The sequence below is a fragment of the Oryx dammah genome, unplaced genomic scaffold (assembly GCF_014754425.2).
Source record: "Oryx dammah isolate SB20612 unplaced genomic scaffold, SCBI_Odam_1.1 HiC_scaffold_10, whole genome shotgun sequence".
Lineage (NCBI taxonomy): Eukaryota > Metazoa > Chordata > Mammalia > Artiodactyla > Bovidae > Oryx > Oryx dammah.
This window is the reverse complement of record NW_024070194.1, coordinates 18,123,055-18,411,412: the sequence shown is the minus strand read 5'-3', so window position 1 is coordinate 18,411,412 and position 288,358 is coordinate 18,123,055. Positions and strand designations below refer to the sequence as shown.

Below are 288,358 nucleotides of genomic sequence, written 5' to 3'. Positions count from 1 at the left end.
TAAAGTATATGAAATATTTAATAAGAATTTATGAACACATAACCAAAATAAATTGTGAAAAATAAAAAGACTTTCATCTTCAAACAACCCATTTTTCTAAAATGAAAATAGCTTTCCATTTGGGAAAATAATCTGCAGTTGAAATAAGATTCCCAAGCAGTGCTGAAGTTTTTTGCACTCTGTCTTTGGAATGAGAATGATTACTTAACAGAAAACTTAAATTGAACAGCATATACAAACATATTGCTTTTTTTAGTTGAGGAGGCAATTATCTAGTGATCTGTCAAAACAAATTTGTATTCGTGAATTACCAAAAGACCCACAACACAGCCATTTCGTCTTTGAAAGTCTAAATAATCCTTTCCCTAAACAAAAAATCCTGTACTGTCAGTCCTCTAAGATTGTAGTGATGAAAAGGCTTTCCAAATCTTATCACACAAATGAAACTGTTGCCACTCTTAACTCTAAATTACACGAGACGCTGTATTTAAGCGTTCTGCTGAATTGCAACACCAAAAAGGCACTATTTTTCTTAAATAGAAAATACTTCTTTTAAAAGGCTGACCCTTTTTAAGTACATTGATTTGTAGGAAATGTTGGGGATGTTTCAAACCAAGACAGAGGCCCATGTAAAAGACAAATTTGTTTTTCATGATATCTCACCAATCTCCCATTCCGTTTATGTGACACGTCTTTAGAGCATTTTAAGAAAAGTAACCATAAGTAGAGCCTTTTGCGGCAGTGAGTAGGACGTTGTAAGGCAAATGTTTTTATGACAAGGACACTCACCAACCAGAACCCATGTGGTCCTCCTGCCTTAGTGTCCTGAATGCCAAAGTATGAACGGGCAAGGAGTCTCAATTCTCTCCCCTCTAGCAGCGGCACTTGTACTCTTTAGAATTTCTGTAAACAGGCTCCTGATCAAACAACTAGACCAAAAAGCCTCCAAGTAACAGGATTAAGTACGTATCAATCTATGGGCTAGTTTATGGATCTTTTCCTATCACACTATTAATCATTAACAAAACTAACAATTTCAACTTCAACTTTAAAAACCTATATATAATGATGCTTTCTTATGAATGGACCCTTTTTTATTTAGTTTTACAAGTCATTTCACATAAATTTGGAACAGGAGGAAATTGCCAGAACATTAGAGTCCATCTTGGGCAGGATTTCAACTTAGGCATCTTAAACAATGATTACTGAAAGTGGTTTCTGGTTTTTTATGCCGTCCAACCAACAGGCACGATTTTTAAACTGACTAAACTACAACTCGGCAGTCAAACCAAAAAGGCTCTGGTAGGTAGAAGACTCTGTGTTTTACTTTTGTGGCAAATGTCTTATTCCACACAGTTTTAAGTGTGACAATAGAAATTAAAAGTTCAACGTTATAGCAGAAACCAAGTGTGGAGTTTTATAATAGAAAAACAACAACAAAGCAATTCTGCTCATTTACAAATGAGTCAATTAGGCAAACAAAGCAGCAACTTCAGGAGCAGGACTGTCTATACAGCAAGAACCCTCAAGAAGCAATAAAGGTACATACAGTGAATCTGTATACAGAGATTTTATTCAATTTTAAAAGAAAACGAGAACTTTAGACAATGCTTTGACCCTATAACAAAGCAAATCTGTCCAGCTTTGAACCAAATTCCAAGAGTAGCCAGCTTCTATTTTTCAGCAGCTGGCAAGAGCACCCTTAATGAGCTCTATTGACATTTCTATCTTCTTCATCCATATGGTATAAAACAAAAACCAATCTAGACTCCTTGATAAGCTTTATGTGATCATTTGAGTTTTACAAATGGTTTCTCTAATGGTATGCCAAAATCATTTTTGTGTTCTCTCGAGACAGCTTTACTATAACATACAGCAATGTTTATCTCGGTAGTGAGTCTTCTGTAAACAGTCAACCAACACTCTATGTTATGGAAACCAATCTATATGCAATTGAAACAATCCACAGGTTCTAACCTGGAAACACTAGGAAAACAATCTGAATGCATTAATCACAGCACTATGAAGACTATTTCTACCCTATGAAGAATGAAGTGAACAGCTACCCTAATACAAGTTTTACTTTCCTAGAGCCAATAGGTCTGTCATTTAAGTCAATGACAGCAGCTGTGGCTTCATCCCGAGATTCAAAAGCCACCATAGCTTCACCGGTGGGCATACCTTTTTCATTGTATTTTAAACACACTGAACCTGGGATCACTTGATAACCGTAAAAGAAATCTAAAATCTCATCAATAGACACAGTGAAGGGCATGTTCTGTACTTTAATTATTGTTGGTCCTGGTTTTCCAGAACTAGATCCAAAGCCAGGAGGACCACCAATGTGGATTGGGCCAGGGCCAGGACCAGGACCAGGACCAAAGGCTGGAGGCCCACTCAAATGCCCAGGGGCATTTCCAAGGCCAGGGGGCCCACTTCCAAAGCCAGGGGGGCCACCTAAGCTACCAGGGCCATTTCCAAAATTTTGAGGGCCCCCTCCAAATCCTGGTCCACTTAAATTATTTGGTCCACCTCCAAAACCTGGAACATCCAGTCCTAGACCAGGCAAACCACTATTTCCAACTGAAGGCATTCCAGGCCTAGCATCACCAAAGGCTCCTCCTAATCCTGGAGGAGGGAGTGGTGGTCCAAAGGCATTTGACCCACCAAAATTACCAGGAAAGTTAAATGGAGGCCCACTGTTGGCCTCCTTAGATCCTACAGCCAAGAAGGCATGCTCTTCACCTCCTGTACTAGGCATTCCTGCACCGGGCATTCCCACACCAGGCATTCCCGCAGCAGGCATTCCTGCACTGGGAATTCCTGCATTGGGCATTCCTGCAGCAGGCATTCCCGCAGCAGGCATTCCTGCATTGGGCATTCCCGCATTAGGCAGTCCCGCACTGGGCATTCCTGAACTGGGCAATCCTGCATTGGGCATTCCCACATTGGGAATTCCTGGAACTGCAGGATTACCTGGCGCAGACATCTTTAACCCCTTTTTTCCTTGGGCAGGAGGATTTTTCTCAATCTCTCTCATATCTTCTAAAGTAACTACATGAACAAAAGCTTCTCTCCCATTAAGTTTTTTACGGTGTAAGCGTTCAGACTTACGTGCATCATCTTCATTTTTAAACTGAACCAATGCCTGTCCTAGACCTTGCCCATTGTTATCAACAAGAACATGTACAGCATTTTCATCCACTGGAATTCCTTCTAGGAACTGAAGAACATCCATCTTGGTAATGCTGAAGGGAATATTTGTTATATGGGCACAGACTTTGGCAGAGGTGACATCCCCCTCCGGATTTAAGATCATTTCCCTCTGGTCATAGCTGAAGTTCTGCAGTCTTTTTCGAATCATATCTATCTTTTCTAGCATACCTTTCTTGGTAATTGGATGAACTTGAATAAAGCGATTACCCATGTATTGTTTATGACGACACAGAGCAGCCTTATAGTCAGCCTCATTCCTGAACTCTACGAAGCCTTCACCCGTTGCTTTCCCATTGGGTCCATAAGCAATATAAATACTATCTTCCACAATATCCAACTTTTTAAAAAAATCAATGACATGTTTGTTTTCTGCTTCAAATGGCAGCCCTTTCAAGTAAACACAAAAACCAGCCTCATGCGGTGATCTTGACCTTGACCTTTTCTGCCCACTGGGCGATTTTGACCTGGGAAGTGGCTGAGGGGGATGGGTTTGTCCAGAAGGTCCTATACTTTGCTTAAAAGTGATATGGCCTCCAGCAGCTACCCACTGTCTCTCTGTGGCAGGACTAACTTCCACATAGCGTTGAATCATCAGCATTCTGTTTCGTTTCAAAGCTTCAAATGTATCTTGAGGGGAGAGAAACTTAACCAATCCATTCCCATTATTTCGACCTACATGATCTTTCAACAAATGCACCGCATCAACACGGAGCCCATGGAAAAAATCTCGGACATCATTTTCCATTGCAGAAAAGGGCATTCCATGCACACTGACATACAGATCATCAGGATTGATGGGAAGTGGTTTCACACTGCTTTGCGAGTTCATCTGGACAGGGTTAACAGGATTCAATGGACCCAGAAACACAGGGTTCAGGTTATTGTTCAGATTCACAGGTGCTCCAGAGCCATTCATTCCAGCAGGTAGAGGTGCCACAGGTGGTGGGTTCAAAGGTGGCATGCCTGACATGGGTGGCAGTGGGGTCATGGGTGGCACAGAAGGGACTGGGGGAATTGGGGGCACAGGAGGCACAGGAGGCATTGTAGGTACCGGAGGAGGAACTGGTATTGGGGGAATAGACGGCATTGGCGGCAAAGATGGCATCGCTGGGATTGGAGGAATTGGTGGAGGTGGGACTGTGTTCATCGGAGAGGCTGTGCTGGGAACAGTTGAGCTAAACGTTGGGCTCCCAAAGGAAGCCCCCATATTTGGAGGAGCCGTTCCTATGCTGGCTGTGGAAAATGTCTGTATGTTTTTGCTGCTTTCATGAACAGAAGTGGTGGCAGTAACTACACTGGGTGAAGGATTATTAAAGTTGGGTACTGTTGTAGGCAAGTTCACCCTGCCACTCATTCCTGAGCTAGGTGGCGGTCCTGATCTACTAGCATTTGCCGGTGGTATATCTAGGTTGGCGGTTTCAAAACGCCTACGACTCAGTTCAATCATATTCTGCATTTCCGTTTTACTACTCAACAACAGTGTTACTTTTGACCCTTTAATTGTACCACCTGTGCGCATCATACCAAGCCTTGCATCTTCATCAGTGGCAAAAACGATGAAAGCCTCACCCAGTTCACCCCCTACAATATGCACGCCCCCATCAGGAATGGTCAATCCAGAGAAGAAGTGGCGAATGTCCATGGTCCCCGCCACAATTGGGAGACCTTGCAAACGGATGACCACAGCCATGCTGCGCTGAAACCACACACACCTGCAGATGAGAAAAGGCAACGGCCAGGTCAGACTCCTGTTTATCACACCAAGTTTTCAGCTATAAGAATGACCATCTACCGTATTAGGCCCTCAAGTAGTCCCTCAAACTATCACAAGCAATGTCATTTTTTAAAATGTGGATATTCTAAAAACTGGGTACTACATGCCATTTACAATGTAAAACCCAGTTTCAACATCCAAAAGACATTAATTCTGAGAACAATTAAAAGTTCAGGACTCAACAGTTTCAGGGCAACAATTAGAAGTTCAAGACTCAAAAGTTTCAGGGGAAAAAAACCACCATAGGACAATAAAATCACCAATTATATCATCATTCTGGCCACTAATTATTCAATAAGATTTAAAAGAAATGTGTATGTCAAATCAGGAAACAAAGTTTATCTACAGGGGAAAAAATACAAAGAATGTGTCAAAGGTAATAGTTAAAACTGGCTCAGAATCTTCCTTATAAACTTAATAACTTTGTAGAACTATTGTAAAATTATTCTACATGGCTTGATCTCATAACAATGAATTTCAAATAATAACACTAAAGCAGATTCAAGTCTCAAATAAGTGATTCCATATTTCACCCCTAGGATGAAACAATTTACTAAAGAAATATTTTTATTAAAAAAAGATACATGGGATTATGCATTACATATAAGGTTAACACATACTAAGTATCCCAAAGAAATACTGAATAAAATAGCCAAAATGTTAGATATCTGAAGTCATCACTCCAAAAAGTAGGACCTGGTTACAGTGCCATTCAACATGGCTGTTCCAATTAAAACTCAGGTCCAAGGACTCATTCTCAAACCCTCATTTAATAAGGTCTTGTTTATCCCATAGGGAGGGCTGATAATGAAAAAGAGCTATTTTTTTGTTTCTGAACTAGTGAATGAACTTTATTCAGTTATTGTGACCCAACATAACTCCTAAGGTATTTCTGGGTGCTCACTAATCTCCGTAGATAATGTCCATTTTGATATAATCAAAAAGAAAAGTTTCTCCCAGACTTAAATAAAATTTCAGTATTTCAGTTCATATAGTTTCTAAGAATAAATGCAAAAGCAGCCATTTGTAAAGTGATCCAAAACAAATTCTTGAGGCTGAAAAAATATATTAATTTGAAATTTATGTGGTCAACAACATAGGATGTTTTCCAAGCCATTTTAAAAATCGACTTTGAAACATAAATCTATGAAACTGGCTCTGTGATCTTAGGAAAATTATAAATTATGTGAGCTTTGGCTTCATCACTTCTCAAATAAGAACAAAGAAGAGCAAAGTTTCCTGCTGCAAGCTCTAAGGATACTAACTCCATGAAAGCAGCTTTCCAATGTCAAATATTACATGAATGCTAATTTCAGGCAACAAAATCTGCAATTATATCTCAATATTACGACTGATGTACACAAGAGAAATACATTGTTTGGCTTTCAGACACTTTTCTCACACACACCTACACAAAAATAAAAGCCACCTTCAAATTTAACCCAGAAAGATGGACTGGCAAACACAAAATAAGACCACGTAAAACACTAGAAATCTGAAAAGAGGCAGGGGGAAGCTTTTCATTTTTGGTCGAAATTATCAGTAAGAAAAATTAATACTAAACACATCACACTGATAAGACTCCTTTGCCCTTATTTACTATTTAGCAGTCTCTTAAGAAGTTCATCAAGAAGGTTCTGGTTCATTAAATCAAATTCTCATTCCTTACTAATTCTAAAAGATACAGCAAGTTAAGACAATAATCCATTCAACTTCAAAAATCACTTAATCACTAATTGGGGGAAACATCTTGGGTAATCTAGATCCCCAAAACTTGAGAGAGAAACAAAGATAATGTTAGTTTGCATTAGGACAATAAGATGAGAATTTTAATATGTCCCAAGAATTAAACACAGGGCTAAAGTGACATACACAGTTAAGTCTTCAAACCATCTGCTGCTGAGAGATGGGATTTAGTCAAAGTCTGTACAAGGTACACATGAAAACATGATATTGAAGGTCTGCCCAGATTACCATCTAGAAAAGGGCTGAGTAAACTAAAGTAGTGCACAAGATTTATTCATACAGCCATCCAAAGGGGAGAAGGTTTTAGGTTCTGAAAAAACATGAAATAAAATCTGCTATTCTGCTACAAAGTACCTGTCTGACAGATGAGCCATTTCAATCTATCTTGCTTGAGAGTATCCTAGTTATTTAACAAGAGGGTCAGATTCCAATCAATAAGGTTCCATCTAAAGTCAATCTGTACTCGAAAACATATGACATATATACTTCTACCATTTTCTCAACCTATTCCACAAAGGAATATTAAAAAAAACATACCAATAACAAGCACCTCTATTTGTAGGTGGTCTAAAATGATACCGAGGAAAGAAAACAGCTACTTACTGCCTAATAATGAGGAATTCAGCAGGAGAAATGCATCCATAGGAAACTGACTCCCAAAGGAATGAACAACTGTTCAAGACACCCATCCACCCCAATCCCATCCCTCAAATAAGCTTGTTAAAAACAAACAAAAAACACAGTTATTATACGTATTTTCATGTTATTTAATAAGCTATCTCATTTTATTTTGTATAAAAACAAACCCTCTATTCAAATTCTCTTACCTGATAAAATAAGAGATGTATTTTCTTAACAAGAAGTAGAGGTCAAGTCAATCCTGTGGGCAACCAATTAAAACCAACTTTTAGACTGCAATAGAGAATAAATGGAGGCAAAAATCAATGCAGGAAACACAAAAATACGCACAGGCCACACTGAACTGTATATTACGAAGGCGAGTATGAAACCACTGGAGTACATCATTATGAAGTATTAGAAAAAAATATAGGTACCAAAATCCCACATATTTATTATTTATTATTTGGTATTGCTTTCAAATGCTTTCTCTCAAAATATTATATATTTACACACATCAAGAATGTGTCATAAATTAGCCCAAGAAGAATGAATCAACTGAAAACTAAAACAGTCATAAAGCTCAACTTCACACCTGGTAATTGCGTTAATCACTTGATGATTAAACCAGTCCAGAAAATTCCATAACACAAGTCCAACTGCAATCTATCTCCTCAGATTCCCACCAAATTTTTATGAAAAAGCACACAGTAACAGTTACTGGACAAATTAAGTCATCAACTCAAGGGTATTCAAGGAAATGTTACTCTCTCAAGATATTTTCCTTTGCACCAAAATAGCAATCGAACAACAAAAAAACACAAATGAAGTAAAAGTTCTGGTTGTAGGAGTAATTCCTAGTTAAAACCACCAGAGTTCAAAACATTAAGGGCAAGTTTTTTTCTTCTAGCACACCAAACTTGTTCCAAGAAACTTGTTAAAATAAAAAGTCCAGCATATTAAGAGTACTTCCAAAGTAAAAACACATCACTCATCTTTCACTGGAATTTCTCCCAAACTGGTTATGAACAATTCACAAGCAATTCATATGACCAAATGATTAGACAACTATATTCAAGAGTAGAAGAAAATCATCACTGTTAGGTATTAAGATTACCCACAGAAGCCTACTTAGAATGATGATGCCTATTTTTAGCTATCTGTCAAGATCAAGATACCACCACTGAGCTTAATATGCATCACTGGAAAGACATTCAAAAGTTTCAGTGTTACTCCAAACTTTTCTGTAGAACAAGCTAAAATAAACATCAACAGCCACTCAAATTACTACTAAAGAACACTGAGATTGTTTTGCCACAAAAAGTTATGCTATATGTCAGAAACAACACTTTCAAAAGTCCAGAGCATTGTGTTAAATCTTTTAATAGTTGTACAATCAATACTAATTTGTCTAGAATTCTAAAACTCTTTACTTAAAAAGCCACATCTAGTAGTTTAACAGGTCACAAAAGGCAACGTAAAACAGAAAAAAGCTTGCTTTACATAAAGTTTATGTTCAAACAAAGAGCATGAATTATTGCAGGTTTTTTTCCCCTAAATGTACAAGTTTGACTAGGGTAATTTTCTAGTTAAGCACTTGTGATGATTCCTACCAGAGATTCCAATTCAAAAGGTCTGGTATGGGGGGTCAGGACATGTGCCCTGAAGGCAAGGGAAACAAGTTCCTCAGCCTCCTCCCTTTCAGACGGGAGAAGGTAAGTAAGATATGTCCACCCACAGAGGAACAAGGCTGGTATCAGCCAGTTAAGCCCAAAGGGAACATGCTATATCTACTACCAAAAATGTCTACAGGGTTGCCAGAAATTACTGAACAAGGAGAAAAGTTAAAAGAACCAGCTGAATTTGACAAATCTCTAGCTGAAGTATATGTAACACGTTGAATGTACATGTTACAAAATCAATCAAGACATAAATTGTTAATCTTCACTATTTCAGCAAAAGAGAAGCTCCACCTCATCCCATACCAAAGAAAAGTACACAGGAAGCTCAGGCTAGAAGCCAGAACTTCACAACTCTTCATATTACATCCCTTCCTTCAAATAGAAATTCCAAGAACTAAAGTACTTTTGTTTTCAACATCTCACTTGGAAAGGGACGCAATGATTTAATAGAAGCATTACTGTTTAATAGAAGCATTAGGAAGCTACTCATTCCTGCATTCTAAATGTCAGCAAGCAACTAAAAGTAGGATACCAAAATGAAAAATCCATTCCAATCACCTTAAGCTTTAATGAATTTTAGAAAGACTGAAACAATTCTAAGCACCAAAACATCTAAAATGCATGTTTTACCTTCTCATAGAGCTAAGGGAAAGAGAAAATGGCCTTGATTTGCCATTAAATCCACTGATATATTTTAGAACTAAAACAAGAAGCTTGCTTTAGTATACTTTTGCACTTTATCTTGAGGATTAACTCACATAGTGGCTTTGTTTCCACTTTACAAATACCAGATACATGGACAAATATTTGCTACAAAATTTTAGCATATTATTATGAGAAGACAGATTTTCTTATTTACCAGCCATTCCAAAAACTTGGAATTTCAGGATAAAATGTCTGACAACAATCTTCTTTACCAGGAAGCCAAGGCACAAATAGGAACTTGACCATTTCCACTATTCATTTGGTAATAAACATCCGAAAGTGAATTTTAACTTTGTTAAATCAGTTTTTGATCACAAGAACCAGGGTACAGGTACAATCTAAGATCTTCAGATTCAAAAGAAAACAAACACCAGCACCCTTTGAATGTTCACCACAAAGATGAGTAATAGAGAACCAATCATAACGGGCACCATGTTACATGCAACACAACTACATCATGGTATGCATTATGAAAAAGAACATAGCTTCATCGACTTAATTTTGTCTCCATCCCCAAATGGATCATATTTCAGGTTCTGGGACCGTCCTTAAGACAAATCTTCTGACACTGTCCACTTTCTCACTTATCTCCAGTCAGTATTCAAAGGCAGTGAATCAAAAAGACATTTCTAAATATGATATTTATGCTCTTGCAAAAAAGACTATATTATTTTTTATATCCCCCCAAACGCCAACAAAGTTCATTGTCTTACTGGCTTTAGACTTCAAAGAAACAATATTTCTTCTAACCTAGCCAAAAACATTCACCCTCACTACTGGTTTTAAGGCTTTAAATTTAATGAACTAAACTCTATGCAAACCAAAAGGTGTATGTGTGGTGGTAGTAAAATCTGACAAAACTATAGATTGTGATTTTTCTTAGTTGACCTAAAACACAACAACATTCACTTTTTCCACAAACATTTATCAAGCACTTACTGGCCAGGCAGAAGATCAGAGAAATGGAAGATAGTCACTGCGTTTTAGGCAGGGATATCTAAAAACATCTTTTGCGCAACCGTTACTGACAGAAGTTCTTCCTATTTCATCTAGAGAAGAAAATATTCAATAGAAGGATGGAGTGACTATCTACAAAATGGAATAAAAACAGCATGAATACTGGCGCTGAATTTCAACACCTGGCACACACTGGCCCACAAAATCAAGTTTCACGTCTAAAAATTGTACCAACAACCCCCAAACTCATCATGCAAAAATCAGTCATTTGGTATGTCGAAGAAAGTGAAAGAAGCCTGAAGTTTTCTGGAATCAGCGTATAACAATATATTCCAAGTAACTACCATGATGGTTTCTAAAGCTTCACATTTTTCACCTAACAGATACGAACATTAAAAAAATGAAATTATGCATCACAATCCATAAACAAAATAACCAATAATAGAGCATATAAAAGTGATATAAAAATGCATTCCCTGCTTCATTAAAATTTTCCAGAAATAATACCGAGCACATCCTCAACTTTTACAAAACAAGCCAAACATATCATTTTCTTCAGAGATTATTTACCATAAACATTTTTTAACCTCCTGTAACAGTTCCTCCCAGCTTTTTAAAATTCTTAGAAAACGGCTCAACACAATTTCCTTTCACTAAGTCCAGAAATCCTCCACGCTATCAAAACTACGACAAGTCTGGTGTATCTCTATAATTAAAAAACAAAACGCAATGAGAACGGCCTATATGTCCAGACTTCTAAGATTATTTTTTTCAATTGCAAATACTCTGAAACGCATTACAATGTAAATTAGATAATAAAACCCAAGGAAATTCATGTTAGTACTGCATTTTACAAAAATTACACCATTTAAAACCATACAAGAAGCTTTACAACAAATACTCGTCCGAAGTCTCTCCTTCAACAAAACCTTCAATTGCAATCAGTTTTTTAGTAGGTTATATCGACTGGCATCACCTTAATCTTGTATATTTTGGTTCCTGCCAACTATACCAATTTACATTGTCATCTCTGGGAATCCGGAGCAAGAAGGGTTTTAAGATCCAGAAACCTCGCGTATGTTGTCTATTTCCACTACACAGCTCTCGGTACGTTCAGAGATGAATAACCCAGAGTAACCCTCACCGGAGCTCAAATTTTCCACTATACGGCAAACACAGTCCATGGACTTACAATCTAGCAACTAAGCCCCCTGCACTAGTGATCTTCCTGTCACTAACCTGTGGATTATCAAAGCCGCTCCCACTCATTTCACGTGGCCGCAAACTACCATCTCCAGCCTTCAATCAAAAACTCAGTTCACTCTCCATCAAAATCACCCAGTCTCCGCATCCCATTGAACCTCCTCCACCTTAAATGCTGGAGGATCTCTCCCAAGGGACACGTAAAGTCATGCTCTTTAGCAGACCCTTCCCTACGCGGGAACCAAGGGCCTAACATCTTAACAATTCTCATAAAGCTCGCGAGGGGGACTCACCCCACGCTACCCTTGCGGCCTTCTCAAATTAACTACACCCCGGAGAACAAGCCCCACCCCAACGCTGGGCCTCAAAGCAACCCCCTCTACCTTCAGGCCTCTATGGCGGCCGGCCAATTCTGACTTCCTTCCTACACTCAAGGGAGAGAACCGACTACAGCTCCCTCCCCACAGGTGTGTCCATTCCCTTTTTTCAGAGGCCTCCATCCCACTTCCGGTGGAGGGAGTGTCCTCACTACGATTATCTCATTTCGGGACACAGTTATAATCTCTGCCCCACGTGAGAGCATAGAGAATCTTGTTCATTTGGAATGTAGCGTGTTTTCACTGCAGTCCCCGTTCCTTTGCGGGCCGCTGGGGCAACCAGCTCTGGCTTCCTCCCCTCTCAGACGACCGGGGCGTCCTCGCTATGGCCTCGGGCCCTCTTCGGTAGGCAGACCATCCTCTCTTGTGTCTTTCTTGCATCCTCTCAGAACTGAGAGGCGCAAGTGGCGCCCCAAGACCCCCTCAGTTAAGCCCCGACCCTTTTGTGTAGGGCGCTCGCTGCGGCGGGCTCCGAGGCCTCCGAAGGCCCCGCCCCGGGCCACCAAGGGGCGGCTCGAGACCCGCACAGCCCCGCCCGTTCCGGGGCTGCAGGAGTCTTACCGGCGAGAACTGCGCGGCACCCGAACCCAGACCCGAGTTACCCCCCGCGCGAGTGCCTCCGCCCCGCGGCCGGCAGCCCCAGCCCGAACGGCTTCCCGGAGCCCAGAACAGCCACCTCCTTCTTCTCCGCTTCACAAGATGGCCGCCGGCCCGCTCCGCAGCTCAGCGTTCCAGAAAGGGCGGGGCAGAGTGACTGACGTCATGGGGCGTAGCGGCGCAAGCGGGCTGAGCATCTCGGGAAGCTCCCGGAAGTTGCCTGGGTTTCTTGTCAGAAGTCTGCGACGTTTGCGCACTAGCTCCGCCTTTAGGGGAGGGACGCTGCTTGAGGGCATCCGTTCAAGTGATTGGCGCTTGGGTTCAAGCAATTTCTTCTTTTCGAGCCTCTGCGAAAGGAAGAAAATACTGCCTACCTCTCAGAACTGTTTTGAGATTAAAAGGACCACAAAATGGTGGTGAAATTTAAAATTTTCAGCCCGGGGAGCCTTACCAGTCCTCGTTAGCCTCTCCACGACTGCACTTTCAGTTCAGTTCAGTCGCTCAGTCGTGTCCAACTCTTTGCGACCCCATGAATCGCAGCACGCCAGGCCTCCCTGTCCATCACCATCTCCCGGAGTTCACTCAGACTCACGTCCATCGAGTCCGTGATGCCATCCAGCCATCTCATCCTGGCTCGTCCCCTTCTCCTCCTGCCCCCAATCTCTCCCAGCATCAGAGTCTTTTCCAATGAGTCAATTCTTCGCATGAGGTGTCCACAGTACTGGAGCTTCAGCTTTAGCATCATTCCTTCCAAAGAAATCCCAGGGTTGATCTCCTTCAGAATGGACTGGTTGGATCTCCTTGCAGTCCAAGGGACTCCCAAGAGTCTTCTCCAACCCCCCAGTTCAAACGCATCAATTCTTCGGCGCTCAGCCTTCTTCACAGTCCAACTCTCACATCCATACATGACCACAGGAAAAACCATAGCCTTGACTAGACGGACTTTAGTCGGCAAAGTAATGTCTCTGCTTTTGAATATACTATCTAGTTTGGTCATAACTTTTCTTCCAAGGAGTAAGCGTCTTTTAATTTCATGGCTGCACTCACCATCTGCAGTGATTTCGGAGCCCCAAAAAATAAAGTCTGCCACTGTTTCTACTGTTTCCCCATTTCTTTCCCATGAAGTGATGGGACCAGATGCCATGATCTTTGTTTTCTGAATGTTGAGCTTTAAGCCAACTTTTTCACTCTCCTCTTTCACTTTCATCAAGAGGCTTTTTAGCTCCTCTTCACTTTCTGCCATAAGGGTGGTGTCATCTGCATATCTGAGGTTATTGATATTTCTCCCAGCAATCTTGATTCCAGCTTGTGTTTCTTCCAGTCCAGCGTTTCTCATGATGTACTCTGCATAGAAGTTAAATAAGCAGGGTGACAATATACAGCCTTGACGTACTCCTTTTCCTATTTGGAACCAGTCTGTTGTTCCATGTCCAGTTCTAACTCTTGCTTCCTGACCTGCATACAGATTCCTCAAGAGGCAGGTTAGGTGGTCTGGTAGTCCCATCTCTTTCAGAATTTTCCACAGTTTATTGTGATCCACACAGTCAAAGGCTTTGGCATAGTCAATAAAGCAGAAATAGATGTTTTTCTGGAACTCTCTTGCTTTTTCCATGATCCAGCAGATGTTGGCAATTTGATCTCTGGTTCTTCTGCCTTTTCTAAAACCAGCTTGAACATCAGGAAGTTCATGGTTTACGTATTGCTGAAGCCTGGCTTGCAGAATTTTGAGTATTACTTTACTAGCATGTGAGATGAGTGCAATTGTGCGGTAGTTTGAGCATTCTTTTGCATTGCCTTTCTTTGGAATTGGAATGAAAACTGACCTTTTCCAGTCCTGTGGCCACTGCTGAGTTTTCCAAATTTGCTGGCATATTGAGTGCAGCACTTTCACAGCATCATCTTTCAGGATTTGAAACAGCTCCACTGGAATTCCATCACCTCCACTAGCTGTGTTTTTGACTTCACATTCCAAGATGTCTGGCTCTAGATTAGTGATCACATCATCATGATTATCTGGGTTGTGAAGATCTTTTTTGTACAGTTCTTCCGTGTATTCTTGCCACCTCTTCTTAACATCTTCTGCTTCTGTTAGGTCCAGACCATTTCTGTCCTTTATCGAGCCCATCTTTGCATGAAATGTTCCCTTGGTATCTCTAATTTTCTTGAAGAGATCTCTAGTCTTTCCCATTCTGTTCTTTTCCTCTATTTCTTTGCACTGATCACTGAAGAAGGCTTTCTTATCTCTTCTTGCTATTCTTTGGAACTCTGCATTCAGATGCTTATATCTTTCCTTTTCTCCTTTGCTTTTCGCCTCTCTTCTTTTCACAGCCATTTGTAAGGCCTCCCCAGACAGCCATTTTGCTTTTTTGCATTTCTTTTCCATGGGGATGGTCTTGATCCCTGTCTTCTGTACAATGTCACAAACCTCACTCCATAGTTCATCAGGCACTCTATCTATCAGATCTAGACCATTAAATTTATTTCTCACTTCCACTGTATAATCATAAGGGATTTGATTTAGGTCATACCTGAATGGTCTAGCGGTTTTCCCTACTTTCTTCAATTTGAGTTTGAATTTGGCAATAAGGAGTTCATGATCTGAGCCACAGTCAGCTCCCGGTCTTGTTTTTGTTGACTGTATAGAGCTTCTCCATCTTTGGCTGCAAAGAATATAAATCAATCTGATTTCAGTGTTGACCATCTGGTGATGTCCATGTGTAGTCTTCTCTTGTGTTGTTGGAAGAGGGTGTTTGCTATGACCAGTGTGTTTTCTTGGCAAAACTCTGTTAGTCTTTGCCCTGCTTCATTCTGCATTCCAAGGCCAAATTTGCCTATTACTCCAGGTGTTTCTTGACTTCCTACTTTTGCATTCCAGTCCCCTATAATGAAAAGGACATCTTTTTTGGGTGTTAGTTCTAAAAGATCTTGTAGGTCTTCATAAAACCGTTCAACTTGTTTTTTTGGCGTTACTGGTTGGGGCATAGACTTGGGTAACTGTGATATTGAATGGTTTGCCTTGGAGACAAACAGAGATCATTCTGTCGCTTTTGAAAGTGCATCCAAGTACTGCATTTCAGACTCTTTTGTTGACCATGATGGCTACTCCATTTCTTCTGAGGGATTCCTGCCCACAGTAGTGCACTTTGGTATGGTTTTATTATAGAAAAAATTATTCTTGTGCTGCTTTGGTCCTAAGCCTCGCAGATTCCGCTTGCTCGTATATATCCTATCTCTTGATTAATGTTACCATAATTGAACTAATCTTCCAAGGCAGAAAAAGAGGCAATTGACTAACAGAATCAGGGACTAAATTCCCCACAACTCCCAAGTTTGGGGAAGATTTGTGTTGCAGACTTGCCTGGTGCTAGCTGCTGCTGCTGCTGCTGCTGCTGCTCCTAAGTCGCATCAGTCTGTCCAACTCTGTGCGATTCCATAGATGGCAGCCCACCAGGCCCTGACGTCCCTGGGATTCTCCAGGCAAAAACGCTGGAGTGGGTTCCCATTTCCTTCTCCAATGCATGAAAGTGAAAAGTGAAAGTGAAGTCGCTCAGTCATGTCCGACTCTTCGAGACCCCATGGACTAGCCCACCAGGCTCCTCCGTCCATGGGATTTTCCAGGCAAGAGTACTGGAGTGGGGTGCCAGATCACGCTTTTAAACAAATGTATGATGCTGGGAAAGATTGAGGGCAGGAGGAGAAGGGGACGACAGTGGATGAGATGGTTGGATGGCATCACCAACACAATGGACATGGGTTTGGGTGGACTCCGGGAGTTGGTGATGGACGGGGAGACCTGGCGTGCTGCGGTTCATGGGGTCGCAAAGTCAGATACAACTGAGCGACTGAACTGATACTTCATTATATATACTTTTTGCAGGTAAAATGCAGTGCGTTAAGAACAAAATCTACTAAATACAACGTGGTACCCAGATTGAATCCTGGAGTAGAAAAAGGACATTAGTGGGGAAACTGGTGAAATCTGAATGAAATCTGAAGTTTAGTTAATACTGATATACAGATGTCAGTCTCTTAGTTTTGACATCGTAGTTTTATGTAAGATTTTAAAAATTAGAGGAAATTGGGTGATAGACATGCAACTCTATACTATCTTTGCAACATTTCTCTAAATCTAAGATTATTCAAAATAAAACAATTTATTCAAAAAACTATTAATTCCATCTCCTCCTTCTCGTTTGTCTGCATTTACCATACTTTAGCCTAGTGGCCTTCAAACTTTGAGTATCACTCACATGAGAAATATATTTGTAACCTGTAAACTCATTAAAATGTGTGATAAAAATAAGATACTTAACATACATGCTATACTGTTGGTGGGAGTGTAAATTGGTGCAGCCGTTACGGAAAACAGTATGGAACTTCCTCAGAAAACTAAAACTAGAGTTGTCAAATGATCCAGTGTCCCAGTATTGGGCATATAACCAAGTAAAATTATAATTCAGAAAGATACTTGTACCCATATGTTGAATTTTTTTTTTTTTTTTTGGCCATGCATGCAGGGGTTTGATCCCTGGTCAGAAACTAAGATTCCCCTCAAGAACACCCTCAACTCCCTGAAAATCTTTTGCTTCTCCTTGAGATGGCCGATGGAGAAATGGACATTGTTTCAGTTCATTTCTCCTTTCCTATGTCTGACTTGTCATAAGTCGAAACTAAATTCAGATCTTTTAGTCAGGAACCCACCAATTTTATTTGAGAATTCAGAGGACTCACAGTGGCTTTCAATCTGAACTGGCAGGACATATATGTCATCTTGACCACCTATTGTAGACTAGAGGAAGATACAGAGAACAGAATTGCAGGTGCCAAGGGGAGGCAAGTAGGGAAGGAAAAGATCAGGTATTTGGGATTAGCAGATACAAACTACTATATACACAGGATGGATAAACAACAAGGTCCTACTGAATTTCACAGGGAACTATACTCAATGTCCTGTGATAAACCATAATGGAAAATATGAAAATACATATAACTGAGTAACTTTGCTCTTCAGCAACAATTAATGTAACATTTTAAATCAACTATACTTCAGTAAAATTTTTAAATATTTACATGTGATGTACTCTAATAAAATTTCTTTCTCACCCCTTTTAATGCTGGTAACCTCCCACTTATGGTTTCAGACCCATAAATCGCAAAACTCTACTCTGGCTGTTTTGACCTCTGTTTCTCAAACACCATGCTTTTACATGCCTCAGGCCCTTTGCTCTTACTGTTCCTTCTTATTCCTCACCAATCCCGACTTCTTTTGATGGCTAGAAATCATGTTTGTGCTTAATTAACACCTCCTCAAAAAAAGCCTTCCTGGTATACCCAGCATGGTAGGTTCTTTCCCTGTTACTTTCTCTACCACTCAATTTCTGCCACAGCACTCATCACAGTCTATAATAATAGCCTTATTTAATCCTTATTTTCTTTCTGTCTACTAGAATGAAAGTTCACCGAGAGTACTTTTTGGTATTGTTAACTAGTGTATCCCAAATACCCAGAATAATGTCAGGCACCCAAATAATTGCTGACTAAAGAAATAAGCAAGCAGATTCATCTGTCAACATCAAGAAGTAGTCCACCCCATGATTCCCAGGCTTGGAATTCTCCTTGCTGCTGCTGCTCAGTCGCTTCAGTCGTGTCCGACTCTGTGCGACCCCAGAGACGGCAGCCCACAAGACTCCCCCGACCCTGGGATTTTCCAGGCAAGAACCCTGGAGTGGGTTGCCATTTCCTTCTCCAGGAATTCTCCTTGAGCCTCTGATAAAGTCATAGAATAAATACAGGAAGATGATTTTATTCCTCTAATCTGCAAATTAACTTTTTTTTTTTAAAAAAAGAAACATAAATTACTACAAGACTAGGTAGAGTCAGTCATATAGATATTTCTAGCTCCATTAGGTCAAAAGAAAAGAAGGACAAGAACACAGAGACAAGCCTTCTAAGAAACTTGCAGTTCAGTCTATAGACGATATGAAGAGGTAGCCTTTGGAGCCACAAAAAGATGAAGTCATAGATGTTTATGCTTCTATCTGAAGAAGTCAGTCTCTTTCAGCAGCGGTAAGCAACAACTCAAATGTCCACCTAGGGTATCAGGGTCCCTGAACAAAGAGCGTTTTTGCAGTTCCTCTGGCTCTCTCCACGAAGGATACTGATGTGTCCAGCAGCAACTCATAGCAAATGTCCCTCCTGGTTCAGGATGAGAACATCCACTCACTATAAGACCAGAGAAGGATTCCTGGAAAGAAATGGGGAATGTTCCCCACCAAAGGAGCTGAGGCCGGAGAAAGACCATTTTCTCATGTTTCTGTCTTAGAGGCAGGCCAATGCTGAAGTCAGGTGGCTACACCAGTTCTGGTTTGAACATGGAGCAGCCACTGGGGGTAACGAAATGCCTGGCTGCGCATGAGTTGATGAGGCAGGAGGAGCCAGGCCAGCACAAATTTAGAGGCCCACTCTTCTAGTGTTGGGTCCACTTGATGCTCTTGAGGTCAATGCCATCCTGCACCATCTCCCAGAGAGGGCTGCCAAAGAGAAGAGGTATTTGGATGAGTGAAGGCTTAGGAAGCAGATAGCACTGAGCCCTAACTTGCCTCCATCTGTTCTTGTCTCTCTTCTACCTCCTACCCTGATAACCCCAAAACAAGAGGTTATCAAGTCTTTCTCAGCTGTCTGAGAAAGTCCTTGTCAGCTCTAGCCTCTCCCCAGCTGCCAACATTAATAACTAGGTACCCCAGGCTCAGCTCCAATGAGGCTACTCCAAGAGGGTCAAGTGTGGTTATATTCATGAAGCTCTCAAGCCACATGTGAGAGGCTATGGACACAGTTTCCCTGGGAGAACCAAGACCCCTGGAACAAGTGCAAGCAGCAAGTTTCAGCCTCTCTACTAACCCCCAACACAAATGGACTTTTCAGCACCTGCTTCTTGGTTTTGCTCTGCTTCTCAGAAACAGAACTTGGCCCTAAATCACCTGGATATGTATCACCATTATCCAATTCCCACAAGATTCATCTCCTCAGAGGTGACTCTATTTCCAACATCCCCAGCTCCAATTCAAAAGGATCTTCTGAGTCTTGGACTTGGGCATCCCATTTCATACAAGAACAGCTGCTGAGAGATCTCTGCTAAACTCTGATCACCTTGAATGCCTTAGATAACGTTCCCAGACCAGATATTACTTCAGTGTGTTACAACCATAGGGTTTTGATTTGGAGTTCTCCAGTTAACTTTATGCTACCCAATTTCATTCTATTTTTGGTTTATCTCTCTCCATTACACTATGCATTCCAAGCACACGTTTTTTTTTTTTTTTTTTTTGGCTGTACCACATGGTATTCTGGGATCATAATTTCCCAACCAGATATCAAATCTGTGTCCCCTGCAGTGGAAGCACAGAGTGTTAACCACTGGACCATCAGGGAAGTCCCCCAGCACCTTTCTATTTGACATTTTTGGGCACCCCACTCCAGTACTCTTGCCTGGAAAATCCCATGGACAGAGGAGCCTGGTAGGCTGCAGTCCATGGGGTCGCTAAGAGTCAGACAGGACTGAGCAACTTCACTTTCACTTTTCACTTTTATGCACTGGAGAAGGAAATGGCAACCCACTCCAGTGTTCTTTCGTAGAGAATCCCAGGGATGGGGGAGCCTGGTGGGCTGCTGTCTATGGGGTCGCACAGAGTTGGACACGACTGAAGTGACTTAGCAGCAGCAGTAAAACTCTTTGATGTTAGCCTTCTCTTTAGGGAAGGTGACTTAATATCACAGGCTCACAAAATAAAACTCTGGCTGAGGGCTAATGGGATGAAGTTGAAATTGTTTGCAAGGCATCAGAAGGAATAGGGTGAAGATGCTGAAAACACACAGTTATGAGGAATGTCTCACTTGGCAGCATAGTCAGTAGAAATGCCTCCTGAGTGTGCCAAGTGACAGTACAAGAGAGCCAAGCCAAGGAGGAATCCTGAGCCTAACAAAGCTAAGCAAGCTATAGATATTTAAGCAATACAACCAGACTCTGTGAAGGAAAATCCAAAGCCCAGAAAGACCTGGGGAGCTCACAAAGGAAAGCAGTATGTACCTGAACTACCACACTCTTGCCAACTAGATCAAGAAAATCTTGAAAGTCAAACTGAACCAGAACAGAGTTCTGAAGAATTCCCAAGGCCTTTATGTTCCCATGAACATAGAGCTCTATGACTATTAGGAGACCCCGAGCAGCAGCTGGTTGGTAAAGGATCTCTTGACCTTTGTAAGCATCTTTGCAAAGAAAACTCTTAAGTAAAAGTTCCTAACCTTTTGAGTATCTGATGAAAACTATGGACTTTCTTCCAAAGAAAATGCGCAACTGTAAAACGCTTAGCATACAATTTCAGGGTTATCCTGAAGTTTAGCCATAGAACCCAAATTAAGAATCCCTATCTTATAGAGTTTTCCTAAACTTAGTCTACAAGTCATGAATTCTGTACTGATATGGCTGCAAGACAATGATTAATATTATCAATAAAATGACGGGGAATTCCTTGGAGGTCCAGTGGTTAGGACTCTGTGCTTCCACTGCAGGGGGCACAGGTTCGATTCTGGTCAGGGAACTAAGATCCTGCAAGCCTCAAGGCCAAATAAATAAATTAATAAAATAAAATAATGAAAAAAAATCTGAATTTACGTGGTTCTTTAGTTTTTAAAGACACCTTTTCATTTTCTGACAAGTAGCCAAGAAAATCCACTTTCCTGCCTTAGGACTTCCTCTAAATCCTGAAAGCCAAGGAGTTTCAAACTTTGGCTACTGGCAGGGTGAATACACAGCTTGAGGACAAGAAAGGAGCTAGCACTGCAGTTTCTTCCGAAGGGTCTCTGGAACAAGAGTGCATGCCTCATTTCTCGAAGACGCTTCACGTGGTGGATGCACTTCTCCACTGTGTAGTCCACTTCCTCCTCTGTGGTAAAGCGGCCAATGCCAAACCTGAAAAAGACAAAGAGGAGAACTCCGTATCAGACCTGTGGCACCAGGGTAAATTCACTCAGCAAAGACCCATGAGGCTCTACTCCACAAAAGACATGGAGAGACACAGTCCACTCCCTGGAGGACAGTTTCTCCAAACATGGTCTGTGGGTCACCTGAGAATCATCCAAGAAGAAGTTTCCTATTTCTCCAAACCTAGCAAATCAGAATCTCTGAGTGCAGCATTCAGACCTCTTCATCATTCACAAACTTCCCAGGTGACAGTCAGTGAAGTCTGAGAACCACTGCTCGAGAGACTCGTGAAGAATGAAGAAGGGATAAGAAAAACTAGATTGGGTACTTCCCTAGATTGGTCCAGCAGCTAAGACTTTGTACTCCCAATGCAGGGGGCTTGGGCTCTATCCCTGGTCAGGGAACTAGATCCCACATGCCATAATTAAGACCCTGCATTCCACAACTGAGACCCTGAGCAAAAAAACAAAACAAAACAAAAAAACCTAGACTGAGGAAGACTCTAACAGGAGATGAATAATATAAAAGTGCACACCTTTCATAAATGCTGCAGCTCAGTTGACTAACCTGATAGAAGAGTGAGCTAAATCCTCATCAGTGCCAATTGCTCGAAGGACGTAAGAGGGCTCCAGGGATGCAGAGGTGCAGGCACTGAGGAGAAAGACACAGAGCTTTGCTCAGTTCAGCATCCAGTCTGCTTCTGGCCACAAACCCCCAGTCTTGTTCCTACCCCCAGGGCCCTGAAGTCATATCACGACAAAAGAGACATTCTCATTTGACAGAGCTAAAGAGACAGATGCTGCTTGCACCTTCTAGTATGTGGATCGAGCTCCTTCCATGAGCAAGGACACAGCCAAAGCATGACAGAGTGTGATACCACATGCGCTGAGTGTAACAAGAAGTGGCAGAGAGCCATGGGATCACTTCCCTACAACCAAATGCATCATCTGTAGCAGCCTAGACAGCAGCTAAACACTTGGTATCTTCTGGAACATTGTTGAATTCTAGAGGGCTATAACAGAACTACTAGAATAACATTAGAACAGATACAGGCATCTCCTGGGACCACAAAAGGCACAAAACTCTATCACAGGAAGCCCTCCAAAGGTGGCAAACTTTAGCCTGTGCCCAACTGGCTAAAAATAGGTGCTTACAAAATGACTTTTATTCTCAACCAAAAGCTCCTGTGCGTGTCATCTCCACAATGGGAAGCTTATTAACCCAACATTTAAAGCCAGACTACCTGGTCCTGCCACAGACCCTGCCTATCCAGTCCAACTCACCTCCCTGAGGATAAGGCAACATCCTTAAGTGCCATCAACAGACTCTCCCCTTCCACATACGCAAAGGAGAGGTTGATACAGCCTGAAAGAGAGAATTACTGTGAGAGGAGGCTCAGAGTCTCAGGCTCTTCCAGGCGGGGACAGAATGGGCACGACCATACCTGGGTAATGGTGCTCAGGATCCCCATTCATCACCACATCTGGGAGGCTCTTCATTATCTTCTGTATCAGTCGCTCAGCTAACTTTGAGATTCGCTTGTGGTCATACTGAGGAGCAGGCAAGGGAGGACTAAGCATACTGACCATTAACAGCTCAGAGACATAAAGGATGAGGAACCCTACCCTGGGCCCAGAAGTGACTGTGCATTTAACCACCTATGGTCTTGTGTCATGGAGACCACTGTATCCACAGCACTGAGCACAGAGGTGCTCAAATACTGGACACATGGTTCCAGTAAAGGGCCTGGAATTTGGAGCCCATAAGACCTCCCTCAGGGCTTCCCAGGTGGCCCAGCGGTAAAGAATCCGCCTACAATGCAGGAGATGCGGGTTTGATCCTGGGTCAGGAAGATCCCCTAGAGAAGGAAATGGCAAGCCGCTCCAGTATGCCTGCCTGGGAAATCCCATGGACGAGGAACCTGATGGGCTACGGCGCAAGGGATCACAAAGGGTTGGACACGACTGAGTGACTAAACAACAACGCCGCTGCCTCCCTCAGAACAGGATGCCAGCAGCACCAGAGAAAGACGGTTTTTGTAAACCACCTCTTCTGGCAAAGATCTGACCCAGTCATCCCAAGAAGCTGCTAAACAGGAGACCCAGCACAGGGGAAGAGTTTGTGGGAGGGAACTGCTTTCCCCATACCTCCATCTCTTGCTGTGCCACCTCACACGCAGCCCCCAGCCCCACCACCAAGGGTGTGGGTACTGTCCCGGACCGCATACCCCGCTCCTGCCCCCCTCCACTCTGCAGGGCCTCCACACGCACACGGGGCCGCCGGCGAATGTAGATGGCACCAACCCCTGGGAAACAAAGTTTGTTACAAAAAAAGAGAAAAAGGAAAAGGCAGATGAAACAAAATATCACTTTCCAAAGGGGTCAAAAAATTCTTTCAACTTTTCTGTAAGCTCCAAAATTTTCAAAATAAAAAGTGTTGGGGGGACACTAATGCAGGATGTACCAAACTGCGTTTATTAAGACATATTCCATTTCCCCATTAAAATAAAATCATATTCAAGTATCTGACACTATCTGAGTCTCTGCAGTTCCCAAGTTCAGAGAGTAAGGGCTCAGACACTACATCTGGAGAGTGAGGGCTACCATGTCATCTAAATCTATTTAGATTCTGAGTTCAAAAAGCAAGAGTTTGGATAGTGAGGGATACCTGCATACATTTAAGTGCTGAACAGAACTTCTGCTCAATATGAGTTAATTAGTTCTATCAAAACAGATTTATCTACAATAAAAGCCAATAAGCCCACTTTAGTTCAAGATAGAATGACTGTTGGGAGAAGGAAATGGCAATCCACTCCAGTGTTCTTGCCTGGAGAATCCCAGGGATGGGGGAGCCTGGTGGGCTGCCGTCTATGGGGTGGCATAGAGTCAGAAACGACTGAAGTGACTTAGCAGCAGCAGCAGCAGAATGACTGTTGAGCTTTTAAAAACAATTAACTTAAAAACACACTCTTTACAACCTCTGGAAGCACAACCTCCGGGATCTAATGTCTGATGATCTGAGGTGGAACTGATGTAATAATAACAGAAACAAAGTGCACATTAAATGTAACGTACTTGGATCCTGAAACCATCCTACCCCGATCCCTGGTCCATGGAAAAATTGTCTTCCATGAAACTGGTCCCTGCTGCCAAAAAGGCTGGGGACTGCTCCTTTAGAAGAAGCCATCTTATATACTTTCAGGAACTATCACACCTTTTCCAACAGGGTGTCCATCCAGATAACACACCCTGCAGACACAGAAAGCATACTGGCATAACCAATCACCCCAGGCCCTCATTCACGAAAGAGAGGAAGAGCTGTTCATTTTGGATGGCTACCTCCGTAAAACAGAGGACAACAGTCTCTTCCCAAAGGCTGGCATGCAAAGGCAGAACTCCAGCTGGAAAATATTCCTATGATAATAGGACCATAGTGCACAGACAAGTACCTTGAGAGATTAACAGGAGCAAAGACTAATAAAGCTAGGAACAAACACCCAAACACATAAAAGCCCATACACTCTTCCCCTAAGGCTAAAGCAAAACACGAGGGAATAAAGGACTCAAAGAATATTGATCTGAGACTTCCCTGGAGGTCCAGTGGTTAGGACTTCAGGCTTCCACTTCAGGGGCCATGGGTTCAATCCCTGGTCAAGGAACTATAATCCCACATGCCACACAGTCAAAAAAAAAAAAAAAAAAGAATATTGATCTGCAAATCATAGTTGACTAGACAAGATAACTGGACTTATCAAGCTAATTTGATAAAACCTAATTTGACAAAACCTTTGTTCCTCAACCAAATTAATATCTACATGAAAGGATTTTTTAAAGAGACCAGTGAAGGATGGACTGCTTATAGTAACTGCTAGAATCTGCAAATAGGCAAGTGTTCCTGGCTATTATTAAATGACACCTGCATTCTGCAGAGCACTCTTCCTCTGAGAGCAATGACAGTCCCAAATGAATCCCAGGAACACCTGTCAAAGGGTTTGTTGGGTGGTGCAGAGAGGAGGAAACCTAGGAGGGGCTAGTACCTTTGGGACCATAGATTTTGTGGCCACTGATGCTCATGAGATCAATTTTCATGTCATTGACGTCAAGTGGGATTTTTCCAACAGCCTGGGCTGCATCGGTATGGAAATACACCTTTCTGGAACTGCAAATCTGCCCTGAGAAAACAACAGAGGGGAAGAACCAGAGCACAATGTTAGGAAGTAACCGGGCAGTGGTCCTATAATATACTATGAGTTCTGAGGCAAAATTACATCTGGTATTGGCCCTAGCCACATCGTAAATCACTTCTCTCTCTCTCTCTCTCTCTCATTCTCAGCTCTAGTGTCCTTGATTAGAATAAATAAGGGCAAGTGCACACATCCATTCTCTATGCCTGCATCTCTACTCCTAGCCTGGAAATAGGTTCCTCTGTACCATTTTCCTAGATTCCACATAATGTGCATTAATTGAGAGATTAGGATTGACACATATACACTACCATCTGTAAAACAGATAGCTAGCGGGAACCAATGTAAAGTACAAGAAGCTCAGCTTGGTGCTCTGTGATGACCTAGATGGGTGGGATGGTTGGCGGGGAGGGGCGTGGAAGGGAGGTCCCAGAAAGAGGGGATCATATGTAAGCATACAACCGATTCACTTCATTGTACAGCAGAAACTAACACAACATTGTAAAGCAATTATAGTCTAACTTATATAAATAATAAAATAAATAAAAGTTATGGTGGTCAAAAAAAAGCACAAAGCATTAAATCAAAACGCACCCAATATTCTGATTCATAAGACTCTTCCTACCTCATTAACACTGGCCTTTCAATATATCAGATTAACTTTTAGATCCTTATTGATTTAAAAGAAGCAAAATTTAATAGATCTATTTGCTAATATACCTAAGAAGCTACAGGGTGTCGGTCTCTGGCTCCAAATGAGCACAGTAAACAGATGTTCTAAAACGAAAAAGTTAAAAGAGGAAGAGAAAAACAGGTGGAAGTTCTTTGTTTTGCTTTCTGCACCAACTGCAGTAAGATGAAAAGGACAGCAGTGCAGTGCAATGCAGGTGTGCTCAGTCGTGTCCAACTCTCTTATGACCACATGGACTGTAGCCCCCCCAGGCATCTCTGTCCATGGGATTTTCCTGGCAAGAATACTGCAATGAGTTGCCATTTCTTCCTCCAGGGGATCTTCTCAACCCAGGGGTCGAACCCAAGGCTCTTGCGTCTCTTGAACTGGCAGGCAGATTCTTTACCACTGCACCATCTGGAAAGCTCAAGTGGTATTAGACCTGGGTTCAAATACCAGCTGTGCCATTTACAATATGTCTGTGAACAAGGAACTGAAGCCCTCTTTCCCTCGGTTTCCTTCCTGCATTCTATATAGTGTTTCAGCTCCTAGTCCAGTCCTGCTCCTCAGATGGATCCCAGTGGCGGGCAAGCGTCAGGGTCCACCCATAGAAAGAAAGTGAAGTCGCTCAGTCGTGTCCGACTCTTTGTGACCCCATGGACTGTAGCCTACCAGGCTCCTCCATCCATGGGATTTTCCAGGCAAGAGTGCTGGAGTGGATTGCCATTTCCTTCTCCAGGGGATCTTCCCAACCCAGGAATCAAACCCAGGTCTCCCGCATTGCAGGCAGATGCTTTACTGTCTGAGCCACCAGGGAAGCCCACCCATGATACTTACCTATTTCCTTAATGGGCTGCTTGACTCCAATTTCATTGTTTACAGTCATGACTGAGACCAGGCTGGTATCTGGCTGGATGGCAGCCTCTAGTTCCTAAGAATATCAGGAGTAAAAAGACCATATAGTATGAACAGAGTCCTCTCTAACTCAGAATGTAAGCAAGCTTAGTTGTGAAAAGGGGCCTTTCACTACACACCTACAAGAGTGGGTAAAATTAAAATAGCAATGACACAAAATGCTGGCTAGGATGCAAAGAAACTGAATCACTCATACACTATTGACGGGAATATAAAATGGTGCAACCACACTGGAAAACAGTTTGGCAGCTTTGGTTTCTTATAAAACTGAACATGAAATTACCATATGACCCAGTAACTGCACTCTTGGGCATTAACTCAGGGAAATGTAAGCTTAAATTCACATAAGAAACCCATAAATGATCATGACTGCTTTATTCTTAATAGCCAAAAACAACCCAGAGGTCCTTCAATAGGGAAATGGTTAAAGAAACTGTGGTACTTCCATTATGTGGAATACTACTCGGCAACAAAAAGGAACAGACTACAGAGACAGGCAACAACTTAAATAATTTGCCTAAGACCTGTCTATGGGGTTACACAGAATCAGACACGACTGAAGCAAGTTAGCAGCAGCAGCAGCAGCAGCAAGACTTATGCTAAGTGAAAATAGCCAATCCCAAAAGGTTACATACTACATTACTAACATTTCATTTACATAACATTACTGAAATGACAAAATTAAAGAAATGGTGATCAAATTAGTGGTTTTAAAAGAATACCATGGGACTTCCCTGGTAGTTCAGTGGTTAAGAATCCAACGCAGGGGACACTGGTTCAATCCCTGGTCCAGGAGGATCACACATGCCATGGAGCAACTAACCCATGCACCACAACTACTGAGTCTGTTCTCTGGAGTCCTCGAGCCACAAATATTGAGCCCACATATCCCAACTACGGAAGCCCGCACACCACAGAGGCTGTGCTCTGCAACAGGGAAGCCACTGCAACGGGATGACTATGCAGCGCAACTAGAGTAGCCCCTGCTCACTACTAGAGAAAGCCTCCAGGCAGCAATGAAGACCCAGCGCAGCCAAAACTAAATACATATTTAGGAAAAATAAATAAATAAAGCATCACTGTGGTGACAGTTACATAAACCTACCCATGTGATGAAACTAGAACGCATAGAACTAAACACACACACACACAAGTGAGTACAAGTAAAACCAGGGAAATCAGAACAAGACCAGTAGATTGTATCAACATCAATATCCTGGTTGTAATATTATACTATACTTTTGCTAGATGTTATCATTAAGGGAAATGATTAAAGGATACATGAAATCTGTCTGTATTACTTCTGACAACTACATGAGAATGTATAATTTAAAAATTAAAAACTTCATAAAAAAAGAGGGAGCCTTTCCTACATAAGGTTGTCAGAGTAAGCAGCAAAGAACAAAATAAGCAATAAAAAACAAGGTTACTATTAACACTGACATAGGGACCACATCTGATGAAAACATTTATCCTAAAGAAACTAGTAATCAACCTCCCAACATCTATGATGCTTTCCCTGACACTGGTCTAATGGAAGTTCTCAATGTTTCATTTCTCTCAGCTTCTTCTTTCCTTCCTTTATAGTATATATCCCAATTCATAATTATTTATACATTTTTTTACATGTTAACTGTCCTTTCACTAGAATATAAGCTCCCTGAAGGCACAGACTAGGCTTGTCTTGTTCATCCCTTTATCCTCAGTGCCTGGCACTATGACACAATAAATGGTACAGAGTGAAAGAAAGACATTATGTTAAGTATTACGAGAAATGAAAATACAGAAAACATGCACTCCTCAAGTTCAAGAAGCTAAGCCTAGTGGAAAAATAGGCATACAACATAGGCAAACAACAGAGCAAAGAAGTAAAAAGCCATTAAATAAAATAAAGGTAATGGCTCAATCCCTGATCAGGGAACTGAGAACCTACATGCCTCAAGATGTAGCAAAACAAAAACAAAAACAAAAACCTGTTGGAATAAAAATAGTAAGGGACTTTCCAGGCAGTCCAGTGATTAAAGAATTCCAATGCAGGGGGTGTGGGTTTGATCCCTGGTTAAGGAACTAAGATCCTACATGCTAGAGGGTACAGCCAAAATTTTTAAAATAACAAAATAAAAATAAGCAAAAACTGTATAAAATAAGCTGTAAGGATATATTGTACAACACAGGGAATATAACCAATATTTTGTAATAACTATAAATGGAATACACCTTTTGAAAATTGTGAATCAGACTTCCCTGGCACAGTGGATATAAATCTGCCCGCCAATGCAGGGGATAAGGATTCGAGAAGGAAATGGCAACCCACTCCAGTACTACTGCCTGGAAAATCCCATGGCCAGAGGAGCCTGGTGGGCTACAGTCCATGGGGTCGCAAAGAGTCGGACACGACTGAGCGACTTCACTTTCCTGGTCCAGGAAGATCCCACGTGCTTCAGGGCAACTAAGCTGTGCACTACAACTTCTAAGCCCACATTCTAGAGCCTTTGAGCTGTAGCTACTGAGCCCATGTGCCGCAACTACTGAGTCCATGTACCTAGGGCCCATCGTCCACAACAAAAGAAGCCACCACAATGAGAAGCCTGTGCACCACAACTACAGGGAACCCACACAAGGCAACAAAGACCCAGCGCAACCAAAATTTAATAAATCAATAAATAAAATTTTTAAAAAATATATATGGGTCCCAAAGGGAAATATTCTTCACAAAACTACACCAACCCTTTTGAAGGATGAGAAACATCAGTGAAGGGTAAAGGAGGCCAAAGCTTTCCCATGGTGAGTGTTAGTCTCTGGCATCCTGCATACATGGTCAGTGGCTCTCACATAGACCAGGAAGAACCAACTAAGCTGAGAAACAAATCCTCCAGACAAAAGGAAGATGGTGCACCCTCAAGGGGAACATACTCTGAGTCCCACTGAGAAACCTATTTCTCTAAAGCCCTCCCTCACCATTACATCTAGTTTTTCAAGCTCCAGCTGAGGCTAAAGAGACAGTTTCATAGATTGAAGCCAGGCTCCCCCTATCATGCCCTCTTACCTTCAGGTCAATGATCCCACTCTTCTTCACTGGGAGGTAGGTGACTTTAAAGCCCTCAGCTTCCAGTGAACGGCAGGAGTCCAAGACACATTTGTGTTCTGTCTGCGTGGTGATCAAGTGCTTTTTCCGGGACCTATAGAACCTGGCCACTCCCTAGAAGTTGGTGGTGGTGGAAAAAAGAAGAATATACTCAGAGAGACAGCAGTGATTTCCATCCTAGTTGCAAGGAGTAAGTAGATAAGGGCAGTATGGTCCAACATCAATTCTCTGACAACTGTGTGTCTTATAATTCAACTTAATTCTGACGCTAACTATCCCAATTAGTGAAAATCCCACAGGTTAAGTGCCTCAGTCTCACAGGACTGCCTCCACTTCAGATGCCAGCTGTGAGGCCTAACTGTCACAAGCCCCCCTTCCATATTTCCCCAGATGGCTACAAATAAAAGACTTCCCACAGCCCCCTTGTTGTTGTTGTTTAATCACTAAGTCAAGTCTGACTCTACTTTGACACCATGAACTGCAAAACTCCAAGCTTTCCTGTCCTTCACTATCTCAGGGAGTTTGTTCAAACTCATGTCCATTGAATTGGTGATGCATAGCCCAATCCCCTATGATTCACAGAATTCACTGAAAACACTACACTTACTATCATAGCTTTATCACAGAAGACAAAACCCATGAATGGCCAAATGGAAGAGCTGCACAGGATGAGGTCTGAGGCAGCGAAGAGCGTCAAGCATGCCACCTGCCAGCACAACGTGTTAGCTAACCTGGAAGCTCCTCTGACTCTTGTTTCCCAGTTTTGTTTTGTTTTTTAATATTTATTTTTATTTATTTATTTGGCAGTACTGGGTCTTGGTTGTGGCCTGTGGGACCTAGTTTGCTGACCAGGGATTGAACTTGGGCCCCCTGCATTGGGAGCATGGAGTCCCAGCCACTGGACCACCAGGGAATTCCCCCTTGTTTTCCAGTTTTTACAGGGGTTTCATAACACAGGCGTGACCAATTAAATCACTGGTGATATGACTAGAATCAATCTCCAACCCTCTTTCTTCCCCAGATCAAAGTTACAACCCTCTAATCACATTTTCTTGGTCCTTCTGGAGTGACCAGCCTGCATCTTAAAACTATCTAAGGGCCCACCAAGAGTCACTTCATCACCAGAAACACATTATGGTCCAAGGGGGCTTATTATGAATAACAAAGACATTCCTAGTATTCAGGAAACTACAAGGGTTTTTGAAGCCCTGTGCTAGGAACAGAGAACAAAGAGCAAATACATTTTTTTATTATATTATAGATGGAAAACGGAAAACATTCCTATCCTCGTATCTCAGGAAAAGTGTTTCTCATTTACTTCTTTTTTTTTTAATTGGAGGATAACTGTTTTACAATGTTGTATTAGTAATAGTTTCTGCTGTACCACAAATGAATCAGCAGGGAATTGGTGGCTCAGTGATAAAGAATACGCCTGCCAATGTAAAAGAAGTGGGTTTAATCCCTGGGTCAAGAAGATCCCCTGTAGAAGGAAATGGCAACCCACTCCAGTATCTTGTCTGGAAAATCCCATGGACACAGAAGTGTGGCAGACTACAGTCCATGGGGTTGCAAAGAGTCAGACACAATTTAGAGACTAAACAACAACATTCATGTATTCCCTCTCTCTAGAGGCTCCCTCCCACTCCACCCCCATCCTACCCCTCTAGGTCACAGAGCACGGAGCTGAGCTCCCCGTGCTATAACAGTAGCTTCCAACTAGCTATCTATTTTACACATGGTAGGGTATATATGTTTTATTTCTATGTAAACAACAAAACATACAAATATGGTGATACTGATACCCGAAGCTGGCAATGTACAAATGAAACTCATACACTCATTCCTTGCTGATGGCAGTACTTACACTACAAACTCTTCAGAGAATTATTTATAAAGATGTCTTAAAAGCTGTATTAACAAGATTCTGCAAAGCAACTATCCTTCAATTAAAAAAAAATAAATTTTTTTAAAAAGCTGTATTAGCAGTCTTTACTGTGACTCCTCTTTTGGGAATTTAAGGAAATATTTCAAAGCATAGATGATGCTATAGAGACAAAATATACTTTCATTGTATTCACAATCCTTAAAAAAATGGAGAGATTAAACAATCCAACAATAGAGGAATAAATAGTAAACTGCAATAATACAACGCCATGAAAAATAATGTAGGTATATTAAAAATTATGGAGTTTGAAATGGAAAAATATAGCATATGTTATTAATGGCTATGGAAGAATAAATGTGGATGCTACAAAATGTGAAACTATTAAAAGCAAACGCATATGTGTGTACAATTTGTCTTCTGGAACAATACTAAACAGACTTGAGGTCTGTTTGCTAGGGAGAAGAAAATGGAAGATCTCCACTTGAGTTTCAACTTTTCCATATAATAAGAACCTACTGTATAGCTCAGGGAACTCTACTCAGTACTCTGTGGTGACCTAAATGGGAAGGAAATCCAGAAAAGAGGGGATATATATGTACTTATAGCTGATTCACTTCACTAACACAACATTGTAAAGCAACTATACTCTGGTAAAAATTAATAAATAAATCTTTCCATAAGTTTAAGAAAATTTCACTACATATGCATGAATTCCTTAAAAAAATTAAATAAAATCTGCAACCCCACCCCTCCCAGGAGACTACATTAAAAGCAGAATATGAAATTAATTAGGCCAAAATTATGACTACATAAAAATGTTCTTCGGGACGAGGAACATAAACATGAAAACATTTAAAAGTTCCCTCCCCCTCCTCCTATCTCAGTTACCCAGAATGTTGAATCCTCTACCAGCAGACAGACATTTACTCTACCCATTCAGGAGTCTAAGGGGAAAAACGGTCACAACCACTCTTAGCAATCCTTGACCTTGAGGTCTGGGAATCTGTGGAAACTTTCAAAGCAAATATTTTCAAAGTTTTGAAAATGCTCCCCATTCCAGAAACCATCCTCATCTTTGAAGAGACCACATGCACGGCTCTGCGGTCTCTGCAGTCCCAAGGAAGGACACTTTCCTGTTAACAGGATCCGGCGAGTGCTGATGACTCTGGAACTTGGCCCAGGCCTAGGCCTCCTACACTGAGTCCAAGGTCAGAAAAAACAATACTGGCAACACAGGTGAGAGACCACGATGAGAGGGGATACAGCCAGCGCTGAACCTACAGCAGCCCACAATTTATCAGCCCCTTGGTATTTACACAAGTGACCCTGGTAACCAGGCCCCAGTTAGGCATGACTATGTTCTATGAAACACTGACATGATTACTGAGAGTGGAATATGACTATGTCCTATGAAACACTGACATGATTACTGACAGAGGAATTTTACTTTCGTTAGCATCAAAGACGTCCCAAGGACAGAGTGACTAATCTCAAAACGGGTGATTAAGTAAACATCTGCAGACAGCACCACAGCAACCAAGACTTAAAAAACAGGGACATCTAAAGAAACAGGAAGAACTTGCTGCAAACAGATCTCACTGGAGAGAAAAGGAAGGCTGAGAAAAAGGCAGCCCTGAAATCAGATATAAGGGTGAACTTGGTAACAAGCAACAGAGAAATCTATTCAATTATGAGTGTATTCTGGACTTCATTGTGAATAGATCTAAAGGATGGGGAAAAGGATTGAGTCACCATTTATCCTCTGAAGTAGCTGTCATCCCAGACACCACGTGGTTGATGACCCAAGAGCCACCTCCTTTCCTATCCAACTACATGACTGAATTCAGTACATCAGGAGCAAACTTTAGATAGAGTCAACTACACAGGGCTGAAGGAAGCAACAAATTAGAAAAAGGGTGGTGTGCCTGTGTCTTTTTTCATGATATGATAAAAGTGGGTGACTGGGAAAGACACATGAGCCTAATTGATGGCAGGAAACCATCTCCCAGGTCAGGAAAGCCCAGATATGCCTTCTGATTCTCTTACCTTAATTGCTATGTTGTTGGATTCAGTAGCACCGCTAGTGAAAATGATCTCACGAGGATCAGCCCCAATCAGAGATGCTACTTGCTGCAAGTCAAGACGAGAAGTAGAAATAAGGAGCATCAGTTTCCTCAGCAGGAATGGGGCTGTGGTGACAACTAAGACAGCAGTCTGGAGCAAGAAGAGCTCCACCGCAATCTGTCAACTGCTCAAGAAGCAGTTCTGTACCCACTAGGATCAGACAAAGGGATATATTCAACTACATCCCAGATCCAATTAATAACAACTTTGGTGTTTTTGAAAAAGCACTTACTGAGTTCTTAGTATGCACAGGCATCATGTCAACAAACATATCACTAGTATTGTCTGATTTAATCCACCCCAAAACCTTAAGGAGTAGGAACTACTACAATCTCCATCTTCTTTTGGACATGCCACACAGATTACTGGATCCTAGTTCCCTGAACAGAGATCAAATCCAGACCCCCAGGAGTGAAAGCCCGGAATTTTAACTGCTGAACTCCCCTCAACCTCCATTTTCAATGTGAGGAAACTGAAGCTTCGAGAAGTCAGATAATAAGATAACAAAGGTCAGTTAGCCAGGAAATGTGGAAACTAATCGAATGCCTTCAGAGGGACTCCAAAGGCCTGTTCTTTGAATCTCTTGCTGAGAGAGCCCCAAACCATTTCCACCTTCACCCACAGCTACCCAAAAAAAAAAAAAAAAAAAGCCACCCACAGGTCACTGAAACCTCTGACATCAGAACTTCCTAGTGTCCTCTGTACTAACCTGGCGAGCACATTCCATGGCAGCCTCACTCTCCCAGCCATAAGCATGTGTCCGGGAGTGTGGGTTTCCATAGTAGTTGACTAGGTAAGGGAGCATGGCATCAAGCACCCGAGGGTCCTGGACAAAACAGAACAGACCAGTCTCCTTGAGCCCATAGTTAACTCGGGCCCCACTCCACCTGACCTACCCAACCTGCCTCAACACACCCCCAATCCTTCAGACCCTGCCTAGATTAGGGCTCAAACATTCTTCCATCCCCCCAGGTTCTAACCAAATATTAGCTTAATACACTCTCCTCCCAATCCGTCTTAAATCAGATTATTCTACCATCTCCTCAGATAATCTACAAACACTGCTTTTTCCTGACAGTTGTGTCTGTAGGTGTTTTCACTGCCAAGCAATGTGATATCTAGGAGAGGATGTTGATGAAAACATGCATTAATATTCCAGTGCTCATCATGCTCCAGGCACTATTCTAAGGGCTGCTTTATATCTTTTAATCTATTTAATTCTTGCCCAAATGCATACAGTAAGCAGTGGTCTGGTAATTCCAGAGCCTATGCTTTTAACTACTAGGAAAGTGCCAGCAATAAAGTGATTTGACCAAGATCAAAGCTAGTAAGCAGTAAAGACACTTCTAGTGGACTACAATGTAAGCCTCCAGTCTCCTGGCTCATTGCTCTCCCAGCACACACTGCTCAATGGTTCTCACTTCTACAGGGATTCAGCCATTTCTGTGCATTGCCACTTCTACAGTATAACTCCACTAAACAGCTCAAGGAAAGCTGCCCCTCCATCCTTACCAGAGGAGTCGTAGCTTGCACATCCATGTACAGAGGTCGCAGCACTGACTCCGCCTCCAGAGCAGTGGCTGCATCAGAGGCAACAGCAGACTGGGGAGTAAGGTCTATACCTGACAAAAAATGGAAAGGAGGGGCCAGGTGAGAGAGGATGCAACTCTGCACACAGGGCATCCCAAACAACAGAATTTAAAGGCTGGACGGAGGTGACAAAAGTTTAAGCGATGCTGAGCGAATCTCAACGCAAAAGGAAACAGAACATCGGAAAAGTTGAGCAAACTGTAAAAAAGAGGTAAGGAAGAGAGACAGGGTTCTTAGGGTGGGGTGTTGAGACAACATTCAAATTGCGTCGTTGGAGTGAGGAAATCTCCAAAAGGGCAAAGCCCCTGAGAAGGAACGTGGAGACGGTAGGTAAGATCTTCAAAAGTTAGTGGCTAGACCACTAGCATCTCTACAATTGGGTCACGAGAGGTCCGATGGCCGAATTTTAGGGCTCTGAGGGCCTGCGGTGCAGGATGTGAAGTGCCCCTCCATCCCAGCTCGCGTTCCGAGCTGGGATGCGGCGAAGTCAACGGTTCAGAGCGCCGGTATGAGAAAATCTGAGGGGTCCAGTCAAGAGGAAGGGTCAGAGGGTCTGGGTAACGGAAGAGGGAGGCTCCTGAATATGCAGGTAAGTCGCCTAGCCCAGGAGAAAGTTCCGCGCCTCTAGGGAGGTGGCAGCGAGCGGGGGCCCAAGCGTACCGCGCAGGCGCAGCCCCCGAGTGGGTGGCTTGGCCCTCGGCCCCGGAGCCGCGGGGGCGGTCGTGGCCACCCGCCTCCAAGCGGTTCGCAGCAGCATGGTCCCGGTGGCAGAGCCCCCCGCCCGAAGCGGCTACAGTCTTCAGCTACAGGATCCCGGAAGTACTACTCCGCGCCCCGGAAACGCTTCCTCGGATCTCGAGTGCGCTCCAGCTCGCGTTCCGTGTAATACGTAGATCTGAGCGACCGAAGCCACGAGCGAGGTGAGGTGGGGGCACCGTGGCGCGGGGACTCGAACGCACAGTGGGTGATGGAGTCGGGCTACACCCTTCTTTTCTTTCTCGGATTTCCCAGAACCCCTGGGCCGGTTCCCTAGCTCACCTCCTCTGGCCCCTGCTGGAGTCTCGGGCTGGCGGCTAGGCCCACACTTCCCTAACCTTCGAACCCCGCAGATGCCGGTGGCCGTGGGTCCCTATGGACAGTCCCAGCCAAGCTGCTTCGACCGCGTGAAGATGGGCTTCGTGATGGGTTGCGCCGTGGGCATGGCGGCGGGGGCGCTCTTCGGCACCTTTTCCTGTCTCAGGTGAGGGGTGCGGGCGGTGATTTCCGGGGACTACCTGATTTTCCCAGCCCACAGCTCTCGGCCTACAGCCCGAATAGAGCTTACTACTTTCCAATTCTGTCGCTGCCCTGTAACGAACGAGACTGTTTTCCTAATCACCTTCAGTCTGGGAGGACAGATGATAATCTAAATGGTTGAGAATACGAGCTCTAATTCAGACTGCTTTCTGACCCTTATCCTGTAACCTTAGGCAAGTTGGAGCCTGGGTTTCAAGCAGAAATGAGGTCAGTAAACCTCTACATCATGTAGAATTCTAAGCTCAGATCAGACCACACTTGACAGAGAACCTGGTACATATTAAGTGCTCAATTAATGGCTGTTCTGTTTTACTCCTGTTAGGCGCATGGCGAAACAAACTTGATTAATTTCACTGAGCTGGGAACAGGATGTAGAAATTAAGCAGATAAACTCTACACTCTATAGTTTTTACACATAAAAGACGCTATTGTTCCTGGTAAATTATCGTTTACTGTTTACTGTCAGTCACAGTGCTGAATGCCCTGTTATCTGTGAATGTTAAGAGCCTCATTGTACACTTGACACAGCCTGTAAACTGCACTTAGTTCTTGACCCCAGGTCTGACCCCCCAATCGTTAACACTAGGAGACCATCTAAAAAATGTTGTATTGGATCATGTATACCCTGGAGGCAAAACCAGCACCCCAAAATGATTTCCGTTTCTGTACTTTATACTGCTTCTGTTGCCTCCCACAAACTCGTCAGTTGCCTAGAGATCCTAGTGGATCCTTTTTCCTTAGCATTACTCACTCCATGTGGCAAGAGATAATAATGTCCTGCCAGACTTCAGCAGTGCCTGATTATAAATTGGAAAGGGGCAGTTAATGCTCCTCCCTGTATTGTTGTTCCCAAGTGGCCCCATCTTGGTTTCCTCCTCCCTCAGGATCGGAATGCGGGGTCGGGAGCTGATGGGCGGCATCGGAAAAACCATGATGCAGAGTGGCGGCACCTTTGGCACATTCATGGCCATCGGGATGGGCATCCGATGCTAATCAGGACAGTGGTTGCCCACATCATCCACCCCCTCCCATCAGTTCCATCCCATGTGTACTATAATAAAGCAAGTCTTTGAGTATTCGGAGTTTCTGTTTAGAAGCATTTTTTCCTCTCACAGCCTATTACCCAGCTTGCTTAAAGATCTTCGGAAGTGGGCTGAGGTTTGGTTTCTTGTTTCACAAGAGCTTTCTCTGTTAATCCAAACTCGGAATGATTTATCATGCGTTAAGACTGTTCATAGATTCTTGGAAATCCTTATTATTCAGCCCTTTAAGGTTGATGCTATTAGTTTCTCACCTTTAAAATGTTAAATCTACATTTCCTCAAGGTCACACTACAAGATTAACCAGCCTTATTTCCAGTGCTATTACCTTGTATACCCAAATATTGTCTTCAGATGAGTTGATCAGAAAAAGAACAAATTCAAACCACTTTTGTAGCCTTGCAACTTCAGATGGCACTAGCAGTCAAGAATCCACCTGCTGATGCAGGAGGCCAGGTTCTGTCCCTGGGTTGGGAAAAGCCCCTGGCAACCCACTACCCTACTCTTGCCTGGAGAATCCCACAGAGGCATGTTTGCAGCCAGCCACGACTTAAGCAACTTGGCACGCAGCTCACACAGCTTCATCTCAGATGATTTTCTAACCAATCATCAGTGAGGATGAAACTTATCAGCTGACTCTCCTTCCTTTTAACTGGTTAAGGTAGTTTCTCCATCATGAGAAGTGCTCCTCACCTGTACAGGCAACATATTCCTTGATACTAAGTTGCCCCTCAAGAACTTTTCATTAAGAAAATGGTGGGACTACCCTGGTTGGGTGGTTAAGACTCCACACTCCCAGCGCTCAGGGCGTGGGCTCAATCCCTCCCTGGTCCAGAACTAAGATGCCTCATTGCACACCCAAAAAAACCAGAAACAAAAAAAAAAAGGTAGTTAACTGTTTTGATGAGATTAAACAAATACCTGAAGTTACCTTTGCTGGCCCAGTTCCCTAGAAAGAAACCTGCTAGTACTTGATTCAAGAACAAACTTGTCCTTCATCCCTAACAATTTTAAGGGTTTAGAAATCAGGTGAGGAAATCCATATTGGAAGGAGTAATTAGGAGTAGCATCACCTACTCAAAGATTCAATCTAGATTCAAAAACTTGAAGCAGAGTTCAGAGTATGAGTTGGGAAAGGTTGCTGCCCAAGTGAAATTAAATTCAAAACTGCAGTTAATTTGGGAAACCACTTTGAATTTACCCAATTATTTACTTTTAAATAATGAAGCCCATCTAGCCAAAAATGCCCAAACACCACAGGAGAAACTTCATGCCCAGCGTTGAGGCCTAAGCAAACCTGTTTGGGTTTTCTTTGTATCATAAATCCCTCAAATTTTATACAATATCCTAAATAACAAGTGTATTAAAACTCATACAGAGGAATGTAGAGGGACAACTTGAGGACAACAGTTTCACAAGTTCGGAAGAATCAACTAAAAAAGTCAAAGAAACCAATAGGCTATTGTAATTTCCAAGTTTCTATGACTTTAAAACGTCTCAAAAATGAAGATTTCTTGTGGCCTTTTTAAGAGAATTTTATTTGAGTGGTTCTTACAAAGATTGTTGCAATATGAAAGTCATTTGTTTGATAGAAATATCAAGCTGTCTTGTCAAACACACTGAAGTAACCCAAAAATATATTTCAGAGCTCACAGAGCTTAAAAAGAGCAAAGATTATATGCAACCAGACAAAACCTATTTCTGCATTTCCTATTTCTTGCTCAGACTGCTTTCCTTACCAGACTGTCACTAAACATCTTGAGGAAATGCAGGGATCATTTTGTTTGGAATCTTAAGACACACCAGAACACATAATATTTACAAAGAAACTTTTACAGATACATTAATTGAAAAGATACCATCCAGAAATGTATTTTTGAAACCTTTTCTTGCCAATTGATCAGGATGCAAGATGACATGTTAAACAGCCCGTTTAGCTGTCCTGAATTTCCATAAACTAGGTATTCCAGAAACCTCTGCTAAACCATTAACCAAGTATCAACATTAGTGAAATGTAACTGCTGTGTAAAAAGTTAGGCTTCTGAAACATTAAAAATATTACATCCCTGTCTGCCTTTTTATGTTTTAAGCACATTTGTTCCCCTACAACTATTCCTATAGATCCTTAATATAATTTTCTACATGTACATTTAAAAGGCAGAACAAGAGAACAGCTTTGTATACAGTGGGATTTGCTAGTTAGGGAGAATGAGCACACTGCATTCCTGTTAACATTTTTATTTTTTCAAGGTAACAGGAATTGTATACAAATGACAGTAGACCCTTGCCTCTTTATTTTTTATCTAAATAAAAGATAACTCAAGATGAATTCTCAAGAAAGAAAAAAAGCTATGTACATAAAGGACTATATTTTCCTTCATCGTCTACTTGGAACCAGTAGTTGTGTTGCTGTCATAGAATCAGGGAAGAGGTTGTGATAAGTTGGAAGAGGTACATATGCTGCTGTTATCATTTTACCTGTTGAAAGAAACAGATATGATAGTTAGCATCTTCACTTAGATTAGACCGTCAAAAAAAAAAAAAACAACCCACTCAGAAAAAAGGTCAAACTCACCCGCAAACCACCTGCCATGCAACGCATTGACAGCAGCAATGGCTGCAGCAATTGATGGGCACTTCACATACACATTGCCCTAAAATACAACAAAAAATATTTAATGTGCTGTGATATATATACAACATGGATACCAACAGGATTATTCAAATTGACTGTACAAAAACTGCTCTATAACCATATAATTGCTCCACTAGTTAATATGTACCTAGAAATTTACTGAAAATAGTTTATTATCCACAAAACTAGCCACGTTACTATCTTCCTTAAGGAAAAACCACGACCCAAGTATGTTTGAAAATCAGACACAAGAAACTAACAGAATACCTGAGCTGAATTTTTGTCAACATAAATATGAATAACTCCTCCATGTTTATTACATTCTTCAATCACATCGTCTTTAATCTCTGTATCCCATCCAACTTCTTCTTCTCTGTAACAAAGTATTAAGTCCATTAGAACAACTCAAACTGATGAAATGATACAATATATATTCTAAATATTTTAAAAATCTGTATTTAAAAAATCATGGGCCTTTTAAAATGGTTAACTGACATCTTTCGAAAGATACTATATCATGCGTATCATTTCATAGGATTAGGAACACTATCCTGTCAATACAAATTAAATACTGATACAAACTTCAGAGAAAAACTACTAGGTATAAATGGAAAACTGCAAAGTTTTCAACTGAATTCCAACCTTACTAACACATTCAAGAGAAATAATTAGTAATGTGCATAAAAATTATGGCAGTAAAATGACCAGAATTATAGCAATACTTGAACTATGAAATATGTTGAAACACCCTAAGTATTAACTTAGACAAGTTACAGATTAATTTAAGACCCTTTGAACTCGACCAAAGTAAATTACTTACGTTTGAGGATTAAACATGTTAGAGAGTTGGAAACACTGTGTTGCCAGAGGTTGAACAGAGGCAGCTGCAGCTAATGCTGAAGCTAAAAAAAACACCCAAAAAAACAGAAATTAGTTTCATGGAAAATGCATCAGAGTATATCCCTATGAATAAAACAAAAAACCAAATATAACCACTGGACCCAAGTGAAAATAGGGCCATCAGTTCATTTACTTATTCCCCATATTTGATAATGCTATCAAATATCAACATATATAACAATATTCTATTTTAGCTGCCAGAAAGCAGAGGCAACTTTGTATTTGAAATAACTTATCTTGAATAAATTGGGAGTTTTACCTTTATAAGGGAAATTAAGCCTCAAGTGTAGCAAATATTCATTCAGTTAGACAAATATCAATACAGATCAAGGAATAGTACTGATTGTTAAGAGTTTATACTCAGGGGGTGATGAAAACACAATCTTTAAAATCCTGACTAAATGTAAACAAAAAATTTTTTAGGTTATCTGCCCATAAATATATAGTCACATATTTTCTTATAAATATACAACCATTATAAGAAAGGATGACATTTAAAAAATAATATAAAAATCATCCAAGTATTTAAAGATTATTAAAGATTTAATATCCCGGGACTATTAAACCTACCACAACAAAATCTCAGTCTTGAAACACTAAAAAGAGTAACATGTATCTATCATAGTCACTGTCGAAAATTAAAAAAAAAAAAAAACACAAACTACTGATACTAGTATTTAGGAGCAAATTTAAACCAATATTGGTTTTAATTTTGAAGTGACAGCATTTTCCAAGACATTTGCTCCATTGCTTTTACATGACTTAAAAAACATTACCAGTAACTGATACAGAACTCACCGTAATCATAATATTTGACCAAATTTCATTCCAATACATAACAACAATAAACAAAGCTACGGATAAAACAGTACATTAGAAATTATGATACTTAAAATGAACAATAACCTGAAAGTATCAGAAATATTCCAATGAATAAAAATTAGGGCTGTGCATGGATACATCATAAAAATTTCTGGTAGAATAACAAATGCTTTTCACTTCTTTATAGTTTATTTTGATAAACAAGTATTTCTCTTTAGTAAAACTATGAAAAGAAAAATGCTGAAATAACTAACGTCAAATTCTACTGGAGAAATTTAAAGATGCAAGTGTGCCTGTATTACCAAAAAAAAATGAAGCCCACTGTGTACCTTATCATAAAACATAGTATGCTTGGAAAAAATACTACAAGGTCATTATAGACTATCAATACTGAAAAATATTAGAAAATGTAGGATGCAAATATTCCAGCTCAGCCTAGATGAATGCAGAACACAATGAATTCAGCATAGAAATATATAGCTAAAGAAAATCCACCAGTTCTACTTTCAAAAATCTGTTAGGAAAAAAAAAGATTGAATACAATTGTCTCATATGCCAAAAAAGTAAAGATACACATTCAATTCCTGACTGTCAAGTAATAAGGATAGACCTTTATAATAGAGATTTACTCAGACTTTAAAGTATATCCTGTAAGATACCAAATTACTGCAATAGAATGCTCTATAAAATGGCAGAATTTACTTGATAATTAAAGACCAAGAAAAAAGCAGGTTATTTTATAAACTGTTTCAATCTCTGAAATCTGCATGCAACTTAGTTCTGGATAATCTTCTCATTGCTTGGTACTGTTTATAGTAATGGAATAACAACAAATGATGCAACAAAACTGAAACTCTCATTCTTTAAAATGATGCTAGATAATTGTAAAGATTACATTCAAAATTGGGAGTCAACAGGAAGTTGCATCCTGTCAGTGATTTGTTAATGCAAATCACTGGAGTTAAGTTTTCCCTGATCTTAATAAATTCAGACTCCCTGTCTACTTAAATGACAAGTTTCATTGTCTGTATCTACATAAAACTTATAATCAGAACACAAAGATAAGCATACAAAGCTGAAAAAAACTCTAAGCAAGTTACAGCAAAAAAAAAAAAAAAAGGCACAGACATTTATCATCTTTATCCATGTAACTGTAATGATGCATATTAGGCCTTCTTTGTATGAATGACCAGAAAGGTTATGGTTAATGACACTGTATGTCATTCTGACAAAATTGGGCCAAAAAGAAACTAAAATAATGATACATGTATACACACAACTATGTCTTATACTATATTTATATCCACTTTGAAAACAAACAAAAAAAAACAAATAAAAAACTCAACTCACCTTCAGTCTGTTGGGAAAGTCTTGTTTGCAAATCTATAACAAAAGAGAATTCTACAGCTCAGTGCAGGAACAATGAAGAGCCTCAACTAACAGGGTAAATGTCAGGAGAGCATTAATAAAAGAGGACTATGGTAGCAGGGTTTATCAAAACGAACTTATAGTAAAACCTGGCAGCCAAACCTCCTTCCCCATTCCTCATTGACAAGGCTTTGGGGCCTTTTTCTTTTCCTCCTATCCTAGGAAACTTACTTATGCCTTTCTCTTCCTAGTCCTATAACTCTTTCACATCTCAATGGATTCCACTATACTACTATTCATTTGGGAATAATGGGAAATGGGGAAAGGGAAGCACACCGGTCAGAAAATGCATGAAAACCCTGATCTTGAGAATTCAATTCCAAGTACTTGGGTTATTCAACTTTTTATTATTCTGTCAGTGTCAGTAAGCATTTTACATTTAAAAGTTACTAGTAAAAGAATAAATACTGCAACAGTAAATGTCAAACACAGTCAATAAGTAGTGACACTACTCTAACCATATGTATATATTATTTTTTAAGTCCTTTAAGTTTTAAATTGTCATGTCCAGCCCAGAAGGTGATAATTTTGTTAGGTCTGGTTTCCTAGCCTATTTTGAAAATTTAATGAGGCATGAATGAAATTTAGTTAGATTTAATATAATCTATGTATTACTAGAAAAATTTAAGCATCTATTAAAAATGAACATAATAGTGATTTCTAATATAGTTTCACATATATAATCATTAAAATTCTACATGAGAAGGCAAATTAAGAGACAGCTGCAGCTTTCTTAATTTCCATTTGAAAACTGAAGTATGAATAGTAAACAAAATGTCATAGTATCTAAAGCTATCTTTTTAAGTTTAAAACAATATAACAAAGAAATTGGATTCAGTTACCTAATTTTCAGTAACGTGATTCAATTGTATACTTTATTACTATCAGGGTTTCTTGCTGAGTATAGAAAATCATAAAACATGGGCAAAAATGAAAAGGGATCAGCAGCCCAAGTCATATAGGGATGTAAGAATACCTGGGTCCTAGGTGCTCAAATTTGGCATCTCAGGGAGTTGAAGAAATGTAACTGGTGTATACTGAAGGAACTTGAAGATATGACCATAGGAACATTGTCAATAAACTTTAAATTTTAACACAATTTGTTTTTTTTTCCTAAAATGGAAAAAATGTATAAGCATCAGAAATCCATGCTATATTAAGTGTATATAAATCAAAATTTCAAAAATGATTCTTCAGGTCATTTATAACCAGTTAGGAAACAAAGCATGGGTTTCATAAAAATAAGAACTTATCTTAGAAAATAGCTATTAAACTTTCAGAACAAAGACATGTTGATATAGTGATGGGCCACTCTTGGTTTCAAAAAACAGCTTTAAAGAACTTAGGAGGCCAAGGCCCTCAAAATACATTAACATTCAGTGATTTAATACTGAATGTGTAAGATTTTAAGGACAGTCAGGAGAAAATATACCCAATTATGCATATATGTGATTACTAATTCAGAATAGCAATTTATTGGAAGTTCCAAGAAAACAGAATCATCTATCAATAAACAATGGGCTTCCCTGATGGCTCAGCCGGTAAAAAATCCACCTGCAATGCTGGGGGGACAAGGGTTCAATCCCCAGACTGGGAAGATCCCTTGGAGGAGGGCATGGCAACTCACTCCAGTATTCTTGCCTGGAAAATCTTATGGACAGAGGAGCCTGGCAGGCTACATACAGTCCATGGGGTCACAAAGAGTTGGACATGACTGAGCAACTAAGTACAGCACATCAATAAATAATAAAAAGTGGAGGGAAAAAGTGGGAATATAACAAATAGGTAACTACGTGGCTATTGTAAGCAACCCACATGGATGTTTAGCATTATCAGCCTTAATGTAAACTACACAATAAATGTGCTCAGCCAAGTGTAATCATTCTTCATTCACCAGGAGAAAGAACTGAGGGAAGTAACAATGTCCACAACACAGAAAATCTGTAATTAGGCAAAGATACTGTTAACAAACCAAATCAATATACTTGATACAGCACCCAGGATATAAGGTAAGATTGTTTAAAAATGAATTGTGTCTCTTTGTATTAAATCCCTAAAGGGATTTCCCTCTATCGAAAAACCAAGACTATGGTAAATCATCAAGCATTTTTCTAAATTATTGAAAGAATGACCTAACAATGGGAAGCAATAGGAGGACACATGTTTTCAGAAAACAGTAACTGAAAACCAGAGACTATGATGTGTTTCTGCACTGATGGGTTTATTTAGTATCTTCAATTACACTAGGTGGCATTCAATGACTACGTGTTCACTGTAAAGAAATGACATACTTGTTCAAAAAGTCAAAACAAAACAATACAGGAAAACCTGGAGTCACCAAATGACTCTTAATTACAGAAATGCTTAATAGTTGCAATTTTCTTATGTGGATACACTAGCATGGTTGTTTAAAGAACTTTACCTATTGAATTTCAAAATTTAAGTCAGTTTGAAATGAACCATGAGATGCTAAAGAAAAAACAAGCTCTCAAATATTCAACTAAAAAAAGGAAAACACAAGCGCCCACAATAAATAACATAGAAGCAGAAATAATCTTGTCTCCTTTAATTAATGGGTTTTCAATTCAAACAGAAATCATGAAGCAACCACATGGAACTTTCCCTATATTCAGATGTGGTACCATGATCCTATATATTTTACATATTGACAGTGTCTCACTTTATAGCTAGATAAGATCATAGGACCAATGTGTAACTGAAAATCACCATACTTTCTTAGTGTTTGTCATCTGAAGTCCAATACAATGGTTTACTCTCATATATTCTGCAAGCAAGTCTTCTAAGGAAATTTAATGCTATCTTAGCTAATAGATTTGGGTTAATTTCAAGTAACGGAGCCACAAAAAGAGAAAAGCCAAGTGTTCATAAGCTAAGCCCATCGTTACATAATTTCAGCAAACTATCAATACAACTCCCTCTTCCTTCCCCTCACCACTCCATTCTGTAAGTCAACTTCATTCTCTAAGTCAAAATTTGAAAATACAGTTGGCTTTCAAATTTAAGGAATTAGGGACACCAACCATCTGAGTAGCTTAAAATACATATGTAACTTTTATTTGGCTCTCCATATCCTTGGTCCTTCCAAAATCATGGATTTAACAACCACCAACCATACAGTGCAGTAGTATTTACTACTGAATAATAAAGGCACATGTCTAAATAACCCTTGCAGTTCAAACCTATGTGGTTCAAGGGTCAATTGTAGTTATGGCCTAATTAGAATAGCGGTTTTCTCTGCACTCAATTATTTAAAATAAAGCTTCATTTAAAGGCCTTTAAAATAAAACTTTCTGATCTCAAACATTACAAAACATTTTTCCTTTGAAACAACAGGAGCTTTCTGGTTTTCAATAAAAGTGATACATTTAAAGATTTAACAATTTACATCACTTTCAACTAAAAACAAACTGGTAGGCAGGGTTCAATAATACCCTGACATTTTATTATGATCAGTAGCTAAGTCTGTCCTATAGCACCATTTCCTTACACTAACTCTTGAAATTTATAAGTTAAAAAAGTACTTGATGAATTGAATTCTCAGTAAGTCCTTTTAAATGCAAAAATTTGGAAAATTTTCGAATTAGGTGAAAAAAACAATGATTTCAAATAGAAAAGATTCAATTCCTACCTGCCACAGCACCAAATGCCAAAGAGCCACTCATTTGCAAAGCTTGCTGTGCTGCTGGCGGGATCTGCAAACCTGTACCTGTAAAAGAATAGGTCTTAATGCCCCTGCTTTGTTAAGAGTGGGAAAATCCTAGTTTTCTCATTGCTTAATACCAAAGTCAATTTTTAAAAATTACAGTGGCCCTTTGGTAGCCAGGTGGGTAAGAATGTTTCCAGGATCCCCTTGGTTGTCAAACTCCACAAATGCTGAAATCCCATATATAAAGAGTTGTGGTACAATCTGCCCTCCGTACTCAAGGATACTGAACCTACAGATATAGAAGGCCAACTGTACAAGCAGGACATAGAGTAAACACTGCAACTAAAGTATAAGGACATTAATTATTATAGAAAACAAAAAGAATCCTATAACATGTACTGTGGCATTCAAAAAGCACCATCATAAAGTAGATTCTTAGAACTTTAGAACTTAAAAGCAAAGGATTTCACCTATGAAACCATGTGTGCTGTTCAAGGAAACAGTCAACCTCTAAATAAGAAAAAATCATTTTCCATTTGTTTGCATAGTTATGTCTCTTGTCACCATATTCAAAACAGTAGGATAAACTTACCCTCTGCAAGTCTTGCCATTAACTGGAGACGACCAGTTGTTCCCAAGTCAATTCCAGTCCTTTCCAGTTCATCACTGTCCAAAAATGAGCTAGCACTGGAAGCATCAGTACGTTCAGTAACATGACCAACTTTCATGGGCCTTCCCGCTAGCTCAAATCCATTAAGTTGTTCCAAAGCTTTCTTGGCACATTCTGAATCAGAAAACTATACAATTGAGAGGGGAATAAAGGCAATTACTTATATGCAAGGCAAAGAAACCTCAACTTATTAATGCTAGTGTATTCAATAATTACATCTGGAAGGATGATAAGAGTAACAAGCTCAAGCTTGTCACATAATGTAATTGACGTAAATGTAAACTAAAGCAATCAATGCAACAGATTGCTATCAGTACAGAATAGGTTTAAATTTTACTTGAATTTAGATATAAGATCCAATTGTAATTTCTTGATAAAATCTGGGATCTCTATTTTTAAAATTTTGTCTATAAAGGTGGCAATGGTGACAAGTTATATTTTAAACTAAAAATGTGTTTCCAGTACTTTCCAGGGATAAACGATAATTTGAAAAACTGCTATCATGTAACTGGATTGCAAATGTACAAACTAAATGAACTAATTAAAAGTACAAGTTTACTTTTAAAAGGACACCTCCATTTACAATTATTCCAGCTGCCACTTCATACCCTATCAAGAACAGGGTTTCAGTGGTCAGCTACTTAAGGCAATCCTGGTCATGGTATGTCAAAACATGTTATGTCTATAATAAAAAGTAAAAATAAATTCCAAAAGACTTTAATGCAACTAACATCTTGGGTCACACCAGTCAAACTGAAGAAGTGATTGCCTTCAATTACATGAGGAGTTGGCTAAACAAATTGTCCATAAACAAGAAGATAACAAAGTACTTGGAAGTTTTGCATTTGAAGATATTTTCAACTACTAAAAATTGGCCACTAACAGCAAACTAATTTAAACCACTTGAAAATATTAACTTTATCCCTTCCCCACTATGAATAACTAATCAAGTTTTACACTATGCTACTCAGATAAAAAAAAAAGTTCAAGTCATTATGTTAATCAGGGTTAACTGCTTACCGTAATAAATCCATATCCCTTAGATCGACCTGTTTCACTATCCATCATGAGCTGGATACTTTCAATCTAAAAATGAAAAGCACAATTATTATTTATGCAAGTGAAAAGAAGGGGCAAAAAATTTCTTGAAGTACAATTTTAAAATGTCTCCCCCTGAAAGAAATCGAAAACATATAAAAATCCCTCCCAGAGTATCTTCTTTCTAGAGGCCTGGGAGCATACTAAGCAGGGGAACAACCTTAATCTTTCCCAAGAAAAAACACAATCTGAAATTCTTTGGAGAATATGTTAAAAAACCAAATCAACATGTTTCCTTCACATTATGCTAAAATATACCAAACATTAATAAGCAATTATGCCAGACATAATAAACTGCCCAAAATGTTGGAATAAATAAAAATAACAACTGGATGTGGTTGATAGTTTGTACAACTCTGTGAATCTGCTACAAAGCAGTGACTATTCACCTTAAGTGAGGGAACTGTGTTATTACAAAGGAAGGTAGTTACATCACAATATTGCCACAAAGCGAGCCACACAGAGGAAGCATGAAAATTTAAAATATAACACCCATATATTTTATTTCTTTATGTATCTGTTGTTTCAAGAACATATTAGTTTTGTAAGGATTGATGTAATTATGATTTGTGCACAATTACCATATTTCCAATAAACAAACTACCCACAAAAATCAACAGCCAAATGTTCTCATTATTAACACTTAATTTTGGGTTTCCCAATTTAGGCTTTACCTGGTCTCAGGTGGCAAAAAACGTGCCTGCAATGCAGGAGACCAGGGCTCCACCTGGGTCAGGAAAATCTCCTGAAGAAGGGAATGGCTACCCATTCCAGTATTCTTGCCTGGAGAATCCCATGGCCAGAGTAGCCCAGCAGGCTACAGTCAGTCCATGGAGTCGCAAAGAGTCAGCAACAACTAAGTGTCTAACACTTTCTCTAGCCGATGGGGTCGCAAAAAGTCAGACACAACTTAGTGACTAATCCACCACCACACCACAGCCTACTGATAACATTTATTCCGAACATTCTTCTAAAATGAGGAGAACTATACTTATCCTGGTGATTATTTTGATAAATATATAGAAATATCAAAAAAAGTCTAATCTGTTCACCAGGAAAATAGTGCTGCAGTTTAATTGTACTTCAAAAACAAACCCATGGAAAAATATCATTACATTTGTGGCTAACAGAGGTGTGGGTGGAGAAGAGTTAAAGTAGTCATAAGGTACAAACTTCCAGTTCTAAGTTCTAAAAATGCAATGTCTGATTATTTACACAGCTGTATGTCATAAACTAAGGCTCAAGAGTAAAGCTTAGCGTAAGTAAAGAATAAGGCTTAGAGTTCTCATCACAAGAGAAAAAACTTTGTTATCTATTTCTTTAATATTGTATCTGGATGAGATGATAGATGTTCACTGCACCTATTACAGTACTAATTTCATGATGTAAGTCAAATTATTGCACTGTACAGCTGAAGTTTATATAGTGCTATGCTACAACTGTATTACATACTCCTAAACTTTCAGTAAGAAAAGTATCCCAAAATAAACCAAGGGGGGGAAAAAAAACCTCTTGCTTCAATGTACAGTACATTTTATCATTCAGGTTGACTTTTGGAAAATTCTAATCGAACCACTCCCTCCCATCTTAACATTAGTATCTTAGAAACATCACAAAGCAGATAAATTATGCAGCTACATTTGTTTCAAGAACCTATTTACGATCCACTTAAAAATTTGAGACGTACCCTTCCAAATGGCTCAAAAATCCCTCGAAGCATATCTTCAGTTATGTTAAAGTGTAACGAGCCCACATAAAGCCTCATAGGTCCAGCACTTCCCTTTTGTAGATTGTTTGCCATTGCTGCAGCTCTGTTTTTTTCTGCCTACAAGTTAGAGAAGACAAAAGGCACATCAATTTACAATGAATAAGTACCATTTTGAACATAGTAAATCCCACTCACATCTTAGGTTTGCTTAATGACAACTGATACCAAATTACGCTAAGTGTTAAGTCACACATAAAGGGACAAATATTGTATGATTCCACCTCATATGCTTGTCAGTACTGACACTGACTGAATGGTACACCTAAAATGGTTCCAAAGCCAAATTTTTAAATTAAGATTTTAGATTTTACTGTATTTTCCAGTAAAAAAAAATTTTAGATTTAAGAGCATATACAAAACTGATAAAGCAGCATCCTGGTATCAGATGTACTAAATGTAGAAATATAAGATTACTTCCTGGAACTAAATATACTCATTCACTAAAATGTGTTCTCAAGATCACTGTTACTCAATATACAGTATACCAACTGGCAATCCATCTTAAAGAACTTCTGCAATATAAATCAAACTAAGTAAACCATTCAATTCAGCAGTCATTCTTTCAAGTCCATCTCAAACAAAACAGTTCTCAATTTACATTCTAACACAAACTCCTTTAACAAACTGGGGCACCATAGGAGGTTAAAATTAAATGAACTCAAAATCTCATTTATAAATTTGATTCTTCTCAGCGCTTCGCCAGGACAAAGTACACACTTACAAGGTTTGTCCTCCGTCACATGAAATGAATTGAACAATGATACCCAGAGCATGCTCCTCAACGTTATTTACCACCTGAGCCACCAGGGAAGCCCTGGGCTCCTACTGTTTACCTATAATCAAATGGTACTCAACAATGTTACACCCTCCTAAAACGTTAGATAGACGGTAGTAATTTGACCAAATTTTGAGTTTTGTTGTTAACAGTGAAAACTGCAATTTCACTTCAGATTTGGTTAAATCCTGTGCCTAACTATAAAATATTAAAAGCTTCTGATGAGCAACCAGATTTTTCAGAATTTATGTGAAGTACTTATTTCAGGGGTCTGAAAAAGAATGAGCATAACTATACTGTTATCTCATATTGCTCAGAAAATATTTTTAAAATCCTTGGGAATTCCCTGGTGGTCCAGTAGTTAGGATTTGGGTGTTTTCACTGCCAGGGCCCAGGTTCAATCCCTGGCTGGGGAACGTAGATTCCACAAACCATGCGATGAGGCCAAAAAAAGATCTTTAAGATCTATATTTTCCATTTTAAAAAGCTAAGTTATCTGGTAGTCACAGAAACTAACTTGTTTCTTAGTATAAATAGGTACTAATGATAAATCCTAAAAGTATTTTCTTATTAGATACTCAGTAGTGATGTATTCCAATTTTTCCACATCTAAATGAACTAAAATATTAACCCTAATTTCATTTTTCCAAAGGCAACACTCAATTACTGTGATGAATCAGCAAAGAGAAATTAAATTATAATTTGGATTATGTTAAGACATTTTCAAAATTAGTCTGAAACATTTTGCTTTCAAATGTTAGAATTTCATAAAAATTGTGAAAATATATTTATTGAAAATGTGAAAAACTTTCCATTTGAAAGAAAGGGGAAAACATGTTCTTAGATGCTTCTATCCCCAAGTAAGTCATCACAAATCAATAAAATTCTAAAACAAGTTCAATTCTTCAGCATGAAATAAATATTTACAACTTATATTAAGACAGAAGAGAATTTTGAGAATACAAATATATCAAAGGAATCAGCTTTTGTTTTTAAAAGCTGTCCTGAGAACATCTAACTCAAGGTAGTAAGAGGTGACTTTACAAGGCTCAAGGCACTACAACACTAAGCAACAGCAGGTTTCTAGCACTATCAATGCTCAAATTCTTAAATAGGAAGTTACCTGTGATGCTTGTACTATGATCGGCACTCCTAAAACCCGCTGACCAGTTAATCCTATTGCTAGAGGCACTGAGCTAACATCAACAAACTCCACATAAGCAATTCCTTTGGAACGTCTTGAATTTCTGTCAGAAATCATCCTCACATCACGAACCTAAAAAGAAAACACACACTTAACACAGGGTTCTGTTTATCCAACCATTCACAATAAGTATAATCATTTCAAAAGACAAGAGGCACATAAACAATATTATGAAGCAATTAAAAAGAGGCAAATTTGTAGGCTCATTTATCAATACATTAATTTCCAAAAATAAAAATAAATTCCCTAACTAAATTCCACCAAACAAATTTGGTTTAGATTTTTTTCTCATTTCATCTGTCATACTGACAATTACTAAACTGTGGCTTGCAACTTCTACTTAAATTAGCTCCATAAATAAAGCTTAGATTACCTTCCCAACTGTAGAGAAAAACTCTTCCAAATCCCTTGGCCGAATTCTTGCTGCCAGCTGCATACAGAAAACAGTCCTTGCATCTCTTTCCTCAGGAGTGAGATTATCAATAGGTTCCCTAAAACAGGAATAAAGAGTATAGAGTTAACTTTATAACTTCTTTCAAAGTAACATTTAATACATATTTTTAGTAAACGGAATAAACTTTCCCGAAACCAGTCTGTCACTACTCCCAAGCCCATTTTCACTACAATATATATAAAATGCTCATAAAATAATTCAATGTGACCCAAACGCCTTCAACATAATGAGTTTCTTAAGTTTTTTCTGATATTATCTTACATTATCAGGACCAAAGTCCATTGGTCTTTCAATCTTACAAATGTTACTCTCTCTAGCATAATAAACGGCCAATCAGAAGCCCAAGAATTTGACATTCACAATTAATAACCCCTGACTAGACACAAATGTTGAACTGGTCCAAACTAGCAGAAAGGATGTTTCCCCAAAAGAAATCATAAAGTAAAACTAAGTTGCATAATCACAAACACTAACTTGAAAGGAAACCCCAAATAATGAAAACTATTTTGATTCTTTATGAGTTGGACTATAAAGAAAGCTGAGGGTTTTTTTTTTTTTTTTTGATGCTTTTAAACAGTGGTGTTGGAGAAGACTCTTGAAAGTCCCTTGGACTGCAAGGTCAAAGATTCAATCCTAATGGAAATCAGTCCTGAATACTCATTAGAAGGACTAACGCTGAAGCTCTAACACTTTGGCCACTTGATGCAAAGAACTGAAAAAACACTGATTCTGGGAAAGACTGAAGGTGGGAGAAGGGGATGACAGAGGATGAGATGGTTGGATGGCATCACCGACTAGATGGACATGAGTTTGAGCAATCTCCAGATAGGCTGATGGACAGGGAAGCCTGGTGTGGTGCAGTCCATGGGGTCGCAAAGAGTCGAACTAAGCTGAGTGGCTGAACTGAACTGATTTTGACTCTAAAGAATTTTATTTCACAAACTCAGATATCATATAGAATAGTGAGGTAGCTGTTTACTAGATTAGACTGGTCTTACTGAGACTACAAATTCAGTACCTGAAAAAAATACTTGATACTTCTTACAGCATAGAGACACTGACAATGAGCAAATCAAAAGTAAAAAGCAGGAGGTATGGAGACAAGTAACAGTGGCATTTAATTTACTCATGTTTACAAATGTTTACACTTCTAAATTTACTGAGCAAACTTAAATGCCCAATAAGTGAGAAAAGTAAAAGAACATAGTAGATGAAATTTATCAAGTCCAAGAAAAATAACAATGTCCACTACTAAAATTATTATAAAATTTCACTATGATTAAGGTTTTAATCCTTAAAAATATAAGCATAAATATGCTCTTTCTTAACCATGTTCTGACATTCTCAGAAAGTATTTTTGAAACACTCCACCTACAAACCTCAGGTATATCCCTTGGGAAATCTACAGTTATTTTAAACCTATTACTATAAAACAGCGATACACAGCCGACTAGATCCAAAGAATGAGAACTAAAAATGAATCTTCTCACATGAGAAAACTAAATATTAAAAGAGTAAAAACTCAATATTTGTTACAGAAACCCTTTAAAATCATTATATGCCAAATAAGATACTTAGTTAAAAGACACCCTTTAATGGAAACCAGAAGTAAAAAAGAAGTAAAAAACAACGCTATCATGTAACAAAATGGTCCTTGAACCAAAATTGCAGACTGCATTAGGTCAGTCGAGAAAAATACCTCACAGAAAGTCAAAAACAGTGAAAATTTAGCACAAGTCAATTCAGTTAAAAGTTTGGAGATTAAACACTTCTCTCAAGTAAAGGGAGCCAAATGATAAAACTCATGACTATTTTCACTATTTTTCTACAGGAAGTTATTTCAAAAACTCATTATTTCCAAAGGTAAATCAAGTCTGAAGTTTCCAATAGCTACCATTAAAAAATTTTAGTTACCATAAAGAGCAATAAAAACACATGGAATATCTACAATTAAAGTGGTCATTTTTGCTCCATTCTTGTTAGATACAAGTTACTGAAAACTTTGCAATTCACATTAATAACACTAGGACTGCAAACCAAATAAAGATTTAATATGATCCAAGTTAGCAAATGTCATTAAATTTTGCAGTAGCATCAATTATAAAAACTTTACAAAAGCTAAAAATGCAAAAGAAAAGAAATGGAGACGATTACCTCACAGGGCTCTTGTCTTTTCTGAATGGACTTTTGCTTCGAGAACGTCGTCTGCTGCAAAGTTAAAAAATTTCAAAAGTTACCCAAACAAGTACACCACATTAGTTCCTTGAAAAACAATTTAAACAATTCAGAAGTATGTTTAAAAACCTTAATTTGATGCTATGAGGCAACCCAATCTTTCCTCGGATGGCACTGTTAAATTTTGGTCCGGAGCTAAAAAGGAAACACAAAATTACACTAGTTACAGGGTTAGGGTCTTGCTAAGATCGCGTTCATGCGCTCTCCAGCAAGTTTAACATTGTTTAGGCTGTTTGTTTTCCACCTCAATTATGAAGAGGAAATAAGACTTTCAACTCTATCCCAGGCAAACTGTTCTTACAGTTATCCATCCTGGACCACTGAGAGGTGCCAAGACCAAAGATTACAGCCTCGAAATTTTTAATATTCTGAAAATGCTTAAATTTTCAGTCTAGTTTTCTTCAATTACATATTTATAAGTACATTCCTGAGGTTTGGGGGTTGGGGGAAGCACATATAGTGAAAATTATCCTGAACTTCCCTCACACCAGGAATAAGTATAATTAACAACTTGGTGTGTATCTCTGCAGATCCTTCCTCAGGAATATACATGTTTATATATACATACATATACAATATTCATGTTTTGAGTAACTTTTTTTGCCATGCTGCATGGTTTGTGGGATCATAGTTTCCTGTCCAGGAACTGAACCCAGGCCATAGGCAGTAAAAGTGCACAGTCCTAACTAGGACAAGGGAATTTCCTTGAGAAGCTTCTTTTAAAAAATAGGGGACTAATTCTTTACATTCAATTCCAATTTTTCCACTTGGTAGTTAAGTCTCCAAAACTGCATATAAGCATATTTAAGCATGTCATACACTTCAGTTCTTAGTGAAAAAACAGTCAGTACTAAAGATGTGAAGGAAGTTCATCAACCCCTCAGGAAAATTTTTTTTTCAGGACTTGATTATATTAAAAGTGTGTTTTCAAAGCTTTACTCTGTAATTTGAAACACTTTAAAAAGGCCCAGTATTTAATGGCCCTTTTATTTTGAAAGACCAAACTAACTTGAAAGGTAAGGTCAGATGTCTCTTAGTGCTCATCCTGCTATCCTTTACCAGATGGGTAGCAAAATGAAAATATATGGTGGTCCTCAATTCACACTGAGATTTGTTGTCATGGATTCTACATGTACCTATTACACCCAAGAAGTCCCAAATAAAGTTGAATTAAACAGGTCCTTTGCAAATCACACTAAAAGTGACAATTAAGAATATACATTTACTGGTTAAGTCTGTCTATAAGTTATTTTCTTTCTTTCCCCTTTAATTGTAAAAGTTCCAATTACTGCCTTGGTTGTTAAAAATCACCTGAAACCAAACATTAAGAACCAAGTCAATTTTAAGTCAGACCAGAATCACAGGCTGACTTTTAAGTATCCATCACTGATGAGAAATAACATTATTCAGAATTATTTATCTTCCCCAATATTAAGTTCATTCTGGTAAAAAAGAATGAAGTAAATTTCAATAAACTGGACAAAAAGCAAAGTATTTTCCCAAAAGAGTACTTAAAACACCACTGTGGTCCTTTTTAAACTGTTACAAAGTTAGTAAAATAATCAGCTAAGAGGACCTTGGAGAACAAGGAGTGGAATCCTTTTCATTGAAGAACCAGAATCAGAACTCTAAGTGTTACTAACTTTATCTGCTTCAAGTAATACCAAAACATTTCACCAACAGCACTAAGTATTGTGGGTGTTTTAATTTACATCCTCTTCTCATTCAAAGCTTATATCAGTAGTTACACCTCCTTCTTTAAGAAAACTAAAGCTTAAGAATTCTTCTTAACCAAGTGAAGAAGCCAAGGCTCTGATCCAGGACTCTCTTTGAATTCAAATTCAATTAAAACAATTTTAATATAGTCCATTGCTTACAACAATGTATTTATTAGTAAGAAAGAACATCATAAAGCACTAGGGACTGTTAAGATTCAATCCCTGCTTAAGAGTTGTAAGGCTCTTTCCAAAGTCATTAGTACAGCTTAGCTTTTTAAAAAATAACTATAATGAAACATTTCCAACTGGTTCAAATAACCACATCCAAATTTCCACAGTGCTTTAACCTTCAAGAGCACTTTTACTGCATTCTTGCTATTAAAATACCTTTAAGATGTGTGATGAGCACCGTCCCACTAACATAAAAAAGCATACACAAAATTCACAAGTAGTTTGTCATTTCAGCTGAGAACAGCCAGACAAGATTGCTAATTACGTATGTGACTAATTATATATATTTATAATTTGTATCCAACTGAGTTTAAAATTTTTAAATAACTTATGTTCAGTAAAGAATACTGTTAATAGCTGACAGCCTTTAAGCTTCTACATATTTGGCACTAGAATATCAAATCTTTTTTAAAAAGCACTTTAGTGCTTTAGTCTAGTTTGGAATGGCACACAGTTAAAATACTTTTAGATGGCAGTAACAGAAAATGTTCTGTATGCCTAAGTAAAACCAGTATTATCTGTCCACACACTGTATTTTTCTACTGGATTTTTTGATGCCAAAATCCTAATAGTGAAAAATAAAATTCCACCAATTCAAATCACTCTGGTTACATTGCTAACTGGATACCCAGAGAAATCTCTCAAACCAGTATCATCATAATTATAGTTACATACTAAGGACTTCTGTAGCGGCCTCTGAATCTGCGATCTCGACTTCTTGATCGGCTCCTTCTCCTTTCTTTGCTTCTACTTCGCTTCCTTTCACGGCTTTTGCTCTTTTTCCTTTCTCTATCTCTACTTCGCTTCCGTTCCTTACTTTTGCTTCTTTTTCGTTCATGACTACGACTTCTGCTCTTGCTTTTTTTCCTCCTGAGAAGAAAAAACTCACCATCATCTTGCTGATTTAAGAATCTGCAAAATATACTTCCCTTTATGGTCAGAAACATTTTTGTAAAATTATTTTGCTATTTTCCCTATCATACAATGATACATAACAATCACTTATGGAAAAATAATTCCAAGGTAAGATAAACAACACCCCACCTTTGCCTTCTACTACTGAAAATCAGCAATCAGCTGATAATGATCATTTGAGAGAGAAAGATACTGTAATGGTATTTCTCGAATCAGCTATAGCTTTAACAAGGAGAGGACTTGCTGGTAGATATAAATCAAAATCTGAACTTTTAAACAGGAAGTCCGATCATGTAACTGGCCAAGTATTACTGTAATCCACAAAATATGAGTCAAAGTTAACAACAGAATACTTTTACATCAAGTATTAGTGCTGGATCATACATAAAAATTGTCATTAACCCACTAATTTCTCTTAAGTAAAGCCTTTTTTGACCCAATTTGCACATATGAGTATTTTATACTTTCAAAGGGCCATCACTATTTTGGAGTTCATGGGCAAAATTGTTACATATAACGATAAACAACAAACTAACACAGTAAAATGCACTCTGACACTCCTAGACTTTAATGTGACCATTTCAAATAATTTCTTTTTAAAGTTACAGTGAGTACATCAGATACTGGAGCATGCCATTTTTATGCCAGTTTATACAAGCCTGTGGGATACAATCAACAAGAATCAACACCTTTATAAATCTTTATAAATTTTCAAACTCTGAAAGGTAAAAAAGCCAGTCAGTATTATCTTTTCCTGTTCATTTCTGTATTCCTCACAGCATACCACCCATCTATTTCATACCTCTGTCATCACCTAAATTTTAGAGGTGCCTTCAGATATTTCAATATAAATTGAAAGACATTTCAAATTAAACTTATCCACTTAAAGGTCATTTTGTAGTGGCAAAAAGATTAAACACTGTGACAACTACATCATTTGGAAATTTAACTGTTTGTCCTTAGCAAAGCAAGCTTAGCACAACGAGCAACTGAAGTCTGCCTCAGAGAACCTGTAAAGCAGGTCATCTTAGAGTGCATTGAAAATAGAAAATGAAGACACCCACCTTCTGGAATCTTGAAACCCACACTCCAATCACAAGGAGATGTAGAGCTTTCCAAGGAGGCAGAAACTTTGTCTAAAATTTCAAGATAATCCACCTGACTGTCAGAAATGTATATGCTAGGTAGCACATGACAGAAAATTAGGCTACACTCATTACTTTTATAGACGTTATCAAAGCAATGCCCAGAAGGGCAACAGATAACATTCCATTTTTGTTGCCTAAAAACCTGAAACTATCTCTTAAAGAATTCTTTCTGTAAGATAGCTATCAAAAATCCTAAATATTATCAAGTAGGGGACAAAGTTAACACTCCATCCCTCACAAAAAGGACAAAGATTTGCTCTACTCATAGATGGCCCATTGCAGAGAGGCAGCCAACCTTCCAATTTACCTCTTTTTAGGCCCAAAATTTATTGTGCCAAAGGAAAAGGACTCAAAAATTGAAGAGCTAATTTCAACTTAAGGTCTTCCTAGGACTTTTCATAAATGAGCCCCCACGCACATCTGAAGGCAACCCCAGACAGGTAAAAAGACAGCAACATACTAAGACATTCAGAAATATAATCCTCTTTATGAAAGCCCAGACAAAAATTTAAGGGTGCAAGAAAGCAGAATACTTCTCTACAATATAATGAAGCTTCAAAGAACATTTATTAAGTTAACTAAAGAAGGGTTATCAAACTCCACACTAATAGTCAAATCCTGTTACAACTTAAAAGGGACTTTCCAAAGTCTTTAGTGGCAGTGGAATTTTGTACTGAACATCATTGAAGTAAATGGTCCACTGGGCTGGGCCTTTGGACTTTTTGGTTATATGGTCTCTGCTGTAAAGGTGTTTTGCTATAACTGGATTTGACCTCTTCCATGTAAGAAGATCTAAATATTAAATGCAAAGTACTCTGGAAAATAAGAAAAAAAATAGAAAAGTCATTTATTCCAAAATTTATAGATAATCCACACCACAGTAGCCAATATATTTCAACTGTGTCATTTTTTTCTTTTTTAATCCTTTTTGAGTAATTCCAAAAGAGCTGAATGGATGCTGGTTGAGACTTTGCAAAACTGGTTATACTAATAATACTCCCACAAAGGCAAGCTCAGGTCCTTAAAAAGGCATAAAATTTTGAGGTCTTGCCAAGTTCAGGGATATAGCTTTTCAGAAAGACTAATAGATAAACAATTTGTGTTAAGCTTATTACCTGAAATCAATTGAGTGTATGTACTAAGAATTATACTGTTTTTTAGAAGAAAACATTTACTAGTCAGTCAACTCTCAATTTCTCAGAATGTGCATTTTGTTACTACCTTAAAACTACATCCGAATACCCAATGGCTTTTAAAGAACAGTGAAGTTTCAGAATGAAAAATTTGGCAACGTGGCACCTTCCTTTGGTTAAGAGACTTAATTTATTCACACTGAAGACTAATGCACAGGACATTCTGTTTTATGATTTATAACTAAACAGAAATTTTCTTCTAAATAACTTTCAAATTAATTTGAAAGATTAATTCCATTCAGGAAAAACAAGGGCGTCAGCTTCAACTGAGGATGAGAAGTCTGACAGAAACAATTTGTACATTTAAAAAGAAACCAGATGACAGTTGAAGTTTTGTAAATATTCTTCCCTTAAACAAAGACTCCTATGGCCAATTAAAGAAAACTGTCCATTCTTCTATTTAGTCTTGTAAGACTTCACACTTTATATGAATGAAAGCCACTAAGCACCAGTCATTGAGAGCTTGATGCTCAATTTCCTGGTAAAAGTTTGATAGTCTTTACTTGCAGGAAGATAAACAGATAAAGATGGTATTAATAGTAAGACATCTAAAGATGGTACAACAAAGAAAGCATGTGCACTACCAATGTCTTCATTACAGATGAGATCTTTATTGGTCCACTAGGCATGTTATCTAGAGACTGGATAATTTCAATTTATATGGAAACCCCTTCCTACCTTTTAATTGCAGAATTGCAAATCAGAACTGTTAATCAGAAAACATACTTTGGTAAAAAGCATAAAATTAAAGGACTCTAAACCATGCAATGATTGGTTGGCTGACTGCCTCAAACAATTCAAGACTAAACCCAACTCAATACCCATAACATGTGATTAGTTAAGAGCGATAACAGACTCCCACCCATGCAGAAAAAATACAGGAAATATCCTACAAATTTTACCATTTTGATCAATTCCTACAATACTCTAGGGGGTAAGAATACTGGTGCAGGAAAGCTTGAACAGTCCAGTCTAGACAATCTCAACTATTTTATGAAATTTTATTAACCTACCTTACAAACTTCTTGTGAGATACTGAGGTGGTATATTATGAAACACTTTGAGCTCTTGGAAGAGCCAAAAAGAATCAAGTAAGTGACTCACATTACCATCATTTTTTGTTATGTATTATGAGGTCATGAATGTAACAAAACATTTGAATATGACATCACAAAAGCTAATAAAACATCTTAATGCTTATGATATAGAAAAGTGATGCTAACATCATTTACTTCAGAGCTAAAGAAAACTCAATAGGATCAAATCTTATAAAGTGCATTTAGTTTATACTACTATTTAGACTCTTTTCACACTGTATTCTGTACTCATCTGTCACCAAGTTCCTATTAAAGGTTAGTTATTTGCACAAATAACATGCATAATTTTCTGAAATTCCATTCTATTAACTATCGGAGTTTAAAAAGCTGAAGACAATGAAAGCCATGTAGGAACATTAAGAAGTACTAAAGTATGCTGTAACATTATTACAAAAAGATTCTTAAACCATCAAGGAGTATGAGTAATTCACAGCTCTGACTCCTTCAGTAGTTTAGGGCACAACACATTTCCCAGTTATCACCTTCTTTCTAACCCACCTTCAGTGGACATAATAGCTTTATTGATGACATTAAGTAATAAATATTAAGCCAAAGTTAACAAATTTTAGACAAGTTTGAATATAAGAACTCATCCAGATGGATGGACTTGGAGGGGAAGGTGTCCAATGACACCAATTCCTGAAATCTAAGGAAGAGTCCATAGTTTTACATCCTCAAATAGTGTCTCTTCCCAAAAGAACCCACTTTTCTAAAACAGGCAAAGAAAAGCTTCAGGAGAGAACCTAGGTGTAACGCTTTAACCACAGGGGTACAACTTAAAGTCTCAATCATGTACAGCACCTCCCCCCAACCCAGGTCCCTTCTTGAAACTTACTTTTTGCTACGTTCTTCATGGCCGTTAGCACTGCTCAACTTGTTCTCATCCTAAGCAGGGTTGATAGAAGAACATCATGAGGACGAAGTGGTAACATTTCAAGTTGTCAAAGGGTAAAGGGAATAGGAATAAGAAAATACAAAACAATTTTAAAACTAATTACTTATTTACAATTTAACATGGAAGGCTATAAAAAAATTTAGATGGATGTATGTTTAACCACTTTGTTGCTTACAAATTAAGTCAAGATACAAAAATAAAAATTCATATTAACATGTTAAATTTTCTTATATAGTTAGATATTAAGTTATCCAGATTTACAGTGTTGAAGTGGTTAAATAGAATTTCTATAAAACATGAATGAAGTCCTGTTTTGAGTTTTATTCCATGTGCTATGGCCCCTTTGATCAGTACCATGGCTCTATTTCTGCCTAAGCCCCAAGTGGCCATGCTAGCAGCCAGCCACTATCGATTTCCTGTGACCGATGCCATTCCTGAGATCTTCGCCCATTTCCGTTGGAGGGTTGGGACTGTAAGAGCTTGATGCCACCTCTGTCACACATCTCGCCCTGAAGCAAACAGGGATTCACACTGCTTTAGTAATGTTGACTCCCAAGAACCCAAGAAAGTCAATTAATAATCCACCAGTCCTACTTCCATACCTGTTTACATGGAATTACATCCACGTTAAACTAAGACAGAATCTTAACATTAAAATAGAAAGTAGAGCTTCAAGAGTCTTAAGTATTACAAACTAAGTACACTATTCAAAGCTTTAAAGAATTCATCCAAATTGGTACCACATGGTCGAGCTATACACTCCAAAACAAATGTATTATTTTTAAAAGGTTTAGCGAAATGTTTATTTTCAAGTTTGATCACATCAGCTATAGGAGTATAGAGTATAAGTGCTAACTTACAAAGCTTACAGTTTGTGACATCAGTGATAACGCATGCATACTGCTATTTTCACCACCAACTGGTGGTCAAAGAATGAAAAGACACTTTACTTTTACGGTGATACTGAAATGGATCTACGTTATTAGCCAAAATAACTCCTTTGTAGTTTTTAGTGTGAAATATTATGGCAGGGACGAATTAAAAATAAAACAATATGGAGAACAGTTAAACAGTCATCAAGTGACTCTTAAGTTGTGATATTGCCTCTTTTGCTTTAAGAAATTTTTTCTGTTCAGGGATCCAAGAATTTTAGTAATTGTTAACTGAGCAGCAGATCATCACCTGCCTGTTTTAATATTTACTATCACCAGTCTTATGTATAGGATAAATTTTAAATCTCACCCATTTCTTCTTGTAAGACTTGTCTTATTTAAAGATTTGCTTGCCATAGACTGGTTATGCTTTGTTATTCTTGGACCCCTGCTGTTTTCCCAAACCACTACATTCACCTTTTTGCTATACCAAACTGGAGCTGGTAATTCTTAGTTGAGTCATTTTACCTAGGGGACCACGGTACAGCGATAAGTCACTCAATTACTACCTTATGATTGACAGTTCACACTGGAATCAAAGGTGAATTCATGGGAGTAGAGGTGAGATATCGTTAGGCAAGTCTACAAAGAGAGATAGATGGGCATTTATTCATCACGCTGAAGTGAAACTACTGCACAATATTATTACATCAATAGCATATATTTACTTTTGTAAGTTACATGTAATGCATCTCTGATAAGGTAAATCAAGAGGGCACCGGGGAGGTTAGTTTACATTTCAGCAGTAGTTTCGTGAATAATGCTAAATTAAGAAATAGATAAACCTCACCGACTTGTTTTTTCTCACCTTCTTGTAAGGAGCCTCAAGCATTGCTTCAATATCAATATCGTCTGCCATTTTCTCTAAACGACTAGGCAAAAAGCAAGAATGAAAACTTGGTGAGTAAACAATTTTAAATTGTGCTCAATTTCCTTTTTACCAGACATATTCCAAAACCTCAGAGAGGTCCCACAGAATGACTAAAGCGGGACCATTTTAGTAGGCTTGGCAATTAAACCTAAAATGTCCCCAACATCAAACACGCTAGACAGATTAGGTACTCTATTTTTAAAAAGCCTACAGCGCCTCAAAAAACAGAACCCGAGAATCTCGAGCCAAAGCGCCGCTTTCGCGCAAAACCCCGCGCTGCCATTTTAGGGGCAAAGGGAAACTCCCTCGGCTGGGAGGGGTTGTGTGCCATGGCAGCGTTCGGCTGGCGCCATGTTGGGAGGTCGCGGTCGGCCCGGGCCTCGAAGGGACAGGTCGCCATCTACCCGAAGCCTCTCTAGAGCCCACGCCACCCGAAAACCCTGAAACACATTCGACCGGAAAAGGGCGCGGTCGTCGAAAAGACGACAATTTCTAGAGAATCTCCCCGCTAGTCGCCCCCAACCCGGTCGCTTAAAGTCGCCTAAGGAATGCCCCTCAACCCAGAAAAGAACCAACCTCAAAAAAGCCCTGAAAATACACGGGTCCGCGATGCCTCCTCACCTGTGCGGGCTTCCCGGGTCCCTGCGGTGCTCGTGTTCCGAAAGAGGGGTGCTGTGGCTGCCGCCGCTGTTGCTACTGTTAAGCCGCTAGGCCCAGGCCGCGGTACCACCCAGCCCGAATTTCGGGCTCAGAGAGCGGACAGGCCCAAGCGAATCTAAAAGAGACAATGGGATTAGAGGAGCCCGCGCGGGAGTTCAGGACGGCGGCTTCGGCAGCTCAGGATCCACCCCTGCGACAGTGTCGGCAAGCTCTCTGAAATGGCGGCCGCAGCTTCCCCGTACTCACATTCACCAACACACATACACACACACAAACACACGGGGCCTCCCAGAGCCCTCAGCACGGGCTCTCGCGAGAAGCAGCTCCTAATTCCAGTCCAGAGCAGCGGAAATATCGCGAGATTTAAGCTCGGCCCCCAGCGACCATGGCCCAATCTCGCGCAATGATTGCGCCACAGATATTCCCATCCCCCACTCAGAAAGGCGCCTTTGAGTCCCTACTCCTGATTAGCGTCCACATCTCGCGAGATCGCGCAAGCTGCTAGCGCAAAGACGGTTGGTACACGTACTGTCAATCTTCCAGAAAACTCATCACTGAGTGGAGTTCAGTGGTCACCGCCTCCTCGTGGCCACCGCCCCAGAGCTATCAGAAGGTTTCTGAGATGACGGCTGCCCCCTCCCCCGGGCCTCCCACCCAGGTGTCTGTCAAGGTCGCCGTAAACCAGTCTAGTCCATATGGCTCTAGAATAAAACTAAAAGTCTGTTATACAAATTATCTGCCAAGGGTTAAGACGGAGTGAAAAGCAAGCAAGAGAGATGAAAAGAGACGTTCAGGGATAGGGGGCTAAGAGTGTGAAACAAAAAGATTTCTCGGCCTGTGGAGCCAGTGGACCAGGCACGGCGTTGACTGCCTAGCTTCAAAATACCCTTGGAAGTAGTGGGCAAAGGCAAAGAGAAGGTGAAAAAACACTGCATCCCTTGGCAGTGGTCCAGCTCTGTGCCCCTCGAATTTATAATCTGACCTTGTGTGGGAGTTGCTATTGTTTCTTCAGAAACGTACCCCATTCCCCTGGGTATGTACTCAGTGGACATGAAACTGAGCAAAGTAAAGGACAAGGAAACCTGCATTCTATGGGCTCACAAAAAGTTGGACACGACTTAGCCAGTGAACAGTAATCCCCTTGGGACTTGGCTCCTTGTCCCTGAAGTCCCCCAGATGCGTGGCAGTTACAATGTACAGTCACCACTTGTTCTTTGGTCTACGCGGTGAAAAAGCGGAGAGCAGAGAGGTCATTGTCTACAAGACTTTAAGATAAAAATGGTTGAAAAAAATTTAGAGAGGAAAAAAAAGCAAAGAAATCTTGAGAGAAAATCTAGAAGTCTCTTGACAGCTTAATGACTGACTGCAAAGATTTGAGATGAGTTTGTATAGCTGCTCCAACACTATGACCTTGGACAAGTAAATGAACCTACCCTCCATTTCTTCCTGTGAAGAAGAGTATAATTACTAAACTTGTTAGTGAGGAAGGCCAGTACTGCTCGCTAGTGAATTCTCAGCACTTAGCCGGATGCGCAGGTAGAAATTCATTAAATCAATGAATGGATGAATGAAGGCCTAATAGGAGTATAGAAAGGATGGAATGAAGTAATAGCTTCTTTTGCCATGTAAAATGCCTGACAAATATTTAATCCTCAAAAAAGTTAACTTCTATTATCTCTAAATAAAATATTTAGAGGAAATCTTGGTGTAAAGAGGCTTTGCATTTCAGATTAACTTTGCACTTAGGTGTTTCTTTTTGAGAATTAATAGATTTTGCATAATTAGTAATGTTCCCTTAACTTCTTTTCCTGAAAACTCAGATGCTTTTCATTTTTTGAATGTTGAAAATCATCACATTATATTGAAACACAATTATTTTAGAAAAGACAAGCTAACCTTTGCCTTTGTTTTCCCCTTTAATTCTAGTGTTGTGACTTGTTAATTGTGAAAATATTAAAACATAGATGGTGGCCCCTACTTAATTTTGTTTGGAAATATGACTGCACAGAATCTGACTTTAACCTCTGGACTTATTTGAGAAGAGAAATATTTTAAGCTCTCAGTTACTTGAGTATTGCTGCTGCTGCTGTCACTTCAATCGTGTCCGACTCTGTGCGACCCTATAGACGGCAGCCCACAAGGCTCCCCTGTCCCTGGGATTCTCCAGGCAAGAACACTGGAGTGGGTTGCCATTTCCTTCTCCAATGCATGAAAGTGAAAAGTGAAAGTGAAGTTGCTCAGTCCTGTCCGACTCGTAGTGACCCCATGGACTGCAGCCTACCAGGCTCCTCCATCCATGGGATTTTCCAGGCAAGAGTACTGAAGTGGGTTGCCATTGCCTTCTCCGTACTTGAGTATTCCTGCTACTGCTGCTGCTGCTAAGTCGCTTCAGTCGTGTCTGACTCTGTGCGACCCCATCCCTGGGATTCTCCAGGCAAGAATACTGGAGTGGGTTGTATTGAATATCCCTTAAATTGTTTTCTGTCCCACAATGATCAGAGTGAACCTGGCAATTTAGCACACAAACAAAAAACACCAACTGGAAAACTCAGTCTCTAAAATGAAAGTATTTTTATGTATTTAAAAAGAAATATTAAAAACATGAAATGCTTTTTATTCACCATGCAAAACCTCTCTCACTCTGTCTGGCTCATGGATTCCTTCCCCTTTCATCATTATGTTCTCAATTCTTTTGCCTCGAAGGTAACTGGGTTAAGTCATCGCCACCAAGAATATCATTCTATCTTAAAACTTGTGAAGAGAAGACCACAGGCTAACTAAGGGCCTAGGATAAAGAAGGTAACAGATGTTATGCTTAGAGAATTTGGCTGATAATTAAATATATTTTGCCAATGTGAGTTTTTTAACATTCATGTATGACTTTTATGGACAGAAAATGCTATTTTTGATGCTTTTTAAAAGTTAACATTCAACGTATAGAATAAGTGCGTTTTAATCTAGTTTCCTTGAGACTTTTAAGACTGAGAAAATTTGTTTTATTTATAAATCTAACTAGAATATTAGAATCATCTTCACTTTTTCTGTTAATATTGAGTTGAATTCAAATTGAATGGACTAAACTCCCTTCAAAAAATCAGTCCCATTTATGTTAGATAAATGTCCTCAAATTTAGTATGCTTTTGTCAGTTTAACATGGTGTTTTTTTTTTTTAATGTGTTATTTTTGAGTACTTTAAAACTTTTGCAAGTATATAAACTCTTCTAAACCTAAAAAATTGAAATCACAGATACGGTGTTTTAAACTTTCTTAAAATATTCTAGTGTAGTCTTATACTTTTCCAATTAAAATGACAAATCTCATCAGTTACTTAATCACATTTTTTTACCTGAATTTCTAGTACCTCAAGTTCCTTTAAACATTACAATTTAAATACAGAAATGTATAAAGTAGGTTTCACTGGTGGCTCAGATGGTAAAGAATCCACCTGCAATGCAGGAGACCCTGGATAGTTCTCTGGGTCAGGAAGGTCACCTGGAAAAGGGAATGGCTACCAACTCCAATATTCTTGCCTGGAGAATTCCCTGGACAGAAGAGCCTTGTAGGCTGCAGTCCTTGGGGTTACAAAGAGTCAGACACAACTGAGTGACTAACATACAACATATATATATATGTACAAAGCATTCTTTTTTTTTTTTTCAAAGCATTCTTAATATGAAAGTTTTAAGTCTTTAAATTGAAATTTACCTGTATAAAAAGATGCTTATAACAGAAAGGTTTTATTATCTCAAAAAATTTTGATATTAACATTCCAAGAGAATTCAGATATTATGTCAGAGGACCAAGGTTTCTGATTGGACAGAGTTTCTGACCTGAACCAATAACTGTTTGCATACTTTACATGACAGATTCCAGGAATTGTTGAGCTGCTGGGGACACTATGAACTTTCTTTTTTCCCTCTAAGTCTCTGTAACAATGAGAAACTTAATCCCATTTCATACTAGTGGAGGTAATTTTGCCAGCCTTATGACTTTTGCCTGATTTGGGAGGATCAAATCATCCCTTCCACCCTCATTTGGACTTGATTGAATAATCAATCTACTTAAAGATTGAATTTGGCATTCATTTCAAATACTTGCCTGACTGCTGGCCTTAATGTCAGGGGCATTATAGTGATATATCCAAAAGGAATTTGCATAAATTCGTCCTTAAGAGAAGAGCTGTTTCATGGGTATATCACCAGCCACTTATTTGTCCATCTGTCCATCCCATGATGAAAAAGATTATGCAAGATACTATCTATTTCTTGGCCACACCACCCAGCTTGTGGGATCTCAGTTCCCTGATCAGAGATTGAACCTGGAATTCTAACTACTAGGCCACGAGGGAACTCCCTCAAAAAACTATTTAAAAAACAAACATTATTTTAGATTAAACATAAAAATGGCAAAAATTTAATAAGCTATAACAAATTTAGAACATTCCTTTAGAGGTTTGTTTGATTGAAGTATGCTGTTCTAGGTTCACTATATATTGATTCAAAACTTTTATAGGTTATACTACATTTATAGTTATTATAAAATATTTGCTATATGCCCTATGCTGTGCAATATATCCTGATAGCGTATTTATTTTATAGAAAACAGTTAGTACCTCTTAATAGCCCTGTTTTGCCCCTCCCCTTTTGTTTTTGGCTGCCCTGGGTCTTCCTTGAGCTGCATGAGCTTCTCCTGATGTGGTGCATGGGTTCTGGTGCGAGAACTTAGTTGCCCCCTCACATGTGGCATCTTAGTTCCCCAACCAGGGATAGAACCCAGGCCCCCTGCATTGGAAGGCAGATTCTTAACCACTGGAGCACCAGGGACATCCCTTGTCCTCTTTTCTTTTAGAGTTTTATCTGTGAAATGTGCCATTTACTGATTCATTCCGTGCTTAGTACCTTTTGAATTTTTGGTACTCAGTGGACAGTTTGTGAGAACCAAATAAATAAAAAACACAATCTCTTTCCTTTAAGACTTTCCAGTTTAGTTAGAGAACTCTTTTTTTTTTTTTTAATTTTTAATTTTTTTGCCATACCAGGTGGCTTGCAGAATCTTAGTCCCAGGTCAGGGGTTGAACCTGGGCCCTTGGCAGTGAAAATTCAGAGTCCTAACCACTGGACTGCCAGGGAATATGTTTGGGATAGTGTTTTATATTAAGATTTTACACAGGCTCAATCCCTTGACCATCATAGAATTAATAATGGCATGGTTATATAGTTCTACACAGTTTACAAACCATTTTCTATACATTCTCATTTATTCCTCTAAATGTTGTTTATTTACTTGAATTGGATTAAATAAATTGATGGGTTCAGACTATGATGGAAATGATCACAGAATCTTCTACAAAGAACTGATTGACACAAGTCATCAGAGCAATTAAGAAGGGTTTTTAAAAAGTTTTTACTATGAGAATTATGAAACAGGCTGAGAAAATAATACATATACTTATCAATTGTTTTGAATTTAACATTTTTCAATATTTGTTTTACTACATATCTATTCATCGGCCTATCCCTCTTTCCATCCAGGTATCCAGCTTAATTTTTTAATGATTTTCACAATTTCAGACATTAATGCATACCATCTCTAAGCTATTCAGCATTGCATACTTTTAACTAGAGTTTAGTGCTCAGTGTTCAGTTGCTAAGTCGTGTCCAACTCTTTGCAACCCCATGGACTATATCCCACCAGGCTCTTCTGTCCATGGAATTTTCCAGCCAAGAATACTGGAGTGAGATGCCATTTCCTTCTCCAAAGAATTTAATAGTTGTTCACATTTTTTTTTTAAGTGAGATAAATTTTACATACAGTGAAATGAAAAATCTTAATTGTACTAATATATGAGTTTTCACAAATGCATATAAATTAGGCAATATTAATTTTCTTTAAAATGAAGGAATGGCAGAAGCAAGCTTAGAGGACCACAAAAGCAATATGTTTTATTCCAAAATATTATGATTCAACCACCAGAGAAATAGATAAAACATTGAAAATTAGGAGGCAGAGTATTGTTTAAAACATCTGCTCACAGAAGCAAAAAGAAATGCAATCAAACATAATATTGCAAAAGATTTGGAATTTAAGCAAATCTAGCAATGGAGAGGAAGATTCTGCTGACAAGGCATCACAAGATGGAGATACACCTTGAAAGTGAAGGATGAAAAAACAAAGAATCATCAAGCCACAGTGATTTTAAATGAAAAGCATGTAATTCCATATGAGTGAATGAAAATGAAAGGCCAGAAAGACAACATCTCTGAAAGGGTGTATCTAATAGTCTCAATTTTTCTGTTTGTTTTTGAGCAAGAAAAAAAAGGTCCTTAACAGTCATTTTCTGGAGGAGACCCAAAGGGACATGACGTGCACAAACATCTCTAACTAAACAAGCAAGTCCTAACTCAATATAGAGATGAAGCGTCAGAGTTGGAATATGGGCAGTGTGAACATGACTTGTGTGTAGTTGCTGTAAAAGAAAGGAGATTTTGGTAAGAATGTGGAGAAAGTAGAACTTTCTAGACATTGCTGTGTGAATGTAAAATGGTACAACTGTTGCAGAAAACAGTTAGGCAGCTCCTCAAAAAGTTAAGTATAGAATTATCATTAGTTCAGTTCAGTTCAGTTCAGTTGCTCAGTTGTGTCCGACTCTTTGCAACCCCATGAATCACAGCACACCAGGCCTCCCTGTCCATCACCAACTCCCGGACTTCAATCAGACTCACATCCATCGAGTCAGTGATGCCATCCAGCCATCTCATACTCTGTCATCCCCTTCTCCTCCTGCCCCCAATCCCTCCCAGCATCAGAGTCTTTTCCAATGAGTCAACTCTTCGCATGAGGTGGCCAAAGTACTGGAGTTTCAGCTTTAGCATCATTCCTTCCAAAGAAATCCCAGGGCTGATCTCCTCCAGAATGGACCGGTTAGATCTCCTTGCAGTCCAAGGGACTCTCAAGAGTCGTCTCCAACACCACAGTTCAAAAGCATCCATTCTTCGGCGCTCAGCTTTATTCACAGTCCAACTCTCACATCCATATGTGACCACAGGAAAAACCATAGCCTTGACTAGATGGACCTTAGTCGGCAAAGTAATGTCTCTGCTTTTGAATATGCTATCTAGGTTGGTCATAACTTTTCTTCCAAGGAGTAAGCGTCTTTTAATTTCATAGCTGCAGTCACCATCTGCAGTGATTTTGGAGCCTCCCAAAATAAAGTCTGACACTGTTTCTACTGTTTACCCATCTATTTCCTATGAAGTGATGGGACCAGATGCCATGATCTTCGTTTTCTGAATGTTGAGCTTTAAGCCAACTTTTTCACTCATATGACCTAGCAATTCCACTTCTAAGTATAGACCCAAGAGAATTGAAAGCCTGTCTTCAAACACATAACTGTACACAAATATTCATAACAGTATTATTCATAATAGTCAAAAATGAACTCAACACAAATGTCCATCAAGTGATAACTATATAAACTGAAAGTGCTATATCCATACAGGAGAGTATTATTCAGCCATGAAAAAGATTGAAGTACTGATACATACTACCAAGTAGATGAACCTCAAAAGCATTATGTTAAAGGAAAGATGCCAGACACAAAACGTCACATAATTTCATGTATATGAAACATTTAAAATAGATACATTCATAGAGACAGAAAGCAGCAGATTAGTAGTTTCCAGGGGCTAGGAGGAAGGAGGAGTGGGGAATAACTACTTAATGAGCCTTTCAGAGTGTTGAAATTGCTCTGGAACTAGTGACTGGAGATGGTTGCACAACGTTATGAATGTAGGAAATGCCAAAAAATGTATAGTTTAGCATGACTCACTGTTAATTTTCTTTTGTGTTATATGAATTTTACCTCAATCTTAAAAAGGAGGAAAGAAAGAGAAGGGTCATCTAAGGACCGCCAGATTCTATAACAAAATGCTGCAGGGAGATAAAAGTCCCCCAAATCCCTGGTTTCTAGATCACATCGCATGTTTCCCTATTTTCAGGATATTGAAATAATTTCTTTTTTTGATTGAGTTATTATTTACTTTTGGCTATACTTGGTCTTCAGTGTTGCATGTGGGCTTTCTGTAGTTGCAGTGCCCTGGCTTCTCATTGTGGTGGCTTCTCTTGTAATGGAGCATGGGCTCTAAGCACGCAGGCTCAGTAGCTGCAGCATGTGGTTTCAGTGGTTGTGGCTCAAAGACTCCAGAGCACAGGTTCAATAGTTGTGGTACATGGGCTTAAGTGATTCAAGGTATGTGAAATTTCCCTGGACCAGGGATTGAACCCATATCTTCTGAACTGGCAGGCAGATTTTTCACCACTTGACCACCAGAGAAGTCCATTTATTTATCTTATAACTGAAAGTTTGTACCTTTTGACTTCCTTCACCCCATTCCCTCTCCCCTGAACTCCTTCCCTCTGCTAGCCACAAATCTGATCTCATTCTCTATGTTTGTTTGCTTTTTGTTGTTTTCCTTAACTTTTTATTGTGTATTGGGGTATAGCTGATTAACTATGTTGTGATAGTTTCAGGTGGACAGCAAAGGGGCTCAGCCATACGGATACATGTATCCATTGTCCCTCAAACTCCCCTCCCATCCAGGCTACCACAAAACACTGAGCAGAGTTATCTGTGCTATACAGTAGGTCCTTGTTGGTTATCCATTTTAAAGAAATGTTTGCTTTTCTTTTTCTTTTTTTAATATACATTTTATTTGTTTATTTATTTCGCTGTTTCAGGTCTTAGTTGCGGCATGTAGGATCTTTAGTTGTGACATGTGGGATCATGCTCCCTGACCAGGGATCAAACCTGGGCCTCCTGCTTTGGGAGTGCAGAGTCTTAACCACTAGACCACCAAGGAATTCCCATGTTTGCTTGTTTTTGATGTATAATTGACCTACAAGGCTATGTTAGTTACTATTACACAATATAATGATTTAACATTTCTATATGTTTCAAAATATACACCTTGATAAGTCTATTTAATACCTGTTGCCTTACAAAGATATTACATAATTATTGACTATATTCCTCACACTATATTTCATACCCATGACTCATCTATTTTTGCAACTGAAAGTTTGTATGTCTCAATCTCCTTATTTATTTCTCTCCGCTCCCAATCTCCCTTCTTTCCGGAAACCAGTTTGTAATTTTACAATGCTTACAGGATCAGTCTTGTTAGCACTGACTGCCCAGTGACTCCTTCACAAAGGTCTTGGTCCCAACCTCTCTGAGTTCAGAGACACAAGCACACACCAAGTATGGCTTCCTCTTCAGAGATCTGTTTCAGTTCTGTTTAGCACTTCCTCTAAGTGTATGTGTTTTAATCATTCCAACCTCTTCCCTTTGCTCTTTCAGCCCTAAGCATTGTAGGTGTTCCTACAATTAACAATCACTGCCTTCACGATAGCTTAGATTTCTTCTTTCACTTCTTCAGTTACATGGTTGACAATCCATTATATCAAATTGTCTCTCTTCAGATAACAGGTGGTCTCTACTTCCCTCCATGAACTTGACTAATACATGAAAGTGAGTCAAAGTCATTCAGTCGTGTCCAACTCTTTGCAACCCTATGGACTACACAGTCCATGTAATTCTCCAGGCTAGAATACTGGAGTGGGCAGCCTTTTCTTTCTCCAGCGGATCTTCCCAACCCAGGGATCAAACCCAGGTCTCCTGCATTGCAGGCAGATTTTTTACTAGTTGAGCTACCAGGGAAACCCAAGCATACTGGGTTGGATAGCCTATCCCTTCTCAAGCGGATCTTCCTGACCCAGGAATTGAACCGGGGTATCCTGCATTGCAGGCAGATTCTTTTACCAGCTGAGATATCAGGGAAACTCTTCAAGGTTCAGCTCAAATTCTACCTTCTTTGTATGTCTTTTCCAATTACCCTCAGTTAAAATTATACCTCCACTTAATTCTTAGTGCCCTTCTTAAGGTCTATAGGTTTTGTTTTCATAATCATATGCCAAGTCACACCCATATACCTAATAATAATATTGCCCTACAATTACAGTGAAGCACCTTCACTCAGATCAATCATGTGGAATATAATAGATTCACCCAACAATTCCAATAGAGAAAGGTAGGTATAGAGCAAGCAAGAATACGTGTGGGCTCTCATCTGTTCCCCTGCATAGTACAATTCTGTTCAATTTACTTAAACTCACAGTTGTTTCAGTTTCCCCAGCCTCACAGTCTGATCTGAGGATTAAGTAAAATAATATGGAGAAGATTTAGTAAGATAATGTATGTGAAGTGCTTACAGTGGCCTAACTCATAGGAAGAACTAAAGAGCCTCTTGATGAAAGTGAAAGAGGAGAATGAAAAAGTTGGCTTAAAGCTCAACATTCAGAAAACTAAGATCATGGCATCCGGTCCCATCACTTCATGCCAAATAGATGGGGAAACAATGGAAACAGAGACTTTATCTTTTTTGGCTCCAAAATCACTGCAGATGGTCACTGCAGCCATGAAATTAAAAGATACTTGCTCCTTGGAAGAAAAGCTATGACCAACCAAGACAGCATATTAAAAAGCAGAGACATTACTTTGCTGACAAAGGTCTGTCTAGTCAAAGCTATGGTTTTTCCAGTGATCATGTATGGATGTGAGAGTTGGACCATAAAGAAAGCTGAGCGCCGAAGAATGGATGCGTTTGAACTGTGGTGTTGGAGAAGACTCTTGAGAGTCCCTTGGACTGTAAGGAGATCCAACCAGTCCATCCTAAAGGAAATCAGTCCTGAATATTCATTGGAAGGACTGATGCTCAAGCTGAAACTCCAATACTTTGGCCACCTGATGTGAAGAGCTGACTCATTGGAAAAGACCTTGATGCTGGGAAAGATTGAAGGCAGAAGGAGAAGGGGACAGCAGAGAATGAGATGGTTGGATGGCATCACTGATTCAATGGACATGAGTTTGAGTAAACTCTATGAGTTGGTGATGGACAGGGAAGCCTGGTGTGCTGCAGTCTATGGGGTCTCAAAGAGTCCTGACTGAACTGAACTGAGCTGAACTTACAGGAAATAGTCAATAAATGTGAAAAAAGAAAAAACATGAGTTATTATTTTTGCTATTAGTTTATGGTTTATCCAGCTATGTGTTTTAAGGTCTTTTTTTTTAGTTAAAAAATAATGCCTAGGTACACTTATCACACTTTCCCTTGCAGATTTCCCCTCATCCTGTCTGTTCCCATTCAACTGGCCTCTTTGCTGCTGCTGCTGCTGCTGCTAAGTGGCTTCAATCGTATCCGACTCTGTGCGATCCTATAGACAGCAGCCCACCAGGCTCCCCTGTCCCTGGGATTCTCCAGTCAAGAAGACTGGAGTGGGTTGCCATTTCCTTCTCCAATGCATGAAAGTGAAAAGTGAAAGTGAAGTCACTCAGTCGTGTCCAACTCTTCGCGACCCCATGGACTGCAGCCTACCAGGCTCCTCCATCCATGGGATTTTCCAGGCAAGAGTACTGGAGTGGGGTGCCATTGCCTTCTCCACTGGCCTCTTTACTATTCCTTGAATACCCAAGGCATGTCTGTGCTTCTTAGAGCCTTGGCATTTGCTGAAGCTTTACCTAGGACACTCTGCTCCAAAACAGATGCGTGTCTTGCTCCTTCCTATTTCCTTCAGGTCATAATCAGACGTCACCTTATTAATGAGGCCTTCCCTTACCATCCTATTTAAAATGATAGCATGAGGTTGAGGTTGGGATGCATTGGGAGATTTGGATTGATGGCAATCACAATTTTATACATACACTAGGAGAAGGTGATGGCACCCCACTCCAGTACTCTTGCCTGGAAAATCCTATGGATGGAGGAGCCTGGTAGGCTGCAGTCCATGAGGTTTCAAAGAGTCAGACACGACTGAGCGACTTCACTTTCACTTTTCACTTTCATGCATTGGAGAAGGAAATGGCAACCCACTCCAGTGTCCTTGCCTGGAGAATCCCAGGGATGGGGGAGCCTGGTGGGCTGCCGTCTATGGGGTCACACAGATTCGGACACGACTGAAGCAACGTAGCAGCAGCAGCAGCAGCAGTATATGTATACATATACATACTAGTGTATGTATACAATAGAACTCAGAACCTGCACTATAGCACAGGGAATGTTATTCATTGTTCTGTGGTGACCTAAATGGGAAAGAAATCCAAAAAAGAGGATAGGTATGTATACGTATAGCTGATTCATTTTGTTGTACAGCAGAAACTAATACAACAGTATAAAGCAACTGTACTCCAGTGATAATCATTAAAAAAAAAATGGCAGCATGGGACTTCCCTGGGGATCTAGTGGTTAAGAGTCCATGTTTCAAATGTAGAGAGCATGGGTTCAATTCCTGGTCAGGGAACTGGGTTCCTGCATGCCATGCAGCACAGCCAAAAATAAATAAATAAAAAAGGATGGCATACTTTTACCCCCTTTTCACTTATTTTTCTCCATATCCCTTGTCATCATCTGATATACCATATACTTTATTTATTTGTTTGTTCATTATTTATCTCCCACCATTAGACTACAAAGTTCATGAAAGCAGAGATTTTTGTTTCTTTTTTTTGTTGTTATATCCCCGGGGCCTGGAATACTACCAAAGACTACTAATGGTGTGCGGATAAATTTGCTCTTAAAAAAAAGAGGTCTGATGTTTGCCAATGTTCATAGTGTAAATATTTTCACTAGGGCCTATTTTAAGCTGCCAAGTGAATATTTATTGATAACAATCAGCTCTTACAAGCCAGTACAGACCAACTCCAGCATCCCACTGAATGTCTGTGACACTGAATGGGTTATTTAACCTGTCTTAAGTTCTGTTTTCTTAGTGAAGTATCTGTGGGATAATAATAGAATCTTTTTTGGGGGCTTCCCTGGTGACTTGGTGAAGAGTTCACCTGCCAATGCAGGAGACACAAGTTCGATCCCTAGTCCGGGAAGACCCACATGCTTCTGAGCAACTAAGCCCATGCCCCACAGCTATTGAGCCTGTGCTCTAAAGCCTGGGAACCGCCACTACGAGCCCTCACACCACAATTACTGAAGCTCTCGCACCCTAGAGCCTGTGCTCTGCAACAGGAGAAGCCATTAAGAAGCCTGTGCACCACAACTAGAGAGTTGGCCTGCTCAACACAACTAGAGAAAAGCCCACACAGTGACAAAAACCCAGCACAGTCAAAAAAATAAATTAAAATCAATGAAAAAAGAGAACCTGTTTTATAAAATTGTGGCATAAGGTAAATGAGTTAATACAAGTAAAGCACACAAATCAGTGGCTGACACATAGTTTAATTTTAGTACATGTTTATTATTATTTTTTTTTGCTCGTTTTGATTTTGTCTTTATTAATTATGTCTTTTTTTTTCTTTCTTTCATTTAAGGCATGCTTGGGGCTGGTCCACGGGGATGACCCAGAGAGTTGTTGTGGGGAGGGGGGTGGGAGGGGGGTTCATGTTTGGGGGCGCATGTACACCCGTGGTGGATTCATGTCAATGTATGGCAAAACCAATACAGAATTGTAAAGTAAAATAAAAAAATAAAATAAAATAAAGTACATATTTATTAAATGTACTTTTCTCCACATCCCACCAACATTGATTTGTCATTTCCAATTATGTTTGCTATATTTTCCAATGTTTGTAACTGATTGAACAGGTCAATTGAGTTCTATGGTATTCTTTGATCCATGGCCACCTAGTTTGTTGGCCATGGTTTGCTAGTAACCAAGCAGCATGTATAACATTTTGGTAAACATTTCTCAAAATGTTGATATTGTATTTCCTCCTGTGTTTGTGACTGTTCATTGATTTTGACCACTTGCCCATTGGCAATTCTGCTACAATGGAGTGGAATCGAGTTACCCACTGAGGGTTTGGGGCTCAGACAGGAGTTCAGGAAGCATAACTGTCCATCCTATATCACTTTCTTGATCTGCTCCAGAAGTCTCCAATTGCTTGTATCTCCCTGCCTTGAATGTCTATCTGGAAAGATGTCTGTGTTTTACTTCCTTAGAAGTAAAGGAAGTAAAGTCTCCTTTACTTTCCTTTAGAAGGTTGGTCTTGATCCTGCCCACCCTTGCTAGACTCATTTAATCCCTCATTATTACTTCTCTTAGGCTATAATTCGGTTTCATTGCTTATGCATTTGCCTTCACTACCAGATTGTGAGCCACTCTGGGAATATCAACAACTACTTCTCCTTTACTTCTATCCCCCAGCTCCTAACATCCTGCCTGGAATGTGCTGGTTGCTTAACTACTATTTGTTGAATTGGTTGATGTTGCTTTGAAGACATACCAGTACAGAGCCAAACTAAGGAAGGATGAAAGAACTTCTCAGAAATAAAGCACATTGCCCAATGACAATTAAGTATAGAACAAGCAGGGCATGTTCTTACACAGACAGGAATTCTTCATGATTTGTGGGTGAGTTGGAGAGTCAGAGGAGATTCCACTGGGAAGATGAGTAAGGCGTAATTTGTGAAGAGCTTTCTATGCTCTCCGAATAACAGTAGCAATGGCATGCTGGAGCAGACTCATACCAGTTTATGATTCAATGAGTGCCCAGAAATTTAGTGAGCTGATTGACCTCATATTGGTAGTCTTAAATCAGTCAGAGTGTGAATATTTATACCACAGATATATCACAAATGCTACAACTCAATCTTTTCTTTCTTTTTTTCTCAGAGAATTAGTTGTTCATAAACTACTGAAAAGTTTTGGACATCATATTTAAAAGGTTAAATTTCATAAGATTATTATAAAGATTAAATGAGAAAATTCATAGGTGACGTATATAGAATACCTGGTGTAATGGAAGTACTCAAAAAATACTGTTTAATTTTATTATTCATGCAAAATATTAAACACCTATTTTATGCTTGGTATCATTCCATGCACTGGGGATATAGCAGTAAACAAAACAAAGTCCCTGACCTCAGGAGTTTTTTAAATTCTAAAGATATTAAACAGATTATTAACAAAAATACATATGTAATATGCCAGATGGTGATAAGTGCTTTGAAGAAGAATAAATGAGATTAAGGGAGAGAGAGAAAGACAGGATACTGTTGTATTTAGGGAGGCAGCTTCTATGATAAAAAAAAAATACACTTGAACAGAGATCAGAAAGAAACAAAGTGCTTTAAGTTTTATGAGTATCTGAGGACAGATTTCTCCAGGTAGAGGGAACAGCAAGTACAAAACCCCAGGTAGAAGTGAACTTAGCGTGCTCAAGAAAAAGCAAGGATGCTCATGTAACTGGAGTGAGCAAAGCAGAGAGAAGAGAATTGGAGGTGAGAGAGCTGGGGAACACAAGAGGCAGATCAAGAATGGCTGGTGGGTAAAGATTTTAGATTTATTTCAGTTAGAGAGGGGATAGCATTAGAGGGATTTGTGTAGGGGAGTGGATGATATGGTTATTTTAAAAGTATTTTAAAAATATATTTATTTATTTTGGCTGTGTTGAGTCTCAGTTGCATCACAAAGGATCTTCCATCTTCATTGTGGCATGTAGGATGCTTTAGTTGTGGCATGTAAACTGAGTTACAGCATGTGGATTCTAGTTCCCTGACCAGAGATTGAACCCTAGCCCCCTGCACTGGGAACTTAGAGCCTTAGCCACTGGACCAATGGGGAGGTCCCAATCTGTTTTTAAAGCATCGCTTTATTTATTACTACTGTTATGTTAGAATGGCAATTTGAATAGTTTGGAGAATAGGCCAGATTGGAGAGAGTTTGAGGGCAGAGAAACAAGAGGAGACTCTCCTTAGAATGTGGTTAGTTTAGGATTAATAAGCATGATATCTGGAATTAAACTGTTGGTACTTAAATTATTCTTAGTGATGTGACCTTAGACAAGTAACTTCTCTGGGTCTCGATTACAAGGGACTCTCTTCAAGGGTTATTAAATGAAATCATGTAATTTATTATGATGAAGTAGTTTATAATGAAATTTATAATGAAATAATTCCCTTAGCACAGTGTCTAGTAAACAGTGAAAATTCAATAAATATTGTCATCATTTTTTTTTTTTTTCCAAAAGGGATAAAAATTTGAAAATCAGAAGGGGGGACAGGCAAAGGTAGGTATGGTATGTAGAGATAAAAGGGAAATTTGGAAAATCTGTAGGAAATATAACATTTCTCCATTTGGCCAGTGATTTTACCCCAACTTATGTGGTGGGAAGATACAGGCTCTCTAGGGCAGGAAGAGTTCAAAGAGGACAAGAACCAGTGCTCTCTGTATTCATAAGGTTTCAGCATTTGGAGTTTCACAGCACCTTTAATTTCTACTTTGATCAGGTTTCTCTTTTACCTCCTACAATAAAAAGGCTCCCCTGGAAATAGAAGGAGATGAGTGGGAAGGGAAGTGGTGATGATTCAGCATGTAGGTTAAATAAACCTTTGAAAAGCATAAAGGCCTTAAAAAAGCTTATGAAGTAGAGAGGGGAAAAAAAAAAAAAAAAAAAGACCATGATATAGGCAAGGATATCAGGGGAAGTAGAATAAGGTGTGAGCGAACCTGTGATTACCTGATTTTCCATAATTGTCATTTAGGGACTTTCTTTGGTGGTAACTATTTCCAGCCTAGAATTTGGAATTGAGATTGCAGTTAAGATACTTTTTTAGGCCCAGAGGAACTATGAGCTGGGTCGAGTAGGGTGACGTCAAGGAGGTGAGATTTCAAACTCACAACTGTGCAATAGAAGAGAAAGAGGAGAGAGTTTTGGGGTCTTAGTGAGTCAATAAGCAGGCAAGAAGGACTGCAGAGGAGTGTAAGGGGCAGAGCTTCAACTGATAATTGATAATACAGACACAGCCCCAGATTTTCCTCCTTTTCCTTTTTAAAAGTACTTTATTTATCTATATATTTGCCCACACTGGGTCTTCATTGTGGCAGGTGAGACCTTCTCATTGTGACATATGGGATCCATTTTTTGCAGCATACCAACTCTTAGTTGCAGCATGTGGGCTCTAGTTCCCTGACCAGGGATTGAACCTGGACCTCCTGCACTGGGAGCTGGGGATCTTAGCCACAGGACCACCAGAGAAGTCCCTCTTTTTCCTTTTTTGAATGTCCAAGGCTCTTTATTGTAGCATTGTCTGTAGCAACTGGAAACATTGTAAATAATCACCAGGAAGGGAATTATTCATTGCAACATGGTTTATAAACATTTGAAACAAAGTAAATGGTCCCTCTGAGTTACTCTTCCTTAGCCTCCATTCCTTTTCCCCTTCCCCCATATTCCTAAGACCATCCATCCATGTGTAGACATATTTTCAGGGATAGAATAGAATTTTTTTGTTGTTGAATTAACGGTATTTTCCTTAATGGTTTGTCCTTTGCATTTCCCCCTACATCAAGATAATTTCTTCTAAAGACACATGGTGTGTATTCCCTGATGTTTTGGTGGTTAGGACTTGGCATTCTCACTGCCAGCGCCCTGGGTTCCATCCCTGGTTGGGAAACTAGGATTCTGCAAGCTGTGGGGTGCAGCCAAAAAAAAAAAAAAAAAAGACACATGATGATGACATGTGTGACAAAATGTGGCAGTAGGTTGTACGCATTCCTACCTGGATAACTGCAACTTCACTCATTTCTATCAAGAATGCAAGTAAGTGAGAATAACATTACGGGAATAATCTTGACATACTCCTTAAACTGTAAGTACACTGAAGATTTTAAATGTTATGAGAAATGATGACTTGCAATCTCTATCAAAATTATAAATATATACATCACTGTGGAGAAGGAAATGGCAACCCACTCCAGTGTTCTTGCCTGGAGAATCCCAGGGATGGGGAAGCCTGGTGGGCTGCCGTCTATGGGATCGCACAGAGTCAGACACGACTGAAGCAACTTAGCAGCAGCAGCAGCAGCAGCAGTGGCTCTGATCTCCTATTTCAGAGAATTTAGACTACAGTTCTCTCTGCACACATGTGTTGAACTACTTGTAAATGGAACATAGTTTTTAAGTTACCAGGGATTGGAAACAACTCAAATGTCCTCAAATAAGGGACTGATTAAGCAAGTTATAGTACATCCACACAAGAAATACTGTGTAGCAGTAAAATAAAACAAGATAATGAGTTATTTTTGTATCATAAAAGATGTAGTGTAAGGGGTCCAAAATGTGTTTAGTGACAAAATTAAGGTGTAGAGCACCATGTATCAAAGCTTTCTGTTGTATAAAAGGTTCATAATATAATTGAACTTATATTCAGCTTTGCATGTACTCATAAAGAAATGCTGAAAGGTGGACTTCCCTGGCAATCCAGTAGTTCCAGGTTTCCATCCCTGGTCAGGAAACTAAGATCCAGCATGCCACCTAGAGCAGCCAAAAGAAAAGGAGTGGGTACTGGATTCATAAGAAAGTGGTTACCAGTAGAAACAAAACAAACGAACAAAAATTTGAGGGAGATATTGTATTGTTTACCTTTTATATAATTTTTGGCCTTTGAGTCATGGGATAGCATCACTATCTAAAATTAAATTTCAAGAAATTTGGGGAGTCAACTGGAGTCTAGCAGACTTAGAGACTATTTCTTTAATGGACTTCTTTATAATCTCCATTCCAGTAGTCCCTGGAGCTAAACTCCTCCCTTGTCTCTTTATCTCTAAACTGGCAGGAGTGTCAACCACAAGAAACAAACTTGAAGTATTAAATTACAGGGAACTGTGTTAGGTACTAGGACTCCCAAGGGACAAAGAACACAGTCCCTGCCCTTGAAGTGGTCCAGGTGGATTTTATCAGTCTCTTTAGTGGCCAGGACAAGAATAAAAAATGTCCTCCTCTCTCTGCCTCACCCCCTCATTCTCCCTCCCTTCTTAGAATCTTGCAAAATGCTGTAAATATATTGGAATTCCTACATAATTCTCCTCCCCCTCACTGGAGAGCAGTAAGGCATGAGGAGCTCAGGAACTTTCCATCAGGCTCAGATTGGAGAGACCTCAGACCAGGGTCAACTCAATCCACTTCCCTTGGGCCCCTGGTGCCTTGTGGAGGTTCTTGGACTTCTCAGATACAGCTGTGACTGTGGTTTCCGGCTTCCTGAGTTCTCACACTCGGCTTTGTGCTGCAGACTGCAATCAGACTTTTTACCCCAGTTCCTGCTTTGGAGACTGACATCCTCAAGCTTGGTGATACTCTGAGTACATGGGGTCTGTGTGTGTGAATTACAGCCAAGGAACTTGCTTTTCTGTTTTAACTTTCCCCCTTCCCCTTGACAGATTCATTGTAAATGCCTTGGGGTTGGGTTAGGACAGAGTATAAAAGTTTGCTGGGTAGAGGCTGAGAAAGATCAGTCTTCTAACTGAATATCCCATCTCAGATATTTAGTTCTGCTGTTCCTTTACTGGGGACATTTTAAATATGCCAGACAATGAATCTAGTAAGAAAGCAATCAGAAAATCATTTACACAGAACTTTGCAGTTTACGGAGAAGGCAATGGCATCCCACTCCAGTACTCTTGCCTGGAAAATCCCATGGGCGGAGGAGCCTGGAAGGCTGCAGTCCATGGGGTCACTAAGAGTCGGACACGACTAAGCGACTTCACTTTCACTATTCACTTTCATGCATTGGAGAAGGAAATGGCACCCCACTCCAGTGTTCTTACCTGGAGAATCCCAGGGATGGCAGAGCCTGGTGGGCTTCCGTCTATGGGGTCGCACAGAGTCAGACATGACTAAAGTGACTTAGCAGTTGCAGTTTACAATACACTCTCACATGTTGTTTCACTTAACTGTGACAAGTTCGTGGGAGTAAATATCATCCCACTTTGTAGTTGAAGAAAAGTGATGCTTAGGGAGAGAAAGGACTCTTCCACGCAGAGACACAGTAGTCTGGTGCTTCTATATATGCTTGTGTGTATGCAGTGTATGCGGAGCTGTCATCTTATGTCCTGGGACCACACCTCTGAAATGGCTGGAGAGATACTGCTTTCTGGAGTCGAGGCTGCTGTACATTCATTCTTTCACTCATTCACAGAGTCACAACTATTACTTGAGCGCCTATTTCAACAGAGAAAGGTTCTAAGTTAAAAACAATTGGATGGTTGAAATCAACTACTAGTGAAGTGCTGGGGAAGACCTTAAAGCAGAATGGTGGATGGTGCTAAACAGGCGTGCTGAGACCTGGACTTTATTATTTTTTATTTTGAGTTTTAAAGTATTTATTTATGTATTTGGCTGTGCCAGGTCTTAGTTGCAGCACTTGGGATCTTCAGTTGTGGCATGTGAACTCTTTAGTCAAGACATGTGGGATCTAGTTCCCCGACCAGAGATGGAACCCAAGTACCCTGCATGGGGAGCACAGAGTCTTAGTCACTGGACCACCAGGGAAGTCCTGAGACCTGGACTTTAGACCAGAACTTTGCAAATTGGAGCTCTATGGCAAGCAGCCAGTGGCTGTTCAGAAGCTAGCAAACCAGGTTTCCACAGGTTTGACTTGATGATCAGGAACTTCAGCTTGACTCCCAAGGTATTTTATTCATATTTGTATAGAGTTATTTTTGCCTGACCAGCATCATTCCTCCCCTCATTTTCATTTGTGGGGATATCCTTGGAGGCAAATTATTCCTCTTGTCCCCTGACAGCCTGGACTAATCCATGTGACTGACATGAGACTGACCAGTCACCATCAGCCCCTGATCAAGACTTTGCCTCTTGAGTGAGTGACTCAGAAACAAAGGGATGTTGGGATGGAATCCCAGCTGTGGCCTGTGGTGCTGCTGGCAGCAGAAGCTGTTGCTTCTTGCCAGAGCTGCTCTTGTGCCTCTTGTTTTCCTATCCATGCTCTGGGCCCCCAAACATTCTTGTAATATATTTCTCTTTTGCTTGTTCTTGCAACAGTGTCAGTGTTTGTTCTTGCAATAGACAAGAAGAATTTTAATTTACAAATTGTGATGATTTCTTTACCAAGAAGTAAACTCCTTGAGAGGAAGGCCTAAACTTCATGCTGCTCTGTCCTGTTTCCTGTGTTTATGCTCAGTCATGTCCGATCTTTGTGACACTTTGGGTGGTAGCCCACCAGGCTCCTCTGTCCATGGGATTTTTCAGGCAAGAATACTGGAGTGGGTTGCCATTTCCTCCTCCAAGGGATCTTCCATGACTCAGTGATTGAACCCTTATCTCTGGAGTCTCCTGCATTGTAAGCAGGTTCTTTACCACTGAGCCATTGTGGAAGCCCTCTGTATCTTTTTTTTTTTTTTGCCTGCACCATGCAGCATGTGGGATCAGACCAGGGATCAAACCCATTCCCTCTGCAGTGGAAGTGCTGAGTCATATTCACTGGACTGCCAGGGAATTTCCCTGCTCTGTATCTTTGATGCCCAGCTCAAGCCTAAGTCTCAATATGTACAGGTTGAATAAGTAAAGAAACATGCTGCATTTATATGGGGTCATGAATTCTTGACATTACTATGGTGGTGGAGCAAAAAATTCTCTATATCCTATAATAGCCACTAAAATCTGGGCAATTTCATGTTAATAAACATAAATACAGAGGCAGAGGATCCTGGGAAGATCCTTTCTTCCTGTATCTGAGGGTTTCAGTAGTTGCAGCATGTGGGCTCAGTACTTAGTACTGAGCTTAGCTGCTCTGTGGCATGTGGAGTCTTCCCAGATCAGGGATGGAATCCATGTCCCCTGCACTGGCAGGCGGATTCTTATCCACTGTACCACCAGGGAAGTCCCATCTAGTATCGTCTAGTATCGTTATTTTCAATTATCATCACCCCCCAAATATTCTCTTCCCTTTCATTCCTTCCACAGATAAACAATGAACATCTACTATTTGTCAGGTTCTGACAATGCAGTAGATATAAGATAGTCCCTAACTCTAACTCAGGGGGAAAAAAATAAAACAAAGAGAACAAACCAATTAAATAATTACAAGCTGTGTTAAGTGCTCTGCTGAAAACAAACATTGATAAGGTAGAGAGCAATTGCCCTGTTTGAAGCAGGAGATCAAGGGGAGCACTTCTAGATTGTGGTCAAAGAGGGCCTTATTGAGGAGATGACAAACTGAGACCTTTTAAAGAGTCTTTTTTTTAAAGAGTCAGTTTTGCAAAAAGTAACAGCTTAGTCAGTGGCCCAGTGCCTGGAAAGACCTTGCAGAGAACCACAGAAATGACAGTAACTTAGTATGGCCAGACAGTTAGCAAGGGTGGAGGATGTGACGGAAAGGTTGGTTGTTTTAAACAAGGCGGTGACATGATTATATTTACATTTGAAGAGGTGCAATATAGCTGCCCTGTTTTTCCAAGGTAAAATAAAATCGTTATTGCCTTCCTAAATAACAAATATTTAGCATTCCTCTTTGGAAATTCCCAAGTCCCACTGGGAAAACTTTTCAGACCCTTTGCAGGTGGCTGCAACTCCGACCTTGGTCCCTGGAGATAGAATACAGCTTCTCTTCACACTAGCAATTGGAATCCCTTCCGAGGAGTTAATGAGGTAAGGCGCAGGAGGAGCGGTTCAGAGACTCTAGGTCGGGAAGGAACCTGACTTGTGTGAGGACTTGAAAGACGCTTGAGAAAGTGGAGGAGTTGAATGCGCGTGAATGTGAGAGAGGCAAGTTAGTACAAACTGAAAAGTCTGGCAGATAGGCTACGGTGAAGATTTAGATCTTAATCTGAAGAACAGTGGGCAACGGGCTTTAAGCATGAGGATGGCTATGAACAGAGTTGCGTTTTGAGAAGCTCTTTCTGTCGGAGCATGAAGAACGGATTGGAAGGAGTAAGTGTGGGTGGAGAGGACAACCATCTGATGGTGGACTAGACTGGAGCGTTGGCAGCAGGATGGAGAGAAGCAGGAGGCTTCGAGGCGCATATAGGAGGCATAACTAACAGATGACAGATAGGGTCCAGTCCCAGGCTTCGTGTGATCACAGTGGCTATGAGTGAGTGGGGACTTCGTGCTCCGGATCCGGGCGCAGGCCGGTTCCCGCGCGTCAGGGCAGTGGGCGTGGCTCGCCCGAGCCGTCGCCACGGTGATCGGGTGGGGAGGGGCCGAGGGCGGGGCAGCTGAGGAGCTGCGTCACTCGGAGGTGGCGATGGTGCGTGTGTGTGGGGGGCGGGGGATACGCTGGGCGCGTCCCGGGGGTCACGTGGTGCGCAGCACGCAGAGTCCTTCTGTCGGTTGGTCCTGGAGCGGCGCAGCCGGAGCGGGGCTGTGAGGTGAGCTCGCGGCAAGGCGCGGCGAGGCGAAGCTGGCTGGCTGGAGCTGGGTCGGGCCGGGCCCGCGCCGCGCGCGCGCGCGCGCCGTGCGGGCGGGGACGGTGACGGACGCCACCGCTGCTCCGGTCCCCTGCCCGGCCCCGCTCCCCGCCTGGCCCCGCTTGCCCTGCCCGGAGGGAGGCCCGGGGACCGCTGTTGAGAGCGTGGCGGGCGTGCGAGTGGCGCCCAATCCCCAGGGTTGCCTTCGGGAGTGACGGTGGTTGAGGCCAATCAGCGCCGCCTGAGGAGGTTGGGCCGCGGGGTGCGGGCCCAGGGCGCGGAGCGGGCCGTGTTGCGGGTGGGGGGAAGCTCTAGGGTCGGATCCTGAGCTTGTGTGGCCCCCGAGAGCTCCACCAACAACCCCTGCCCTTGTCTTGTGCTTTGGGAACGCGTTTTCTTTTATAGCCTCTTTAATCCTGTTCTGGGGAGCACACCCCTTTCTCAAGCCCCCGACTATGGGAGTGTCCCCTTTCTCTGTAGTTTTTAGAAAATGTGATCGGTGCAACCCTCTTTCTTAAACTCCATCCCTGGGATTTTATCTTAATTTCCAAAGCATCCCCAACTGAGGATGGTACCCCCTGACCCACGACCCCCAAATTGGGAGGACACTCCCTTTACGTGTCTCCACTCTGAATAAACGTCCCCTTTCAAATCTGAGGGTTCTTCCCATTTAGCGAGTTTCAAATCTGGGGTCCAGTGACCAGTTTTGGGGGTACTTATGTTCCCACAAATTCAGGGGAGACTTCCCTTTTCCAGGCCTGAAATCTGGCAGAATGCTTGTCAGAATGTCTTAAATTTAGGGGCTGATTCCTTTTCCCAGCCTTTCAAAATTTGGGAGAGCACAGTGTCCAGAGTCTACCCGAAATGAAGTCCAAATCCTGAAATTTTAAGATAAGTATTTGTATTTACACAGGGAATTCACAGCTTTTCCCAATCACTCTATCCTTGGGGTTCCACCTTTTTTCATGAGTTCTCCAAATCGGACCACCTTATTTCCAGATTTTCATATCTGAAAGTGTTTGTTTCCTGCCCCACCTCCACCCCACACGCTTTACTTTTGGTTACACGGTTCTCAGCATGCAGCCACCGTTCTGATGTTTGTTAAATCTGGGAGGGCACACCTTTTTTTCTTAGTTTGCTCATTTCCAGACAGTGGTCCGTGGTTCTTGAGCTTTGCAGCCATCGGAGAGACTTTGTTTCCTCAGCTTCCCTTTTTGGAGCCCCATTTTCCTTTAGGTGCTCTGCCTGTCAGGTAAGTGCACCTTCCGTCTTCCTTCCTCTGGTGAATAAATATCTTTGTTCAGCATGGCACTTTCTCTGCTTTTATGGCCTTTTCTCTGTACTGACTTCCTATAGTCTTACCTCCTGAAGTCTCCTCCCTCTGGGGGAGGATCTCCCGGCCCATCCCAAAGAGGTGCCTGTATGTTGTCTTTCATATGTCTACTTTATCTTTCATCTTTCTGCTAACAGGAACTCTCTCTTGGCTTGCTCTATCCCCAGGCATTTTTCTGATTCCTTTCTTCCTTTGGACGCTGCTCTTGCTTACTGGTGGCTGTAAAGATAGTCCCATTTCTTCCCCTTACTCTGGAAGTAGCCTCAAGTCCAGGGCTGCCTGACTCCCCAGTGCTGGATTTAAACTGAAAACGAATCCCCCCTTGTATTTCTTCGGTTATTCACAGGTCTCTTAATCCTCCTGATGGTCTGCTGCTTATAAGATTCTGGTTAGAAGGACACTGCTTTTTCCTTTGCTTTATTTCCTTTCATTGGAAGACAAAACAAAACAAAAAAACCCTCCAGAGATTCTTAGTCTTGCTTCCAGCTCATAAAGCTTCCTCATTGGCTCTTTTCCTTCCTTTTATCAAGAAAAGAGGTCTTTTGGAGGAATCTCTTGGTCACTCTTTTTGTTCCTGGAGTAGAGGTGGGAGATGGATCTTTATCTCTCCCTGTGATCCTCTCACTTATCTGCCAAACCTTGCCCCCAACCCCCACCTTAAAATCTGCAAATGTCCTCTCCTAAGAGCCTCTCAGTAGGCTCTTTCTTTTGTATTTCCCTCTGTCTTTCCAGATCTTACTCAGGGCTTCTCAGCCGGAACCCAAACCAGATTAATTTCTCCACAGCTGGAATCTCAAGTGCTTATGGGATAATGACACCTCTGACCTTTCTCCTTTTGGGGAAGTACTTGAGTGTGCAGCTGTATGAGGCCTCAGGGCGGGAGAGAGTATGAGCCTGAGAAGCAACCCTGGCAGGACAAGGCAGAAAAATACTGCATTTTCAGGACCACGTCCTTCTGAATCTCATTTGAAGATTGGATGTTTGCCAAGCACCTGCTTCTCAGTGATGCTGGGGGGGGATTTAATGATACTCCCAGGAACCTGTAGGAATTAATGGGGCTTGTGAAGTGTGCTGAACTTTGTGTTGGAACTTGAATAAAATGAATAATTTTATTGTATTTTCAGAAGAACTAAGTTTTTTAATATTTCATGTGCATGAAAACCCCGGAGCTGTGTTATTTCAGGAAGTGAAATAGATCCCACATTTATATCATATGATCATTAGTAAGTACCAGATTCATTAAAAAACACTATAGGTCTATCTGAGCAGTACCTAATAAAATATGGTGTACAGAAAGTGAAGAGGTACTTTGTATCTTATTTGCCTGATTGGTACCCTATCTATGTACTGCTATATATAGTCCACCCTTAAAGTATTCTACACCAGTGTTTCTCAAACTTGAATGTGCTAATAAATCACCTAGGGTGGGGAATGTCTTGTTAAAATGTTGATTCTAATCCAGTGGGTTTAGAGTGGGGCCCATGTATCTGCTTTTCTAATTCCCCAGTGATGTTGATATTATTTTTCTGGAGCATTAGTTTTCTTTCTTTATCTAGATGTGTATCCCTTAAAGTTTGTACAAGGCCACAGTCCTCTTTGGAGGACTGCTGTTTATATTCAGTTACAGTTCTAGCATTTAGCTTTTGAAATCATGGCTAGAACTTCTTCAGGAGTTTGATTCCTATTTTGTCAGATTTAAATGCTTAACTATTTCTTGCTTAAAAGTGAACATAACTTTTTGGGGGGTGGGGTGGGGTGGGGGGTTTGGGGTGCAGCACAGCTTGTGGGATCTTAGTTCCCAGACCAGCGATTGAACCCAGGCCCTTGACAGTGAGGGCACTGAGTCCTCACTCCTGGACCTCCAGAGAAGAAGCCCTTGATCATAACTCTTGACAAAAAATCGTTCTAGTAAATACTGCATAGCCCATATAGTGACCAGCCAGCTTGTCTCTGGTTCCTCATCTGTCATCCTGCCATGGGTAATGAGTCTGAGATAACCCAAGTCAGCAGAGTCACAGGTGTTGGAATTACCAAGCAGTCCTCGGTTTTCCGGGTTCCAGAGATGGACCTGGGAGAGGCCGGTGCCTGCACTTTGATTTGTGTATCTATGGGAGCTTCACGAAGGTGACTGTGCTGGAAATATGACGTTACTCTTTGATGGGAATCATGACCTTACGATGCTCTCTCTCCTTTTGTATCCACAGCAGCAGCAGCTGTCTCTTAAGTCTTGGTGGCCTTTTCCTTTCAGATCATCTGTGCCTATTTCGCGGCTATCACTTGTCGTGGTCTTTCCCTGCCATAATCCTATTCTGGGCCCTAATCAGGACAAACCTGAATTTTTGTCCTCTCTACACCTCCCCCCGCCCACCATCCCTCACATGAGTGTTAGATAGACCCTCTTCAGTAACAAATTTGATCTTGATTTGGCTCTAGTCCCAGCACTTCCACTCACTGTGAGACCTCAGGCAAGTCACTTAATGCTACTGGACCTCATTCTCCCCATTTGTAAAACGAGGGGCTGATTTTCTCAAGGTCTACTGTGCTCTGAGCCTTGGTCCGTACCTTGCTTAGAAACCCAGTGCCTGTGGGCGCTTGTTATGGCAGATCTGATTTCCTTCACGTGCTCTGTTGGGTTTGCTGCCAATCATTTCCGTGTCCGAGTCACTTCTGCCACCAGCTCTTCTAGCCAAGGCAGCCAGCTTGTCCTCAAACCCAACTTCAGCATTCTTCTGCCTCAGTGTCTCTGCCATCTCCATGCTTTAGTTCATTCGAAACTAAGCCTCCCAAAGAAGTCTTCTTGAATTCTCTATTCAGTGTTAGCTACTAACCTGAATTACAAAGAGGGAGTCTGTAGTTTACACACAACTTTATTTATAGGTTCTCTTATCTGATGTGTATTTTAAAAATGTCTTCCCCTCCTCCTCACCCCAGCTTTCATTTTTGCTTTGAATTAGCAGAGTAGATAGAATGAAATTTAAAAATGAAGCAAGTAGTTTGCCCTAGGCTGGAGCTTGGGGAAAATAAATGTCATGCTTTTAGCTCTCTTCAGGTCTCCCAGATTGGGGGTCAGAGGTGTATATAACCTCCTAAGGCCCCTTCTTCATCTTTCTAGGAAATGATGGCGGGGGGGAGTTGTTTCTTGATTACTTTTTTTTAAAATAAATTTTCTTTAAACCAAAATGTGTACTTAGAGCTTCCTTGGTTAGGTTGTAAGCTTGGAGAAAGTCTTGTTTCTCTCTTACTCATCTCAGCAACTGCCCTTTACAGGTTGTTGATTAACCTTGGGGTAACCTTTTAAAAATTGAAACCTTGATTTGTAATGATGCTGTAACAACTTTGCTGGATCTCGTGTTAGGTATCCAGCTGTCCTTTGTTTTCTTTGGCCAAATAATGGAAGGATAAGCTTGTATAAATCATGTAAAATTTTAGGAGGTGAGTATGAGTCACCAAACATAAAATAGGGCAGTTGTATCAATATGAGAGGGAGGTAGTGCCTGAATCAGTGGACTTAGGGGAAGGAGGAAGAGGAGGGGCCTGGGGAAGGGTTTTAAAGTGGGGCTTCCTTGGTGGTTCAGACAGTAAAGAGTCTGCCTACAGTTCAGGAGACCCAGCTGAGTTCAACCCCTGGGCTGGGAAGATCCTCTGGAGAAGGGAATGGCTACCCACTCCAGTACCCTTGCCTGGAGAATTCCATGGACAGAGGAGCCTGTCTGGCTACAGTCCCATGGGGTTGCAAAAAGTTGGACTGAGCAATTAACACTAACATATTTGGTAAGAGTTTATCCCTTGTCAGGAACATAATTCTAGGGTTTTAAAGACTGACTCCCAGGCATCTTAGATGAGTCTTTGGTTCTCTTTGTCCTAGTAGAGACCTGATTTTCATGAGGTCTCTTTATTTGTGTGGAAAAGGTGCGTGGCTAGGTGGATTGACATATCTACCTTGCTTCTACAGGTGCTGGGATTTCTAGGTTATGGAACCTTTACCTGGGAATGTGGGCATTTTAGTTAGCAGTTTTTGGAGCACTCTGTTAGATCTTATTGAACATTTACAATTTATCTATTATTCTCACCTGGCAGACAAGAAAACTGAGATTAATTTATTTGTCCAAGGTCACTTGGCTAATGACCCAGGTGGCTTTGCCTTCAGGTTTGGTGCTCATACATCCACCTCTGAACAGCTGCCTTACCTTTCTCCCTCAGGGTTTGAATAAGTCACATTGGTCACAGCATCAAACAGGTGGCAGCCTGAAGCGCAGGCCTGAGGCACTGCTGAGAGAAGATGTGGCTTTGCCACCTCATCTCAGATTCCGTTCCTGACCATGGAAACTTCCCTTAATTGTAGAAACTAAACTCTCTCAGCTGAGGCTGCCTTTCTCCCCTTCTTGAGACTCTCCGGAACATGGCTGGTTTGGGCTGCTTGACAGCCCCTTGGTCTATGGAGTGGTGAATGCTGTCCAGAGTGCTTTGACAGGTAGGAAGTCGGTCATGCTCTGCCCTGTATGAAATTTATGCATCTGCAATTCAGAAAAGCATAATAGTTAAAGATGCCACCTTTCATGTCCAGGCTGCATGGTATGTGGTGGCGAAGAACCAGAATTGGGAGGCATCTGTCACTCTCTTGGGCTCCATGTCATGTGGCTGTGGGGCTCAAACCTCTTGGGACTTTCCCTGTGGCACAGACATTGGAGACAGACTCCCAGCATGGCAAGTTACTAACCTATCTGGACCTGTTTTCTCTCTCAAGTATCATACTAGCCTCACATCTATCGTTAGAAATATTGGTAAATGTTGCCCTTTCTCTCCATTTCCTAATCTGTAAAATGGAAATAAGAAAATCTAATTTATAAGGTTATTAAAACTTGGTGAACTGTGAAGAGTTGAGTATATGTTACCATTAATTTGTTTTATTCCTTTTATAAAATGTTTGACCTTGTTTCTTGATATTTCATCTGTAACTACATTAGTACTCTCTGTAAGAGAGAACACTTAAAATTTGTTCCTTATTTTCACACAAATTTAACAGTAATCCCTTAATATCATTAGTGTTCAGGTTTCTCAAAGGCCTTTATAAAACATATATATTTTTTAAATTGAAGTGTAGTTGATTTATAATATTGTATTATTTTGCACTGTACAGCAAAATGATTCATTTATACAAATATACATCCTTTTAAAAATATTCTTTTCCATTATGGTTTATCATAGGAATATACTGAATATAGTTCTCTGTGCTATACTGTAGGACCTTGTTGTTCAAAGTCCTTAATATTTTGGTCACAGTATTTGCAGGATCTCAGTTCCCACCAGAGATCTAACCTGGGCCCCCAGGAAGGAAAGTGCCAAGTCCTAACCAGTGGACCACCAGGGAATTCCCTCAGAGCCCTTTTTAAAAAAATGTGTAGTTTTTAAAAATTGAAGTATAGTTGATTTGCAATGTGTCAATCTTTATTGTACAGCAAAGTGACTTGTTTGTATACATACATACATTTAAAAAAAAAAAATTCTTTTCCATTATGGTTTATCCCAGGAGATTGGATATAGTTCCCTGTGCTATATAGTAGGATCTTGTTGTTCATCCATCCTATGTGTAATAGTTTATATCTGCTAATTCCAAATTCCCAGTCCTCCCCTCCTCCGCCTCCCACCCCCTTGGCAACCACAAGTCTGTTTTCTATGTCTGTGAGTCTTTTCTGTTTGGTAAATAAGTTCATTTGTGTCAGCCTACGCCGGTACTCTTGCCTGGAGAATCCCATGGACAGAGGAGCCTGGTGGGCTCCAGTCCATGGGGTTGCAAAGAGTTGGACAGGACTGAAGTGACTGAGCATGCATGCATGTGTCATATACTAGATTCCACATAAAAATGATGTCATATAGTATTTGTCTTTCTGACTTACTTCACTTAGTATGATAATGTCTAGTTGCATCCATATTGCTGCACACTGCATTATTTCATTCTTTTTTTATGGCTGAATAGTATTCTATTGTATATATGTACCACATCTTCTTTATTCCAAGGCCTTATTTTTAAATGCAGTATAAATACTGTGGGTTTTGGAGTAGATCCTGCTTTTAAAATCCAAGCTCTTCCTCCTAGCCAGGTGACCAAGAGCAAGTTACTTGCTCTAAGTCTGTTTTCCCTCCTCTGAAAAATAGGATAATACTGCCAATTTTTCTGCATTGTTGGGAATAAAGTATTTTTCATGGATTAGCATGTGATAAAAACTCAGTAAAAGTTAGCCATCTCCTGGTATTAATAATAAAGACCAGGAATATTGACTATTAAACAATTTTTATTTATCTTTAAAATCCCATGCACAATGAATTGGTTGTAATTTAGGGAAATGTCTTTGGAGGTCACATGGGGTAATGACTCCATCTCCAAATTGTTTTACTTTGTAATATAGTGATACCTCAATTAAGGAATTCTGTAAGAACAGTTTAGTCAGGTGTGTTTTAAAAAAGATTCCCTTCCCTAAAAAGAATCCACACAAACCCACTCCAGAGCTACGTGACACCATTTATAGAGCCCTCCCAGCGACTGAAAACAGATTACAGCTTTTCTTAGGCTCCAGGGGCAAAATTCTGGTCTGTCTTCAGGTGCCTGGTTCCCTGTGCTTTGCCTTACTACCGTGGAGTAACACCAGTTCCTACATTTACCTGTGGAGAGCACTTTTCAAAAAGTCTCCACGGAATTGTCTCCTTGAATTCCTATATCCCTCAAGATGGGTGATACTGATCTCTCTCTTTTCTTTCCTCCTGTTTTGTCAATGAGGAAACTAAGGTTATCTCATTAAAGAAGCATCTGACTGCCAAGTAACAGTGCTGCTTGTTAGACTCTGGGGGTGCCTATGAGGAGTTAAATGCCTGAGGAGAGATCGGCTCAGACACAGTCAGTTTCAGAGTAGAGTGCTGTGTCGTGACCCATGCAGCAGGCAAGGCTGCCACGGGTGAATAATGGGGTGGGCCCTGGCCCAGCAGCCCTTTGGGGAGGTGCTGATGGCTGAGCCCCACTGAAGGACCTGGCAGAGAGAAAGCAGCATTGCAGGGAGTCTGGGTATGTGGGAGGCATGAGCAGTAATAACCTTGAGAGGTTGTCATGTGCCAGGCTCTGTGATAAGTAATTTTTGCTTTTTTTTGGCTGCATCATGTGGCCTGTGGAATCTTAGTTCCCTGACTAGGGATCAAATCTGTGCCCCCTGTCCTGGAAGCAGGGTTTCTTAACCACTGGACCACCAGGGAAATCCCTGTGTTAAATAATTTTTATCTTCACAGCACCTATAGGAAGATATGAAGTAAGTACTGGTACTATTCCCATTTAATAAATGAGTAGCCTGAGGCCCAGAGAGGAAATGACTTGTGCAAGGCTATCTGGAAAATGGTGGAGCTGGGGGTCAAACCCAGCAGTCTGTTTAGAATTCTGGCTCATAACCACCATGTGCCGTTGGCCCTCTGCTGATTGTCTGCTTGACTTCTTTTAAGTTCCCATCTTTAACAGCCCGTGGTTTGACTTGGTCATAGTTGCTAACTCACTGGAGGCCTTGATGCTACACTGAGTAGTTTGAACTCTGTTCTGTAGGGGAACTACTGAGTGGTTTTTTTTTTTTTTTTTTTGAGATGTAATTGAGATATGACCTGAGGTTTTAAACAGAGGTGTCTTATGATCAGATTTATACTTTAGAAATATTAGTGTAGTAGCACTGATGAAGAGTAGCCACAGTTAGTTGACTAGTCAGATTACCTGGATTCATTCAGTTCCTTGCCCCAGTACTTGGTAGCTTTGTCATTTGGGCAGCTTACTTTCTGAACCTTCATTTTTTCAACTCTAAAATGATAATAATAATAATTCTCATCACAGAACTATGAGGTAGATACTAAATGAGATGATGTTATATAAAGCACTTAGAATAGTGTCTATCATAAAATAACCACTCAGAGGTCAGCTTATAAGACAGTATTGATTTGGATCCAGGGAGCATGTGGCTGGAGGTCTTGAGCTCCACTAAGAGTTGTTGCGTTTGTGTGTTCAGTCGTGTGAGACTCTTTGTGACCGTATGGACTGTAGCCTGCTAGGCTCCTCTGTCCATGGGATTTCCCAGGCAAGAATACTGGAGTGTGTTGCCATGGCCTCCTCCAGGGGATCTTTCTGACCCAGGCGTTATAACTCAGGTCTCTGCTTTGGCAGGCAAGTTCTTTACCACTAGCGCCACCTAGGAAGCCAGAGAGTTGTTGCAGTAATTGGATTAGAACTGATGGGGGCCTGAACTGGGCAGCCGCTGGATGGTGGGAGAAACCTAGTAGGTGTGACAAAATGGTGACTGAGAGTGAGATGTGAAGGCAGTGCCCATGCTCCTGGCTTGGCACATTGGCCAGTCTTGGGGCCTCAAACTGTGATGGGGAGAAGGAGAAGGAACTTGGGCGGGTAAGATGGTTAGCTCAGTGAGGCTGAGTAATGTGCCGAAGATCAGTCACTCAGCAGATATGTTCTGGAGTTAAGCCTGGGCTCCTTAACCAGTTCATTCTCAGTAATTCAGAAGATGTAGGCTCAACCTGTGTTTGTTGTCTGTCTGAATTTTAATTGTGGTAGAAAAAGACTTCTAGAGAAAGCATTTCAAGTATCTGGGAAGAGGGTAAGGGAATTTTTTTAAGCTTCTTTTCTTTCTTTCTCCTTCCTTTCCTCCCTTCTTCCCTTGTTTCCTTCTCTACCCTCTCAAGTAAAAGAGGCTAATCCAATTCTTTCAGTGTGATTTGGGCAAGCGTGAGGGAGTGGTAATGATTGGCTTTAGACTCTGTGTCATTGAGGAGAAATTAATGATGGAGGGGCCATTGCCCCTACTTGAAACAACTTGTCAGTTCTCTAGGACTATGGATGTGCTCTTTAAAAAATATATATATATTTGACTGTGCTGGGTCTTTGTTGCTGCTCATGGGCCTTCTTTAGTTGCAGCAAGTGGGGCTACTCTCTAGTTATGCTACATGGGCTTCTGGTTGCAGTGGCTTCTCTTGTGGAGCCTGGGCTCTAGACCTTGAGGGCAGTAGTTGTGACACAAGGGCTTAGTTGCATGTGGGATCTTAATTCCCAGACCACGGATTGAATCCGTGTACCCTGCGTTGGCAGGTGGATTCTTAACCCCTGGACCGCCAGGGAAATCCCTAGATGTGCTCTTTTATGTTCATTATATTGAATACTGTTTGTAATGTTGCATAATAACAGTGACCGTAATCCTTTGGGTTTGATATCCTTTTTGCTAGTGCTACTACTATCACACAGCCATTTTATCACCAGTATTGAATATTTGGTGTGTACTGTCCTGAGCACTTGACATCCATTAGCTCGCTTAGCCTGACAACCCGAGGAGGTAGGGGTTATTAGTCCCCTTTTATAGAAGGGCAAACAGGGAGGCTCAGTGATTTTTCTCATCTTCACTTAGCAGGCAATGAGTGGAGCCAGGATTGGTCAGAATCTGAGTCTGAAACCTGACTGCTCCCATCCCTAAGTACTGCCTGGCTTTCCTCCAAGACAGAACTTTGGAAGAGTCCCCTTGGAAGCTTCCTCCTGTGAGTTGTAGTTGTCCCTGGACCTGTGCTCTTCTGGGACTGTAGTCAGGCTGCAGGGTTGCAGCCAGCGTTTTCACCTCCTAGGCTCAGGGCTGTGGGGGATTGGGAGGGAAGCTCATTCCTGCTGAGACACCTTGCCTCTAGGACTTCCCCTCTGCCTAGAATTCTTTTCCTCCTATATCTGTAAATAGTTGTCTCCTTGTCATTTAGATCTCTGCTCAGACCTCAGCTCCTCAGAGTTCTTTCTAACAGCCTTATCTAAAGGATTCTGCCACGTCGACTGACTCAAGTCGTTTCATTGGGTTTTCCGCTACAGAACTTACCCTCCCAGAAATGATCTTATCTGCATATCTGTTGTCCTGTTTCTGCCTTCCCTGCTAGAGAACAGGGCCGGGGATGTCCTGTCATCTTGCTGTCTGTCTTGGGGCCCTGGCACAGAGCTGGCTTTCAGTAAATACTGAATGAAGGAGGCATATAGATCTAAGCTGGTCTTTCGCTTGAAGTGTCCTTCACTTTGAAAGGGGGTTACATTAAGTTTATTTTTTGCTTGTTTTGTTTTTTATATATTTTTAAACTTTTTATTTTGTATTGGAGTGTAGCAGGTTAACAGTGTTGTGATAGTTTCAGGTAGTTGGCAGGGGAGGGGGTGAGGGGGGGCAGGGAACTCAGCCATACATATGTATGTATCCATTCTCCCTCAAACTCCCCTCCCATCCAGACTGCCACATAACATGAGCCGCATTCCCTGTGCTGTACAGCAGGACCTTGTTGTTAATCCATTTAAAATAAAGCAGTGGGTATATGTTGATCCCAAACTCCCAAACTATCCCTTCCCCCCATCCCTCACCCCAGCAGCCATAAGTTCTTTCTCTAAGCCTGTGAATCTGTTTCTGTTTTATAAAGAAGTTCATTTGTATCATTTATGTTTAGATTCCACACATAAGGGATGTCATAGGACAGTTATTCTTCTTTGTCTGACTTAGTATGACAGTCTGTAGGTCCACCCATGTTGCTGCAGATGGCATTAATTCTTCTTTTTTTAATGGCTGAATAATGTTATAGGTACCACATCTTTATCCATTCCTCTGTCAATGGACATTTAGGTTGCTTCCATGTCCTGGCTATTGTAAACATTGCCCCACTAAACACTGGGGTGCATGTGTCTTCAGACCATGCTTTTCTCCCGATGCATGCCCAAGAGTGGGATTGCAGGGTCATATGGTAGGTCTGTTTTTAGTTTTTTAAGGAATCTCCATACTGTTCTCCCTAGTGGCTGAACCAGTTTACATTCCCACAAACAGTGTAGGAGGATTCCTTTCTCTCCACACCCTCTCCAGCATTTACTGTTTGTGGATTTTTTGATGATAGCCATTTAGGCTGGTGTGAGGTGTACATTAACTTTAAAAGGCACCATCATCCTTTAATGGAGATTGAATTGCAAGCCTAGTGTAAGCACTATTAGGTTATTGTAAAGCCCATTCTGTAGTTTCTGGAGGTTGCCAGTCTTTTCAGAGTTTATTTTCTCTTAACCCTGATGAGAGCCAACTCGTTGAAAGGTCTTGTTCCCTGCCCACCTATCACAAATTCATTGTTATTTTAAGTCTTTAGTCTCTTCTCTCTAGCACATTAGGGTTGCTGAGGGCAGGGCCTCCAGTTACCATGGCTACAGTACTCTTAAACCTCTCCCAAAATAAAATCCAGAGTCCAAGTCAGTACATTAACTATAAATATATTATGAATTTAGAAAATTCTGCTGCTGTCTTTTGAACACCTACTTTGTGCTAGTCATACAGGGGCTTTGCAGATTTTTTTTTTATTTTCCCCCCATACCGCATGACATACAGGAGCTTAATTCCCTGACCAGAGATCTAACACATTTCCCCTGCTGCGGAAGAGCAGAGTCTTAACCATTGGGCCACCAGGGAAGTCCCAAGATACACATGCTTTCTTTTTTTAAAAATAATTACATTAATTAATTAATCTTTGGCTGTGCTGGGTCTTCGTTGCTGCAAGGACTTTTCTCTAGTTGTGAGTTGGGGCTAGTGTCTGGTGGCAGTGTGCAGGTTTCTCATTACGATGGCTTCTCTTGTGGCGGAGCATGAGCTCCAGGGTGCGTCGGGTTCAGTAGGTGCCATTCCAGGACTCTAGAGCACAGGCTCAGTAGTTGTGCACGGGGTAGGTTGTTCTGAGGCATGTAGGATCTTCCTGGACCAGGAATCAAACTCATGTTTCCTGCATTGGCAGGCAGATTCTTTACCACTGAGCCATCAGGGAAGCCCAAGAAGTACATTCTTCAGTTCAGTTCAGTGGCTCAGTTGTGTCCGACTCATGGACTGCAGCACACCAGGCTTCCCTGTCCATCACCAACTCCTGGAGCCTGCCCAGACTCATGTCCATCAAGTTGGTGATGCCACCCAACAATCTCATCTTCTGTCATCCCCTTCTCCTCCCGCCTTCAATCTTTCCCAGCATCTGGGTCTTTTCCAGTGAATCTTCTTCACATCAGGTGGCCAAAGTATTGGAGGTTCAACTTCAGCATCAGTCCTTCTAATGAATATTCAGGACTGATTTCCTTTAGGATGGACTGGTTTGATCTTCTTGCAGTTCAAGGGACTGTTAAGAGTCTTCTCCAACATCACAGTTCAAAAGCATCAATTCTTCAGCATTCAGCTTTCTTTATGGTCCAACTCTCATATCCATACATGACTCCTGGAAAACCATAGCTTTGACTAGACGGACCTTTGTTGGCAAACTAATGTCTCTGCTTTGTAATATGCTGTCTAGGTTTATCATAGCTTTTCTTCCAAGGAGCGAACGTCTTTTAATTTCATGGCTGCCATCACCACCTGCAGTGATTTTGGAGCCCAAGAAAATGAAGTCTCTCACTGTTTCCATTGTTTCCCCATCTATTTGGCATGAAGTGATGGAACCAGATGCCATGATCTTAGTTTTCTGAATGTTGAGCTTCAAGCCAACTTTTTCACTCTCCTCTTTCACTTTCATCAAGAGGCTCTTTAGTTCTTCTTCACTTTCTGCCATAAGGGTGTCATCTCCATATCTGAGGTTATTGATATTTCTCCCAGCAATCTTGATTCTAGCTTGTGCTTCATCCAGCCTGGCATTTTGCATGATATACTCTGCATATAAGTTAAATAAACAGGTGATGGTATACAGCCTTGAGGTACTCCTTTCCCAATTTGGAACCAGTCCGTTGTTCCATATCCAGTTCTAACTGTTGCTTCTTGACCTGCATACAGATTTCTCAGGAGGCAAGTAATGTGGTCTGGTATTCCCACCTCTTGAATTTTCCACAGTTTGTTGTGATCTACACAGTCAAAGGCTTTGCTGTAGTCAATAAAGCAGAAGTAGATATTTTTCTGGAACTCTCTTGCTTTTTCTGTTTTCCAACAGATGTTGGCAATTTGATGTTTCCCTGCCTTTTCTATAAATCTAGCATGAACATCTGGAAGTTCTCGGTTCACATACTGTTGAAGCCTAGCTTGGAGAATTTTGAGCATTACTTTGCTAGCATGTGAGATGAGTGCAATTGTGGGGTAGTTTGAACATTCTTTGGCATTGCCCTTCTTTGGGACTGGAATGAAAACTGACCTTTTCCAGCCCTGTGGCCACTGCTGAGTTTTCCAAATTTGCTGGCATATGGAGTGCAGCACTTTCACAGCATCATTTTTTAGAATTTGAAATAGCTCAACTGGAATTCCATCACCTCCACTAGCTTTGTTCATAGTGATGCTTCCTAAGGCCCACCTGACTTCGGACTCTAGGATGTCTGGCTCTAGGTGAGTGATCACACCATTGTGGTTATCTGGGTCATTAAGGTCTTTTTTGTATAGTTCTTCTTTGTATTCTTGCCACCTCTTCTTAATATCTTCTGCTTCTGTTAGGTCCAGACCATTTCTGTCCTTTATTGTGCCCATGTTTGCATGAAATCCCTTGGTATCTCTAATCTTCTTAAAGAGATCTCTAGTCTTTCCCATTCTATTGTTTTCTTCTATTTCTTTGCATTGATTGCTGAGGAAGGCTTTCTTATCTCTCCTTGCTATTCTTTGGAACTCTGCATTCAGATGGTTATATCTTTCCTTTTCTCCTTTGCCTTTCACTTCTCTTCTTTTCTCAGCTATTTGTAAGGCCTCCTCAGACAACCGTTTTGCCTTTCTGCACTTCTTTTTCTTGGGGATGGTCTTGATCACTGCCTCCTGTATAATGTCACGAAATTCTGTCCATAGTTCTTCAGGCACTCTGTCTATCAGATCTAATCCCTTGAATCTATTTGTCACTTCCACTGTATAATCATAAGCAATTTGATTTAGGTCATACCTGAATGGTCTAGTGGTTTTCCCTACTTTCTTCAATTTAATTCTGAATTTTGCAAAAATGAGTTCATGATCTGAGCCACAGTCAGCTCCTGGTCTTGTTTTTGCTGACTGTATAGTTTCTCCATCTTTGGCTGCAAAAAATATAATCAATATAATTTCCATATTGCCCATCTGGTGATGTCCATGTGTAGAGTCATCTCTTGTGTTGTTGGAAGAGGGTGTTATGACCTGTGCGTTCTCTTGGCAAAACTCTGTTAGCCCTTGCCGTGCTTCATTTTATACTCCAAGGCCAAATTTGCCTGTTACTCCAGGTATCTTTTGACTTCCTACTTTTGCATTCCAATCCCCTATATTGAAAATGATGTCTTGAAGGTCTTGTAGGTCTTCATAGGACTGTTCAGCTTCTTTGGTGTTAGTAGTTGGGGCATAGATTTGGATTACTGTGATATTGAATGGTTTGCCTTGAAAACAAACAGAGATCATTCTGTCTTTTTTTTTTTTTAATAGTTTAATGTATTTTAATAGCAAACTTAACAGGAACAGCACAGAAGACAGACAACATTAAAAACATATGCTTGCATGTAGGACAACTCAGTTAGAAAAGTATAGTGAATGGATAGAATCTACTGCATGATAAAAATGCTACAAACTCCACTTAGTTGCAGTCAATAAGAAATTTACTTGTTTTAAAAAAATCCAAATGCTGGCATTGTCCAGAAAAATTTAACAGGTTTATTTATAATTGTTATAAAGTTGAACTGCTGAAACTTGTTCACTGAAACATTTTGACTTTCATTAATACTTATGTACCTGCATTTATATTAAAAATTCACACACAAATGAAAATGGAAAAACTGCTAATACCTGATTTCTGTCCCCTATTTTCCACTTGCAATCATATACTTAGGTACCTTTTGACCCCATGGAAAAAAGTATCTAACGTTCAGAACTACCAATAACAGGAAGAAGATAATTTTTTTTTTTTAAAGAATGAAATGTTTCCCATCATAGTGGATTCTTAAGCACGTTCTCCACGTATGCGGCGTGCTAGCTGGATGTCTTTTGGCATAATTGTTACACGTTTGGCATGGATAGCACACAGGTTGGTGTCTTCAAAAAGGCCAACCAGATAGGCCTCACTTGCCTCCTGCAAAGCACCAATAGCTGCACTCTGGAAGCGCAGATCTGTTTTGAAGTCCTGAGCAATTTCTCGCACCAGACGCTGGAAGGGAAGTTTGCAAATCAGAAGTTCAGCGGACTTATGATAACGTCTAATTTCACGGAGTGCCACAGTACCAGGCCTGTAATGATGAGGTTTCTTCACCCGTCCAGTAGAGGGCGCACTCTTGCGAGCGGCTTTTGTAGCGAGTTGCGTCCTCGGTGCGGGCAGTCTGTTTTGTACGAGCCATGGTATAGAGACCTCTTTACTTACCCACCTTCTCCTTCGGCTGGAGCTCGGTGAGCTAGAGGCGGCGCTGGCATTGGAGAGCGACGGCGGCGCGGTGGCGGCTGCGAACACAATTCCATTCTGTCATTTTTGACACTGCACCCAAATATTATATTTCAGACTCTTGTTGACTTTGAGGGCCACTCCATTTCTTCTAAGGGATTCTTACCCACAGTAGTAGATATTCTTAAGGTTAGAAAATTCAAACAATAAAGAAGTTAAAAAATGAGAAGTTGAATTTTCTTGCTCTATTCCTTTTATTAAGGGAACTAATGAACAGTTATTTTGTTCCTTCTTAGAGGGAAGAAACATGCATAGAGTCTGCATATAATAGATCTGTCTGTATATATGCTTATTTGTATTAAAGGGGTAATACTGTATACCTGCCTCTACACCATGCTTTTTTTACTTGACGGTGTATCTTGCAGATGGGCTCCATATCCGCATCTACAGGTTACCATTTTACGTTTTAATAGCTGTACCACATTCTGTTTATGTATAGACGGCCATAATTCATTTAAGTGGGCCTCTTGATGGTCATTTTAATTGCAGAAATGTATTGTTCATCCACACAAGTAATTTGGCAGACTTTGGGGGATGTGTCTGTAGGATGTCGCTTGCTATGGGTCTGTTGGGTTGCGGGTATTTGCATATTTGTAGATAGTGTCAAGTTGCCTCTACATAAGATTTTCCAATTTATGCTTCTACCAACAGAGTATAAGCATCATTTTTCCTCATCCCTGAAAGCACTGGGTATTTTATGTTGAAATTATTAGCCTGAAGAGTGAAAAGTTGTTACTTTGATTTGCATTTCCTTTAGTTTAGATGATGTTATATGGATAAGGATAATATAATCATATGTTTATTAGATCTTTGTATTATTCCTGCCTCCCTTTCCCACAAGCCTCTCCCTTCCCTACCTGGGAATCTGCCAGTTCTTGCATTTTGCTTATTTTTAAGTGAGTTGTTTGGCTCTTTTGTTCTTGGTTTATATGCACTCCTTGTTAATAAAGTAAGTTAGCCCTTTGGTCATATGTGTTGAAGTTATTTTCTCTAAGTTTGTTGTTTGTGAAAGTGCCCTTTAAACTGTGTTACACAGTATACATTTAAAGCTTTCATTATCATTGATACAAGGGCATTGACTGCAAATGCTGTATTTAAGGAAATAAACTAGGCTCTCTTGTCTCCTGTGGAGCAGTGAGCACACATTGTAGGGTAATTTGGTTTTTTATTTTATTTTTAATTAAAAAATTTTTTTTGACCTTGCTGCATGGCAACTTAGTTCCTCCTAGGGATTAAACCCATGACCCCTAACCACTGGACCACCAGGGAATTCCCTGTAGAGAAATTTGAATGTAAAGGAGTAGTTTGAAGTCCTGCCAGGGTCTTTAAAATGGAATCATATATGAGTACAGATTGCATCAGATTTTTTTTCTCATAGTTTGCCTGGGTGTCTTTATTGAACATATTTCCTCTTCCTATTTTGGAACTAGAACTTTTTGGAAGAAAAAAATCTAAGGCCCTGAAGAATGCATAAGTTAAAAGCTACAGAATCTTAACCCTCTTGCAGCTTGAGAAAAATGTGTGTTTAAATGTAAGAAGTAAAAACTTATATAATCTTCTTAATTCCTACTTCTGTCTTGAACTATTTTTTATTCTTTAGTAGATGTTGTCAAGTTAAATTGAGGCTTTCAGATGGTTGTCCCTCCCTTTGCCCTTTGTTAGAGCTCCTTCATCTCTTCTCAGTGTTTGTGTTTGTCTTCCTGGGTGGACGGGAGCTGGGACTGAGTTGGACTTCTGAGTCCTGATTTCCAGCACAGTGCCTTTCTGACAGTGCTCACTAATGATTTTTTGAATAAATTAATGTGAAATTTAAAAACAAACTCTGCCATCCCAGAGGAGTGGAGGGATTTGGGCATGGGACATAAGAGTCACATAGTCCTTAGTCTTGTTCTGACTGATATCAGAGTGGAGCTTCAAATAAATGGGTCAGAGTTACAATGAAACCTGTTTCAGTTCATGATAAGGAAGACCTTTAACAATTCTGCCTCAAGAGGAATTAGTTTTCTTGAGCCATTAAGAATAATTTGCTCATTTTCATTCACTGCCTTGTTCTCACACTCCTGTATTTTAATGGAAGGACTCCTTAGGGAAGCTGTGTGGTAAAAGAATTAATTCAGAAATCAAGCAGACCTGGGCTTTTGTTCTGGGGCTGGTCACTTAGCACCAGAACCTTAGCCCAATTACTTTAAACCAAATTTCTTCATATGTGATAATAGGATTATAATTAGCTGCTAACTATATAGTCCTTATACCATTCCTTAAATGGATTATCTCATTTAGTCTTCATACCCACTGCCTGGAGATAGGTACCTGGTATCACCATCCCATTTTAGGGAGAGGAAACAAATTCTGATCGTTAAGTAATTCACCCAAATTCATTCTGATGATAAGGGGTGGGGTTGAGGATTAAAGGCCAATAATTTAATCCTGTTACATTAATGCCATCTCTAAAAGGGAACTGTCTCCCTGCATGAAGTCTAATATATACTAGCTGCTCTGGTGAGTTCTCAGTGCCACTCTTCTTGTGTGCCATCATCTTTTCATATAATCTGAGAGGCAAAACTATCAATCTGAATATTACTTGTTATGCATGAAGTCAAAAAGATAATTTGAGGTGCCTTTTCAGGCAAGTCAAAATGAAGACTTTTTACTTACGTTAGGTTTGATATCTCATTTTCCTGGAGAGTGAAGTATAGCTAGTCACTGACTTGCCCTTTCCTAGGGTCCATATCATCCAAATACTCTTGTTTGACATAGCTTTTCAGTTGAAACTGTCAGCTGTTCCTGTCTTAGTCTGGTATTTGCTTTATGTGTTCCCCAATATCAGCCCTTTGGAATGAGTTGTTTAATATAATGGATAGCTCATCCTGTACATCTTTTTTTCCTCATGGGAAATTTCCAGTGTGAAAAGTTGTAAATTTAGGAAACTGTTTAAGAGGGAGAGATCACTTACAACCTGTTTTTTTTCTTCCAGTCTTTTTTTTTTTTTTTTAATGCACATGAGTTTTACTGTGAGTTCAGAGGGATATAATTTTACATCCTGCTTTTTCATGTAATATATTGCAAGAAAACGTGATGGTATGTACACATTAGATATGAGGACCCACTTCTGTGATTACTCCTCGTTCATCTGTTACAAAGATTGCCCTTGTGATATGAGGCAGCTATTGCCCTGAGGAGTGCTCTGGCATTGCTTAGGCAGTATAGGCTGTTGGGATCCAAAGTTCAGTGAGAGAGAATTTACTGGGGGTTGGCCTTGCTATGGAGGTGGCCTGCTCAAGTGCCCCAAGAGCTCAGAGTGGTTACATCTCCAGCAAAACCACCACTAGCCCCTAAAGATCAATTTTACTCATATGGACAATGATCACCAATCCCAGTTTGTCAGAATTTACTCAAGAAGAAGCAGAAAACAGAAGAAAGAATGAATAAATAGACATTTCTTGTCCAGCCTTCCAAAAGTAAAGGACCAGAAATCAGAGTTCAGCTTTTGTTTCCTTCCTTTGTAGCACTTAAGATTCATAACAGTTGCAGTTTGCAGTTAAGTCGTTTGTTCTACTGGCTACATTTCCAACCAGCCCCCCACCCCCAGTAGACTGGAGGCTTCAGTTCAGTTCAGTTGGTCAGTCGTGTCTGACTCTTTGCGACCCCATGAATTGCAGCACGCCAGGCCTCCCTGTCCATCACCAACTCCCGGAGTTCACTCACACTCATGTCCATCGAGTCGGTGATGCCATCCAGCCATCTCATCCTCGGTCGTCCCCTTCTCCTCCTGCCCCCAATCCCTCCCAGCATCAGTCTTTTCCAGTGAGGAGGCCAGGAATTGTGTCTCTTTTGGTCTTGAGGACTGTTTTTCTAAAGTCTCTCAGCAGATGTTTGTTATCATTTGTCTTCAGCAAATGATTAAATTGACTTCTGAGTGACTGTTTTTCTTTGGTGTTCTGAGGAGTCCCCTTTACAGGTGAATCCTTGGTAAGCAGTACTGGGGGCTTCTCAGGTGGCGCTAGAGGTAAAGAACCTGCCTGTCAATGCAGAAGACGTAAGAAACACAAGTTCCATCACTAGGGCAGGAAGATCCCCTGGAGGAGGGCATAGCAACCTACTCCAGTATTCTTGCCTGTATAATCTCGTGGACACAGGAGCCTGGGGGTTACAGTCTGTGGGGTTGCCAAGAGTTGGACATGACCGGAGCAACTGAGCACTCCTTCCAGTTCCAGAGATACAAGATGCTGTGTGATAGAGGAGGAGCCAGCGGAGGGCACACCTGGGCTAGGATGAGGGCAGGAGTAGAGCAGGGTGCTGACGCGGTTTCCTGGAGCTTTGTGTTTTGAATAATGCCTGTTTGTCTTTTATGTGTAGTGAGTGATACTCTACTCTGGGCAGACTTTGCCTAAGTTTCATAAATATTTAATTGGCTTTTTCAGGAGAATAAAAGCAGCCCCGTTGATGACTGAAAATGACAAAGCATCCACCTAACAGACGAGGAATCAGCTTTGAAGTGGGAGCCCAGTTGGAAGCCCGGGACCGATTAAAAAACTGGTACTTTTACATTTTTCTGTTAATTAAATCCTTCAGTAAAGGACATGTGCCAGCACTGATAAAGAGGGATAGCCTAGGCTTTTCTGTAGTGTGTTCCTGCTCCCTGACTCTTAAGTCTAGAGCTGTGGTAATATCTTTCTCTTTGGTGCTGGGATCCCTGTGTTGAGGGAACTATCTAGTTATATGTGTTTCCCTTTTCTGCCTGTTCATCTGGAGGAGTTATGGAAAGAAGAAGCAGGAAGTGGCTACAGGGAAGAGTTATTAGTGGCAACTTATTCTTGGCTGCCTGTCGAAAGATCAGGGATGGAAGAATGAAGAAAAGGGGGGTAAATCAGAGCAGTTTGTGTGTTGCAAACAACCCCTCTTGTTTTCTGGGTGTGTTGTTGTATGGTTGAAACTTAGTCATCACATCATAGGGATGATTAGGTTCAGAAACTGAGAGGTTGCAGTCCCAACTTTGTCGTTGTCTCATGACCTCTGGTTGGTAATTAGCCACTCTGAGCATCAGCTTCATCTGTAAATATGGGTATTAGTAATACCGACCTCAACAAGAGTTTTTCTGAGAATCAAATAACAGGATGTGTGGGGAAAGGCCTTGTAAACTGTAAAGTGGTGGTTGTTGTTGAGGATATCCTGGAGTTTAGTCTTTTGTTTATGCTTAAAGTGAAAGTGAGGATTTCAAAATTCAGACCTTTCTGTGAGTTTTCATAAGGAAGACTGTAGTGCTTTTGAGTGTCAGAATAGACGGGCTGGCCAGCGCCTGGTGCTTAGGAGGAGAAGATGGGACGAGAAGCGGGGGAAATGGGGTAGAATATGCCTCTGCTGCCTTTTGGGGCTGGGAGAGTCAACATAAGAATTAGACCCTTTGAACACCTGCTTGTTGCTGGAATTATTTCCCTTCTGTGGTTTCCCTCAGTAATGTTTAAGGCAGCTTAATCAAGAGAAATAATTCTTTTTAGATTTGGAGAAAAAATTAAAATATTGAAAAAGTTCAAAAGTACAGCTAACCATAAGATAATCTGTGTACTCGTCACTCAGAATTACTGAATTTTAACACTTTTGTTTTATTTATATTTAAAAAAATAAAGGACATGAAATGTTCCCGGTATAATGGTAGTATCTTTTATGCCCTTTCCAATTCAGTTCCACTCTTGCCTTTCTTAGAGGCAGCCCGCATCTTATAGTTAGTGCTGTCCTTCCCATGATTTACATTTTTAGTGTATGTATCCATAAATAATACTCGTTGGCATCACTTTGGGTGTTTTTAAAAAATTCATGTAAGTGTTCTCATATTGTTTGTTTCTTTTCTGTATTTCGTGTTTTTGTGATTTACCCATATTGGTATAGATATTTGTCCTCATTTCTGTATAGAGTTCCACTGCATGAATTTTGTTTAGTTAGTCTTGTACTGATGGACATTTAGATTCTAGTTCTTCCCTTTATACATAGTGCTACCCTGAACATTTCTATCTCTTTGTGCACATGTGCATGGATATTTCTTGGGTAATGGCTTTCAAACTTTTTGACCATAATCTAGTATAAGAAATATTTTAAAGAAAGCCAGTGTAGTACTTGGCGTATACACAATGTAAATTTAAAAGAAGCAAAACTTTTGTGAAACAGTCCTTAACCTAAATACATGCAATATACTCTGTTTCCTAATATACACACAAAACTGCTGGTTGTGAACCATTAATTTATTTTACAATCTGCTGATTTTACAATGTACTGCAGTCAGTCTGAGAAGCCCTCCTCCAGTGAATTTGTTAAGTAATATGATAAACACATTTTCAGTTTTACTGGAAATTGCACAGAGTTCTAACCACAGGATCACCAGGGAAGCCCCGAGTTTCAGCTTTTTATTATGAAAAGATTTTAAACAGAATCAAAAGTTCAGAGAATAGTGCAATGAACACTATGCCTTCCACCTGTATTCACTAATTGTTAATATATGTACCCAACGTACTTTATATACTTATTGTAATGTAACTAATTGTACAATTAGCAATCATTTCATAATATCTAACATCCAGAACCTATTCAGATTTATGTCTCTTTAGTTACTTTTATTCCATGATAATCCTTCTCCCCTCCCCTACTCTTTGCCTTTCATGGCATTATTTTTAAGCAACATTTATTTTGTAGAATATTCCACATTCTGAGTTGGTCACATTGTTTTCTCACAGCGAGTTTAACTTGTTTCTTGTATTCTCTATTTCCTGTAAACTAGAAGTTAGGTTTAGACTTCAGGTTAAACGTTGTCTTGCAGACTGGCTGAATGGTAATGCTGTGTGTTTCATATCGCATCCCATCAGGGGACACATAAAGCTCTGTCATCCCGCTCTCTGTTCCAGTGTGTCACTTGGATAAAGTAATGACTGCCATTTCCCACCATCTTAAAATTGTATTTTTCCCTGTCAGAGTACTAAATAATTTGTGCGGGTACTTTGGAATATATCTTAAGTGTTTCCCTATACTATTTACCTAATGATTTTTAGCATCCATCGATAATCCTTCAATCAGCTATTATACCAGAAGTGGAAGAATACTGATTTTTTTCGCCTCTCTCATGCAGTGTTTTATTGTTACAGCTGATGTTTTTTTGTAAGAAGAGCGTTTTTTTTTTTTTTTCTTTATCCCTTTTTAAAGATCACTAAGGATTGAGATTATTCAGCCTGCTGTTGTAGTTGGTTACATTCATTATTTTCTTTTGTGCTAAAATTTTCCCAAACTTGGTCCATGGCAGACTGTTTAAACGAGCTTCTTTGATCTTGAGTATTCCTTCTGTGGCATTACTGGAAGACCCAGATTTATTTCACCTGTCCTGCTCCCAAGACCCTGTCCATTTCTCCAAGGAGACCTGGTTTCTTTTAGTTAGACGTGGTACTTAGAACTTAAGTTCTAAGTTGGGCACTGGGTTTGTTTATTGCTGCTAAAATGTCATTGCTTTAAAGACTTTTTTTAGTGGTTGGAGCTAAGAAATAGTTGTTTTGAAACATTATGAGTTCATTTTTATTTTTTGGCCACATCACGTGGCATGCAGAATCTTGGTTCCCAGACCAGTCAAACCCATGCCCCCTGCATTGGGAGCACAGAGTCTTAACCACTGGACCACCAGGGAAGTCCCTGTGAGTTCATTTTTATATTTCTAATTTAAATGGAACATTTTGTAATTTTTACAATTTTGCCTTTCTTTTTTATTAAATGTCTTTGTTTCAAATCACACTAATATATTAACCCATTTGCTTTATTCTGTATTACACACAAAATAGTTTAAAGTTACAATACTGATATTAAAAAAAATCTGAGTGAAACTTAAGATTTTCCTGACATTTAAAAAAATTATGGGGACTTCCCTGGTGGTCCATTGGTTAAGATTCTGAGCTCCCAATGCAGAGGGCCCAGGTTCATTCCCTGGTCAGGGAATTAGATCCCATATGCTGCAACCAAGAGACCTCATGTTACAACTAAGAGCTGGCATGGCCAAATAAATAAATATATTAAAAAATTATGTACCCTTCCCTCCAGGATAAATTATATTTAATTTGTTACAAATTAAATAGGACTCTAAATTAAATAATGTAAGTTCCTTCTCAGTACTCTTACAGTATAATTTTATTTTTACATTAAAATTTTTTATGTGCATACAGTAAAATTTCCCTTTTTTTGGTGTATATGCCTATGAGTTTTAACTCATGTGTGGATTCTTGTAAGCATCAGAACTAACAGGAAACAGAGTACTTCAAAGACTTCTCTCATGCTACACCTTTGCCAGTCTATACTTATTTGATTTGATAATTTTGTTTACTGTCTTCCTCACTAGAATGCTAACTCAGTAAGGAATAGGGTGTTAGGACTGGTTTCCGAGAAACAGTGCAGTTGATTTATTTGGAAACTTTATGTGGGAGAAATGGGGAGTGAGGTGGAGAGACTGAGAGAGCTATGGACTATCTTGTGAGTCTGATCCCTGGAAAGGAGAAAGGAAGATGATAGGAAGTCCTAGGATGCCGTGCAGTACTCAGAAGGTTTTGGCAATGGAGATGGTGAGTCCTCAAGCCAAAGGTGCTGTCAAAAGAGTCTTGTCTCCATATATCCCTGCTCACTCAGCCATTGGCTGGGGACAGCCCCAGAGAAGTGTGGCGATGGAACAGAGGTGGTGACGAGTGTCAAGCTGCTATAGCTGGGATCAGTTATTAGCACTTGCTAAGGATGTGAAGCGTGTATTTTCAAGGCAGCCACAGATGGGCTATCTGTTCTGTTCTCTAATGTATTTCCATTGCCTCAAAATTGAACCTGGCATATAATAGATGCTCAATAAAATTTGTGAACTGAGCTCCAGATGATTTTAGGAAAACATTTTCCTAGGTTGTTTTGATTGCTTACATCTTAAGTTTGAGAGAAAAAATGTCTTAATTGTAGCATAGTTTGTTCACAATAGTGATTCAGTTTTTTCTAAATTATATTCTGTTATAGGTTGTGACAAGATATAAAAATTCTTTGTACTAAACAGTAAATCCTGTGGCTTATCTATCTTATGTACAGTAGTTTGTTTCTTTTAATCCCACACACCTAGTTTGTCCCCTCCCTTCTCTTTGGTAACCAGAAGTTTTCTATGTTTGTGAGTCTGTTTCTATTTGATTTATAGATTCATTTATATTGTTTTTTATATTCCACATATAATGTGTAGTATTTGTCTTTCTCTGACTGTTTTACTTTACTAAGCATGATCTTCTCTAGGTCCATCTGTATCACTGCAAATGTCATATTTCATTCTTTTTAATGACTAAGTAATATTCCATTATATTTGTTTATACCACACCTTCTTAAGCCAATTGTTGATGGGCATTTTTGTTGTTTCCTTGTCTTGGCTATTGTCTCAATAAATAGTGCTGGTGTGAACATTGAGGTGCATGTATCTTTTTGAATTAAAGTTTTTGGTTTTTCTGAATATTTTTCCAATCCCACCCTGGAGTGGGATTATTGGATCATATAGTAGCTCTCTTTTTAGTTTTTTGAGAAGCCTCTATACTGTTTTCCATAGTGGCTGTACTAATTTGCATTTCCACCAACAGTGTATGAGGATTTCCTTGAGAAAATGTTTTTTAGTGTTAAAGAATTAGATAGCAACTAGGAAAAGGACTGACTGCCAGGCTTTCCATATGCAGCATCTCCATTAAGATTTCTCAACAAGCTATGAGGTTCTTTATTGTTTCAATTTTATAAATAAGGGAAGAAACTGAGGCTCACAGAGGCAAAAGTCCTTTGTCCCAAATTTCAGAGCTGGTGATTTGAAACCCTGTTGATCTGACTCCAAAGCTTGGCCATATCTCCCAGGTGATTCCTTTCTCTGGTGATATTTTTTCTGTGTGTGCTTCCCTATTTCCTAGATTGGCTACTAGTTGCAAAAAAAGAAAAAAATAAATAGCGGGGGGATGAGAAGAGTTACTTTTCAAAACACATGACAGAAGTGTAATGGAGACAAAAATGTGACTTCAAGTGGTCTTTCTGGATTAATGCTTTTATAAAAGGTCTGTATTGATTAATTTTGTCTGTATTGCTTAAACAGAACCCTGTTCAAGGGTTCACCTTTGTAAACTCACCTTTTCTCACCTTTGTTAACTGCACATTTTCTATTTCTGTTAAACTAGTAACAGTAACAATGACAGCGAATGTTTATCAAAGATTTTCTGTGTATCGGGTATGATGCCATTTGCTTTACATGGGCCATCTCATTTACTACCCCATAGCAAGTCAATTGGGAACTGAAGCTCAGAGAGAGAATGACTTACCCAGGGTTAGAAGTTAATCACTGCTGAATCTGAGACCTCCTGACCCAGTTTTGTTTGATGACAGTGTTTTGTGTACCTTTCCAGAATTTATTTATAAAACACTCAACCCAGCTTTTCTTAAATTACAAGATCCCCCCCAAATCATGGAACTAGGATTCCCCCCCCCCCCCGGCCTTTTTTTGGGAGGGGGGGCATGCTGTGCAGTTAGTGGAATCTTAGTTCCCTGACCAGGGATTGAACCTGGGCCCTTGTCATTGAAAGTGCAGAGTCCTAACCACTGAACTGCCAGGGAATTCCCTCAGAAATAGGATTTCTGTTTTCTCAGTGAAAGTGAAAGTTGCTCAGTTGTGTCCGACTCTTTGTGACCCCATGGACTATCCAGTCCATGGAATTATCCAGGCCAGAATACTGGAGTGGATGGCCTTTCCCTTCTCCAGGGGATCTTCCCAATCTAGGGATCAAACCCAGGTCTCCCGCATTGCAGGTAGCTTCTTTACCAACTGAGCCACAAGGGAAGCCCAAGAATACTGGAGTGGGTAGCTTATCCCTTCTCCAGCAGATCTTCCCGACCCAGGAATCCAACTGGGGTCTCCTGCATTGCAGGCAGATTCTTTACCAACTGAGCTATCAGGGAAGCCTGTTTTCTCAGAGACAGGCATTTGTAAAATATAGATTTAGATTTTCCAGGGAGATCATTAGTTCTCAAAGCAGTTTATCTCACCAAACAGACTATAGACTATTGATAAGAATCTGCCTTCTAATTTTAGACCTACCACTGTGGGGTGAACTTTCCACATATCTGTCTTCTGCTCTGTAGATGGAGTAATTCTGCCTGCCCTCTCACTTCCACCATTGCATCAATAAGCTGACTGTCTAATGGATGAGAGGCTGCAGTTTCCTAGTAATGATGCTTGGTGGATGGAATGGAAACCTCTTTTTCTGATGCCTTCTGCCTTCTTCCTGTCATCTGGTGGGAGCGCACCATCTGTCCTGAACAGTAGGCTTGGCCTTCCCTGTTCTTGCTCTGAACACAGTGAAAAAAGCTCCTCTGTCTGTTGCTTTCCTGATTCTTTGGCATGTTTCCACCACCTTGTTTCCATTTAAGTTGATCATGGTCTCCTTCCATTTCTTGTACAAAGGATTTCAGAATCTGAGTTACATAATGTCCTTAACGCTCTTTCTTTTCTATTTCTTTTTCATTAGGATTATTTGCACTGATCAAGTCTGGGTTCCCGGTTCATACCTCTTCACTTCTTGTGCCATCTTTTTTAAAAAAAAAAGTTACCTCATTTCTGAGCTTTCCACATATGTGTATTGAGACATTATACTAGGCACTATGGAATAAAGAGAAATCATTGCCTTCAGCTAGTAGGGCCCTCAAGAAGTTTAAGGCCAGTGAAGTATTTGGCTTTGGCTGTAGCCTTGCTGGCCAAGGATTGTTAGTTGTGTCCTGTCATCCTTATATCTTTGCTAATATTTCATATTTAATGAGTGACTTACTCTGTTAGGCACAAGTCTAAACCCTAACCTTAATTCTATACCCCATTTAATCCTCACAATACAATGAAGTGTATAATTTTATTATTACCATTTTATACGTGAGGAAACAGAGGCACAGCGATTGAGAAAGTTGCCCAAAGTTGCGCAACTGATAAGTAATGGATTTGGGATTTGAGTCCAGATAGTCTGGCTTCTGAGCTTGGCAAGGTGTGGCTTTTATTCCCCATTCGGTGTCCTGTACCTAGGATACAGAGTCAAGTTCCTGAAATTAATTATATTATGGGGTGACATTTACTCTGTACAGAGTTCATGTACAAATCCCTGGGAGACAACAATTAATTTTGTGTGTAGGAATTTTAGAAGAGTTCCAAAAGATGACTGATGCCAAATCATTTATACAGTGCTAGATGCTGGAGAAGAGTGGTGATTAGGCTAGACATAGACCCTGACCTTCAGGAAGTAACCTTCCAGTGGAGGTAGATAGACCATAAATAAACAGATCGATTCCATGAAGACTAGGTGGTGATAGATGAAGAGGAATAAGTATTGGTAAGTGGACAGAGAGTGACGCGGTATGTCTATGATGGGAGCTTTTCAGTGTAGAGAATGCTCAGGGAACGTCTGTCTGACAAGGAAGCATCTGAGCAGAAATCTGAAGAGAGTGAGGGATATCCAGGGGAAGAGGGTTCCAGGTGGAGGCAGCCAAGGCACGGCATACTGGGCACGTTCAGACAGTCGATAGAGAATCAAGAGTATGGGGGCCATAGGTAGAAGATGAGCCCACAGCTGTCAGCAGGGGCTGGATAGGCCAGAGGTGGGGTTTTGAACTTGATTGTAAATGTAATAGGAAGTCACTGAAAGATTTTAAACAGTAAAGTGACATTATCCGATTTCGGTTATTAAAAGTGGCTGTGGTTATTGTGTGTAATATGCCTGTAATAGTAGGCAGGCACAGGGAGAAATAGGGAGAACCCTAGGAGTCTTTTGTAGCAGTCAAATATAAGGTGATAGTTGCTTGAACTAAAAAGGTGGAGATGATGAGAAGGGATCAGAGTCTGGGCATTTTTCAAAGGTATAGCCAATAGATTTGCTGATGATGTATTGAGAGACAGAGGAGAATCAAGGAGGACTCCAAGAACTTTTGGTCAAAGTACTGATAGAATATTTGCTGAAATGGGGAAAACCAGCTGTTTGATTTTAGACATTTAAAATATGGGATTCCTTTTTCATCAGCAAGTGGAGACGTTGAGCAGATGGTTGAATAAAAGTCAAACATCTAGATGTGAGCCCTGGGTTAGAGGTAGAAATCTGAGAGTTGGCAGTGAATATAGGGGATTAAAATTTTTTTTATATTTTAGAACAGTTTTAGGTTCATAGCAAAACTGAGCAGAAAGTATAGAGAGTCCCTGTCTCTTGCCCTCACACCTACAGTCTTCCCCACTGTCAACATCCTGCACCAGGGAGCTATATTTGTTAAAGTTAAAAAAAATTTTTTTTCGTTACATGGATTTGCTTTGTTTCTTTTTTTCCTAAATTTTATTTATTTATTTAGGCTAAAACGGGGTCTTTGTTGCTGAGCTGGCTTTTTCTAGTTGCAGTGCTCAGGCTTCTCGCTGGGGTGGCTTCTCTTGTGGTGCATAGGCTCTAGGGCGCAGGCTTCAGTAATTGCAGCACATGGGCTCAGTAGCTGTGGCTTCCGGCTTCCAGAGCACAGTCTCAGTAGTTGTGGTGCACGGGCTCAGTTGCTCCTCAACATGTGGAATCTTCCCAGACCAGAGTTCCAACCTGTGTCCCCTCCATCGGCAGATGGATTCTTAACCATTAGACTTATCAGGGATGCCCCTTAACTGTGTATTCTGATGAACATTTATTAATGTATGTACACGTGTAACCACCCAGATTAAGATAGAGACGTTCTGGGCTCTTTAGAAGACCGTTTTTCCCATATCCAGTCACAGAGTCCCCTCACTCCTAGAGGAACTACTTTCTGTGGATGTGCATTTAAAGTGAGACCCATCAGCATGTGTGTATTCTCTAGCATAATCAGCTGCCTGGGTGCAGGAGTGGAAAATGTGGAGAATCTGATGGACCTACATGCGTGTGTGCTAACTCTCTTGTTGTGTCCAACTCTTTGTGGCCACGGGGACTGTAGCCCACCAGGCTCCTCTGTCCATGGGATTCTCCAGGCAAGAATACCGGAGTGAGTTGTCCTACAGTTGGGGTTTATCCAGGCAGGTGTGACGGAGGACAAGAGGGGCCAGGGAGTTAAGGGTATCTGCAAGGAAGTGAGATTAAAGGATAAGATTTCCAGAATGAGAGTGAAGTGTGAGAGCAGGCAGAAGGGACAATGTGAGCAGAAGTATTGAGGGTTCACAGAACATGGTATGTTCTCAGAGTCTGGAGAGGGACAGATCAGGAGTGGTGGGAGTTTGGGCAAGATTTTAAGCAGGAGAGAGACATGGTCCAATCCCTTGTAGGAACAGAAAAGTGGTGGTGTTTATTCAGTCACCAGACACTTACTGCGTGTCTCTATATCTGGCCCTTTGCCAGGACTGATAGAAGAGTGTAGGAGTTACTTAGGCATACAGGTGTAGTGTAGGCATACTGGAGAAGCTGGCTTAAAACTCAACATTGAGAAAACTAAGATCATGACATCCAGTCCCGCCATTTCATAGCAAATAGGTGGGGGAAAATGGAAACAGTGACAGACTTTATTTTCTTGGGCTTCAAAAACAAGCAGATGGTGACTGCAGCCATGAAATTAAAAGACGTGTGCTCCTTGGAAGGAAAGCTATGACATACCTAGACAGCATATTAAAAAGCAGAGACATGACTTAGCTGACAAAGATCCATCTAGTCAAAATTATAGTTTCTCCATTAGTCATGTATGGATGTGAGAGTTGGGCCATAAAGAAGGCTGAGTGCCGAAGATTGATGCTTTCGAACTGTGGTGCTGAGATGTTCTTGAGAGTCCCTTGAACAGCAAGGAGATCAAACCCAGTCAATCCTAAAGGAAACCAACCCTGAATATTCATTCATTGAAAGGACTGATGCTGAAGGTGAAGCTCCAATACTTTGGCCACCTGATGGAAAGAGCTGACTCATTGGGTAAGACTGATGCTGGGTCAAATTGAGGGCAGGAGAAGGAGGCGACAGAGGATGAGATGGATGGATGGCATCATCAACAAATGGATATGAATTTGAGCAAACTCCGGGAGATGGTGAAGGACAGGGAAGCCTGGTATGCTGTGGTCTAGGGGTTGCACAGAGTCAGACACAACTTAGCGACTGAAAAACAGCAACAAGAGCTGACTGTTCAATTGTGGGAAAGGATCAGCATAGAGAGGAGAGATGAATTCAAGACATTTTCAGAGTTAGATGTTGAAGAATGTTAGATTTTCAGATGTTGAAGAACGAAAGTGGTGAAGGGATAGGGAAAGAGAGAAGACATCCAAAATAGTACAATTTTTCTGTAGTTTAATAGTCAGCTCTTTGTTTTACCCTGAATACGATTTCCATCCCCGTCTCCTCTCCACAAAGGCTGGAGATGGCTTAGAATGTTACTTTTGTGCATAAGAGTCATTTGCTTCTGGTATGTGCCCTGAGCCAGGAATAGAGTAGCATACTCTAATTCTTGAAGTAAATGATTGTTGTATGTTTGCAGAAAGGCTGTATATACAGGGAAGAATCTGGAAGCAGCCTGCCAACCCCTGGGGCAAAGTTCAGGCAAATTATCAGCCACCACCAGGTAGGCCATTAGGTAGGTAACACAAAAGACGCCTCTGTGGACTTATGTTAGTACAAGGATATTTGTATGTAAAGTCAAATTAAGAGCAGAAGTCTCTTCACTGGGTAGTGAGGTGATTTGGACAGTGATCTCTGTTACACCTCTACCTAGTCACTCTCTTTGAGCTTCCATTCCCACACTTGTAAGAGAGGTGCAGTGATCCTAACAATTCCATAAGTCCTCATGCCGTCTATGGGGTCACACAGAGTCGGACACGACTGAAGCAACTTAGCAGCAGCAGCAGAATGGGATGGTGGTAAAAATCCTGTGAGATATATGTAGAGGCCATATATAGCCCGTAGAGGAAACTGCTCACATTGATTATGAATAGCCACATGAGGAAATGCTGACTAGTAGTGGGAGTAGGAAATCAGAGGGAAATTGTTATCCTTTTTGGTTCCTCTTTTTCCCTCTGTAGCAGTTCTTCAGTTTGTATTTTTGGTGTGTATGTGGGGGGACCAGACAGATTTCTGCCAGGCACTGTCTAGCTCTAATTTAAGCATCTGCACAGTGTACAGCTTAGTTTTACTCAGAAGCAGCCAAGACTCTGAGCATTAAGCCTTCCTGGGACTTGAGGTCAAATACTGTGTTCAAAAGCCAGGGTTGTATTTCTGTGTTAGACCTGGGCTGTTCTCTGCCTTTCTGGTTGTGCAGGTAGAATTAGTCCCTCTCATTTGGTATTGGTTTCACTTTGCAACGGTCCTGTCCTCTCCTTTCCTTGGTGGAGCCCCAGGGTAGCTTGAGTTTTCTGGTAGTTTAGAGCAGTGTGGCTCAAATGCAAAAAAACATGGAGACTAGTGCCTCCAACCCGTATACTGTCTATGGATCTCACTTTTAGTAGCATTGGGGCAAAATACTTCTATGTTAGTTGCTTAGTGACAAATGTTCTCAAAATTTAGTGACCTAAAACAACACTACCATTATTCTTTGAGTGTGTGGATCAAGAATTCAGGAGCAGCCTCTGGGCGAGGTCTTATGTTTATCTTAAGTTGGTGCTGATTGCTTGTGGGAGACTTGTGGCTATGTGTGAACCTCTCCATTTAGATGGGGCATCTAAAATGTTCTCATGATGTGGCACCTGGCTTCTCCCAGAATCGGGAACCTAAGAAGTGGCAGTGCTGTGTGTGTGTTAAAATAATACACATAAAATTTATCGTTTTAACCATTTTAAAGTGTCTAGTACATTAAGTTGGAGAAGGCGGTGGCACCCCACTCCCGTACTCTTGCCTGGAAAATCCAATGGACGGAGGGCCTGGTGAGCTGCAGTCCATGGGGTCGCTAAGAGTTGGACACGACTGAGGGGCTTCACTTTCACTTTTCACTTTCCTGCATTGGAGAAGGAAATGGCTACCCACTCCAGTGTTCTTGCCTGGAGAATCCCAAGGACAGGGGAGCCTGGTGGGCTGCTGTCTATGGGGTCGCATAGAGTCGGACACAACTGAAGCAACTTAGCAGCAGCAGCAGCAGCAGCACATTAAGTACATTCATATTGTTGTGCAACCATCACTACCATCCATCTCCACAATTATTTATTTATTTAAAATGTAAATAAATTTATTTAAGTGTAATTATGTATAATTTTTTATGAGTTACAGGAGTACAATATAGTGACTCACAATTTGTAAAGGTTATGGTCCATTTATAGTTATTATAAAATATTGGCTATGTTGTCAGAACTTTGTCATCTTCCCAAACGGAAACTCTATACAGATTAAAAAGTAACTCCTCATCCTCTTCCCTCACCAGCCCCTAGAAACCACCACCCAGCTCTCTGTTTCTATGAATGTGACCACTCTAGATCTTGCAATTTGTCCTCTTGTGATTGCCTGGCAGGCTGCAGTCCATGGGCTTGCAAAAAGTTGGACACGACTGAGAAACTGAACAACAACAGTGTTTTCAAGGTTCATCTGTGTTTTAGGATATATATTAGCATTAAGACTGAATAACATTCCACTGTGTGGACATACCACATCTTGTTTATCCATTCTTCTGTTGATGGACAGTTGAATTGCTTCCATTTTTTGACTATTAAGGGTAATGCTGCTATGAACGTCAGTATACAGATATCTGTTCGAATCTCTGCTTTCAATTCTTCAGGGTATATTTACCCAGAAGTAGAATTGCAGCACTTTTTAGGACCCAGACTTGAAGTCCTACACCATTACTGCTGCCATATTCTATTTGTTAGAAATGAGGCCACATTCAATGGGAGGATAATTAGGCTCCACCTTTTGAGGGAAGGAATGTAAAATTTGCAGACGTATTTTAAAACCACTATATCTACCTTTTGAGAGTGATCATACAATGCCAGGTTAATTGCAAACACACACTAAAATTCCTTCAGTTCAGTTCAGTTCAGTTCAGTCGCTCAGTCGTGTCCGACTCTTTGTGACCCCATGAATCGCAGCACGCCAGGCCTCCCTGTCCATCACCAACTCCTGGAGTTCACTCAGACTCACGTACATCGAGTCCGTGATGCCATCCAGCCATCTCATCCTCAGTTGACCCCTTCTCCTCCTGCCCCCAATCCCTCCCAGCATCAGAGTCTTTTCCAATGAGTCAACTCTTCGCATGAAGTGTCCAAAGTACTGGAGCTTCAGCTTTAGCATCATTCCTTCCAAAGAAATCCCAGGGCTGATCTCCTTCAGAATGGACTGGTTGGATCTCCTTGCAGTCCAAGGGACTCTCAAGAGTCTTCTCCAACACCACAGTTCAAAAGCATCAATTCTGCGGTGCTCAGCCTTCTTCACAGTCCAACTCTCACATCCATACATGACCACTGGAAAAACCATAGCCTTGACTAGACGGACCTCAGTTGGCAAAGCAATGTCTCTGCTTTTGAATATACTATCTAGGTTGGTATCTTGATCAGTACATCTCAACCTTTTTATGTTATTGCTCATTCGTGGCATCTCAGCTGGGAAGCTCTGATAAAAGTGGTACAGATTTGTGGAAAAGCACAATAAAACATTCCTCAAGGAGACCTTGTGGACCACCAGCACTGTGTTCATGAATACCCAGTGGTCCATGGATTGCTATTGGGCAACAATCATTTCAGGCCCAGCTGCCCATCCGTCCAATAGGGGTGGAATCCATGGGGTTCCTGCGTAGTTCTCTACACAGGGTTGCTGTTTCTTTTCTCACCTTCAGTTTCCTGTACATCCTTACCTTCTTTTGTGCTTCTCTTCTTCTGTACCTGTGCTAATTTACTTATTTTACACCTTCTCCCAGGAAAACTTTCAGCCTCACTGCCTCCTTGATCACCTGGAAAATGCTGATTCATCTTTCAGAATTGAGTCATGTATCTCATTTTCACTAGTTGTTTTGACCCCTTCTTCCTCACCCTCCTTCCTCTCCCCCTAGACCTAGCCTTTTGTTCTTCAGTACCTTATTCTACTTTAAACAGTCTTCCATAGTTGTACCTGTGATACTTAATTACAATTATTTGTATATATTGAAATACACATTTATTCCTCCTGAGGATACTGTAGTGAATGAGAGATAGGTGTCTTTAGGGGTGTCTGTAATCTCCTAGGAAAGCAGGCCGTGAACGTAAGCAAATCAGCAGAGAAACAAATGAGGTAATTACAGATGGTGATTGTTATTTATGAAGGAAGAAACAGGAAACTGACATAGATTGGAAAGAGATGGGGGCTACTAGAGATATATAGATTCAGAGATTCTGAGGCTGCAGGGCGTAAGGCTGTTGCCTGGGAAGAGTGGACAGAGGGGAAGTGATTCAGGTGAAGTGAACAGACCTGGTGTGGGAAGGTATGTGTATGTCTGAGGAAATCAAAGGTGCAGTGTGCCTTGTAACACTTTCTTCCTCTGTAAGCTGTTGTGATCACAGGTTTTTATAGATTTGGCTCTGTATTTCCAAACCCTGGCACACTTCCTGGCCCAGAGTGGGTACTCAGAAAATGTCAGGGGAATTGATGCATTTCTCTTTGTCTAATTTTTGTCCCTCTCCTTGTCTCTTTACATTTGATTGGCTACACTGGCCTTCTGTGGCTTCTTGTTTTAGTGACCAGTTTTACCATTTGCTTAAGGACACCATAGTAACCTAAATTACTGTGAAGTTTAGGTTATATGACTTTTCCAAGTTGAATTTTATTGTATTTATTTTGATTGTGCCACACAGCTTTATGGATCTTAGTTTCCTGACCAGGGACTGAACCCGGGCCCTGGCAGTGAAAGCACCTAATCCTAACCACTAGACCACTAGGGTGTTCCCCAAATTGAGTTTTAGACAGATGAGTTTTTAATAGTTTTTGGCCTTCAGAAAAAAGCTTTTTAGTAACTAATTTAAGTCATAATGACCACAGCACCTATGCGCATATCTCGTCCAATTTGACAGTTTTTGTACTGGGATATGTTTGTCTCTTTGACATCTACAGCATGGATATTCTTGGTTTGTTTTGGTAATTCTTTGTGGTCTGTGTATATATTCCTGTTGCTGTTTTGTGACTCTAGGTATTCATAATCAAACCTTATTTTATAAGTACATTTGATGAACATTTATTGAATGCCTAACATATAACACTCTGGAAGAAATTTATACACTTAGCAAACAGCTCTCTTCATCTTTTAAGGTTCACCCCAAGTGCTAAGTCTTCTCTAAAGTCTCTTTCCCACCTCCTCCAATACCTGATGAAAAAGTTTACAGTGGACTCTATTGCTGCTTCTGGGGAAGGTGGACAGAGGAAGCGGGTTAAGCTAAATGAAGAGATTAGAAGGTGAGTGGTAGGAAATGTATTTTGGAAAGAGAAGGGTCTGTTTAGGTGTGTTAGAGGGAGAAAGGGAAGAGTGGGCAGAAACTCAGACTGTCTAGCACAGGCTTTCCCCAGAGAGACAGTGCCTCTCTTCCATCTAGCCCTGGTTATTGGGGTATAGGCAGGCCAGGTAATTCTAGAGTTATACTCCTTTGCTTATTTCTCTCCACAAATCAAGAGTGTTTTTGGTCTCTGTAGTTGGGCAGAGGAGTGGGGGATTCCAATGAGCCCACCAAACTTCTCTTTGGGCCTTTGCCATCCTGGAAGCCCTGGTGTTTGGTTATTTGTTTTGTGTCTTCAGGACCTATTAGATTGTCTAGAATCCAAACTAGAGCATGTTTGAATAATGGACCCTATAGGGCATAGTTTCTGTCCTATAAACTGCTTAGCAATCTAGTGCTTGTATTCGTTATGTAACAATACTGTTTGTGGCTTTAGGCTGAAATGTTTTTATTGAATCTTGAGCTCTTTTCTTCGAAGGAACACTGCTGATTTTGAACATCTAAATTGTATCCGATGATCATTCAAACTCTTATTTGCCTAAACAGGCAAAATAAACTCAAGAAAACTTGACCAGCCTAGTAACATAAAAATAATGGAAAAGGTAGATAAATAACTATCTTATGAAAACACACCAGAGTAGGCAGTTTCACAGAAAGTGAAATAAAGCTTTCTAGTCCATTCCATGGGGTTAGTGTAGCCTGAATGAAACTGGGCAGGAACGGCATAATACGAGGAAACTTGGGCAAATTCTGCTTATAAAAGAAACACAAAACTGTCAATAAAATGCTAAAAAGACCAAAGAGATATTTATTAAATGAATGATTCACACAATCAAATATGACTTTTGTTTTTAAGCAGGGTAATGATAACTTAAACTTAGGAAATGTATTATTTCATTTTCTCCATAGAATAAAAGCAGAGACCTATATAATCTCCTAGACAAAGGCTGAAAATTCTCAAAATTTATTCTTGACATAGAGAAAAACTTCATGAACTTGATTAAAGGCATTAATAAGAAATCTTTAATGATGAAACACTGGAGACATTTTCATTAAAGAGAAGGATGTCAACTATCTCTGCTAATTTTCAACATCATCTTAGAAACACCAATCAGTGTCATAAATGAGAAAAATAAATGGCAGATATCAGAATTGAAAGTGAGACAGTATAATCATAATTTGAATATGATAATGGTAGTCTGCCTGGGAAATGCAAAGGATTTTAATTGATATCCATTGGATAGAGATTGAATAGAATCAAAAAGTCAGAACAGTGACAGGGCATACAGTGAGAATTATTGCATCCACTTCTTTTTCTACCCTATACTCACTCGACTCCCAAAGGCAACCAGTTTTATTAATTTCTGTCCATCCTACCAGTATTTCTTTATTTAATACAAGCCAAACAAGTATATATTCTTATTTTCCTCTTTGAAACAACAAAAGGTGATTTTATAGTTTGCCTTCTAAAACTTGGAAATCATTCTTTGTCAATTCATAGTTTGTGTTCATTTTTTTTTAACAGCTGCATAATATTCTGTTTTGTGGATGTCCCAAAGTGAAAGTATTAATCAGTTAGTCATGTCTGACTCTTTGTGACCCCATGGACTGTAGCCAGCCAGGCTCCTCTGTCCCTGGAATTCTCCAGGCAAGAATATTGGAGTGGGTTGCCATTACCTTCTCCAGCAGCATATAAATTCAATAACCATGAAGCTATTGTTTGATACCTGCCCATTAAATATTTTTAAAACTTTTAATTTAAAAGTATTTACTTTTGCTTACACAGGTATTGTGTGATTAAATTCTTTTTTTTTTCTTTGATTAAATTCTTGTAAAAATTAAAACTGCAAGCAAAAGTCTCTTCAGTTCAGTTCAGTTCAGTTGCTCAGTCGTGTCCAACTCTGCAACCCCATGAATCTCAGCACGCCAGGCCTCCCTCCCTGTCCATCACCAACTCCCGGAGTTTACTCAGACTCGCGTCCATCGAGTCTGTGATGCCATCCAGCCATCTCATCCTCTGTCGTCCCCTTCTCCTCCTGCCCCCAATCCCTCCCAGCATCAGAGTCTTTTCCAATGAGTCAACTCTTCGCATGAGGTGGCCAAAGTACTGGAGCTTCAGCTTTAGCATCATTCCCGCCAAAGAAATCCCAGGGCTGATCTCCTTCAGAATGGATTGGTTGGATCTCCTTGCAGTCCAGGGGACTCTCAAGAGTCTTCTCCAACACCACAGTTCAAAAGCATCAATTTTTCGGCACTCAGCTTTCTTCACAGTCCAACTCTCACATCCATACATGACCACCGGAAAAACCATAGCCTTGACTAGACGGACCTTAGTCGGCAAAGTAACGTCTCTGCTTTTGAATATGCTATCTAGGTTGCTCATAACTTTTCTTCCAAGGAGTAAGCGTCTTTTAATTTCATGACTGCAATCACCATCTGCAGTGATTTTGGAGCCAAAAAAAATAAAGTCTGACACTGTTTCCACTGTTTCCCCATCTATTTCCCGTGAAGTGATGGGACCAGATGCCATGATCTTCATTTTCTGAATGTTGAGCTTTAAGCCAACTTTTTCACTCTCCACTTTCACTTTCATCAAGAGGCTTTTTAGTTCCTCTTCACTTTCTGCCATAAGGGTGGTATCGTCTGCATATCTGAGGTTATTGATATTTCTCCTGGCAATCTTGATTCCAGCTTGTGCTTCTTCCAGCCCAGTGTTTCTCATGATGTACTCTGCATATAAGGTAAATAAGCAGGGTGACAATATACAGCCTTGACGTACTCCTTTTCCTATTTGGAACCAGTCTGTTGTTCCATGTCCAGTTCTAATTGTTGCTTCCTGACCTGCATATAGGTTTCTCAAGAGGCAGGTCAGATGGTCTGGTATTCCCATCTCTTTCAGAATTTTCCACAGTTTATTGTGATCCACACAGTCAAAGGACTTGGCATAGTCAATAAAGCAGAAATAGATGTTTTTCTAGAACACTCCTGCTTTTTCCATGATCCAGCGGATGTTGGCAATTTGATCTCTGGTTCCTCTGCCTTTTTTAGAACCAACTTGAACATCTGGAAGTTCACGCTTCCTGTATTGCTGAAGCCTGGCTTGGAGAATTTTGAGCATTACTTTACTAGCGTGTGAAATGAGTGCAATTGTGTGGTAGTTTGAGCATTCTTTGGCATTGCCTTTCTTTGGGATGGGAATGAAAACTGACCTTTTCCAGTCCTGTGGCCACTGCTGAGTTTTCCAAATTTTCTGGCATATTGAGTGCAGCACTCTCACAGCATCATCTTTCAGGATTTGAAACAGCTCCACTGGAATTCCATCACCTCCGCTAACTTTGTCCATAGTGATGCTTTCCAAGGCCCACTTGACTTCACATTCCAGGATGTCTGGCTCTAGGTGAGTGATCACACCATCGTGATTATCTTGGTCGTGAAGATCTTTTTTGTATAGTTCTTCTGTGTATTCTTGCCACCTCTTCTTAATATCTTCTTCTGTTAGGTCCCTACCATTTCTGTCCTTTATTGTGCCCATCTTTGCATGAAATGTTCCCTTGGTATCTCTGATTTTCTTGAAGAGATCTCTAGTCTTTCCCATTCTGTTCTTTTCCTCTATTTCTTTGCATTGATCACTTGCTTTCTTATCTCTTTTTGCTCTTCTTTGGAACTCTGCATTCAGATGCTTATATCTTTCCTTTTCTCCTTTGCTTTTCGCTTCTCTTCTTTTCACAGCTATTTGTAAGGCCTCCTCACACAGTCATTTTGCTTTTTTGTATTTCTTTTCCATGGGGATGGTCTTGATCCCTGTCTCCTGTACAATGTCATGAACCTCCATCCAGAGTTCATCAGGCACTCTATCTATCAGCTCTAGTCCTTTAAGTCTATTTCCCACTTCCACTGTATAATCATAAGGGATTTGATTTAGGTCATACCTGAATGGTCTAGCGGTTTTCCCTACTTTCTTCAATTTAAGTCTGAATTTGGCAATAAGGAGTTCGTGATCTGAGCTCCAGCCAGCTCCCGGTGTTGTTTTTGTTGACTGTATAGAGCTTCTCCATCTTTGGCTGCAAAGAATAGAATCAATCTGATTTCAGTGTTGACCATCTGGTGATGTCCATGTGTAGAGTCTTCTCTTGTATTGTTGGAAGAGGGTGTTAGCTATGACCAGTGTATTTTCTTGGCAAAATTCTCTTTGCCCTGCTTCATTCCATATTCCAAGGCCAAATTTGCCTGTTACTCCAGGTGTTTCTTGACTTCCTGCTTTTGCATTCCTGTCCCCTATAATGAAAAGGACATCTTTTGGGGGCATTAGTTCTAAAAGGTCTTGTAGGTCTTCATAGAACCGTTCAACTTCAGCTTTTTCAGCGTTACTGGTTGGAGCATAGACTTGGATTACCGTGATATTGAATGGTTTGCCTTGGAAACGAACAGAGATCATTCTGTTGTTTTTGAGAGTGCATCCAAGTACTGCATTTCAGACTCTTTTGTTGATCATGATGGCTGCTCCATTTCTTCTAAGGGATTCCTGCCTACAGTAGTAGATATAATGGTCATCTGAGTTAAATTCACCCATTCCAGTCCATTTTAGTTCACTGATTCCTAGAATGTCAACGTTCACCTTTGCCATCTCCTGTTTGACCACTTCCAATTTGCCTTGATTCATGGACCTGACATTCCAACTTCCTATGCAATATTGCTCTTTACAGCATCGGACCTTGCTTCTCTCACCAGTCACATCCACAATTGGGTATTGTTTTTGCTTTGGCGCCGTCCCTTCATTCTTTCTGGAGTTATTTCTCCACTCATCTCCAGTAGCATATTGGGCACCTACTGACCTGGGGAGTTCCTCTTTCAGTCTTCTATCATTTTGCCTTTTCATACTGTTTATGGGGTTCTCAAGGCAAGAATACTGAAGTGGTTTGCCACTCCCTTCTCCAGTGGACCACATTGTGTCAGACCTCTCCACCATGCCCACCTGTCTTGGGTGGCCCCACAGGGCATTGCTTAGTTTCATTGAGTTAGACAAGGCTGTGGTCCTAGAGTGATTAGATTAACTAGTTTTCTGTGATTATGGTTTCAGTGTGTCTGCCCTCCTGCAACACCTACTGTCTTACTTGGGTTTCTCACCTTGGACTTGGGGTATCTCTTCACGGCTGCTCCAGCAGAGCGCAGCTGCTGCTGCTTACCTTGGATGAGGGGTATCTCCTCACTGCCGCCCCTCCTGACCTTGAACGTGGAATAGCTCCTCTAGGCCCTCTGGCGCCCGTGCAGCCACCGCTCCTTGGACATGGGGTCGCTCTTCCTGGCCGCCACCCCTGGCCTTGGGCGTGGGGCAGCTCCTCCTGGCCACTAAAGTCTCTTGGCTATTCTTAATCCCTCTCTCTTCCCTAGAGCTAATTTTTTTTCAGTTTGGTGTTCAATGTCTCCTCCTTTCTGGCTATTATTTCCATTAGGAATATGACTCCCAGCTGCAGTGTTAGTTTGGAAACTAGAATTTCATCATGGCTGTTAGTTACGTGTTGGAAATTTTCTCTCCCCTTTTCTGTCTATACAGATTCCATTCACGTTGCCTCTTTTGTTAACCTTGCCTCAGCTTTCCAGCTTCCTTTATGGTTGTTCCAATTTTTAGATTGAATGAAATAAAATTATGATTTTTTTCAGTAAGAAAGAATTGCTTATCAGCTGTTTCATGTGATTATACCTAGTAGTTTTTTTTTTAATTATTGAAATATAGTTGATTTATAATGTTGTATTAGTATATAGCAAACTGACTCAGTTATATGTATACATAATTCAGTCTTTTTTAAAGAGTCCTTTCTTATATAGATTATCACAGAATATTGCATAGAGTTCTCTGTGGTATACAGTAGGGCCTTGTTGGTTCTAGCAGTTTTTTTTTTTAATTTTTAAAAAATTTTACATACTTTTTAAGGTTACTACTTTCCATTTGCAGTTGTTATAAAATATCGGGGGTTCAGGATGCGGAACATGTGTATATACCTGTGGTGGATTCATGTTGATGTATGGCAAAACCAATACAATACTGTAAAGTAATTAACCTTCAATTAAACTAAATAAATTTATATTTAAAAAATAAAATAAATAAATAAAATTTTAAAATATATAAAATATTGATTATATTTCCCATGTTGTACACTATATCCTTGTGCCTGTCTTACAACCAGTAGTTTGTGCCTCCTACCTGCTCATCCCTGCATTGCCCTTCCCATAATCACTAGTTTGTTCTCTGTATCTGTGAGTCTGCCTTTTTTTTTTTGTTATATTCATTACTTTGTTGCTTTTTTTAGATTCCACATGTAATATCATACATTGTTTGTCTTTGTCTGTCTGACCTATTTCACTTAGCATTAATGCTCTCTAAGTGTATCTATGTCGCTGCAAATGGCAACATTTTATTCTTTTTTTTTTTTTATGGCTGAGTAGTTTTTCATTACATGGCACCCCACTCCAGTACTCTGGCCTGGAAAATCCCATGGATGGAGGAGCCTGGTAGGCTGCATTCCATGGGGTTGCTAAGAGTTGGACACGACTGAGTGACTTCACTTTCACTTTTCACTTTCATGCATTGGAGAAGGACATGGCAACCCACTCCAGTATTCTTGCCTGGAGAATCCCAGGGATGGGGGAGCCTGGTGGGCTGCCATCTACGGGGTGGCACAGAGTCAAACACGACTGAAGCAACTTAGCAGCAGCAGTTTTTCATTATACATATATACTGACAAGCACACATATTCTTTACCCATTCATCTGTTTTTTAAAAATAAATATTTCTTTCTTTTTTCTTTTTTTGGCTGCACGTCTTAACTTATAGGATCTTAGTTTGCTGAGGAGGGATTGAACCCAGGGCCATAGGAGTGAAAGCTCTGAATCATAACCACTGGACTCCCAGGGAACTCTCTCCATTCATCTCTTGATAGACACTTAGGTTGCATCCATATCTTGCAATTTTAAATAATACTGCTATGAACATTGAGGTGCATGTATCTTTTTGAATTAGTGTTTCGGGTTTTTTTTTTTTTTTTTTTTCAGATATATCCCCAGGAGTGGAATTGCTGGGTCATGTGGTAGTTCCATTTTTAGCATTTTGAGAAACCTCTGTACTGTCTTCTACAGTGGCTGCAACAATTTACATTCTCACCAGCAGAGTACAAGGGCTTCCTTTTCTCCACATCCTTGCCAGCATTTGTTATTTGTGTTCTTTTGGATGATGGTCATTCTGGTGTGAGGTAATAGCTTGTTGTGGGTTGGTTTGCATTTCCCTGATGATTAGCAATGTTGAACATCTTTTCATGTGCCTGTTGACTATCTACATTTCCATTTTGGGAAAATGTCTATCCGTGTGGTAGTTTTAAAACTTAGTTGGTGTCTGGTTCTTCTTAAAGACAGAAACCAGAACCACATCCATTTTATAATCTTCTGAGACCTGAAATTGGCCAGATCAAAGTCACTTAATAAGATTTATTGACAGATGAATCTGAGCTGTGTCCAACGCAGCTGTGTAATTGTGATCTACCAGGTCTTAACTGGATTGATCCCTAAGATAACTGCCTCTCTCTTCTCTGGATTGCAGTTGGGTTTCCCCATTCACTATGAGTGACTTACATCCTTGTCACACTTTAGAGAAGTAGAGAGAACCACCTTCTCCTTAGGAAGACTTACTGACCCCTGGGTTATTCTTGATCCACCTGGAGAGACTTGTGTAGTCTGTAGACAGTGAGCTGCCTATGCCCTTTGAAGTTTTTTGATCAAGGGAGTAGCTTTTGGCTGGCCAAGGGCCCTGAAGTCTTTCATAATCTGTGTACAGTGGAGTTGCTATCCTAGGGTTTTGCAGTTAATGCTATGGATCCAAACTTACCAGACTTTCAGAAGGCACTGACCAAGTGCAAATCCAAAAGAATTTGAAGTTGTGAGTCTGTGAGTTTGCCTTCTTATTTTGCCAAATAAGAACATTTAAAACAAATATCTAATTATTTTTTTTTAATATTTAATACGTGGTCATGGTGCAACATTCAAAACAAAAGGATATACACTGAATAAATAAGTTTTATACTTCCTCTCCAGTTCCTTAACTATTTAGTTCCCCCCACCAAGAGGCAAATCGGGTTGCTTGATCATCCTTCCAGAGATAGCCCTGTAAAATATAGGTACGGATGCATTGGCTCTCTCCCCTCCCACAAATGAATGGTAGTGCATTCAGTACTGTTTCGCATCTTGAGTTGCTTTTTTCCCCCCACTTTTCTTAGAGATCTTTAAAAATCAGTACACAGAGAACTTTCTTTATACTACTGTGTAATATTAGTAAGGATTAAAAACAGTTATCATCTTTTAAATTTGAAAAGTATGTTTAAGCACCAAAAAGTTAGAAAGAATGTCATCTTAGTATAAAGGAAAATTCTATAAATTAAATAAATTTGGTTCTATGAAAAATTAATTCTGTGTGTTGGTCCAAAGACCTGTTTGCTAACTATTGCTCAAGATAGTAAACCAGTAAAGAAAGGCCTTTGAATAGGACTGAGTTACGGAGGCTTACTAATCTGTGGTAGGCTGACTGACTGAGAGATCAAGAGGAACACAGCTGACATACCCATATCCTTCTCCTCATTTTACAGGGAGGGATAGACTTCGGGAAGCTTTTTTCTCTCCTACCAGTGTACTACTCAGTTCCCCAGCTCCTATGATTAGCTAGTCTGTTGTCAAGATAGCTTGTATTTATGGCAGCTGCATGGCAGCTGGATTGGAATAGGAAGACTAGTTTCAGGGCTGTTTATTCCTTTTATTAATATTTCAGGAGCAATTAATATATTCATAATACAATTAGGAATTTTGAAAAGCATACCTTGTCAGTTCTGTGTGAGAAATACCCACATAAAGTGATTGGGGCCTGAAGCTGGAGAGTGACTGAACTTGGGGTGGGTAGCTGGAGTCAGCGAGCCTTGGGATTGAAGAATTGATGGGACACCCAACCTTTGGGAAGAATAGGGAGAATGGAATTCATTTCCTGGATGTTCACTGAATGCCCAGTATCTGCATCCTCCTGTGTTTTGGTTTACTCCAAGTAAATTGCCTTAGCAGATACTAGTGTAGGGTTGAAGAGGACACAATGGAAGCAGGCCTGTTAGTTTAGGTAGCACATACTTATTAGGACAGTAGGGTATTGAGTGTTAGATGTAAGAAAGGAAGATAATGGGGCAAGTCCAAGTTGTAGGGAGAAAATGCAAATTGGTAGAATCTAAACTTTCTCAATGTAGAATGCATTCTGGTCAATAGAGATGTGTTTAAGAGAACAATTGCATATTTGTTTTTCTTTATTTTTATTCATATACTTATTTTTGGAATGAGCAATACATTTATATGGTTGGAAAATGAAAAAGTATTAAAAGGTGTATTGCCAAAGGGTCTCCCTCCCACTTTTGCCCCTCCCTGCCCCATACCCAGTACCCATCTTGGATCAGTCAGGTTTATATGCTGGAAACAGAAACCATCCTGGGTACTTGAACCACAGAAGGATTTAACACAAGTAATTGGGTCCTTAGAAAATTGTTGGAAAACTTGGAGGAGTGGGACTCAAGGGGACTGGCCTTAGAGTTTAAATTTGAAGGACTCACCCCTGGAGTGTGAACTGGAGGTTGGGAAGTCACTACTGCCCCTGCCACCCCCACCCCATCATTGCTACTTGACACTCAAGAAGTCAGTGACTAGACAGTAACTCCTTGCTGCTATAGACCAGCATGTCTGTATCACCTGGGAGCTTGTTTAAAGCTTTTAAGGCCTTACTTAAATTAGCTTCACCTACTGAATCAGAATCTGCATTTAACAAGATTCCCTGATGATTTGCATTGCATAAAAGTTTGAGCAGTCCTGCACTGAAGTACTGGCTCTTGTCATGACAGCTGCTTCCAAACCCACAGATCTCCATGACCTTGATTGCCAGTTTCAAGTGAGTCAAGCAAATGTAGTTGTTGGTTTACCTCTCAGTCTAGAGGAAGAGTGATTGGAGATTGAAAGAGCCCATCTACTGAACTGACCACAGTTTTACAAGTAACTAGTGTTAGTTTCTTATGTCTTCTTCCAGGTGTTTTAGGCATATGTAAGCATGTTTGAATACATATATTCTTTTTTGTCTTGTTAAAAAAAATAAGCAGTAGTTTACTTACCATACGCAGTGTTGTGTACCTCACTCTTTTCATTTAATGGTTCATCTTGGGAGAGCTTTCCGTATCATTACATAGAGGCATCTTCTTTCTGTAACAACTGCATGATATTCCAATACATAGATTACAAAATTCTTAAAATTGAGACTAACACAGTCTGCGCTGCCCGGTCATTTTAATTTTTTGACACCTGTAAAATACAATCTAGTTGTTAATTGTTTGCTTCCTGCCTCTCTTTTGCTCAGATTTGTGTATATGTTGTCTTGTTTGACTCATACTGCAACACAGTGTATCCTTCCTCTGCTTTACATGAAAGAGCTCAGGCTCTGAAAAGCTAATTTCATCACAGTTTAAGGAATATCCAGGATGGGATTTGAATCCCAAGTCTGTTAGCCTCCATGATTTTTGATTTGGCACAGTGACAGAGAACTGCTAAATGATAGGCTTTATTTAGTACTTTGAGATCTACTTCTTCGGTAAGAAGTTTGGAAGAATATAATTTTTATTATTTTAGGTGGATTAAGGGCATTTCAAATTTTTTTTTTTTTCTTTCCTGACTCAGGTATCCAGCTCACATAGAAGATATTGATTACGAAGAAGGAAAAGTACTCATCCATTTCAAGCGTTGGAACCATCGTTATGATGAGTGGTTCTGCTGGGACAGTCCTTATTTACGTCCTCTAGAGAAAATACAGCTGAGGAAAGAGGGCTTGCATGAAGAGGAAGGATCATCTGTGAGTAACAAATCGGGCAGTTCAGTAATGAGCAGGCTCAGCCACTGGGCTGAGTCTTTGATGTTTAGTGTGAAATTCTGTAGGAGCTGAGGACCATCCTTATTTCAGCTTGGAGTGCAACCTTGAGATCTCCACGGCCTCTTAGGGTTGTTGAAGAATCTCTTTTGTCATCTGTGTGTATGATGTGATTGACGTGACAGCTCATAAACTAATTTGGTTGAGACTGCACTGATGATAGATGGAGACTTGATCTCTCTCTTTTATACCGCTGTATCCCTTTAGAGTGCTTATTAAGCTCATCTGCTGTCTGATCATTAAGCAGTCATTCCATGTGGGACATTACGCTAGGTTTTTTTTTTAAATAAGCCCTTGAAAATCTTGGAAGTGACTGGACTGGATTCCTGTTTTTAAAATTTCATCACTGTCTGGCACTTTTATGACTTCAAAATGAAGGACAAAGTATTTGTTTTCAGTTTTTTAAACAGGAATTGAGACATCTGTAGAAATCCTGCTGCCTTTGGAGCTGACTCAGCCCTGGATTCTGTTTTCCACTTTAACCGTGACCAGGGAACTTGAACTCTTGCTAGCCTTTCCCCTCCTCCTCCCCACTCCCAGTTTAAGATTGTTCACTGTTGCCCAGTTTGGCTGCTGGGTATTTATTCTACAAAATGTATCAATGCAAACTGTGTGCTGGGAAAGCAGTATGAAATATTAATGGTGAAGGAGTGTCTCCTTTGTCCAAAGACCCTCTAAAAGTGTAAATGGCATTAGGTGGCATGAATGCTGTTTGCCTCGAGATGAAACAGCCTCTCTCCTTCCAGCTGTGTACTTTTTGTGTACCCTGGTGGTCCTGGGCTGTTAGATGCACTTTCAGGGACAAGATAGAATTATCATCAGTGCTGTGCCTTGCCTGTCCAGAACTCCTTAAATGGGAAAAGGCTGTGTCCAACCCTTTTGTTTTGACTCCCAGTGTTGAACAGCAGAAACATCTTCATCCCAGTAATCATCTCCCCTTCATGCCCTTGTCAATTTCAGCCTGCCTTATGAATTTGGTTACCATGTATGTCCTATGGAATTGGATTGGTAACAGGATCTTTTTTTGTTTTTTAATATTTTTTAGGAATTTCAAATAAACGAGCAGGTCCTTGCTTGCTGGTCTGATTGTCGTTTTTACCCAGCCAAAGTCACTGCTGTTAACAAGGATGGTAAGGCATTTGAGTTGTAATTGTTTTTACTCTTGACTTAGGGGTGACTTAATAATATTTGAATTTGATGGTGTATTTTTAGTATGTATTTATTGCCTTGAAATCTTCTCTAGGTTAATTACTATGTCAGGAGTTAGGGAGAAATTATAAATGGAGAGAAAGCTAGCTTAAGGAGGGGGGAGATTGGTTCTCTGCCTTCTAAATTTTAGTCATTGTTTTCTGAAACAGTCATGGTTCATCTGTCCCTCTGCTGGGAAGTTTGCAGGTTTTTGCTGTCTAGGAGTTCCTAATATAATCGAAGAAATAAGTCCCTATATTCCTTTTAGTTATTTGTTAATACTCTAGAAGTGAAGCAGGCAACAAACATCTCTTCCAAAACGTATTTTGTGGATGCCAGGTGATTGAGAGTGGTGTGTGATACCAGAGTTGCTAGTTGAAGTTGGGGTACTGGGGTTTAGAGCTCTGAGTTAGGATACCTTTGCCAGAGTTCAGAACATGTGAGAAATCAAGATGAGGAACACAAGCTCATTTTATGAATACAGAGGCAAGGGAAGAGGAGGGTTATGAACACGGTATGTGTGGTCAGCATCCTGACACATAGAACAGACTTGGCAGGGCTCAAGTGATACCTTTTTTAAGCATTTTCTACTGAGATGTTTGTGGTAGGTCCATGATCTCTGCAGTGAATATTTAGGGCAAACGGACCTCTTAGTACCACTGTTATGGGTGATAGGCTAGATGACTTCATTCAATGAAGTTATTCAAGTATTTATTTAGCACTCTGCTAAATGCTGGACCTTGGGGTAAACAAGAAACTTCATCTCAGAATGGGTTGAAATGGTCAAAAATGAACTGTACATTTGCATATAGCAGGACTTTTAGTTCCTCTATTGCTGTATTCACTAGTCCTGGCAGTTATTAGGCTGGGTGGGGGAAGTGGCAGATGTATCCCTGAAAACAAAGTCCTCTTACCACAGGCCTCTAGAGCAAGGCTGTATCTTCTAAGTTCTTTAAGCAGTTACTCATCCTCTCATTTATGGTTAAGTTTTTTTGGATAGTCCCTTGTTTTCCCCAAGTTACATTTTTTAAGTCGTGTTTAAAATAATGTCTCATATTACTTTTCATATGTGTTACTTTAATTTTAATAAATGGATATTATTCAAGTGACATGTTATTAAACTGCTTCAGATCCTTTTTGTAAAAGACATAGTTATTATCAAACACTCATTAAATAGATTATAAATCCATACATTTATAGATCCACTTGTATTAAAATGGTGAATGATCTCATTTATATGGGAAAAATAAAGTAAAAAAAAGCTACAAAGGATATATTGTGCAGCATAGGTAATATAGCCAATATTTTATAATAACTTAAAATGGAGTATAACCTATGGAAATTGTCAATCACTAAAATTGTACACCTGAAACCAATATAATATTGTTAAGCAACTGTACCTCAATAAAAAAAGTCACAGTAAAAGAAAAAGTTTATTTTTTAGAATATTATTTTTTAGATTAGTAATTTTTTTCTACTCTTACAGGATTTAAATCACATGATATGAAACACAGGCGTTTGTTAGTGTACATAGATGTCTTTCTGAAAGTCTGTTAGGTTGATTTATTCTGATCAAGTTGAATGTTCCCCCTAGGGAAGGTGTGCCCTTTTGAGGAAATGGCTGCTCCTTAGATCAAATGAAGATTGTGGATAGAAACACGGATAACTGTTGATAAAGCGGGTAGCAGAAAGGAAGCAACGTTTCTCTTTTGTTCCAGTGATATCCCAGAGTCACATGGAGGACAGAAGTGAGAATAGGGTTTAGATTAAAAGAATGGGAAAGGAAGGGCACATTGAGGAAGGAGGGATTTGGGGAGTCCTGGGAGCTGTCTTACAGAGAAGTAGAGTGTGAGGGTCTAGGTGGAACCATTAAAGGCTTAGGAACCTACTGTTTGCATCTAATATCTGTAGAGCTCAGGCCTTAGCATCATGGATTAAGAAAGAATAAAGAACTTGTTCAAAGCAGAATGAAGTAGGTGTTGAGATAGAGCATCTGGGGGAGGTATGACAGGTGCAGATAAATCATAAGAGGAGGTATGAGGAGGGACCCCTATCTGCAGTTGTTGGGTTTTTTGTGTCAGTTGGGTCTGAAATCTTTTTTCTTTAAAACATTTTGGCTGCATCACGCGGCATGTAGGATGGGATCTTACCTTCCACAGTCCTAACCATTAGACTCCCAGAGAAGTCCTTTTAATTTGCTTTGCAAGTTGTTTTAAAAAATCTTTTAAGTTTATTTTCCTGCATGAGCTAAAATGATAGGAGGGAGAGTCTTGAGGTAATGGTTGCTCCCACAGTGGTCACTTGTCACCCTAATATATTTGTTCGATAAGCTTCAGATTCTGTTCAGTAAATTTTAGTTAATTGGAGGACATTGAAAATGAGTGGATATTTTGGGGAGAACTGTTTTTCCCAGAAATTTTGGGTCTGAAGTCCTGCATTATGCCACCATCCTCTCTGGTTCTTGAGATTAATTGGAAGAGGGAGGAGAATGGGGAGGGATGGGGAAGAGGAAATCCTGAAAGGGAATGCACCCAGCTGTGTGGTATTATTGCTGTACTCAGGACTAAGAAGGAAATCCTGTGGGATTTCCTTTGTGGGAGCTCAGGTCTGTGCCTGATTTTTGAGATGAAATAATGACTCTTAGGTGCTGCCTTTGGGTTAGATTTAATCCAGGGGAACTGGCAGAGTTTCTACGTCATGATTTATTTTACTATTAGTTGCGTGATTGAGAAGGACGATACTGGACTCTAATTTCACTCTTTCCCTGGTGTTTTCTGTCCTGCCGCAGTTCTGTCTGTAGCAGGGGCCACCACAGCTTAATGGTGGCAGAACCTCTGCAGATGAGGTGCTCCCTTTATTTCCTGTAAAGTTATTCTGACTTTCTGGTGCTGCGGGAAGGAGGCTGGGAATATAGGGAAGTCACTCCCTGTAGACTCATCTTGGGAAGGCTTGGTCTGATCTTTCTGCCACTCATAACCTCCTTGGTGGTTTTGCCGAGGCCAAGCATTGACTGGGCAGTCTGGTGGGCAGGGGCTGTAGCCAGAGTGGAGAGCCCTGGCTGCTGGCATTGGGTGTCCCACATGATTGACTCACAACTAGTGAGCAACTTTGAGAGTTTCTTAAGGGAGTCATTTAGCAATTGGAAACTTGGGAGAACAATGCGATGTTATTTAGCCCTTTTCACCTGGCATGAGTCTTTGGCGGTGGCAGTTAAGCATCCGTGAAGGCAGCCACACCTGGTAGCCTTGTTAGATCCTCGGTCTGTGTTGGAGTGAAAGAAGGGATTCTGCTTCCAGGAAGTCTTTGTTTCGAAGCCTTCTCTTCTCTTTGGTGAGCTGACCTCAGCTCTGCCCAGCTCCCCTTTTTTAAGGAGGTGTCAGAGCCACTTGCATGTCAGGGGTTTGTACCTTTCTGCTTTGTGAGACAATCTCTCCACAGGAAACTGAAAGTAGATTCACATTTATGACAAAATGAGGAATCATTCCTTCCTGTTGATCTGTGGTTCTTTAACTTGAGTGCGCGGGCAGGCGTATCAGGTCCCTCTTCCTTAAAGTTATGCATATTCTTAGGTCCTGTGCCCCCTAGTTCAGTCTCTTTGTTCAGTGCCTAAGTCTGCATTTTGCCCAGAGATTCTATGGAAATGATCTTATTTCTCGAGTCTCTGGCTGAAGCAATTACTATTTTTTGTTTTCTTCTTGCTGTAACTGACCCTGTGTTTGAAATGTGGGAACTCTGGGACTATGAACAGCTTTGACTAGAGACAGAAAGACAATTTAGGCCCATACATGCAGGTGCTATCTTGGTTCTTACTATCTGTGGGGGGATGAGGGGGTTCCCTTTTAAAGTGACTTGATAGATGATGGTAGTTAGAACCCACATATTGATCTCTTGGCTTCCCTGGTGGCTCAGCGTTAAAGAATCCGCCTGCCAATGCAGGAGATGTGGGTTCATTCCCTGGGTCAGGAAGAGCCCCCGGAGAAGGAAATGGCAACCCATTCCAGTATTCTTGCCTGGGAAATCCAATGGACAGAGGAGCCTGGCAGGCTACAGTTCATGGCATCACAAAGAGTTGGATACAACTTAGCGGCTAAACAACAGCAACTGTTCCCTTGCTCTGTGACAGTCCCTTTGCTAAGCACTCTCCATATCTGAGCTCATTTCTTCCTCATACAAATGGGGAAAGATTGTTGCCATCAACCCCATTCTCATTTTTCAGATGAGGAAGTCAGCTCACAGGAGAAACTGCTTGAGGTTGCAGAGCACATATGTAAATAGTAGCCCGGAAGTCTGAATGGAGGTCTGCGGGGCTCCAAGGTTCCTGAAACTGCAGTGGCCACAGTATCAGCCTACTTCTCTGGAGCAGCGTTTTCCTTAAACAGCAGGAGTTTCAGTTAGGGCCAGGTGCCCAATGGGGGAGTGTGTGTGTGTGTGTGTACACGTGTATGTGCACCTGAAACAGTAGGGTGGGAGTAGATGGTCTGCGCTTCCTGGATTTCAGTGGTGTCTTGAGAGCCCTGATTAGTGGAAACAGGCTCTGTCCCAGTCCCTGCGTGTTGATCATAGGCAGTTCACTCTCATTGCTCTGAATTCATCTGAGCAGTTGTAAATGGAAGAAGGAATTGGAATAGACAAGCAATTTGGGAAATTGTTGGCTGCAGAACCTAAGCCCATTATGTAAAATTGCTAAGAGGAGAAGGCTTAGGGGGAGGTTTGCCTGTAGACACAGACCTGTCCCATCCCCCTGCCCACCTTTGAGGCACATCTGTGGGAACCTCAGGACTTTGAGAAACCATGTTTGAAAACTCCTGTCCATGATATTATGGAATTCTATGACTCCTGAAGAATGAGTGGGATAGAAAAAGGGCCCAAATGTCACAGTTATGGTAGATTTCAGGAGCAATGTAAATCTGTCCTTTCCAGAGTCACCTGTGTATCCCTCTTTCCTTGGCCCTGGAGAAGATGAGCTTGCTACCCGTCTCAAGTTTTGTTCTTACATGCCTTCTGCTATTACTAACTTCTATAGGGTTGTCTGATATGCTGGGTTCTTAACCCATAGAGAGCAAGGCTAGGAAGCTTGGTTTCATGTGGTAGAGACTGGAACTTCTTAAGGGAGCCTGAGGCAGGTCGCCTTTGTGTCACTAATGTTCTCATTTTGAATCCTGTCATTTACATGTGTTTTGTTAATACTGTTTGTGGCCGTGGGAGAGATCGTTGCCAGCCACCTTTGGAGGGTTCCGTGGGAAGACGTTCTTTTCGTTATGCACGAAACCATTAAGTCGACTTGGAGCCTCTCTCCAGGTCGAGGCCGCTGTTGTCTGCGGGGTGCGTTTCCTCCGAGTTATTGAAGCCCAAGTTAGGCTGTGTGCATGACCAAGGGAGAAGGTTTCAGGATGATCCCTTGTAGTTTTTGAAAGTAAAAAGGGTCAGGGCTGGGATATTGTTATCTAACAGCAGTGGTCCCCTAGGCCCTTTGGCCATAGTTTGGGTCATTTCAGAGGGGACAGTACTGCTCTGGGTCTGTGGTTTGGAGTTGAGGCTGAGGGACTTGGGAAATAGGTATGTTGGGTTGGGAGAGAAGTCAGCAGACAGGCTTGGGTTCTGCCTCTAGCTCTGTTATTCCTCTGAGGCCTCCATCTGAGCCTGCCGTCAGGAGTAAGCTTCAAAATTGACCTCAAGTAGCTGAAAATCTTGGACTTTTGCATAGCACTGTTTAAGTTGTCCTGGCTATTTGAAATGTCTGTAGAAATGGAGAGTTTCCATTTTGATGTAACTGATGCTGAGATTTGTTGATTAAGATCATTGAAAGTGTAGTCTTGGATGCCCCCAAACCGCAGTTCTTAGACTTAGCAGAGCTTTGCTTTGAAAAGGGCCTGTTTAGAGCCCCACAGCACTGCTGCTTTGTTTGCCAACACCCTCACAATAGAGGCAGGAAGACAGGAACCCAGGCCTTTGTTGTTAAGTACTCATTAGTAATTGCTGACCTGCCTTAACAAAATCCTTATCATAGCCTGTCATCTCATTGCTTGCTTTAACCAACCAACTATATATCCTTCTTGTTTGCTAGCCACTTTTATGTGTTGACAATACTTGTGACAAATAATTGCTTTTGTAATTACCAGGAGTAAAATCAGTAGGTAATTACAATTGTTTACGACAGTAGTTCTCAGACTTCAGTGTGCACCAGAATCACCTGAAGTCCTTATTAAAACACACATTTCTGTTTCATGCTCCCAAAGTTATTATTCAGTATATCATGGGTAGGGCTGCTAACTGGCATTTCTGATAGGTTCATGGGGTTGTTGATGCTACAGGTCCAGGGAACCACACTTTGAGAAACACTGGAGTCCAGTGAGCCAGGCGCTGTGTGAGAAACTGGTGTTAGATGTGGTCTCTATCCTTGGAGAGCCTGCCTTTGATTTGGCATCCGCCTTCTGTGTGAAGGCACCTAAGCGTGAGGCTCTGCAGACCAGGAACCAAATGAGTGAGAAGTTCAGAGGAGGGAGAAATCTCCAGGACCAGGGAAGTCAGGAAGGTTTTACAGGAATGTTGTGGTCTCTTGAGCTGAGCACTTAAGGATGAGTGGCACATTCCAGGCAGGAAAACACTTTGATAAAGATGTGGAGGTGGAAATGTCCCAAGACAGTTTCAGTGGGTGGCAAGTAGCTAGTCAGTTTGAGTTGATGGGTATTGTATGCTAGTAATTTGAAATAAGATTTGGAAAATAATTGGGCTCATATTGCATTGGACTTTGAGACACTGAAGAGGAAGGGTTTCAGTAGAGGTGGTAGCCATTCGCAGGGCCCTGTTTAGGACTGGAGGAGAAGGGTGGGCGAGGTGGGGAGAGAGTATATAAGATGGAGGCAACCAGCCAGGTGACCTTAACTTCACTGTTGGCATTATTCTGCTCCCAACCCTTGAGATTTATTTTTTTCCTTCCATGTTGAGTCGTAAATTAGTTCTGAAAACTAACCATGTTTACCAGTGGTAAACCATTACATGATTACCAGGGGTTCATTGGTAATCTTGACAAGATTAACTGTAATTCTTTTTTTTTTTAAATAACTTCCTGGAACCAGCAAAAGAGAGACATGGGTGGGTTTTAAAATGCAAAAGTTTGAGAATATTGGTTTGGGTGGAACTAATGAGAACTTTTGTAGCTGAATGCCTTATTTGGACAGGATTATTTGGATTACCAGTTTCAATTTTTTAGCAGAGAGTGATTTTTGTTAGACTTAAAAAAAAAAAGAATAAAACTAACTGTAGCAGGCACTATTTAGTGCCTTGGCCTAGTCTCTATTTTTAAACAGTAACATGCAGGTAATTCATGTGGATTTGGAGATTATTAGGACCTCTAAAAGCATATCTTTAGCAGATGGTCATATTTCTTTTGAAGTTTAAAGGATATTACTATTTCTCAGCTCAGAAAATAAAGATTAAATAATAAGCAATAATTCACCAAGCAACAAACCTACCTTTTCCTTACGTCTTTTTTTTTAAATGAAAGTATTGTTGATACAAAGTATTATATTGTTACAAGTATACAATACAGTGATTCACATTCTTAAAGGTTATACTCCACTTATAATTGTTATGAAGTATTGGCTATATTCCCTTTGTTGTATAGTATATCCTTGTAGATTATCCATAATAATTGTACTTCATAATCCTCTACCCTATCTTGCCCCTTGCTGTTTCCCTCTCCTCACTGGTAACCACTAGTTTGTTCTCTGTATCTATGAATCTGTTTCATTTTTTGTTATATTCACTAACTTGTATTTTTTAGATTCTACTTATAAGTGAGATCATATAATATTCGTCTTTATCTGTCTGATTTATTTCACTTAGCACAATACCCTCCTTCAGGTCCATCCATGTTGCTGCAAATGGCAAAATTTCATTTTTTTTTAAAATAGCTGAGTAGTGTTGCAGTGTGTGTGTCCACGTATACATGTATCCATCCGTCATCTCTATCCATTCATCTGTTGATGACACTTAGGTTGCTTCCATATCTTGCCAATTGTAAAAAATGCTGCTGTGAACATTGGGGTGCATGTATCTTTTTGAATTAATGTTTTTGTTTTTGTTTAGGATGTATTTCAAAGAGTGGAATTGCTGGGTTTTATGGTAGTTCTATTTTTAGTTTTTTGAGAAACCTCCATACTGTTTTCCACAGTGGCTGCACCAATTTACATTCCCACTAAGAATATAACACAGTATGTCTTTCCATCTGTGTCATCTTCAATTTCTTACATCAGTGTCTTATAGTTTTCCAAGTACAGGTCCTTTAGCTCCTTAATTAGGTTTATTCCTAGGACTCTTTTTTTTTTGAAGCAATGATAAATGGGATTTTTCCCTTAATTTCTCTTTCTGGTAGTTCATTGTTGGTGTTTCTTTACATTCTTAATTGTTTTACTGCTATTTGCTCTTGGTCTAAATTCAGTGCAAGTTTTAAAAATTTTAGTGTAGCACCATAAAAATGAATTTTTTTTGATGGATTTTGATCTGTGTAGGTAAATAAATCTATAATGATAAAGAGAAAAAGGGCAAACATATTACTATCTTGGACATAAGAAAGACCAATTGTGATTCTTAAACAGTTTTTTAATTCCTGTAGGTTTATTATTGTTGTTGGAGCTCCTTTGTGTTTATGCTTTGAAAAGTTTTGTCACTTTCATAAAACTACAAGTTAAAATCGTATCTTTTTGAATTTTAGGTACTTACACTGTGAAATTTTATGATGGAGTAGTTCAGACTGTCAAACATATTCATGTCAAAGCTTTTTCCAAAGATCAGGTGAGAAATGTGGTTTTATGCTTTTGTGGTATGCATAATGCTAATATTGTAGTTTTGTTTCTCAAAGATGCTATATTTGTTCATGATGGCAAATTCTTCCCTTCATCTGACATGATTTCTCCAGAAAACAATATACAAGTTTTTAGATACTGTAAATGTTTTTCTCTCTCTGCCTTTTCCTTTTCATACAGTCTTCTCTTCTTGGGAGCTGTTTCCTCTCTTGGGGAACTTGCTGAGCGCTTGAGGAGATCCTGAGATGTTCCCCCCTCCTCCGCCTCTGCCTTTAGCTCAGGTCCGCGGCCTGGTGGGAGCTGTTTCCTCTCTTGGGGAGCTTGCTGAGCACTTGAGGAGATCCTGAGATGTTCCCTCCTCCTCCGCCGCCTCCGCCTCCGCCTCTGCCTTTGCCTCTAGCTCAGGGCCACGGCCTGATGGGAGCTGTTTCCTCTCTTGGGGAGCTTGAGGAGACCCTGAGATGTTCCCTCCTCCTCCTCTGCCTTTGCCTCTAGCTCAGGGCCGCGGCCTGGTGGGGCGTGGATTTGTCAGTCGCTTGCGCTGGATGTGCCTGGGTTGAAAAGTTTGTTTTTTGTTGTCCCTTTCGCCATCCAAGTCTCAGCACAGGTCCTGAGTTTTGACCCTGTAGAGTGTTGCCTACTTTCTTCATGATTTTTTCCCCTTTTAGTTTATTTTGCATTTATGTCTTAATGAAACAGCTGAGGGGAAAGATTCTGATCGTTACTATTATTTATCTCTGTGGGTGGTTGATGTGGCAGTAATGCTGGAACCTGTTGTCTTATGATCAAATGCTTTTACTTTAATAAATTCTTCTATACATATTTAGCATTTTCAAAGCATCATGATACATGATATTATTAAAGATAGCCTCAAAAGTGTTTTTTGCCCTTTTCTGGTTTTCCTCTTCAAAAAATAGAATTATAAAGCTTTAGCCCTGAAGATGTTTTCTCTTTGATCATTTGCTTTTCGGGCATCTCAGGAACCACACAGAACTGTATACATTATTTTGGCCTTAAATTTGGCAGTTTTTGTGTTAAGTTTGTGGAATGAGTCAATTTAGACAGAGGGCTGAAAAGCTGCAAGATTGTGTCTAGAATCTAAGTGGAAGGACAGGGCTCCAAATAACATTCAGCTGCTGTCTCTGGTTGATAGTACTCACAGGGCCTTGATTTGGAGATGGGCACCTCACCCTGTGTGGATTGTGGGTCTTCAGTCCTCAATTCCCAGTTGCCTCTGAATATCTCTTGTCATCTCAGACCTGGCAGGTGGTCAAGCGCATGCCCATGGCTCCTGTTTGTTTTCCTTTCCCAAGAGGACATAGTGTTTTTGATAAATGACTTCTCAGCAAGGCCACTTACAAACCAAAACTTCTTAAAAAATATGTCAATTTTTAAAGCTTTTTTTCATATAGTAATTGCTTCTTTTTTTAAAAAAAAATAGGCATTTACTGCCCTAAATGGTTTGATCATCTATATTTAAGGAACATTTATCTTTTTTTGTACTTATAAAAATATATTTGTTTGCTGTAGAAAATTTAGAAAGCACAGAAAAGCACATTGAAAGTAAAAATTGTTTAATTCTGTCATCTAGATACAGTTGCTCGTAACATTTTGATGTATAGCCTTCTGTATTTTTTAAAAAGATACTTATGTATATATGTATTTCTTTTCCCAATTTGAGTCATATGTTACTGTTCTGTAACTTGCTCTTTTAACACAATAATCTTTTCCCAAGTTCCTAAATCCTGTTTGGGAACATAGCTCTTAATGGCTATATGCTGCTAAGTCACTTCAGTCGTGTCCAACTCTGTGTGACCCCACAGACAGCAACCCACCAGGCTCCCCCGTCCCTGGGATTCTCCAGGCAAGAACACTGGAGTGGGTTGCCATTTCCTTCTCCAGTGCATGAAAGTGAAAAGTGAAAGTGAAGTTGCTCAGTCGTGCCTGACCCTCAGCAACCCCATTGACTGCAGCCTTCCAGGCTCCTCCATCCATGGGATTTTCCAGGCAAGAGTACTGGAGTGGGGTGCCATTGCCTTCTCCGTAATGGCTATATAGTATTTATAATATGTATATAACCCAACTTTGTGTAACCAGTTTCCTAGTGGTCATTTAAAGATATTTGCAAGTCTGGGTACATAAGTCCAATTATTTTATTAGCAAATTTCATTTCTAGGAATTCATTCTAGTTCAGAAGTAGAACCATAAGTCTTTTGACCCAAATTGCCAACCCCTCTTCGTGGTGGTTGCGATTTATATTTCTGCCAGCAGTTAACTAAGGAGGGCTTGTTCTCAAACCTGGCTGCTTTTAAACAATTTAGAGGACTTGAAAAATAAAATTTCCTCCTAGGCTCTAACCACAAGGATTCTCCTTGTTTATTATTTTTCCCCTTGGGACAAATTAAACTTTTACTCACTGCATATTTAGTGAGTAAACTTTTATCACTGCTTCTTGCTTCTGGCAAAGCTCTGTGTGCCTAGTTTGTGCTTGGTGCTAGGGGTCCCATATGAACTTGATGTGGTGGCCTCTGCTCTTCTCTTGAGGTCTTGGAAGGAAGATACATACACAAATAAAATTAATTGTAGTTTTAGAAACTCTGGAGCTTCCAGAGCTGGCTTTTTTATGAGACAGTAGACAGTGTACTGGGAAACGAGATTTTAAAAGAAAGTAATTTAGAAGGAAAGTAACCAAGAAGTAGTACTTCTTCCTGATGCACAAAAGCTCAGTAGCTCAGGAACATAGTAGGACTGAGCACAGCCTTTACCCAGTAGAGGAAGCAAAGACAGTCTGTTTCTGAGTTGGACAATCTTTACAGCTTTCCTGTTCAGCCACCAGTTATCAGTTTATTGGGTTCTTCTCTACACAGGACGTCAGCTTCTGAAAGACCCTGGGTCAGTGTAGTCACGCTTGGGATGACAACAGACAGGGCACAAAGGCATTTTCTTAGAACATCGCTATCAAAAAGATTGCTTCCCAGAAGAGGTCCCTGGGGTAGTTGTCTGCCCCTTTAACTACTTTCCAGTGACTTCTTAATCATAAGGGAGATAGCATTGTCTCAGAAGGAATTCAACATGACTCTGTTATTTTCTTTAAACTTAGGACTGGTTCTCAAACCTCAGCATATGGATGGATATTTTCAGTGGTGCTTTCCATTATGTGACTTGAAATATATCCTCTTTTAATTTCTTTTATCTTCATAAGTTTACAAAAAACCACCTGATTTTATATTTGCAAGTAATCACAAAGTGTGTTTCATCGCTATTTTGCTCATTTTAGAATATTGTGGGTAATGCTAGGCCTAAAGAAACAGAACACAAAAGTCTTCTATCATCTGATAAACGAGAAAAGTTTAAAGAACAGAGAAAACCCACAGCCATTGTGAAGAAAGACAAAGAGGACAAAGCCTTAAAGACAGAAAAGCGAGCCAAGCAGTCTGATAAAGAAGGAAAGTTAATCTGTGCTGAAAAGGGGAAAGCGTCAGAGAAGAGCCTTCCCAAGAACGAGAAGGAAGATAAGGAGAACATTTCAGAAAATGACAGAGAGTATTCTGGAGATGCTCAAGTGGATAAGAAATCTGAAAATGACATTGTAAAGAGTCCACAGGAAAACTTGAGGGAGCCAAAAAGAAAGCGAGGCCGACCCCCTTCCATTGCTCCTACTGGTGAGTTTCCCAGGTGTGCACTGCAAGAGTGTTCTTTTTGTGGCTCTTTGTAGTTCTTTATAACTTTGTTATTTAACCCTTTGTTTCTGTGACTGACCTTGAGTCATCCTGTCACCTGAAAACAAGTCATGTCCGTGGAGCTGAATTTTATGGGAGGCATATGTCCAGAAGAACATAAATTTGGGAAACATATTCTTGGCTGGGCTTCTGAGGCGAAAGATAGCTCTTCACTAGATGCTTCAGCTTATATGATAAAACCTAGTATGCTAAGGCCTTTTGCTTGTGCCAGTTCAAATGATTCACTTCAAGTTAGCTTACCTAGAACCTGGAATCTGGAAATAGTGTTTTCATGAGCAACATGAAAGGGGAAAAAAGAGAGGTGAGTAGGTGTGGGTATCTCTGGAGGAGGTGGGAACAAAAACGCTGGACCTGGGAAGGGCGGGTTACATTTGAAATTGAGCTCTCTGCAGAGTGACTATGGATTGGTAATTTTCAATCTAAATGAAAAGCTGAGATGGTTAATTGGTAGAGTCAAGGTTAGAGGATTTAGGGACGAGTACACAATTATTTTGAAAAGTTGAAATTTGGAATTCTTCTAGACTAGCCAAGAAAGAAACAAACCCTGAATTTCTTTCTAAGCCAAACATTCCTTTGCTGGATTGAGTGGCGTGAAAACCTCCCAGGATCTCTGTACTGAACACTGTCAATGATTATGTGGCAGAGGCCTGCAAATATTCTTGGTTACATGTACTTTACATAAAAATCGTGAATCCCTGACATTTTAAAGTGATACCTGTTTTTTTCTTACAAGTCTAAATAGCTACCAAAGATAAATGAAAAGTATAAACTATGACATAAAATATATTTTCATCAAAACTGTGGAACTACAGTATGTATGGCTGAATCCCTTCTCTGTTTACCTCAAACTATCACAGCATTGTTAGTCAGCTATGTTTATTGTTGTTGTGTAGTCACTATGTTGTGTCTGACTCTTTTGTGACCCCATGGACTGTAGCCCACCAGGCTCCTCTGTCTGTGGGATTTCTTAGGCGTGAATACTGGAGTGGGTTGCTGTTTCCTTCTCCAGGGAATCTTCCCGACTCAGGAATTGAACCCGTGTCTTCTACATTGCAGGTGATTTCTTTACCACTGAGCCACCTGGGAAAGCCCTAATTGACTGTACCACAATACAAAATAAAAAGTTAAAAAAAAACAAAACAAAACAAAATATAAAAAACTGTGGAACTACAGCATCAACCCATTTGTTGTCCCCTTAATGATGCAGAATGCAAAGCCAGTCTTCTCTGTCAGTCCAGACAGCAACATTATATGTAATTTTTGTGGAAAAACTCTTACTTACTTCAAATAAATGTATTAGTGCTCATTCCCAGTAGGCAGCCTTCTTACATCTTAGTCCTAATTTTAAGGTATGAAATTGGACAATGGTTTGATTTCTTCCCAGTTGAAATAAGGCACTTCCCCTTTCAGTGGTTGTTTTCACTCTCAAAGAGCTCAGCATTGTACCTATGCCTAACTGGGGCCTAGACTTGCGCTGTCCAGTATGGTAGCTGCTAGCCACTTGTGGTTATTAAGCACTTGAAATGTGCTATTCTGAACTGAGATGGGAAACACACACTGGAGGGAATTCCCTGGCTGCCCAGTGGTTAGGACTCTGTGCTTTCGCTGCCCAGAGTCTGGGTTCAATCCCTTGTCTGGAAACTAAGATCCCACAAGCCACATGGCATTGCCAAATAAAAAACAAAACAAAACCCACAAAACACACTCTGGATTGCAAATAGTACTAAACAACAGCAACAAAAGAAAACCCACCCACGAATGTAGAATATCTCAATAGTTTAAAAATATTGATTCCATATTGAAATGATATTTTTGGATGTATTGGGTTAAATAAAATATGAATTAAATATTCATATTTAAGTATATAAATGTTAATTTTATATTTACAGAATATTTTATATAAATATAAAATTTAAATCTATTCAGTATAATTCATCTGTTTAATATAAATATGTAGCTATTTTATATATTTAACATAAATATAAAATATAAGTTTAAATTATTTTCACTTTTTTAACTTTTTCAACTGAAAATTTACAATTATCTCTGTGGCTTCCATGTGTGGCTCTCATATTTCTATTGGACAGCAGTGGTCTAAATTCACTGGCTTTCTCAGTAGGATTCCAAGAGAGAATTAAGCTCTAATGCCCAAGGCATCTGTGACCTGTAGTGAACTGACTTCTGCCATTTGGTGGTGGTACTAGTTATAAACCACTCTTGGGAGAATTAAGAAAATAACCTTTGTTCTGTTTTCAAATGAGGAACCCCTGTTGAGAAGGTCTAGACGTTTTAAACCTCTGTGCAGTGTACCGTTTTACGATGTGGGATGTAAATAAGCAGGCCTTTTTGTGTAAGTGGGAGAAGGGCACTTATTCAAGGAAAGGTAGACAGTGTGAACAGGCAGAAACCTGCTGTGTCCTCGCTATAGTTTAGGGAAGAGAGTGAGTATGTGGGACTTGAGCGTTCTGAAACAGAATCCCCTTTGGTTACTCTTACAGTGGGTTGTACTCTCTGGAAAGTGTAGACTGGGATACTCGCATTCCAGTCTGCAGACTGCTTCTCTGAAGCCACCTTACTTCACTCAGATTAAAAATGGGGCATTCAGTTTATTGCTTGTATTAAGTGTACGATGTTACACCAGATGGGATCAAATTTAATAGAGAACTGGGGTTTTCCAAGCTTACTGTTAACACTTGCCTGAGCTGTTCCTCTCGTTAGAATCTCTGGAGCAGGATCTGGGAATACTAATTATTAACAACCTTCCCAGATGATTCTTACTGTAAAAAGAATTCATTGTTGGGAAACATTGAATTTCTGTGTGGTTAGCCCCATTTTGTATATGTTATCAATGTGAAGGCTTGCCAGTATTTCATATACTTCAAATCCCCTTTAAAAATTGCTTGAAATAAGTCAATTGACATGGTGGAGGCTAGAGCTCGCTAGATTATACCGACCTTACTGGAACCAGATCTGAGCTATTTAGGGAGGATTGTTTGTATTTAATGTGGAATGTGTGTGATCTCTAAGTTCCCACCCTTGGAATGAAGTAACGTTGGCACATTGAGAAGCTTGAACACACAAAGAACCAAAGAGATCAGCATTCTCATCAGGTTTGCCTCCTCAAAGCTCAACCCTCTGTCCTTTGTACATTTGACATGGCAGATCTGAAGCTTCTGGTCTTAGATAAGTCTTCTCTCCCCCGCTCCTTCTTCCCCTCCTATTTCCTTCCCTCTTCCCTCTCTTCCTTCCCCTGATTACTTCTTTCTCTCATTTCAACCTTCATCAGACCCCCTAGCCCTACCTTTCCTTCAAGCTTCCCAATTTCTTTTCTTTTGTTTTTTTCTTCTGCCTGCCTTTTGGATTCTTATCTTTACTGATGGGAGAGAACTTCTTAAGCGTTAGGTTTAAAAAATAAAAAGTGAGTACTGTCTAAGGGTTTAGCTTCTGCACTGCTAAAAGTATGTCAGTGCTGGATTTGCCAGTGTTAAGCAGCCTTGTCTGGAACATTGGCTATCAAATAACATGGTCTCCTGAGATTTTTCTGGAATTGTTTTTAAGAGGTTGTAAATGTTGACATTCTCTTTGGTCCCTCAAAACTAGGACCAATGCCAAGCTGACCAGTTCAGTAAGTAGCGGTTGAAAATAATAATCAAGCTTTAGTCCCAGGGTACAACATTTTAAGAATTAGCCTGCATAGTGGATTTCCTGAGTACTGGATAAGCCAAATTTTGATGAGAAGATTTGATGGTTATAAAAATGACTTTATTATTGCCTTTGTACCCTCATATTTTAAAGGAGTCATATTAGGATATTTAAGGAGTGGGTTTTAGGAGATCAGTATATGACTAGAGCTGGGTCATAGGAAAGATCACAAAGATTCAGAGGTCAGTCTGCAGGGTGTCAGCATTTCCTATAAGGTAGTAATCTCTCACCCATTTCACTTTTTACTCCTTTTGGCTTAAGTAAGAATGCCCTTTGAGGGTTTATTTATCATGCAACGATTTGTGTGGATGTGTGTGTGTATATATATGTATATGTATACATATATATATGTTTTATTTGTATACAGCATGAGAATTGGTAAAAAAAAAAAACTACATATCTTTTTTGTGTGTGTGTGTGTGGTTTTATATACATTGTAGCTGTGGATTCAAACTCTCAAACTTTGCAACCAATAACATTGGAATTGAGAAGACGGAAAATATCAAAAGGAAATGAAGTCCCGTTAAAACGTCCTCGGCTTGACAAAAATTCATGTGAGTCTTCAGTTTGTGTATGTGTGGCTGGAACTTGACAACCATTGGGTTAGCTCCCCTGTGTCCGTGTTGTCCCCTGGGCCTGATAGACTCTAATGCTTGTTGATCACAGGGGCTAGTGTGAATGGGATGTGTTTGGATCAGAGGAGTTTTGCTAGAGGGAAAATAAATCCCAAAGCACAAGCTATGTTAATGTTGAGTTCAGTAATGCCATTTCCATACCCGTCTGATTTGAATTCCACTGGAAATTTAATGGCTCAGGAAGTGATGGATTTCATATGCTGAGTGAAAATTTAAATAGATATTTATTGATCTTACTCTAGCACAGGGAGCTATATTCAATATTTTAAAATAACCTAGTGTAGTGGAAGAGTCTGAAAAAGAGCATATATATGTGCATGAACCTATATATTCATGCACACCGGAAACTATCACAACATTGTAAATCAACTATACTTCCATTAAAAAAAATGCTATTGATTGATTTTTTTTTAAATACCCTATTGGTTCCAGAAAGGACTTGTGATGACTCTAAGGGTCTGTAAACCTTACTGCCTTGGGGTGTTGTTAATACGTACATTTTTATGTTGAAAAGCCCCAAAATAGCACTTGTCAAGTGGGATGTGACCTTGCCCACATATTTTCATATCATAAATCTTTAAATTAGGAAAATTATGTCCTGGCAGAAAGACTGTGCCTTTATTTAAAACTATAAGCCAGGATAAGGTATTTCCTTTCATCATTGATGCCAGAAGTCTGTTTGAAGCCCTTATCAAGGCAGCCAGTCCAGAAATCTGTGTGTGCTAATTCACTTCAGTAGTGTCTGACTCTTTGTGACTCCCTGGACTATAGCCCGCCAGGCTCCTCTGTCCATGGGATTCTCCAGGCAAGAATACTAGAGTGGGTTGCCATTTCCTCCTCCAGGGGATCTTCCCAACCCAGGTATTGAACCTGCATCTCTTATGTCTCCTGCATTGGTAGGTGGGTTCTTTACCACTAGCATCTTGTGGGAAGCCCCAGAAATCTGTAGTAGCAGAGTTATTTCTTCTGGTCTCTTGACTGCAACTCTCTTAATGGTTTATAGCCCAGGAAAAGTCAAAAAACTACTTGGAAAACACTGACAAAGACTTATCAAGGAGACGGTCTTCCAGGCTGTCCACTAATGGGACCCACGAAATTCTAGATCCTGACTTGGTTGTATCAGATTTGGTTGATACGGTTAATACTGATCCTTTGCAAAACACTTCATCCAATACCAAGGAATCAGAAGAAGGTGAGTCAGTGTCTGTTCTAAAATGGTCTTGCCAATCTGCTGCCTGTCTGGTGAGAACCTGTCTAAATCAGTCATTGTGTACTGCCTTACACAAGTTTTAGGTTGTCTTGAAATCAAGATATTGATTTGGCTGCAGTGTTTCTCATATTAATTTTCACTGAGGATTCACAGACAAACTTTTGTGTGCGTTTGTGATTGATTTTGCTTGTGTATGTGAATGTTGGGTTGGAGGTACAGTGCTAAAGAGCCTTGTTCTTCCGTCCTTCTGATGCCATCTTACTCTAGTGCCTCTGCCTTTTTGTTAATACTTCCAGTGGATCCTCCCTTCACCTTAGCTTCTTAGCCTTTTCTTGGATATGCTTACAGCCCTGACTATCTGTGCTGGAGCCTGTGAGCGTATTCTTGTATGCTGTGGAGTGAATGGCTTCCTGTAAAAGACCTTGACTTTATTAGTCTTTGTGGGACTTTTGGTTCTCAGACTAACTACATGTATATGTTCCCCAATCTTTCTCTTTTTCTTCTAGGTCAGTTGAAATCTTTGGAAGCTGGCCAGGTCTCATCCACAATAACTTGCCACTCCATTGGGGATGGATTGGGGCCTGCAGGCTTGGAGTTGAACTGCAAGTCAATGGGAGAAAACACTATGAAAACAGAACCGGCTTCTCCCCTTGCTGAATTACAAGAGATTTCTACTGTGGCAGGTTCATATTTAGAGTTAACATAATCCACTTATAAAATATACTTTTGCTTCTGCTTTGATTGTGAACTAAAAAAATGAACTTTCCTAATGTTTTTTTCACCCTTTATTAATAACGATTTCTTATTTTGAAGCTATATACTTAAAAAATGCTACATGCTTGTCTCATATTGCTAATTTGTACTTCCTCTCTTTTCTTGATTTACTGAGGATTTATCAGTTTTGTAAATAATTTCAAAGAACTAACGTTTTGCTTTAGTTTTCTCTATTTAAAAAAAAGTCATTGATTTCTGTTTTGATCTTGTTTTCTTTCTTTAAATGTTTCTAGAAATATGGGTCATTGATTAGATCCTTTTTTCTAATATGAGCATTTAAAGTTATAAAATATTCTACTAAGCACTGCTTTAGCTGCATCCTACAAATTTTGATATGTTGTATATTCATTTTCATTCAGTTCAGAATATCTATGATTTCTTTGTTGACTGTGTGTTACTTAGAAATATGTTTCATTTCCAAGTGTTAGGTTTTTTTATAGATACCTTGTTGTTAGCTGATTTCTGATATAATTCCATGATGGTCAAAGAACATACTCTATAGGATTTCAATCTTTATTTGTTTTTATTTTTGGCCATGCCACGGGGGCATGGGAGCTTTTAGTTCCCCTACCAAGGATCAAACCCACACCCAAGCATGGAATCTTAACCACTGGACTGGCAGGGAATTACCCCAATCTTTATACATTTGCTGTGCTGCTTTTTCTGGTCCAGCATATGATCTGTCTTGATGAATATTCTGTATGTGTTTGAAAAAATTGTGTGTTCTGCCATGGTTGTAAATCTGTCAGGCCAGGGTGGTTGATGGTGTTTTTTTGATACATTGCCACTGGTTTAGTTTTGTTTTTTCTGTGTGTGTATCTGTTTCTACCAGTTACCAAGAGATGGGTGATTGTGAATTTATCTTTTTCTCCCTTTAATTCTATCAGTCTTGATCCATGAACTTGGAAGTTTTGTTTTTATTTGCATGCATATTTTTAATTGCTATGTCCTCCTAATGAATTGACCCGCTTTGTGTTTTGTTTTGGCTGTAAGGCTTGTGGAATGTTCCCTGACCAGGAATTGAACCCGGGCCCCAGCAATGAAAGCCCCATGAATTCCTGACCATGAATTGCCCTCTTTGTAATGTGAAATACCACTGTATCTTTGGTGGTAGTCTTTTTCTTGACTGTCAGTCACACTGCTGCTGCTGAGTCGCTTCAGTCGTGTCCGACTCTGTGCGACCCCAGAGACGGCAGCCCACCAGGCTCCCCCGTCTCTGGGATTCTCCAGGCAAGAACACTGGAGTGGGTTGCCATTTCCTTCTCCAATGCATGAAAGTGAAAAGTGAAAGTGAAGTCGCTCAGTTGTGTCCGACTCTCAGCGACCCCATGGACTGCAGCCTTCCAGGCTCCTCCATCCATGGGATTTTCCAGGCAAGAGTACTGGAGTGGGGTGCCATTGCCTTCTCTGGACTGTCACACTATGATGTACTTAAATTTGTTTTAGTTTTGTATTTAACCTGCTTGAGAGTCACTGAGCTTGAATATGAAAATTGACTTAATTCTTGTATCCTTTTTCTGATATTAGAACAGGTACTCCACCTTTCTTTTGCTTTCTATATACATGATCTATTTCTGTCTCTTTTCTTTCAATATAACTATGCCTTTAAGTTCAAACTGTCTTTTATAGATAGTTGGGTTTGGATTTTAACTGCATTGTTTAGTTACATTAAATGAAATTAGTGATACGATTGCATTGAGGTCTGCCATTTTGCTTTTTGTTGTGTGTTGATCCTGTGTTTTGTTCTTTTCCTTTCCTATTTTTTCAGGTTAGTTGAATTTTTAAAATCCAACTTTAATTCATCTATTAGCTTTAAGCTATACTTAGCATTTGTTTTAGAGGTTACTCTAGGTATTACAATGTATATATGTACTTTTCACAGTTTACTTATAGTTAATATTGAACCATCTTATATAAAATGTTGTATAATCCATTAACACCCCCTTTTTATGCTCTAGTTATCACATGAATTGAATCTACGTATGCTATAAAGTTGACAGTATAGTATTATAATTTTTGCTCATGTATTTTAAAGAAGATAAAAGAGATAGTGATTTACACATGTATTTACCATATCCAGTATTCTTCATATCTTGTTTTTTAATTTATTTATTTTTAATTGGAGGATAATTGCTTTAAAATATTGTGTTTGTTTCTGCTGTATATCAGCATGAGTCAGCCATAGGTATATGCATGTCCCCTCCCTCTTGAACCTCCCTTCTTTATTTCTTCTTGAAGATTTCTTTTCATGTTAAATTTTCCTTTCGTGTTTTTTGTTTTTTTTTTCTGTAGGGCAGGTTTCCTGGTGACACATTGTCTTGGTTTCTGTTTATTTGAACATGACTTTATTTAACTTTCATTCTTAAAGGATATTTTCACTGGATATAGAATTGTGGGTTTACAGTTTTTCTTTCTTTAAATACTTTAAAGTATCACTTCTTTATAATAACTTTAAAAATGTTACTTATGGTCTTCTATTGTTTCTGAAAGGAAGTTAGTGATCATTCATACTGTTGTTTTCCCAGACTGTAATGTGTTGTTTTCTTTCTGGCTGCTTTCAAGATTTTCTTCTTTATCTTTGATTTTTAGCAGTTGACTATGACGTGTTAAAATTTGTTTTAGTGTTATATATAACTTGCTTGAAATTTACTGAGCTTGAATATGAAAACTGACTTATTTCTCAAATTTATGTGAGACTTTTAGAAACTACCCCACAGGTCACTGGAACTCTGTGGATTTTTATGTTTTTGTTCAGTTTTCCCCCTTCATTTTCATACTGAAAAATTTTCAATATATTTTCAAATGCTTTTCTCAACTCCACTCTGCTTTTAAGCCCATCCAGTGAATTTTTTTTTATTTCTAGTACTTTTTAGTTCTATAATATTCCTTTTATTCCCCTAGATTCTCTGCTGAGATTTTCAGTCTGTTTACTCATCATAAGCATAGTTTTAATAGCTTTTTAAAAATACCTATCTAACAACATCTAGATTATCCTGAAGTTAGTTGCCATTGACTGACTTCACTCTAGGTGACACTTTCCCATTTCTTTATATCTCTAATGTATTGGATTATAGCCTTTGCATTGTGAGTGATAGGTTGTAGTTTGGATTATGTTATGTTCCTCTGAAGAATAATGATTTCTTTGTTTTAAAGGGAAATTTATTTGAACTCAAAACTCCAGTTTCTTGATGTAGACCTTTTTTTAAATTAATAAAAATCTTTATTGAATTGTTGCAATATGCTTCTGTTTTATGTTTTCTTTTCTCCTGCAGTGGGCAGAATCTGAAACCTCTGTTCAGTCTTTGAGCTTTAGTTGGTCTTCTTGGAATTCTATAGGTTCGGAGATAAGTCAGAGATCAGACAGAATTTAAATGTATCAAATGAGGCCACCCTTTTGTGGCTGTTTTCTTTCTAAGATTTTACTCCTCACTTTCTAGCTGTTGTCATTGCACTGAACTTTGTCTTCTGTTTCTTCAGCCAATGAGACTCAAGGGTTTTAGCTATGCAGTGCTTCTTACTGGAGCCCACCTTTACATGAAAAGTTTATTTCAAATGTCTGACTCGTGTTTCTGACTCTCTTTGTTGCTCTTCAGTGCCTTTAGATATTTTTTTCTTTTATATTTTTTTCCCCAGAGTTTATAATGGTTGTAATCAAAAGGGTTGTTTCCATGGGAGGTCTTCTCCCATTACTGATGGAGAAAACTGTACCTCATGTTAAGAGACACACAGTTTAGGTAGTTGCACATATCCGTGACTACACAGGAAGATAACTACCATGATTGTGTGTTGCATTAATAGCTATTTGTTATTGGTAATGCGAAAAAAAATCATAATTTCATGTTATGTTTCTGATAAATGATTCCTTTTGATGGATATTTAGGTTATTACTGAGCAATAGCAAAGTATTTCAAACATTAATATAGTAATCCTTGAACACTTATGAAGAGTCCTGTAGGATATGTTTTTATAAGTATGATTGCTAGATTCAACAGAATGTGTGTTTTAAATTCTGATGACAAATCATCCTTCATAAAAAGACCATTCTGCTTTATATTATGATCAAGAGTGTGGTACAGTACAGAGTGTGGTACGTGTTTTCCCTACATTCTTGCTATCTGTGGATACTACTCATCTTTTGAATTTTCTTTAATGTAGGTTAACATTGGAAACAAGGTTTACTTTTTCAGTTGTATTTTTTAAAATGAGATTGAACAGTTTTTCATGTTTTATTGAATATTTTAGTCTATTTTTAAATAGTCTTTGTCCACTTCCTGTAGGATTATTTGTTTTTTATTATTGATTTGCCAAGTTTCCTTTGTGTATTATTCATACGGATCCTTTGTCTTTTATGTATATTGTACTGTATTTTCTCTTGGTCTGTCACTTGTCTTTTACTTTTAATCATTGTATCTCATAATAATGAAATTAAAAAAAATCTACATTCTTTTTTCCTTGGTACTTAAAAAATATAGTTATGATCATATTCATTAGAGAATAATTGCTTTACAATGTTGTGTTGGTTTCTGCCATATATCAACATGAATCAGCTATAGGTATACATATGTCTCCTCCCTCTTAAATCTCCCTCTCACCCTTGACCCCATTCTAAGATTCTTGATCAACGTTCATCTTTTTAAAAAATTTTTATTTATTCATTTTTGACTGTGCTGGGTTTTCATGGCTGCACATGGACTTTCTCTACTTTGGGTGAGCAGAGTTGCTGTGCTCAGGCTTCTCATTGTGGTGGCTCCTCTTGTTACAGAGCACAGGCTCTAAGGCACTTGGGCATCAGTAGTTACAGCTCACAGTCTTAGTTGTCCTGCGGCATGTGGGATCTTCCTGGATCAGGGATTGAACCCATGTGCCCTGCATTGGCTGCCAGATTCTTTACCACTGGACCACCAGTGAAGTCCCCAATGTTCATCTTTAAAAAGTTGTTTATTTTATAAAATTTGACTTAACATTAATTGAAAGAGGTAAAGTAGTGGATGAGGGAATTAGTGTGAGTAAATTCTGCTGTTTCCTAAATATCCGTGAAGGCCAAAGGGGGCTTGTAGGATATCCCTCTTCTGGACTATGCTATATTGTGAGCTATGCAGCCTAAGAGAGGAAGACATGGCCTTGTTAGAGAATTTAGCCAGAAACAAGTTATGGAATCAAATGTCTTGAGGGTCTATTGATGATATGGTTTGGGATCCGGGAAGTGTTCCTTTGGTAAACCTGGGTGGTCTGTAACCTTCTTCCTTCATGTGTGTGGAAAAGATAGGCTGTGCAGTTCCCAAAGCAGAGCTTCTTGGGTGTGTATGGGCCCAGAGGAAGAATGAAGACACTTGTGGAGATTTTTGGGTCGAGCATGGTTCCCTGGAGAAGGATGTGCAGACACGCTTTTAGTGATAGACTCAGGGAAATAGCAGAGATTAAATGAAACTGTCTTCCTGCAGTTACAGCATGCGTGGTGAGAAAACACTGCACATGTGGATGTGGAAGCTCTGGTCACATATCTTTTTTGCTCAGATTGATTAGAGTGTCCTGTTGCCCTGAGTAGCAGACGCTGTGCTAATAAGTGTCAGTGATGGAAGATCAGTGCCTGCCTAAAGACCACCTTAATCTGGGAGGTATGATGTTTAAGCTGAATCTTGACAGATGTATAGCACTACCCCATGAGTAACACAGGGGACTAGGTATTCCAGAAGAGGGGACTGTAGGAATAGAGGTAGAGCACATCTCTTACTAGGCTCTTTCAAATGGAGAGAAGGTAGTCAGTTGGATATTTAGTGATTTTGTATTTTGACACTGTGTACTTGTGACTTTATTTAATATAAGCTGTCATGAAATCTATACATTTACATATTCATTTGTGTTATACTAAATGTAAATCTAATTTATATATTTAATAATAAATGTAGGATGTGAAATTCTTTCAAATTTTTCCAACACGAAGAGTACTTTAAATTTGGGGGAATTCCTTGGTGGTCCAGTGGTTATGACTTGGACTGTGTTCAATCGACCTGGCCCTGGTTCAGTCCCTGTTCCAGGAACTAAGATCCTGCAAGGCGCTCAATGTGGCAAAAAAACAAAAGAAGAGTAATTTAAATTATAAATAGAAAATTTTACAATGTTAAAATTAATGACATTTAAATAGTTTTGTTTTTATAAGACTTTTATACCATGATGACTGTATGTGTACAGAATTTATACTTTTATGTGGATAATTTCAATTTAGGTTGGAGGGGCAGGTTTTTGTTGTTGATCAGATTCTATGTAGTTGGCATAAATGCAGTGGCAGAACAGTTCTTTGAAAATAGTAAACTGAAAGTATTCAAGGGTCACTTCTGGCTCATTCCTTTGGTCTTCTGTTCCGCTGGTGCAGAGTGTTGTGCCTCGGGCTTGTGGGTACCTTTCTTGCTGAGCCTCTTCTCAATGGCAGGGCTTCTCTCCTCAGCCGACTTTTTCTCCTTTGGGAGGGATTATTAGACTTGATGTGCAAATTTGGTGGAAATTTAATCTCAGAATTTAGAAGTCTCTTTTGGCATGAAGAACTCTCTATCACAGCCACGTCCCTTAGCTCAGCAGACTAAGCTCTTCATTATGTTATCTTAAGGGTGATGTTAACGTTAGACATCACTTGGCAATGAATTGTTCTTCACCACTAGGAAATATGCTGTGCAGAGATGAGTGAGGAGATGAGGTTAGAGGCTAAATCCCAGTGCTTGTTTTAAAGTTTGCACACACATGCAGTTTCTGTCTCATGTCAGTTAATTTAGCCGCATCTCAGGTTTGTGGCGAAGATAGAAATAAGGTAAAATGAGGGTGGGACAGGGAAGTCTTGGAAAAGATGGTGGGAAGATTTCATGTTGTTTTGTTTCTTGAGGTTGCATGGAGGATTTTCTAGGGAATAATTTTGAAACCATGGCAACTAACTGAAGTACTTGCCTGTTTGCAAGAGAGTGTGTAGTAGGGTTAGTGGTGTGATTACCTGGAGCTTGAGCTAGGAGGAGTAAATGCAGCATGGATACCGTTACTTTTTTCTTTTGGAATAAGCTCTAAGCTATTTGCTTTTATGGCTTAAATGTCAAGAGGGGAATGCAGTTGAAATTGTTCTACTTGAATAGGAATTTATTCAGAAATTAGAATATATGCCCTGAGAAGTTAGGTTATTCTCTAAACCTCAGCCCAGCCTATTTGGTCATTCACAGATAACCAGGGCTGTTTGAAAATGGACTGTAGTCCATTCATTAATTTTGCATGCATGCTCAATTGCAAAGTCATGTCCACCTCTTTGTGACCCTATGTATGGTAGCCTGCCAGGCTCCTCTGTCCGTGGGATTTCCCCAGCAAGTATACTGGAGTGGGTTGCCATTTCCTTCTCCAGAGGCTCTTCCTGACCCAGGGATTGAACCCGCGTCTCCTGCTTTGACAGACGGATTCTTTACCACTGAACCTCTAGGGAAACCCATTCATTCATTTTAGTCAGTGAATATTTAACAAGTGCCTACTAAGTGCCAGACTCTATTCTAAGCTGTGTCATTTGTGAATATTCTAAATGAACCATAAACAAGAGAGAAAACTAAATAAAAGTACAGGCTTATTCACCTAATTTTTTCTTATTTTTTTTTAAACTGAGTACCTGTTAGAAATCGGACATTGCCACATGGTCTAGTGTTCCACTGATATGTTATCGGTTATAAAATGAATGGGAAGTTACTTGTCACTGAACTATTAAAAGTTTACAGATGATTTACTTGCGAATTAACCAGGTTAGTTTCAGAGTAATGCCTATAGTAGTTTTTGTAAATGATTTATTTTTAAATTAACTTGTTCTGGTTTAGTGTAGTGCTTATAATTGTTAGATTTCAGGCACCTGTGTTCTCTGTTTCCTTGAGTAAGAGAGTCATAGACTTAGAGGCGTTGTAGTTTGGGAAGTTGGGAGTGTCTGTGATCTGTCATCAGACATGTCCTGGTGGAATACTGGGTGAGAATTGATTGTTCTTTTGGGGTTAGAGAAATGAATGAGACATCTGGTCATTGCCCTTGTAGGTCTTTCTGTCCTGAGGCATGAATGAGATTGTATTACAAGAGAGAAAGTAAGGTGGTGTCATGAGAAATACTTAAAACTTTAAGAAGAGAAGACTGCCAGTGATAATGTGTGCCTGTCACATGGAAGTTGAACTCAGGATTCTCTTGTTTGAGTCCTGTTGCCTGAGAACAAATACTGTATGCTTGGGAGTGAATACTATACATCTTACTGTATGCCTGGGAGCTCTGCTAGCTATCAATGGGGCGCTCTTGGTTTTAGGGTACATTAAGTGCTCTTTGGACCTGACATCTGGAGACAGGTGATGTTTAGGTTAATAGTTTGAGGGTAGGGGTGGAAGAATATGGAACTTGACAGGGCTTTGAAGGATGAGTAGCAGTAAGGCATTTGGAGATGAAGACAGAATAGCATCAATAGTATAATCACAGGGTCTTTTCTGAGACTATTAGGTGTGCTTTCTGACTTAATTGAAGGCTTCCTGAAGTGGGCTAAGGCTGAGCAGGTAAGCTGGTACCAAACAGGTAGTTGGTTTGGGTTGCTTTCTTGTTTGTGAATCTATTGAAATGCTTCGTTTGCAGGATAGAGAGAGCTGTCAGTTCACTTGGATCTCTCTGTTGGTAAGGTTGCATTCCTCCTACTTAGCTGTTCTGTGGCCTTAAGGTATTTTAAAGTTTTTTTTTTCCTATTAATTGTTTGACAATATTTATCCTTGAATATTTTGATGTATATTTCCTTAAAAAAAAAAAAAGAGACAGCATTCTCTTATTTTACCACAATTATCAAAATCTGTACTTTATTCAAACGCCACTAGGGATTTCATTGGTACTTTTTACCTCATTAATGGAGGTAATCTTGTCTTTATTCAGCATATTCTTTTTTGGTAACTTGCTTTTTTATGTTCATAAAGTTGAAAAGAAATCTAGAAAAGTACAAGAACAATAAAAATCACATGCACGTTTCCCACCACGGAACTGTTGGTTTTGGTCCTGAGTGAGGGCCTCGGGTCCTTACCCTTGCCCGGCTGCTGCCTGCTGTCGCTCCAGTTTCATCTTTCCTCATTTCCTCTCCTTCCTGCTGCCTCTGTCCAGCCACAGTCCTTGTCCTCCAAGCAAGTATGGTTATCATTTTTGAGTCATAAGGAGACAGCAGTTAAAGGTTTTATTTAGTGTTGATGTTAAAATTTACATTTAATTTTTCACAGTGAGAACACTAAGGAATACTAATTTTGTAAGTACAACTTCTTGATGAGTTTTCAAAACTACTCTGGCATAAAGACAGTTAAGGACCCCTATTTAAAGATTATTATTAATATATAAAGAGTCATTTTGCTGTTTCCCTCCTATAAATTTCAAAGCCAAATATACTAGGAAAAATTAAAACTAAGTAAAAGTAAAACTAAGTGAAAAGTCCTCCATTACTCTTCCCCCTCTTGAAAGAACCATGGAACAGTTTGGTATATGCTTTTCCATTCTTCAACACTTGGTTCTCTGCATATACAAACACACATGTACCCATGTCACTTTTTAGAAACAGAGTGGTAGAATCATATTCTTGTATTAGTTAATGGCTTATCATTTTTATACAGTATTTTTCCGTGTCAGTTCATAGCTGTTTCATGATTATATATAATTTATTTCTTTGGATGATTTTCCATAATTTATTTAACTTCCCACTGTGAAAGACATCTAAGTTCTTGCTAATTTTTCACTGTTAATTCTCCCTGTTTTATAAAAGAACCTAGTATGTGGCAAGAAGGGGTAACTCAGCCAGAGTTAGAATAACACATTTCCCAATGACTGGGTCACCCCACCTCCTATCTTCTGAGTACTGAATGCCGTCTGATGAGATGCTGGGTGCTGTATAAATGAGGTGAAGTGAACACACATCCTGCCTTTAGAGAGGTTGTAACATGGAGCTCGCACTGCCCTCGAGGGCAAGTGTTAAAGCAGTGTGTAGACTCAAGTAAGCAGCTTAGTAGGCCAGCTTTGAAGAGCACTGTGTGTGGCACACGTGATGTCAGTACTCCAGACAGGGTGGCGCCTTTGAAATTCTTTAATTTGAGAAGCTGGAAGTGTTGATTTGGAAACTGAATGGTGATCCTGGTTTTTCTTTTGGAACATGGGCTTAGTGGTGAGCACATGATGAAAAGATTGCTGGTTTTTGAGAACTCATTCACCAGGAATGTATTATGTAAGACAGCAGGAAGGAGGGCGGGATCATTCTCAGAAGCATCCCGAGAGGCCCCTGGAGGCCAGGGTGCTGCTGTGTTAGTCACTGTTTAGAGGTTGCTGTCCTGAGCTGGTGCCACTCTTGTAATTTCTAACTGGATGGAGTCAAGATCAGTGTGAAGGAGGCTGGGAAGGCAATACCATCTAGTCTAGAGCAGAAGCCCTGCATTAGCTGCTCCATATGCAGCTCTGGCCTTTGGGGCAGCTCTGCCATCTTGTGGAATAAATGCTCAGTTTCTCTTGTGAGGGCCAAGTGTGGATAGCCTTGCCAAGGTTGCTTTCCTCCCACTTAGCTATTCTGTGACCTCCAAGTATTTTTCCTGCATAAATTTTTTCATCTTTATATTTAAAAGATGTTTTTATTTTGAAACATTGGAAGACGTAAAAAGTTGCAAAAATAGTAGAAAGAATTTCTTGTATACCTTCAACCAGATTCCTTGTTTGTTAGCAGTTTTCTATGTTTGCTTCATTATTCTATTCTTTAAAAACTATTTTTTCTGAATTATTTGCAAGTAAGTTGCAGACCGTTTTCCCTAAATTCTTCAGTGTCTATTTCCTGATAACTAGAACATTTAATTACATGACCATAATTTAATTATCAAAGTCAGGACCTTATTCAGACTTCATCAGTTCTGATAATGTTCTTCATAGCAAACATGGAGGAAACTTTTTTTTGAGAGGATCAGGATCCAACTCAGGATGTCACACTGGATTTAATTGTCATGTTTCATTAGTTTCCTTTCATCTGAAACATTTTTGTCAGCGTTTTGTTTTTCATGACCTTGACATTTCTGAAGAATATGATGTCGTTGAATTTGGGTTTTTTTTTATGTATCCAGATAATTAGATTTAGGTTATTCCCTTTTAGCAGCAACACCATGCAAGTGATGTATCCTTTTCAAGTGCATTCTAACAGGAGCCACATAATATCTGTCCCATTTATTGATGAAGTTAACTTTGGTCACTTGGCTAAGGGTACTGCCCACCACGTTTCTCTATTGTAAGGCTGTTATTTTTCCCTTTATAGTTACTAAGTTTCTTGTGAGAGGATACCTTGAGTATATGTAAGTATCTTTATTTACATATACTCAAATATCTGTGTGTTTCTTTATCAGGAATTCACCCTAATAGCCACTTCTGCTTCTTGCCTGATAAATATTTTTACTCTGATGTCTACCAAATGGTGATTTTTAACTCTCATCATTCCTTCTACATTTATTAGTTTGTCTTCTGTTAAGGAAGTGCCTGCCTGCTTGCCTTTCCCCCTCTCCCTGATTCCCCGCTCCCTCCCTTCTTTCCTTCCTTCCCTCTTTTTATCCACATGGTCTCGTGGAATTTCTTTTGTTCTGCGGGTTATAATGGTTTCTATCATTATTTATTCTAATAACCACGTTGTGGGAGCCCTTCAAGCTAGTTCCTGTGTCTTCTTCACTTTCTGGCATAAGAAAATGTAGCACACTCATCCTGTACTCACCCAACCTTGGATTCAGCCATTTCTCCAGGAAGCCCTGATTTCTTTTAAGTGGTGAATTGTGTTTAGAAACCAAGAGCTGAGTGCTGGGTACACTTGTTGCTCCTGGCGTTCACAGAGGATACGTGAGAGTTCCTCTTTACCACCTGTTTTCCTAGCTTAAGCTTCTCTCTAGAGCTGTCAACAGTTTGATACCTATCCTTCTGGTTTCCTTTCTATGCATTTTATAATACCTTTCCCCCCATCTGCAACTATACATGTCGTACAGTGTACACTGAACAACTTTCTGTTTTCACTTAGCAGTGTATCTTGAGAGTAATCCATATCAGTAAGTATAGAGCTACTTCATTCTTTTAAATGACTAATTAGAATTACATAGTGCTGTCTACGGCCATACCACCCTGAACGCGCCTGATCTTGTCTGATCTCAGAAGTCAAGCAGGGTCGGGCCTGGTTAGTACTTGGATGGAAGAATTACTTAGTGCAGACTTTGCATAATGAACTGCTTCTCTGTTTATGAACATTTTGTTATTTTTTTTATTCCAAACATTTGACTGGAGTTTCTGTATTTAAATTGGTTCACGTTTCTCTTTGGTTGCTTTTTGTTGCTTCACAGCTGAGAAAGCTATTCTTTCACAGACCTGAAAAATGTTTTATTCATTATAGTATTTCAAGTACATGTCAAAAAAATGTTAAACTACTGGGGTTATGTGGAGTCGTTGCTGACAAGAATACCAGTCATATTAGGGGTCAGTGCTGAGGGCATACACGACAGTGAGCCTTATCCTCCTCTGGCTGGAGCAGTGACAAACAGCAGGATCTGGGAGCAGATCCACGGGGCTAAAGAGAGGCTGCAGTAGACAGTTGTTTGTGCCAGGAGTTGATAGCATGTGGTCCCTGAGAACCAGGCCATCTGGCTGCCTTCCTGCATTTGGAGTGAGCTGGGTCTGCATGGAAGTAGACTTGGCTAGACAGGGAGAGGGCACAGCATGAGCAGAGGTGTGAGCTATAAGAGCATGAAGCGGTCACTGGGGCCCCAGTTGGCTGGGGCAGCTGCTAAGGCCTCATTGTGGACTAACTAATGGGAGATGAGTTTGGAAAGCATGATGGTGCTTAGATTTCACATGGGCTTAGAAGGCCAGACTGAGTATTGCCAGCCAGAGTGAATACCATCATCATAAGCAATCTAGCTGTGAGGTTTTGAGGTACTTGGCAATGGGTATATTCCTTCTCCAGGGGATCTTCCCGACCCAGGGATCGAACCTGGGTCTCCTGCATTATAGGCAGATGCTTTACCATCTGAGCCACCAGGGAAGCCCATACAAAAAAATGGTAGTTATATAGGACATGATTTCTAAGCCAGGTCTCAGAAAACATAGTTTAAAAACCATTTTTATTATAAAGATTATGCTTATCATAAAAGGGAAAGTGTAATATAAAGCATTGCCCAAGCAAATAGAAACCGAGAGCTTCTGATCCTACCCTATATTATCTGTTGCTGTGTGGCAGTATTACCACGAACATAGTATCAACACATTTGTTTTCTCACAGTGTCTGTGGGTGAGACGTCTAGGCACAGCTTAACAGGGTTCTCTGCAAGGCTGCAGTCAAAGAGTTGACCAGGGCTGGTTCTCATCTGAAAAATCTACTGAGGAAGGGTCTGCTTCCAGGCTCACACGTTATTGCAGGCTGTCAGGCCGAGGGCTGTAGTCTTTTGTGGGCATTCTCAGTTCCTTGCCACATGGCATTCTCCCTTGAGTAGCTCACAGCATAGCAGCTGGTTGCATTTAGCCAGCGTGGGAGAGTGCCTGCCGGTAAGATGGATGTTATGGTCTTACAAAACACAATCATGAAAGTGATCTGCTGTCACCTTTGCCTGGTCTATTAGAGGCCAGTTATATAGGTCCTGCCCACACTCAAAGAAGAGAAGGCAATGGCACCCCACTCCAGTACTCATGCCTGGAAAATCCCATGGATGGAGGAGCCTGGTAGGCTGCAGTCCATGGGGTTGCTAAGAGTCGGACACGATTGAGCGATGTCACTTTGACTTTTCACTTTCGTGCATTGGAGAAGGAAATGGCAACCCACTCCGGTGTTCTTGTCTGGAGAATCCCAGGGACAGTGGAGCCTGGTGGCGTGCCGTCTATGGGGTCGCAGAGTCGGACACGACTGAAGTGACTTAGCAGCTTAGCAGCACACTCCAAGGGAGGGAATTGCACACGGAAGTGGATGCCTGGAGGCAGGGATTATTAGGAGACATTTTATAGTCTCTTTCTACCTCTCTTTCTCCCGCAAAAGAAAAAGAAAGCACTCTTTTAGTATAATTAATAGAGTTATACTATTATTTAAAGCAAATTCAAATTCCATGGACCATTTTTCTCCTCATATAATTTGGGAGGGGCCTGAGCAGAGGGTGACCTGGGATTTTAAGCCTGGGAGCCTAGGATAGAGCGCCATGCTTTGGCTGCATAGTTCCATACAAAGATCTGTTAAACATGATGAAGAACACAGCATTTGAACAATAATACCTGTAACTACTTGCAAATATTGATTTACATGCTACCTTCTAAAACAGAAATAAATTGGTTCCTGTAGTTTAGCCTGTAACCTAAGGTTAATTCCATTACCCCTAGATTTTGAACCAGACGCCCTGGAGGATTTAATTTACATATTTTCTGCCCTTTGTCACCTAGTAACTGCTCTCATGTTGACAAAGGACCGTAGTATCCCAAGAGAGGATGATGTCACTTAGCTGGTGCTATCAGTGATGTATGTTCCAGATGAACTGTCCTCCCACTGCAAAACAGACACTGTGTGTGAGACTTGGATTGCTGTAGACTGTGGCCCAGGATGCCCTTTTGACAACCAGTGGCTCTCCGGGTTGCTTGACTGGGCTCACATCACCATGTTTCTTTTGTCACAGGACCACTGTTCTGGGGAGGAGTGTAATATAAAATATAAAAGAATTGTATTCTTTCTACTGTGAAATAAGATGGGTATTATAACATGGAAGAGTAGGGGAAAAAAAATCAGTGTTTTTGGTTTTTTTTACTTGAAGTCTCATAAGTAAATCGTTATCATTGTTTACATTCTTACAGTTCTAAAAAAAATACACTTATATTTTATGTTACTCGTTTTGCTGAAACTTTCTTTTGTGGGTTTTCTTAAGCTTAATTATGCTGTGCATGTTTTACTTTAAAATTCTTTTAAAATGTAAAACATTTTTACTGGTTCCATCATTTTGCTGTTCCTATTGTGCTTTTACTAATTACCACTAACACCTCAGTGTTTGATTAATAAAATGGGACAAGTAGATGTTACATTTTTTCAGATTGTGCGCTGGTACATGGACCCCTGGCTGGGATTATGCATAACTTTTTTTAAAGCAAACAGCTGTGAGGTCGGTGGCAAGCCAGGTGACAGCTAATGTTCAAGTAACCTGCTGCAGTTTGTAAGAGGATTTTATTTCTCTTCTAATACCTCATGGAAACATGTGGAAACCTTGTGAATATGTAAAATAAGTATTTTTATTCCCATTTAATGAGAAGCAAACTGTCTTGGAGAGGCTAGGGCTATCTCTCTTGTTTGACGAAGTAGTCTGCTGAGGTGAGGACTGTAGGAGAAGTAAAGAGTGGAGCATATTCCTCATTTCAGCATTTTAGAAGGACTGAACAGAACTAACTGTATTATAAATAGAAAGGAACAAATAACTGCAAGTTTTATTTTCCATGAAGTACTTACGGGAATTGAGAGAAGGCAGGACAGAATCCTTTTTGCTCAGAGACCAAGGAAAAAGCTGAGCAGGGCTTGGTTTGCATGTGGGAGAGGTGTGTCAGAGGCCTGTACTGCCTGAACTATGGCAGCTTTTTTGTTTTAATAAATTAATTTAAAAATTATTTATTTTTGTATTTATTTGGCTGTGCTGGGTCTTAGTTGCAGCATGTGGGATCTCTAGTTGTGGCATATGAACTTTTAGTTTTGGCATATGGGATCTAGTTCCTTGACCAAGGATCAAATCCAGGCCCCCTGCATTGGGAGCGCAGAGTCTTAGCCACTGGACCACCAGGGGAGTCCCTGAAATGCAGTTTTCTTTATGCATACAGAGGGCTGCCATGTGGGAAAATTAGGATAAAATCCTGAAGTCTGGAACATACAGTTTTCATATCTTTAAAAATTTGTTGTGTTCAGAATTGAAATAGTACAGTTTGCAAGACTTTCATGAAAAGGGAAAATTACTTAAGTCTTGGGGTGTTTGATCTACTTCTTCATTTGTGAGCGTGAAGCTATAGCTAATTGTGTAATCTATCAGAGTTTGTCACAGGCAATTACTCATAATTAATTTATCCTCTCTTTGCTGCTTGTCTCACACTGATGCTTGTGTTGATTGTGTTTTCTCCAGATGGCAAAGTAAGTTATACTTACAGGCTTAGAATCAGAAGGGCTTGCATATCAATGAGTTTATATTACTTAACTGAGTTGAGTTTGTGGGGAAATCATCTTGAACTTCCATGGTTGAAGATTCATAATTCTCAAATATTTATTACTCCTTCAGACAAAACCAGCAACTCATTTTGTCATATTAATGTTGCTGTCTTGAAAAGGGCTCTAGCTTTGGCCAGGAGCTTTGTGACAGGGATACCAGGTAGAGTCTATTTTCCTGTGGAGTTTATCTGTTTACCTGAGCTCCTGTGATCCTAGTGCCACCTCTGAGGCAGGTGGCCCACCTGATTGCCAAGCTTGTTTACCTTTTGAGGTCTAGCTGTTTCCACCTTCTGCTTACTTGTGAGGAATCAAGGGTTCTGCTTTTGTGGGGAAGAGTTTTTATCCTGCCAAACTGAATGTATTTCCTTTTGAAAGGCTTATACTGGACTGGTAGACTGTCTGTCTTAATCCATTTAGGTTGCTGTAACAAAATACCATAGCCTAAGTGTCTTATAAACAACAGAGATTTATTTCTGAGTTCTGGAGTCTGGGAAGTTCAAGATCAAGGTGCCAGCAGATTAAGTGTCTGTTGAGGGCCAGCTTCCTAGTTCATAAACAGCTATCTTTTTACAGTAACCTCACATGGAGGTACGGGCAAGGGAGCTCTCTGGAGTCTCTTTTATAAAGCCACTAGTCCTGTTCATGAGGGCTCTGCCTTTGTGACATAATCACTTCCTAAATGCTCCACTTCCAAATACCATCACTTTGGGAATTAAGTTTCAACATAGGAATGTGAGGAGTCTACTATAGCACTCAGACCAGGTATCTCTTTATTTTAGCAGACAGTTTGACCACAACCCTCTTAAAATCTAGCTATGAACAAAGAGGAAACAGATATGTGAGTGCATTGGTAATTTGCATAGATCAAGTTCAGTTGGCTTAGGCAACTCTAACCAGAGAGTGTAGATTAGTTGATGTCAGCCTGAAGGTTATTCTGAAGGCTGTCCTCAGCTCTGTACTACTGGATCTTTATTAACAGCCTGGATAAAGACCTAACAATATATAGGGTTACAGAGACAAAAGTTACAAAGTTCTTGGACTAAAATAATCAGGTGGAGTTTATTAGGGATAAATGTAACTTCCAACATAGAGTTTGGTAAAACTTGGAGAAAATGCACTTTAATTTGTGTTTTAAAAAGACAAACCACACGAAGTTCAGGATTTTGGTGGATCAAGCTTGGACTGTCCAGCACCTAGTATAATGTAATTAAATAATTGAAAATTTTTGGAGGCAGGCTGCATTAGTGAAAGTAAGATGTCCTGAAAGGTAGGGGTAATAATCCCACTGAATAGCCATGTGGGCATCTTAAGGTTGGTTTCGGACTTCACATTTCTAGTAGGATGTAGAGAAAACTGAATGCTTCCCGAGTGATGTGTCTTCTAGTCAGAGCTTATGAGGGCTGGTCGAAGGAGTATTTCACTCTGGTTGATAATTATGTCTCCTGCCACATTCCATAAATGACAGAAGCCTGTTTACCAGGACTATTTTCTATTTGAAATGGCCTGCTTTGCACCAAGTGTATATGTTATCTTATAGCCCTCTCTCTAACTCTTTTGAAATAGGTGGGAATCTGGATAATCAGAAGAGTTTCAAAAAACCACACACAGCTTATTTATGCTGCTAATAAAGGGTAGAGCTGGGATGTGAAGTTGGATGGTTTCCATTATACTGCCCTGAATCTGCAATGGCATGCAGTGAGACTGGGGGTGAAGGGAGCTTCTGCCCTTCTGCTGTGAGAGGTTAATTGCTGAAAGACTGTTCATAAGTCACATTTGTTCTTTAATGCAAAATGATACTGTATACATAAAAATTATTTATGTATTTATTTATTTTTGGCTGTGCTGGGTCTTTGTTACTGTACAGGCTGTTCTTTAGTTATGGTGCATGGGCTTCTCTTGTTGCAGAGCACAGGCTCTAGGGAGAGCAGGCTTCAATAGTTGCAGTTTCTGGGCTCTAGAGCGCAGGCTCAGTAGTTGTGATACATGGGCTTAGTTGCCCATGTATCATGTGGGACTTTCCCAGACCAAGGATCAAACCTATGTCTCCTGCATTGGCAAGCAGATTCTTTACCACTGAGCCACCAGGTAAGCCCTATACTTTTTTAAAAAATTTCTTTTCCATTATAGCTTATTCCAGAATATTGAACAAAATGGTACTATATATTCACTATTTATTGAACAGATGTTGTTTTAGAACCTTTGCATGCAGTTCATTTAATTCTTTCAAGTCAGTGAAGTAGTTGCCATTATTGCTATCTCCACTCTGCATATGAAGGTGCTAGGAGGCAGGAGGAGTAGAGGACCCAGGATTTGAACCAGGGTGCCCAGCTGCAGAGCTCCCACTTTAACCACTGTCCTATCTTTGCCTTCTGCAAATGGCTGGTCTGTGTACACAAGAGTGCGAAGGTTCTGAATAGAGAGCGGTAATTCTTCATGGAATTGATTCAAAGTTCTCATTATTGTTAACTTTTTTTAAAAAGTTCTAAGGTGTTTGTATTTTGGCTTTTTTTTTTTTTTTTTAATAAATAGTTGATCACAAACAGGGCTTCGGACACAAGCCGAAGGATAGTTGAGCTTACTGTAGCTGAATTTGACTGCTGTGGGCCTTGGGTGGTAATAGGCAGGCCTGGTGCTTTCTGACCTCCTCAGACCTTAGGTTTGTTTACACAGTGCTAAGTGGAATTTTCTGCAGTGATTTTTGAAAGATTGTTAGGTGGAAAAGGAACTATTAGGTTGGACCATTTGAAATGGCCAATATCTCACCTTTCTTAACCTATAAAAATGGCAGATTGATATGGTTCAGCTTAATAGGCCAAAGGGGAGGAAATTCCAGAGGAATTGTATTTTAAGAGAGCATTTTAGGTATATTAGAGGTTTGAATTTTGAATTTCTTTACTGACTTTTTTTTTGTTTTTCTGGTGCAACTATGTGTAGGGAGAAGTATGTATTCTATTTCATTTCATGTTACTTTTTCTTAACTGTATCTGACTGACCCTCTTTCTTTTATCTCTTGTCATGGATAGAAAATGAGTTAAGGCATTCTGCTTTGGGGGCGGTGTATGTATATACATCAGATCATCAAGCCTACCAGTTTTATAATCATACCTTCCTGCTGATTTTGAAATGTAGAGTATGATTTAGATTGAGTTAAGAACTTTTTTTATTCCTTCTGATTATGGAATGGTACTTGAAAAGGTAATCATAATATTTACCAAAAGTTCAGCATGCTCTTTGCTTGTAATGAAAATTGTATCATTGCATTTAGAAAAAAGTTGATTCACTCAAGAAAGGTCCATACATTCAGGATATTCTTGGGTGATGTAATCTGTAGAGTAAGGGTGACTTGAGTTTAAGGTGATTGCTCTCATTGGGATGAGGGTATTGTTAGGGGAGTCTTCAATAAATTGAGTTTCTAATATTCATGATTTCCTTGTGACTGCATTACTTTCTATTATTGATGCATGACAGACAGTTGCCTTCTGCTTGCTTGGTTTGGGGCCTGCGTGCGTGCTCAGTCACGTCTGATTCTTTGTGACCCCATGAACTGTAGCCTACCAGGCTCCTCTGTCCATGGAATTTTCCGGGCAAGAATACTGGAGTAGATTGCCATTTCCTACTCTGGGGATCTTTCTGACAGATCCTGTATCTCCCATGTCACCTGCACGGGCAGGCAGATTCTTACCACTAAAGCCACCTGGGAAGACTCTTGGTTTAGGGAGAGGGTGTCAAACATTTTTTGTCTCTTTGGATTTGATCGTTGAGTTCTCTACATGGCTTCCAGCTTCATTCAGTTGGTTGTCTTTTTTCCTTCTTCTCTGAGTCCTCTTCATCAAACAGAGTACATCATACTGAGAGCTCAAAAGCTCTATACTAAAACCTTTGTAATAGTGATTCTCCTTGTGTAAGATCCTTTTGGTTTCATAAAGAGATCCTATCAGAATATTCTCTAGTCCTGCCTACACAAACATATCTGAATGATGGAAGATCTGAGTCTGGTCCAACTCATGAGTAACGAGTGCTGGGCTGGATTCCTGGTTTTTTTCTTTTTTAGGATTTTCCTTGTTCTTCTGAAACCGTGAGAACTTGTGTGGCTGCTTTAAAAAAGAAAAAAAAAGTTGATCTCTTCTTTCAAGAGATGAATCACAGTTGAGTCTTTGTTATTTACCCTGAAGTTATATCCATTCTTTCAAACAGCAGTGGTCATCGATGTCTCCCTCTACATATGCATGCTGCTCTCTCACTCTATTGCCATGTGTTGTGTTGATGCGTGTATTGTAATAGCTCCAATAAGTATGAGGGATCTTTTTTTTTTTTTTCCAGTAACAAATACTTTTAAGAGAACAAATGATTTTGTGACATCTAAAGCACCAGCCAGCGACCTAAATCACAAGTTTAGGTGCACGGTTGTGGATTGTTTAAAATTTTTCCGCAAAGCCAAACTGTTGTATTATCACATGAAGTATTTCCACGGAATAGAAAAGTCGCCAGAGCCAGAGGAGAACCCAGGAAAGAGGCACGTCCAGACCAGGGGCTCTTCAGCTTCAGACAAGGCCAGCCAGGAGAGCCTGACCAGGAAGCGGGTCTCAGCCAGTTCCCCAAGTAAGCATTTTGGTTTTGCAATGTATCTGTATCATGAAGGGTTGACCCAAAAAGCGGGTGTTAGGTTGGTCTGGTCCGGTTGAATCCCCCCAAATTGCAAATGACAAGTTTTCAGAAATTGCTTCATGGAATTATAGCCCTCCTGGAAGAAACAGAAATATCTGACTCTTATTCTTACCTCTATCTCTTGCTGCTCGAGTTACCTTGAGAAAGTCCCGTCTGAGAAAGTCTTAGCCTCTGACGGTATGGAGTGGGGATGGTCAAGGAAGGGGAGCTCCATTAGCAGCCAGCAGGGGAGCTAGTGCTGAGAGTAGCATGGGTGTAGTCATCCCCGCTCCCTGCCACCCCCGCCCCAACCTGTGCTCCCTCCCTGCTAACAGAACAAAAGACTGAAGGAACTAAGAGCTGATGTGATTCTCCTGTGGGGTCCAATTTCATAATAATTGCATCTGGAGATGTTTTCTAACAACAGTGTTTATTTTGCACAGAAGCTACAATGATGGTAGTAAGGGTTACCATAAAAACTCATGTACATGTCTTGTTTATTACAAGAGAACCTTTTTGGAGATTTTTTCTGAAACTTAGAGAAATCGAAAAAATACATGTTTCTTGGGGATTGCAGAATAATTAATGAGTTTCCAGTAAATTCAACAAGCTTCCCAGATTCGGTTTTCCTGAGATTGTGACATCATCATATATTTTTTGGTTTGAAGCCTTTCCTTTAAAATACATAGGTGTTGGGTGGTTTATGGAACTTCTGGTATATCTGACATTGTTCCTGAGGAAGTATGGAGTTAGGTTTCAGGACAGTGGGCAGGGCTGTGCAAACTCAGGTAATCTCTGACCTGTGAGAGGTCGTTCCTTAGTCAGGCTGTGAAGCATAATGGGTCAGGTGGCCGTTTCTTGGTCATATGTGCTGCGTTATCCATTAGAAATATAATGTGAGTTAGCATGTAATTTTTTCTAGTAGCCGTATTTTAAGACATAGAAGGAAACAGATGAAATCTCTTTCAATAAATTTTAACTCAGAATATCCAAAATATCATCATTTCAGCATATAATCATTATAAAAATTACTATTTAATAAGCCATTATATTTTCTTTTTCTTCTATTCAGCTTTTAAAATCCAGTATGTGTTTTACCCTTCCCTGAACATTTCAATTCAGACTAACCATATTTTAGGAGCTAGTAGCTGCATATGGCTGTTGGCCACAGAATTGGTCCATGCAGCTCAGTTACCCTCAGCTGTGGGCCGTCTAGCTGCGCACTTGGCAAGCCCAAGTATTGAGCTAAAAGGAGCTACATGAAGAAGGTCAGCTGACTAGTAGTCACCAGGGAGGGCACTCCCCACATGGGCTATAGGACACTCCAGCACTTACCACCTTAGTGACTTCACCAGAGTTCTGCTCAGGTACCCACCAGTGGATGGGTATCTCTCAGAGTAGGCTAGCATGAATCAGATAGCATTAGCGTGCATGCATATGCGTGTCTGACACTTTGTGATCCCATGGACCGTAGCCTGCCAGGCTCCTTTCTGTCCATGGAATTTTCCAGGTAAGAATACTGGAGTGGGTTGCCATTTCCTACGCCAGGCAATTTTCCTGACCCATGGATTGAACTTGAGTCTCCTGAATTAGCAGGTGAATTTTTTACCACTGTGCAGTCGGGGAAACCAGATAGCAGTAGACTGAAGCTCAATGCCAGGTACCAGTTATTTATTTAAAACAAAGCCAACAGCTATCGAAATCCCTTTCCTCTGTCTAGACCTATATAGGAAGAGAAAGTTGTTTACTGAGTATTGAATCACAGCACTGGAATTAGAAGTCCTCAGGCTAAGATAGATTGACTTGTTCATTCATCAACTATTTATCAAATGCCTCTGTTCTGGGGAGTCAAAGGAAACCTAAGTTCTGTTCTGCCTGATGCTGCTGGTTGTGGGTATTCCTGGCATGAAGAAGAAAGGACTGGCTCAGTTGTCGGATGGCTGCATCATCGTGCCTGAACAATGCTTGTTTTATTAGGGTTAAACTCTGATTCCTTAGGGAAGTCAATGATGTCTTACTGGCCAGTCCCACTGGCTTTGGTGTCCATTTTGTGTCTTTTAGGTAAGTTTATCTTTCTCTGCCATTGAATACATGGTTACTTCTGGGGACAGGCTGATTTCTGAGAACTTGAGAGACCTGTCACTGAGAACCTTTTCTTCCCTCCATGTGTCACCTGGCCCAGGTATCACCTGGAGCAGTGGCCAGCTTAGCTGCCTGGGAGTCACTGGGTGTGTTGTTAAAAATACAGATTTATTGGACCCTGCCTTACTGACATTCCAGTTCAGTGGCTCTAAGCCTCTTAGAATGTGTAGTTTTTGTGTACATACCCCCAAGTATAAAAGTGACATTTGATTGCTGTAAAATCAATATAAGCAAATACTAAGGGAAAAGGGTCTCCCTTCCCTGGCAGCCCCACCTCCCTTGCAGATGTAACTATTTTTAACAAACTCTTTCATAACTTTTCAGATATTTTCGGTGCATATCCAAACTGTACATATATGTCTCAATAGAAAATACCTAAATGGAAAGTTTTATACAGTTGATATTATATGCAGTTTGCTTTTTCATTAAAGATGTCTTGGCTCTCATTTCATGTCAGTATAGATACGTGGCTGTACCTCATTTTGAAAGTGGCCATTATTTAATTGTACAGGTGTACTGGGCTTTAAACATTTTCCTACAAAAAAATCATGGTTGACTGATTTCTTTCACTCTTATCAAGTGGTAAAACTGCTCTTGTATACAGATTCATGCGATGAATTCCTAGAGGTGGGATTTGCTTGGGGAGAGGGTATGCACATTTAAATTTCTGATGGATGTTGCCAAATCACCCTTCAAAAAGCTTGTCTTAGTTTGTAATCTTCCACCAATTGGTTATGCACATTAGTTTCTTTACAATCTTAGCAGTATTATCAAGTTTTAAATTATTGCTAATCTGATAATCATATATCAGTGATTTTAATCTTTTATTTTAAACATTGTGGAATATTTTAAATATATAGAAAAGTACATGGGATTATACAGCAAACATGCAGGTATCCATTTACCACCCAGACTTAAAAAATATGAACATTTTGCCATATTTCCTTTAGGTTATTTTTTTAAGGGAAACAAAAACTTGGATGAGGTGCAAACCCCCTAAATTGCTTTTCCTTTCTTTCCCTTTGTGCCTTCTCAAATATGTACATATATGTTGAGAAATAATGTATAGTCTTTTTGAGTGTTATTAACATTTATGTTGGTAAATGATAGGTTATTTTGTGTGTTTTAAAAACATGTATAAATAGTATCATATCATACTTACTCTTTTGGAACTTCCTGTTTTGTTCACCATCATGTTCAGTTTCATCCAAGTTGTAACCTGTAGGTGGGTCTCATCGATTCTTCAGCTTGTCTGCCTATCCCCCAGTTTCAGGTGTAAATTTTTTTTTTTTTTCTTTTGGCTGTGCTGGGTCTTCCTTGCAGCACTCAGGCAATGGGCTCCTCATTGTTGCCTCGTGGCATGTGGGATCTTTAGTTCTTCTGACCAGGGATTGGACCTGCACCCCCTATATTGAAAGGTAGATTCTTAACCACTGGACCTCCAGAGAAGTTCTTTAAAAAAAAAAAAAAAGCAAGCCATAGTTTCTTTAGCCCCCTCCTACTCAGGGTCATTAGGTTTCTAGATTTTTACTTTTACAGGTGATGTTTCAGGGACTGCCTGTGGACATCCCCTGGGCACAAGCTTTTCTTTTGTGTATTTTACCTAGAAGAGGAATTGCTAGATGGAATGGCTTTAGTTAATGTACCAGGATGTATTTGAAAATGGTGGCTCTGACTTGAACACTCCTGTCCACTCTGTGATTTGTCTGTATCCTTATCAGCTTTCGGTATTATTTGACAGAAATGTGCCCAATCTGAGGAATTTGAAGTGGTTATCTCGTTGTTTTTCTCATTGAGAAAAACATTTGTACTTGTTAGATTAGAGTTGGAATTGTTACAAGTCTCCCCTATTTCTGCTGGGCTCCCACCCCACCCCGTTCTGAGACACAGCCTGAAAGAGGTAGCTGTGGCTTGAGGGATTTGGTCTGCTCTGAGGGCCGTTCTATCTGAGCCTCTCTCTCTGTGCATTGGTCTAGCCTGTTGGTTTGCTGTGGTCAGCTGACCTCTGACTCCTGTCAGCACCCTCCCCTCCTCTTTCCCTTTTCAGTGCTGTGGAAGAAAGGAAGGGAGGGGAGCCTGAAGGCCTGAGTTCGAGACGGCTCTGCCACTCTGATTTTTCTGGTATTGATTAAATACCTCAGTTTCTGATATGTAACATGGAGGTTAGACTTCTGGCCCCCACAAAAATGCTGGGAAGGTCTTTATGTTAGTCAGTTAAAATCATTTTGAAATGTTGTACACGTTAAAAGCCGTACTGTTTATAAGAGCCCTAGATTAGAAACAGCTCAAATGTTTATTCATAGTAGAGTAAATAAATGTGTAAAGAGTAGAAATTTGTATGCAGATCAGGAAGCAACAGTTAGAACTGCACATGGAACAACAGACTGGTTCCAAATAGGAAAAGGAGTACGTCAAGGCTGTATATTGTCACCCTGCTTATTTACCTTATATGCAGAGTACATCATGAGAAACACTGGGCTGGAAGAAGCACAAGCTGGAATCAAGATTGCCAGGAGAAATATCAATAAATATCATCAGAAATATCATCAGATATGCAGATGATACCACCCTTATGGCAGAAAGTGTAAGAGGAACTCAAAAGCCTCTTGATGAAAGTGAAAGAGGAGGGTGAAAAAGTTGGCTTAAAACTCAACATTCAGAAAACGAAGATCATGGCATCTGGTCCCATCACTTCATGGGAAATAGATGGGGAAACAGTGGAGACAGTGTCAGACTTTATTTTGGGGGGCTCCAAAATCACTGCAAATGGTGACTGCAGCCATGAAATTAAAAGACGCTTACTCCTTGGAAGAAAAGTTATGACCAACCTAGATAGCATATTCAAAAGCAGAGACATTACTTTGCCAACAAAGGTCCATCTAGTCAAGCCTTTGGTTTTTCCAGTGGTCATGTATGGATGTGAGAGTTGGACTATGAAGAAGGCTGAGCACCGAAGAATTGATACTTTTGAACTGTGTTGTTGGAGAAGTCTCTTGCGAGTCCCTTGGACTGCAAGGAGATCCAACCAGTCCATTCTGAAGGAGATCAGCCCTGGGTGTTCTTTGGAAGGAATGATGCTAAAGCTGAAACTCCAGTACGTTGGCCACCTCATGCGAAGAGTTGACTCATTGGAAAAGACTCTGATGCTGGGAGGGATTGGGGGCAGGAAGAGAAGGGGACGCCCCAGGATGAGATGGCTGGATGGCATCACGGACTCGATGGACACGAGTCTGAGTGAACTCTGGGAGTTGGTGATGGACAGGGAGGCCTGGCGTGCTGCAGTTCATGGGGTCACAGAGAGTCGGACACGACTGAGCGACTGAACTGAACTAAAAGAGTAAATCAAGTAAATGAATTGTGGTATCTTGATACAATGGTGTACAGCAGTAAGTGAATGAACTAGTCCAGCTACACCTGCCAGCATGGGGATATTTCACAAGTATAATGTTGAGCCAGAGAAGCAGACATAAACTCACACATGTGATATGATAGATATGTAAATAAAGTTCAAAAATAGATTAAAATGAATCTGTTATGTTTGAGAGCTGTACAGTGGTTTTCCTTGGGGGCAGGTGGATGAATGACTGAAAGCGGGGCCGGAGGGAAACTCCTGAGGTGCTGGGGTTCTGTACCCACAGAACTGTAACCACCGTGTAATCTGCATGGTGGCTGTAACTGATGATCATGGTGACTGTCCGAGGAGGGACCCTTCCCAGTGTAGAGCACCTGAGTACAGGGTGGGTGTTTCCCGCCCAAGAAGGTGTGCAGATCTCTTATTTGGTTTTGGAATTCCTGATTAACTGTATTTGAGTGTCTTGATTTGTGTGGAATGAATATGTGCAGGCTTGAAGTCAACACACCTGAATTTGAACCCAGCTTCCTCTGTGACCTTGGGCAAATAATCGTGAGCTTCAATTTCTCCATCTGTGAGATGGCAATAACTACCTGCCTCAGAACTTTATTATATGAAATGACCTAATGTGAAATGCTTAGCACAATATCTGGCCTACAGTAAACTCTTAATAAATACTAGGTCTTTATCTTGGAGACAAGAGCCCAGGCAGTCACAGAGCTTAGTTTTAAACTCAGCTGACCTCTGATGAACTGCAAAACAACTGCAAAACGAATAGACAAGGGATTGTCATTTTAAGAAACCTGAGTGAGTGACTTTTCTACTCTTATGTACTGCATTTGGGTCTCATACCAACATACTGACTTGTGGTTTTTAAATCCTCTCACTTAATACAGAAGAATCCCTTTCACTGGGGTTTGGAAGTCTGTTGGTGAATGGAGATTTTTTGCCTGCCAGGTTTTTGAAATAACAAGATCTGCTATGGTTATACTCGCCAGACTGGCAGGGATGGACAATTACAAAATGCTTTAGGGGGAACGAAAGGGTCTTTAAATCCGTATATTTTAACTTGTGACCCCCTCTGCTGGTCCTTTGAAAACTGGTCTATTTGGTGGCAGAGCGTGCCACGCAGGCCCCTCAGCCACTGTTGGGGTCTAGCCTGGTCATTTGTGTACCCTGTCAGATGGAGATTAGATTTGTGCAGCCAGGAAGGGCCTTGCCTCCTGGTGCCCCCATCCCCATCATGTACACGCAGGTCACATAGATGATTTCACAGCTCTGTCAGCCCTGACTGCTGAGATTGCCAGCAGTTCCCAGGCAGGAGGGAACTAGACTGTTCATCTTGCTGTGCTCTAGCTGGTACATTAAAACTCTGGGCACTCGTCCTGCCTTTGCCACTAACCAGCAGGAGTCTCAGTTGTCACCATCTCTGAACTGGGGTTACTAGACATGTTGAGCCTTCATCAGACCCCTGGATATCCTTCAGAGCCAACACAGAGTCATGTTCAGAGTGTCATAGGCTCCAGCCTTTCAGAAAGCACCTGCTGTTCCAAAACACATTGCCCCTCACTTTTCTCACATCAGAGCCTGCTTCCGTTTCCTCATGGTTTTGCTGGGTACTAGACTAATCTGATAACTAAATTTCTTATGATTTGAAAGAATAAAACTGGCTCAGTAGATCCCCTGTTCTCTCAGGATATCTAGGTTTCACCTCCACTTCTAAGAAAGCTCTTATCTGTAGGTGTGGAATTTCAGAAACTGGGGGAGTTTGGGTGGGGAGATGTTTCAAGGTGAGATTCTGACACCAGGCTGCCTGTGTCCTTGATCACAGGCAGTGTGAACTCAACATAATGGTTAAGTGAAAAGCAGAATGTTAGATAGCGTGTGCTGCTTGGGGACAGTTACTGTAAAATAGTGCCCCCTTTTATGCTGAGTATTTTGATTATGGCTGTTGAGAACTTGGATTCTAATAGATTTCTCATATGGAGATGTCTGGAGCTTCTGGTCCAGGAGCATCAGAAACTGTTCTGCAGAGACCTTTTTGGGTCCTGCCGTCCCCCCAGCCCCATTTCCTGCTTGGTAGAGTTAGGGAGGAGGAGCCATTCTGACCTGAAGCCCACAGGCTCAGGCTCAGTAGCAGCCCCGCTCCTGCTTATGTGTAATCTGAGCTCTTCACAGATCTAATCTCCTTTCCAAAATGATGTAGAACTAGGTACACATAAGAAAGGGCTCCTTCCTGTGGGGAGAAAAGCACAGAAACAGATACAGTGAGAACTTCTAAGCTGTATGTAAAGAATGTATGAAGTGCCATGGAAACACAGATTGAAGTATTTGCCTGTAGAGCAGGGGCTGGAAGTTCCAGAGGAGGAGGTGACATTTGCGATAGGCCTGAAAGGGTGAGGGTAGGTAGGGGGTGGACCGGGAGGCAGGGGACTAGGAAAGGAATCCCTATGCCAGGAACAAGCAGATCAGAGTTCAGAGTCACTGACAGGAACAAGCTGCTGTCGTCTGTCCCTCGGGTACCCTTCTGACTCTGGCCCTCGTGTGTTTCCTCTTCCCTCAGCCAGGCCTTTAGTGAGATGCATTAATCTGGAAGGTCAGTTTAAATTTGCCTTTCCAAATGAGGCTTCTTAGAATACCAGAATCCATTTAGTAACTTCTCTTCCAGGGGTGAATTCAGGCTTCCTTGGTGTTGGCTTTTAATTCTTCATAGGTGAGTTCAGTCCTGAGTAGAGATTTGGCCCAGAAAGACTATTTGAGGATCAAAGGGAACCTCACCTGTGCTTATTACCTATTGTTATGTCCATTTCGTTCATATTCTCACTCTGGGTAAACTTTGGCTAGGCTAAAAGGTGCCTTGGAGCACCAGAGTGGGCACTTCTTTGTCTGTACCTTTTCTTGTGGTGCTAGACTGACCTTCTCATAGAACCATTCCCTCTCCCCTTAGAGAGAAGGGAGCAATAGGAACTTAATTGGGATGTAGATTATGGGTGCCTTAAAGAGACAACCAAAGAGGTGGGCTTAAGATGGAGGTTAATTTATGTCTCTGGCAAAACTGTAGGCTTCGTACGGTGACTCTGCTATGGTCTGAGCAGTTGTCCAGGGCCAGCTTCCTCCTCAGTATCCCACCAGCCCAGGGTGTTGTTCTCTCTGCATGGACCAGCATCACTCACTACCTTGCCTGTCTTTCAGCTGCTGGTAAGGGAAGGGTGAGGCATGCCTTTTTCTTTTAAGGGCACATCTCAGAAGTGCCACACATTACCTCTGTTCATATCCCATAAGCCAGGACATCTGGATATCCACACCTTGCTTAGGGGAAGCTGGCAAGTATACCCTTTTCCTGTGGGAGAGGTGGAGAAGTGGGTATTGGGGAATGCATAGTAGTCTCTGCCATATGAGGTAAGGTGGAAAAAGGTAGGACTTGAGGGAGGGGTTTAGTGGAGGGCTCCTTTGGGCCAGAATCTGGGTGGGATCCAAGATAGACAGATGAAGTGACCTTGTTAGGAAGCCATGAGATGGCTTCCTGTAATGGGTAGTGAGGATCCCTCCAAGGGTGTACACACTCCTGCTCTGCCCTCAAGATGCTGTCCCCTCATGCAGGTGACAGCAGGCTCTGGTCACTTGTCCCCAGCATGTGGCAGTGCTCTGTGGTATACAGGCAGTTCCCCTGTGGCTGGAGGGTGATGTCATTTTTTCCTGCTTCCCTTCTGGAAGCAGCAGTCTGGTGTCCTTTTGCTCTCACAGCACAGTGAGGGTCTGAGGGAGAAGTAGGGAGCAGGCTGTACAGAGGGAGTGAGAAAGGCTCTGGTGTTTCTCCTGATGGCCACCTGCAGCCTGGGGGGAGGACAAGTGGCCCCATCCCAGAAAAGCCTGGCCCTCCTCAGGCGACAAGCTGCTGCCTACTCCAGGGCCCTGGCAGGAAGTCACTCTTCGTCCAAGTCTGAGCTTTTGGGAAGAAGCCCTGCAGCCAAGCGTCTGTTCTGTGGGTCGTGGAACAGTTGGTCAAGCTGTTCAGAGAGAGACCTGACCGCAAACCAGCCCCACTTTCCAGGGGGAGAGTTTCACAGGTGAGGTAACACCAGTACCTGTTTGAGTCCTTGTCACGTGCCGGCCACTGTTCTGAGTTTTTTACTTGTATCGTCTTACTTAATCCTCAAAGCAAACCCTATGAGACAGGTACTGTTGTGCCCACTTGATGGGTCAGAAACTGGTGCTGATGAGGCGGATTAACTTGAACAGCATCAACACATCTAGCACGTGGCATAGCCAGGATTTGAACTTAGTTGCAGTGCACGTATTCTCCCCTCTGGGCCGTATACCAGGGAAGGGTGCCCTGCTGCTGGACCCTGCAGTGGGGAATAGAAGTGCCTCCTTGCAGGAGACTTCCTGTGCACATGGCTAGACCGAACGAGTGAGTTTTTCTTGTTGTCACCTTGTCTGTCCCTGTTCCTCAGAGACTCACTTGAGTTAGCTTAGTCCCTGATGGACAGTTCTCCCTATGGGTTCTGCCACCTCAGGCCACGTGTGACTTGACAGCCTTCAACCAGGAGCTAGGGTGAGCCTATGAAGGCTTGCTCTCTTCCCTCTGTGTTCAAGAAACACAGACTCCTATAGAACAACTTTGTAAAATATCTCTTCTTTTTATCCTCGTTGCTTACTTCTCTAATTGCAGCCTCAGGAGGGTACTCTTTAAGGCTTAATATGACCGTATTTCTGAACAGCTGCAATACTTAGGATGCTTTTAGTTACAAGTAACAGGAAACCCAATTCAATTTGATTCTGCAGTAAAGAGGATGTGTGAGTCCACGTTAATAGGGAAGTCTGGGGAAGGCGTACTGCTCCAGGACTGTTGGTTGTCTTATCATGTCACCTCTCACTGCTGTTTTTACATTAAACCCTTGTGGTCAGAGGATGGAAGCCAGAAGCATTTAAGGCTTCATGCCACTTCATTCAAATCTAACAGTAAAGTAAGAATATACCCTTTTTATAAACTTTAGACCAGAGTCCCAAGTTCGGGTTGGATTAATTTATTCCTATACCTGCCTTATGAACCAGTTGGCTGAGGCTCAGATTGTCCAAGCCTATCACTGTGACAAGAGGCATGGGATTACTCTTATGTATTTAAGTGAGTGTGAGGTTAATCCTGTCCAAACTCTTAAATGCTGCACAGTGAAGGAAGGGTAGAAGAGATTCTGGGCTATACCTGCAATGTCTGTTGCACCCAGCAAGTCCACCCAGCAGACCCTGCACAGCCAAGGAGAGGGTGGCGGCGGTGATGTTGAATTGCAGAGCAGTTGGCATGCTCTGTGTTCATGTCCTATTTCAGGGACAGTGCACAGGGCCCACACATGGCCCAAGTACTCAGACCCATGTGTCTGAGTTCATCTTTTCTGTATACTAATTTGTATGATCTTGCATCTTCCCTGAATTTCACTTTCTCCTCTGTAAAGTGGTAATCATGTTAAGGTATAGATGTGTTTTGTTCAAAATTGAAGTTGATCAGTTTGAAGTTGCGCAATATAAAAATCCTTATATATAAAATTTGAATTAATGCAAATCCTAGCAAATTGAGAAAATCCATCAACCATATGATTTCAAAGCTGGTAGGCCAGTGAAAGTGTGTTCATTATGCCTTTATTTTCTGGGAATATTAGTCATGAGTTATGTGAATTTGACTAATGTGGGGTCTTCAGAAATCTCTTGTATGGAATGAACTTCCCCATCTTTTTTCTTACAGCCTGTGGGTTCCCTAAAGGATGCAATGATGTTTTATAAAATGTGAAATGCAAAAATTATTGCTAGAGAAACCCAAAGGAACTCCCATAACTGGGCATGCCCTGGATTTGGCAGTTTATACCCTACACTTGCAGCTTTCCTTCTCAAGGATTCAGAACCTAGGTTGTATCTCTTCAGCCAGATCTGCTAGTGTTTGGGTTAATGCTGTTAGCATTATATTAAGCTAGTGGATACAGCTACTTTAGGTCATTAAAATCTGAGTTTACAAATCAAGAACTGGATTGAGCAGTAGTTTTTATATGTGTATGGGTGGAGGTAAATCAAATTGCATCAATCATTTGCTCAAATTCATAGTAAAGACCAATATCCTGGTAAAACATAAACTGTTTTATTTCTCTCATTTCAGTGTTACATATTACTTTGTTTTCTTGTCTTATTGTGCTAGCTAGGATGTCTAGTACCATGTGAGTAGGAGTGTTGAGACGGTACATCCTTGCCTTGTTCCTGATCTTAAGAGAAAACATCCAGTTCTCAACATAAATATGAAGTTAGCTGTACGTTTTTTGTATCAGTAGATGTCCTTTATTCCGTTCTCTGAGAATTTTTATCATGAATGAGTGCTGGATTTTGTCAAATGCTTTTCCTGCATCAATTGATATATTATTTTTCTTTTTTAGTCTGTTGATATGGTTGCTGTTGTTTAGTTGTTGGGTCATGTCCAACTCTTTGGGACCCATGGACTGTGCCATGCCAGATTCTTCTGTCCTCCACTATCTCCTGGAGTTTACTCAAATTCATGTCCTTTGAGTTGGCAGTGCTATCTAACCATCTCATCCTCTGTTGGCTCCTTCTTCTCTTGCCTTCAATCCTCCTCAGCATGAGGGTCTTTTCCAGTGAGTTGGCTCTTCCCATCAGGTGGCCAGAGTATTGGAGATTCAGCTTCAGCATCAATCCTTCCAGTGAATAGTCAGGGTTCATTTCCTTTAGGATTGACTGGTTTGATCTCTTTGCTGTCCAAGGGACTCTCAACAGTCTTCTCCAGCATCACAGTTTGAAAGCATCAGTTTTTTGGTGCTAAGCCTTATGGTCCAACTCTCACATCCTTAAATGACTCCTGGAAAAACCATAGCTTTGACTATGTGTACCTTTGTTGGCAAAGTGATATCTCTGCTTTTAATACACTGTCTAGGTTTGTCATAGCTTTCCTTCCAAGGAGCAGGTGTCTTTTAATTTCATGGCTGCAGTCACTGTCCACAGTGATTTTGAAGCCCAGGGAAAGGAAATCTGCCACTGTTTCCATTGTTTCCCCCTCTATTTGCCATGAAGTGATGGGACCGGATGCCATGATCTTCGTTTTCTGAATGTTGAATTTCAACCCAGCTTTGTCACTTTCCTCTTTCACCTGCATCAAGAGGCTCTTTAGTTCCTCTTCACTTTCTGCCATTAGAATATCATCCACATATCTGAGGTTGTTGATATTTCTCCCAGCAGTCTTGATTCCAGTGTGTGATTCATCTAGCCCAGCATTTTGAATAATGTACTCTGCACAAAAGTTAAATAAGCAGGGTGATAATATACAGCTTGACACCATCCTTTTCCAATTTTGAACCAGTCCATTGTCCATGTCCAATTCTAACAGTTGCTTCTTACCCTTAAACAGGTTTCTCAGAAGACATGTATGATGGTCTTATACTCCCATCTCTTTAAGAATTTTCCAGTTTGTTGTGATCCACACAGTCAGAGGCTTTAGCAGAAGTAGATATTTTTCTAGAATTCCCTTGCTTTCTCCATGATCCAATGAATGTTGGCAATTTAATCTCTGGTTCCTCTGCTTTTTCAAAACCCAGCTTATACATCTGGAAGTTCTTGATTCACATTCTGGTCAAGTTTAGCTTGGAGGATTTTGAGCATAAACTTGATAGCATGTGGAAAGAGTGCAGTTGTACAGTAGTGCAAACATTCTTTGGCATTGCCCTTCTTTGGGATTGGAATGAAAACTGATCCTCTTCATGGATCACAGCTTTCTTGTGGCGAAGGAGCTTGTGTAATTCAATGAAGCTATGAGCCATGCTGTGCAGGGCCACAAAAGGCAGATGGATTATAGTGAAGAGTTCTGACAAAACGTGGTCCACTGGAGGAGGAAATGGTGAACCACTCCAACATTGTTGCCGCAAGAACCCCAGGGACAGTATGAAAAGGCAAAAAGATATGACACTGGAAGATGAGCACCCCAGGTTGGAAGGTGTCCATTATGCTCCTGAAGAAGAGTGGAGGACAATTACTAATAGCTGCAGAAAGAATGAGGTGGCTGGGCCAAAGTGTAAATGACACTCAGTTGTGGATATATCTGGTGGTGAAAGTAAAGTCCAGTGCTGTAAAGAACAGTATTGCATAGGAACCTGGAATGTTAGGTTCATGAATCAGGGTAAATTGGACATGGTCAAGCAGAAGATGACCAGCGTGAACATTGGCATCTTAATAATCAGTGAACTAAAATGGACATGAATGGACGAATTTAATTCAGATGACCTTTATATCTACTACTGTGGACAAGAATCCCTTAGAAGAAATGGAGTGCCATCATAGTCAACAAGAGAGTCCAAAATGCAGTACTTGGGTGTAGTCTCAAAAACAACAGAATGAACTATGTTCATTTCCAAGACAAAACATTCAACATCACAGTAATCCAAGTCTGTGCCCCAACTACTGATGCTGAAGAAGCTGAAGTTGACTGGTTCTGTGAAAATGTATAAGACCTTCTAGACTAAAACTAACATTAAAAAAAAAGATGTTCTTTCCATCCTAGGGGATTGGAATGAAAAAGTAGGAAGTCAAGAGATGTCTGAAGTAACACGCAAGTTTGGCTTCAAAGTACAAAGTGAAGCAGGGCAAAGGCTAACAGTCTTGTCAAGAGAACACACTGGTCATAGCAAACACCCTTTTCCAACAACACAGGAGACAGTTCTGCACATGGACATCACCAAATGGTCAATATTGAAATCACACTGATTATATTCTTTGTAGCTGGAGATAGAAAAGCTCAATACAGTCAGCAAAAACAAGACCTGGAACTGACTGTGGCTCCGATCATCAGCTCCTTATTGCATAATTCAGGCTTATATTGAAGAAAGTAGGGATAATATATACCCAACTGAATGCAGAGTTCCAGAGAATAGCAGGGAAAGATTAAGAAGGCCTTCTTAAATGAACAATACAAAGAAATAGAGGAAAACAATAGACTACATTAGTTGTTGAGCTAGCCTTCCTTTATACCTGGCATAAATCCCAGTTGGTCGTGGTATATAATTCTTTTTATACATTGTTGGGTTCAATTTGCTATTATTTTTGCATTTGTGTTCATGAGAGAAAATGGTCTTTAGATTTTCTTTCTTGTAATGTCTTTATATGATTTTAGTATTAAAGTAATGCTGGCTACATAGAATGAGTTCTAGTGGGCATTGCAGAAATGAGTTGTTTTGTTTCCATTCCTGAGGAAGACTGTTCCTAGGATTAGAGGAAAAGTAAATATTTTTGATAGCTTTTATGACATTTAGAAGACTTTTAACCATATCTTGCTAATTAATTGAATGATTTTGGCTAAGTCAACTTGTTTCTTTGGGCGCTGATTTTTGTTTGTTTTTGGCCACACCACAAGGTGTGTAGAATCTAGTTCCCAGACCAGGGATCAAACCCATGCCCCTGCAGTGAAAGTGCAGAGTCTGAACCACTAGACCATCAGGGAAGTCCCTGGGCCCTATTTTCTTAATCTTAAAAATAGTATTTTTGTAAATTAGACTGAGGTCTTTCCTTGAGTTCTTGTTTTTTGAGCTTTGTTCCCCAGTTGCAGAGTATCTTAATAGGAAGAGAGCTTAGAGACCCTAACGTCATGTGTTCTTTAGCCAGTAAATTAACTTCTGTCTGTAAGGCTAGGCTTACCAGCTGGGAGGTGCAGCCCACTATCTTCTCTGATAGTTCCTGGATATCTGATTGGGAGAGGGACTTGGGCGATAGTGCTGACTTGATGCTAGAGAGCCAGTTGAACTGTTTTTAAATGTCTTTATGATATCAAGCTGGTGTCTGCCTCACCAAACTTCAGTTTCCTCATCTGTAAAGCTGGAATGATACACACAGTTGGTTGTCAGGACTGAATGAGATATTTGCGATTGTTGCACACAAGTGCTCAGTTAAAATCAGTTGAATCTGGATGTTCACTCTACTCCACACTTGCTTTGTGATCCATCTTGATTCCACATCAGAGTCACTTGAAGAGTATTTTTAAAAAACCCTGATGCCTTGAAAAATTTCGCTAAGTTAAAGAAGCCAGACACAAAAGGTCACATATTGTATGTGTATGAAATGCCCTGAATGGATGAATCCACAGAGCCAGATGGAGATTGGTGGTTGCCAAGGATTGAGGGTTTGGGGAAAATCTGCTTAATGGGAAGTGGTTTTACTCTGGGTTGATGGGAATGTTTTGGAACTAGGGTAGAAGTGGTTGCCAGTATTGTGTACTACATGCTGTTGTATTGTTCCTTCTCAGCCACCACCCCCCAAGCCTCCCCCACCTTCCCTACAGCTTTATTAAAGCTTACTTGTTGTTGTTCAGTGGACTGCATATATTTATATTGTATAATTTAAATATGTACCTGGACATTACCACAGTAAGATGGTAAACCTGTCGATTATCTCTTAAAATTTCCTTGTGCCCTCTTTTAATTCCTCTTTTCCGTTCCTCCCCACTCTCTCATCCCCAGGTAGTCACTATTCTGCTTTCTATTTTATAGATTAGTATTTCAATTTCTAGAATTTTATATACATAGAATTATGCAGTATGCACTAGATTTTATGTGACTCCTTTTACTCAATATACTTATTTCACTTATAAGTATTTACTTTTGTTGTTGCATATTATTTATATGCAACATATTTATACTTTTATTGTTGAAAATATTTCATTGTATAAACACACCACAAATTATTTGTCCATTCACCTGGTAATGGACATTTGGGCAGTTTTCAGCTTGGGAGATTACAACTAAAGCTGTGGGCATTCATGTACAAGTCTCAGTGTGGACATAAGTTATCCTTTCTCTTAGGAGTGGGGTGGCTGGGTCAGAGGATATGTGTATATTTAAACATGTCTTAACATTGAAAAAGTAAAGCATGAGCAGTTATTTGAAATGCTACAGATATGTTTGATGAGAAAGAAGAAACAACTGGAGTTTTGCAATGGTGAAGCTATTAATAACTTGAAAACTGCAGCTTCTGTTGAGTGGTAGGGGGAAGCTTTTTAGGTGGGAATTAGGAAAACTGAATTGAGAAGTTTGGCAGGAAGTGTTGATAACTTCAGAAGCTTTGCTGTGAAAAGAGTTGTGGCTTTTGGAAGGTGTGAATTGTTCCTTTTTAAATGGATATTTTTATATGGTGTGAATTGTACTTCAATTATTTAAAAAAAAAAAAAGAATCATCATCATCATCAAGCAAACAAAATCCTGACGTTCAGGATTCAAACCAGTTAAATCAGAATCTTTTTGTGTAGGACCCGGGCATTCACTTTCTGAAATCTTCCTTGGTGATTGCAAAGTGTAGCCAGTGTTCAGGAATAGTGATCTAAGTAAGGTTGGCAAACTTTTTCTGTAAAAGACCAGACAATAAGTATTTTCAGCTTTGAGGCCCAGAAGTTCTCTATTTTTACTCCTCACATCTGTCACTGAAGCATGGCAGCAGCTGCGGTCAACATTTAACAAATAAGCATAGTGTATTTCAATAAAACTTATTTCCAATAACAAGCAGTGGGCTAGAGTTTGCCAGCCTCTAGTCTAAAGACTCAGAAGGGGCTTTAGAGAAGGGGCTGCAGCAGAGTGGTGAGGGAGATGCAAGATGACCTCCCAGGCAGTACCCAATTGGGAACTGTGTTCTTCTGCCCATTTTAGTTCTTAGTTACTTAAGCATAAATATCCTGGCATTAAAAACAGAATGTTAGAATTCCAACACTTACACGCTTCTATTTAATTCTAGCTGCAAAAGACAAGGAGAAGAATAAAGAGAAGAAATTCAAAGAGTTTGTGAGGGTGAAACCAAAGAAGAAAAAGAAAAAGAAAAAGAAAACCAAACCTGGTAAGTTTTCCCCGGGGCATTTCACTTGGGTTTCCTTACAGGTAAGAGGGGTTGCTTCTTCTGAGGAGAGGCAGGGTCAGCAAGCCTATAATGGAGCTTGTGGGATCGGCCTAGCACGGGCAGTGACAGCGGAAGAGCCCACTTACCCTGGGTGCCTCAAGGCCGCACTGGCGTATAGAAAGCCCTCCCTCGTCCTGTGTTGGCCAGCATTGCCCATCACAGTGAAAGCATCATTGTAGGAGAGGATATGCAGGTGAATAACTGTATTTGTTTGCATACACAACTTTTTTTTAGTTTTTATTGTGTTTATTTGTAAACTTTTAATTTTGTATTGGTGTATAGCCAATTAACAATGTTGTGATAGTTTCAGGTGAACAGTGAAGGGACTAAGCCATATACATGTATCTGTTCTCCCCTGTACTCCCTTCTCATCCAGGCCGCCACATAACATGAACAGAGTTCCCTGTGCTACACACTAGGACTTTGGTTACCCATTTTAAATATAGCAGTGTGTACATGTCCATCCCAAACTCTCTAACGCTTCCCCCACTCCTTCCCCCAGCAACTGTAAGTTCGTTCTCTAATTGTGTGCACACACAACTCTTAAATGTACATTTCTGAACCCTTTTAAGAAAGGATATATCTCTTTAAAAGTATGTGCCTAGCTCCAACAAAAATACCGATTTTTAAGAAAATCAGTGCTCCAGTCTTGGGAGCTAAAGGAATGCCACGTTTTATTCTCAAACCATCTTCTGGCTTAGAGAAACAATCTTCTCAGAAAAGGAGGGAGAAGGGTGGTGGTGAGGAGGAAGGCTTTGGTTTTGAGGTTCTTAGAGGTAACTATAAGTATTAACCTGTACTCGTTTGTAGCTGAATTCCTCCTGAGTATTTGAGCTGTTTGACCAGCAGAGCTGTTGGTTGGATGGTATTGATTCTGGAATGCCCTGGTGATGTCTAGGGGTGCTAATTTCTTCTTGATCTTGTTCTTCCAGAATGCCCTTGCAGTGAGGAGGTCAGTGACACTTCCCAGGAACCTTCTCCACCTAAGACATTTGCTGTTACCAAGTGTGGTTCCTCACACAAGCCTGGTGTCCATATGAGCCCACAGATCCAAGGCGCAGAGTCTGGAAACCACAAAGGGAAAGTGAAAGTATCTGGTAAGGAGGCTCTCTGCTGGCTTGACCATTTGTACAACACTATAGTCTGAGACGGAGAAGGCAATGGTACCCCACTCCAGTACTCTTGCCTGGAAAATCCCATGGATGGAGGAGCCTGGTAGGCTGTAGTCTGTGGGGTCGTGAAGAGTCGGACACAACTGAGCGACTTCACTTTCACTTTTCACTTTCCTGCACTGGAGAAGGAAATGGCAACCTACTCCAGTGTTCTTGCCTGGAGAATCCCAGGGATGGGGGAGCCTGGTGGGCTCCATCTGTGGGGTCACACAGAGTCGGACACGACTGAAGTGACTTAGCAGCAGCAGCAGCATAGTCTGAGAATGCTGGATTTATGTTGATATTGTAGTCTACTCTTAGGCCTTCTGCAAGTAATTGTTAGATCTTTTAAATAAAAAGTACATCAAATAAATGGAGAAGAAAATGGCAACTCACTTCAGTATTCTTGCCTGGAAAATCCCATGGACAGAGGAACCTAGTAGGCTACAGTCCATGGTGTTGCAAAAGAGTTAGCAGCTGAAAAGAAAAACAGACATCAAATAAAATAGGCCATTAGCTATAACTTTCCTGAATTTCCCTTCTCTCCAATTTTGGTCTTAGTATAATGTCTCATAGGTACCCCTCAGCCAGTGTGTCTATAACCAATTTCATTATCCTTCTTTCCCTTGCACACCTACCTCCCTGTTCCTTCGTTTCTTGTTGGTGGCCTCTGCATCTAACCTGGTTGCTTGGGGAAATCCAAGTCAACCTTGAAGCTTCCCCATCATCAGCAACTCATAGGATGATCATGAGTTTAAAAACAGTTAATAAATATATTTAAAGTACTTACAACAGTGTCTGGTACAGAATAAGTGATCAGTAAATGTTAGCTGTAATTATCACTAATCAGGCACCCCAGACTAGATATTCTAGTTCTGACTATCCTTGGAATCTTCCCCTTCCTCATTCTCCAAGGTTTACAGAGTTTTGAAGGTGACTGTGGATACAGACTTTGCTGTAAACCAGGTCCTGGGTAGCTGGGGTGAGGTTGAGGAATATGTTGGTGTCATTAGGGATGGTAATCTGTAGGGTTCACGGGGAGTTGCAATTTCTCTGCCATTGAGCTCTGTGACCTTGAGCAGCTACTTAACCTTGGGCTTCAGTGTCAGGAAAATGAGGAAAGGGAGCTCAGTTTACTGCCATGCAGCAGATATTGTTTGGGCTGTTAGTAGATGACAGGCCCAAGGAACTAATTGGAGTTCATATTTCCCAGCTCTGTGAAAGCTCACGGAGGAGAGGGTCTATAAGGTCATTTGTTACAGGTCTTGGTGATCTAGGGTTGATTATTTTTTTATTTTGTGACTGTTGTTTTCCCTTTCCTCGTAGAAGAGGATAATCTGAGTGAGTCCTCTTCCGAGAGCTTTCTTTGGAGTGATGAGGAGTATGGCCAAGACATCGATGTGACCACTAATCCAGACGAGGAACTTGATGGGGATGACCGTTATGACTTTGAAGTGGTCCGCTGCATCTGTGAGATTCAGGAGGAAAATGACTTCATGATTCAGGTAGGTGGAGCTTCCAGAAGCCACAGGTCCAGAGAAACACAAACTGGTCCTTGGTGGGAATTTTGAAGGACTACTATTGGAGGCCAGCAAGAATCACAAGTCAGGTCAGAAGCCCCAGATAGGTGGTACTTTCAGCACTAGGTTGAGCGTTGCTTACTTGTTCAGCTTTCTCTGCATCTCAGGCCGGTAAATAACCTATTAATAGAATAAGAGAGGACTTGAGGGATCATTGAGTGTAAATCTCTCATGCTCTGCTTAGGCCAGCTGGACTCACCAATGGGAAGGGCCTTGCCTGTGGTCACACAGTGAGGAATTAAACAGTAGGGACCCAACACTCTGGAGACGCAGTTTGATCTTCCTATGGACCCATATCTTCTCTCTAGGGTAGATTTTCTTTAACCCTAATGAAATGGTGGCCAGTTTTAGAGCTTGTCTGTTTCTTACTCTTTATTTCCCTGGCATCTGTAGTTGTCATCTCCATTTCTGGGCTGTGTCTCCTGGCGGGGGTGAATGGGGGGGAGTCCCTTGCCTGCTCTGGGAGACTGTCACTGGCTAGCACCTGCCTGCCTCTGCCCTTCTCTTGCTCTTAATCACAGTCGTGCTGGAGGTGACTGTTGCCTGGTTGACTCCCTGGACTGTCATAAATACCCTGGGTGTTCAGGGATCCTGAGTTTTTTACATAAGTCACGTGTACATTGGTTAGAACTATGTTAGGAGTTTTTTTCTCTGAATAACCTTCATGGCAGCCTCTGGGAATTGAAGGTACGTGAATGGTCTCCAGTAGCTCCTGCTATTTATGATCTTTAGTGTGCATTAGGTCAGGCTTCCCTGGTGGCTCAGTCAGTAAAGACTCTGCTGTAATACAAGAGGCCCAGGTTTGGTCCCTGGGTCAGGAAGATCCCCTGGAGAAGGAAATGGCAACCCACTCCAGTATTCTTGCCTGGAATATCCCATGGACAGAGGAGCCTGGTGGGCTACAGTCCACGGGTCACAAGAAGTTGGACATAACTTGGCAACTAAACCACCACCATGCGTTAGGTCAGTTGTTCTCAGACTTTTTCAGCATCAGAACCCCTTGCCCATGCAGACTCTTTCACAGAACCCCAAAATGTATAACAGGTAAAAGCAGTAGTTTTGAAAGCTCAGAATGAATAATTTTTACTTTGAAGTTCAGAAATGGCCTCTTTCGGTGAGGTCTAATATGCATTCAGGGTGGTGTGCTGGTTGCTGACTTGGAGCATTTCAGTGTCTCCGTTGTTTTCTTCTTTTTGTGAGATAAGCCTAATGAACATGGCCATTGCGTGGGCAACTTTTCCTAAATAGCATGCTATGTAGTCACTTTAATTAATCAGAGACAGGCAGAAAAGCTTTGTTTTAAGGACAGCATAGTACTTGGTTAGCCTAACAGTACCGAATTATGTGCACTGTTATGGGCTCTTAGCATATGTTGTCTTAACATTAAGCTTGGAGTGTGCAGTTTTTTGCTTTATCTTTTCTTTTGAAATAGTCCCATTTTATAAAACACACCTGTGTGTAGAATCTCTGAAGCTCAGTGCAATATAATTCAAAAACTTATATAACATGAAACATCCCCCCGCTTTTTTAAGCAGATTTTTTTTTTTTAATTTGGTTTTAAAAATATGTTGAGGATTGTTAGTTTTTATCCTGTCTCTCTGGGCATGTGCTCAGTTCTGGGCGTTGGAAGCCTGATTTGGTCCTCATATGTCTGCAGAAATCATTAGTGATTGAGTAATGAAGGCCTCTCCTGGCAAGGCTCTTCCGGCACATCGGTATAGGAGATGCAGTTCTGATCCACCATGGTACTTTCTCCATTGAGTTTTCTGTAAGTGGCAAGGATCATGGGGTGTTTGGGGGATAGAGCTTGAAGTACCACTTTTGTGCTATGAAACTAAGTTTGGAAAATTGAGGCCACATCAGCTTTTACATGGCTGAGTCCATTTTGTGCTTCCTAGGCTCCACTTCCAGCTCAGCTTCCCCCTAGCTCAGCTCAGCACTGTGGCTTGCTTTTTGGCATTGTGGTGGTGACGAGCTCACTTCAGAACACCGTGGGTTTTGCTGTAGAATAATTGGTGTTCACTTGCTGCCAGCTGGCTTTGTGTTATAAAGGGACAGTTCCTGACTTAATCTGTCATCATGAGCAGGGTATCTTTTCTACAGTAATTTCAGCAAAAGGCATAAATTTAAAGGAAGCTAATATGAATAAATGGGACTTCCCAGCTGGCTCAGTGGTAAAGAATCTGCCTGCCAAGCAGGGGATATGAGTTCAATCACTGGGGATATGGGTTGGAAAGATGCCCTGGAGAAGGAAATGGCAACCCACTCCAATATTCTTGTCTGAAAAATCCCATGGACGGGGAGCCTGGCGAGCTGCAGTCCATGGGGTAGCAAAGAGTCAGACACAACTTAGTGACCAAACAGCAACAGCAGCAGCAGAAACAAGTACAGTTTAAACCTTTAAAATGTATTCATCTAGTTTTAAATACATTCATTGTCTAGGAAAGTTCAAGTCATTTTTTCCCTTAAAATTTTAACTTACATTGATAATTTGCACAGTCATGGAATACATTTAGAATTTGTTTTGTAGAAGATTACTTTAGCGAAATAGTTTTCTTTGTTCATTTCATTATTTGGTATCAGTATTGTTCATGTATATTATTATTTGATTTTATTTACCAGTGCAAATTTAAATCACTGGAAGGTTAAAATCCTATTTAATAATCATGAATGTTTGAGAAATCTGGGTACCACATAAAAAATGAACATCAAGAAACTCATTTAATATTTGAATTATTTTAATTGCTCTAGGGCAGGTTTGGCAAACTTTTTCTTAAAGGACCAGATAATAAGTATTTTAGGCTTTGGTCATTTGGTTTCTGTCACAACTGCGCAGCTCTGCCCCAAGCAGCCAGAAGTAGTACCAAAAAATGAAGGAGTATGGTTATGTTTGTATAATACTTAATTTACCAAAATAGGACTTAAGCTGAATTTGGCCTGTGGGCTATAGTCTGTTGACCTTTGCCCTAGAGCAACAAATATATAACATTAGGTGCCAAACCCCAGTGAAAATTGTATAGCATCTTTAATAAGAAGCCCATATAAAAAACTTGTTCGCTTTCCCTGGAGACAATCTTCGCCATGTTCTTGTGCGTAACTCCAGAAACATTCAGTGGCAAAATAAGCAGTAATACATATATTCTCTCCATATTTTCCCTTTTTGTAAGGTGGCGCTAGTGATAAAGAACCTGCATACCAATGCAGGATACCTGAGAGATGTGGGTTCGATCCCTGGGTTGGGAAGATCCCCTGGAGGAGGACATGGCAACCCACTCCAGTATTCTTGCCTGGGGAATCCCATGGACAGAGGAACCTGGCGAGCTATGGTCATTAGGGTCAAAAAGAGTTGGACATGACTGAAGCAATTTAGCATGGATGCATACATAACATAAAGTTTACTGTCTTTTAAATTTTTTTTAATTGGAATATAATTGCTTTACAATGTTGTATTAGTTTCTGTTGTACAACGACATCAATCAGCTATATGTTTACATACATCCCCTCCCTCTTGAGCCTCCATCCCATCTACCCTCTTCCCACCCTTCTAGGTCATCACAGCACTGAGCTGAGCTCCTGTGCTACATAGCTACTTCCCACTAGCTATCTGTTTTACACATGGTATTGTAGATATGGCAATATATCTCTCAGTTCATCCCACCCTCTCCTCCCTGTGTCCACAGGTTTGTTCTCTACATCTGCGTCTGTGTTCCTGCCTTGCAAATAGGCTCATCAGTACCATTTTTCTAGATTCCATATGCATACATTCAGTTCAGTTCAGTCGCTCAGTAGTGTCCAACTTTTTGCGACCCCATGGGTTGCAGCACGCCAGGCCTCCCTGTCCATCACCAACTCCTGGAGTTTATCCAAACTCATGTCCATTGAGTTGGTGATGACATCCAACTGTCTCATCCTCCGTTGTCCTCTTCTCCTCCCACCTTCAATCTTTCCCAGCATCAGGGTCTTTTCTAATGAGTCAGCTCTTCGCATCAGGTGGCCAAAGTATTGGAGTTTCAGCTTCAACATCAGTCCTTCCAATGAACACTCAGGACTGATCTCCTTTAGGATGGACTGGTTGGATCTCCTTGCAGTCCAAGGGACTATCAAAAGTCTTCTCCAACACCACATATATGATATTTGTTTTTCTCTTTCTGACTCTGTATGACAGACTCTTGGTTTATCCACATTGCTAATTTACCAGACTAACCATTTTTAAATTTACGCGGCATTAAGTGAACTGGCATTGACTAGATCATTTACTTTGCTGTGCAACCATCTTTTTAAAAATTTAAACACACGTTATTTTAATACATAGTATTTTCAATATCTTTTTTTCATTTAATAATATATAAGTTGAAGACCTTTCCATTTTCAAATCTCAAAAAGCTTCCCCAGTCCTTTTTATAGCTGCACAATGAATCATTTATTTATTTAACCTTTCCCTTATTGATTGACATTTAGATTGTTCCTAGTCTTAATAGCAGTATAATGAATGATTTTATGTAAGTATACCTGTGAGACTGAGGTTTTTTATTTTTTTTTTTCTGGACTTGTTTATCTCACAAGACCTCAAAAAATTGTCAGAAACTCACCTTTATTCCCCCTTGAGCCCACCTAACCCAATCTTCAGTACAAGACAAAAGACTCAGTTTGAGCAGAAACAAGAACACCAGAATAAGAGTGAAACTGAGTTTTAAAGTAGAGTTTCTGGGCAAAAGTTTGTGTGCCTTTGTTATTTTGAGAAATACTGTTATATATTATTTGTTATAACAACACTATAGAAATCCTCCCTGGTGTACCAGGGGCTTCCCTGGTAGCTCAGCTGGTAAAGAATCCCCCTGCAATGCAGGAGACCCCAGTTTGATTCCTGGGTCAAGAAGATCCGCTGGAGAAGGGATAGTCTACCCACTTCAGCATTCCTGGGTTTCCCTGGTAGCTCATCTGGTAAAGAATCTGCCTGCAATGTGGGAGACCTGGGTTCTATCCCTGGGTTGGAAAGATGCCCTGGAAAAGAGAACAGTTGCCCAATCCAGTATTCTGGCCTGGAGCATTCCATGGACTGTGTAGTCCACAGGATCGCAAAGAGTTGGACACGACTGAGTGACTTTTCACTCACTGGTGTACCAAGAACAGCCTTACCAGTGCCCTTGTTACTACAGAGTATTATCAAACTTTTTTTATCCTTGCTCTTCAGGTAAAAACGATCTTCTAGTATAGCTATTTTGTAATTTATTTTAAAAAACTTAAAAAAATTATGATTGTGATTTTTCTGTGTTTTCCATGAGCTACAAAGAAGAAAACAAGGATGACCCAGATTATCTTCACCCAGAAATAACCACTGTTATTTTTAAATGCACACATACAAATGCATATATAAATGAAAATTATTATCTATAAACAGCTTTTCATGAGACTAACAAACACTTCTATGATGAAAGCAGTAAATGTTTAAAAATTTCAGGGAATACATAAAGGTATGAAGAATTAGTTGATATTTACATATAATCTCAAAATCTAGAAATACTAATGTGTATGCTTATTAGGCTGATTTGACTTCACATTAATTTATATTAATACAATTTTCTGAGAAAATTGTTAATTTGAACATCTTTTTAATGGTTAATTTGAACATCTTTTTACTTATTTGTCTTTTTCCTTTGAGCTGTCTGTTCATGTTCTTTATCCATTTACTTGTTGGATGGTTGGTCATTTTCCTGCTGGTTTGTATAGGCCTTTTGTCGATATGTTTTTGTATCAGCTGTGAGAATGGTTACAAGTATCTGTATCTGTTTGGTCATCTGTCTTTTGACTTGTCTTATAGATGCTTTGTTTTTATGAGGTCAAATATATCAAACTTTTCTTTAATAGCTTTTGAGATTTGAATAGGAGTTGATTCATTGGAAGTTCATAAAAGTCTACAGAAAACTCAATAAATGAATTTCTCCTGGTTTCTTCTGGTAGTTTTGAAGTTTCATTTATTTTTTAAAAACCATGTAAATATTTGATCTGCCTGGAATTTATCCTGATATAGGATGAGGGCTCTCGCTACCCAGTTGTTCCAACACCATGCCCCAGATTACAGAGCTACCTTTATTTACTGTATTTCTGTATGTAGTTTGTTTCTTATTCTGGATTCTGTCTTCTTTTCCATTGATTGCTCTCTATATTTGCTTGTACAATTCTATTTTAGTTATTATACCTTTTTTAATATGTTTAACATATCTGGTAGGGCTAGTATCCCCTTTTGTTTTTTTAATAAATTTCCTGGCTATTAGAATCAGCTTCTGTATAGTTCCAAAGATATTAGTTTATTGTTTTATTGGCACTACATTATTTTTATATATTAATCCAAGGAAAACTGCCATCCTTTTGATAATAACTCTTGCTATTAAGGAATAAAGTGCAGCTTATTCATTGACTTAAGTCTCTGTGTCCTTCAAATAATCAAAAATTTTCTTTATTTAGATCTTGCATGCTTTTATTCTTAGTCTTAGATTTATTCTTAGATAGTTTATCTTTTCTGTTACTGTTTCTGTTTGTTTCTAAACTTAAACTGTTTGGGAATGCCCTGGTGGGCCAGTGGTTAGGACTCGGTGCTCTCAGTGACTGAGGTTAGGGCCCTGGGTTCGGTCCCTGGTCTGGGACACGATCTTGCAAGCCTCAAACCTAGGTGCTCCCCACTAACCCTCGCTCTACAAGTTTTAAAAAGCTTTTTAATTATTTTAATTTTGTGGTGGCACTGCATGGCATGTGGGGTCTTAGTTCCCTGACCAGGGATCAAACCTTGTGCCCCCTGCACTGGATGTGCAGAGTCTTAACCACGGGACTGCCAGACCAAGTCCCCAATTTAAACTTTTAAAGAATGAACAATGTATATTAGCCCGACCCACATGAGAAAATTATTTTTAAAATTTCAGCTTATCTGTATTTGATTCAATTTTGGTGTCTCCTAGTTCTTAAAACACGAAGTCACTGGTGAGAGAGACTTTCGTTCTTAATTATTCGTCTGTTTTCTGCTACCAGCTGCCTTTGTTGTCTCACACCCTTTTCTTTCCCTCTGAGCCTTAGTTTGCTTGTTGGAAATGGAAGAATCTAGATGACATCTGAAGTCTCTCTTTCAGCTCTGCCCCTTTTGATTCTGATGTGATCAGCCCATAGAAGCCCTTTGATGCTGAGGCCTATCTGATTCCAGGTGGCTGTAGACTGTGAGCTTCAGCTTTTTTCCCTTGTGGCCAGGCCGGTGGTCCACCCTCAAACCATGTCAGAAGCGCACTATCCCCTTTCCAGAGCTGTCCAGCGGCCTAGGGCCTGCTCTGGAACTGCTGGGAGTATCCTGGCATCTCCCTGGGCGTCCCTTTCCACTCCATTCCTCCCCTGGACCTGAGCTCTCTGGCGTCCTCTCCTCAGGCCAGCTACCGCTCTCCCAGTGCTGCCCTCACCCTCTGCTCCTTTCTTTTTGCTCTCTGCCTCCTGCCCCTTCTCCCTTTCCTCCTTCCCCAGGGAAGGCAGTAGAGCCTAGGGGTTAAAAGAGCGGTCCCCAACCTTTTTGGCACCAAGGACAGGTTTTGTGGAAGACAGTTTTTCCCTGGACCTGGGGTGGGGAATGGTTTTATGATGATTCAAGTGCATTACATTTACTGTGCACTTTATTTCCATTAGTATTACATCAGCCCCACCTCAGATAATCAGCATTTGATTCCAGAGGTTGGGGACCCCTGGGTTAACAGAACTAGTTGTGCAGTTAGCTGGGCTTGTGTCAATCCACTGTTGCCTCTTCTCAGCTGTGTGACCTTTGGTGAGGTTTAGAGAGAAGCGCAGAGTGCTAGCACATGGTTGGGCTTCACTGCTGGCTCAGTGGTAAAGAATGTGCCTGTAATACAGGAGACCCAGGTTTGTTTCTGCGTTGGGAAGATCCCCTGGAGAGGGTGCATGACAACCCACTCCAGAATTCTTGCCTGGAGAATTCCATAGACAGAGGAGCCTGGCAGGCACAGTCGGACATGACTGAAGCAACTTAGCACATGCATAGCACATGGTTACTTCAGGAGGCATCACAGTGAATTAGCGTGCCCTTTTGTAGTAGGAATAGGCTCTTTATACATTAAAGCTGTGTGCTGGGCTCCACAGTATGACACATGACCCATTGATGCCTCACTGACAGCCCCACATGGTCAGTAGGAATAGTATCCTGTTTTACAAATGGGGAAACTGAAGCCCAGGGTGGAGAAGTGACCTGATCTGCAAACTCACACAGCTAATGAATGTCTGAGCCAGAATTCAAACTCAGATTTTTGTCTTTCTAACCTTCCTCTGAGGGCTTAAACAATTTTTCCTCTGTCTTTATAAAGTGATCAGAAAAGTATCCCTCTAGATATGGGAGGGAAAGTAGTCATTTTTCTGAGTTCAAGTACTGTGTAATCTAAATTCTCTTTATCTGTGCCGTCCAGTACAGTAGCCTCTAACCTCATACAACTATTGAGCACTTAATATGTGGCTGGTGGGAAAAGGAACTGAATTTTTAACTTCGTTCATTAATCTAAACGTTAAAAGCACAGGGTGGCTACGTGTATTGGCCAGTGCAGCTCTGCAAGTGGCTGCAGCTCAGCTCCCTTGTGAGTCCGTGGGGAGTGCCCTCCCTCCCTCCCACCTCCCAGTGCCCCTACCCCCACAGGTGGGTCTTATTTTTGGATGGAGGATTCCTTCTGAGTTTAATTTTTTTATTGCTTCTTTAATTCTAACAGTGTGAAGAGTGCCAGTGCTGGCAGCATGGGGTCTGCATGGGATTACTGGAAGAAAATGTGCCTGAGAAATACACCTGTTATGTTTGCCGAGACCCTCCAGGTAGCGATTTCTGGAGTCAGGGATCTTAACAGTATGTAGCCTTTTCCTTAGCACAGCGGGCGGTGCAGCAGCCTGAAGGTCTGGGGTCTTAAGACTCATTTCTTGAGTGTTGGCTAGACTCGGCCTCCTCGCTCTTGTTGCTAGCCACCTGGTGGCCAGCTGTCCTGAACTTGTCAGTAAGAGTGCGTGGAGAGGTTCACTTAGCGGAAGACCTGGCCTTGAACTAGAATCTTTGTGTATGTGTGTGTGTGTGTGGTTAAAAAATCATATAACCTGAGCTCAACCCTGTTAACAAATTTGTAAGTGTCTGGTACAGTGATTGTTTATAAAGTGCACGCACAGATCTCCATAACTTTCTCATCTGGTGCAACCGACACTCCGTGTGAACTGTGGGATGCTGTACAGGCTTGCATGTCGTCCCTGAGTGTGCTGGGCCATACTGATCTTTTCTCTGTTGTTCCGGTTTTAACATATGTGCTGCCAGAATGAACACCTTTTCCTTTTCTTGAGAGTTCATGAGGATGTGGGCCCTGACCTTGACTGCTCAGGGCTATTGGAGGGTTGCCAACCCTCCTCTGCTCCCTCTGGTGGCATCTGCCTTCCACTGCATCCTTGCCACCTAGAAGGGAGATGTGCCCTTGAGGTGGACGGGAAAGGTGTTTGCAAAGAGCCTGTCTGTCACCCAGAGGAGTGAGTTCTTTCCTTAGGATTGGTTCGTTTCATTGTTCATGACCGCAGGGCTGGCCTGTGGCTCTCGAGTGCCCCTTTCCAAAAATCTCAGGAATGGATTATAAATCTGTGTGGTTCTTGTCTTGCTGTCAGTGGGATGGGGACATTGTCGATGTGAGGTCTCTCCCCTTGGGTCCAATCCCATGATCCCCTTGCAGCTAGACAATGCTTGAGAGCCTCTGCTTCTGTTACTCCTTTTAGTAACAATGAGATGGCCCTGGTAGGAGCTCCTAGTCCTATATTTTTGCTTATGAGGAAGAAAGTGATGCCCAGGGATACAGATGACTTTCTTAATCCCATGAAGCAAATTGGAATTAGAACTAACTTGTGGGACTAACTCTCTTGATTTTGCTGGTTATATAGGAAGGGCTACCACAGTCATTTTCCAGCAAGTAGGGCCCCCTGGGGCCTGATAAGGTCTATTATGACACTGTGTCTTCTTGTGCTAGATTAGTCTATAGACAGAGAGCAATCTGCCTCTATTTTTCCCTTTACCCCAAGGAAAGAACATGGCCGGAAGAGTAGTCCATGAGTCATAGAATATAACTGATGGGTAGGATCTCAGAGACCACTTAGTTTACCCTTGACATTTAACAGGCAAGCATCAGGTCCAGAAAGGGCATGACTGGCATAAGATCACTCGGTTAGTGACAGATAGAAGATGAGAACTGGTGTCTCTGACCTTTGTCTTGTCAAACCGGTAATGCTGCTCTGAATCCTGCTGCTCAGGCCACCTCTGACAGCCGCTCTGAGGCTCCACACGTAGGCCCCAGGGCTCCTTTGGGGCATTGTTTAAGAAAATCTCTTCTGTCTACTTTGTCTCTCACTCTTTCCTCCACTTTTTCCTTTTAAGAAATCATATACACCATCTTCATCAATCCCTAGGCACTTTCTGGGCTTTTATAACTAAATTGCCAAGACGGAGTAGATTCCTCAAATTGAGCACTCAGTGACTGTCACATATACTGTCTGTGTTTGATTCTGCAGTGTCTTGGGCCAGAAGTTTAACCTAACAGAGCTATTCTTTAAAGGTTACTTAACAGAGTGGAGGTGGATCCCCACCATGTGTCTTAGTAAAGCCAGAAAGAGTCCAAGGACCTTGATAAGGATTGATTATTTTAGGGTTTTTAATAGCTATTGAGAGGTGAACAGCAGTCTGATTGGAAGCTGTTCCCTAGGCTTTTGCAATAGGAAACATTGCCAAGCCACATGTGGTTGTGTTTTCAGTCCAAGGATCCCTGTAGTGAACAGGACCACTGAGGCTGTTCAGTTCATCTGTCATTGTTAACAGGTGGGAAACGGACATCCAGAGAAGGGAGTAGGGTGTTCGTTCAGTTAGGTGGTAGGTGACAGTTGGAGGGGGCTTGGGGCGCCTTTCCAGGTGATAAATTCATTCAAGATGGCTTTTGCTGGACACTGGCATGAACAAAACAGTTCCTATTCTGGCTCTTAGTGGGGTTGGGGCCAGAAACAGATGTCAAAATAAGTCATATAAACAAAAACATATTAGCTAGGGATGAATGCTTTGATGGGACAAAAGTCCTCGGATAGGAAATGACTGGGAGGCACCAAAGAGGCTGTCTTACTTTGGGAGGTAACTAAGGGCCTGTCTGAGGAGGCAGTGGGGAGCCAGTTCTGCAAAGGTTTTGGGGAATAGCAGTCCAGACATGTGGGGGTGGGGTGCTGGAGCAGAGATCCTAAAACCAGAAGGAGCTTGATGTGTTCCAGAAAGGGTAAGGCAAGGAGGGGAGGGAGGAGCCAGGTCCTGCAGGCCTCATTAGACCAGAGTTAGGGCCTTGGGTTTTCTTTTGTTCACAGTAGAAAGTCATTGAAGGTTTTAAGTGGGAGAGGGAATGAGAAATTCCCACTCTGCCTCTGGCCAGTTGCAGAGATCAGGACATTAATAAACCTTTCTCACTACCTTATCCCTAGCACCTTGTAGAGAGCCCAGCATATAGTAGGTACCAGGTAAATGTATACTGGATGAATGAATGAACATATGCAAACAGCAGTAGTTTGTGTGATAACTGCGTGATGATGAAACGGTCTGGGTTTCCTTCAGACCAAGGATTAACTCTCTCATTGTCACTGCTGTAGGTCAGAGGCCTGGCTTCAAATACTGGTATGACAAGGAGTGGTTGAGCAGGGGACATATGCACGGCCTGGCATTTTTAGAAGAGAACTATTCCCACCAGAACGCCAAGAAGATCGTGGCCACCCACCAGCTTCTCGGCGACGTGCAGAGAGTGATCGAGGTTCTGCACGGCCTGCAGCTCAAGATGAGCATCCTGCAGTAAGTGTGGCACCTGCCGCTCTGGGGCTGAGTCTGGTTTGGCGTGGGCAGAGGGCAGGGTGAACGTGAGAAACTGGAGAGCCACGAAACCAGTGACGAGAAGAGTGAGTTTGAGACCTGTATTAAAAATTCTCAGTGACTTGATAAACATTTTTTTAAAATGTAACTCTATTGAGGTATAATTTACATATAATTAAGCTCACCTGTTTTAAATATTCATCTTTTAAAAATTTGTTTTTAATCAGAGGATAATTGCTTTGCAATTCTTGGTTGGTTTCTGGCACATAACAATGTTAATCAGCATAAGTATACATATGTCCCCTTCCTCTTGAACCTCCCTCCCACCCCATCTCTCTAGGTCATCACAGAACATTTGTTCGTTGAGTTTTGACACATGTATATACCCTTGCAAACACTACTAAATCAAGATATGCAGTGTGTATTTATAGTTTAGTTGGTTTTTTGTTTTGTTGTATCATTCTGAGTTTTTTGTTTTTTAAAAAATTGTGGTAAGATATACATAATATGGGGGCTTTCCAGTGGTGAAGTGGTAAATAATCTGCCTGCCAGTGCAGGAGATCCAAGAGAAGTGGGTTCAGTCTCTGGGTGGGGAACATCCCCTGGAGAAGGAAATGGAAACCCACCTCAGTATTCTTTCCTGGAAAATTCCATGGACAAAGAAGCCTGATGGGCTATAGTCAATGGGGTTGCAAAGAATTGGGCACAACTGAGCACACACATATACATAATATGCAGTTTGCCATCTTAACCATTTTTAAGTGTACAGTTCAGCAATGTTAAGTACATTCACTCTGTTGCAGCCAGTCTCCAGAATTCTTTTTGTCACGCAAAGCAGACTCTGTACCCAGTAAGCAACTGCTCTCCACTTCCCCTCCTCCAGCCCCTGACAATCACCCCTCTACTTTATGTCTTTATGAATTTGAATTTCTCTGGGAACCTCGTATAAATGGGATTTAACAGTATTTGTCCTTTTGTGACTGGCTTATTTCACTTAGCATAACAGCCTTAAGGCTTGTCTGTATTGTAGCCTACATCAGAATTTCCTTCCTTTTTAAGGCTAAATAATATTCCAATATTTGTAATACCATATTTTGTTTATCCATTCATCCTAAACATTCTTTTCTCTTTTTTTCTGGTCTTGCTGTGCAGCTGTGGGATCTCTATTCCCTGACCAGGGATTGAACCTGGGCCCCAACAGCGAAAGCCCAGAATTCTAACCATTAGGCTACTGGGGAACTCCCATCCGAAACATTCTTGATTGGTAAACAAAGTAAAATTGAAAGCTGCTGGAATAGACATTGTTGGTAGGCCTGCTCTCTAGCATAATGGTTGCTCAGTAAATACATCTCTTGATAGTTTGCTCAGACGAAGAAGTTTTATGCCCTTTTGAGCTGGACTTCTGGTTTTTAATGGCTAGAATTTGGAGTGAAATTGAGTGTGAATTTCCTTCTGTGGTTAGATTCTACATGTCAGATGACCCAAGTTCACGTAAGCTCTGAGAAAGAAATGTAACTCATATTGGGGTCTATTGGCTTTTATAATCTGCTCCCACTTTACCAAATAGGGCAGTTGGGCCTTGAGTGGGACAGCCCCTCTCCTTGGTTTCCAGGGCTACAGTTCAGGTCCCAGCTCCCGTCAGGTCCTTGTCCGTATCTCTAACTGCCTCTTCTCAGTGGGTCTGTGAATTTTCCTCTGGTGGTAGCACAGGGTATGGCAGGGATGGAATCCTTAAGTTCTCCATGAGCCTGCCTATAGAGCACCATTTTAATGAAGTCGTCAACAGTGCAAACTCTAGTCCCACACATGCGTTAGAGCCCATGGGCCAGTCCCTGACAAGGTTTCCCTGGTGCTCATTAGTCCTGGAGCCCTCCTGTGCTAGGTGAAGTGGAATGCCAGAGCCTGGAGATGACAGAATGAGGGTCTGCCTCCTCCTGCATTCTGGTGCACGGAGATTTGGCTTCCAGCACTGGCGTGGCAAGAAATGGTTGAGCAGAGCACATTTGGCAAGAGACTGTGTTGATTTGGGTAAAAGCCAAGTGCTGTAAGAAAGACCAAAAAAATAAAGGCTAAAACAAAATGGAATTTTCTTTCTCACATAAAGCAGAGGTAGGCAGGAGCCCAGGCCAGGTAGGTGGCCTTTTGCCATGATTCTATCTATGGACTTGGGGACTGGGGTTCCTTCTGTCTTATTGCTCTGACATCCCATTGGGTTTAATCTCACCTGTCTCATCCAAGAAGTCTCACCTGTACTTCAGTTCTGCTCGAACCCCCTGGAGAGGGAACAGATGGTTTCGTGGACACACCTAAACGCAAGAGGCCAGCCAAGTGGCTGTGTTCCTTGTGCAGATCCAGGACTGAGAGTGGAGGTGGGTAAGAGAAGGAAAGGATAGTTACTGGGGGAAGTTAGCCATTACTGTGACGGCCCCTGTTTAGGACGTTATAGACTGGGTGTTCCCTTACATTTATAAAATCAGAAGACTCCATGTAAGCCAGATGAATTTCTTCTTAATGAGAAGCCAGAAATTGACTGAGACAGATGGAAGGTGCACAGAAACCTCAGATCCTGATTGTACATGTTGCGGCGTTTCTTTTCATTTGAGGGTTCAATTAGATGTTTTTCTTTCTGCTCAGGGAAATATAAGTGCTCCAGCTGGGTCCCATATGCCAGAACCTTGTTCCTTCCAAATTCCCGTTGAGATCCTTCATCTTTGTAGCAGTGACTTTGTAGTGGAATTAAAACCTGACTTCTCCAAGCAGTTCAGGAGAGAGCATCAGGAGATCTTGTTAGTCATTATAGGTGGAAGAGATCATGGGAGATGGGCAGGTGGTTCCTGTCTCTGCAAACCTGGATGGTCTCTGCTGTCACAGGCTCGCAGTCTTCATTCTCAGAAATTTTGTTCCTAAGCAGTCTAGTGGATTCATTTTCAGAGGCAAACAGTAAACTGGATGTAACTTCAGAGCATCTGTTGTCATTTAAAAAGTAACAGGCATGAATGTGCATACCTTCTTCATGATCGACAGGGCTTACTGAGAAAGGCCAGGGTTATCAGTAGCTGAGGCTTCAGATCTTAGCCGGGAGGGTGAAAATAGTAGGAGGGAGGAGGCAAAGATTTTTGTGATTTTCATGCAAGAACAGGTTCATACTATGTGAACAGATTTCAGACTACAGTAGTTAACAATGACTCCCATTTCCTCTGTTGCAGTTATGATTTCAGAGGCATGTCTGGGGTCCTGGGGTCCTGGTACAGACTGCAGTACCCTGTTGGAGGTGGCCAGGGACCCAGGCTTCCTCGATGCTGGTGGTCTCCTCTCCTGCTTCAGTGGATGGGAGTGGTACTGGGGATTGCTGGAGTGGGAGAGCTGAGTAAGCATAGTTATAGCCCCTCATGAGCAGAATTTTAGGTTCTGTAAGCTCATTCCATGCTGTCGTAGTTATGATGTATTCCATTTCTATCGGAAGGCTTCAGGAAGATGTGTGTGTGTGTGTTGGTGGTTGTGGAGGGACCTCTGTGTGGGAGTTGCTGGTGAGTTCCTGCTGATGTGGTTTCAGTGATTCTCAGCTCAGGCTGGTGAAGATAATGTATATAGTTATATCATGGCGTAATTCTTTATATGTGAGGAATTGTACCAAGTATTACAAGATATTTAGGATTCATGAATTCAATGAACTGAGTGCCAGCAGTCCATTTGTGACAATTAGTAGTCATTGTGACAATCGGCAGGGTCCCCACGTTTCTGCACATCTGTGAACCAAACATGAGTAGCTCCTGTCTGTCTTCTCACTTGTTGCCTTACTTGGGGAGCCCGGTTTTTCTTCCTCTGTCCTTTTTTCCTTTCCTCCTTCGTTTCATTTAATGATCAAAGGTTATAATGGAAGTCCTGAGTGGTGAACAAAATGTTAAATGGTGAAGTTTATCTAGAGTAGTGGCTTTTAAACTTCAAAAAACATACATCCCACATTAAGAAGTACATTTAAAAAAAAAAAAAAGAAGTACATTTTTTTATCACAAAACATACTATAATTTCACAAAACACCTCCTCTTAGAATGGTGCAGTCTGGTATTTTTTGTTCTATTTTTCCTTCTATACAAGTGGTTTTGAGTCAGTAAATTAAAAGATCTCTTGTGTCAAATCTCAGTGAATGATTATAGTCATACACAGTTTTATGTACACATATACATGTAGGCAGAGATTCTCAGAGGTGTCTGCTGGCCAGAAAGGGAGCAGAGTCCTTCTTTAATACAAATTATCCTCTTTGGAATGAGGAGAACAGAAGATGTTTGAAGAATGTTTAGAAACCTTGCTATCGGGACTTCCCCTGGTGGTCCAGTGGCTAGGACCACGTGTTCCCTGTGCAGGGGGCCTGGGTTTGAGTCCTGGTCAGGGAACTGGGTCCCACATGCCACGACTAAGAGTTCGCATGCCACAACTAAATGTCCTGCATGGTGCAACTAAAACCTGGCATAGCCAAATAATTTTTTTCTTTTTAAGGGGGCTTCTCTGGTGGTCCAGTGGTTAAGAACCCACTTTGCAATGCAGGGGATTTGGGTTGGATCCCTGATCCCACATGCCACAGGGCAGCTAAGCCCACACTTCACAGCTATTGAGCCTGCACACCATGACTAAAGTGTTGGTGTGCCGCTACCAGAGATCCCGAGTGCCACAGCTGAGACCTAACACAGCCAGATCAACAGATAAATCTCAACCAATATTAAAAACAAAACACTGTGTTATTAATGAGCCATGGTGACTTTCGGTTACCAGCCCCCTCCTGGGTCATCACTGAAAGTGTTAGTTGCTCAGTTGTGCCCAGTTCTTTGTGACTGCATGGACTATAGCCACCAGGCTCCTCTGTCCATGGAATTCTCTAGGCAAGAATTCTGGAGTGGGTTGCCATTTCCTTTTCCAGGGGATCTTCCTGACCTAGAACTCAAAACCAGGTCTCCCTCATTGCAGGCAGATTCTTCACTGTCTGAGCCACCAGGGAAGCATTCATTGGGTTTGTGTAATTGAGTGCCATGGCATGGCAGCGTTATCATGACTGTTTAGTCCTAAGTTAAGTTTAGTTTTAGTAAGTCACATTTGAAGAGCTCTTTACTGCCAACAAAATACTGGACTTCGGTTCAGATTAATTCACTTAAACTCAGTGGTTGCTGGCAGACAGAGGGTTAGCCAGTTTTGCAGAGGAGGAAATGGGAATGAGGCTGGCAGAGTGACTCGGCTCAGCTGCACTGTGATCAGAGGCTGAGCTGAAACACAGCCAGGTCCTCTGACTCCCAGTCCAGTCCTGCTCACTGTGAGTGATACAGCAAGAGCTTGCCTGGAAGTGGTCTCCTCGGAGGCTGTGAATCTACAGTCCCTCTTGGTGGCTTGCTCCACTTGGCCCAGGTGGGAGGTCTTCCCCCTAGTGTAGGAAGCCCCTGCGGTGGTCCTAGGGGTTAGGGTTAGAAGGGTTAGAGCCCTTTCGGTATTTTCCCTCCCAACAGAAGCCGGGGACATCCTGACCTGCAGCTGTGGTGCCAGCCTTGGAAGCAGCATCTGGCGGAGGGGCGGTCTCATTCCAAACACATCCGTGTCACTGAAGCCAAGAGCAGGGAGGAAGCCCCAAGCTATAGAACTTTGAACGGGGTGATGGAGAAGCCCCTGCCCCTGCCCCCCTCTGTGGAGGAGTCCTATATCACCAGCGAGCACTGCTACCAGAAGCCCCGCACCTACTACCCAGCTGTGGAACAGAAGCTAGTGGTGGAGACCCGGCGCTCTGCCCTCGACGACGCTGTCAACCCCCGCCACGAGAACGGTGATGATTCCCTGTCTCCACGCTTGGGCTGGCCTCTAGACCAAGACAGGAGCAGAGGGGACAGTGACCCCAAACCCAGTTCCCCAAAGGTACTGGCTCGCTTGTGCTTGTTTTTGTTTGAGATCTTGTATTGTCTCCTCCCAGGGCTAAATGTTCAGTGGAAGATGTTTATGATACAGTTGTGTTTATTTTAAAATTGCATATAAATCTGTTTATCATATTCTTTTCTTGTCTTTTAAAATGAGTACGAAGTCAAAAGAGCCCTTAAACCCCAGATATCTATCATTGGTTCTAGGAACTATCGGCAAAATGGCAGAGTCAGTGGTGGTGGGGGTGGAGAGGTTGGAGGCAGCCAGAAGAAAAGGGTAATTGACCTGAACTTGACAAATGAAAACAAGTTAGGAAAATGAAGGTTTTTTTTCTTCAGTGCAGTTTATCATTGCATCTGGGTGCTAATCCTTAGCAAGAGCAGAGAACGAGTCAAGTGTTTTGTCAGGCGTAAGTTTTTCAGTACAATTCTATGACAACTTTACTTTTAACTTTGCAGCCCTGGCGTAAGAACAGTCCATTTTGTCCAAATGTTTGCTGGTTTCATCAGTTTTCCCAAGAGATACTCCCAGGTTCTTGTTACTCACGTCGTTCTCTTCTGGAGCCCTGTGTGTTCTCTTGCCAGTGTTCCCTAGTCTCATTCTTCCCATCCTCAGTTGTCAGTGAGGGTCTGGGTGATGAGAGCTTCCCCACCCTTGTCATACTTACTGTCACAGACTCCACTGTGTGGGCTGATATCACCACCCTAAGTCCATCGCTGACTCTTGCCGAGGGGGAGTAGCCTAGATTAGAAGCCCTTCAGTGTTCAGCCTGTGTCCTTGCCAGGGTCTAAGCAGGGCTGGGGAAGGCTGGTGAGGACAGTCTTTGGAGGCAGACCCAGTTTCAGGTCTGGGCGCTGCCACTTGCTGTGTGACTCTGAGCAGGTCCCTTCACCTCCTCAGAGGTGTCTCCTTAGCCCCCTGCCAAGTGAAGCTGGTGATGGTGACCTCTCAGTTTACTGTGCAGCACATCTGTGAAAAGCTCTCAGCACGTGGCTCTGCACAGTCACTCCTCCATAGATGTTAACCGGAACCTATTTCATTTCCAGTCAGTGAATGAAGGGTTGCAGTCACAAACCCCAGAAAAGGTTTGTGGTCTTGCAAATTATGCAAATTGCCTAGAGGCACCTGGAACATGATGAAAAAAATCAAGAAGTCCTGGGCCTAAACAAGGCAGGTAGAGTTAAAAATCTCTTTCATGACTGGCAGGTTGACCACAAGCCAGCACTGTGTTTTATTCACATTATCCTATTTGATCCTCATGAACTTTTAAACTAGGTTTTACTACTTCTTCTTTGCCATGAGGGAATAGAGGCCCAGAGAAGTGAAGTAGCTCACCCAGGTGCCTGCGTTCAGCAAGACGTGGAACTAGGACTTCAAATCTGTTTGTCTGCATACGAGCACCCACATACTAACACTCATCCACACTTGCCCTGCTCTACTCTGATCCTAGGTTTTGGGAAACGGTTCTTTGAGGCCTGCTTCAGCCCTTAGGCACTGGGCCATTCATTGGGAAGCAGCTGGGGAGCCTCCGAGCCAGAGGTCTGCACGGCCCTGAGGCGGTTGTTCTTGGTACGGCAGGCCCGCTTCTGCCCGGTGCCTGAGAGAGGAGGAGGGGGGCGGGGAGGTAGCGATTTGGACTACTCGAACTGCAAATTCTCAAATGGGCACAAACACTCACTGGTTGGAAAAAGAGGCTGGGAGCTGTCTCCATTCGGTAACTTTGATGCTCTTGCATCCCCAGGTGAGAGACTATGTCTCCAAAAAGGTCCTACCTGAGGAAGCCCCTGCCCGGAAACTGCTGGACAGAGGTGGAGAGGGCTTGCTGAGCTCCCAGCACCAGTGGCAGTTTAACCTGCTGACACACGTGGAATCCCTTCAGGATGAAGTCACGCACAGGATGGACTCCATTGAGAAGGAGCTGGATGGTAGGGCTCCCTCCTGGTCTCCCTGTCCTTGGCAGGCTCTGTGGGCCAAGTAGGAAGAGCTGCTTTCTGAACCCTTTGATTTGGCTTTCCAGGGATAGCTGTGTTATTGCCACTTCTGTTAGTCCCCTCATCTCCATTTTCCCCTCAAGATGGCCAAGCCTGACTTTCAGTATCGACTGGGCACTTCTAAGGGCTTTGTGCTGTCAGGGGTCCCGCCTCACTCTCCCAGTCCCTTCTGCCCAGGAGAGAGCACAGCGGAACAGCTGGGCTCTGCCTGTGGGCGGTGTGTGTCCCGAGCAGGTCTTTACTGACCGAGTTCTGTGGGGAGCTGATACTTGGATGCTTTGAGCTTTTAGGATGTCTGAGGATTAATCTGAAAACCCCTTCTTTTCAGTCTTTCCTAAAATCTAAAACGAAGCCTTCTCCTCTTTATCAGCAGATATTTTAGAACTTGACTGAGTCATTTATGTTCCCCCCAGATATATCTCCCTGATGTTAAGTTATCAGATGGGCTTGGAGGACTGAAATGTTGATCCCCAGGGTGTTGTCAGTTTGGTTTTTGAAGGCAGACTTCCTTCTTTCTTGTTCTCTTATTTCCTAATTATTATTATTATTATTATTATTATTTCATCCTTAGAAAGAAGGCTGATTAAGAAATAAATGTTTCGTTTGCGGATTCTGAGGATAGCTAGGCTATTATTACTATAATTGGGGATGAAATAACTCAGAAGAAAAAATCCCATGTGTAAGCAAAGGTCACAGGGTGTGGGTGAGGTCAGGCTAGAGAAGGACAGCTATCAAGAGGGGAAGCGAGAACAGGAAGGCTTCCTGGAGCTCCAGGGACTGAAGTGGAGCCTTGGAGAGAGCTGTGTTTCTTGCTACAGGAGGGGTGACTGAGGCAGGATGCTAAGAGGTGGCTGACTGGGAAAGGGATGGCCCTGTTGGAGGACAAAGACTAATGTGCCCACACGCTTCCTGGCCTGCCCCAGAGGCAAACCTGCTGAACTGGGGATGGCAGGCCAGGCCAGGGTCCATTGTGAGGGTGTTGCTGAAAGCTAGAGTGTTTCTCTCTCTCTCTTTACTCCTAAAAGGTTTCCTTGAGCTACTTAGAACTATAACAGATACCAGGTCTATGGAAAACCTTGCTGGTAGAAAGCTGAAAGAGGATCCAATGATGGACTGAAAATTGTGCAATTGACTCTGGGTCCCCAAGAAGAAGCTCAGGCACCGTAGAAACAGGACAAATGTTCTATTGTTGCCAAAGGAAGCGGCCTCAGGGGAGAGGCCAGAGCCTACCTACTTAATCACTGACGTACCCGCTCCCGCCCAGCTTGGGCTGCTCCAGCCCTGAGCTCACTGAGAGGACAGTGTGGCCAGGCCAGGATGAGAAACCTGAGCTCCCTTCTCTGGGCTTTCAGAGGGCTCTTTATGTGTCTTACTCATTTGGGGCCACATACTCTGTCTTGTATTCTTATATTCCAGGCCCTGAGAGGTACCGGAAGCAGGAAAATCAATTTTAAGTTTAAAGATTTTATTCACGTAAACAGATTTTGCATTGTATTTAATTAAGATTCTTCAAAATCCCATTTTATTTCTACTATCTTCATTTCATCTAAATACCTCAAGATAAACTGAGCTTTTATAGGAATTTGTATATAATATTCCTTTTTAAAAATCTAATAAGCTGTTATATTGACTGATTATACTTTAACAAATGTCATTGTTTGAGTATTTAACCATTATTTAATAACTTATGTAGTGTGTGAACAGTCTTATAAAACTAAAAGATAAAGGTATTTAATGAGCATGAAAACACAATATTTTAGCATTAGATTTTTTTTTTTTTAATGTTATCTAGACTGTCTCTATCTAGATGGTATGGGGGAATATGTTTGAAATGAAACTTTATTCTTATAACCTTCTGCCTTGGTTGCAGTCATTATACCGTTGAGCTTCCTTAAAAGAAAAACTTGGGGTTATGGACCAGCACCTGGTGTGGAGAGAAGGCCAGCAGGCTGGATGCTGGGGTCCAGAGGAGGAGCTGTTGGCTCCCACAGTTATGTGTCTGGTCTTCATTTCTGCAGATCTAGAGAGAAGACTTCCCCCTTAGCGGCTCCAAACACTCCTCCTAACCAAGTTCATAGACTATGAGTGGCCTTGACCATGGGTCCCCAACCTCTGGGCCTCAGACTGGTGGTACCTCCTGTCAGATGAGGGCAGCATTAGATTTGAAATAGTGTACAATAAGTGTAATGCGCTTGCATCATCCTGAAATCTGCCCCCCTCACCACCCCTGTCCATGGAAAAATTGTATTCCACCAAGCTGGTCCCTGGTGCCAAAAGTTTGGGGACCTCTGGGCTAGACTCTTCTAGTCTGCACACTGATTGTTTCTTTCTCCCTGTGTGTGCCTACTGGGTCACCAAGGTGTTGGAGGACATCTTGGGTGAGCCTGAACCAGATCTGAGGTAGTTCCAGTGGCTTTAGCAAGGGCCTCTCAGCAATTGTGAGCTTCCCAGGCGTCTCAGTGGTAAAGAACCTGCTTGCCAGTATAGGAAGACATAAAAGACATGGATTCTATCCCTGGGTTGGAAAGATTCCCCTGGAGGAGGGTACAGCAACCCACTCCAGTATTCTTGCCTGGAAAATTCCCTGGACAGAGGAGTCTGGTGGACTACAGTCCTTGGGGTCACATAGAGTCAGACACAACAGCAGCTGAGTGCACACACACAGGCTTAGCACTTGCGATGGCTTCTCTTGTTGCGGAGCAGGGGCTCTAGGGTGCTGGGGTTTTAGTAGCTGCAGCGCGTGGGCACTGTTGCGGCTCCAAGCTCTAGAGCACAGCCAGTAGTTGTGGCACGCAGCCTTAGTTGCCCTGTGGCATGTGGGATTTTCCTGAACCAGGGATGGAACTGGGATCCCCTGCACTGCACCACCAGGGCAGCCCCATCCTATTATTTTTAATTACAGACCAGGATAAATGCTCCAAAGGAGAGCAAGTGATAGCATAGCACCTGTGACTCAAGGACCGGACTCAGATTATAGAGCTGGGTAGGGTTCCCTGAGAAATAGCTTGCAGGGGACAAAGGGTTTAGAAATGTGGGAAGGAAGATGAAGGGCTGGTCTGAAGAGGGCAGAGGAGTGTGTGCAAGGCTGCAGACTGCTTGAGGAACAGGCCCTGCATGGTCTTCTTCTTTCTGTACCTCTGGCTTGAGGATCCAGAAAGTTCTCCGTACGGGTTGGTGCACAGACTAGAAAGACTACAGGCAGGCTGGGGCAAACCTCAGGCCTGCCTGTGGGAGGCGGGGTGGAGATGGCTCTTGCTAAAGAATCAGGGTCCTTAGATGACCTCTCCCCAAACACCAGAGCTTAAGGGAGTGGCTTAGGAAAGAATAAATATTTTTCTATAGAAAAATCATACTCTCAGAAGCAAGACAGCTTTTTAGATATTGAGCTAATGATAATCAACTTTGTTATTACCTGGTTGTGCTCAGTGGTGTCCAGCTCTTTGTGACCCCATGGACTATAGCCCGCCAAACTCCTCTGTCCATGGGAATTCCCAGGCAAGCATAGTGGAGTGGGTTGCTATTTCCTCTTCTAGGTGATCTGCCCGACCCAAAGAGCAAACCTGCATCTCCTTTGCCTCCTGCACTGGCAGGTGGATTCTTTACCATTGGACCACCTGGGAAACTTATTACCTGGTCATCTTACATTAAATATTTAGCAAATGAAATCAGAGTATTCAGTGCTACTCATGCTAGGAATCAGCATGAAACAAATCAATTTATGGAGATAAAAATAGACCTTTTCAAGTCCTGTTAGAGTCACTTTTCTTAACAGAAGGCTAACACAGCAGGCTCTCTGATTTTCAATATGGGAAAGCCTTATGAAGGTACTCTTGCCTGGAAAATCCCATGGATGGAGATGCCTGTAGGCTACAGTCTATGGTGGGCTACAGTCTGTGGGGTCGCAGAGAGTCGGACACGACTGAGCAACTTCACTTTCACTATGAAGGTGGGGCAATAACACTGAGAAAGGTGGGTATTTCAAAGCCTACTACACTATAGACTAATGCAGTAGTCATTAGCTATGTGTGGCTAATTGAATAAAATTTAAATTCAGTTTCTCAGTTGCATTTGCCATGTTTTAAGTGCTCGGTAGCTACATATGGGTAGTGGTGGTATTAGACAACACAGAGATAGCCCATTTCCATCATCACAGAAACTTGTTATTAGACGGCACTGCTCTGCAGCGTTTGTCTGAGGAGTACTTCCCAGAGAGGGTGATGAGTCAGTGTTGCCTGAAATGGTCTCCCCTCCCTGCTGCTCCCCCACCCCCGGTTAGCGGTCAGATGAGATAAAGTGCTGACATTCTTGCAAATCAAGTGTTGGGAACTAACCAGGTCCTGTCTCTCTTCTGCCCACAGTGTTGGAGAGCTGGCTGGACTACACTGGGGAACTGGAGCCCCCAGAGCCTCTGGCCAGGCTTCCGCAGCTCAAGCATTGCATCAAGCAGCTGCTGACGGACCTGGGCAAGGTGCAGCAGATCGCACTCTGCTGCTCAACATGAAACTGGGCACCCCAGACTAATGGGGGCACAATCCTGGGGTACCTGCAAGAAGAGCTTCACGTATTTAAATAAATAAACCTAGCATGCCGAATGCACGTGACACCGACTGACTTCAGGGATCTGGGCAGGGGGCGATGGACTTGGACAGAGAGGCCATTTTGGCTGCTGGAAGGGAGGGCACTCTGATCTCAAAGCCTACCAGGAAGGTAGCAGATAGACTCTTGGGATTCCCTTCTTCTGTGCACATTGTTGAATGGAGAGTGAGTCTTTTTGCACAAACTTCACTTGAAATCGTGCCACTGATGATAAACGGAATGAGAGCCAAAAAAGTGTAGTTGAAAACAGTTGTAAATTCAACTTGCAGTTTATTTAATTGACTTCTCTGTCAGGTTGGGGCATATGCCAAGCCTTCTGGGTTTCTGCCTGGCATGAATTAGGCAGCAGGCATCATTTTCATTTTTCCAGCTTCGTGGGAATGTCGTGACTTCACCCTTGTGTGGAGGTTGGGAAGAGTAGAGGCCTGGGCCGGCCTACCTTCTCCCTAGAACTCTTCACTTTCTCACCACCTCTCTTGCATGACTTCATGGTACCAGGGATGAGTTTTGTATGGTTTCACCCCAGAATTGGCTGGGTTGTGTCTTTTGTTGCAGAACCCATACAGCCTATGGAAGAAGTAGAATCTCACTGTCATAAGAACCTAGGAGGAATCCCAAACGGAAGCAGACAGGGTCTGGAACCCGAAGGACAGCATTTTCTACCCGCTTCTTAATATTGACAGCTTACCAGTTCTATTTAATGTCCCCAGAATGGTTCTCCCAAATTTGAACTCTTTCACTGTAAAGATTTGCTACAAAGATGTGGTTTGGGGGATGACCTTATTTTATATTGTTGTAAAGAAACCAGATTCTACATCTGCCGCTTTTCTCCTTCCCTGAAGGGTATATGTTCAGTAGTCAGCATTTTCAGAATTGTTTTAATATACTTTAACACTTTAAATTTCCTGTTTGTATTATTTTGTGAGATCAAGGTGATTATGCTGCTTAAGGTCCAGGTACAATTTGTACCTTTGGAGACAATATTTGTTACTCTCGCAGGTTACGGTTCCACGTGTAATTGTTTTGTTTTTTCCTTAACTAGGTAAAGTTAAAGAAACTGTTCCATGCTTTGAGGAATGACCCATTTTACCATTTAGTTTTCCTATCACTAAAGGCAAAAATCAAAGCACATTTGTCCATTAACACTCACGAGTTAATTCTGGGTTTATGGATCTGTAATGTTATATGCTGCAAATCTTTACTATGTAAACATGAAGTAGCCAATATCTCAATAGCAATGACAGGATCTCCGGTGACCTCCAGGATGGTTAGGCTTTATGGCACAGGTAATCGTGGTCACAAGGGCCTCTGTACCAAGATCTGTTTCAGGGAATGCTTTGTCTAGTGATTTAATTCTCCATTTGATATAAAATGAATATAGGGCAAGTTGACCTGCTGGAGCTTATCTATCAGAGGGAATACATGTGGCTACGACATCTGTGATAAAGCTGACACAATTCCTCTATGAGGTTGCTTCCCATTGCTAACGTTAGTACTTTTGGTGTGGGAAGAAACGCTCAAGGAGTGTGCATGACATCTGTATTTTGTATAATTTATCAGATGGCCACATTTTAAGAACTGTGTGATGCTTGTCCGAAAAGGGAAGAAACAGGATGATTTTCTGTAGCCGCAACTGTGAGGTACAGTGACTTGTATTAATATTATTAAATTACTGATTTTTCTTTCCTGAAAACACATTTGACCATTATTTCTGGGGAAGCTGTAACGGTGGTCAAATCTCACGTCTTTTTCAAGATGGAAGAAGAAACTGAGTTACCCTAACTTTACCAAGTGGTCATTATTGGGTTTATTTTATGCTTTTTTGTAAAGGAAATAATCCCTTTTCACTCATTGTGACTTTTGTCCTTTGGGAAGCGGGGATGACTCTGAAGTTCTGATGACTTCAGTGTGCTTCCCTAATTTAAAGCCATGTTGGAGGGGCTCCATCCCCAATTTCTTGGTCAAGTTGAATTAACCCCAAGCTGGAGCACTGGAAACTGTTCTTTGCAAATATTACTGTTACCATTTAGAAATATGTACACTACCTAAGTTTTCTTTTGAGAAAAACTATCCACCTATAAAAAAGAAAAATTGCCTTGACAAAAACAGTTCTGGTTTGACTAATCATTTTGTTTCTTTAAGTGATGAGTGTATGCAAGGTGGACCCTTGATGAGCCAACATTGCACTGTGGATACATATCTATGTTTACGCGCTGTTAGAACAGAAGGCGCTGTATATAGAAATGTTGCTTTGAAGCAATATTTGCAAAACATGCAAACTTCTGTATCTGTATTTGGAAAAATAAAACAGGTTTTTGTTGCTATGTTTCAGTCATTTGTTACCTACTCAATCTTTAATGTGCATTAATTTTCCGTAAACACTACCCTTTAAAGCAAGTCTGCTTTTACATTCTAAATAGATTTTTCTTTGGCAGGGTGGTAGCTATACATGCATGCTCAGTCATGTCCAACTCTTTGTGATCCTGTGGACTGTCGTCCACCAGGCTCCACTGTTTATGGGATTCTCCATGCAAAAATACTTGAGTGGGCTGCCATTTCCTTCTCCAAGAGATCTTCCCAACCCAAGGTCGAACCTGGATCTCCTGCATTGGCAGGTGGATTCTTTACTACTGAGCCACCTGGGAAACCCTGTAGGGAGCAGATGCAGGCTTAAATCCAAAATTCCAAGGAAGTATACAAAATAATTTTGAATTCATTTAACTAATATTCAAAAGTAAAATGCCCCATACCACCCTCTAGCGCGGACTGACAAATGCTTTGTGGTGTGAGCTGCAGTATTACCTTTTTGCTTGTTGAAAGCAGTGCAGGGAAGACAGGTCTGGCCTTTCTTATATTAAAAGATGGCACCCATGACAATTAGGACCCTTCTGAAGACCAAGACAAACGACTCTGGACCCCAATCAGCTCCTTCCTGGTTGTGCAGAAGACTCAAGAAATGGAGTTATACTGCAGAGCTCTTCCCTTCCTAAACAATTATGCTTATTTTAGAAAGTTATGAGTAGCTCCAACAATGTAAATAATCCATCAGTTCACACCAAATCTGTTCCGGAAACCTTTCAAGAGGCCTAAAATTTGGTAAGAGGGGTCTGGAGGCTTAAACCAGAGTTCACAAGAACTAGCCTCTCTAGGATGGAGGAACCTGGTAGGCTGCAGTCCATGGGGTCGCTAGGAGTCGGACACGACTAAGCGATTTCACTTTTCACTTTCATGCATTGGAAAAGGAAATGGCAACCCACTCCGGTGTTCTTGCCTGGAGAATCCCAGGGACGGGGGGAGCCTGGTGGTCTGCTGTCTGTGGGGTCGCACAGAGTCGTACACGACTGAAGCGACTTAGCAGCAGCAGCAGCCTCTCTAGGTAAGGACCTGCAGTGAACAGCCTATAACTTGGGCCTTTGGGGAAGCCTGCGCCCACAAGGTAGGCTGACGGAGCAAGTTGAGGGCAGTATTGTTATAGCAGCAGCCAGTTAAATCAGCACTTAGTTACAGTCACCTATTTGCCTGCACGACCCACAACCACATACAAGATTGTACCACTGTCCTCTATCCGCTGAGATAGGAAAACAAGCTCAAATTCTAGCCAGTGAGAGGTACAGGCGAATTTGCAACCAGGCTGCTGGAGTCCTCATTGCATAGGCTACAACCAAACAAAGGAAACCCATGTGGGGCGCTGGGGAACGCGCAGGAAAAAAATTTCCAGATGTGGAGACCCATAGCCAACACATAATGATCCCACAAAAGCCAACGAAGGCCAAGTGAATAAGAAACAAAGGCTTTATTCTCATGGGCCCCCAACTTGGTTTCACAACTAGCCAGAAAGGGTGGAAATAGGTTCGGGAAAGGACACACGAGATTGCAAGAACTGCCAAAACTCATTTTTCATTATCGCGTATTGGGGAGCCAAGCTCACAGTCCCGGACCCGATCATGGCTCCAGTCCAGAGAGTGCCTGACTCGGGTCGCCCGCAGCTCCGCCGCTCAGCCGGTGATGCGCACGTCGGTGCGGCGGCGAAGCCGCCGGGCCCGCGCCGCCTCGGGCAGGATGGCGAGGAGCTGCTCCTGCACTAGCATCTCCACGATCTGCTCCTTTGTGCGGATGTCGGGCCGCAGCCACTGGCGGGAGAGCTCCCGAAGCTGTCGGAACGCCTCCCGTGGGCCTGCAGCGTCCTGGTAGCGGAACTGCCGGAATCGCTGGCGGAAAGTCTCTGGGCCGGGCCGGGAGCCGCCAGGACCTGGAGGGGAGCGCGGAGACGCTTCGGCAAGCGGCGCAGGGCCCTGGGGTGCGGGTCCGACAGGCAGGTCTAGGGCGGCGGAGGCCGCCGCAGGAGGCGTAACATTCGCTTCGGGGACCGCGGCGCCGGGATTGGAGGAGTCGGGGATAGATGGTGGGGCTTCAGGAGTCGAGGAGGAGCCCGCAAGGTCACCCTCCGTGCCTGAGCTCGGGCCGGCTCCTTCTTTCCCCGAGGATGGCGCGGGCCTTCCGGCTGGAGCCAAGCTTTGCTCGGTGGCCGCCATAACTCTAGCTCCACGCGTCGCTCTTTGTCCAGCCGTTGTTGCCTCAGCTCTGCGTCTGCAAGGGGGCGGGGCAAAGGAGACTTTTCCCCTACAGGGCGGAGCGCGCGACCCTGAGGGAGGCGGGCAGAAGGCGCGCCGAGCTTACCAGCGCCGGCGAAGCGCCTGGGGCGGCCGGAAGTGGGCGTGCCCACTGGCTTCTCTATGATGAGCTCTGCGCACGAGAGTCCGGAAGCCGGGTCTGGGCTCCCAGAAGCGGCGCCCCCTCGCGTTCCCACGTGGGGTCCGGAGGTGGCGGCGCCTGCGGGGCTGCAGACCAATCTTAGCTCGCCATGGCTGGCTCCGGAGGGTGGCGCCTCCGAGCACCTGTTCGAAGAGAAGGAGGAGGAGGAGCCGGAGGAAGAGCCGGCGGAGGGGTCGGAGGAGGAGCACGTGACGAAGCCGCCGCCCAAGCCGCAGGAGGCCCGCAAAAGCGTCTTGGCCCGCCTTGATCGCTTCAGCTTGCAGGTGATCTGTGTCCGCCCCTGCAAGCGCGCCTCTGTTTGGCCCTGATTAGGATGGTGGCGAGCCGAGGACTCGCTCGGGCTGGCGCCCGGCTGGTGGCAGGACAACGGAACGGTGGTCAGGCACTGGGGGAGGGCCCAACTCGGGAAAGTTCTCTGGCTCAGTCGAAAGAGAAGGGCAGTACACTCACCTGGTTGCGGGTGGATGACGTGTGCAAAGTCCTCTACACATGTAGTAATAAAACTTGGCCGTCTTATGGCGCAGAGTAAATGCCCAAGAACTCTGTTATTATTATTATTATTATGCCTGTCTTCTGAAACCAAGAAACAGGTGGCTCTGTGGGTTCTGCTTTTAACTTTAGGATTACTAATGCGTAGCCACTACGCATAGCCACTACGCAATATAGTGGACTCTAGCCACGTGTTTTCGAGCCCTTGACATGTGGCAAGTCGGAATTGGGATGTTCTGACATGTGAAATACACACAGGACTTAGTATGAAAAGAAAGTAATGTAAAATATCTCAATAATTTTTTATATTGGTTACATGTTGGATTTATAATAGTTTGCACATATTCGGTCAAATAAAATATATTGTTAAAATTCATGTCTGTCATTTTACTTTTAAATTGTGGGTGCCAGAAAAATTTGCATTCCATACACGGTTTTCATATATATTCGTTGAACAGTAAAAGCATGCTACCATGTGGGAGTCAGGCTGCCTTGGTGAAATCCCTTCAGGGTTTATTTGCCAGAGCTGTTGAGAGGATTAAATAGTAAAGACTTTGGAACAAGTGAAAGTGTTAGTCACTCAGTGGTGTCCAGCTCTTTGTGACCCCATGAACTGTAGCCTGCCAGGCTCCTCTGTCCATGGAGTTTTTCAGGCAAGAATACTGGAGTGGGGTGCCATTCCCTTCCCTGGGGGATCTTCCAGACCCAGGGGCCGTCCTGGGTCTCCTGCACTGCAGGCAGACTCTTTACTGTCTGAGCCACAGGGAAAGAAAAGTCTTTTTAAATGTTTCTCTTCATTAAGTAAATTGCTGTCTCTGAGCTCTAGCTTCATTATCTGTAAAATGTGGATGTACTAGAACTTACTTCATTAGGAAGGAGAATTCAATGAGATGATGTAGGTAAAAGCATGTAGCTCTGACAGCACTTAGGTAAGTGATAGTATGTTCTGTTTGAGAGCTGGCTCTCAAATATGTTTTGTATGCCCACTTTAGGGCTTCCCTGCTGGCTCAGAGGTCAAATAATTTGCCTGCAATGCGGGAGATCCATTGGTTAGGTTAGGGTTCAATCCCTGAATTGGGAAGATCCCCTGGAGGAGGGCATGGCAACCCATTCTAGTATTCTTGCCTGGAGAATCCCCATGGACAGAGGAGCCTGGCAGACTACAGTCCATGAGGTTGCAAAGAGTTGGACATGACTCGACTAGGCACACACAAGCAAACTCACATGCCCATTTAAAGGCTTCCCAGATGGCTCAGTGGCAAAGAATCCACCTTCCAGTGCATGAGACACAGGAGATCAGCATTTGATGCCTGAAGAGGGAAGATTGCCTGGAGAAGGAAATGGCAACCCACTCCAATAGTCTTGCCTGGAAAATTCCAGGGACAGAAGAACCTGGTGGGCTACAGTTCATGGGGTCACAGGAGTCAGACATGACTGTGTGCACACAATCATGCCCATTTTACAGACAAGAAAACAGAAAAGCGGGTCCTTTAAGAAAGATTTTATATCACCCTTGTGGTTCCTTTGATTTCTGCGCAGAAGGAGGTGGCCTCTTTGACAACCATCAACACGCCAGTGGCCCTGGTGTAAAACTTGCCTGCCCCATAGGATGTGCTCTTGTAGTTGAGTTAAAGGAAATCCCCACAGAACAGTGTTCACAGCCGGAAAACCTTGAAATTCGTCTTCCCAATGAATCTTTAATGTTTTAGCGGGAGCCAGTCTCCTTCCCTTAGACAAGGTACTCTTTTCCAGTCAACCTTAGTCCCCACCACTCCCTCTCGTTCTTTGAAGTAGAATGTTGTTTCATGTTACGTTAACATTCAGAATAGTTGATTTACTACTGCTCTCAGGTTGTTGCTTTCCTAAAAGCTGATATTTTTCTGACTTTTCAGCAGTGGGAAAAACGGGCCTAGGGTTTGTTATACCTACGAGCTTCAAACCTCTAACTTCCTCTGCCACGACCCCTGGCGGCTGGGTTCGCTGCCCTGAGTGAACCCATAGTCCTGTTTCCTGTGTGGTAATAGGCAGTGGGTATCCAGGGCTAAGAAACCTGTTGTGAGGATGAGAGGTCCTGAAAAGCCTTCACTGGGAAGAGGACCTTTAAACCTAGACTCAAGAAGGAAAAGGGTGGAATTAGGGGTGTTCCAGGCAGATGGCCCTGTGTGGACTCAGGCATAGAGTGAATGGGAGTGAAGCTTTGTGGAAACTAGGCTGAGGTGGGGTCTTGGGAAGTGATAACTGAGGTTGGAAGATCAATTAGAGATTGAATCCTAAAGAGCCTGGAATTCCACGTTGAAAAATTGAATCCTTGTCCTCTTGCAGAAGGGAACGAACTCTTGTGGTACTGGGAATTCCAAATGTTAGAGTTCTAGCCCATTTCTTTCATTCCTCTTGGAACCGCAGAATATTAGAGATGGAAGGAGAGATCTCAGAGATCTACTAGAATTGTGGACCCTTAGCATGGAAGGGACCTTAGAGATTAATTCAAAAAATCAGATTCAGTTATTCTAAACTTTTAATGGGTCAATGAGCCCCCAAAATCTATTTTTTAAAAAAGTTATAATATCTCTTCCTAGAAGAGGGAGGTACTTATATACTTCTGCATACAATTTCAGGTAATTTTAGGTTTCCATGAACCCATCCAGAGGACTGAGGTTATGTTTAAAATGTATATTTACATATATTCTCTTCTCTTAAATTTTGCAGGTCAGTAAGTCAAGATACCAAGAAGCAAAGGATTGGTTCAAAATCAAAAACCTAGTAAGTGTTTCTCAGAGGACAGAATTCTTTTGACTTCCTAGTCCAATGCTCTTATCATATTAGGCATTTTTATTAGCATTGAATGGTTGGAAAGCATCACCGACTCAACGGACATGAACTTGGGCAAACCCCAGGAGATAGTGACAGAGAGGCCTAGTGTGCTGCAGTCCAGGGGGTCGCAGAGTTGGACATGACTTAGTGGCTGAACAATTAGCATTAGTTTGGGAGTGCATAGAAATGGATCATAAATCATTCATTTTGTATCACTTAGCTTTCAATACAAGGCCTGACTCCCAGCTGACACTCAGTAAATGTTGATTAGAGGACAAGCAGTGGATTGCAGACCATCTCTGTGAAGAGAGAGCTCCGATATGATTTCCTATCTCTTTTAGAGACTGGTGTCTTTTGATGGCACACGGTTGGGGCTTTTGGAACAGAAGCCTGGATACCTTTATTTTTAAAAAGCATTTTATTTGGAAATAATCATAGAGTCTTAGAAAATTGCAAAAAGAGTGCAGACTTCACCCAGATTTCCCCGATGCTAACATCTTGTATAACCATAGTACAATATAGTTGTACAAAACCAGAGAGTTGACATTGATAGAATCATTATTCAGTATTTGCCAGTTTTATATGCACTCATTTGTATATGTGTGTAGGCCTGTGCAGTTTTGTCCTGTGTGTAAATTCATGTAACTATTCTACCATCAATATCTAGAAATGTTTGATCACCACAAAGATCCCTCATGCTGCTGCTTTATAATCATGCCCGTTCCTCTCCCATAGCCCGTATTCCCAACCATAGGTAACACTAATCTGTTCTTCCTCTCTTTAATTTTTTTCATTTCAAAATGTTATATAAATGGAATCATGTAGTATGTAACTTTTGGGGACTGGGTTTGTTTTTTTTTTTAAACTCAGAATAATTCCCTGGAGATTGATGCCTCAGAGCAACTGAGCCTGTGCGCCACAACTACTGAAACCCATGCACCTAGAGCCTCTGCTCTGCAACAGGAAAAACCCCACAATTAGAGAGTAACCCCCACTCTCTGCAAACAGAGAAAGCCTGTGTCAGCAATGAAGACTAGCGCAGCCAAAAATAAATAAATAATAAATAAAAGTAATGTGTACATGTCAAAAATAAAACAAATACATTTATATATATATAAAAGATAAGTTATCAGTGGACAAGACATTCAGATTTTCAACGAAATTTAGACTTAGTAATTCTATTTCACTTACATTACACCACATACTACATACATTATTCCAGGAGCCCAGCTGTGCTCGTGGTGAAGAGAAAACAGGTTCAGCTAATGTGGTTTGAATAAAAAGCTCCTAGGTTGTTCTGTGTGTCTGTGTATATTTAGTTTTTTATTATGAATTCCAAGAGGGTTGCTCTGGTCTCCTACCAACTATTAACTTCTTTTTGCTAATCTTTTTTTTTATCATCTATGTTTGATCTTGGAATGCAAATCTATTTTATCTTTTGATGTTTTGCTGAACTGGAGTAGATAACTGATTTAGACCCTAGGTATGTAATTATGTTTGTAATTAACTCTTGTTTTTAGGGATTCTCATTCTTGATGAACCAGTGTAAATTCAGAAGCCTACATACTTCATTATCTTTTTGCTTCTTTCTCCTGTCACCGATCTGTATTCAATTGCAACCCTCCTAGTTCCCAATTTTAATGAAACTGTTCTCACTGTGGTGCTCTGCCAGTAACTCTGTATTCCTTCTTATACTTCACTGATTTTAGTACTTAAAATACTGATTCATTCATTTGAACATATTACTTATATTAATGTCTTTTATACATATATGATTTTACTTATTTCTCTTTTGAACTTCCTTTGGTTGTGCTGGATCTTCACTGCTGCTCAGGCTCTTCTCCAGTTGTGGTGAGCCGGGGCGACTGTAGTTTGGTGTGCAGGCTTCTCTCTGCGGTGGCTTCTCTTTTGCCCAGCGCGGGCTCTAAGGGCACGGGGCTTCGGTAGTTGTGGTTCCCAGGCTAGAGTGCTGGCTCGGTAGTTGTGGCGCATGTGCTTAGTTGCTCTGCAGCATGTGGGCTCTTCCCAGACCGGGGATTGAACCCGTGTCTCCTGCATTGGCAGGCGGATTCCTTACCACTGAACCAACGGGGAAGCCCTATATTAATGTCTTTAAATATGCTTAGACATCTGTTTCTTGGTTTATCGGGTATAAAGGGTAACAAGATTTACAGCTATAAAAGTTGAAGAAACCCATGTACTCAGCCCTCCTACTTTCTCACCCTCTTTATGTCTGTACTTTTTCGGTATATTATTCCTTGATTCCCTTTTAATTACTCATTTCCAGCTCCTTCCCTTGCTTTTTGCAGTCTTATCCTCTGTATTCAGCAAGGCTCGTTTCCTTTTTGATGTTTCTGAAATGACCTTCACTTGTAAGGTGTTTTTTAAAAAAAGTACTTTATTTCCTAAGCTCTGTCAAAGCCATCTCCTCCAGTTGCTCATCATCTCTTCTTTGAACTATTGCGTCTTTGCTTTGATCTCTTGCTTTAAAATTCATTAAGCCCTTTGAGTCCTTTGTTGTTCATGATTATCATCTGTTTCATGTTAATTTTTTTCTGGTGAGTGCCTTTCATTTTACATTTTGTTTTTCTTGTTCCCTGCCTCCATTTCCAGTTTCTCTGTAATATATTTATATAGGTCTGATGCTGTTAGTTTATTTATTTTATCTTTTTACTGTAACTCCCCTTTAAATGAAGTGAGTTCTTCCTGGTCAAGATCTTTGTTGGAGTTGTGCATGGAGAAGGGACTAGAGTAGAATTACAGGCTGGCAGAAAGTCTTTTAAAGTCATTAATGGTTTAGTTTTTTCCTCATGTTGGCAGATGGAGCTTGACAGCTGCAGGGTTGCAAAACTGGCATGTCTGTGTCTGTGTGTTTCCCTGGTCAGCTCACATGCCTTGCTTTTCCTCGGTGCCAGTGGTATCAGGAAAGCTCTCAGAGCCAGCCCTTTCATCACGGCCCCAGTGTTCAAGAGAAGGTGGTGTTGGTTCTGCCTTCAAGATGCAGGACCTCTAGAGCACTCTAAACTCTGCCAGCTCTCTCTCCCTGAGACCTCAGTCCCAGGCCTTCTCTATTGACTTGAATTCTCTGTCTTCTTGGTACTTGCCTTTTCTTCATTAACAAGATGAGTTCCCACTCTGAACACCTTTGCCAGAGGGCTTTTTCTGCCACTAGACTGCTTGGCCCAGAATGCTGGTGAATGAATTCAGAACTCAACATTCAGAAAACTAAGATCATGGCATCCGGTCCCATCACTTCATGGGAAACAGACGGGGAAACAATGGAAACAGTGAGAAACTTTATGTTCTTGGCCTCCAAAATCACTGCAAATGGTGACTGCAGCCATGAAATTGAAAGATGCTTGCTCTTTGGAAGAAAAGCGATGACCAACCTAGATAGCATACTAAAAAGCAGAGACAGTACTTTGCCAACAAAGGTCTGTCTAGTCAAGGCTATGGTTTTTCCAGTGGTCATGTATGGATGTGAGAGTTGGACTGTGAAGAAGGCTGAGCGCCGAAGAATTGATGCTTTTGAACTGTGGTGTTGGAGAAGACTCATGAGAGTCCCTTGGACTGCAAGGAGATCCAACCAGTTGATCCTAAAGGAAGTCAGTCCTGAATATTCATTGGAAGGACTGATGCTGAAGTTGAAACTCCAATACTTTGGCCACCTGATGCAAAGAACTGACTCATTCAAAGACCATGATGCTGGGAAAGATTGAAGGTGGGAGGAAAAGGGGACAACATAGGATGAGATGGTTGGATGGCATCACCGACTCGATGGACGTGAGTTTAAGTAAACTCCGGGAGTTGGTGATAGACAGGGAAGACTGGCGTGCTGCAGTCCATGGAATCACAAAGAGTCGGACACGACTGAGTGACTGAACTGAACTGAATGCCTTTAGGAGCAGCCCTCAACCAATGTGACAGCTCTGAGGTGTAGGGAAGCAAAATTTGCCACCCCAAAATGTGTCTCTTTGGCATTAAGATTAATCTGACTATTTTTAAGAAACAGAAACCTCAGGAACTTTTCTTTTTACCCCCACTCCCACCCCCACCCCCTTAGCTGCCTAGAGAATTTAGATAAAGGACCTGGAATAGAGCTAATACCAGAGATACCTGCAAAGAATACGAACTGAGTGTGGTGGAGGAAAGTCACAGGACTTTAGCAATCAGGGTCTATTGCATGTTCCGTTGTTACCTAGTCCAAACTCACTGTGCTCACCGCACAAGAGGCCAGTGAATCCCAGGGACAAGGTGTTGAGGCAAGGAATACGATTTCATTCCGAAAGCTGGCTGACGGAGAAGATGACAGATTCATGCCTCAAAATAACCATCTGTTGGGGGGCCTGGATGTCAGGTTCTTTTATGGATCAGAGATGGGCCTAGGTGAGGAAACAAAGTAAAAGACCATTTAATTCTTGCGAATATTTATCTCCTAGCCTGGCAAGCCTCAGGCAGGCTGCTTTTCCTTACAGTCATTCACAGGTGGGCAGGGTCAGATCTCCCTGTGAACCTGAACAAAAGCACTTTGGTGTAAGGGTCATGCAGAGAGGGCAGGGTTCTCTGAGGCAGGCCATTATGTGTGATTATAACAAAATGGGCAAAAACAAGAGTTAAAGTAAAAATTAACCCTCCCTGGTTACACCATTGTGTGTGCAAGGCTGGCAAACATGTGTTTATCAAATATTTGTTTTTTTCTATCTCCATATGAAATTGTCTTTCTTTTTCTTTCAAGTCCCAAATCACAACCCCCAGCATCTTCTTTTTAAAAATTAATTATTATTATTATTATTAATTTATTTGTCTGCTGTGGGTCTTAGTTGTGGCATGCAGGATCTAGTTTCCTGACCAGGGATCAAACTCTGGTCCCCTGCATTGGGAGCGTGGCGTCTTAGCCCCTAGACCAGCAGGGAAGCCCCCCTAACATCCTCTTTTGTTTTAAACTAAAGAAGCTGAAATTTAAAGTGAGGATTTTGGCCATTTGGCAAATTACTCAGTTTCCCTGGGTTTCTTCCAAGTATACATGTTATTAAACTTTTGTGTAATTTTCTCTTGTTAATCTGTCTCATATCAGTTTAATTTTTAGACCAGCCAGAAGAACCTAGAAAGGCAGAAGGAAATTTCTTCCTCCTTGAGAGAGGCGTGTTCTGTGCAGTCTTGCTTAGGTCCCCAGCACGTTGGAGCACTAGATACTGAGTGACGTGTTCATTAATATTGTTTAGTCGCTCAGTTGTGTCTGATTCTTTGTGACCCCATGGACTGCAGCATGCCAAGCTTCTTTGTCCTTCACCATCTCCTGGAGTTTGCTCAAACTCAACATCCATTAAATAGGTGATGCCATCTAACATCTCAATCCTCTGTCATCCTCTTCTCTTCCTGCCTTCAATCTTTCCCAGCATCAGGGTCTTTTCCAATTAGTTGGCTCTTTGCATCAGGTGGCCTAAGTATTGGAGCTTCAGCTTCTGCATCAGTTCTTCCAATGAAAGGTTCATTTCCTTTAGGATTGACTGGTTTGATCTCTTTGCTGTCCAAGGGGCTCTCAAGAGTCTTCTCCAGCACCACAGTCAGAAGAATTGCCACAGTCAATTCTTTGGTATTCAGCCTCTGTCAGAAATGGTTTTTAAAGCATGAAAAAGATCAGGTGATTTTTCTCCTTAGTCATGCTAACATAAATTATATTTATGGACTCTCTATTGACCATCCTTGCATTCCTGAAATAATGTTATTTTAGAATGTGCTGTTCAATTCTATTTGCTCAATTTATTTAAGATTTTAAAAACAATATTCATAAATGAGATAAATCTCTAGCTTTCTCTTTTTATGCTACCTTTATCAGGCCTCAGAGTCAGTTTCTCCTTACCTATTATTAATAAATAGAATTTGATAGTCTTCCTTCTTTTTATGCTCTGGAACAGTTTAAGAAACATCTGGTGGACACAGGGAAGAAGAGGATGGGACAAATTGAGAGAGTAACATTGAAACATATACATTAGCATGTGTAAAATACAGAGCCAGTGGGAATTTGCTGTATGATGCAGGGAGCTCAAACCTGGTGCTCTGTGACAACCTAGAGGGGTGGGATGGGCTGGGAGGTCGGGGAGGGAGGCTTAAAAGGGAGGGAACTCTTGAGAGTCCCTTGGACTACTAGGAGATCAAACCAGTCAGTCCTAAAGAAAATCAGTCCTGAATATTCATTGAAGGATTGACTCTGAGGCTGAAACTCTAATACTTTGGCCATCTGATACTAAGGGCTGACACATTGGAAGAGATCCTGATGCTTGAAAAGATTGAGGGCAAAAGGAGAAGAAGGCAGCAGAGGATGAAATGGCTGGGTAGCATCACCTATTCAATGGACATAGTTTGAGGAAACTCCAGGAGATAGTGAAGGGTAGGGAAGCCTGGCGTGCTGCAGTCCATGGGGTCCCAAAGAGTGGGAGATGACTTAACAACTAACCAGTAACAATGTCATGTTTGATCTAGTAGAAAAAAGTATTTTAGAACGTAAATACTATACTTTTGGAAGGACCTCAGAGTCACTGAGTTCCAGTCACCAAGTTCCTTTTGTTAAAAAAAAAAAAAAAGTTATTTATTTGGCTGCACTGGGTCTTATTTGCAGCATGCAGAATCTTTAGTTGGGGCAGGTGGGATCTAGGTTCCCTGGCCAGGGATTGAACTCAGGCCCCTTGCATTAGGAGTGCAGAGTCTTAACCCCTGGACCACCAAGGAAGTCCCCCATCTAGTTCCTTTTAACAATTGGCGCATCCCATTTAGTTGAGGACTTCCAATTTGCTGAGTGTTCCTGATTTGCCAATTTAATAAGATTAAATTATTAAATTTAATAAATTATTACTATGAGATAGTGCCACGTACTTACCCTCCAGGCTTGTCTCCAATTTCTAATCCTCAAAATGGTCCCCAGGCTGAGATTTTGGATGCCTCTACCCCCATCCCAGAAGCCTCCTACTGTCTCTGAGCTGGCCGTGACTCTGCAGTCATTTAGCTACTTGGAGCCTCAGCCTCACATAGGGAGTGGGTACAAAGCCCCTCACCTTGGAATAGTTGTGAGGATTAATTGAAATAATGGGTCTGAGTGCTCACTAAATGTTAGATTCCCCGATTCCAATTACTTCCCGTTACCCTGTCTTCCTTCCAGAATCTTCGAATGTGACATAAGGAGGTTCTGAGAATAGACTCGTTAGAACAAGGCTTCCAGCCATTGTGGTCGGGTATGAGGAATGGAGAGGAGCTCTTACCTTGCCACTGAGGGAAACTTTGATTTCTAGTATAACTGGATTCTTGGGAGAGATTTGTGGTCCTACCCTTGAAAGGCAAAGGGATTGCTGTGCCGTTTGCCTGTTCAGGAACCATGAATAGATATATGGTGTCCCATTCCTGGCAGATCCTGAGGAAGAAATTGGTGAGGAGTGTCAAGGGCCCTGGGAGGAAGAGTGGAAGATTGAACAGATAGGTATTTTGAAAAAGGGAGATGCAGGTATAGGAGGTGGCCTTGGATAAACAAGGCCACCCTGTACCTGTTGAAGTCGCAAAGGAGAGAGTTTCAGATTAGGCTTCAGAAAGACTGAATTCTCACCCCTCCCCTGCAGCCTGCGCTGCACTTGGAGCCCCTGAGAACTGCTCTGAACTCACCCTTCGTACTATTAGGAGATTCAGAGAGAATAATGCCCAGCGTCAGGGTAGGGTAATAGGTTAAACTTATAGACTCTGGAGCCAGACTTCCTGGGTTCAAATCTCTGTCACTGGGACTTCTGAGCTTCCAATGCATGGGGTGTGGAATCTTATCCTTGGTTGGGGAACTAGGTTTCCACATGCCATGCCGGGCGGCCGAATGAATAAATAAATAGATGCAACTTAAAAAAAAAACAACTGTTTAAAAACAAAGCAATCCCCCCAATCCTTATCACTTATTAGTCATGTGACTGATAATAGTATTAGGCAGGTTACTTGACTTGCTGTGCCTCTTTTCTCTTCTGTAAAGGGTAATGATAACATTAGTAACCTACTCCACTGATTTATTGTTGAGGGTTCAGTAAGTCAATACATGTAACAGGCTTAGAATAGTGCCTGACAATGGCCAGTTGTATTCAATCAATATTAATTTTATTTAAAATTTTTATTATTTTTTTGGCCACACTATGCAGCTTGTGGGATCTTAGTTCCCAGACCAGGGATCAAACGTGTGCCCACAGTGAAAGTGCAGAGTCCTGACCTCTGGATCACCAGGGAATTCCCAATAAATATAAAATTGTATTGATAAAGCGTTCCCCCATATTTCCTTTAGATATATGATTTTTTTAAAAATTGTTTAGTTACTGGGACTTCCCTTGTGGTCAGTGGCTAAGAATCCACTCTCCCAATGCAAGGGGTCTAGATTCAATCCCTGGTCAGGGAACTAGATCCCACATGGTGCAACTAAGAGTTTGCATGCTGCAGCTAAGACCCAGAAAAGAAAAATAAATATTTTTTAAAAGTATTATAGTCACGGACAAAGTGCCTCACTGTCACACTCCCTTTCTCACTGGCAATCACTTTCCAGAAGCCGATGTGTCTCTTTCCTGTCTGTATGTTACAGTTTTCTTACAAACGTGTGCATCCATAAGCAGCTGCCGTGTGCAGCTCATTTTTCAAAGTGGTTTGATACGTGGCAGCTCATTTCACCTGTTTTCCACCCAGAATTATGTGTTTTGCCCGCAGTGACACAGACACACACTAATGCCATGTCCAGTCCTGTGACTTTTATCGAATGTAGTTTTCTTATCTGTCCCTAACGTAGCTGTCACAGCTTGTTGTTATGAACCAGGGGCCAGTCAAGGTTCATGTTTTATACTTATTTGGAGTGTTATTAATCTAGAATATCCCTCATACTTTATTTTTTTCCTCCCGAGATTGACTTTTTGAGGAAACTGGGTGAGTTGATGTGGAGATTGTGTTATAATCTAGGTTTGTCTCTTTGGTGCTGAACTTGCTTCCCTGTTACCCATGCTTACTTGGCGGGGAGAAGAAGACTCCCTTAATCCTCAGTTCACACTGAGATGGAGAGATTTGTTCTTAGCTCCAATTCCAAATTCCAGAGAAAAGACAGGATGGCCCCTCTTGGATTAGGTGCCACATGCGTTTTCTTGTTGAGGGCTGTACCACAGTTTAGTGACTGAGAACAACACACATTTATTTTTAATTTTTTGGCTGAAGGGAATGGTAACCCACTCCAGTATTCTCAGCTGGAGAATCCCATGGACAGAGGAGCCCGGCAGGATACAGTTCATGGGGTCACAAAGAGTCAGACACGACTGAGCGACCAACACTTTTTGGCCGCACTGCGCAGCATGTGGGATCTTAGTTCTCCGACCAGGGATCGAACCCGTGGCCCCTGCAGTGGAAGCATGGAGTCTTAACCACTGAATCACCAGGGAAGTACCCACAGCACACATTTATTATCTGAGGGAGCCTAGAAGTCTGGCACGTATTAAAATCCAGATGTTAGCAGGTCTGTGTTCCGTTCTCGAGGATGGAAGAAGAAATTCATTTCTTTGACTTCCTGTCTTTTAGACACCACCCACATTTCTTGCCTCAGGGCCCCTCTCTCTTCAGAGCCAACTACGTTGCATCTCCTTCAGATCCATCTGAGTTCAGCGTGCAGGCTTTCCCCATCACCCCTCACTGCCTGTGGTTACTTGTGCACATTATTGGACCAAAGTGAAAGTGAAAGAAAGAAAGTGAAGTCGCTCAGTCGTGCCCGACTCTTTGCGACCCCATGGACAGTAGCCTGCACCAAGCTCCTCTGTCCATGGGATTTTCAAGGCAAGAGTGGAATCTTCCCAATCCAGGGATCGAACCCAGGTCTGTTGCATTGTAGACAGACAATTTACCATCTGAGCCACCAGGGAAGTGAAAGGTTGTTGTTGAATCACGACGCCGGGATTCTTGGCCCCCTGAGGAGAAGAATTCAATCCGGGGCCAGAGACGAGGCTTGATCGCTCAGAGCTTTTGTGTAATAAAGTTTTATTAAAGTATAAAGGAGATAGAGAAAGCTTCTGACATAGGCATCAGAAGGGGACAGAAAGAGTACCCCTCTGCTAGTCTTCAGCTGGATGTTATATAGTCACCAGCAGTCTGTTAATGAAAGAAAGGAATGTCTTAAAACTTAGAATGGCACCAGGCCCCTCACCCATAAGATGTATTTTGGGATAATCTTGGCACCAAATGGTTTATCTTGGGCCATAAAAGGATTAACTTGAATCTTGAAGAAGGGCAGAGCACCATACAAATAGTTTCATTTACATAGATTAGAGGAACAATATCGGAGTATAACATACTGGTTTATCAAGTCAGAGACAGAGTTTGGGGTAAATGCATAGTACATTAGCATAGCTTAAGCTAAACATTTCCATAAGAAAAAGGCAATGGTTAACTTCAGGTGAAACCAGGTGTCTTTATGGCAACACAGAATTTTAAGAGAAACCTCATTTTAAATTTGTATAGAGAAGGAAAAAATATCACTAGTTTGTTTCCTCCTGCCGCTTAAGAGAGATAAAAATGTCTGACACTTGCAGGCTATTTCCTCCATTTGGAGACCCCTGGCCTTCCTGCCTGTTACCCTCTCAGAAGTCCACTTGAAGCCGGGCTGGTGAATATTTCAACACTTGGCTCCTGGAGAGGGAGATGCCCCATTGATAATAGTTGCCAGTTTCTAGGGCATAAATACTCCCATACTGGTCAATTTCAGGCTACCAATAGGATTTCAGCAGACTTGAAAACTTCCTGAAGATCTAGCTATAATTTTAGCAGCAGCACTGCATTTAATCCTGTTACATTTCACCTTGCTCAGCACTATCCAGCTTGCTGTTGGCTGTTGAAATCAGCTGGTTTCCAGGGACTGTGTTTGTTTTGTTTCCACAGCGTCTGTACCAGCTCTCCATGGACATCATCATGATGAACCGTGTGTGTAAAATGTTCCGTCAAGGCCTCAGGGGATTTCGGGAATATCAGATCATTGAGACTGCTCACAGAAAGCACCCTATCTTCTCTTTCTGGGATGTAAGCTGCTGAGCTTAGCAGGTTTATAAGAGGGTTTAAAGGGGTCCAACAAATAGCACCTCGCTTCCCAGCCCTAGTTCTGAATCAACTGAGAGAGAAGACAAAGGATGAATGAGCTGGGAGAACCAGCTGCCACTTGTATTGATGAAGAAACTTACATTGGGTGTCATCAAGCCCGATGGTTACCTAATGCTAAACCCCAGAATGAGACAGTGTTACCGACGACCCCAGTCAGGGGCAGTGCTGGACCAAGGCAGGCTTCCACTGCAGTAGCAGGCTTTCCTGCCCTCCTTTCATAGCAGAGATGGGCACAGCGGAATGTGGGCTTGAAGGGAGGGAGGTGCAGGTGATCGTGGTCTATTTCTTCTTCCAGATTCACCAGAGAGTTTTAAGTTACTCCCTCTCAATGTGAAAGGAACAGGGCCAGTCATGTTCTCTTCATTACAACTCCTTCCACATGGAGAGAAGCATCAGGAGTGGGGAAGGAGCCATCTCCCTTCCAAGGGCGATCAAACAGCCAGGAGAAACCTGAGAGCCACAACGGAGCCAGGATTTCCCACATACCTTCCAACTTCATCTCGTCTGCCTTCTTTCCTTCTGTCCTGTCCCTCTACCTGGACAAGGAGACATTTGCAGGGCCATCCTGGTGACCATGCTTTCTAGATTTTCTAGAAGGTCAATTTCAGATATTTCATCCCAGCAGTGGATCCTGAGGCCCTTTTTGGCTCAAAAAAGATCACCTTTCTGTTAAGTTGTTCTGGGTCCCCAAAGGTGTGTTCATTACTATCCAGGGCTCCAAAGTTTCTTCATCCAGTTCTTGGACAAACCCTACCCAGAGTCCTGTTTGCCAAAAGTGACTAGATCCAGCCCCATCTCCCCCGCTACATCTGGTGATTCCCTCCGAAGTATTTCCCAGCACGGTTTCTGAAGGCTAGCAGCAAAGGAGAGGGTCACAGAGGGGTGGTGATAGGGGAGAGGGAAGTGTCTTACATTGGGTTCTAAGGGGACAGCAGGTAATGTAACTGTGTCTGTGGCTGAGTTGAAGATGTAGCAGGAAGTAGGCACCTGGGGGCAGCTGGAGGAGAAGGATTTGCCCCATCTAAATTCATTCAAATTCACGTGTTTTGAAGATGCTATGCTATGCTGCCAACGAGTCTGCAGCCATATTCTGCCCTGAGATGAGAAGGGATAGAGTAGGAGAATCGTAACCTCAGGAAGGACATTCTGGTACAGGCTGTCACACGGTGGTGAAGGGAAGGGCTCTGGGGACCAGGAGTCTCTGGGTTACCAGAAGACTTGGGGTGATGCCTGGGCAGCTGGAAGCTGAAGACCAGATGACAGGCTTGTCATCAAGGGAGTGCGAGACTAAACAATGTTGCCCTGTCCGGATGGGCCAGCCTATGGCGGTCATACAGCTTCCGGGCAGGGAACCTGGCGGGCTGGGGAGTAGCGTCAGGCAGAGAGCCATGGACTAGTTTTCAGCGACATATATGAGTCCAGACCTCTCTGAATACTACATCTTTCTTTCATCGGCCTCCCTGAGAAGCACCAGATAGATGCACGCACTATAAATGGAGGGAGAAGGCAGGGATCCAAGTGGGCTCTGGGGGAGGAGTGAGGTGTGCTCAGAGAAATGAATGAGGGTCCTAGTGTGCCTCAGCTGGTAAAGAATCCGCCTGCAGTGCGGGAGACCTGGGTTCCATCTCTGGGTTGGGAAGATCCCCTGGAGAAGGGAAAGGCTACCCACTGGAGTATTCTGGCCTGGAGAATTCCATGGACTATAATCCATGGGGTCACAAAGAGTCGGACTTGACTGAGCAACTTTCACTTTCTCTAGTGTAGCACAGGATGGTGGCCAGGGCCTTATTTGTCCCTGTTTTCCCTTCTTCTCCCCCATCACAGCATTTTCCCTCTTTCTCTGCCCCTTTCTCTACTCTTTCCACATCCTCCCTGCATCTGTTAGGAAATAGGGTTGGATTAGTTCTTCCCTAAGACCTCCTACACCTCTCCTTCCTGGCCATCCTTTAGGCCAGGACCGTTTCATTGTGTGATTCTTTCATTGTGTGAAGTGGGCAACTTCCTTCACCCACTTCAAGTCCCCAGCGGGGCTGCTCAATACTACCTGCTTTGTCCTGATGATGAAATGGAATAAGATAAGCCGTGCCTGGCTTGCTATAAGCACTTAGTGAAGACAGGCTTCATTTGTTCCTTCCTTTTTTTATCCCTCTTTCTATTCTTTCTTTCCCCTTCCATACAGTAAGTTCCCTACAAACAAACCTTCAATTTGCAAACTTTCAAAGATGCGTACGTGCATCCGATCAATGTCAGATGTGAGTGAAATTGCAGCTGGCCCTGTCTCCTCCTGCTGACACCCTTCAGCTCTACCATCTCCCACCTCCTCTTCCTCCTCCAGTAGGTAACTCTTCTTGCCTGTTCACTCGATGCCAGCCCCTGTATGCCAGCTGTTGCACTGTACTACTGTGCTTTTCAAGATACTGTACTGTCAGATTAAAAATGTTTTCTGTATTTTTTTGTTTGTTTTCTTAGGCATTATTTGTGTGGAAAGTATTACATACCTATTACAGTACAGTACTGTACAGCCGATGGTGTTAGTTGGGTTTCCAGGCTGTTTGTTGGACTTAGAACAAACTAGACTTACAAAGGTGCTCTCAGAATGTAGGGGACTTACTGTACTTCCCTCCCTTTCTCTTTTGCTTCTGTTTCCTCTTCTGGGTTCCCTTCCTCCCTCTCTTTGTCCTCCTTTCCCTCTCCCCACGCCTGCTCTCTCTCTCTGCCTCCATAATAACATATTGTCAGTTCTGGGCCCAAGGCTTGTGCAGAGTTGGGCTTTTGAGCAGAGGTGGACGTTTCTCAAGGCTGCCTGCCTTGCATGGTGGTCTAGTTATGCAGAAGGGTCTCAGTGCAAAATTCTAGAAGCAGTCTGGCTGATTCTCCTTCCTCTCCTTTTTTTGTTTTTGTTTTTTCCAGAAGAAGAAACAAGGCCGAATCACATTTGATACTATGGACTTCGTTGCAGAGTCGGTATGTATAGAAAGCTCTGACCTGCTGGGAATTTTTTTTTTTCCTACCTCATAGTCTCAGAGAAGCTGTGGGCTGGGTATCAGGACCACTGGGTTCAGATCAGGTTCTGCTACCAATCCAGTGTGCCATCCAGAGCTAGCCACTTAGCTTCCTCACCTATGAAATAGTTGCTCTCAGTGGTTCCTTTCAGTTCTGGCATCCTAAGACTGTGAGCCCACCCCCCACCCTGAACCCATTGTTGCTTTATTTAATATTCATTAATTTTTAAGTTTTGCTTTATTATTGTTATTATTTTTTAATTCGATTTTTGGCTGTACGTGGAGTTTTCTCTGGCTGCAATGCATGGGCTTCTCATTGTGGTGGCTTCTCTTGCAAAGCACAGGCTCTGGGCACGTAGGCTTGTAGTTGCAGTGCACAGGCTTAGTTGCTCCCTGGCATCTGGGATCTTCTCTTCGACCAGAGGTCGAACCCATGTTGTCTTCATTGGCAGGCGGATTCTTAACCACTGGACCACCAGGAAAGTCCTCACTGTTGCTTTATAGCTGAGCCGAACCAGCAGGGGAGATCGCTTTATAGCTGAGCCGAACCAGCAGGGGAGATCTCCTGCGCTTGGACCAGTGGGAGAGAGTGGAAGGCGAAGCAGAGGATGTGAGAGTTGCAGACAGAGGAGAAATAACCAGTGAGGCGGGAGAAGCCCTGACCTGTGTGTGAACTCCCCAGACTTTCCGAGAGGTGCTGGGCACACCTGTCCTTGACCTGGGCTTGGGTGGCCACCTGAGGAGGGGATGCCTCCATGTGACTTTGTGCTTGTTGTTCAGTTGTTCCGTCACTCAGTTGTGTCCGACTTTGTGACCCCATGGCCTGCAGCACACTTCCCTGTCTGTCACCATCTCCTGGAGCTTGCTCAAACTCCTGGCCATCGAGTCGGTGATGCCATCCGACCATCTCCTCCTCTGTTGTCCCCTTCTCCTCCTGCCTTCCATCTTTTCCAGCATCGTGTGACTTGGCCTGTGCGATTTGTTCTCCGAATTTCAAGCATTATTATGTTCCCAGCTTCTCTCCAACAAATCCTGGATATTAAATTAAAATTTGAAATTTAATGTCAACTTTAAAGGGGCTTCTCTATTTATAGGAAAGATCTGAAGTTCTCACCCCCATAGACCTGACTCAACCCTGGCCTGGAGCAGCCATGCTGGTTTTCCTCTCAGGAAGAGCAGGGAGCATAGAGCTTTCTAACAGGTACAGGACCACCTGGATTGCTCTGCTCCCCTCTCCTCCCTTGGAATCAAGGTGGCTTCTATTGCCTGCCTCCACTGGGCATAATCCAATTTCTCATGTGCCATTATGTATGAAGCACAGTAAATCATCCAAATTCTGAGTTTCTTCAGATTTCAAGAGCAGCCAGTGTCTGATGCTGGCCATAAAATATTACCCAAGTTTTGCCCTTCAGATGGGAGAAACTAGGCGTCTTTCTGAGGGCCACAGAGCTCTAGAGATGTGGGCAATCTTGTGCATAGCAGCAGAAGGAGAGAGGAGGATGCAGAGGGAAAGTCCACCTTATAGGCAAGGCCTCTCTGGCTCTGTCTCCAACATGGAGATGGAGAATAACCCACTCTAGTACTCTTGCCTGGAGAATCCCATGGACGGAGAAGCCTGGTAGGCTACAGTCCACGGGGTCACAGAGTCGGACACGACTGAGCGACTTCACTTTAGAAAAAAAAAAAAAAAAAACCTGCCTTTTTGTTGTTGTTGATAAGTCGCTCAGTTATGTCCGACTCTTTGGGACCCCGTGGATTGCAGCACACCAGGCTTCCCTGTCCGTCACCATCTCCCACAGTTAGCTCAAACTCATGCCCTTTGAGTCGGTGATGCCGTCCAACCTGCCCTTTGAGTGACTGGTAATGGGTACTGGATTTCTTGTTAGGGTGATTCAAAGGCTCTAAAATCCATTGTAGTGATATCTATACCACTCTGAATACACTAAAAATTGATCTGGACACTTTCAGTTGGTGAGTCATATATAAATTATATATCAATCAAGCTGATACATATATTTATACATATATAAGCTGTCTCTCAGGATAACACTTGAAAACTAAACTTCAGTATAGTCCATATTAGGACTCTACTAACACTAAACTTCTCAAAAAAATCTTAAGAATTATCGAGGCTTAGAATCACAAACTCCTTTATTATACCATTTGTGAGACGCTGGAAACAACAGGCACATTTCTAAAACATAGTTTTGAGTGAAAAAAAGGCAAGTTGCATAAACCATGTCAGCAGTCTTAATATTTATGTAAACAAAAGCAAAATCATTCTATACATACTCTGTGGGCACATGTATAAGTTTGTAATAATATACATAGGGCTTCCCAGGTGGCTCAGTGGTAAAGAATCTGCCTACCAATACAGGAGACACGGGTTCCATCCCTGATCTGGGAAGATCCCACATGCCTCGGAACAACTAAGCTTGTGTGCCACAACTATCGAGCCTGTGCTCCCAAATGATAAAAGCCGCCTCAATGAGAAGCCCTCACACTGCCCCTGGAGAGTAACCCCTGCTCACTGCAACTAGAGAATACCCACTCGCAGCAGTGAAGACCCAGCAGAGTAAAAAACAAATATAATAAAAAATAGCATATACAAATAATTCCAGTGGTGGAGAGCAGGTCTAGATTAGGTGTGACATGGTACGAGGGGATTTTAACTATCTATTGTTCTGGTTTTTAATGGAAAAATAGTCATTATATTGTGTTAGTTTCAAAAATTTTATTATACATAGGAAAAAGGCAGGAAGCAAGAATGCCAGGTGGCACAGTGGTAAAGAATCCACATGCCAATTCAGGAGATGCAAGAGATGCAAGTTTGGTCCCTGGCTCGGGAAGATCCCCTGGAGAAGGAAATGGCAACCACTCCAGTATTCTTGCCTGGAAAATTCCATGGACATAGGAGCCTGGTGAGCTACACTCCATGGAGTTGTAAAGAGTCAGACACGACTGAGCGCACACGTACACACACGTGCACAAATGCCACATGTTAATGGCTAATTCTGTGCGCTGAGATTATGAATGGCCCTTCTTATTTTCCTTTATCCTTCCTGTATTTTAGAGCAGGAGTCCCCAACCCCAGAGTTGTGGACCGCTACCATCCATGGCCTGTTAGGAATTGGGCCACACAACAGGAGGTGAGTGGTGGGCGAGCAAGTGATGCTTCAGCTGCCACTCCCCATCAGTCCTCATCACTTGCGTTATCACCTGAACCATCCCTCTGACCTAGTCTGTGAAAAAAATGTCTTTCACAAAACCAGTCCCTGATGCCTAAAAGGTTAGGGACTGCTGTGCTAGAGGACCACAGTAAGGGGATAACTGGCCTGAAGTGAGTGAAATTGACAGTGCTGAGAAATGGTGTTTGAGAAATAGTCAGGGCTGCATTTGAGTAATACTTCCTTTCCTTCATTCCAGATATTTTTTTGAGCTCCTTAGGTAGGCCTTGGTCTGTGTCTGTGGTGGGGAATACAGTCGGCTCCCTGTATCTTTGTAGCAGGTTCCGCATCCTCGGATCCAACCCACCATAGGTAGAAACTATTTAGAAAAGGAACATTCCAGACAGTTCCAAAAAGCAAAATTGGAATAAATAGTTGCAGGCAGTAACTATTTATTGTATTTACAGCATTTATGTAGGGTTTACATTGCATTAGGTATTTTAAGTAATCTTGAAATGATTTAAAGTATATGGGAGGACATACAAATACTATACCATATTAAGGGAGGGACTTGAGCAACAGCAGATTTTAGTATTGACAGGGGTTCTGGAACCAATCCACTTCTCCCCACCCCACCTGAGTGGATACGAGGAACAAGGATGACTGTAACATTCACACCTGCCCTTAAGCAGCTAATAGGAGTTAAGGGGATGGAACTTACTCAGAAAGTTAAATAACAATCTGTAGGAATCCACAGAACGGGGTCTCAAGGGTTGAGGGTGGTAACAAAGATTTCCTGGAGGAATTAGGGCCCCAAGTGAGCCTGGTTCATAGAAGCCAAAGGCATCTGTGTTTTGCCATAAATAGACCCTATAATAGAAGTCCTAATGGGTTATTGATAGTAAGAAGGAATGGATTCGGACCATAAAAGAGACTGTGACACTTCCATAACCCTTTCTCTGCATCAGGCACATTACAAGCCCTTGACAACATTAACTCTGGTTTGCCCATATAGTTTCTGTTATTATCAGACAGGGAAACTGGGTCTCTGGGAGAAGGGACTTGTGCCAGGACACAAAGCTGGCTGGGAAGTAGCAGGACCAAGTTCAAACCCAACATCTGGTACCCAAGCCTGTGTGCTTTTAACCACTGTGCTATACTGCCTTTCCGAGTGGATGTGCATGGCTTCCGATCTCCTGGTGTGATGACCAGAATTCTCATCGTGACCCACTTTCCTTTTGCTTCAAGACAGTTACAGTTATGTAAGATGCCGGCATTCATCCTACTTCTGTAAACATTTATTGCATCAAGTGTCCACCACAGGTGAGACATTCTAAGAGTGGTAAACAAGGTAGACGAGGCCACTGCTGTGGTTATCTTTTAAAAAGGTTTTCTTCACGTGGACCATTTTTTAAGTCTTTGTTGAATTTGTTACAGTATTTTTGCATCTTTTTTGTTTTCTGGCCACGAGGCAAGTGGGATCTTAGCTCTCTGACCTGGGATTGAATCCGTACCCCGTTCATTGGAAGGTGAAGTGTTAACCACTGGACCACCATGAAGTCCTTATTGTGTTTATATTGGGGCTTATATCCTAGAACACCTTTGTTCAATCAAACTCTCAGTGACAATGGAATTGTTTAGTAGTCTGCATTATCCAGTAAGTAGTCAGCAGACTCATGTAGCCATTGAGCACTTGTCACGAGTGGGACTGAGGGACCAATTTTTTTATTCTAATTTTTTAATTCATGTATTGGCTGCACTGGGTCTTCGTTGCTGTGCCTGGGCTTTCTCTAGTTGTGTCAAGTGGGGACTACTCTCCAGTTGCGACGCGTGGGCTTCTCACAGCCGTGGCTTCTCTTGCTGCTGAGCACGGACTCGAGGGCGTGGGCTCAGGAGTCGTGGCACACAGGCTTAGTTGCTCCAGGGCATGTGGAATCTTCCAGGACCAGGAATCGAACCCGTGTCCCCTGCATTGGAAGGTGAATTCTTAACCATTGGATCACCAGGGAATTCCGGGACTAATTTTTAAATTTAGTTTAAATAGCCACATGTGGCTGTTGGCTACCATATTGAACAATGGAGTTCAAGATTTGTGTGTGTGTTTAGGGTGGGAAAATGACATAATATACACTTTAACAGAAAAGGGGGCTTCCTAGATGACTCAAAACAGTAAAGAATCTGCCTGCAATGCAGGAGACCCAGGTTCAGTCGCTGAGTTGGGAAGATCTCCTGGAGAAAGGCATGGCAACCCACTCCATTACTCTTGCCTGGAGAATTCCATGGACAGAGGAGCCTGGCAGGCTCCAGGCCATGGGGTTGAAAAAAAAGGTGAGGGGGGCTTTCCTTGTGGCTCAGCTGGTAAAGACTCCACCTGCAATGCAGGAGACCAGGATTTGATCCCCTGGTTGGGAAGATCCCCTGGAGAAGGGAAAGGCTACCCACCCCAGTATTCTGGCCTGGAGAATTCCATGGACTGGATAGTCATGGGATTGCAAAGAGTCAGACGTGACTGAGCGACTTTCACTTTCTTTTACTTTAACAAAAAAGAGTAAGATCATTTCAGAAAGTATTAAATGCTTTGAAGAAAATGATTCTGAGCTTACAGAGTGCTGGGAGGGGCCCTACTGTTTTAGCTCAGATGATCCAGAAGGGAGTCTCTGAAGATGTGGCACCATATGAGCTGAGAGCAGAATAGGGGAGGAAGTGGCAGCCATATTCTTGTGAAAATCCAGGGGAGGAACATTCCAGGCAGAAGAAACAGTCCAAGCAAAGCCTGAGAGGCAGGAGTGAGCCTGGCACAGGCAAAAGACGAGTGGAGACCAGAGAAAGAAGGAGAGCGGCAGGAGGCACGGGTGGAGGGCGGTCGGCAGGTAGGGATGCAGGCCACTTGGGGCCCCAGGCTGTGGTAGGAGTTCAGATTTTCTCCTGGGACTTCCCTCGCGGACCTGTGGCTAAGACTCCTTGCTCCTGATGCACAGGGCCCAGGTTCGATTCCTGGTTGGGAAAACTAGATTCCACATGCCGCAACTAATAGATCCTACGCATCACAACTAAGATCTAGTGCAGCCAAATACATACAAGTAAATATCACAGCACTGTTTCCCTGGCAGGTGGGAGTGGTGAGCGAATGCCTGGATCTGCCCGCATCTTGGTCCATGAGTCCTGGCTTAGGAGGGTTAGCTGAGAGCCTCTGTAGGTTCTCATTGTTCCTTAGGCTCCTGAGGCTTGCTGAGGTACAGGCTGAGGCAAGGGATGTCCCCCTTGACGGAAGCGTGCAATGTGTCGAATGGGCCCAGGGAGCCCCATTACTGACTGGTGGGGGTCAGTGAGTGGCAGCGGTTCTTGGTCAGTAGCTGGGGACACAGGCCTTGGCGTGTAGCAGTTCTAGCTCACAGTCCTGCCTGAGTGTCTGCATCTGTCAAATGGGGATAATAATCGCGCCACGCTTCTTTGGGCAAAGATGCAGCGAGATGGTATGTGTAAGATGCCTGTCCTGACAGCCAGCACAGGGCACACTCATCACGTGTCAGCCACTGTTGCGTGGGAATGGGAAAGGGTGGGGCAGGAGTGTGGGGAGTTGCCCACCAGCCTCTGGGGGCAACTGCTGGGTCCTCTGCGTCACTTTGGCTCTCTCTCCCCACAGGGTCACTTCCCTCCAAGGGCCATTCAGATCACGCAGAAGCAGCCCGCTTGGAGGGCAGAGCACGAGATCCAGTCACTCTGCAACCTCTTGCAGGTTCTGGACAGTTACCGGAACTACTCAGAGCCCCTGCAGCTGCTCCTGGCCAAGGTCATGCGCTTTGAACGGTCAGTGAGGGGCTCGCCCCTTGGCCCCTGGCCTGGGGCTGGGCCGTGCAAGAAGGGCCCGGCTGTGAAGGCCACGTTGGGTCCACCAGCCCCTCTGTGGGGTGTTGGCTGTGAGAAACCGTCTGTCATTTCACCTTCATGCTCACTGTTGTGACTATAGCGTGCTGTATCTCAGCCATTTGAGAATCTGCTCAGAATTAAGGAGCCACTGAGTCTGGAGAGGATCGAGTTAGAACCTCAGAAAGGATATGGTCCAATTCTCTCTGTCTTCAGATGAGAAAACTAAGGCTGTGGGCGGGGCGGGGGGGGGAGTTTGTTGTTGTTGTTTTTTAGGGGCTTAGTTGTGTCCGACTCTTTGCAGCCCTATGGACTAAAGCATGCCGAGCTTCTCTGTCTTCACTATCTCCCACCCAGAGTTTGCTCAAGCTTATGTCCATTGAGTTGGTGATGCCATCCAACCATCTCATCCTCTGTCACCCCACCATCTCATCCTCTGTCACCCCCTTCTCCTTCTGCCCTCAATCTTTCCCAGCATCCAGGCCTTTTCCAATGAGTCGACTCTTCGAATCAGGTGGCCAAAGTATTGGAGCTTCAGCATCAGTCCTTCCAATGAATATTCAGGGTTGATTTCCTTTAGAATTGTCCTATTTGATCTCCTCATTGTCCACGGGACTCTCAAGAGTCTTCTCCAGCACCACAATTTGAAAGCATCAGTTCATTGGCGGTCAGCCTTCTTTATAGTCCAACTCTCACACCCGACTACTGGGAAAACTATAGGTTTGACTAGATGGACCTTTGTTGGCAAAGTGACGGGAATGACTCATCTGAGTTCACCCCCTAAATAAGTAGCAGAGCTGAGACTCAAATTCAGGCCTTAAAAGCCAGAATGTAGGTAACAAACCACTATATAATTTTTTAAACCAGAAGACCTTAGAGATATTATCACAATTTAAGATGTTGCAGATTTCTCAAAAGCCAATTTACATTTATCACATCTTTGAAAAGATGGTAGTTATTAGGTCTGTTGCTAGCTCTTGTTTTGCAGGTTAGGTGAAGTCGCTCAGTTGTGTCCGACTCTTTGCAACCCCATGGATTGTAACCTACTAGGCTTCTCTGTCCATGGGATTCTCCAGGCAAGAATACTGGAGTGGATTGCCATTTCCTTCTCCAGGGGATCTTCCCGACCCAGGGATCGAACCCGGGTCTCCCGCATTGGAGGCAGATGCTTTAACCTCTGAGCCACCAGGGAAGCCCCAAGAGGCAGATATATTGCTGTATAACAAACTTAGATTTTTGTTAGCTGTAATTCTGCTATATGTTCTTTTATACATTTAAAACATTGTTTTGTGAAGCATTCACCAGATTGTCAGTTGGTCCATGACACAAAGAAAGGACTGAGTAAATCCCTTGGCGTAGAGAAGCCTGAGAGGTGCTTTTGTGGTATTTCCACATTATTTCCAGGAAATTTCAGTGGCCTCAGGGGGGCAGCCTAGTAGAGTATTTGAGGTAAGACCTGTCTTGAAACTCTAAATGTAAGCTCACTATAGGTTTGTGTTCTATCTTCCCTCATAGAGGTCACAGTCTAGGGCATAACCACCACTAACTAAATGGACCCTTCATTACCAAGGCAGGGTCCATCTCACAGATAATAAAAGCCAAGAAAGGGAGATAACCTTCCAGCTGACGTGGCCAAGGGAGTTTGACAGAAGAGGTGGTGTTTGAGCTGGTAGGTTTGCCAGGTGGAGTTGTACCCAGGACATTGCAGACAGGGGGAACCATCTTCTTTGCTCCAGTCCAGGGGAGAGGAGAGGGTATCACGGCTGTCTTAACTGTAAGATTCGATAGCAGGCAGAATGGTATCACAGTAAGAAAAAGAATCACAGGCCTAGAAACTCTGGAATTTAATGTCCCATCTGCCCTGGTATGACCTCAGGCAAGCCACTTAACCTTTCTGAGCCTACAATTCCCATGGGGGAAATGAAGACAATAATATGAAATCTCCAGGTTTTTTGTGAACATCGGGAGGTCATGATTATTAAAGCTCTCTGCTGGTTGCTTGTTATTTCTGAGACTGAGGATTAGCAGATCAAATAGGATTCTTCCACTAGAAAGTGACAGAAAATCCAGCCTAGGGGAATGTGTTGATGGCTCATATATCTGAAAAGTCCTGGAATAGTCCTCCAGCTTCAGGCTCAGCTGGATCCAGGGGCTTAGTGTCACCAGTGACCCACAGTCTGTGTCTGTCTCTCTCCATCTCTTGGCACTTCATTTGCATAAGCAGCTTATGCAAATATGAATGCAAAGGAGGGTCTCTGGCTGAGACTCCCACTTCATGGTAGCCAGCCTGCTCTAAGCTTCCATCTGTCCAAGTTCAGTCCATTGGGAAAAGGAGTTACCTCTTCCCAGTTAAGTCAGAGCCTCGGGATTAGTTTTTTCTGAACCAGATTGACCTCACTTGAATCACCAATTGGTCAGTGATGTTCTGATTGCCTGAGAGTCAAGAAAAGGTGTTTCCCCTAAAGTAAAATCAGGGGCTGGACTTCCCTGGTGGTTGAGTGGTTAGGAATCTGCCTGCTAATGCAGTGGACAGTCTCTGTTCTGTGTGGGATCCCTGGTACAGGAAGATCCCACATGCCGTGGAACGGTTAAGCTTGTACGCCACAACAGCTGAGCCAGTGCTCCAGAGAAACACACAGCAATGAGAATGCTCCACAATGCTCCACAGAAAGAGAAGCCGCTGCAAGGAGAAGTCCAGGCACTGAAACAAAGGCCTAGCACAGCCAAAAATAAGTTAAACAAACAAAACCAAAAATCAGCGGATGGAAAAAGGTGACCAGATGCTTGACAGCAAAAAAAAAAAAAAAGAAAACAGATATCTGCTATAAGAGAGATCTTTCTTCACCCCCCAAATGTTGGATGAGCTGGATGATCTCTGAGGGTCTACCCTGGAATAAAGGCTGGCCTGTGTTCTTTTTATCCCCAAAGTCTTCTTTCCTGGCTGAATATGCCTGCCTTCTCCAAACTAGTCACTGTTATCTGGGCCTCTCCTCTTTCCTCTGTTGATAAAGCCTCTGGTTTGTACACTGTCCCCTCTGCTGGAGCTTACTGCTGTTTCTCTGAACGTGCAGGCTTCCAGCTCTCTGTCTTTGGACATGGTGGCCCCTCTGCCTAGGAGTCTCTTCCATCTCTCTGTTGCCCTGGATGATTCCACTCACTATCCCAGAGGCCTCTCTGGTCTTCCTAAACCGGGTTAAGTGCCCTTTCTCTGTGCTTCTGAATTAGCCTCTCCTAAAGTGATTTTCTTTTTGGCCATGCCTTGCAGCTTGCAGGATCTTGGATCCTTGACCATGGCCTGAACCCAGGCAGTGAAAGTGTGAAGTCCTAACCACTGAACCACCAGGGAATTCTCATTTTAAAGCATTTAAAAATCTTATTTACTTCCTGTACTTAACTGTAATTTTGAGAACAAGATTTGTGTCCTTTATCACTATGCCTGGTAGACACCACTGGTATTTGTGTAACTTATTGAATGGATGAATAAATATTAAAAGAGGTGTGGTTTGAACTTGCATTTGAAATATAGAAACTATCCTCCTCTGAGCTTAAGAACCTGGCTACCTCTGCTCTAAAAGTTCTTAGTTGGGTAGTGAGCTATTCAGTTCAGTTCAGTCACTCAGTCGTGTCCGACTCTTTGCGACCCCATGAATCGCAGCATGCCAGGCCTCCCTGTCCATCACCATCTCCCGGAGTTCACTCAGACTCACGTCCATTGAGTCCGTGATGCCATCCAGCCATCTCATCCTTGGTCGTCCCCTTCTCCTCCTGCCCCCAATCCCTCCCAGCATCACAGTCTTTTCCAATGAGTCAACTCTTTGCATGAGGTGGCCAAAGTACTGGAGCTTCAGCTTTAGCATCATTCCTTCCAAAGAAATCCCAGGGTTGATCTCCTTCAGAATGGACTGGTTGGATCTCCTTGCAGTCCAAGGGACTCTCAAGAGTCTTCTCCAACACCACAGTTCAAATGCATCAATTCTTCGGCGCTCAGCCTTCTTCACAGTCCAACTCTCACATCCATACATGACCACAGGAAAAACCATAGCCTTGACTAGGTGGACCTTAGTCGGCAAAGTAATGTCTCTGCTTTTGAATATACTATCTAGGTTGGTCATAACTTTTCTTCCAAGGAGTAAGCGTCTTTTAATTTCATGGCTGCAGTCACCATCTGCAGTGATTTTGGAGCCCCCCAAAATAAAGTCTGACACTGTTTCTACTGTTTACCCATCTATTTCCCATGAAGTGATGGGACCGGATGCCATGATCTTCGTTTTCTGATGTTGAGCTTTAAGCCAACTTTTTCACTCTCCTCTTTCACTCTCTCAGCTCCAGTGAGCTATTAGGGATCATAATAAAACCGTTCATCCATCTCTTTCTATATATGCTCATGTCCATTTTACAGACAGGAGAAACTGAGGCTCAGGGAGGGGATACGAGTTGCCTACTGTCGCACAGCTAAGGGCAGAACGAGGATTTGGATCCTAGCGTGACTCCAAAGCCAGTGTTCTAATCATTCAGCTGCTCACCCACTGCTTCCAGCAGCTGTCCATTCATTTGCTCAATGACCACTCATTGAGCATTTACTTAGGTGCCTAAGCAGACTGACAAAGGCTGTATTCTCCTGAAGCTTCCGTCTAATGGAGGTGCGAACTGGACACGTGTTAGTGAAGAGGTCAGGCTTCACGGAGCTGGGGCTGGGCAGTTCTGAGGTCCCTCGAGCCCCATCTGTGCTTTCAGGCGCGCGTGCATGCTCAGTCGCTTCAGTCGTGTCCAGCTCTTTGTGACCCTATGGACTGTAGCCCGCCAGGCTCCTCTGTCCTTGGAATTCTCCAGGCAAGAATACTGGAGTGGGTTGCCATGTCCTCTTCCAGGGGATCTTCCCGACCCAGGGATCGAACCCGAGTCTCTTAGGTCTCCTGCACTGGCAGGCGGGTTCTTTATCACTAGTGCCACCTGGGAAGCCCGTCTGTGCTTTCACACTCCAGAACAAAGAGCAGGCCCTCTAGATATCCTCCTGGCAGGGACCAGACTGTGTGTTGCTACCAGACCAACCGGCCATGGTCTTTCCCCAGGTTTGGTCGCAGGCGTGTGATCGTCAAGAAGGGCCAGAGGGGCAACAGCTTTTATTTTATCTACCTGGGCACGGTGGCCGTGACGGAGGACGAGGATGGCAGCAGTGCCTTCCTGGATCCCCACCCGACGTTGCTGCAAAAGGGCAGCTGTTTTGGGGTGAGCACGGGGGAAGGGTCTGCCCTCCTGGGGAGGGGTTGGGGGTGACAGGACTCCTGCTGGAACCTCCAGGCCAGGCCCAGTCCTGCCTTCTGCTTTGTGCGAGTCTCTGCCCTGTCAAATGCCGATTGAGTTGGGCCTGGTAATGTCCAAGTTGGACCATTTCATCTGGGATGTTTTAAGGAGTATGTTCTCTCTCTAACCCCCAGAGATGCAGTGAACCCTCAGCGAGGCCTCTCCAGCTTCCTTTCCCTGCCTTGGTCAAGCCTGGTTGCCTCTTTTCCACAGGCAGCATATGGCGGTGGGCGGTCAGGGGGGCAGGGGGTTGATCCACACAGCAGGCAGTGAGCTGGGGCACAGGATGGGCCAGGGAACCCGCATTCTGGGGAGGAGAGATTTCTGGGGAGAGATGGAAACGGGGAAGAGGTGTCAAGGCTGCGGACAGAAAGCTCGGGGTGCCTCTCATTTGCCTGTGCTCCTGTCCATTCCACAGGAAATGGGCTCCCTCAGCTCTACAGTGAGAAGGGCCACCGTGGTCTGTATGGAAGAAACGGAGTTCTTGGTTGTCGACCAAGAGGATTTCATGGTGAATAACCTGGACCAAGAAGTTAAAAAGGATGCTCAGCTTCGGTTTGAATTTTTTAGGTAACTCCGCCAGCCAGCACCTTCCTCCTGTGTTTCTTAGGTACCTTTGTCCTCGGCCCGGTGGGGAACGCTGGGTGCCATTCTCTCTGCCTGAAATGCTCTTTGGGACCCACCTTCCACCCAACTTCAACTTTTCTGTCTAGCAAACTCCTACTATACCTTCAGGTCGCAGCTCAAATATCCCTTTCTTAATGAGCTGGTAACATGCTTTGCACACTTGTTGGGCTCAGCCCTTTGCACCACCCACTTTATCTAATGTGAACATTCAATCCCACAGTGTTGTTTCTCATTCTCCCCAGTTCATAGTGAAGAAGGCAAAGCTCAGGATGGTGATGTGTCCAGAGCTTCACTGCCCCGCCTCCCTCACCAAGGCCACTTCCCTGCATCCCAGAACAGAGTGGGTGCCCTCCTCAGTGCTTCTATCACACCCTGTGTTTCCTTAAAGCCCCATCCAAACTATAATTCTTGCGCCATCAGACAGTAAGCAAGCAGCTCGGCGGCAAGGACAGACCTGCCTTTTTCACCATCATCTCTCTGTTGTGACAGTGCCAGGCACAGACAGGTGCTCATCCAATTATCTTTAGTTCCTCGCCTTGAGGAAAAGAGTGAAAATCAATTGCAGCATCCATGCTGGCACCAAGAATACAGGTTGCAGGGATGCAGAGGCAGAGAGAAGTGTGATGGGCAGAGGGCTCTGGCCTCTGTGGGCTGGGGCTAAGAGAGCCACCCCCATGAAGGGGCTGCAGCCCTTCAAGGGCGGACTCAGTCCTGAAGGGAGGTGCAGTTCATATTTTCATACAGTGGAAGAAAAATAGGGCCATGTTCTAATCGTAGCTCTCAAGTTTATCCGCCACAGGACTCTCGACAGGTCACTTCACTTCCCTGGGCGTTCATCTCCTGCCTTGGAAAGTGGGGATCAGGATTCCTCTCTCCAAGGTCATTGTAAGAATCCAATGCCATGTTCATGGGAAGTGTGTGGCCCAGTCTTGGCCCAGGAGGCGCTCCTTCTCTGGTGGCCCCACTTTCCTCCTGTGTCTCCATGCACACAGTGCCGACCCTGTTCCCCTTTGATGCCCCAGTGGAGCTCATTGCCCCCACCCCCAGCTTGAGGCCTAAGTCACCCGAGTTCTGAGCTCATAATTTGGAGCTGAGAAAAGATCTGTGATGCTTATTAGCAGCCCAGTGGGGCCACCTATGAGGGAAGGCAAGCCTGTGATTTATGGTATACTAGGTCTGAGGTCAAAGAAGGGGTGGTCATCGCAGGGTGGGCCTTCCACCATAGAGCACCAACAGGCCAAAAGAAGAGGGTCCTGACCTCCGCCATCCCCTGGCCCAGGGCTGAGGACCGGCAGTCAGTAGACTGGAGGAGGGAGACGGGTTGGAATGAGCTGCCCAAACCAGAGGCAGGGCCTGGACTGCTGGGCTGGGGGAGAGGACAGCTGAAGTGAGGAACTCTTGGATATTCCTTGGAATGGGAGCAGTTTAGTGGTCGCCAGGTTAGTGGGGGATTCAGCTGGAAGAAGCTTCTGGAGGGAGGATCGAAAGAGAACAAAGTCCCAGTAGCTCGGGTGCCTCTGAGGTGCAGTGAGAGGAACATTCGGAGGGCAGGGCCTTGAGAAGAAGAGGGCAGGGGAGCAAAGGACGAGTGACAGGAGGCCGGCTGCAGGCGGGGCTAGCGAGCAGGACGGGCATGGAGTCGTCCACCTCAGGCCTCTGCCAGAGCAGGAGCACACACTCCCTTTCCGGGAATCGCCAAGTGCTAGGCCTCTGCCGTGATGGACAGTGAGGAAGTCTCACAGGCTTTTCCCCTCAGGAAGATGGACCTGTTTCACTCCTGGTCCGATGAGACGCTCTGGAAGCTCGTAGTCCTGGGGAAGGTAGAGAAGTTCTCCTACGGGCAGCTGATCTCAAAGGACTTTATAGAATCGTCCTCCATCATGTTTGTCTGTGAGGTGAGAGGTCTGGGGTGGGGGTGGTGATGCTAAGGAGACCATGGCTAGTCTGGCGTCCTGTGACCAGGTGCCTGGGTGGAGCCCTGGTTTGTCATATGTCCTTTTCTTTAATTTTTTTTTTTTTGACCTGGACCATTTTTTAAAAGTCTTTATTGAATTTGTTACAATATTGTTTCTTTTCTTTTTTAATGTTTTGTTCTTTTGGCCATGAGGCATGTGGGATCTTTGTTCCCTGAGCAGGGATTGAGCCCCTTCCCTTGCACTGGAAGGTGAGTTCCTAACCACTAGACCACCAGGGAAGTCCCAGCACATCCTTTTCTGAGCACATCCTGGTTGCTTCGAAAATTCCTTGGACAAAGGACCCTGATGGGCTTCAGTCCATGGGGTTGCAAAGAGTCACAACTGAGTGACTGAGTTTAAAAAAGCAAAGGACACTCTTTGGCCTCCCACCCTCAGAGGGTTTCTGTGATCGTTAAGATACAGAGCTGTTCCATCAGAAAGAAGGCAAGTGTTGGGGGAGGGTTCTCTTTCCTTGAGCTCATCTATGTGTTTATTTATAGATACATATTTAAATTATGCATTTGGCAATTGAATTTTAAGGATTCCAGATCACTTTTAAAAATTATTATCTTAAAATTGTAAAAGTGATAATGACTGTATTATAAAAATTTCCAGGAAGAGGAGAAAATGAGCTCATCACCTCCGAATAGATTTTCAAAAGTGATATTTCTTAGAATCACCATTTTTTTGACTCTCAGAGCAAATTGCTTTCCAGAAGGGGGGCTCCACTTTCTCTAGCTCCCAGCAACATAAGCTTTGCCAGTGCTACCAACCTCTGCCAGTCGCTCTTTCAAAGGTTTTTTTAATTCAATAGGTGACAGTTATTACCTCTTTGAGGATTTAACTTATATATATTCTTTTAGATTATTAGCAAGATTAATCTTGTTTACTATATAGATTTTGTCTTTTCCAATAATTTCATAGGTATGGTTACTACCTCTTTGAGAATTTAATTTACATAATTTTCCTGATTACTAACGAGATTAATCCTATTTGTTTACTATCTAAATTTTGTATTTTGCGAATTGCTTTATGTCTTTTGCCAACTTCTCTGTTGGTTGATAATGAAAAGAAAATTTTAAATTTATTGTGTGTTTACTGTGTAACCAAAGGATGTTGCTATTGTCATCATTCCTGTTTTATAGACACGAAAGGGACGGTGTTAAGTGGCTTGTTCAAGTTCACGCAGTTGATCAGGGGCAGAGGCAGGGTTGAACCCAGATCTGTCTGACCCCAAGGCTCCTTTTCCCAGAAGCTGGGGCTTGGGATTGACTTGAGTCCACCTTTCTGTCAACTGTTGACTCTGCTCAAACCCCTAAGTAGCTCATGATCACCACCAACATCCTCATCATCAAAACCACCATTTCGGGGGGGAGGGGCTCTTCACTCCTGTGCATCATTAATCTTGTTTTGCGTTACTTTGGAATAGGTAGTACTTCACATGGTTCAAAATTCAAAATACTGACAAAAGTGATGGCTCTCTTTCCCCTCTCTTCCCCATTCGATCCCTCCTCACAGACCACCCCCGGCACCAGTTTCTTATGTCTGTTCTGCACACGTTGTCTGTGTACACAGGCAAATGCATGTGTGTGTTTTTTCCTTTTTTTTTCATAAGTCGCATCACCGTATACAGACTCTTCTGCACTTTGCTGTTTCACTTATAAGTGTTTCTATAGGTTGTTCCATATCAGTACCTAAAGAACTTACTCATTCTCTCTTAACATTGTGTAGTATTTTCCTGTATGGTTGTATTTTAATTTATCTAACCAGTTCCCTAATTGATGGATATTTAGGTTATCTCTACACTTGCTTTTTCAAACAGTGCTTTGATGAATAGCCATGTATCAAGTACCATTCCACCATAAATCTTCACCAGAGCTCTACCAGGAAGGTATTATTATTCCAAGTTTAGGAAGCTGAGGCTAAGATGCCTTAGGAAAGGCCACCCAGCTAGCCAGTGGCAGAGCCAGAACTCTGCCCCCGGACTTTTAGTATCTCTCATAGACCTATGGTTTACATGTTAAACCAACACAAACATTTGGCAAGTTTTTGCCAAGGTCATGACACATTGGTTCAGGCCCTGGAGGGATACAAAGGTGGAAAAGGCTGGTTCTCTCTCTTTATATATATTCTCCACTAGATTCTGTGTGTAGGCAAACAAAGTTGTCTGTGCCAGTTACCGAGCAATTAGTGCAAACTCTATGAATTATAAGGATTCAGGATAGGAAACTCTTTAAAGTCTGAAGGCTCTCAGGAGGGCTTCCTGGAGAAGGTGAGGTGGGGGATTAGCCTTGAAAAATAGGGCCCTTAGACAAAAGCAGCAGAGAAGGCAATGGCACCCCACTCCAGTACTCTTGCCTGGAGAATCCCAGGGGCAGAGGAGCCTGGTGGGCTGCCATCTATGGGGTCGCACAGAGTTGGACACGACTGAAGTGACCTAGCAGCAGCAGCAGCAAACAAAAGCAGGGGTCCAGATTGGTTATGTGCTGGAGCTGGCTTCTCCTGGCCGGTGAAAGCTGATTGTTAAGTTCTCAGGAATGTATTTAATTTATTTAATTACAATTAATATTGAAAACAAGGCTATTAATACTGAAAAACGTATCATTCCTGAGCGTTATTGCATTTTACTGTTATCTGTGCGCTTGAGGTTACTTTTGCCTGTCATATCCGTATGGTGGAAATCTAAACCACCGTGCACGTCTCTTCTCAATTCCGTGTTCAGTGACTTCCCTCCCGCTGCTAGCTGAAAATCAGCCATAGTGGAAGTATGTATACAAGGGAAATAGGCAGACACTCTTAAGTCAGGTCCTGATTTATGACCTTGCTGACTGTCTTAAGAAAGCTATACAGAAAATATTTATAATGGAGACTAAATTGCACAGTGGGCTGGGTCTCTAGCTGTTACATTGTAAAGAGAACAAAATTAAGGAAATGTTTTTCCAGTATTTAAGAAAGACTCATCATAGATTCATCATAAAAGTCCTCACTGATGAAGCGGTGAAGTTCTGATATGCACAGTGTTGTTTAGTCTCAAAGTCACGTCCAACTCTTTTGCGACCCTCTGGACTGTAGCCCACCAGGCTCCTCTGTCCATGGGGTTTCCCAGGCAAGGATACTGGAGTGGGTTGCCATTTCCTTCTCCAGGGGATCTTCCTGACCCAAGGATCAGACCGGCATCTCCTGCGTTGGCAGGTGGGTTCTTTACCATTGAGCCACCAGGAAAGTTAATGTACATAGTGTTAAAACTGAAAGAGGTTTCAGTGTAATGAATATAACTTATATGAGGGTGAGAAATAGTTTACCAGTGGATTACAAGTCAGACTTATTAATTATTTGGGGAAAAGAGTAGTTTGGCACGTAACTTAATTTGTCAAACCATGGTTGAACTGTGACTACAGACTAGCCACAGGCATATGAGTTCAGCCAACATCAACGAAAGCGTTCTGTGAGAATCAGTTGGCTATATAGAATTTCCAATAAGAGTGTGGTACATTTTACTACTGTTTATAAGTTGTGTGTAACGCACCCTTCATAACAATAAAATGTATAGACCTGCATACACTTTACCCAAGAGCCGGTTGTTTGAGCATCTCCGGGAGTGTGTTTGTGTTGTGATTCTGTGTTCAGTCCCAGAGAACAGTCAAGTCTGGCTAGTGTAAGCAGGAAAGGGATTTACTGTAAGCGGGATGTTAAATGGCTAACAGATTTACTAGTGAGGGGAGACCTGAATAAACAGGCTTTGGACTGAAAATGACTCTCACATAGCTTCAGACCAGAATCCAGACCTGGACTGTCCCTGATACTTGCTGCCCCGGCCAAGTTTAGGAAGCCACCTTTACAACCACTGTCTCCACTGACAAAGTGGATGTCCCTCAGTTCCATAACCAGGCCTTGCCCAGGTTCATTGGATTGGTGGAAGCTAAATCACATCCAGGGACTTCCCTGATGGTCCAGTGGTTAGGAATCCGCCTGCCAATGCAGGGGACATAGATTTGATCCCTGGTCCGGGAAGATCATAATCCCTGGTCCGGGAAGATCCCACATGCCGCAGGGCAACTAAGCCCATGTGCCACACCCACTGAAGCCCACCCCTCTGAGAGCCTGTGCCCCGCAACAAGAGAAGCCACTGCAACGAGAAGCCCGCACACCGCAGCTAGAGAAAGCCTGCACACGGCAACAAAGCCCCAGCACAGCCCCAAATAAATAAATACAAGAATAAAAAAAAAAAACCCCATCCAGAGCCTGAGCAGCAGGGGAGCTTGGGAAATGTAGTGTTTGGCTCCTGGCCTCTACACGCTTAACGCGGAAGGGGGATTGAATGCACAGAATCTGACCCAGAGGAGGGTGAGGATGAGGGTGAGGTCCTTGCCAGTGGAGGGCGGGGAATGGTTTGGTAAGTCTGGAGAATCCTCTTGTCGTGTGAGGAGAGGTGGGAGAGGGCCTAGAGGAGGAACTGGTAGGGGAGAGCCCTGAAGGCCAACCTGTGTGCTGAGTCGCTTCAGCCGTGTCCGACTCGGTGCAGTCCTATGGACTGTAGCCCGCCAGGCTCCCCTGTCCATGGGACTCTCCAGGCAAGAATATGGAGTGGGTTGCCATTCCTTCTCCAGGGGCTCTTCCCGACCCAGGGATCGAACCTACATCTCTTACATCTCCTGCATTGGCAGGCAGGTTCTCCACTCCTAGCGCCACCTGGCAAGGCCAACCTCAGTAATTTACTATTCCTTCTCCTCCCTGACTTCTGCTTCCTCTTTCCTAAAATTTTGGGGTGATCGCCTCCAAAGCCAGGAAGGCCATGTGTCCCCCCAGTTGACTCTAAGCTCTTTTGATACTATATAACCAGGAAAGATGAGGGAGATGAGTGGCGAGGGGTATAAATTCAAGACTTCCTTTAATCAGCATGATAATGACATCCTGACTAACAGAAAGTTCTTACTCTGGTTGAGCCTTCATTTCTTCATCTGTAAAATGAGACTGTGTACTTACTTCATAGTCTGTGAGGATGAGATTAGTTTAGCACAGGCTCACTCTACTCAGTCATCTTCTAATCCAGTGGTTCTCGAAGTGTTGTTGCTGGACCAGCAGCATCAGCATCGCTTGGGAACTCACTAAAAAATTCAGCTTCTTAGGCCCACGCAAGAGCTAGTAAACCCAAAACTCTGGGAGGACAGAGCTCAGTACTCTGTGTCCTGGCAACACTGACCTCTGCCTCCAAGTGATTCTGATGTGCACTAAAGCTGGAGGGCCCCTGACCTAGGGGAAGAGTTTTTAAATTTTGGTACGCATAAAGAACTCCTAGCATGCTTCTTAAGAAGGCAGAGCCCTGCCTCATCCCAGAGACTCTGCTTCATTAACTCTGGAAATCTGCTTCTAAATAAGCGTCACAGCTGATTTCTGATGCTTGAATTTCATTCTGAGAAAAATAATATAGATGTCACAAAGTGACAGCAGGTAGAGGGCCCCTTGACTAGCAGATGAGTTGACTAGTCCCTTACAGTCTTCTGTTAAAACCCAACTTATGGGACTTCCCTGGTGGTCCAGTGGTTAGGAATCTGCCTTCCAATATAGGGGACGTGGGTTTGACCCCTAGTTGGGGAACTAAGATCCCACCGCAACTACTGAGCGCACATGCTCTGGAGCCCTGGAGCCACAACTAGAAAAGCCTGAGTAGGCAAAAGAAGCAGAACCCCTGATTTAATTGTTAATGTGAAGATTCTATAATACGTGAAAATTCTGATCTCTGGCTTCTTCTGAATATTCAGAAGATCAGGCAACACCAGGGTGTATTCTGGTGTGGCCCTTCTGGCCGGAGTTGAAGAGCACCTGCCACGTCTAAAGGGACTGTTCTTTTTCCTCATTTTTATTTCCCACCTGGCCATCTGTTTGAACAGTTGTCCCCACTCCGATAGTTTACTCTTATTGTCACTAGAGGGAGAAATCGGCCTTGGGTGGCTGGGTGTCCTTGGGGCCTGGGCAAAGTTGGAGAACATGATTTCTGCTAGCATTGCAAACATAATTAATGCCCGTAATCAACTCATTTTGAACAGTTTATCATTTGGGAACACATGGTGAAATTGTTTTCTCCACAGATTCAGATGCGATTAAACACCCATGAGACTCCAGAAAGAACTGCTCATGTGTATTTTTCTAGTACCTGCAGTTCCCGATGGATAAATGTTTGTTGAATGAATGTTGAATAAAGCTCCTAACACAATGCCTGGAATATAATAAGGGCTTATTAAAATGTTTGATCTCTTCAACAGTAATCTATCTTGAACATTAATCCTAATGGGTCTCTTAGAGTTCCTACTAAAAAAGATTAAGATTGGGAATTCCCTGACTTTCTAGTGGTTAGGACTCCATGCTTACACTGACAAGGGCCTGGCTTCAGTTCCTGGTTGGGGAACTAAAAGTCCACAAGCTGTGTGATGTGGCCAAATTTTTTTTAAAAAATTAAGGCCTAATAAAGATATGAAATGCACATGAAAAATGACATATCTTTCTTATCTCTCGGATTAGGAAAGATTAAAAGGGCTGTGAAAACCAAGTTGTCAGTGTATTACACAGATGTATTACAGTGGGTTCTGTTATGCACTGTTGGGGAGAGTGTAAACTTATCTAACGTATCTAGAGGGTTGGTTGACAATATATATCAAATTTTAAAATATGTATAACGTCCTTAATGGTGATTTTTTTTTTTTTTAGTTCTCATGCTGTTTAGCTATTTGAATTTTTAAATTATGAGTAGATAGCATTTTCATTTTTAAAAAGGACCTCAAACCGCTTGCATGAAGCAAGTAAAACAAAAAAGAGCTTATCTTCAAAGCCTGTCCTGCTTGGAGCTGGGGTTGACCCCTCTGCTCGTGTCCCTTACGTGTCCAGGGCATCTGTGAAGTCCTGAGGTTGATAGACCTTGAGAGCTCACCCTTCTACCATAAGTTCATCTGGGAGCATCTGCAGCTCATAGACGACGGACCTCCAAACATCCACCTCAAAGGTAAGCCGACACCCACATCCGGCGGCCAGCAGGGGGCGCTTGATCCTGCAGCTTCCGGGTGCCTGGTCCACCGCAACTTGCAGAAACCTAGAGCTAGAAAAGCCTGGCAGGATAGACAATCTTCTACCAGCTGTGGAAACCGGGTCCACACGGCCTCCAGGTGAGGCTTCTGTGGACCCCTGCAGCCCCTTTCAGCCTTTCCCCTCGGCCTCAGGTTCTTCTAGGGAGAGGGGTGGAGAAAAGATAGCCTGGGGCTAGCCAGAGCTGGGTGTGAGTTCCACTGATTAGCAGGGCGACTTTGGTGAGTACTCAGGCCTCTGGGCCTGGTGTCTTGGAGTCTGTCGTTGTGTGTTGTGGTTAAGAGAATAGGCCTAGGGGCCTTCTCTTACTCGCTGTGAACACTGGGCAAGTGATTCTGTGTGCCTGCACACTGATGCCCTCAGAGTCTGTAAGGCAGACTCTGGTCTCTACCATGTAGGCTTGTTATAAAATAAAGCAAATGAATATATAACACTCTTAGAACACTACCTAGATGTGTTAGTACATAGATGATGTTCACTGTCGTTATCACAGAGGTTGCTACTGAATGAGGGGACATCTTGTATGCACAGTGCCTAGGAGGTACTCAGTAAATTTCAGTTCTCTTCTCACGTCTGTCCTTTTTCTCTCTTTTCCATTGCTAATCCACCAGAGAAAAAGCTATATCTCACACTTTTTTCCCCAATTTTTTTTTTTTTACTATGGTAAAATACACATAACATAAAGTTTACTGTCTTTATTTTTAAGCACACAGTTCAGCAGTATGAAGTACATTCTTTTTCTCCTCTGCCTTCTTTTGGATTATTTTATATGATTCCATTTCATCTTCTGTGTTGGCTTAGTAGCTCTGTCATGTTGTTTTAGTGGTTGCTTTGTAGTTTGTTGTATATACCTTTAACTTATCGCAGACTGCCTTCAAGTGGTATTATGCCGTTTCACGTACAGAATCAGAACCTTGCAGCAGTATCCCTGTGTTTCTCCCCTCTCAGATGTTGTGCTATTGTTATGCATTCTACCTTCAGATATGTTAAAAACCTTACAACACATGGTTATTATTTTTGCTTCAAATAATTGTATTTTAAACATTTAAATAATAAGAACAAAACTATTTTGTCTTTATGTGGGACCATTCCTGATTTTTTCATGCCTTTGTATAGATTAGATTTCCATAGTACCATTTCTTCCTGCCCAAAGTGCTTCCTTTAACATTTCTTTCAGTTTTTCTATCTTTAAGAATGATTTTGTATTAATTTTATAAATAAATTTTTTATTGGGTACAGAATTCAGGATTTACAGTTTTTGTGGGTTTTTTTTTTGCTCAATATTTTAAAGACTTGCCTTAAAGTCTGTCTTCTGGCTCACATTGTTTTCAGTAAAAAGTCTGCCAAAATTCTTACCTTTGTATAATCTCTTTGCATAACTTTTTATATCCTTTATACATTCTATGCCTTTTTGCCGAGGTTGTTTTTTTTCCTTCCAGTTTTATCAAAATACAATTGACATGTAACACTATGTAAGTTTAAGGTAAACAGAAAGATGGTTGACTTACAAATCATCATGAAATGATTACCACAATAAATTTAGTGAACATTAATCATTTCATACAGATACAAAATAAAAGAAAAAGAAAAGAATTTTCTTGTGATAAGAACTCTTAGGATTTACTCTTATCAATTTTCTTATATAACATATAGTGATGTTAGTTATATTAATCATGTACATTGCACCTCTGTTACTTAGTATTTATCTTATAAATGGATGTTTGTACCTTTTGACCACCTTCAGCCAGTTCCTTCTCCCTTACACTCCACCTTTGGTAACCACAAATCTGATCTCTTTTTCTATGAGTTCGTTTGTTTATTTTTGAAGTAAAACTGACCCATAACAGTATGTTAGTTCCTGGTGTACAATGGAGCAATTCAATGTAAGTGGTAAAATCATCACCACTACCCTGCCCTGGTTAGTTTAAAATTTTTCTTTTTATCAGTTTTAAGCAATTTGATTACACTGTGCCTTGGAAAAATTTTCATCATGTTTCTGTGCTTGGAGATTCATTTAATTTTTGGATCTTTGGGTTTATATTTTTCATCAGATTTGGAATCTTTAACCATTATTTTTAAAATGCTCTTTTTTTCTCCTCCACTTTGGAGACTCAAATCATATGTATATTGGGCTGCTTGAAGTTGTTTTACTGATGCTCTAATAATATTTTGCTGTTGTCTTTTTTCCTCTCTGTCATTTTAAATAATTTCTATTGCTATGTGTTTGACTTTATCAGTCTTTCTTCTGCATTGTCTAATCTGCTATTAATCCCATCCAATACATTTTTTCATTTCAGACCTTGCAGTTTTCACATCTAGAAATTTGATTTGGGGCTTTAAAAAAATAATTTCTATTTTTCTGCTTAATGTACACAAAATTTCCCCTTTGGAATACAATGATAGTAACTATTTTAATGTCCTTACATACTAATTCTGTCATCTGTATCATTTCTGAGTCAGTGTCAATTCTTTGCTTTTTCTCTTTATATGGTTCATATTTTCCTACTTCTTTGCATGTTTGTTAAATTTTCACAGAATGCCAGAAACTAAATTTTGAGTGCTGCATATTTTAAAATTCCTGTAAATATTTCTTAGATTTGTTTCTGGGATGCAGGTCAGTTATTTGGAAATATTTTAATCTTTTAAAAACTAGCACTTAGACTTTGGTAGGTAAGATCAGAGCAGTTAATCTAGAGCTAGTTTTGTCCCATTTATGAGACAAAACCATTTTTACTTATGAGGCTTTCTAATCTAGCTGTTGGGAACAGGAACTGTTTCTGGTCTTTTGAGAACTCTGACGATTTAAACCTCATCTCTAAATATTTTGGGTGTTTCTTTTCCCAGCCTTGGGTATTACTACTGTTACTATTATGCAATATCTATTACTGCAGAACAAATTATCCCAAACCTAATGACTTAAAACAATACTTATTATTTCTCAGTTCCTGTGGGTCAGAATTTTGAGCATGGCTTAGCCAAGTGCCTCTGGCTCAAGTTCTCTTATGAGGTTGCAGCTGTCTTCCAGGGGCTGTGTTCTCATGTGAAGACTCAGTTAAGAGGGACCCACTTCCAAGGTCATTTAATGGCTGTTTGCAAACTTTACTTAGTCCCTCATCTTGTGAGTATCTCTACAGGGCTATTTTTCTGACATGACAGCTTGCTTCCCCTGGAGAGAGAGAGAGCAACAGAGTATATCCAAGGGCGAAAGCCACAATCTTTAAAACCTCATCTCAAAAGTGACATCCTGTCACTTCTGCTGTATTCTCTCTGTTAGAATCAAACCCAGCCCACACTTAATGGAAGGACAGTACACACCTGTGTGGCCATTAGGAGGTGGGAATCATTGAGAGCCGTCTTAGCGGCTGCATTCCGCTGGTGGTTTCCTGACATTATATGTGTGTTGCTGAGCACTCAGCTGAGACTGAAGGAGACCCTTGGAAGATCTTCAGACCTCTCTCCTGAGCAGCTCTCTCCTCTCCGGAACTGTGCTCTGTGAACTCCAGCTGCCTTGTCTTCTCTGGCACTCTCGCTTCTGTCACGTTAATTTGGAGAGATGGCTGGAGTCCTCCTGGGTTTCCCTTTGCTGCACCATTGTCCAGAAAGCCTCCAGGTGGTCGGTTGGGGCAATAGAAGAGCTCATCTCATTTGTTTTCTATCTTGCAGGGATAATGATTCTTCATGGCCTGATGCCCAATGTCTTGAAAACCATTTTTTTTCTGTGTATTGAGCCCAGTATTTTCTGAGGAGGCAATGGCAACCCACTCCAGTACTCTTGCCTGGAAAATCCCATGGACGGAGGAGCCTGGTGCCCTGCAGTCAATGGGGTCGCAAAGAGTCGGACACGACTGAGCAACTTCACTTTCACTTTTCACTTTCATGCATTGGAGAAGGAAATGGATTCACTTTCATGCATTGGAGAAGGAAATGGCAACCCACTCCAGTGTTCTTGCCTGGAGAATCCCAGGGACGGGGGAGCCTGGTGGGCTGCCGTCTATGGGGTCGCACAGAGTTGGACATGACTGAAGCAACTTAGCAGCAGCAGCAGCCCAGTATTTTATTAGTTTCTGGTGAGAGGGTAGATCTAGTGGATCTAGTCCCTTTTACTCTGGTTGGAAGCAAAAATCTAGATCTGTGGTTCTTAATAGCTGAGTTGTATTCTCTTGTACGGACATACTACAATTAAACCAATTATATTTTACAAATACTTTGGGTTATTTTCAGTTTTTCGCTATTACCCTACTGTGGTGAATTTCCTGGTGTGTTTATCTTTGCATACTTGTGCACAGAAACATATTGGATAAATTCTTAGAATTACTGGATCAAGTAATCGGTCTAGTGTGTACTGGCAGTGCATTTAAAATGTTGATAAATATTGCTACAACGTCTTCTAAATAGGTTGTATTTAGGGTTTTTTTTTTTTTTTTTTAATGTGCTCTGTTTTTCCAGTACTACTCCTTGTGTAGTTTGGATTTACTTCTACTAACATTAATTTTAATTTTAACAATTAATTCTAACACTGGGGCTCTTTTTTTTTTTTTTACTTTGCTGCTCAGCTTGTGAGATCTTAGTTCCCTGAGCAGGAATTGACCTCCTACCATGGCAGTGATAGCCTAACTACTAGGCCACCAGGGAACTCTCAGGAGGTCTGTTTTTTAAATTAATGTCATTAAGATTCAATTTTCATAAAATAAAAGACACAAATTTAAAGTGTGTAGTTCAGTGAGTTTTACCAAATTTACATCTGTTGTAACCACCACAACCAAGTTATAGAACATTTCTAGCACCCCTAAAAGTTCCCTTGTGTCCCTTCCCAGTCAATCTCTATCCTTCTCCCCTGGCCCTGGGCAACTACTTATCCGTCTTCTATCACTGTAGGTTCCATTTGTCTTTCCTAGGGCTCCATGTAAATGGAATTATACAGTATGTACTTTTTAGTGTCTGGCTCCATTCACTCAGCGTAGCATAGCGTGGTATTCTCTTGGAAATCTTTTCAGTAGTTCTCACAGAGGGCCTGTAATGGTGCAGCCACTGTGCTAGGCCTAGTGCCTGCTCCGGGTTTTATGGCTGGCCATCCCTTTATCTTTTATTGCTACCCCTACCCCCAGTCCCAGTTTGAAAAACCAGATCAATGTCATCTGTTAATGGAAAGACACTAGCTTGGAATTAGAAACACCTGAGTTCAAATTCAAGCTTTGCCCCTTTGTGCTTAGTCACTCAGTTGTGTCCAACTCTTTGTGATGCCTTGGACTGTAGCCTGCCAGACTCCTGTGTCCATGGGATTCTCCAGGCAAGAATACTGGACTGGGTTGCCATGCCCTCCTCCAGGGGATCTTCCTGACCCAGGGATCGAGCCCAGGTCTCCCGCCTTGCAGGGGGATGCTTTACTGTCTGAGCCATCAGCGAAGCCCAAGAATACTGGAGTGGGTTAGCCTATCCCTTCTCCAGGGGATCTTCCCAACCCAGGAATCGAACCAGAGTCTCTGGCACTGCAGGCGGATTCTTTACCTGGAAGCCCTTCGGCCCTTTCCTGGGTGTTAAATTCTGCTTCTCATTTTCTCTCTTAGATCGGTCTAATGACATTCATCTGGATGTAATGGTTATAAAGCCCTAGCTCAGGGCCTGGCCCAGAGGGAAAATGTGCAGAAACCACAGTATTTTTCTTTTTTGTTCTTCTTAATTCCCCCGTGCATCCGACTCACCATGCATAAGACTGTGATACACCTCCAGACACCACCAGTTTTATCCTCATGTATGGAAAGAGTCGTTAATGTGTTTTCCTGTGCTTTCTCTAACAGGTTTATCTCCTGTGGAGAGATTTAAGGAATTCCAGATCAGGTCATATCCTGTACAGGATTTTAGTTTTCTGAAGCTTTTTCATCTCCAGAAAGCCCAGGAGCAAGAAGGATCCAGCTTCAGTAGGAAGATTAAAACCTCAGGAAATACTCTCCCAAAGACCTTTGGCTCAAAAATCAAGTAAGCTTTGCCCTTGACAGATTGGAGCGTTCAGAGTCTGGTTGAAAGGGGATATAACTTACAGGGCAGACTGTCAGGTATGCTGGGGGGAGAGCAGAGATAGCAATCACAACTTTCCCCCAAAGATTGGGGTGTCTGTAGAAGGCTGCCTAGGGGGACTTCCCTGGTGGTCCAGTGGTTAAGACTTTGCCTTCCAATACAGGGGGTATGGGTTTGATCCCTGGTTGGGGAGCCAAGATCCCATATGCCTTGTGGCCAGAAAACCAATATAAAATGGAAGCAATATTGTAATGAATTCAAATTCAAAAAAGACTTAAAAAAGAAGGCAGCTGAGAGAGGTCCTGGGTTTGATATTGGGGTCTACTTTCTCTGCCTCCAACTCACAAGGCCTCATCAGGCAGTCAGCTGCTTCCTTTCTCAGGGAGCCCATCTGAAGAAGAAGGGGCTGCATACATTTTTTGGTGGTGACTTTCTGTCTGTGTATCACTCGGCCTTTTTGAATCTGAGCTTTTTCATAAAGTCTACTCATCTAAGGGAGTCAGTAGATAAGGGCTTTAAAGTCAGTCCAATCGAGATTTGAACCTGGATTGGCCACTTGTTTTATGGATTGGCCAAAAAGTCTGATGAAATCCTCCTCTCCCAAGTCTCCTCCCTGTTTAAACCTCTACAATTCCTGACAGTCAGTCTCTCCCAGGGTTGGATTTTCTGTTTTCTCACCACCTGGGAGAAGGGAGGGGCGATCTTAACATGCAGTAGAGCAAGGGCCGATTATCGAGAGCTTCGAGCGAGTTCTCTTTAACAGGCTGTCAAATTTCAGGTCTAGGTGTTCTCATTTGATCAAATGTCCCATGATCCAAACCAAGCATGGTGATCTCCCCAAGGAGGCTGCGGTGGGGGCCTACATGAAGATCCACACCGTGGAGCAAGGAGAGGTCCTGGTAAGTGTGCAGAGAGCCTTGTTAACAATACAGTGTGTAACATGATGGGCTGAGGGTGCTAGATAATGAGAGTAAAGGTGTAAAAACATCCTTTTCTGGATTTGGTGATATTAAGGGATATTATTGACTTTTTAAGATGTGGTAATGTATTGTGGTTATGTTTTTTAAAAGGTCCTTATATTTAAGAGATATTGTTATGCCCAGAGTCCGAGTCCCCAAAACTGAGAGAATAAGACGTCCACAGCAATGCAAAAGCATAAAGGGGTTTATTGCTAGCTCGAGCTAGGGCTCAAGTCTCATCCAGCAGTGGAGTCTTGAGGAAAGAGCCCTGAGCTCTGACTCACAGCTGCTTTTATACAGGCGGTTCTTAGTACAGCTGGTGGGTAATGATTGGCTGAGCCATACATGGGCGCGATTTCCAAATCTTGCATCCCTATCTGGATTGGCTCAGGTTTGGCGCCATCGGGGACTTTCCCAGGGTGTGGTTCCCTGGGATCAAGACTCAGGTTTTAATCCGGTTTGGCACCAGAACTCTTCTAGGGTGGGGCTTCCCGGAATTATGACTCATGCTTACAAGAACCTGAGGCTTAGGCCTGGTGTGGGCTGTTGAACCTGTCATGGCTCAGGTTAGGTCCCAGCAATATATATATCCAAATATTTATAGATAAAATGGGACTTGCTTTAAAATAATCCAGGAAGAAGGCAAGGGTGTCTCTTCTCACTACTCGTACTCAGTGTTGTTTTGGAAGTCCTAGACAGTGCATTAAGAAAAGGAAATTAAACAAATACAGATAGGGAAGGAAAAAGCATAGCTTTCTTTGTTTGCAGGTGACATGATTGTCAATATAGGCAGTTCAAAAGAGTTAAAAAATGAAACAAAATAACAAAATAAAGAATAAGACAAATAAACAAACAAATAGAACAAATAAAACCTCCTGAGCTGATAAATGATTATAGCAAGGTCACAAGGGTATAAAGCAATGAACAGTTGTAATTTGAAATAAAAAATGCAGTGCCATTTACAATAGCACTAAAAAATGAAATACTTAGGTATAAATATAACAAAATATGTTCAGAAACTATATGCAGAAAACTATATAACTATAATGAAAGAATTCAAAGAAGATTTAAATAAATGGAAAAATAGTCTATGTTTGTGGATTGGAAGACGCAGTATCATTAACATGTCAGTTTGTCCCCACTTGATGTATAGATTCAGTGCAATCCAAATCAAAATCCCAGTAAGTTATTTTGTGGATATTGACAAACTGATGCTAAAATTTATACGGAAAGGTAAATATAAACAAACTGACAAATCCATACAGTGAATTGTTATTTGGCAATAAAAAGAAATTAGCGAACTATGAAAAGACGTGGCAAAGTTAAATGAATATTTCTCTTTTTTTTTTTTTGGCTCCAATTTGTGCCTTGAGAGATCTTAGTTCCCCAACCAGGGATTGCCCTTGGCCCCGGCAGTGAAAGTGCCAAATCCTAACCACTGGACCACCAAGGAATTCCCTTAGAATATTTCTAAGGGAAAGAAATCAATATGAAAAGATGCATCACTGCAGCTAGAGAAAGCCCACACATAGGAATTCCATTAGGAATACCCAGCCCAGCCAAAAATAAATAAAATTAACAAAGTCTGTAAGTACAAACGGATATAATGCATACATATGAGTAAATTAATAAATGAGGAGAAGACACAAATCTCACATGCAGAAGAATTCCAAATAATCTATGTAGATATGGTGTCCTCACTGCTCCTTAGGCGTGGACGGCACTTAGTGTCTTCCTTCCAAAGAGTACAGTATGGGAAGGAGGAAGAAAAGAATAATTTTACAGAGGAACAACTATTGAAAGTAAAATGCTGCCTGAGTCAGGCGATCAAGGCCAACATCAGCAGTAATAAATCATGTTGATAGTATGGCCCTTATTTATGAGATGATAAATGTGGGTGTGACGTGATGACAATGGTGTCCTACAGTCCTCTTCCCGGTCACCTATAACCCCCACCTAATGATGGGGGAAAAATCAGCCAGAATCTAATAGTGGGGCAACCCAAGACCTACCTGACTGGAACTCCTCAAAGCTGTCCGGATCATCATAAACAAGGTAGGTCCGAGAAACTGCCACATCCGAGAGGAACCTCAAGGGACTTGACAGGTAAGTGTAATGTGTCCTGGAGAGGACTGTGGAACAGAAAAAGGAAGTCTAAGTAACTCATTGACTTCAGTTATTGACGTGTGTCCATCGTGGTTCATTAACTGTAACAAAACTTTCACACAATGTGAGATCTTAACCGGGAAACTGATTAAGAGGTACCATCTTCTCAGTTTTTCTGTTAGTCTAAAATGGTTCTAAAGATTATCCAGGGACTTCCCTGGTGGTCCAGTGGTTAGAACCCTGTGCTTCCAATGCAGGGGACGCAGGTTCGATCCCTGGTCGGGGAACTAGGATCCCTCATGCTGTGCCGTCCTATGTGTGCTCAGTTGTGTCTGACTCTTTGCCACGTCGTGGGCTGTAGCCCGCCAGGCTCCTCTGTCCGTGGAATTTCCCAGGCAAGAATACCCAGTGGGTTGGCATGTCCTCCTCCAGAGGATCTTCCTGACCGAGGGATCGAACCCACATCTCCTGGTTTGGCAGGCGGATTCTTTACCACTGCGCCACCCGGGAAGCTCTAATTACCACATGCTACTCGGCCAGGGGGAAAAAAAAAATCCAATAGTGGACAAGAATGTATGGGTGAAACAAGTTTGACCCTGAACTCTGACCATTGTGGGAGCTAGATGCCAGAAGATAGATGCTGGAGCTGGGAGGGCGTGAGGCCTCCTGGTGAGTAGCCGTGTGCCTCAGTCTTCGTGGGGGTGGGGGCCCTGTCTTCTGATGTGTGGTCGGTCATTGTCACCATGAATCCCCAGGGGCCTCTTCATACCCCTTCACCCCATGTTGGCTGATCTCCTGGCGCTGCTGCTCTGCTGGACTGTGTGCCTTGGGAGGCAGGGAGGCCAGCCCAGCACTGTCTGGAGCCCCAGGCCCTGGCCCAGCCCTCGGTCAGTGTGAGTGACTGGTTTGCAGCTTTTCAGCAGCTCTTCCTTTTGCTCGATAAAACTCTGCCTCCTACAGCTTTTAACGAGTTCTTCCCAGCACCCGCTGCACCCTACCCACCCCCCCAGGAATAAGCAGAAATCCGTTCCCTTGTCACATGATGGCCTCTTAGAATGTAAAGAATGCTGTTTTGTTTTTCTTTTCAACATTTATGGAGCCAGGCAGCATGCCAGTGCCCCGTTAATTATTTTCTTATTCAGGGAAAACATTCCTCCATTCCTGCAGTGTTCATGTGATGTGCTTTCCAGCCCTCTCGCTTCCGCCTCCCTGCAGTTTCAGAGTCTCCGGGCGAGGTGCTCGGGACCGAACACAGGCCACCTGAGGCTGGGCACCTGCCCTGAAAGCGCCTCGTGCCGGCCCAGTGAGGGGCTGGGATGCCAAGCACCCTGAGTGAATGGAGGCACCAAGGCCAGGAAGGGCATTGCTTATTGTGGTAGAGAGCATGTGGGAAGCTGTGGCAAGTGGAACTTTAGACTTGATTCCAAGCTCGTGGAGGACTATTTTTCCATGGACTGGAGGGGGGAGGGGATGGTTTCAGGATGACTCAAGTGCATTACGTTCATTGTGCACTTGACTTCTGTTATTGTTACGTCAGCGTCACCTCATATCATCAGACAATAGATTCCGGAGGTTGGGGACCCCTGCTCTAGACAATCCTAGAAGGCGCTGGGTGGGAGCTCAGAGCAAGGCCTTCATTCTCCACCCATCGGAAGGCGAAGCCTTAACTACTGTATCACCAGGGAAGTCCCACAGGTATTTCTTGAGCGTTTATCCAGCTTCAAGCTCGGCCCAAGTTGCCAGTGTGGGCAAGTAAATGATGTCATTCTTGCCCTCGTGGGGCTTATGATTTAGTCTGGGGACAGGCAGTAAACAGATAAAGCAGCAAATATACAGAAAGTTTTATATTGCTATTGGGAACAGAACAGAAAGTGGGGTTGAAGGGGGAGGTGGTCTTAAATGGAGTGGTCAGGGAAGGTTGCCCTAAGACAGTGATGTGTAAGCTGAGACCTGAATGACAAAACAAATGATCTGTGGACAAGCTGGGAGGGAGAGTGTTCCAGAAAGAGAAAGCATGTTGAGCCTGAGGCAGGAGGGAGCTTGGCATGTGGAGGGAACTGGAAGGGAGGGCAGTGTGGCTGAAATGGAGTGAACAAGGTGGGAACCTCACAGGGGTGAGGCAGCCACAGCCTCAGTGGCCACAATGAAGAGCTTTATTTTATTCTGGGAGCTTTGGGAAGCTGTTTGAGGACCTGACTCTGGCTGGAAACTATAGGGTGGACTGGAGGTGGATAACAGTGCCTGCTGCTGGGCTGCCCTTAGTCAGGTCCTGGGCAGGCTGATGGGATCAAATCCCACTCCATCACTTTCTGCCTTGTCACCTTTGGCAAACTAGTTAACGTCTTTGTGGCTCAGTTTCCCTGAAGTGTAGCAGCTAAAAGCATGGACTCTGCGGACTTCTCTGGTGGTCCAGTGGTTAAGACTCCATGCTTCCACTGCAGGGGGCACAGGTTTGATCCCTGGTCAAGGAACTAAGATCCTACATGCCCCATGGTACAGCCAAAATAAATAAATAAATAGATAAATAAATAAGTGCATGGACTCTAAAGACAGACCCACCTGAGTTCAAATCCTAGCTTTATTGCTTCCATGCTGTGTGATGTTGGACATGTTTCTTAACCTCAGCTCATCCTCTGTAAAATGATGATAATAAAAGAACTCACCTCGTGGGGTTCTAGTGAGGGTTACATGAGTTAACACACATCAGAGCTACAAGAGGGCCTGGGATTTAGTGACTGCTCAATAAACATGAGTTGGTGCTATCATCACCATCACCACCATCACTGCCATCATTATCATTGGCATCATCCTTACTGTAAAAAGATAAACGTGACTTTTGACAAGCAAATATCCTTTGCCCAAGCTCATTTTCCACATCTAAGGCTGATATTCCCTATATCCCAGGGTTGTTGTGAGGATTAAATTTATATGCATGTTTCTCGAAACTGACTAAAGAGCAGCCATTCTGGCTTCTGTGCAAGGCCTGGTGCTGATTAGAAGGGGCTTCATGCCCACTGCAGTGAGCACAACTGAAGTGTGAGGATCTTCACGTCTCCCAGAGCATCCTTACACACACCGTCTTGTTTAGACCATCAGCAGCTCATAGGAAAGATGACACCTCTCCACTCCAGCCGTACAGGGAGAGACAAGGCCAGGGCTCAGAGCAGATGGTCATTCTTTAAGGTCTAGAACCCAAATCGTGGTGGTAGTGTGGCGAGGGTGAGGGAGGGGAAGTTTCCAAATCCTACTTCACATCTCCTTCAGTTTGAGAATGCTTCAGAGACATGCGGGGCAGGTGTTCTCACCTCTGTTTCACAGGTGAGCAAACAATGGGCCAGGGAGGTGTAACTTCACCCAAAGTCACATTGAAACTGCTGGGTGACTTTCTGAGGGCTCTGGGGAACTCTGGTCCTTTGTGTTTCAACACAAAAAATTCAGCAAGAGGTAAAGTGATAGACAAGAAGTGATTTATTAGAATAAGATGTTTGTGAAGCTTACAAGCAGGCAGGCAAGAGGGTGCTATGCCCAGAGAAGTTAAGTGGGCTACGGTCTTATAATCAAAGGAAAAGTGGGGAGGGGGAAAAACCACCTTCTTTCTCATTCTTGAATAGTCATCAGGCTTCCATCAGCAGTTCCTCCTCCAAGGTTGGGCAGGGGGGTTTTCTTATCGCCACATGGTCTAGCCAGGACTGTCATAACACAATGGGAAAATTAATTTAGGTCTCAGTACAATGAGAGCCTTTCACTTTGAAATGCCTATGTTGCTGTGTGTTCTCAGTCATGTCTGACTCTTTGCGATCCTACGGACTATCGCCTGCCAGGCTCCTCTGTCCATGGGATTTCCCAGGCAAGAATACTGGAATGGGTAGCCATTTCGTTCTCCAGCGGATCTTCCCAACCCAGGGATCGAACCTGCGTCTCTTGTGTCTCCTGCATTGTCAGGCGGATTCTTTACCACTGAGCCACCTGGGAAGCCCAAAATTTTTGGTTGTGGTGCATAGCTTGTGGGCTTTTAGTTCCCCAACCAGAGATCAAAGAGCTTGGAGTCCTATCCACTGAATTTGAATGATCACCTTTCCATAAATTATTGTTTCTGTGTGTGCAGAGAGCACGTCCTGGGATCATTGATTTACTGAGCTCACTAGGCAGGATGTGGATCTCATGCCACCGTTGTTTTATTGTTTTGGGGCACATCATGTGCTCCTGTCGCATGGTTTTGTTGCTAAGCAAACCTGCTTTCTAGCGCGATCGTTGACTCACAGGGGTCTTCACACCTTTTCCTTTACTTATGATCCTTTAGTGGGATTAACTATTTAATCACCTACTTGGTCCCTTTACTCTGTCCCTATGAACATGAAAAGTAAACATGTGCATCTGCCTTCTGAAGCCTGCGTTTTTCCCAGTCCCACTTGGCTTGCCTAGAGCAGACCTCTTGGTTTATGGCTGATGTCCTCTTAAGCCCAAGACAGCTGGGCACTGCAATCTCTGGACCACTGACCTCTCCCCTCCTTGCCAGAGTCTTAATAGCTGAGAGGCTGCGTGAGCACTGGACTGGGACTTCAGCAGCCAGGACTCTAGTCCCAGCTTTGCTCCATCTCAAAGTGTCTCCTTACGAAGGGGAATACAGTCCCTGTAAAGCAAGCAGATGGGCCTGCTGACCTCCATCTCCCTTCCAGATACGATGGAGTAGGAATCCACACCAGAGAGCCCGAGGAGCAATGGGAGCTGCATAGTAGCCGCCAGTGACCCCAGAGCCTGTGAGGGACAGAAAGAACTAAGGCTCCGTGGGGACAAGTGCTATGAACAAAGCCCTGGAGGGAAGGGTCGGGGAGGGCGTGGTGGCTGTAAAAAAGGGAAGATCTAGGAGGATGTGCTATTTGTCATCGTCATAAGGAAGAGAAAATGGGCTGACCTGGCGCAAAGAAGAGTTGAGACTGGACACCAGGGAAAGCTGGTAAAATACCGCTACCCAGCAAGCGACTGTGTGAGTACAAACCCTTTTTTTAAAAAAAAATTATTTATTTGGCTGCATCAGGTCTTAGTTGCAGCATTTCATTGCTTCACAAGGAATGTCCCTTGGCATGTGGGATCTTAGTTCCAAGACCAGGGATCGAACCTGCATCCCCCTCTTTGCAAGGTGGATTCTTAACCACTGGACACCAGGGAAGTCCCACAAGCATGATTCTTGCAGAGTCTGCTGCCTGGAGGTAGGACTATGGACAAAGTGCTCGGATGGTTCTTTGAGGACTTTGGTGTCATTGGCAAGGAGAGCCCTGGACTTCTGCCTATCACTTGCTGAAAGACCCCAGATGGATTCAGGTCCTGTTTGGGGCCTTGCTTTTCCAATCAGGAAAATTTGCTTGTAGAGTGGATGGTCTCTGAGACTGAACTTTCTGGGACTTCTTTTCTCTAGGGCCTTCACCAGATCCTCCTCCCGGAGAGCCAACAGGACACGCGGCCCTTGATCCTTGTGAGCCTGGGAGCTGAGGTGATACGGATCAGGAAAGAAAATTTTTGTGAACTGCTTGACAGTAATACAATAGAAAAATTGTCAAAGTTCAGTATCAAGTACCCCAGGTCAGTGCTGGAAGAGTGTGTGCATTCCGCCAGATTGAATGAACAATTTTTTACCTCTTATTTTAGTAAAAGAAAAAAAGTGATGATATCTAGTGCTAACAAGGGTAGAATGAAACTAGTAATTGCTGATACCCTCTAAATTGGCTCAATCCTTTTGATAATAATTTTAGATAATAATGTTTCAAGGGCCCGAAACTGTTTCTACCCTTTGAAGCAATGGTCTACCTGTGAATTTATCTCTATATAACTAAATTATAGGGAAAGATACCAAGATGTTTGTAGCTGCCATATTCATAATAGAAAAACAAACCTCCCCCCCCATCCACACGTGTCACACCAAGGGGACAGTTTAGAAATCAGTGATACATTCTCTTAATAGTAACTTTTTTTGAAGAAGCAAAAGTAAAATGAGTGATGCAATGCTACATGAAAAGGACAGGGTACAAAGTTGTATATATACTATGACTCGGGCCTTTGTAGAACACTAACATGAGAAAAATCTAGAAGGAAAATGAGCAAAAATGATAATTCTGCGGTATTGCCCAATTTGTAATGGTCATTCTTTCTGGAAGACAGGACTAAAAGGGACTTTCTGGTTATATATTCCTCTGATGTTTGTTTTTGCAGTGAGTATATGTTTCTTTTTTTAAATTTATTTCTTTCATAATAAGGGGAAAAATGATATACTTTTTAAAGTTATTGTCAGAGTAGTAATATCCCAAGTGGGTTTTCCCCTTTATTCTCAATGTTTGGTAATGATGATATATTTATTTTATAATTTAAAAATATTTATCTTAAAAGATTTAATAAAAAGATTTCTATTTATATTTCCCTAGTTTCCAAATTTTCCATAAAAGTGAATACTTTTATAGTGTGAAAAAAAACCCACTATTTTTTACGTAAAAACTAATTTATTGCCTGATCACTGGTCACAGAACTGTTTTGATCTTACACTGCTATTACTAAAGAGTGTTTGAGTGCATACTCCCTAGAATATATTATGTGATATGAGTAACATGTTTATTTATTTTTTATCTGTTATATCTATATCTGCTGTGTGTTGTATACCTCCTATACATTATAAATATGCAAACATAGATCTTTAAAAAGAATAAGACTAAAAGGGAATTCCCTGGTGGTCCAGTGGTTAGAATCCCATGCTTTCACTGCTGAGGGCACAGGCTTGATCCCTGGTCAGGAAACTAAGATCCTGCAAGCTGCATGATGTGGCTGAAAATTAAAAAGAAAAAAAAAAAGCCAAAGATAAATATAGATGAAGTCCTGCTCTTTTAGTCACACAGCCCAGTGGATCTCATTCACCTCCCTAGGTGACATCCCCAGCCCCACTTCAGAGCCCCAAGCCTGGACTCTTGCAGCTGTCTTAGCATTGGTCTCCTGCCTCCGTCTTCTTTGTGCTGGATCATTTCTGCACACTGTGCTTTTGTGCTGTGCTGTGCTTAGTCTCTTAGGCATGTCCAATTCTTTATGACCCCATGAACTGTGGCCTTCCAGGCTCCTCTGTCCATGGGGATTCTCCGGGCAAGAACACTGGAGTGTGCTGCCATGCCCTCTTCCAGGGGATCTTCCCAACCCAGGGATCGAACCCAGGTCTCACGCATTGCAGGCATAGATTCCTTACCATCTGAGCCACCAGGGAAGCCCGAGAACACTGGCATGGGTAGCCTGTCTCTTCTCCAGGGGGTATTCCCGACCCGGGGAATCAAACTGAGGTGTCCTGCATTACAGGCAGATTCTTTGCCAGCTGAGCTTACCAGCACTGTGCTTTTATTAAAACTCAAACCTGGCCATGTTAAACTCCTATTTAAAACCTTTCAGTGGTACCTCACTGCCTATAGGATACAGTGCAGATTCCGAGCTGTGTAAACAGCCCCTCACAGTCTGACCCTTCAACTCCCTGTAGCACTCCTGCTGTCTCGAACCCACTCTGGCAACCCAGGCAGATTGCCTCCTAGACCATTGCCTTTGCCAGTGTAGACCCTTCTGCCTGCAATGCCACCCCTCAGTCCTGCTTTCAGCCTTTTATTCGGATAAACTTCTCATTCTTTAAGATTCATCTCGTCCAGAAAGCTGGGCTAGGTACCCCTTTCTGTTCACTCATGGTCCTACAGCTCTCACGGTGGCCATACCACGCTGTATTACAGCTGTTTAGAGCTTTGTAGTTTGTTTTTCTTTAATGTGGACCATTTGTAAACTCCTTGTTGAATTTTTTACAATGCGAGACATGTGGGCTCTTTCTCCCCAACCAGGGACTGAACCTGAATCCCCTGCATTGGAAGGTGAACTCTTAACCATTGGACTGCTAGGGAAGTCCTTAGAACTGTGTAGTTTTTGCACAGTTCTTCCCCACCACTAGGTTAATTTCCTCCTGAAGACAGGGTTTGGGCTTTATCCACCTCTTACCTCTAGCACCTGTACAGTACTTGGCACGAGATAGGTGCTTGATAAACGTTAGTGAATGAATGAGGCCGACTCACTGTGGAAAACTGGAAAAAGGCTGAACATTTAAGAAGGTGAAGACCGAAAGTGTTTGCATTACTCCAACAATTCCAATTAGCAATTTATGTATTTCCTTTCAGTATTTTTTTTTTTACTACATGGATATGTGCCAAATATGCATTTATCATTCATTCACACAAACTTTCATAAGAGAAGCCATACAGATATAATTGTGCATCCTCCCCGACATTTTCTTTTCTTGTGGTGGTGATGTGATCAGACATGGTTTTGTAAGCAGTTGTGGTGATTCCTGTGGTTGAGAAAGAGGTGAAGGCAAGGATATCTGTAAAGTTACTTCAACCGTATCTAATAAGCATAGGAAAGAATTTGACATGGACTCTGTATGACCTTGGACAAGTCACTTACCCTCCTTTAGGCATCAGACGCCACTGCAAAACAAAACAATTAGAGTAGAACAGTTTCCCCAAATTATGGAACACCTTCTCAGAAGGCTTACAAGATGATTTTAAGTGGTCCACAGATTATAAACAGCTACATATTTATTTGAATATGAGTCAGAAAAATAGGACTAGTTCACTAAACCCTTGATTAGACAATCTTGTTGCTTTTGAACCAAGACAAAGTAAATATTTAAGTGAAAGAAATTAAGCGGAATTAAGAAAAGCATTAATAAAAGAACAGGTGACAATGTAGCTGTGATCCAGATTGGGGGCAGTTTTCACATGTATATGTATGGCTGAGTTCCTTTGCTGTTTACCTGAAACCACCACCACATGTTAATCAGCTATACCCCAACACAAAATAAAAAGTTTTAAAGGAATAAGAAAAATGGGGTCAGTTTTGTGGAAAAAAAAAAAAAAGTTGGGAACCACTGATGGTTCCTTGCAGTTCAGCGATGCTCCGATTCTCTGATACCTGTGGCCTATCAATGTAGAAAACAGCTATTTAGAGCCACCGCCTCAAAAATGGATTTAAGGGGGAAAGAAAGGATTTAAGGAGGAAAGACAGGGTTTAAGGAGCCTTAGCTTCTCACAGAGCGTCTGGTGCGTGATGGGTGTCAGTTAACGGCTGAATTGGGATTCAGAGAGGGTTTGCGCAGGCTTGAGGGTGGCAGATGTTGGGCCTCAGCGTCTGTGCTGCACAGTCAGCACTCTGCTACAGTCGTCTGCAATGCTGACAGACAGAATTCTGGCTTATTCATTAATTGTTGAACTCGTGGTTTTCTAGACTGCTAAAGCAGGCAGAAAATATATCCATTATCTAGCTCAAATCCCCCATGTTTTAATTGAGGACTGTGAGGCCCAGGAAAGGGGGACGTGACATGCTGAAGATGGCACAGTCCGTGGGTGAGACCCGTCCCGTGGATGCTATGGGCTAGATTATCTGAAGCCTGTCCCCCTACAGATCATATAGAATATGAACAGCTGAGTTCGCAGGAAAAAAGGGAACTCTCCCATGGGCCCAAGTGAAGAACAACCTAAAACCAAAGCACTGAGTGTGATCTGGCGCTGGATGGCCAGGCGGATGTGGCATGGGGGTAGTAACTGAGGGCACCATGTCTTGGCATCCTGCAAGGACAGATGACAGTTGCAGTTCCAGCGAGGTAGAGGGTGGAACTGGAACCCCTGCTTGGAGTGGAGGGCTTTAGAAGAGCTTCCCCCTTTAGTGAAAGACTAGACTAGAATCAACGTGACCATCAGCATCAGGAGGTGACGTAGAATCTCGTCTGTCTTAACTTTTATTCTGGAACAACAACATCAAAAAGATCTTCTAAGAATTTGTGGTCACATGCTTGCCCTCTCTTAAGTTTTGGTGAGTTCCTTAACCTCCTTGAGCGTTAGATTCCACGTTTGTGAAATGGGGTGGTCATGAGGATCTGATGAGTTAACAAGTATAAAGTGCCTGGTGCATGGTGAGTGCGAAGCAGGGTTAGGTAGTGTTATTTATCATGTGAGAGATGGGAGTTAATGGGGCTCTTTAGGTCGAGACTCTCCAGTGGTATGCTGGGCAGCATTCAACAAGCAGCTCCTTTGGAGGTGGGAGGTCACCTGACTGGAAGTGTTGGCCAGTTTCTATGGCACACATACTCCTCCTGTAGCCAGCTTTGAGCTGCCAGCCTGTTGTCACTCAGCATGGAGCTGCTCTCGTGAGCTGGTAGGAGCCGACATTGCTGAGACCTGAGGTCTCGGGACTAACTTGTAGCCCATTCTGACCTCTAGATTTTGGATTAAGCTGATCTCTGTGAATCAAAGTTGACTTTGTCCTGGTCAACGCAATTTTCCAAAAGAATGCTCTAATGTGTTAGTGATTTACCAAGCTTGCCTCCTTGGGTGAGCGTATAGCTGAGGCAGTGAAAGTCAAATGGGCCTTCCCTTGCTGCGGTCTCAGGAGGGAATAAGCCAGTGAGTCCTGAGCCCATCCACCATTGCCCACCTCTTTCCTTACCCTCATGTGCTATGGGGGAGGGGGCCAGAGTAGACGCAGGGAACCAAGACCAGCCAGGGCAGCTACCAGCTGACTTTCTATCTCGAAAGATTTGCCCGATCCGGACATTTCCCATAAACAAAACCATGTATTAGTTTGGTAGGATACCCCAAATGAACTTTTTGGCCAACCCAGCACATGTGGCTGGCTTCTCAGCACAGTGTTTTCAAGGTTCATTCGTGTTATAGCCAGTTTTGGGTTGGCCAAAAATTCATTCAGGAATTTTTCCATACAATGTTACAGAGAAACCCAAGATTTGGGCCAACCTAATATCAGTTTTTCATTCCTTTTTATTGTCAAATAATATTCCAGTGCATGGACATATTATACTTTATTTATCCCTTCATCAGTCGATGGACATTTGGGTGGTTTCTACTTTTTGGCTATTTTGAATAATGCTGCTAGGAGCATTCTTGTGCAAGTTTTTATGTGGGTATATGTTTTCATTTCTCTTGGGTATATATCAAGGAGTGGAATTCTGGGTCATAAGTTAACTGTTTAACCTTTTGAAGAACTGCTAGGCTGTATTTCCAAGTCGCTGTATCATTTTCTATTCCTGTCAGCAATGTATTAGAACCTTCATTGCAATATCTCCACTTCTCCATTGACACTAATAATTATTTGTCTCTCTAATTGTCATCATCCCAGTGGGCATAAGTGGTATCTTGTATGGCTTTGGCTTATATTTCCCTGATGGCTAATGATCACAGGTATAATTTTAAATTTTTAATAGCCACATTATAAGAAATAAAAATAGAGGGGTAAAATTAATTTTAATAATACATTTTATTGAATATAGTATATCTAACATTATCATTTTAGCATATAATCAACATAAAAATGACTGAGATACTCTGCATTCTTTTTTTGGTATTAAGTCTTTGAAATCTGGTATGTATTTTATACTCAGAGCACATCTAATTCAGATTAATCACACTTCAGGTACTCAGTAGCCACATGTGGGTTATGGCCACTGCGTGGAGTAGTGCAGGTCTAGGGGATGGGAGCATGGAAAGGTGAAGGAGGCAGATAGAGGGCCTGGGGAAGGGCGCAGAGGTGGGACGGAGCTCAGGGTGTTTAGGGACTGAAGGACTGGCAGGAGGCAGGACTGGAGGGGCAGGGGGTCGGGAGGTGGTGCTGTGGGAACCCCAACACCTGTTCCTTACCTTCAGCGATGAAGATCTGTGCCAGAGGTTCCTCAAGGAGAACAACTGGAACATCTTCCGGAAGGACCTGGTTCGGCTACTGGTAGAGCCTCGCTGGCCTCCCCCATTCACTCCAATCCAGCCCAAGAAGAAAGGGACCTACAACCCCAGAACTGTGATGCTGGATCTGTATAGCTTAGACAAGAAGGCTAAACGTCGTCATCCCATTTTTATGGCACCCCAGAAATACCTGCCCCCATTGAGGATTGTCCAAACCATTATAGCACCCCGGTACAAAATCCAGGAGCTCCTGCCTCAGTATAAGAATGCAGGGGTCCTCATGTAGAATCAATAAAAGATGTTGGGTCGACCACCATGTTTCCTGAATAACTGCCATGGGAGTTGTGGGGCTTACAGTGGGGGGCCCTGGGGGCGACCTGGGGGTCTGGAGAGGTATTAGGGGGCACTGTCTCCCCTGGCACTTGTGGGGCTGAGTAGGGGACAGTCAGGAGTCTGGGGATGCGGGGGTTAATCACTGGGGTGGCCTCAGGGTGAGAGGGTCTTATGACGTGGACGGGAGGCACAGAGGAAAGACAGGGTTGTGAACTCAAAGGTCTTGCAAGGCCAGACAGGTTGTCTGAAGGAGTGTAGGGGACTTCTCTGGTGGTGCTTCCACTGCAGGGAGCCTGGGTTTGATCCCAGGTCAAGGAACTAAGATGCATAGAACATTCATTCT

The 288,358-nt window shown here is 41.9% G+C and overlaps 7 protein-coding genes and 1 non-coding gene across 35 annotated transcripts in view; 3 read left to right on the top strand and 5 right to left on the bottom strand.

Annotated features, from left to right (window-relative positions):
• Nucleotides 1-13,355, bottom strand: part of LOC120868659 (copine-1) — a 39,165-nt gene extending 25,810 nt beyond the window's left edge. Inside the window, exons 1-4 of one of the 13 annotated variants that reach the window (XM_040247418.1) lie at nt 12,840-13,355; nt 10,681-10,790; nt 7,564-7,648; nt 1-4,928 (exon numbers count right to left, since the gene is read on the bottom strand). The exon at nt 1-4,928 is cut by the window's left edge and continues 1,960 nt beyond it. In XM_040247418.1, coding sequence (XP_040103352.1) covers nt 2,063-4,906 — 2,844 coding nt within the window. In that variant the 5' untranslated portion in view covers nt 4,907-4,928; nt 7,564-7,648; nt 10,681-10,790; nt 12,840-13,355 and the 3' untranslated portion in view covers nt 1-2,062. The remainder of the gene's footprint in view (nt 4,929-7,563; nt 7,649-10,680; nt 10,791-12,839) is intronic. The other 12 variants (XM_040247421.1, XM_040247431.1, XM_040247422.1 and 9 more) reach the window with 12 other exon arrangements.
• A 4,203-nt stretch (nt 13,356-17,558) lies between these two features.
• Nucleotides 17,559-37,130, bottom strand: NFS1 (NFS1 cysteine desulfurase). Its single transcript, XM_040247444.1, has 13 exons — nt 36,965-37,130; nt 36,227-36,336; nt 35,424-35,540; nt 34,637-34,720; nt 30,667-30,819; nt 27,543-27,636; nt 25,889-26,023; nt 24,000-24,157; nt 23,297-23,402; nt 23,136-23,217; nt 22,420-22,503; nt 21,751-21,840; nt 17,559-19,405 (listed from the first exon to the last, which is right to left on the bottom strand). Exons 1-13 carry the CDS (start codon nt 37,059-37,061, stop codon nt 19,342-19,344), a joined length of 1,374 nt encoding a protein of 457 aa, XP_040103378.1. The 5' UTR covers nt 37,062-37,130; the 3' UTR covers nt 17,559-19,341.
• On the top strand, nt 36,589-38,682 carry ROMO1 (reactive oxygen species modulator 1). Of its 2 annotated transcripts, XM_040247445.1 has the most exons (4): nt 36,589-36,630; nt 36,715-37,224; nt 37,414-37,544; nt 38,485-38,682. In XM_040247445.1, the coding sequence occupies exons 3-4, from the start codon at nt 37,414-37,416 to the stop codon at nt 38,591-38,593; spliced, it is 240 nt and encodes a 79-aa protein (XP_040103379.1). In that variant the 5' UTR covers nt 36,589-36,630; nt 36,715-37,224; the 3' UTR covers nt 38,594-38,682. The 2 variants fall into 2 exon arrangements, with proteins under 2 accessions (XP_040103379.1, XP_040103380.1); XM_040247446.1 differs by lacking the exon at nt 36,589-36,630 and having other exon boundaries at nt 37,018-37,224; nt 37,316-37,544; nt 38,485-38,676.
• Nucleotides 38,683-40,159: 1,477 nt separating this feature from the next.
• On the bottom strand, nt 40,160-66,334 carry RBM39 (RNA binding motif protein 39). 11 transcript variants are annotated; one of them, XM_040247439.1, is made up of 19 exons: nt 65,918-66,334; nt 65,234-65,297; nt 64,935-65,007; nt 63,434-63,483; nt 60,225-60,296; nt 58,921-59,115; nt 56,366-56,431; nt 56,216-56,269; nt 53,981-54,098; nt 53,527-53,679; nt 51,548-51,685; nt 49,783-49,848; nt 48,685-48,889; nt 48,075-48,152; nt 44,348-44,398; nt 42,096-42,177; nt 41,543-41,648; nt 41,216-41,294; nt 40,160-41,118 (listed from the first exon to the last, which is right to left on the bottom strand). In XM_040247439.1, the coding sequence occupies exons 9-19, from the start codon at nt 54,041-54,043 to the stop codon at nt 41,018-41,020; spliced, it is 1,122 nt and encodes a 373-aa protein (XP_040103373.1). In that variant the 5' UTR covers nt 54,044-54,098; nt 56,216-56,269; nt 56,366-56,431; nt 58,921-59,115; nt 60,225-60,296; nt 63,434-63,483; nt 64,935-65,007; nt 65,234-65,297; nt 65,918-66,334; the 3' UTR covers nt 40,160-41,017. The 11 variants fall into 11 exon arrangements, with proteins under 11 accessions (XP_040103373.1, XP_040103370.1, XP_040103374.1 ...); XM_040247436.1 differs by lacking the exon at nt 60,225-60,296; XM_040247440.1 differs by lacking the exon at nt 64,935-65,007 and having other exon boundaries at nt 60,225-61,123.
• A 22,622-nt stretch (nt 66,335-88,956) lies between these two features.
• Nucleotides 88,957-224,999, top strand: PHF20 (PHD finger protein 20). Of its 5 annotated transcripts, none has more exons than XM_040247414.1 (19): nt 89,030-89,128; nt 90,317-90,419; nt 110,321-110,435; nt 137,017-137,188; nt 138,309-138,393; nt 147,165-147,244; nt 150,533-150,917; nt 155,138-155,251; nt 156,336-156,524; nt 157,049-157,225; nt 177,853-178,131; nt 195,425-195,523; nt 196,516-196,680; nt 198,061-198,239; nt 207,053-207,152; nt 209,979-210,174; nt 215,682-216,081; nt 217,823-218,006; nt 222,431-223,220. In XM_040247414.1, exons 3-19 carry the CDS (start codon nt 110,353-110,355, stop codon nt 222,571-222,573), a joined length of 3,030 nt encoding a protein of 1,009 aa, XP_040103348.1. In that variant the 5' UTR covers nt 89,030-89,128; nt 90,317-90,419; nt 110,321-110,352; the 3' UTR covers nt 222,574-223,220. The 5 variants fall into 5 exon arrangements, with proteins under 5 accessions (XP_040103347.1, XP_040103350.1, XP_040103348.1 ...); XM_040247415.1 differs by having other exon boundaries at nt 89,041-89,128; nt 90,302-90,419; XM_040247413.1 differs by lacking the exon at nt 90,317-90,419 and having other exon boundaries at nt 88,957-89,128.
• TRNAY-AUA lies at nt 170,293-170,364 on the bottom strand. The gene has a single exon. It is a non-coding gene; the product is annotated as a tRNA-Tyr (tRNA).
• Nucleotides 225,000-226,442: 1,443 nt separating the features above from the next.
• Nucleotides 226,443-227,310, bottom strand: SCAND1 (SCAN domain containing 1). Its single transcript, XM_040247412.1, has one exon. It carries the CDS (start codon nt 227,198-227,200, stop codon nt 226,664-226,666), a length of 537 nt encoding a protein of 178 aa, XP_040103346.1. The 5' UTR covers nt 227,201-227,310; the 3' UTR covers nt 226,443-226,663.
• A 10,797-nt stretch (nt 227,311-238,107) lies between these two features.
• CNBD2 (cyclic nucleotide binding domain containing 2) lies at nt 238,108-287,993 on the top strand. The gene is made up of 12 exons (XM_040247411.1): nt 238,108-238,158; nt 241,656-241,793; nt 244,782-244,835; nt 251,684-251,847; nt 256,974-257,130; nt 257,624-257,775; nt 259,589-259,727; nt 266,667-266,781; nt 272,657-272,834; nt 273,652-273,772; nt 281,352-281,515; nt 287,650-287,993. Exons 1-12 carry the CDS (start codon nt 238,108-238,110, stop codon nt 287,966-287,968), a joined length of 1,752 nt encoding a protein of 583 aa, XP_040103345.1. The 3' UTR covers nt 287,969-287,993.
• Nucleotides 287,994-288,358: the final 365 nt, after the last annotated feature.

Excerpts from the sequence above, each read along its gene's own strand:
- PHF20 (XM_040247413.1), top strand. The coding sequence starts at position 110,353 with ATGACAAAGCATCCACCTAACAGACGAGGAATCAGCTTTGAAGTGGGA. Across the intron at positions 210,175-215,681 it reads CTCAAGATGAGCATCCTGCA|AAGCCGGGGACATCCTGACC; the intron begins GTAAGTGTGGCA and ends CCCTCCCAACAG. Across the intron at positions 218,007-222,430 it reads CATTGAGAAGGAGCTGGATG|TGTTGGAGAGCTGGCTGGAC; the intron begins GTAGGGCTCCCT and ends TTCTGCCCACAG.
- CNBD2 (XM_040247411.1), top strand. The coding sequence starts at position 238,108 with ATGAATAGATATATGGTGTCCCATTCCTGGCAGATCCTGAGGAAGAAA. Across the intron at positions 238,159-241,655 it reads AGATCCTGAGGAAGAAATTG|CGTCTGTACCAGCTCTCCAT; the intron begins GTGAGGAGTGTC and ends TTGTTTCCACAG. Across the intron at positions 251,848-256,973 it reads AAGGTCATGCGCTTTGAACG|GTTTGGTCGCAGGCGTGTGA; the intron begins GTCAGTGAGGGG and ends GTCTTTCCCCAG.
- RBM39 (XM_040247432.1), bottom strand. The coding sequence starts at position 65,284 with ATGGCAGACGATATTGATATTGAAGCAATGCTTGAGGCTCCTTACAAG. Across the intron at positions 56,432-58,920 it reads GGCCGCTACAGAAGTCCTTA|CTCCGGACCAAAATTTAACA; the intron begins GTATGTAACTAT and ends TTTCCTTTTTAG. Across the intron at positions 56,270-56,365 it reads CCTCATAGCATCAAATTAAG|CAGACGACGTTCTCGAAGCA; the intron begins GTTTTTAAACAT and ends TTAACTTTGCAG.
- NFS1 (XM_040247444.1), bottom strand. The coding sequence starts at position 37,061 with ATGCTGCTGCGAACCGCTTGGAGGCGGGTGGCCACGACCGCCCCCGCG. Across the intron at positions 34,721-35,423 it reads CCATGGAATGTGCTCGCCAG|CAAGTAGCATCTCTGATTGG; the intron begins GTTAGTACAGAG and ends CTTGACTTGCAG. Across the intron at positions 23,403-23,999 it reads TGGCACAGCAAGAGATGGAG|TATGACCACAAGCGAATCTC; the intron begins GTATGGGGAAAG and ends CCTGCTCCTCAG.
- SCAND1 (XM_040247412.1), bottom strand. The coding sequence starts at position 227,200 with ATGGCGGCCACCGAGCAAAGCTTGGCTCCAGCCGGAAGGCCCGCGCCA.
- ROMO1 (XM_040247445.1), top strand. The coding sequence starts at position 37,414 with ATGCCGGTGGCCGTGGGTCCCTATGGACAGTCCCAGCCAAGCTGCTTC. Across the intron at positions 37,545-38,484 it reads GGCACCTTTTCCTGTCTCAG|GATCGGAATGCGGGGTCGGG; the intron begins GTGAGGGGTGCG and ends CTCCTCCCTCAG.